Raw genomic sequence first — 278,462 nt, 5'->3', positions numbered from 1 at the left:
TGCCCTAGCTTATTTCTCTTCTGATAGCAATGTCTATATGACCAAAAAAGAGAAAATCTTGGGGTATGCATTTACTATGCAATTGGCTATGAACCAGGGGTCACAGTCTGAGGATATTGGGTAGACCATTTAGGACTAAGATGAGGAGAAATTTCTTCACCCAGAGAGTGGTGAGCCTGTGGAATTCATTACCACAGAAAGTAGTTGAGACCAAAACATTGTATGTTTTCAAGAAGGAGTTAGATATAGCTCTTGGGGCGAAAGGGATCAAAGGGAGAAAGTGGGAGCAGGCTATTGAGTTGGATGATCAGCCATGATCATAATGAATGGCGGAGCAGGCTCGAAGGGCTGAATGGCCTACTCCTGCTCCTAGTTTCTATGTTTCTAATTACATTCCACAAATGACATTTCTGTGGTGCCAGGAGGATCACAAATACTTTTGTGAAGTAATCCCTTTTATCCTTCAAACTATCTTCCTGTTGCCCTTGCTTTTCTAAAGTTTTGGATGTTGCTTTTAACTCTTACATTATTCATTACCTTGCAAGTTCTGGTCTAATCTCTGGTCACCAGAATGCAATTTGCTTTACTATTTCATGCTAATGGTGGTGGTGTCCACGCTACTTGATCTGACACTACACACTTGAGCACTTTCGAGAATCACCTGTCATTGCCTTGGATATCTCGAAAGAAAAGTCTGGTACAATGTATATTTCTTAACAAATAACCATCCTCCAGTCAGTTTCCTTTAAAATTACTTGGTCAAGCTGCAAGTTAGGCTGGTTCCAATCCTTCTCTGATATTTTCTACAGGGCCTTAGGGCGATGTTTCTACTGGCCCTAAAGAAGATCGTGGGAGGAGGTGACCTAGACCAAGAGTCTCCCCATCCCCATCTGGGCAAAGCATTAGCAAATTAATGCACAAAATGGGACTAGGTGTACAGCTCCACTGAACAAGGAATGTAGGCCTACTTGGAGGTGCAGGCTTGGGGATGGGCGAAGCCATCAAAGATTTTACAAAGTAATTTATGTCCCCTTATAAAGATGGATACATTTCTGTAATCTTTCCGTGGAAGGAATGAATAGCAGGCACACAGTACTGCCTACCCCAAAGTGCCCCCAATGCCCAGCCACTTTGGGGAGACGAATGCTTGAGTTGTTCCCTAAATGGTGCAGGTGACCCCTACTGTAAATCAAAGAACTGCAAACTTGACCCTACTGGGAATCACATTTTTCCCTAAAAGCTCCTAAATCCATTACTGTATTGCTTGTCCCTTTTCTCATTAAAAAACATTACTATAAGTGAAGAGCAATGATAACCAGAAAGATGAGGATCTTTTTGGTCGTTAACATTATGTATGGGGCAGTGGGGAGCAAGTCTTTGAACATGAGAGAGTTTCAGAGAGTAGAGGTTTTTGAGTGTAGTTTCTGCCAACCAAGGGATTTCTGCTGCTTGGAACATGAATTCCATTTTCAAATATGGACAGGCGAGTATTAGAAGACCTGAAAAGGATATAATTATGTGACTGTTTTACATTAGGTCATTATTCAAGTCCTGGGAATATGGTGCGGCAGCTGTGACCTGTCGCATGTACTCCTGTGCCATGATGGAACTTCAGAGCACTTCATGGGTCCTGGACAACGAAGGTGGTGGAAGCAGATTCAATAGTAACTTTCAAAAGGAAAGTGCAGATATTCTATCACGAGGCTATGCCCCCTTATCTTTGAAAATATGATGTTTCAACTTTCAACTCACTGGAAATTTTGCAATTTGAAATGAGACAGAACAAACTACATAAAAATGCAAGACCACCTTCCAAGTTGCAGGTGAAAAAGCAAAAAAAGACACCCAGGGGAGTGTGAAGTTGGAGGCATTTCCTACAATTCAAAGATCCATTGAAACTCATCACACAGACCCACCGAAAACCCCTTGGAAACAGATAATGGGTGAAGTGTAACAGGCCAGGTTGCAGTCACTGTGGAGAGATTGCAGGTGACACAGGTAGTGTCAAGAAAGCTTTCAGCAGAGGAAACAGGCTGAAAGCTGCATTCCTTCCCCCTCTCTTGGAACAAGTATGTGTCACCCGGTTTGAGAAGTCAACTATCAGAAGCCTACCAGCAAACCAAGATCTCGTAATAATTACATCTTCGACATCTGATGTCATCCACAAAACCATCTAATCCAAATCAGCTGCAACATTTAAAATCTACACCTCAAGGAAACTCAAAGGACATTTAACTGTATAGCCTTTTACCTTTTTTTAATAGGACTCCCCTTATTTCTGATACCTGTGTATGTGTGCGATGTCACATTTTTATTTTTTTTTTCTCTCAGGTTTAACGGTTAAGAAATTTGCGCTTTAACTCAAGTAAAACTTGTTTGATTGGCTCCTTATTGCTCAGAGCTTAAATAGTTAAATACATTCTGATTTGGAAAAGGCACATCCTCAAGAAAAAGGAATTTAAACCTTTGTTGTGACCAGCCAAGGTTGTCGAATAGAGGGGAGCCAATTCACTCCTTCTCACCTGGTCACAACAATTTCTGAAAGGGAAAAATTTGAATGGCTGTGGGCAAAGAGCAGGAGATTGGGTCTAATTAGATAACTCTTCCAAACAGTTGACACAAGCACAATGGACTGAATAGTTTCCTTCTGTGTTGTAAGATTTTGAGATTCACATCAGGATTAAAGGCATCTGGATTGTCAGCTCCCTTCACATTTAAGCTTTAAAGTTCAAAATGGTCTTACTATCCCATTATTTTCTGATTTACCTTGCCTTCTTTAGCACTTTTAACCCTTAGTGACATCCTGAGTTGTCAGCCTTGATCCTGCACCTTAGTTTCTCAATAAAATAAAGTTATTCTAAGACATCTTCCCAGATATCCGCTCCAATTGCTGCTTCTGCAATAATGATGACAATATACCATCAGGTACTTTTCACTCTTTTCCATATAATTCTCTTCAAGGTAAAGATGCCTGACCCTTTGAACACAAGTATCAAATCTCTCCATTGACCAGAGGATTTTCATTTCTTAAAGCTGGTTCAACTTCAAAAACTAAAGCTGTGGATGGAGCAGACCTACTTCAGCTAGACTTTAGCACTGGATTAGGATCGCCAACTCTGCTTGGATATATTCCAGATGTTTCATCACATGACCTCCTACCTCAAACTGGTCCACAACCATGCTCCTGTCATTGGTCACCAAACATCCATGCTCACTGTGCACTGCCTACCCACCCAGTTGGGAAGTGAATAGACTCTCTGGTGCCCAATTAGATGATTCTTTACAGTCAGTCAAATATCCATTTCTCTCATCTCCGATATTTTTACAACTAGTAAACAAAATGTTCAAAGAAAATGAAAAAAATATTGACTAACGTCCCAATCATTTCCCGGATTCCCTGCTGTAGTGTCGTGCAGAGTAATCTTCAATTCCTGGAGACTCCAGGGCAATCTTGGAGGGTTGACAACTCTATTACTGGATAATATTAACAACACATCGTTCAGTAAAGAACAAAACATTTTAGATATTCTTCTCTCAATGAAAGCAAAAGGTCTTTTAGAATTCACCAAGCATAAAAGTTTTATTGAAAATGGGTTTGTTTTAATTTAATGCTGCATTTTATTAAAAAGACAAAAATATTTGGAAAAAATGCAATGTTGTTGTTCGTCTTCAGTTATGGAGGTTTGAGAAAGAATACTAGAGGAAGCCAGGTCACAAATGTCGAAGCATTGCTGAAAAAAGAGACGTCAAAGTTTTTCATCTTGCATGCATAGACACTTCACAAGAATACCAATATAAGGGGAAAACAACAGCTTATACTGTATGTGAAGAGAGTGCTGATTGGTTGGCAAGTGTACTCAGATTGGTGGAGGCATTGCCATGGGATAAGCACCAATTGATAGTGACTGACAGTTAACTGCCAATCATTGTTTGAAATTTAAACCAGGCAGCTTAACCCTGATTGGTCAAGGCATTGCCCTGAGGGATGAGTCAGCAAATGGCTGTCGCTTATTTTGTTTAGTTGAAACAGGTGCAATGTGTGTACATGTTCTTTCTATCTGCAAATAACCTGACCCTATGCATTAATATATGTACCTTCCAGTACACACATTGCGAGCCCGACTGACAATCTTAAATCAGTTGTCAGTGTAATTCTTAGTACAATGAGGATTATTTCACAAATGATGTCCAATTGTGGACTCACATCTAATGTTGGACACTATGTTTTGAATTTTGCAAGCGCAGGCTGGTTGGGTACGGTCTGTACCCTGCCCGTTGCGAACAGCAGCTGGGGCATGCTGTTTGATACAATCCGCTCGTTTTTGGGATGTACAGCCTACATACCTAGCATCACAGTGGCACTGAAATTCATATACCACAATACACATTTGTGTGATAAGCAGAATATCTTTTTGACTTGACGGCAGCACCCTGTTAGTGACGAATGCCACTTGTGTTGCTACTGCATAGTAGCAGCGTGAAACAGCTAGCTTCACTTGTAGCTCAAATTGTTGAGATACCTTGCCCTTCCAGAGTAATCTGAGGTAGACTGGGCACTCTTCAGGGCCAAAAGTGACGGCCTTAGGCCTGCTCATGAGTTTGCGTGATATACAGCGTGAAATGATCTGACCAGGGCAGCTATTATCCTGCAAGATGCCTTTGATGCAACCTATTTCAGCATCAAGCTTCCATGGTGAGCAAATGACTCAGGCCCTATTTACAAGGTTTTCAATAAGAACAATCTTATAACGTGTGGAACTGTAAGAATCCCAATGCGTATACTGGCCAGTGAAGGTAGGCTTGCGATAGACCGTGGTAGAGAATCCCCTGGCAGATTTCTCAACTAGTACGTCAAGAAAGGGGAGTTCATTTGACTGCTCCATTTCAAAGATTGATTTGAGCGCAGGATGGAGACCATTAAGACATGTAAGGAAATTGTTACATGCAGTTGCGGATTTAAATATAGTGAATATATCATCCACGTTTCTAAAATATGTGAGGGGTAGGAGGTTAGGTGTCATTCCATTGAGGTCATGTTTCTCATGGAACCCAACAAAGATGTTTGCGAGAGCTGAACCTAAAGGGGATCTCATGGCAACATAATCTATTTAGGCATACATGGTGTCACTAAAATTGAACTCAACTACGCAAATTGCCAAGTTCGTAAGTTCAATGAATACTGATTCCCACAATGTTGGCAGGTCTAGAACGCCATGATATAGTGCTGCAGTGCAAATATCTATGGCTTCCGTAAGTGGACAGAAAGAACATGTACACACATTGCGCCTGTTTCAGCTAAACAAAATATATGACAACCATTTACTGACTCATTCCTCAGGGCAATAACTTGACTAATCAGGGCAAGCTGCCTGGTTTATATTTCAAACAATGCCTGGCAGTTAACTGTCAGTCATCATGAATTGGTGTATTTTCCATGGCCACGTCCCTACCAATCAGAGTTCACTTGCCAACCAATCAACACTCTCCTCATATAGTATAAATTGTTGTTTTCTCCTTATATTGGTATTCTTATGAAGTGTCCTGATGAGTGCTAGGTTAAAAGCTTTGGCATGCCTCTTTTTTCAGCAATACTGAGGTTTTGTACTACCAAATGACTAAATGTTGAAGCATTACTTCCCACCACAAGGTGGCATGCAGACCCAACACAAGCATGATTATTTAGATAAAAGCAAAAAACTGCGGATGCTGGAAATCCAAAACAAAAACAAAAATACCTGGAAAAATTCAGCAGGTCTGACAGCATCTGCGGAGAGGAACACAGTTAACGTTTCGAGTTTTAAGGGGGGGTGGGACAGGTAGAGCTGGATAGAGGGCCAGTGATGGGTGGAGATGGCCAAAAGATGTCATAGACAAAACACCTCCAGCTCTACCTGTCCCATCCCCCACCCCACACCCTTAAACCAGCTTATGTTTCACCTCTTTTCTATTTTTCCTTAGTTCTGTTGAAGAGTCATACGGACTCGAAACGTTAACTGTATTCCTCTCCGCAGATGCTGTCAGACCTGCTGAGTTTTTTCATGATTATTCAGATGTATTTTGAAACTCGAGATAAATTCTAGCAAAAAGTTCAGAATTAAGCCAGGTACATTGTGTAATGTGTATTTAGCTGTAGTAAATATGATAGTAGGGTAATACTATAATGTAGCATAATTAATCTTTGTATGTATTTTGTTACAGAACAGTTGAAAACACCTTAATACAATCCCAAAAACACTAAGTTTCTCACCACAAAAATATTGTCATGTAAAGAAGCCAAACACAGATCAGTCATTCCTCTGTAGAGAGCAAAATGAAGGAATTGCACACAATTTTGCCAAACAGATATAGAGCGGCACTGGTGGTGACCTGGTACCATTTTCCTGGTCCAATTTCACAGCTTGAGAATGTGGTGATATGGCAAAACACAAAGATAAAGACAAAGGAAATGTAATTTTCAAAACATCATAATGATGGTGCATTATCTATTTTCACAAAAGGCAGGAGGTTGCAGGGCTTCTGGTTCCCTTTTATAGATGACTTGTACTAAAGTTAAATTCACAGCGGTGCTGAGCAAAAACCTCCCTACAAACCAGGAGCATGAGGGTGAGTTCCAAATTGACTATTGTTTCATCCTCCCACTTGTTTTTTAAAAGCTGGGCTACTAAAAGGGAAAACTGTGCAATTTGAGGGCTGGAAAGAACTGACATTGCTAATTTTGCTGTGAGCGCACTTACAACCAGCAATCATAAAGTAGAACTGAACGTCTGTGAGTCGCCTATGGACCCATCCTCCTGGCTGCATGTTGGAAACATCCTCTTTGGGGATGGAGAAAATCTTGGGAATTAGGAAATATATTTCAACGTGGAACAAAACTTGGTTACTTAATACAGTAAAATCCACTTACTATATATAATCTTACTTCATATCCTTATCCACTTCCAATGCTTGGTATAGGCAGAAATATTATAACGAGAGGCCTGAATGGCTAAATTTAAGGCACTATATAATGAGACAGAAGTTAGTACCGTCTGGTTCACTGAATTATGTTTTTTTCCCTGTAATTACTTATATAATAGAATTCCAAAACAGAAAATATTTTCCAGGTTAAAGCACCAAAGTATGCTCCAACACAGCTGTATTTAACAGGCTCCATTATACTGCATAAACAGCACCACTCAGATATCACAGAAAATTTTACTGATTTTCACATCTGATTCTAATATTCACATTGTCGCATTAACCGTTTTATTTTTAAATCTTCAGATGTCGTCTGTACTTAATTTTGTGTTCTGCTTTTCTGGGTTTCTGTAATTTGGTGTGGTTCTTTGAATGAATGGAGATACTGTAGTAGAAAATTTAACCACATATCTGCTGAATATATGTATACTGAATTTAAAATCTTTGGCCTTGTACATAAATTCCCTCTAAAGCCTCAACCATCCCCATGTAACAACTCATGCCCCTCCTGTCCATCCTCCCACTGCTCCTCCATTGGCTGCAGATTTCCATCTGCCTCAGGTTTCCTTTGTCTCCAAATCCCTTTGTTTTGCTATCTTTCTCTCCCTTTTCAAACGAGCATTTTGTCACCTCTTCTAACTCCTTGGGATCCATGGGACTTCCTCTTTGCCCAGCTCTTGCAAACACGTTTGTTGGGTTTCATGAGAAACGTGTCTGCAATGGAATGGCACCTAAGCTCCTACACCTCGCATATTTCTAATATGTGGATGATACGTTTGCAATATTTAAATCCACAGCTGCATGTAACAATTCCCTTACAGGTCTTAATGGGCTCCATCCTGCACTCTTTCACCTATGAACTGGAGCAGCCAAATGAACTCCCCTTCCTTGACGTTCTAGTTGAGAAATCTGCCAGTGGTTCTCTACCACGATCTACTGCAAGCCTTCCTTACTGGTCAACATACATGTTGGAATTCTTACAGTTCCACATGCTATAAGATTGGTCTTATTGGCAACCTTGTAAATAGGGCCTGAACCATTTGCTCACCACGGAAGCTTGATACTGAAATAGGGCGCATCAAAGGCATCCTGCAGGATAATGGCTACCCTGATCAGATCATTTTGTGTTGTATATCACGCAAACTCATGAATGGGTCTTAGGCCATCACTTTCAGCCCTGAAAAATGCCAGTCTACCTCAGCTTATACTAGAAGAGTAAGGTATCTCAAAAATTTAGCAACAGGTGAAACTAGCTGTTTCACTATGCATTAGCAACATGAGTGGTGTATGTCGTCAAGCCAAAAAGACATTCTGCTTATCATACAAATGAGCAATGTGATATATGAATTTCAGTGCCAGTGTGATGCTAAGTATGTAGACCATACGTCCCAAGGACTGGCAGATTGAATCAAACAGCATGTCCCAGCCGCTGTTCACAATGGGCAGGATACAGGCTGTACCCAACCAACCCGTGCTTGCAAAACTCAAAACACAGTGTGCAACATTAGATGTGATTCCGCAATTGGACAACATTTGCTAAATAGCCCTCAATGTGCTAAGAATTATGCTGACAACCAATTTAAGGTTGTCAGTTGAGCTCGCAGTGTGGTGCATTTGCGTGTACTGGAAGTTACATATATTAATACACAGGGCCCTGTTATTTGCAGACAGAAAGAATGTGTACACACATTGCACCTTTTTCAGCTAAACAAAATAAGTGACAGCCATTCGCTGACTCATTCCTCAGGGCAATGCCTTGACCAATCAAGGTCAAGCTGCCTGGTTTAACTTCAAACAATGATTGGCAGTTAACCATCAGTCACCATCACTGGTGCATTCTCCATGGTAACGCTGCTTGCCAACCAATCAGCACTCTCTTCACATACAGAGTAAGTTGTTGTTTTGATATTGGTATTGTTGTGAAGTGGTTTGATGAATGCAAGACAAAAAAACTTAAACATGTCTCTTTTTTCAGCAAAAACTCCTCTATCATTTGGTCTCTATCCTCCTGTATGAAAAGCTTTGTGGGAACTAATTAGATTTTAAAGAAACTAATATCATAAGACTAAACTCATTATCTTTGCGTACTCCCTCCTTAGGCTGAATCAGATCATTTTCACAAACATGGGGTGGAATTCAATCCAGGTGATGGGGTTCCTGTCTGCCAGCTGGAGAGCTGATGAGAGCCCCAAGTTGCCGCTGTTAGGGAAGGTATGCTGTATGAAGTGTCTATCAGGTGACCACCTCAGACCTTCCCTAGTATTAAGGATCCTGGGGAGTGAAAATTTCACCCCCATTGAAAGCCGTCGGCCAATAGGAGACTGACAGCTCTCCATTGCGGGCAGCGCCACCAGGGTGACAACAGATGCTGACAATGCACCCACCAGATGCCCAGGATCAACGAGGGACCCAAGGCCAAAGGTAAGTGAGGGCAGGGTGGGAATCATATGGTGGGGTTTGCAGGCAAGGGAGGGAAGAGGGGATCGAAGGCAAGGGCAGGAGGGTGGCTTTCAGCGGCCTCCCCTCAACCTGATGCCAAGTCCCTTGATCAGGCACCATGGGCCTTTGAACAAAAGACCCGGGCTTCCTGGGTGTGACTCCCCTGCCCATTGCTCGTTGAATACAATAGCGGCAGTTTGAGACCCTCAGGTGAGCATTAATTGCCCACTTAAGGGCTTCAATTAGCATCTGGGTGGGAAGGGCATTCACAAGCCTTGGATTTAATGAGACAGAAAGGTGGGGTCCCCACCTTCTCGACTGACTAAATGCCAACACCTCCAAACTCCCTGATGGAGGGGCATTAAATTCCGCCCATTGTTTCCTATTCAACTTGCAGTAAAATTACAAACCTCCCTCCCTATCCATCATCAAGACTTGCTTCTACTTCCACAAAGTTGCCTGCCTCCACTCAGCACCTGGGAAACAGTCTTAATCACCAGGGCCCATGCCTCTAGGGGGGCTTGGTGAAGTGATCTGTCAATCTGGGTGGTCAGTGTCCAAAGCAGTCAATCTGGTGCGTAGACCATCCCAATTGACAGGCTAATTCGGCAATGACTGATGTTGTTCTGAACAGCAACAATCATTGGCTGAGTGCTAGGATGCACCAGATTCTTTACTTACTTCATGGACCTGTGTTTGGGCCTGATCGTCGTGAAGTGCTGCTCCCTAAATCTTCAGACCTGGCTGGAGCACAAGCAGGTTGGGGAGAGTTGTTCCTAAGCAGATTCCCCCGACTCCACACACCCTCCAACACCCACCTATCTCCCCTGTAAAGTGCGGGCAAGTGGGTTCCTCTTTGAGTTCATCTTCTCTATTTCAAACCCTCAATTCACTGGAACCAACTCCTAGGCCATTTTGAGATTTAATCCTGGCTCCCTCTGCCTCTCCTCCTGGATCCGTGTGCCTGGCGTGTGAGGGTTTCAATGGCAACAGATGGCGGGTTGGGCAGCACCCGGAAAGAGAGTGGTGGCGACGCAAAGCAGCCAGCCGGGGCAGCTCAAGGCTGCCTGGTTTGGCCTTAAATGGAATTCGAGTTTGCCTTCAAGGTCCTTCCAGTTAGGTAGAGTAAAAGGTGGTAAATTGAGATCTGGAAGTCTGATCACCATTGAGAGCTTTTCCTACTTGGATGTAATGTCCTTGCTATGTTCAGGCTGTGTCAGCAAGTACTTCTACCAAGTGTCTAATGACAATTTAATTTGGCACAGAATCTACTGCAGGAACTTTGCATGCAAGAGAAAGGCCTGGAAGCCCAAGGCTGTCGACATAGCTACTGAGAAGCTGAGTAGAATTTCAATAAAGGACAGTCCAGCAGGATTTTGGATAAAAGAGTACATTGCAAATGTGCAGGCTTGGGCACAAGAGCAATTATTGAAAGCTATTAACTGTTAACACAGGATTGCCATCAAAGTTCCAAAAAGCTGTGAAAGCTTTTGGAATTACTTGGATGGTTGTTCTTTTGAATAGGAATGGGAAAGAACATGTCAAGGAGCAGAGTAAGGCCTGTGATTCTGTAAGAGGTAAAGTGCCTAGTGCCTCCTCTCTGGCTCTTCCTAACCCTCCTTCTTTGATGATGTGTGGACCCTGGTCCCTGGGCCAGGCCTTTCCCAGCCACTACTGTTGGTGTAAGGACGGAGTTCCACCTCATTGCAGTATTCTGTAAAAAATTCTTTCTGCTCAATGTCATCAATATCATGAGGCAGGTTTTTGGTACTGGATTGTGTGCCGTGTTCCGTATCCCCCAGTTTATTTCCACTGCGACCTTACCTGGGGCCCTGCGTTGGCACACCCTGCCCTTCCCCAATTCACTGATCACGAGGCCTTGGGGATGGAATCTGTATTTCTGGTTTTGTCTCCAATTGGGGCTGTGGTGTTGGGGCTTTGGCAACATGAGGTGGGATTCCAGTGGTGGGGACAATACTACTAACGAGTGGATCCTTACTTGTTACTGAAGCCCAGGAGAACGTTCTGGAATCCTCAACCACAACGGGTGCTGGATCAGCAGTTGGAGGGGATGGACATTTTACCATAGAGTCCTCAGCAATTTTAATCTCCAATACAGGCTTGGGCTTTACTTCCTCCTCAGGTGGCTCTGGTTCCAAATGTGTTCTTCTAAGGGTTCTATGTTCCCTACCGACCTCAGTCCTCCTTCAAAAGTGAGTGAGGGAGTGAGACCCTGAGACTGGGAGTGAATCAGACACACACACAGACACCATACAAAGGCTGTTCAGTGTGGGGACACACCCTATTCCTCCTCCTCCGTCCCCAAAAACCTATCCACACCAGGAGGGGAAAAAAAGAAAACTGAGGCTGAAAGCCAACCTGCTTCCGACCCCCACTTTCATATGAATTACTCTGAGGCTAGCTTGGAGTCTGCACCGTCAGAGGTGAACGCAAGGTTGATGTTAGTTAAACTCAAATCCTTAGCTTGGCCCCAGTTCCCTCCCTCTTCCCTGATGACCAAGTCTTGGGGCATAGTTTGTCTTTCTCTCTGGCTCTGCTTTTTAAGTGAAACGGCAAAAAGGGTTTTATTAGTTGGCTCTGCTGATTGGCACTTTTTACTGATCTTCTTAATCAATCACTCATTTTTAAAGTTATCAATTTATTGCCTTGACATTTTTTTGGGTCAGCAAGATTTGCATATTTTCTTCATACCTTTGTTTTTTTGAAAGTCATGGTTTAATTTTGTGCCAAACCAGGGCCAGAATTTTACATTGATCGGGTGGGCGCATGAAATTACATAAAATGACGTCAGGCGTGTGTCCCAATGTCATCGCGCACGTGAGCAATATTGAGGTCGGTGGGGCGCGCACGGGAGTTGGAGGGGTGTGCCCGCCAACAATTAAAGAGCCAATTAAGGTCGTTAAAAACCCTATAGTCCATGATTTTACCTTGCCCATGCAATTTTGTGCTTGTTGCACGGGCAAGCAGGCAGCCCCTTTATAACGAAGCCTCATCCAAGGGCAGGATAAAAAGGGTCTGGAGCATTGCCATTGTGAGTAGTGAGGAGTTTAAGAGCTAGTTTTCTGTTGGTTGCTTAATGAAACTTGACAGCTTTATCTCTATTTTGAGCTTCAGTCTTTGCATTGCTAGCCTTCATTTCAGGACTCATTGGTGTATCCAAGTCCCCTGGAGGATTTATACCATGTGGACCCTTCAAGTCACCAATCAGCCTTCTGTTTCTCTGGTAATGGGGATTGTCTACTCCACTGGTGGAACCTCCTCTGAGGAGCAGGACAGGGGCAGAAGAGAGAGGAGGCCAGGTGTCCGTAGGCAGTGTCCAAGGGAGCGACCTGTGGGAGGAGAGGCGCAGGCACAGGGGCGCAGGGCCACCAGGGAGTCCAACGCGGAAGGGGCCACGGAAAATGCCACTATCCTGCTGCCAAGTGTACAGGCCGTGATGCAGCTACCTCAACATATGCCAAAGGAGTCTCCACCTCTCCAGGGAAACTGTGACCTCCATATGTCAGATAATTGGGCCAGAGATCACCTCCAACTGTATGGGTGGCCACCCCATGCCAGTAGCTCTGAAGGTCACAACGGCCCTCAACTTCTATGCCTCTGGCTCTTGCCAGGAGTCAGTGGGGGATCTTTGTGAAGTGTCCCAATCAGCTGTCCACAGTTGCGTGAAGCTGGTGACTGACACCCTGCTCAAGCGGGTCATGACATTTATTCATTTCTGGATGGATGAGGTCAGTCAGGCTGCGATTGCTGGGTTCCCCCGCGTCCAGGGTGCCATCCACTGCACACATGTGGCCATCAAGGCGCCAGCGGGTCAGCCGGTTGCCTTCGTCAACAGGAGGGGATTCCACTCCATGAACATGCAGATAGTTTGTGACCACAACATAGATTCTGCAAGTCTGTGCAAGGTACCCTGGCAGTTCCCATGACACATACATCCTCCAACACTCACAGGTGCCAAGGCTGTTCATGGCTCCAGCTCAACTGGATTGATGGCTGCTGCGTGACAAGGGCTATCTATTGGAAAGGTGGCTTATGACACCTCTCTGCCACCCAAGAACAGAAGCAGAGCAGAGGTATAATAGGAATCAAGCCTCCACAAGGGCAGTGATAGAGAGGATCATAAATCTGCTGAAGATGAGATTCAGATGTCTGGACCATTCGGAGGGGGTACTTCAATACCCTCCAGAGTGTGTGTCTCCAATAGTCATTGCATGAGGCGCTCTCCACAATTTGGATCCGGCAAGGGGGAGACCCAGTGGGGGAAGAGGATCTTGAGGCAGCTCCACAGGCCACAGATGATGATTCCGGCGGTGGATCAGAAGAGGAGCCCGGGGAAGAACACAATGAAGACGTGGAGGCAGACCTCTGGAACCTCCAGGGAGGCAGGGATACCAGGGAGGCCTTGATCCAAAGCTCCTTCAGCTCGTTTTCCAAGGCACTGCTTCCACCTCATGCCAGAGGTGCCACCTCCTTACCGAATATTTGAAATGACCCATTCCAAAGTCCACTCAGTGCCTGTGCAATAAAGTTTAGAGCCACTCACGTCCAGCATGAGATACTGGCATGCCCTGCACCAACAAAATAAGTGAAGCCCACTCAGGCCATTAACACAAAAGCAAAATTTATATAATGTTGGCACTCACATCAAAAGAACATAATATACGGTGTTAATGGTCACACCAGTAAACAAATTAACTAAACATGGCAGAACAGAAGATCACCCGTGAAAAGTCCCTCATGCTCAAGGTGCCCTAAACCTACGTTTGCGAGTGCTGTGTCTTGGTGACCACCCACCCCTCCTCACTGGCAGCAGCATTGAAGACAGCCTGCTGGCTGTGCTCTCCTGTTGGCTTTGATGGCCCTGGCAGTTGTCCTCTGGCCAGTGGAGCCTGTGCTGGCCCTGCCTGGAAGGGAATGTCCAGTGCCACAGCTGAGCACTCCTCAGTCATTGCGGCCTCATCAGGTGCCACAGTCACTGGCAGAGGAGTGGAGGAGCTGCTGCCATTATCCAGAGTGCCCTGAGAGGAGCCCACAGAGACGACAAGAAGATTGTGCGCCAGTGCGAGGTCGGTCTAGACCTCCATGCTCGCCATTGATGGACGGACAACCAGCAGAGATACTAGGTGCCTCATCCATCTCTCACACTGGCAGTGACCTCCTAAGGTCATTACCTTCGCAAGGGCTTGCAGGTCCGAGCACAACCCCAGGAACCCCTGATTCTGTCCCTGGAGCTGCCACTCTCTAAATGGAGGAGGCTGTGCACTCAATGCTGAAGGTCAACGCAGTACCCATGCTCCGCATGGACTCCTCCATGACAGAGACCATGGCACACAAACCCTCAGGAATCTCTGCCAGATTCTCCAGCGCATCTCGCTGGACATCCAGCATTTGCTACCTAATGGACGACTCCAGAGGCTCATAATCTGCCTCAGACTCAGCATGGCCCTGGTCTCCAGCACTCTTCCGACTTCTCGCACCCTGGACACTTTCTGCCTCTGCCTGCTTCTCATGTGAATGGGCCGTGCCCTCACCGCTGTGCACTGACATTGTAGCCAATGATGTAATGCCCACCGAGGTGCCTGGTGCAGAAAGGGGGTGTGACACAGGTGCACCTGATGGGCATTGGTCCCCCAGCATCAAGGGTGGCTCATTGGGGTCCTGCAATCATTTGCTGGATGGTGATTCTAGGGGGGAAAAGCAACATGTCATTCGTATTAGTCATCACACTGTCACTGTGCATACTATGCAGGCTGGTGAGATCTGCACCGTGGAGCCATCGCCTTTCAATGAACAATGGGGACTCCAAGTTTGAGTTTTCCATGACAGATGAGACAACGTTTACACATTCCGACACTCTCACATCTTTGCTCTGCACCTTTACCTTCATCAGAGACGCCTACCTCTCCACAACCGCTGGAATGAGCTGGGCATGGGCATTCCCTCTCTAAGACATCCATCTCGTTCCTCATCAATATGAGCAGGTTTGTGGGGCCTCTGCCTGTCCTTGACCTCTCAATGTTGTTATGGCTTCTCTTCTCCTGAAAGGACAGAGGAGCATTGATTAGTCCACTCTACCTGCAGCAGCTTTGCAACCTGGCCAACCCCACATGAAGAACACTTTGCAGGGCACATTGGAGTCATGGCCGTCAACCCGCAAAGCAATCAGGCTAAGCAGCCAGAGCTCACCACCTTGGTTGGCACCGATGTCATTGACAGTTGGCACTCAGACTCTTACACCCCTGAGCACTACGGGAGGACGGCCACCCATTAACACCTCTCCACACAGATCCATGCCAACTCAGTACTCGGCTGTTAATTAGCCACCCAGTGTGAAATTGCGTTGGAAACGCAATCTCGCCTGGGAGTGGATCATACGTCCAATTCCAGGCCCACCGACTTGGCGCACATGCCAAGCATGAAATTCAGACCCAGGTCTCAGGCAGATGCTGCTGGTTTTCTTGCTGAATAGGAATGAGAGGTTCACAAGAAGTTTGATTGCGTTTTGGAGGGCTGCCAAAAGGAGTTCTCATTGCTCCATTAGGAAGGGGAAGTGCTGGAAATGCTCAGCACGTCTTGCAGCATCAGTGCAAAGAGAAACATAAGTCATTCACTCTTCATCAGAACTAGTGCAGATCTCTCCACAGATGCTTCCTGACCTGCTGACTATTTGCAGCATTTTCTATTTATGTTTCAAATTTGCACCAGTACTTTGGTCTCCTATTATATGCTGCATGCTGAGCGAAGTGTGTTTAGTTTCAATTTAAAATGAGAAAATATTTACCACTCAATGCAAAACGTAATTTTTCTGTTAACATTGGTTGGTGCTAATTTACCAGAAGGTTTTGTCATTTTTAAACTTGGAAGTGGAACCAGGAGTTATGCACCAATAGAATATGTCATTGCTATAGTTCAAGATATTCTAATTTTTACATAGGATTCTTGTTTACAGTGCTTGCGAGGTTCAGTCTTTTGATTGATGCTGTCTGGATATTGCATAGGGCCTGGTTCAACCAAGCAGAACTGATTGCATAATATGAATGACTAAGTTGTGTGTAATTGTCTGACAAAGCCGTGGTTGTAAAGTGTATCATATTGAAACCTGAGCTTCTGATGGGCTTTATAAATGGAGGATTAGAGCATAAAAGCCAAGAAGTTTTGCTAAACCTATATGAAACAATTTGACCCCATTGTGACTATGGTTCCAAATTCCAGGCACCCATAGGATGTGAGGGGGAGGATTAAAGGTGTGGGGTACGCTGGGGTGGTGGTTGGGCAGCGGCGGTGTGGGGGGAATTAAGAGCCCAGAAACTGGAGAAGCACCAGGGCCCATGATTTCTCTCCCAGGCCCTGCCTCCACTCCACTTCAGCTCTTCTGCTGCTGAAATCCTTAAACCTTGTTAACTTTAGATTCCATGCTCTCATTTTTGGCTTCCTATTCTCCACTTCTCCAAATCTCTGCTGCAAGAATCCTGCCCTGCATTAAGACCCATTTGTCCATTGTTCCCAGGTGTCAGCTGTGGCTCAGTTCATAGCACCCTCGCCTTTGAATCAGAAAGTTGTGGGTTCATGTCCCACTCCCGGAAACCGAGAACTGTGATTGTAGTTGAAAGAGTTGCAATCTGTGACTGTTGATAACTCGAAAGGGTATCCTCACTGAGATACATTAACACTCCGTCCCTGGCAAATTCAGCTCAGAGTATTTTCCTCAAATATAATTTACTCCATGGTCTTTCCCATCGTTCCCTGCAACCTCCTATACCCCTGTACACAGTCCCAAGTACTCTGTTCATCTGATGCCAGTTCTCACTTTAATAGTAGTAAAGCCTTCAAATATTTTGGCCATGTTCTTTTCCCTCTCCACTTTTAAAAATATATTGAAATGCCAACTCTTCAACCTAGCTTTCTTTCCCCTTGATCAGCATCCATTTTCTTTATGTGAAGAATTGTGGGACTTTTCTTTAAAAGAAAGAAAGAGCATTCTCAAAATGCTACAAAGCCAATGAAGTACTTTTGAAGTGTAGTCACTGTTAGAATGTTGTTACGATCCCCCTAGAGACCAATAACTTTAAAAGGCATTTCAATTCCCAGTGATGGACTTAAAGCATTCACACAAACAAGATGTCAAATTTGAAGACTTTCACTGTAACAGACAAAATAAAATCAACATCAACTAAACATTACTTAGTAGGCAATGAATACACTAAACTACAGAACAGGCATTCCTTATTAGTGTTTTAACCAATAACTCCATGCCACCTTTTTATATTATGTTGCACTCTCAGCAGAGCTTTAATCTTGTCTTCAATTTCCAAATCGTTCCTGGCATTTCAAAAGGCTCTCTTCTCCTTGTTACACCAGGGAAAGTTTTCCAGAGTCCTTTTAAAAGCCCGTACATTCAATTCTCCTGAGCATACGTGAATGGACTTTCAGCAGCAAGGCAGCATCTGGCGACTCCTCTGTCTTTAAATGTCTACAAGGTCCATCTCTTCACACGGAGAATCTGTTCTCACCAGCATTCTGCTCTCACAGTAACAGTGTCCCTACATCTTTACCCAGCAGCATCTCCCACTCTGTCTCCTGGGTCTCTGAGTCTGACTGGCAGAAAGTCTGTAAGTCTGCACAAAGCAAGGCCAGCTGCTTCTGTCTTTGTGTTCAGGTGTTAAACCTGCACTTGACCTGAGTCCCCAATCCCCATGGCAACCAGGTCACATTGGCTAGTCGGAATTCACAGCCATTCCATTTTACCTTGAGTTAAAAGAGACAGTTTAAAACATAACCATTTTATAAAACCTCACACTTGTGACAACGTAGATACACAAAGTAGCCAATTAGTGCACGGCAGGATCCCAAACAGAAGAGATAAATGAACAGTTAATGGGGTCAATCTTCATCTTGCTGCTTCTTCGGTGAATTGAGCATAGTGGGACATAATTTTATAGAAAAGCTGGTGCTAATTGTATGCCTAAGGCCGGCCTGATGCGTTTTTCCTGTAGACCCTGTATTAACTGGCCAGTGCTCCCACCTGAAGCGAATGAAAATTTAGTATCCAAAGGCAAGTCAGTGTCCTATCAAAAAGCCATAAGTGATAGTGGTCTTTGGATACTTAGAGGAGAATTTTCTCCACATAAGGCGGGCTGGTCAGGAGCAGGCGTGGGCGGATGCGGAGCCAATCGCCACCCACGATCGGCTGCGCGCCACCATTTCACGTGGGCAGGCCAATTAAAGCCCACCCAGCATGATGTGCACCCAGAAACGCTCAGCGCTACCTGTGCGGGCGGGGGGGAGGAGGGAGAGTTGGGGCCTGCGCTCTTTCGCACATGCGCGCGAAAGAACACAGAAATCTCCCTGAGGCAGCTCCGTGCCTTAGGGAGATTGAGTTCAGTTCAAAAAAATTTTTAAATAAAAATATAAAATTATTCAGACAGATCCCCTCATGTGACAGTGTCACATGAGCTGGGACATGTTTATGAATATTAATTTAAAAATTTATTTAGTTTATAAACCCTTAATGAAACCTTATCCCGCCCGTCTGGGCTCTTTGCATGCCCGCCAACCTTAAGATTGGACGGGCAGCCCTGGCAATCACTTCAATTAGGTAATTAATGGCCTTAACAGGCCTTTGACAGTTTGGCGGGTGTGCAGCCGACTCTGGTGCACACCCACCGAACTGAAGATCAGAATGACGTGCAATGACCTCGGGATGCATGCCCAATGTCACTGCGCGTCATTTTATGCGGGGCCGGCCCCACACGCCGAACGGAAGATTCTAGCCTTAGAATATTTACAAGTACGCGGTTATCCACTTTGCACCGAAGAAAGATAAATTAAAGTATTTTCTAAATGGTGGAAAATAAGGAGCAAAGCGGTTTGGGATTCCGAATATATAAATAAATTAAAGCTAGTAGATAGGTAAAGCAATCAAAAAGATTAATGTACAGTTAACCTTTATCTCAAAGGGGCTGGAATACAAAGAGGAGGAAATTCTGCTGCAGTTGTATATACAGCCTTTGTCAGATCCCAATTGGAGAAAGATATATTGACCTTGAACATTAATCTAGGTTGCAAATTCAGACTTAGTGGGTTAAATGATAAGAACTGGTTGCATTCCCTTGAGTATCGAAGTTTAAGGGGCAATCTGACTGTGATACTTAGTACGTTAAAAGGATTCGATGAGGTAGGTACAGAGAAATATTTCCTCTAGTCAGGGAATAAAGTACGGGGGCTACATGAAGAGGTGTTTGAGTAGGATCATATGGGGTGTAAATGTCACCATAGACCTGTTGGGACAAATGTCCTGTTTCTGTGCTGTGGAATGGATGTAACTCACAGGGTTGCCAACCCTCCAGGATTGGCCTGGAGTCTCCAGCAACTGAAGGTCAATCACCAGAATGCTTCTGTGTGCAACCCTGGAGAAAAATCATCGGGACATTAAAAAGTTTATTTTTTGTCATTTTCTTTGAACATTTCTCTTTATCAGATATAAAAAATTGAAAATGGGGACAAAAGGCTGGTTGGCTAATAGTCAAGCATCATTCAATTGGGTAATGAGTTTTGCTTTCCAATTGTCATAGGAAGGCAGTGCGCACAAGGATGAACATGTTGGCTGACTAATGTCTGGAGTGCGGGGGCAAGTCATGTGCTGAAACCTCCAAGAATACACTTAATCACAGTTGGGAACCTTAGTAACTCGATGTAACCACTTTTGCTCCTGGTCCAGCAATGCCTTGAATTTAAAATTTTTATCCTTGTGTTCAAACCCCTCCATGGTCTTAGAAATATTTTCTGCACCTTTTCCAAATGCCTCTTTTTCTTTCTTACAATGGAGACCAGAACTGGGCATACTAGTCCAAATGTGGCCTAACCAAGTTTAATAAAATTTTAACATGACCTCCCTGCTTTTCAATTCTATCCCTCTCCAAATAAGGCCCAGAGCTTGGTTTGCTTTTTTTAAGGAAAGGCCTTATTAGTCTATGCTGCTACTTTTATTGATTGTGTATCTGTACCACTATGTCTATTTGCTCCTCTACCTCATTTAGACTCTTATTCTATAAGTCAAGGGGAGGCAGTGGTGGTAGCATAGTGGTATTTTCACTGGACTAGTAATCCAGAGACCCAGGGTAATGGTCTGGGGATAAAAACAGAAAATGCTGGAAAAATTCAGTAGGTCCAGCAGCATCTGAGTTAACATGTCAAGTCTGTATGACTCTTCTTCAGAGCTAAAGAGAAGTAGAAATGGGATGGATTTTCTATTATTTAAGATGGGGTAGAGCAGGTGGAGCAAAATAGAAGGTCAGGGAAGGTGGGAGCTCAGGAGTGATTGACAAAGATGACATGGACACAAGAAAAAGAGAGTGTTAATGGTAATGCTAAAGACTAAAGAAGGTGCTGATAGTGGCATAAAGGTAAGATAGCAGGATGTGTTACTAGCAGAACAAGGGTCGATGCACTGTGAAGGCAAAACATAGAAACAGTGACAAAGGCCCTGTTGGGGGGTGGGTGGGAGGGAGGTGGTTGAGGAAAAAGGATAACAAAAATAAATTTTTAAAAATGGATTTTGTAAGTGGGTAAAGATGGAGGAGAGAGTTTATGGTCTGAAGTTGTTGAACTCAATGTTAAGTCCAGAAAGCTGTAGAGTGCCTAATCGACAGATGAGGTGCTGATCCTCCAGTTTGCGTTGGGCTTCACTGGAACATTGCAGCAGGCAAAGGACCAACATGTGGGCATGGCAGCAAAATGGTGTGTTGAAATGGCAAGTGACAGGAAGGTCTGGGTCATGCCTGCAGACTGAGCAAGAGTCTGCATTTAGTCTCCCCGACTGTGGAGTTGGAAGAAATGGCGGAGGATAGTCCCTTAAATGCGGAGGCTGGTGGGGTGAAAAATGAGGACAAGGAGGACCCTGCCATGGGAGGGAGGGGATGGGGTGAGAGCAGGGGTACAGGAGATGGGTCAGGCACAGTTGAGGGCCCTGTCAACCACAGTGTGTGGAGGAACCCAAGGTTAAGGAAAAAGGAAGACATGTCAAAAGCACCGCTTTGGAAGGTGGCATCATCGGAACAATGCAATGGAGGTGGAAGAACTGGGAGGAACAGCACCTCACCACCGTCTCCCCACCCCCCACCCCGGCAGCATTCCATAGGGACTGTTCCCTCTGTGACACTCTGGTCCACTCCTCCATAACTCCCAACTCCCAATTCCTCATCCCCTTCCCACGGCACCTTCCCATGCAATCACAGGTACAACATCTGCCCCTTTACCTCCTCCATCCTCACCGTCCAAGGTCCCAAACACCACTTTAAGATGAAGCAGTGCTTCACTTGCACCTCCTTTAATTTGGTCTACTGCATTCGCTGCTCCAACGTGGTCTCCTCTACATTGGGCAGACTAAACGCAGAGTGGGTGATTACGTTGTGGAACACCTTCACTCAGTCTGCAATCATGACCTGGATCTTCCTGTCACCTGCTTTCATGCCCACATGTCTGTCCTTGGCCTGCTGCAATGTTCTAGTGAAGCCCAATTTAAACTGGAGGAACAGCACCTCATCTCTCTGCCTTCCAAACTTAACATTGAGTTCAACAACTTCAGACCACGAACTTACTCCTCCATCTTTACCCCCTTTTTTAATGTAATTTTAAAATTTATTTTTTTATATTTTTACTCCTTTTCCCCCAATCATCACCACCCCCCACCCCCCAACAGGGCCATCTGTCATTTGTTTCAATGTTGTGCTTTCACAGAGCACTGACGCTTGTTCTGCTATTAACACATTCTGCTATTTTACCTTTCTGCCACTATCAACACCTTCTTTAGTTTTTAACACTACCATTAACATCCCTTTGTTTTGTGTCCATGACATCTTTGTCAATCTCTCCTGAGCTCCCACCTATCCCTGACCTTCTATTTTGCTCCACCCCCTCTTAAACAGTAGAAAATACATCCCATTTCTACTTCACTTTAGCTCTGAAGAAGAGGCATGCAGACTTGAAGTGTTGACTCTGTTTCTCTCTCCACAGATGCTGCTAGACCTGCTGAGTTTTTCCATCATTTTCTGTTTTTATTTCAGATTTCCAGAATCCACAGTAATTTGCTTTTATCTTAATGCTCTGGTGACCCTGGTTCAAATCCCACCACAGAAGATGGTGAAATTTGAATTCAATAAAAATCTGGAATTAAAAGTCTAATGATGACCTTGAAACCATTGTCAATTGTCAGAAAAAACCCATTTGGCTCATTAATGGCCTTCAGGGAAGGTAATCTGCCATCCTTACCTAGTTTGGCCCACATGTGGTTGACTCTTAAATGCCCTCTGAAATGGCCTAGCAAGCCACTCATTTGTGTCAAACAACTACAAGGCCTAAAAAAAGAAATGAAACTGGATGGACCACCCGGCATCGACCTAGGCACTGGAAATGACAATGACAAACTCAGCCCTGTCAACCCTGTAAAGTCCTTCTTATGAACATCTGGGGGCTTGTGCCAACATTGAGAGAGCTGTCTCACAAACTAGTCAAGCAATAGCCTGACATAATCATACTCACAGAATCATACCTTACAGATAATGTCCCAGACAGCACCATCACCATCCCTGGGTATGTCCTGTCCCACCAGCAGGACAGGCCCAGCAGAAGTGACGGCACAGTGGTATACAATCAGGAGGGAGTCCTCAACTCGACTCCAGACCCCATGAAATCTCATGGCATCAGGTCAAACATGGGCAAGGAAACAAACCCCCTGTTGAATACCACGTAATGCCAACACCCCCCGCCCCCCCCCCCCCCCCCCCCCCACCCGCCAGCTGAGGAATCAGTGCTCCTCCATGTCGAACACGACTTGAAGGAAGCACTGAGGGTGGCAAGGGTGCAAAATGTTCTCTGGGAGGAGGACTTCAATGTCCATCACCAACAATTGCTCGGTAGCACCACTACTGACTGCACTGGCCAAGTCCTAAATGACATCGCTGCTAGACTGGGTCTGTGGCAGGTGGTGAGGGAACCAACAAGAGGGAAAAACATACTTGACCTCATCCTCACCAATCTGCCTGCCACCAGATGCATCTGTCCATGGCAGCATCCGTAGGAGTGACCACCACACAGTCATTGTGGAGACAAAGTCCCAACTTCAGATTGAGGATACCCTCCATCATGTTGTGTGGCACTACCACCATGCCAAATGGGATAGATTTTGAACAGATCTAGCAACTCAAGACTGGGCAACCATGAGGCGCTGTGGGCCATCAGCACTGGCAGAATTGTACTCAAACACAACCTGTAACCTCGTGGCCTGCAATATCCCCCAATTTACCATTACCACCAAGCCAGGGATCAACCCTGGTTCAATGAAGCAGCACCGGGCATACCTAAAAATGAGGTGTCAACCTGGTGAAGCTATAACAGGACTATTTGCATGCCAAACAGCATAAGCAGCACGCAATAGACAGAGATAAGCGATTCCACAACCAATGGATAAGAGCTAAGCTCTGCAGTCCTGCCACATCCAGTTGTGAATGGTGGTGGACAATTAAACAACTCACTGGAGTTGTAGGGTCCACAAATATCCCCACCCTCAATGATGGGGGAGCCCAGCACATCAGTGGAAAAGCTAGGGCTGAAGCATTTGCTACAATCTTCAGCCAGAAGTGCCCAGTGGATGATCCATCTCGGCCTCCTCCGGAGCTCCCCAGCATCACAGATGCCAGTCTTCAGTCAATTCAATTCACTTCACGCGATATTGAGAAATGGCTGAAGGCACTGGATGCTGCAAAGGATATGGGCCCTGACAATATTCCGGCAATAGTATTGAAGACTTGTGTTCCAGAACTTGCTGCGCCCATAGCCAAGCTGTTCCAGTACAGCTACAACACTGCCATCTACCTGGCAATCTGGAAAATTGCCCAGGTATGTCCTGTACACAAAAAGCAGGACAAGTCCAACCCAGCCAATTACTGCACCATCAGTCTACTCTTGATCATCAGTAAAGTGATGGAAGGATCATCAACAGTGCTACCAAGTGACACTTGCTTAGCAATAACCTGCTCACTGACACTCAGTTTGGGTTCCGCCAGGGCCACTCAGCTCCTGACCTCATTACAGCCTTGGTTCAAACATGGTTAAAGGAGCTGGAGGTGAGGTGAGCCTTACTGCCCTTGACATCATGGCAGCATTTGAGTGAATGTGGCATCAAGGAATCCTAGCAAAATTGGAGTCAATGGGAATCAGGGGGAGGAAGGAAACTATCCACTGGTTGAAGTCATACTTAGCACAAAGGAAGATGCTTATGGTTGTTGGTGTTCAATCATCTCAGTTCCAGGATATCACTGCAGGAGTCCCTCAGGGTAGTGTCCTAGGCCCAACCATCTTCAGTTGCTTCAACAATGACCTTCCTTCCATCATAAGGTCAGAAGTGGAGATATTCGCTAATGACTGAACAATGTTCAGCACCATTCATGACTCCTCAGTTACTGAAGCAGTCCATGTCCAAATGCAGCAAGACCTGGACAATATCCAGGCTTGGGCTGGCAAATGGCAAGTAACATTTGTACCACACAAGTGTCAGGCAATGGCCATCTCCAACAAGACAGAATCTAATCACCGGCCCTTGACATTCAATGGCGTTACTATCATTGAAGCCCCCACTATCAACATGAACAGAAACTGAACTTGGCTAGCCACATAAATAATGTGGCTACAAGAGCAGGTCAGAGGCTAGGAATTCTGGGCAGGTAACTCACCTCCTGCCTCTCCAAAGCCTGTCCGCCATCTACAAGGCACAAGTCAGGAGTGTGATGGAATACTCTCCACTTTCCTGGATGAGTGCAGCTCCAACAACTCTCAAGAAGCTTGACACCATCAAGGGCAAAGCAGCCTGCTTGATTGGCACCCCATCCACAAACACTCACTCCCTCCACCACCGAGGCACAGTTGGAGCAGTGTGTACCATCTACAAGATGCACTGCAGGAACTCACCAAGTTTCCTTAGACAGCGCCTTCCAAACCCATGACCACTACCATCTATAAAGACAAGGGCAGCAGACACATGGGAAAACCACCACCTGGAAGTTCCCCTCCAAGTCACTCACCATCCAGACTCAGAAATATATCACCATTCCTTCACTGTCACTGGGTCAAAATCCTGGAACTCCCTCCCTAAATGCACTGTGGGTATACCTACATTGCATTGGCTGCAGCGGTTCAAGAAGGCAGCTCACCACCCCATTCTCAAGGACAATTAAGGATGGGCAATAAATACTGGCCTAGCCAGCGATGTCCATATCTCACGAATGAATTTTAAAAAAAATATATGGCATCCTTATTCTTCTCACTAAAATGCACCAAATCAGACTTACTTATATTGAAATTTATTTGCCAATTAAGTACTGATTTTGTCAGTTGGTCTTGTTTTTTTTATTCTTTCACAGGATGTGGGTGTCATTGGCTAGGCCAGCATTTATTGATCATCCTTCATTGTCCTTGAGAAAGTGGTGGTGAACTGCCTTCTTGAGCCTGCAGTCCATGTGATATGGGTACACCCACGCTGCTGTTAGAAAGGGAGTTCCAGAATTTTGATCCAGTGACAGTGAAGGAATGGTGATATAGTTCCAAGTCAGGATGGTGTGCGGCTTGGAGGGGAACTTGCAGATGGTATTGCTCCCATGCATCTGCTGCCCTTGACATTCGAGGTGGTAGAGTTTGTGGGCTTGGAAAGTGCTGTGTGTATTTTGTCACAATCATCTTTGTATTAACTACACCCTGATTTGGGGTTATTCGTAAATTTAGAAATTGTACTTGATTCCCAAGTTCAAATCATTAATATAAATAGTGAACAACAGTGGTCCCAGCATCAATCCCTGTGGAACATGAATTCCCACTTTTTGCCAGTCTGAATAGCTGCCCTTAACCCCTCCTGTTTTCTGCTTTGTAGCCAGTTTGCTACCCATTCTGCCTGAGTCCACATGCTCTGACCTTAGTCATGAGTTTACTATGTAGTACCTTATCAAAGATATCAGAGCATAGGGGTGATGGGTGAATGAAACATGGTGCACTTCAAGAAGGAGCAGCAGTTTTGAAGGAACTGAATTGAAGGAACCAGTAATTTATAAAGATTTAGTGTAACTTCTTACCTTCTTACTTTGATATTTTATGCCTCTGCTATAAAACTAAAGATCCCGTATGCTTAGCACATGTTACAAGGCTCTAAAACAATCAAGTTGTTAAAATAATTCAGTAAGTTATAAGAGTTAATCATCTCAACTCTTGACATTGTGTGTTAGCTTGAATAATGCAAATCAACTATCATTAGTTATAATCTATACAAGTTTTGTATTTGAAGATTTTAAATTAAATCACTTGCAGTATTGTTACTCTTTGGAGTCAGTGCCAATTTAAGATGTTATGTAGCAAAAGTAATAATATTTCAGACTTCTATTTTCATTTTTTTCTCCATTTTGCTACAGAAGGCACCAATTCTTAAGTACAATTCCAAAACAACCAGCAGCCCTCCTGCACCTTGTCCAAGTGATCATTCCTCATCTGTAAGCTTACACAGCGAGTGTTGGTGGATTATTCCAACACGGATGGCACAAAAGTCAAACCCAATTCTGTTTTTTTGCCTGAAGGAATGAAGAGCAATTACTAAACTCAATTGCTACTTTGTCTAAAATCAGCTAATGCAACACAGACCAGGAATTAAACCTAGGATCCCCTGATCTAAAATGCTTATTTTTGGCTCATTTGCATTTGTCTACATGCCACTGGAGCAAAACAACAGATCGTATAAAAACCATTTGGCTGGATAAAAAAGTTTGGCTAAAACTAATATTTTATCAGGATTAAGTTGATAATCCCGATAAAGGATAATTTTAGTAATGCGCTCTGCTGTTAATTATAATTTACAATTTATATAAATGACTTGAATGAAGGAACCAAAAGAATGGTTGCTAAACTTGCTAATGACACAAAGCTAGGTAGGAAAGTAAACTGTGAAGAGGACATAAGGAGGCTACAAAAGGGACTTAGATAGGTTAAGTGAGTGAACAAAGATCTGGCAAATGGATTATAATATGGGCAAATGTGAAATTGTCCATTTTGGCAGGATGAATAAAAAAGAAGTTTATTATCGAAAGGTGAGAGATTGCAGAGCTCTGAGATTTAGAGGGATCTGGGTATCTTAGTGCATGAATCACAAAAGGCTAGAATGTAGGTACAGCAAGTAATTAGGAAAATTAATAGAATGTTATCATTTATTGTGAGAGGAATTGATTACAAAAGTAGGGAGGTTATGCTTCAGTTGTACAGGGTACTGGTGAGACCACACCTGGAGTATTATGTACAATACTGGTCTCCTTATTTAAGAAAAGATGTAAATGCTTTAGAAGCAGTTCAGAGAAGGTTTACTAGACTAATACCAGGAATGGGCGGGTTGTCTTACAAGGAAAGGTTGGACAGACTAGGCCTGTATCCACTGAAGTTTAGAAGAGTAAGAGGTGACTTGATTGAAACCTTTAAGGTCCTGAGGGGTCTTGACAGGGTGGATGTGGAGAGGATCTTTCCTCTGTTGGGAGAAAGATCCTCCCACCAGAGGAAACTAGGGGTCACTGCTTAAAAATAAGGGGTTGTCATTTAAGATAGAGATGAGGAGAATTTTTTCTCTCAGAGGTTCATGAGTCTTTGGAACTCTCTTCCTCAAAAGGCAGTGGAAGCAGAGTCTTTGAATATTTTTAAGGCAGAGCTAGATAGATTATTGATTAACAGGGAGTGAAAGGTTATCGGGGGTATGCAGGAATGTGGTGTTGAGGTTACAATCAGATCAGCCATGACCTTGTTGAATGGCAGAGCAGGCTCGAGGGGCCAAGTGGCCTACTCCTCTTAATTCGTATGTTTATTTTATTGAGACCATAATATATTGGCTAGCTTTTTGACCCATTCACAGTCAACGGCATAAAATAGAATTCTAGAGGGCAAGAGTGTAGGGTAGTGAACTGTAATTGTTCATTTGTATGAACATGAAACTATTCTAACAAGTTATGGAAGAGGTCTTCAGGAGGGAGGAGAGAATGTGCCTGTCTAAAGAGGAGAAGTGACAACAACTGTATAAAGATCTTCAATTGGGGGGAGGGGGCTAAGTTATTTACAAATAGAGAACACATGAGAACCATGCTCACATATGAGTACTCTGCCATAGCCAGGATCACCGGAAAATTAAAATTTAACAACTGAGGCTGTCGATATATGTCCAGCAATTATTCTACAAGGAATGAATGGAAATCACTACAATATTCTAAATTTTCCAGTGGTTCATAACCTCTGGGTCTTTCTTATATGTCTTACGGTTAATTTGTACATAGGGAATAATCAGCTGGATGTTTACACACAATCTTTCCACTGAAGGTATTGCCAAAAGATTGATTTTGCCCAGCTTGATTACTGTACACTTGTCGTTAAGTTTACAGTGACGAAATGAGGACTCTGATTGATGAGCCCACAAAGACTTTGTGACCCCACAGCATGAAAAGGACATAGCCACAAGTGTACCCATTCCCTAGACGGATTCTTTGTGATTAGAAAAGCAACTGTCAGATGTCAAGGCCAACCCTGGAGTGTTGTACTAGAAGCAGAAGGAAGGAGACTGGCATCAGCAACTGGCTGTGTACTATAATTGGCTAAAGCTGTGCTTCTTTCTCTCTACACAGAAGATGGTTCAAAAGCACAAAGGCTGCTCAGATATTTGAGGTCCACTAGATGAGAAATAGTAAAAATAGGGCTATCATTCCAAACAGTGAGAAAAACTGTTCTAAAATACTAATCTATATTTTCCAATACAAAAATCTCCCTTAAACCTACAAGGCTGTTAGTAATTGAGTAACAGATTACTCAAGAATGAGGAACATAGTATAACATTATTGATGAAAAAAATTGAACAGTATTGGCAATTCTTCAATTACATAATATTGAGGCTGACAACATACAGTATGTAATTAAAAGGGTCATAAAATCAGAAACCTAATGGCAATCAATCTCACACAATAAGCATGAGTACAAATATACATACATACAAAAAGGGTTACAAAAAACCACAAGCATCAAGTCCACTCGATCATCAAAGCAAATTATCTAGTTATTATCATTATCATAATCATCATCATTATCACATTGCTGTTTGGTGAAGTTTCCTTTGCACAAATTGGCTGCCATGTTTCCTACATTACAATAGTGACTACACGTCAAAAGTATTTAATTGGCTGTAAAGCGCTTTGAGACCTCCAGTGATCGTGAAAAGCGCTATATAAATGCAAGTCTTTTTTTTCTCCTCCTTTAGGACCCTTTCATCATCCAGTAGATGGTGTAATTTTATATACTGTCCTTTCACTCCATAGTATTGTTAGATAAGAAAAAAAAATATTTATCTGGAATTGTGCTTCTCATGCCAAGGAATGTCAGAAAGAGTACAAAACAGCAACGTAATGAAGCACAATTACTTTTATATTTTGATAAGAATCCCCTTCCACACATAAGATGATGCCTTCTGCTAACCTGATCTTCACTAGTTAGGTCAGGAGGTCAAATTGTGGTAAAACATGCAAATAAATTGAAAGAAATCAATCTGAAAGTCAAAAGGGAAGTGGTTCACATAACCAAGTACAATCAATTAAGTTTATCACCTTTACATAAGAATTTATTTTTAAAACAAAATCATGCCTCAGGACTTATGCAAATAATAGATCTCTTAGATTCATACAATTGCATGGGAGCAACTATACAAAGAGGAGGATAGAGATAACAATTGGTGAGTAGATAATGTATAGCAGAGGAATTTTGCAAGCACCTCAGTACAGCAGATGTACTTTGGTCTAGATATTTTCACAGCTCAGGTTCATGTTTAAGAAAGTGCAACATACATAACTACAAAAATATCAGTTTCAAAAAAATCATGTAAAGTACAGTGGGATTTTGAAATCAGCGAACAAATTAATAAATAAAAGCAAAACACCCTGCAGTCTGCAATATTTTATGTATAATTCTTGTAATTCTAAACCATGTAACACTTCTATTTTTAAGCACAAACCTCAAGGCTGACACTCCTGTGCAGTACTGAGGGAGTGCTGCACTGTCAGAGGAGTCATCTTTTGGATGAGACGTGAGGCCCCCAACTGCCTGCTTGGGTTGGTGTAAATGATCCCATGCCACTATTTTGAAGAAGAACAGGGGAGTTATCCCCAGTGTCCTGGCCAATGTTTATCCCTCAATCAACATAATCAAAGCTGATTATCTGGTCATTATTACATTGCTGTTTGTGGGGGGTTTGATTTGCACAGATTGGTGCCATGTTCCCTACATTACAATAGTGACTACACTTTGTAAGTATTTCATTAGTCATAAGGCACTTTGAGAACTCTGGTGGTTGTGAAAAGTGCAATATAAAATGAAAGTCTTTCCTTTTTCTCCTCTTTTAAAGACCCTCCTCAAAATTTACCTCCTTTACCAAACCTTTTGGTCATTAGTCCTAATATCTTCTGACTGAATCACTGAATCACGCATTTGGAAGAATTAAGGATATTTGGATTCAGATTTTATAACTGAGATAAAGGTAAGCAAAATCTCTGACAGAACAACTTCAATGATCAATTAAGAATAGCAAGAAAAGGTAACTTACTGTTCTTCAAAATGTTCTGTGGATCTCAAATTATATTATCTAATGGAAGTAACACTTTTGAGCTAGAATTTCGATTGCTATGTTTCTACAACCAAAAATCTGCCAAATGGAAATTTGAAATTAAGAAAGAAATTAATTCAGAGCCTCTAGTACCGTCTTCTCAGGCTGCCATTCTGTGGATGGACGCAACAGACCACAGCTGATTGCTGTTTTCCAGGCAGCATATGGCAGAATGACAAATAGGATTGACTCATTGTTGCATTTGTCATACTAGTTGACCTGAGGGAAGTGGGAATAGCTGAATTAGGAAACAAATTTGACTAGTGAAAATACTATCCAAAATATTGTATATATTAATTTGAGAACCATTACATTTAATCAATGATGTGCACAGTTCAATCAATACAATTATGAACAAACAGATTGACATATAACAACTTAGCAATTGTTAGACAACAAATAATCAAGGTCTATCTAGCTCACCATCTAGCATTTTGGTAGTCACATATTACAATAATAATGGAGTTGTTGACTAATCATACAGTTTCCATCAATTGGTCCACAACAGACCCAGACATGAGGTGAGGAAAACTTCAGTGGTGGGAAGGTTTGAAAACCATAGGTCCAAGTCATTTGATCCTCCCAAGCATGCCATATGTCATATCTCAAATTGCTCATATACGGTAACCCAAAATATTTTCTGAAACAAATCTATATAATTTGCATTTGAATTAATCAATGCTATCTGCTTCCACCATCTCCCTAGATAGCCTGTTCTACAGGTTGACAGCCAGCATGTAAAAATAATCTTTCCACGGATTAGTTTTTAATTTACCCAATTCAAGCACAGATCATTTTTTTAAAGTTCATTCATGGGATGTGGGCATCACTGGTTATGCCAGCATTTATTGCCCATCCCTAATTGCCCTTAAGAAGGTAGTGGTGAGCTGCCTTCTCGAACCGCTTCAGTCCATGTGGTGTAGGTACACCCACAGTGCTGTTAGGAAGGGAGTTCCAGGATTTTGACCCAGTGACAGTGAAGGAATGGCAATATATTTCCAAGTCAGGATGGTAAGTGGCTTGGAGGGGAACTTCCAGGTGATGGTGTTCCCATGTTTCTGCTGCCCTTGTCTTTCTGGATGGTATTGGTTATGGGTTTGGAAAGTGCTGTCTAAGGAGGCTTGGTGAGCTCCCGCAGTGTATCTTGTAGATGGTACACACTGCTGCCATTGTGTGCCGATGGTGGAGGGAGTGAATGTTTGTGGATGGGGTGCCAATCAAGCAGGCTGCTTTGCCCTTGATGGTGTCAAGCTTCTTGAGTGTTGTTGGAGCTGCACTCATCCAGGCAAGTGGAGACTATTCCATCACACTCCTGACTTGTGCCTTGTAGATGGTGGACAGGCTTTGAGGAGTCAGGAGATGAGTTACTTGCTGCAGGATTCCTAGCCTCTGACCTGCTAATGTAGCCACAGTTTTATATGGCTAGTCAAGTTCAGTTTCTGGTCAATGGTAACCGCCAGGATGTTGATAGTGGGGAATTCAACGATAGTAATGCCATTGAATGTCAAGGGGAAACGGTTAGATTCTCTCTTGCTGGAGATGGTCATTGCCTGGCACTTGTGTGGCATGAATGTTACTTGCCACTTCTCAGCCCAAGCCTAGATACTGCTGCATTTAGACATGGACTGCTTCAGTATCTGAGTCATTGCGATTGGTGCTGAACATTGTGCAATCATCAGCAAACATCCCCACTTCAAATCTTATGAAGGAAGGAAGGTCATTGATGAAGCAGCTGAAGATGGTTGGGCTGAGGACACTACCCTGATGAACTCTTGCAGCAATGTCCTGGGACTGAGATGACTGTCCTTCAAGATGGTCCACAACCATCTTTCTTTGTGCTAGGTATGACTCCAACCAGCAGAGTTTTCCCCCATTGACTCCAGTTTTACTAGGGCTCCTTGATGCCACATTTGGTCAAATGCTGCCTTGATGTCAAGGGCAGTCATTCTCATCTCACCTCCAGCTCTTTTGCCCATGTTTGAAACAAGGCTATAATGAGGTCAGGAGCTGAGTGACCCTGGCAGAAGCCAAACTGAGCATCATGAAGCAGGTTATTTCTAAGTAAGTTCAGTTTTATAGCACTGTTGATGACCCCTTCCATCACTTTACTGATGATTGGGAGTAGACTGATGGGGTGGTAATTGGCCAGGTTGGAGTTGTCCTGCTTTTTGTGTACAGGACAGACCTGGGCAATTTTCCAGATTGCCGGGTAGATGGCAGTGTTGTAGCTGTATTGGAACAGCTTGGCTACAGGTGCAGCAGGTTCTGGAGCACAAGTCTTCAATACTATTGCCGAAATATTGTCAGGGCCCATATCCTTTACAGTATCCAGTGCCTTCAGCTATTTCTTGATATCATGGGGAGTGAATTGAATTGACTGAAGACTGGCATCTGTGATGCTGGGGAACTCTGGAGGAGGCTGAGATGGATCATCCACTCAGCACTTCTGGCTGAAGGTTGTTGAAAATGCTTCAGCCCTGTCTTTTCCACTAATGTGCTGGGCTCCCGCAACATTGAGGGTGGGGATAGTTGTGGAGCCTCCTCCTCCAGTGAGTTGTTTAATTGTCCAGCACCATTCACGACTGGATGTGATAGGGCTGCAGAGCTTAGATCTGATCCATTTGTTATGGAATCGCTTAGCCCTGTCTATTGCATGCTGCTTACGCTGTTTGGCACGCAAGTAACCTTGAGTTGTATCTTCACCAGATTAACATCTCATTTTTAAGTAGGCCTGGTGCTGCTCCTGGCATTCCCTCCTGCACTCTTCTTTGAACTAGAGTTGATCGCCTGGCTCGGTTGTAATGATAGAGTGGGGGATATTGCGGGCCATGAGGCTACAGATTATGATTGAGTACAATCCTGCTGCTGCTGAAGGTCCAAGATGGCAGTTGAGAGTCAACCACGTTGCCCTCATGGATGCCCATTTTTGAGTTGCCAGATCTGTTTGAAATCTATCCCACTTAGCACAGATGCCGCACAATATGTTGGAGGGTATCCTCAATGTGAAGGTGGGAGTCCATCTGCACAAGGGCTACCAATATTGTAATGGACAGATGCATCTGCAGCAGGCAGGTTGGTGAGGATAAGGTCAAATATGTTTTTCCCTCTTGTTGGTTCCCTCACGACCTGCTGCAGACCCAGTCTAGAAGTTATGTCCCTTAGGACTCGGCCAGCTCAGTAGTGGTGCCAATGAGTCACTCGTGGTGATGGACATTGAAGTCCCCCACCCAGAGTACATTCTGCACCCTTGCCACCCTCAGCGCTTCCTCCAAGTGGTGTTTAACATGGAGGTGCACTGATTCATTACCTGAGGGGAGAACGGCACGTGGTAATCAATAAGAGGTTTCCTTGCCCATGTTTGACCTGATGCTGTAAGACTTCATGGGATCCGGAGTCAATGTTGAGGACTCCCAGGTCAAGTCCCTCCTGACTATATACCGCTGTGCCACCACCTCTGTTGGGTCTGGCCTGCCGGTGGAACAGGACATACCCAGGGATGATGATGGTGTTGCCTGGGACATTATTTGTAAGGTATGATCCCGTGAGGATGACTATGTCAAGCTGTTGCTCCCGCCTTTGGCATAAGGGCTGAGTTTGCCATTATCGTTACAGGTGACTTGGTTGATGCTGGGTGGCCTGTCCAGTTTCATTCCTTATGGACTGTGTAGCGCTTTGATACAATGGCTTGCTAGGCCATTTCACAGGGCAGTTGAGAGTCAACCACTTTGCTGTGGGTCTGGATCACATGTGGGCCAGACCAGGATGGAAAATTTCCTTCCCTAAAGGACATTAATGAACCAGATGGACTTTTGCGACAATTGAATTTTTAGACTTTTAATTCCAGATTTTTTATTTGAATTGAAATTCCATCATTTGCCGTGGTGGGATTCAAACCCGGCTCCCCAGAGCATTACCCTGAGTCTCTGGATTACTAGTCCGGTGACAATACCACTACGCCATGGCCTCTTCTAGAATCGTGTCCTCTGATTCTACCGTTAACAACAAAGTTAAACAGTTTCTCATGGTCCACAGTATCTAGTTTGTTTCAACCCTCTCAACCTTCTTTTATCCATTGAGAACATGTAACCACTTTGCAAAATCATTCCCCGCAACCCATTGCCTCCATCCGTTCATCTTTTTGGCTACTTGTTTATGTATCCTTTCAATTGCTGCAATATCTTTTTCTACTGTGGCAACCCAGAACTGGACACAGTCGCACCAATGATTTATAAAGCAGCAGGATTACTCACAATATAAAAGCAAAATACTGCGGATGCTGGAAATCTGAAACAAAAACAGAAAATGCTGGGAAAACTCAACAGGTCTAACAGCATCATTGGAGAGAAAGACGGAGTTAACGTTTCGAGTCCTCACAAGGACTCGAAACATTAACTCTTTTTTCTCTCCACAGATGCTGTTAGACCTGTTGAGTTTTTCCAGAATTTTCTGTTTTTGTGTTAGGATTACTCACAATTTTGGTTCAATATTAACTTTTATTTATGTCCCAACATCAAATTTGCAGATGAAAGGTCATCAACCTGACATGTTGGCAGGGTTTTCCTACTGGCTTCTGCACCCCACCATCAGGTTCAAATGTGGGTCAGAAGCCTGCTACTGTGTGGGAAACAGTCACTCACCTGTGGATTTTCCCCAATTGTCCAATGAATGACCAACAGGCAGACTTGCCGTCCTTTTGGGCTTTCAAAGCTGGATGGCCAATAGCAGGTTCTCCAGCTTGAAAGCAGCAGCAGGATGCTTTGTCAGCTAAGTGAGGGAAAGGGCATCTTTGTCATCTCTCCAACATTTTCAAATATAAATTGCAGCTTGGCAACCACTGAACCCAGGGAGGCAGGGTGGGCCTCTAGGCCTGTATGGACAGCTGGCCCCCAGGTCTGCTGCTTGGCAGCCACCTCCAGGCAGTTAAACTGTCTCCGGCTGTCTCCATGGACCTGCATGCTAACTGGAAAATCCTAGTTGGCCTCAAAAAGCCTTTAATTAGCTTAACAGGGTACCTGCTACTTGCAGATGGGTAGCCCTCCTGGAAAATGGCATGGGGGTGGGATAGAATTGGGGAACCAGCATGCAGACCAGCAGTGCAGAATTCCTTGCCCATCCATCTCCATTCCTGCCTCCAGTGGGGTCAAGAAATGCAGCCCATTGACTCTGTTCTTCTCCAGACAGATGCTGCCAGAGCTACTGAGTATTTCCAGCCTTTTCTATTTTTAATATCAATTTTGCTTTACTCATTGCAACAGAGCATTTTTGGGATTGTTTCAATTTATTGCCTTACAAGTTACGTACTTAATGAAGATTAAAATGATAATTCTGATGTTTAACTGAAATCAGATTTCAAGCATATATTACCCCATAAATGTTTTCAACGTGACACACAGTTGCGGCTAGCAAATGGAACCCTGCTGCTTGTTGAAAATACTTTGATTTTAGTACAATATTTTCTGCAGTAATTGAAATTTCTAAAGTCTAAAAATAATGTTTTAGACTTAGGAAACAAGAGGGAGAATGGGGTACAGGTTAGAGAGAACAGAGAAGAGAGGGGAAGGAAAGAGGAGTTAGGCAAAGAAAAGGAGGGGCAAAGAGGCAAGGAGGATGGGGAGAGAGCGAGACAAAGGTTAGGGGAGGGCAAATGGAGGGGAACTGGAGAGCGAATGGGGGATGTGGAGGGTGAACAGGGATCACAGGGATGTCAAACGGGGGACTGGGGAAGATGAACGGGTGAGGGCATGGGAAGGGCGAATTGGGGAAACAGGAGGGCAAACAGGGAAAATGGATGGGAACAGGGAGGGCAAATGTCGCTTTAAAAATAAAGAATCATCCATTTAAGGCAGAAATGAGGAGAATTTTTTCTCTCCTAGGGTCATGAGTCTTTGGAACTGTCTTCCTGACAAGTCAATGGAAGCAGAGTCTTTGAATATGTTTAAGGCAGAGGTAGATAGATTCTTGATAAGCAAGGGGGTGAAAGATTATTTGGGCTAGGTGGGAATGTGTAGTTGAGGTTACGATTAGATCAGCTATGATCTTACTGAATGGTAAAGCAGGCTTGAGGGGCCAAGTGGCCTACTTCTACTCCTAGTGGGGAGGGGGAGGATAAACTAGAGGGCTGGGTGATGGTAAACATGGGGGTTGGGGTGGGCTAAAAGAGAGAGGAGGTTAAGTAGGTTATTTTTCTTTAATTAAAAATCTCCTCCTGCAATATGTTCCCACCATCTGATACTCTGCTCCCAACTGGTGGTATGCAGATAGCGTTGGAACTGCCAGGTTCTCACCTTGCTGGGTTTGGAGGTGGGGGTGGGGGGATGGGTGGTATGTATTTTCTGCCTAGCCTTCCGCATCCTTTCTAATGCTCCCAGAGTCCAGTATCCTATCTAAGGGTCCAAAACATCACCATCCACCTCCTCGACCCTAACCTACCACTCCCAGTTGTGCAGACCTTAAAATGCTCTCTTATTTGCTCCAAGGCTGAATAAGCCTCTCTTATTGTTTCTGGTAAATAACTTGGTTCCAACTAATCAGTGACCTTATAATATATTGTGAATTATATAAAGCAGTACTTCTTCCAGTTCACCTTGAGGAACACCATGGGAGATTTGCTATTTATTTCAGAAATTCCTTTTAGATTTTAAGAGTTTCTTTTACAAAAACATAATCCTTATTTTTTTGGTTGCTTCTCTAAATATTTTTGCTTAAACTGAGCACGAAACACATTGGTTTTCCAGGACTGCTGAATTAACACACAGCACGGATAAAGAACCATATAGTTTACGACCATCTCTATTAATGGTGATAATTCAGCTCCCCCAATAATACTTTCATCTCAATAATACCTTTAAACAATCACCTCAATCATATTTAATCCCTGAGATAAAAGGTGTGTGGTGCTGTGAATTGTTCGTTTTTTTAAAGGACCACTGAAGGCGAGTTCCCGTTTCTATTAAACAAATACATCCAAATTCATAATTCGTGGAGTGAGATTTTTGAAATTCTTATCGCACTAAAATCCTTTAAGGAAATAAAAGAATGCAGAAAAACTAACCACAAGTATTTTGTCAGAACTTAATTTTGCATAGATCTATTTATTTTGAGCATGAAAAATCGGGAACTCTTTAAATGCACATTTTTTTTTGCTGCAGTTTCTCATCAGAAACATTTTACCTCGTATTTTTGACTGCGATATTTCCCTACAAATATGTGGTTTCTGCTGCCCCCTCCCCATTGATTTAATTGCAATAATCCCTGTTTCAATAGCATGGGATAAGATACGATCCACACCGTCCCCCTGTTCCCACATGTTCTGCGCACACTACCTGAAGCCGCAGCCATGCACAAAGGATACTTGATGCTCTGGTATTAAAAAAAAAAGTAGCGCCGCAGCCCAGGTCAAATGGTTATGTTGTTCTAAGGCAGAGCACCGCTTTTTGCTGCAAAAGAAATCCCAGGAAGGCGAGCTCCAAACCCCCTGGTTAAGGAGATGTATTAGAAGCTGAATGGGAAAGAAAAGACACATGGATCATATTACATAGCCGGGAGAGGGGGGAAAAACACTGGAACGAAAAGGCTCTGTATTATAGCGAGCTTGCCATAAAGAAAATAGTACGCAGGGAGGGAAAGAGGAAAAGGGCAAAAAAAAGGAGGGTGCTGGTGGCGGAGGGAGAGGAGGCGTGTGCCTGCGCCGACGGTGAGCGGGGATAGAGAGAGAGAGAGAGAGTGAGGGAGGGAGCGAGCCAGCGAGCGCGCGCGGGGTGGCGGAACCATGGTTGGCGACAGATACTTTGTAGCGCTGCCCAGGGTAACATTGTAACTATGCGTTTCAATGTGTCGCCACGCTGAGCTTTCTTCGACTACCTTGAAGGACAAGCGGGGGAAAATGGGTACCGCGCTGAGGAATTTGCTGTTGTGCAGCGTTTGCTCTTTGATAAGGGGTGAGTAAAAGTTGAAAAGATTGGCTGGCCCTCTTTCGGCAAAAAGGAGGGTGAGAGTGGCCTTGCATGTTGCTGTGAGGGGCCCGCGAGAGGAGGAGAAGGAAGGAGGGAGGTGGGAGGTGGTGGGGGCGGCGGGTGATGGTGCTGGTTAATGTCTCTTTCCTTGCCCCAGGTTTGCATACATTATCATTTATGTTGGAAGTCAAATGGCTCAGTTACAAACTCAAATAAAATGTCGTTCAGCGCTTTCTGTTGTTATAGTCTCGTGTGTGTGTGTGTGTGAGAGAGAGAGAGTCGGCGGTGAGATGGAATGAAAGCATTCTCTCTGGCTGAGGAGTGCTGCCAGTTTGTGTTGGGGGAACTGCTTGGCAGAGCAACGCGGGGTGCTCAAAAGGGTGGAATGGATCTACTGGAACTTTTTTGCATCAAGAGCAGTGGGTTAAGCATCTGCTTGCCATATTGTGATTATTTACGAAGCAATAAAGAAACATGACCGATCGAAGTGCTCCGATCTCTCTGCTCGAAATACCAATTGATTAATAAGAGCGGTTTACTTTAATTTGTTTTGTAACAGGCGTTTTGTAAGGACAAATAAAAAAAAAAGTAACCCCAGGGCACGAAAATCGTTTGAAATATCTGATTAGTTTCAAAACTTTTCTTAATAAATGTCTCTTTAACGCCTTAGATTTTATTTGCAATTCAAAGTAGTCTGTGGTCAGAGAAATGTGAAGAACGTGGAGTTTTTTTTTCCAAATCAAATTTTCATCCACTCTCCTGGAGCTACAGAATCAAATTTAAGACAGTTGTTTGCTCACCTATGTTCGTTAAAGTAACGTGTATATTCATTCTAATCGAATGCAAATGCAACAGGTAGTACTGTAGAGCGCAGGTTTTAAGCGACTATGGACAAAAGTAAGAAACGGCTTCTTTCAGAAGATGACAAATAGTTTACTGGGTAATTTGAGTGGAGCCTTGTATCTGGTTACTTCATATACCACAGACAAATTACTTTATTAATAGTACAACTCCAAATTTCATATGCCCGCATTCCACATTTCAGCTCTGAGGATTCCTGACAGGTGGGTGCTGGTAAATTTGCAGTTGAATTGACAGATTGATCTAGCTGAAAAATGAAATAACTTACATTAACTTTAGTTTACTGAAAAGGAAATGGGTATTTTTGAGTTAAAATGTTTCCTACATTATTGAAAGAATATGGCTCTGGTCAGACCACATTTAGAATATTGTGAGCAATTTTGGGCCCCGTATCTCAGGAAGGATGTGCTGGCCCTGGAGAGGGTCCAGAGGAGGTTCACGAGAATGATCCCAGGAATGAAAGGCTTAACATATGAGGAACGTTTGAGGACTCTGGGTCTATACTCGATGGAGTTTAGAAGGATGAGGGGGGATCTGATTGAAACTTACAGAATACAGAAAGGCCTGGATAGAGTGGACGTGGGGAAGATGTTTCCATTAGTAGGAGAGACTAGGACCCGAGGGCACAGCCTCATAGTAAAGGGAAGACCTTTTAGAACAGAGATGAGGAGAAACTTCTTTAGCTAGAGTGGTGAATCTATGGAATTCATTGCCACAGAAGGCTGTGAAGGCCAGGTCATTGAGTGTATTTAAGACCGAGATAGATAGGTTCTTGATTGGTAAGGGGATCAAAGGTTACGGGGAGAAGGCAGGAGAATGGGGTTGAGAAACTTATCAGCCATGATTGTATGGCAGAGCAGACTCGATGGGCTGAATGGCCTAATTTCTGCTCCTATGTCTTATGCTCTTATGGAAAGATGAAAGGTTGATGAGGTTTAAAGTATTATATATAAACTTTGTCAAATTCAGAAACATGTTAAATGCAATACCTTAGGGGGAAATCCTAAGTTTTGAATTTGAAATACTGTACAAGTTTGTAACTAGTTTTGGTTGCAGACATATTCTGGCCTCAAATATATTGTTTTGTTTACGCTTATAAGTTATGTGAATTTGATTTAAATTGTTAATGCATTATGTCATTGATGGTCTCAAAATTGACTCTGTATAAATAAGTGTTTTGGGGAAAATGTGTAAAAATTAAAATGTGATTTAAAAAAAAATTATTATGCAGTTCTTTTATTTAAATTGAATGGAGAGCCTAGTGGAAGGACCTAGTTTTATTGCTTTTTATTTTGGATTCCAAGCATTCTGGGATGAAGATTTAAAATGTACAATATGTTTGACATTTCACAGATACAGCTTGCATATTACTTAAATTAATGGTGCACCATTGATTGGGGGGGAGGGAATGCTGTTGATGTTTACAGTCAGGGAAGCTATTCATGGAAAGTCTCAAACTGTTGACGTAACTTAATTTTTGATTGGCAGCTTGTAGTAAAGATACATGGCAGTCTGTGCTGGTGGGTTACACTGCAGCAATGTTTAATGACTTTTTTAGTTGAAGTTATCCAGTGCGAGCCTCTGTTGGTTGTGTTCTGTTTATATAGTGTGAAACTGTAACCTAAGTCACTTACTGTGGAATTGTATTGTTGCTTATTGTAGCCATAATCTATACTCTACTGTTGCACTAAAAATGCAGTACTTGCCTTCTTGAAATCAGTAAAGGCTGAAATTTGTATTTTTAGTAATGAATAAATTAAGAAATTTATGCCAGTTACTGCATTTCACATTGTTGGTTGCTTCCTGACAGCTATATAGTCTTCAAATGTGTTAGCTTGGTAACATTAGGTTAGAAATTATACTTTTATATGCACATTTGGTTAGAAATTGTACATTATAAAAATTTTCAAGAAATGTATTTTAGCCATTTTTGATAACGCATAAATCATCATAGTTATATCACATTCAGCTTTGTGTTAAAATTGAATTTTACATATTGCCTCTCATTGCTTCTTTTCAATTACACTGTAAACAATGTTTAACCTTGTTAGATGTTGTTTACAGTGTTGAAACATTGAAAGTAAGAAGACCATTTCAATTCAACTGGAGTCAATTGGGGAAAAAATAGGAGTATGAAGTACAGTTTAGATTAATAATTATGATTTAACATGGATAATTTGTATCTCATTATGTTGTATTAATCAAATATGGCCTTTATGTGCAGAAATAGAAGAAAGATCTTCATTAACTGCAATGTCAGGAACTTGTACACTGTTGCATGCATCTGATCCAACAATGATGAAAGGGACATAACTGAGGTTTGCATTTGGGTTTTTGTTTTTTTGCAAGCTGTTACAATCAGTTGTCCAAGAGCAATGACTTGTCATGTTAAAATGGCTAAAGACTCCAAAAAAATCACCGAAGTAGATGCATAGCCTGATTGTTGTCTTTCATTCCTGCATGCTTCTGAACAAAAGCCAAGGCCTCATGATATTTTATATTATTTGGAATATTATGTTTAGAACCACAAAGGTAAACAGATCAGACTGCTGCCTGAACAAACATTTTGAGAGAATTTGAAAATCTATAAGCACTCTTTATTTTGGCCAAAAATTTCAGGTTTTCACTTGACATACTATATATAGATGAGTGCTGACACCAATCACTAGACTCCATTTTGTGAGTTTTGCAAGACATAATTTACTATGCAAAAAGCATAGCAATGTCTTTTTTTTCCAGGTCATACACAAACAATGTGTATGTTAACTTTATATTTACTACAGAATGTGTGAGATTATAAAATGGATTAATTATTATTTGTTTCATAGTTATTGTGCAAGTAATATGCCCTCTTTTGTGTGAGTGACTAATGCTTTACTGATAGTTGTCAATAACTTTTGTTCCTTTATGAATATAGGTTCACCACTGTTGTTATTTGCAAATCGACGAGACTTGAGGTTGGTGGATGCTGCTGGTGGCAAGACTAATGCCACCGTTGTTGTTGCTGGTTTAGAAGATGCAGCTGCGGTGGATTTTATATTCTCAGAGGATCTTGTATACTGGACTGACGTGAGTGAAGAAGCGATCAAACTGATTTTTCTAAATCAGACAGGGAACACTCAGAACATAGTGATATCAGGCCTTGTATCACCTGATGGACTGGCTTGTGATTGGCTGGGGAAAAAGTTGTATTGGGCAGACTCGGAAACTAATCGGATTGAAGTTGCTAATTTAGATGGATCATTGCGGAAAGTATTATTTTGGCAAGACCTGGATCAGCCCAGGGCAATCGCATTGGACCCAGCAAGGGGGTGAGTGCAATGTATTTAATTAACATCCTGCCTGCAGAGTAATGATTTGGATTGAGATTTTCTTGAAGCAGTTTATGGAAAGAGACAGACAGCCTGTGTTGCTGTTTCTGGATTTCTACTTTTTTGTTTTAAATAAGTGAGTCTTACTCTTTTCCTAAAATATATACAAGATTGGCTTATACTCAAATTTAGCAGTAAGGTGGTAGTTTCATTAGATTGATGTAGGAACTTTGAGTATTTTTGTTTTCTGGAAAATTTGTGGTTCAAAAATAAAATTCATATTGTAATCTTTTTAACTCTTTAATGTAGATGGCAAAAGAAATGCACTTTAGAAAGAAGTTGGATCATATCTTGAAAAAAATCTCATGGATCCACATATAACATTTCTTGGATTCTGTCTAATATAAACTCTATTGTTCAATTTATTTGGAGCAAGTTTCTCCAACTTTTGGAAGCACTGGTCTTGTAAAGTTGCAGCAGTAGGAAACTGAACTTCGATTTTTGACAAGGCAGTAATAAAACTGTATTTATAATTTGGGTGTCAGGACTGCCCAATTTTGAGATAATTCAACTGGTTATTAAGAGATTTGCTGGAGTAATGCAGGATGACTTGCCTTCTCACCTGCCACGCCCCGCGCCCCGCCCCCCCCCCCCCCAAAAAAAAACATGCAGGCAGGAATCAGGTATTTGATGTGCAGAGAAATGCAACTTGTTGTATACATAGAAACATAAAACTAGGAGCAGGAGTAGGCCATTCGGCCCTTTGAGCCTGCTCCGTCATTCAGTATGGTCATGGCTGATCTCCTATCTCAGTGCCATATTCCCGCTTTCTCTCCATACCCCTTGATGCCCTTAATATCCAAAAAATTATCAATATCCTTCTTGAATATACTCAGTGACCCAGCCTCCACAGCCTTCTGTGGTAGAGAATTCCACAGGTTGACTACCCTCTGAGTGAAGAAATTTTTCCTAAATAGCCTGCCCTGTATCTTGAGACTGTGGCCCCTGGTTCTAGACTTCCCAGCCAGGGAAAACATTCTCCCTGCATCTAGTCTGTCTAGCCCTGTTAGAAATTTACATGTTTCAATCAAATCGCCTCTCATTCTTCTAAATTCTAGTGAATACAGGCCCAGTCGAAGCAATTTCTCCTTATATGACAGCCCTGACATCCCCAGTGAATCTTTGCTGCACTCCCTCTATGGCAAGTATATCCTTTCTTAGGTAGGGAGACCAAAACTGCAAGCAATACTCCAGGTGTGGTCTCACCAAGGCCCTGTATAACTGCAGTAAGGCATCCCTACTTCTGAACTCAAATCCTCTTGCAATGAAGGACAACATACCATTTGCCTTCCTAATTACTTGCTGCACTTGCCTGTTTACTTTCATTCACTGGTGTACAAGGACAAGACCCCTTTGTACATCCACATTTCCCAATATATCATCATTTAAATAATACTCTGTCTTTCTGTTTTTCACACCAAAGTGTATAACTTCATATTTATCCACGTTATACTGCATCTGCCATGTGTTTGCCCATGCACACAACTTGTCTAAATCACCCTGAAGCCTCCTTACATCCTCCTCACAACTCGCAACATTGCCCAGTTTTGTGTCATCAGCAAGCTTAGAAATATTGCATTTGGCTTCCTCATCCAAGTCGTTTGTGTATATCATGAATAGCTGGGGCCCATGCAGCACACCATTAGTCACCGCCTGCCATCTGGGAAAAATTCCCACACTCTGTTTCTGGACTGCCAACCAATTCTCAATCCACGCCAATATGTTACTCTCGATCCCATGTGCTTTAATTTTTGCCCACTAGCCTCTTATGTGTGACCTTATCAAAAGCCTTCTTGAAATCCAAATACACATCCACTGGCTCTTCCTATTCTATTCTACTTGTTACATCCTCAAAAAAACTCCAATGGATAAGTTACGCATGACTTCCCCTTCATAAACCCATGCTGACTTTGTCTAATCCTGTTAATGCTTTCCAAGTGTTCTGTTACCACGTCTTTTTAAAATGGACTCTAGCATTTTCCCCACTACTGACGTTAGGCTAACTGGTCTGTAATTCTTTTTTCTCTCCCTTTTTTAAATAGTGGGGTTACATTTGCCACCTTCCAATCTGTAGGAACTGCTCCAGAGTCTGTGGAATTTTGGAAGATGACCACCAATGCATCCAATATTTCTAAGGCAACTTCATTTAGTAGACTGGGATGTAGATTATCAGGCCCTGGGGATTGTTCAGCCTTTAACCCCATTAATTTCTCTAGCACCATTTTTTTACTAATACTGATTTTCTTCAATTCCTCCTTCTCACTAGACCCTTGGTTCCCTAACATTTCTGGAAAATTATTTGTGTCCTCTTTTGTGAAGACAGAACCAAAATATGTGTTCAATTCTTCTGTCATTTCTTTGTTCCCCGTTATAATTTCCCCAGTTTCTGATTGTAAGGGACCTACATTTGTCTTTGCTAATATTTTTCCCTTCACATATTTATAGAAGCTTTTACAGTCAGTTTTTATGTTCCCTCCAAGTTTACACTCATACTCCCTTTTCCCCTTCTTGATCAATCTTTTTGTCCACTTTTGCTGAATTCTAAACTGCTCCCAATCCTCAGGCTTGCTGCTTTTTCTGGCAATTTTGTATGTCTCCTCTTTGGATCTAATACTATCCCTAATTTCTTTTGTAATCCATGGTTGAGCCACCTTTCCTGTTCTGGCTTTGCGCCAGACAGGAATGAATAATTGTAATTCATGCATATGTTCCTTAAATATTAGCCATTGCCTATCCACCGTCAACCCTTTCAGTAAGGTTCCCCAATCCATCATTGTCAACTCGCATCCCATACCCTCGTAATTCCCTTTATTTAGACTCGGGACCCTAGTTTCGTATTCAACTTCTTCCCTCTCCATCCTAATGAACAATTCTATCATTTTATGGTTGCTCTTCCCTTAGGAAGGGATCTTGCACAACAAGATTGTTAATTAATCCTTTCTCATTGTACAATACCCAGTCTAGGATAGCCTGCTCTCTGTTTGGTCCTCAATATATTCGTTCAAAAAACCATCATGTGCACATGCCAGGAAATCCTCCTCCACAGTATTATTGCTAGTTTGGTTTGTCCAATCTATGTGTATACCAAATATATATCTATGTATATCTATAACAAATATGTTGTAGCACTGTGCCATGTGAGCAGTGTGTGTATAAGTAGAAGGGTCTTGAGACATTTTGTATCGAGATTGTATAAAGTTACAAGCCAGATGCCAATGCTGAGTGTTTACTAATGCCAAATAAATGGAGAGAACAATGTAGCATTATTAAGTCCCAGTATGAGTCTCCTATTACATTTTGTAGCTCAACTGAAATCTACTTTGGAGGTGGGACTGTACATTTTTAACTCCTGACTGATCAGAATGAGCTCTTAGCACTTGTGGAAATGGTTTTGCGGAATAATTTAATGTGGTTTAAAGGAGGCAAATGAAATACACGGTCATTTAAACTACATAAGAATTGGTTGATTTTTGTCCACGATGGTTAGGTGTTCTTTTAACCTGGGTTAAAGAAACCAGTTCAAAATGTACTGGCATTTATATCATTAATTGCAAAAATTGGTGAGTTGCTCCTGTTCACAGCATTTCTTTTTGTTGCAGTTGGTTGAAATAATTAGAACAGTTACTTGGCAGTGTTCCCCCTAAGCTGTGCGGCCACACAACAGTCCATCAAGGGCTGCACACTTAATTATTACAGCCACGCACATCCTGATGGTTAAATGAAGTTTACTTGCCACTCTAGTCCATGGGGAAAGAACTGGTAGACTCCCAATGACAGGAAATTATTGGAGGAGAGTCAAGCCTGACATGATTAATCAGGTGGAATTAAGGGCCAAAATTAACTCGTGTTGTTTTCGGGAGCCAAAGCTGTGTCAGCACTTGTCTTTCCTGCGACCCGCTCACTGCTTGTCGCCTACCTCCCTGACCTTCCCACTCTTAGCTCATCTCACCCCCTCACCTGCTTCCTCCCTCTTGCTGCCCCTTGCCTCTGAGTGAGGACTCGGTGGAGAGAGGCAGTAAGCAGGAGGGGAGATGAAGGTGGGGGAGAGGAGACGGGGTGGTGGGGGAGAGGAGACGGGGTGGTGGGGGAGAGGAGGCGGGGTGGTGGAGTTGGTGTCGGAGCGGGGATGTGGAAGGGAGGTGGGGAGGCGGAGAGTCAGGGAAGGAATGAGGGACCAAGAGCTGGAGGTGCTGTGGGGGAGAGGTGGCGAGCTGAAGGTGGGAAATGGTAAGCAGGAGTTAAGTTGGTAAGTTACTAAGAGTTGTTGAGAGGATTTTTGGGCCACTTAATACCACTGATCTAATCATTCTGCTGCAGTTGGTTTTGTAGAATTATTAGTTAGATTGATCCCAAAGACATTCAACACATTTGAAACATGACATTTCTAGGGAGTTTGTGAAAAGTTTTAGATTCCTAACCCAGATCTCTAATAAATAATGCAGATCTCATGGGGCATGATAAATGGTGCATTCTTTCAAATATTACCAATCACCAATTTATACATTGTGTGAGAGACAGTTTATTTTAAAAATAATGACCTGATTTATTACTTCACAATTCATAGGGTTTTTAATCCAAACAAACTGTAGGTGGAATAAATGCCATTATTTCCCAAAAAATTTCAAATTGAATTCAGTAATTCTTGTAATTTGTGTACTAGTATGTTACCATCCCAATGGCTAGGAGTGGTGTTCTTTCTTCCTTCCATGCCTATGGTATCTCTTCAAAAATAGTTATTTGTACTCTTTTTTTTGTTTTCCACTGGTGCCGCTCATCTGAGCATTACCTTGATTTTGGTTCACATAACAAAAATCATTTCATACTTGGATGGAAAAAAAATAGAGGGAACATTGTTACTTGGTGAACTTATCCTGAATTTATTTTTATTCTGGATATTTAAAAAAAACGTTGGCCATAAGATATATATCAATCACTGCTTTACAATTCACTTAATTAAGTTCAGTCCTATTTTAAGGAATACATGGGAAGTATGTGACAATGCTGCGACTCTTTGCTCACCTACTTCTAAACATCCTGCTATCCAAATCTAGAGGAAGTATATAGTATAATATGTGTGTGCATATAAATAAGAGATTTCTTAAGATCCCATTTTACATTTTCATGACCAATCTTTTCTCATTTTAAGTTGCTAGATCCATTTTAGGGGATGGATCCTCCTTGTTCTGAAATATGAAGCAATAGCACCTTCCAGCAATCTGAAACATCTAGATTTATGTTGCTGGCAGCTTCTGATCTCAACTTTCGTAGTGAGAATTTGATATTTCTGTAAACACTGACTCGCATTGCTTGCTGCATATGCTAATAGAAAGTAGTTCTTGGATCTGAAATAGAAGCAATAGCACCGACCAGGCTATTTCGCTTGGTAGCTCTGTTGTGGATATATGACTTTTATGTTGATCAAATCGTCGTTTCAGCCTCATTAGCGCTCTATGTAAGAAGAGTGTTTTCGTAATTTCCTGGCTGGAAGCTCCAAATGGTGAAGTTTTATTGACACTTTAGCAAAATGGAGATTCAAAAAATGCAAATAATCCAAATAAAAACTAACCACGATTTAACATTTTTAAAAATGCATAGATATCAAGAGTGTATAAATTTTTTCTTCACTGTTATAAAATCACACTTCTATGCGATAATGCATGATCCAAAATGCTCCTTAGATTTGCTTTGGCAAAATTATACTTAAGTCAAAACACTTTAATGTGCTAATATAATATCTGTGCAACACTCAAATTCATCCACCACCTGTAACCACTTGCATTTCACCCTGTTATATAACCCAAAATGCTCTCCTGAGGCATAATTTGAGTTAGGGAAGACAGAATCTTCAATTATACTGCTGAATGTCATTTTGAAATTCAAATGAACATGATATTAAAAACTTTATTTACCACCTATTACATTTGACTGAAAATCTAGTGATGGCATTGCTCCCATTGGTGGATCCATTCTAACAGCTTTACTGCATAAATCAGATGCTGCCATTTGTTGTTTGGCCTATATATATATATATATATATATATATATATATATAAAACAACTAAAGGGATATTGCTTCCTTAAAGGAAGTAGTGTGCCTTAATTCGATTGGTGGTGGAACCACTGATGCTGTGATTCAACCACCACAAATCTGATTAACCACAGAACTTTGTTAATGTTTTTAATTTTTTTCTCTCTAATTAGTACATTTAACTTTAGTGTCCTTTATGATTGTAATGTTCCACTTTGTCAGCTTGAGATCAGCTAATTTAGCACAAAAAAAAAATTGAGCTGGATGACTCAAAACTCAATCTCAGCCACACTAAGACACATTTGCAACCCTCTGTCCTCTCTGGCCTCCTCTGACTGCTTGTCTTCTAAGCAATACATTTAAAATTCTCACCCTTGTCTTCAAATCTCTCCACAGGCTAATTCACCGCCCCCTTTCAGGCCTTTCACTCACCCTATCATTGGTCATAGAACCAACAGTTGCTCATAAATTCCTCACTGAACCTCTCCACTCCTGTTTCTATTTTAAAAGCTTTCTCAAAGCCATTTTATCTCAACCAAGTTTTTGGGCACTTCTCTCTGACCTCCTGCTTGATCGCTATTTCTCTTATCTATCTCGCTATACCTGCCTGTATAAGTGCAAGTTGTTCCTGATCTGGATCTGTTTGGTTCAGCATGGATACATTGAGCTTCTAAACTGTTAAGACAAACATACATGCAAACCCCAACATAACTAAAGAAACAAATGGAAAAGCATTCTATTTACACAGCTGTTGAAACAGTTAACAACACGCTTACAAGCGTATGCGCGCGCACATTTGAGGTAAACATGCAGGACATTCGAATGTGTTCACCGATCACTGGAATCAGGTACACTCCCATTATTGTAGGTCAAAGAGGCATATGCTTTCCATTCCGCCAATGTTAATTTTAAGCTTTGTTCAGTTTCTCTCCTCTTTGTTCTACCTTCAAGGATTTTTTTAAAAGGTGAAAGATACAGTTTTATACTGTCCTTTTTACCCCTCTTGCCCTCGCCCACCTCCTGTTTTAGGAGAGTGATTTCTGTGCAATGCTTTCCCTTTGTTGTTTTTAATGCCAGGTGTTGGCCTTTGTTGGATAGGCTTGATGTAGAACACTTCAGTGTCCAGTGCACATAATAAATAGCTTGTGGTTTGTTCTGCTGCATTCAAATCCTTAATCCAGGACTACTATTGTATACCCATATTTTTGTGCTATAAAATACCATCAGCTTTCTTCCGTCTACAATCGCTGATCGAAGAAGAATCGCACATTTGCATTTGGCTGCATTTTTTCCTATCCTTAGGATGTGGGCTACATGGCAAGATTGCAATCATTGCTCAACCCTAGGTGCCCGAGATATCTGTGTAGGGTTAGGGACAAATGCAGGCCAGATCAAGTAGTGGTAGCAGATTCCTTGCCTGATGGACATTAATGAACCTGTTGAGTTTATGGATTTTTTTCTTATGTTAACCCACAAATTACCCAATTTTTAAAAACTCAATTTTCTCTTGCCACTTGCTACTGCAGTACCAAAACCACTAGGCTACCATCTCTTTTCCTGCAAATGAATCCTCAACTCCTGGTCAGTCCACTGTTCAAATTAGCTTTGGTGAGCCTTACGTTTCATTGTCGCACAGAATCTCTGTTTTAATATGCCAGCTGTTTTAATATGTCATCTGCCTGTATAAACCCTAAAATTCTCATTTGTCTTCTAAATGGTGGTTTATATTTGCTGGCTAAGGATTTGTGTAACTTCATAACTTTGCTTGCCTGCTTAATAGAGAAATGTACCATTTTGAATATATTTTCATTCTTTATTCTTGGTTGTATAATGCACATTTGGCTATTATTCTGCATCTGCCCATTCTCCTTGCCTGCTTATGTCCTTCTCTGGTCTCCTGCATTCTCCAGAGTTGTTTGCTCTTCCTCAGAGTTTGGCAACAAACTCTGATAGCCATTCCTTTGTGGAATTTCAGATTTTTTTGGAATAATTGTTATTTGATTCATCCGGTGATCTAAGTTTATAAAGCAAAGGTAGACAAGTTCACACGTTCAAATTCATCCTGTTTGTTGGCACAAGAATGAAACAAAGTCCCAGTAGCATTGATGCACTTGTCACCCATGCACCCTAATATTTAGTAACTTTCTTCTCTTCCCCTTTCCAAAGGCAGTAACTCTTACTGGACTACAATTCTACCAGTGTTGGTAAAGAAAGGAAGACGTGCATTTCCGTAGTACCTTTCACAATATCAAGACACCCTAAAGTACTTGGCAGCCAATCACATAAGTGTAATTACTATTGTAACACAGGAAATGTGGCAGCCAGTTTCTGCACAGCAAGATCCCACAAGCAACAATGTAATAATGATCAGATATTTTGTTTTAAGGTGTTGGTTGAAGGATTGATCAGGACACTGATGAGAACTCCTCTGTTCCTCTTCAGTATAGTGCCATGGCATCTTTTAGACCTACCTGAAGGTCAGACATTGCCTTGGTTTAATGTCTCACCTGAAAGATGGCACCCGACAGTGCAGTGTTCCTTTGGTACTACACTGGCATGTTAGCCTAGAATTTGTGCCCAAGTTCCTGAAATGAGACTTAACCTACAATCTTGTGACTCAGATTAGAGTGTGCACTGAACCTTGGCTGACACTCTGAAGAAGTCATATGGACTCGAAACATTTACTCTGTCTTTCTCGCTACAGATGCTGTCAGACCTGCTGAGTTTTTCCAGCATTTTTTGTTTTTGCTTCTTGACTGGCACTAGTTTTTCTACATACACTGCAATGCAACAAGGTAGTTCAAGTTGGTGCAGTGGGCACATCAACCTTTTTCTCCTTGAAGTACCAGTGTGCCTAATCATAGAGATTCTTTACAGGGCCATCTACCTGTTCACCAGTGCATGAGAGGGCAGTCCCAATTCAGCAGATGGATAATCTTGAAGACATGCTTAACAATATGCATGCTGGCCCTCTGGTATGTTGCTCAATTGGCCATGCTTCCTGTGTAAGTCTAAACAGTGTGTCAAGATCTTAGTTGCCAGTGCTTTGAACTCCAAACTCCCTATCTACTGACTCCATCCTTCAACCTGCCAACTGTCTGAAACTAAGTTAGACTGTTTGCAATGTTTCTGTCTTATTTGACCTCAAAATGAGTATCTAACCACATTTGTGTCATCACTAAGGCTGCCATTTTCCAACTCTGTAGCATCACCCGACTTTGCCCCACATCAGCTGTTGAAACCCTCATTTATGCTTTTGTTAACCTCTAGACTTGACTATTCTAACATGCTCTTTGCTGGTCTCCCACGTTCTACCCACCATAAACTTGAGATCATCCAAAACTCTGTACCTGTGTCCTAACTTGCAGCAGTCCAGTCCACGCATCCTGTGCTTACTGACCTATATTGGCTCCTGGTCAAGCAATGTCTTGGTTTAAAAATTCTCTTTCCTGCTTTGCCCTTCCCTATCTCTAATCTGCTCCAGCCCTACAACCTGCCGAGATATCTATGCTCATCTAATTCTGGCTCTTGACCCTATTTTAATTGTTCCGCAGTTGATGACCATACCTCCAATTACCTTTTCCCTAAGCTCTAGTATTCCCTCCCAACACCCTTCTACCTCTCTTGATCACTTTCCCCCTTTAAGACACTCCTTAAACCTACCTGTATGACCAAGTGTTTGGTCGTCAGACTTAATTTCTCCTTATGTGGCTCTGTCACATTTTGTTTTCTAATGTTCTTATGAAGTGCTTTGGGATGTTTAAAGGCACTATATAAATATGTTATTGGGAACCATATCAGAATTTGATTCTCTCCCAATGTCCACATGCATGTACTTTTTGGTGGAGCCAATGAATCTATAGCTATCAGGTGCAGGAACCACGGCTGATTCTTCCCCTTTCACCCCCATTCTTGCCTTGATCAAGAATTTTAAGCTAATGTTGCACTCGCAACCGGTGCCACAACCGTGATCAGAAATTTCAGTGGAGACTGAGAAATCAACATGGGTCTTTCTGTATATCTTAATTCTGTGTTGGGTGCCCCTTTACCCCACTGACCTGTCAAAGAGCTCATACAATTGTTTTATGATCCTAAGCAGAATTTGTTTAGTTACAATGTAGAGCAACGAGAGAGGTTAATTTTAGAGTATGGGACATATCATTAACCTTCGTCATAACTATACCAATGTGTCTAGTCATGTCAGTTTTTCATGAAGTTGGCTACCTATGATGGTGTTCACCAGTGCTTTGAGTGTGTATTCCCAACTCAACAGATGGAAAATGTAGTAGGCATGACACACAATACATTTGGTCACCATCTTACCATTGTTTCAGGGAGGTATTTGCTGTGGAGTTTGTCAGATATTCCACAAATGTTGCTGAACTGCTTTGCTACAAGTACTGTGAGTGTGGGGAAGGTACTTAAAAAAAATATTTCTCTTAGCAAGCCTCAATGATGCTGTATTTCAGTGGTTTGCATTCTAAACAGTTTAATCATGGAGAAGAAATAATATCTGGATTACAGTGGACACATTTTCATCCATTCTATTACCTGCTGACATTCTCTGGGCTTGTACTTGAACAATGATTATTTGGGTTCAGTCCTGGAGGGCAACCAAAACTTTTTTGAAGTACTGTATATCTTTAACATGAGTTACTGCTCTGAGGCCTGGAGGGTCAGAATCTTGGGCAGTGATGTTTGCCAACTACCAGTTGTTTTAGCTATAATTGTTTGAGGTTTTTTAGCTAAATGTCTAGAATTGTGAAAATAATTCACTTTAAGGTTCATTTCCTCTCACTGAGATTTCGAAGTAGAATAATTATTTTTGAACACTAGTTACTTTTCAACCATTTGCTCACTCCCCAGAATGCTGGATTTCGATTTCTGCACGATGGAATATTGCACAGTAGGGACACTCCATTGTGCAGTTTGATTTATGAGCTGAAAGCCTCACACCTGAGGCAAATGGGTCAGAGATAGTTCTGAAATCTGAAATGTTCAATTTTCTAATTGGGAGTCAATGACCCAATCTCCATGGTATCAGATGCAGTTATACAAATCAATGACACTTCCCTTCCCTTCCTTGACCTCTCTGTCTCAATTTCTGGTGATAGACTGTCCACCAATATTCATTACAAGCCTACTGACTCCCACAGCTACCTCGACTACAGCTCCTCACACCCCGCTTCCTGTAAGGACTCCATTCCATTCTCTGAGTTCCTTTGCCTCCGTCTGTTCTGATGATGCCATTTTCAAAACCAGTTCCTCTGACGTGTCTTCCTTCTTCCTTAACCGAGGTTTTCCACCCACGGTGGTTGACAGGGCCCTCAACCGTGTCCGGCCCATCTCCCGCGCATCCGCCCTCACACCTTCCTCTCCCTCCCAGAACCGTGACAGGGTTCCCCTTGTCCTCACTTATCACCCCACCAGCCTCCGCATTCAAAGGATCATCCTCCGCCATTTCCGCCAACTCTAGCATGATGCCACCACCAAACACATCTTCCCTTCACCCCCACCTCACCGGCGGCATTCCGCAGGGATCGTTCTCTCCGGGACACCCTGGTCCACTCCTCCATCACCCCCTACACCTCAACCCGGCACCTTCCCATGCAACCGCAGAAGGTGCAACACCTGCCCCTTTACTTCCACTCTCCTCACCGTCCAAGGGCCCTAACACTCCTTTCAAGTGAAGCAGCATTTCACTTGCACTTCCCTCAATTTAGTCTACTGCATTCGCTGCTCCCAGTGCGGTTTCCTCTACATTGGAGAGACCAAACGCAGACTGGGTGACCGCTTTGCGGAACACCTTCGGTCTGTCGGTAAGCATGACCCAGACCTCCCTGTCGCTTGCCATTTCAACATTCCACCCTGCTCTTATGCCCATATGTCCGTCCTTGGCCTGCTGCATTGTTCCAGTGAAGCTCAACGCAATCTAGAGGAACAGCACCTCATCTTCGGACTAGGCACTTTACAGCCTTCCGGACTGAATATTGAGTTCAACAATTTTAGATCATGAACTCTCTCCTCCATCCCCACCCCCTTTCTGACCCCCCTTTTTTCCAATAATTTATATAGATTTATTTTTTCCCACTATTTCCATTATTTTTAAATGTATTTCCATCCATTGTTTTATCTCTATCTTTTAGCCTATTTCGATTCCTTCCCCCCACCCCACCCCCGCTAGGGCTATCTGTACCTTGCTCGTCCTGCTTTCTACCCTTAATGTCACCTATTAGCACATTCCTTAGATAATATCACCACCTTCAACACCTCTTTTGTCCTTTTGTCTATGACATCTTTTGGCTATCTCCACCTATCGCTGGCCCTCTATCCAGCTCTACCTGTCTCACCCCCGCCCCCCCCTTAAACCAGCTTATATTTCACCTCTTTTCTATTTTTCCTTAGTTCTGTTGAAGAGTCATACGAACTTGAAATGTTAACTGTGTTCCTCTCCGCAGATGCTGTCAGACCTGCTGAGTTTTTCCAGGTATTTTTATTTTTGTTTTGGATTTCCAGCATCCACAGTTTTTTGCTTTTATATCAATGATGATGCTTGGTTGGTTTGAAGAAACTTGATGTATTTTCCAGTAGTTTTCTTCTTTTGCACAAAAAAAATTGAGCAATTTTGATGTATTTCTTTTAAAAAAAAAGTAATAATTCTACGGGCTGAATTTTACGCCTCGCGGGCGGGCATGTGCCTGAACTGATCGGGTGTAAAATCGCATGAGATGATGTTGGGCGAGCGTCCTGATGTCATCCCGCACTTGTATGATGTTTCACTCGGCAGGCGCGCACAAAAGTCGGAAGTGCGCCCACTGACAATTAAGAGAGCAGTTAAGCCCATTAACGGCGCAATTGTCTCCAATTGTTCATGGCTCTTGTGGTTGGCAGGTGGGCGAATTGGCAAGACGGCCTTTACATTTCTTATCAAACCTCATCCAAGGGTGGGATGAAATCTCCGTTATGAAATAAAATTAAAATGAATAACTGTGGACACCATTTTTGAGGTATATTTTCAGGGGCTTGATTGTGATTCATGACATTATTTTTGCAGCTTTTTAAAACTTTATTTAATCATTTGAAGGTCAGCAGCTCCCTGAGGCGGCTACCTGCCCTCAGGGGGCTCTATCGCAGCACTTACCCGTGCCTGCGGTGACGTCATCGCCCGTCCTCTTCCCACCCTTGCCCTTTTCCTGCCCCCATCCCGGCAGTGCTGAGCTTTTCAGCGCACGCTTCATGCTGGCTGGCTGCTAATTGGCCAGCCAGCATGAAATCGCGGTCGGGGGTTGATCGCAGTCAGCGGTTCCTGGCCGATCCTGGGCCCACCAATTGTGCGCGCTTGCCAAGGGCAAAATTCAGACCTGTGAAATCTGTTTGGCTTATCCCATGGATCAAGTTATGACTAACGTTAGAGAGAATTTCCTATTTGGAGTGCTATAACATCAGATCTGGTTTAAATTTGTTTGTTTGAAATGACTGCATTGCTTTATAGCGCTAAGCAGTTGAGTGCAAAGAAAATAATTGCCTTTATGTCACTTCTTTCTGAAATACAGGCTATTGTTTCAAAATGTTCCATTTTCTTAAAATTGGTAATGTGATATTGGACTTGGCAGGGGAAAATCAGTCACAGTTTTTGTTTCTGGAAGGAGGGTAGTCTTCTCCATTCAGGGAGGGAGGGAGTGATGTCAAGGAGAAAAATGATGATTCACCCAAGCTGGTGAGAGTGTCATCCACAGAGATTTGGGGAGTATATTGCTTACTAGCCCTCTCTGATCCCACAGAAAAAATACTTTCTTTCTAACATTGTTCAAAAGTGTTGCTCTGTTAAGATTATTGTCCCCGGTTTCCTCATGATAAAGTTCTGCAATTGTTTTATAGTTCAATCAGGCTGATGTGTGAATTTGTTCAAATGAGATCTATACAAATTAAACTAGATAAACAGTAGTAATGCTGTAGTATTGATAAATTTAACATGCTAGGTTTTAAAAATATATGTATTAATCAAAGGTATATTAGAAGGAAATGATCTAGTGGGAGGAATCTGTCTTAAACCAGGTTAACTAAACCCGAATCCCAGGAAAATGTTAACCATCTTTAACTGAAGCACTTCATCTTAGTTTGTGATTCTTCCAACTTAAATGAGTCATAAAGCCTGTTATCTATTATGACAGTGTTATGGAGAATTGGATACCTATAAATGGCTTCACCATTAATGCAAATGAAGAGGCTATAAAATTAAATCTGCCTTTCTGCACTGTAGAGCCTAGCAGAGATCCATTCTCTCCTGGGTCTTCTGATCTGCCAATTGTCTTTGGAGGGGAAAACAATAAACCTTCACAGACCTTTAAGCACTAGTTTGGTTTGTTTCCATCAACTGTCTCACTGGCTGAAGCTTTTATTTTCTTGTTTTACTGAACAGTTGTAACCATTTAAAATATGATTTATGAGTGTGACTGTTTATCATTTACAGGCTGGCTTGTTGTACACCAAAGAGGTGAATGTTTCTATCTTGTCAATCTTTTGCTTTTAAACTTAGAAAAATATGGAATCCATCGAAATGTTTGGCAAACTGGAAACAGTATTTGAAGCAGCGTGTTTCTGTGTGTGCCAAGAAATGTTTGCTTTCTGCTGTAGAATAAGATAAACTGATAACATGTAACCTTTCTTTTTGTTGTTTTCGCTATTTTTCTATCAGTAAAGATTTCTTCCCAATTTGTCAGATAGGAATTTTAACCATAAACTAAGTTTATCTCAACTACTACTGAATTCACATGCCTCATAATCTGTGTTTCCTAAAGGATAAATGTCCTTTAGGGAAGGAAATCTGCTGTCCTCACCTGGTCTGGTCTACATGTGACTCCAGACGCACAGCAGCGTGGTTGACTCTTTTATATAAAAAAAATGCCCTCTGAACAAGGGCAATTAGGGATGGGCAATAAATGCTGGCCTAGCCAGCGGTGCCCACATCTCACGAACAAATATTGAAATACTTAGCATACATAACCAGGTCCATCTTGGAATGTTTGCCCTTGGCAGTATAATTGGCTGAAATCATAGTGGACTAACAAGACTGGTTGTCAAGATACTGAGGATGAGGATTTTACTGATACTTTTTGAAAGGTGCTGCATTGTAAATTGAGGAAGAATACAAGTTGGCTTTTGTTACAGTGTGGAAAAATCAGAAGTGCAGAATGCCAGTAATAAAAGTGGCACTGGGATATTACTTTTCCCAGTGCTCCCACTGAAGACTTTTAATTCTGGTGTGGTACAGAGTAAAGCACGTGCTATAATGATGCACATTTTACCTTCACCCCAACCTAAGAAGACAGTCTAATTCCATCAGTGTGAATATTTTTACTTCCCTCAGCAGCCACCCTTATGAACTATTTGCAAATGATTGCTGATGCATGCGCTGTGGACCTCCACTCACTAGGCACTGTTGTGATGCAAACTGTATTCGTTAGATGAGGAGGAGGGAGCCAGCTGTGTCTTTATGCAACATCTGATATGCACACTATTGCAAGCTAAAATAGAAATAAACGTGCAGCGTTTAAACTGGGTGGCTTTTTTAGTCCACATTGTGGAGTTCCCAATCCTGCTGAGCAGGAATTATGGTCATTGATGGTCTTCGTATAACCAAGATACAAATGTACAGGTAATGTGCTGGAGTTAAGTGATAATATGTTGGAATTGTCTATGCAAACAAACATCGAAATATAATCAATCATTATTAGGGATCCATATTCTATGCAAGGATGAATTTAATTTCTGTAATTTGTTATTTGATACAAGCAAATATGAATTTTCTAAAGTGTGAACTTATTCCATGATATTGAATATGGTCTACTCTTCCAAATTTAAAATTGCATAATTCCAATTATCTGACCTAATTTCCATTTTGAAGCATTAGATTGCTACTTTCCTTTGTTATTTAGAGTGCTCAATTTGAATTAATGGATAATTCAAAAAAAGTTTAGTGCAAAGTATTGACTGAATTATCAAAAATGTCCAGTCTGTTTTCACTTTAGCTGTGATTTTTAGTTTCCCCCTTTTTAACACACAATTTGTTTAGGTCCAGAGTTTTGTGATATCATTTACAATAACGTATGTTTATTTTCTTGACATCGCTAACACTAAGAACAAAACGTTTTTTTTAAATTTCACTTTATTATCCATACGTAGTTCATATGGAAATTTATTTTGTGTACATAGCTCGTTTGTTTAAAAAAATCTGCATATAAATGAATAATAACAATACAGTAAAAGAAAACTGCATACAAACAAGCATACAAATTCGGAGCACATGTAGGCCATTTAGCGCCTCGAGGCTGCTCCGCCATTCAAGGACATCATGGATGATCTGATTGTGGCCTCAACTGCACATTCCACCTATCCCCGATAACCTTAGATTCTTGGCTAACAAGGGAGTCGGTCGAGGGCTTTAAAAATATTCAATGACCCTGCCTTCCACCGCTCTGGGGAGGAGAGTTCCAAAGATTCATAACCCTTTGAGAAAGAGTTTCTTCTCACCTTTGTCTTAAATGGGAGACACCTTATTTTTAAACTGTGTTCCCTAGCTCTAGTCTCTGCCACAAGGGGAAACATCTTTTCAGCATCCACCCTGTCAAGTCCCCTCAGGATCTTATGTTTCAATAAGATCACCTCTCAATCTTCTAAGCTCCAATGAATATAGGCCCAACCTGTCCAACCTTTCCTTGTAAGATAATCCCATCCCCAAGTATCAGTCGAGTAAACCTTCTTTGAACTGCTTCTAACACATGTATATCCTTTCTTAAATAAGGAGACCAAAACTGTACATAGTGCTCTAGATGTGTCTCATCAATGCCCTGTACACAACTACGGCAGACAATCCCTACTTTTATATTCTATTCCCCTCGGAATAAATGACAACATCCCATTTGCCTTCCTGACCACTTGCTATACTTGCATACTAACATTTTCGTGATTCAGGTGCCAGAACACCCAGATCCCGCTGTACCTCAGAGTTCTGCAGTCTCCCTCCATTTAAACAATATACTGCTTTTTTATTCTTCCTGCCAAAGCGGACAAGTTCACATTTGCCCACATTATGCTCCATCTGCCAAATTTTTGCCCGCTCATTTAACCTATCTATCTCCCTTTGCAAACTCCTTGTGTCCTCTTCACAACTTACTTTCCTACCTTCCTTTGTGTCATCACCAAATTTAGCAACCATACATTTGGTCCCTTGATCCAAGTCATTGATACAAGTTGTAAATAGTTGAGGCCACAGCACTGATTGCTGTGGCACTCCACTCGTCACACCTTGCCAACCCAAAAATTGCCCATTTATGCCTACTCTCTGCTTCCTGTTAGCTAACCACTCCTCTATCCATGCTCATATGTTACACCCTACACCATGAGCTCTTAATTTGGGTAGTAACCTTTGATGTGGCACCTTCTGGAAATCTAAGTATAGCCAGGTTACCCTTTATCCACATTGCTTGTTACTTCCTCAAAGAACTCCAATAGATTAGTCAAAAGTTATTTCCCTTTCACAAAACCATGTTGACTCTGCTTAATTGCATTGAGATTTTCTAAGTGTCCCGCTATAATGTCCTCAATAATGGATTCCAACAATTTCCCTATGATAGATGTTAAGCTAACTGGCCTGTAGTTTCCTGCTTTTTCTGTCTCCCCCTTGCTTGAATAGGGGAGTCACGTTCACTTTTTCCCAATCTGATAAGAACTTTCCAGAAGCTAGGGAATTTTTGAAAATTAATCCATCTATTATCTTAGCAGCCACTTCTTTTAAGACTCTAGGATGAAGTCCATTAGAACCAGGGTATTTGTCAGCTTTTAGTTCTAATAATTTTCTTAATACCCTTTCCCTGGTGATTGTAATTGGTTTAAATTCTTCCCTCCCTTTCACCACCTGATTCACAATTATTTTGGAATGTTATTTGTATCCTCTACAGTGAATATGGATGCAAAATATCTGTTCAATTCATCAGCCATTTCCTTATTTTCCATTATTAATTCCCCAATCTCACTCTGGAGGACCATTGCTCGCTTTAATTCTTTCCTTTATAAATGCTTGTAGAAACTCTGACTATCTGTTTTCTATATTTCCAGCTACTCTCATACTCTAATTTCTTACTCCTTATTCATCTATTAGTCACTCTTTGCTGTTCTTTATATTCTGCACAGTCTTCTGACCTGCCCGATCTTCTGACCTGTCACTTATCTTTGTGGAATTATACGCTTTTTAAATTTTAATTTGGTACTATCTTTAACTCCCTTAGTTAGCTAGGTATGGTGCGTCCTTCCCTTAGGAGTCTTTCTTTCTTGCTGGAATGCATCTTTTCTGAGTATTCTGAAATATCTCCTTTAAGTGTCTGCCACTGCATCTTTATTGACCTATCCCTTAACCTAATTTCTCAGTTCACTTTAACCAGCTCTGTCTTCATGCCCTCATAATTGCTCTTATTTATTTAAGTTTAAAACACTAGATCCATTACACTCTCCCTCAATCTGAGTCTGAAATTCATTCATATTATGAGGACTGATGCCTAGGAGTGCCTTCACTATGGGTCGTTAATCAATCTTGTCACATTGTACATTATCAGATCTAGTATAGCCTGCTCTCTGTTTGGTGCTAGAATATGATGCTCTAAGACACTGTCCCAAAAACACTTGATGAACTCCTCATCCAGGCTACCTTTGCCAATTTGATTCATCCAATCTGTGTAGGTTAAAATCACTCGTGATTATTACCGTACCTTTTTCACAAGCCCCCATTATCTTTTCCTGTATACCCATGTGATTACTGTTAGGGAGCCTATAAATCACACCCGCAAGTGACTTCTTACCTTTACTATTTCTCATCTCTACCCAAACTGACTCTACATCTTGATCTCCAGGACTAAAGTTACCTATCTCTATTGTACCAATGTCATCCTTAATTAACACAGCTACCCCTCAACTTTTTCCTAACTTCGTGTCCTTCCTAAGTGTTGTGTATCTTTGAATGTTCAGGTCCCAATCTGTCATCTTCAGCCATATCTCTGTATTGGCTATCAGATCAGACATATTGAGAGCACAAATAGGAATAAATAACCTGTTTTGTTACGAATGCTACATGCATTCAGATGCCAAGTCTTTAGTTCTGCCTTTTTACTATTTTTTAACCTCTAGTCTTATCTGCTGGTGCACGCCTAGTTTCGTACAGTCTGTCTCTCCCTGCTATGCTCTGAACATCATTTCCCTTTATTCCTATCTTGCTCTCTTGCCTTCTCTTCTCTATTTGATTTATCACATCTTCCCAAACTTGATCCTTTGCTCCTGATATTTAGTTTAAAGCCCTCCCTGCGATTCACAGAGCACTGGTCCCAGCACGGTTCAGGTGAAGACTGTCCCAATGGTACAGCTCCCACTTTCCTTGGTACTGGTTCCATTGCCCCCTAAATCAAAACCCTATTCTCTTACGCCAATTTTTGAACCACGCATTTAATACTCTAATCTGATTTGCTTTATGCCAATTTGCTCATAGCTCAGGCAGTAATCCAGAGATTATTACCTTTGAGGTTCTTCTTTTCAATTTAGCCCTTAGCTGCTTATACTCCCTCAACAGAACCTCATTCCTAGTTCTATCGATGTTGTTTGTACCCACATGGACCAAGACCACTGGACCTTCCCCCTCCCACTGCAAGTTCTTTCCAGCCCTAAGCTGATTTCCTGATCCCTGGCACCAGCCTGACAACACAGCCGTTTGGACTCCCGCTCTCAGCTGCAGAGAACTGTGCTTGTCCCCCTGACTATACTATCCCCAAGTACCACTACATTTCCCCCACTTGAATGGCTTCCTGTACCATGGTGCCATGGGCAAATTGCTCATCCACTCTGCAGCACTGCTTTCATCCATACAAACTGCAAGAACCGTAAACCTGCTGGATAATTGCAAAGGCTGAGGCTCCTCCATTACTGGGTCCCCGTAACTGCCTTGCTCGCAGTCACACCCACCTGTCCCTGACCACTGACCAAATCAGAAGACCCTATTGTAAATGGTGTGACTGCCTCCTGGTACAAAATGTTGAGGTAACTTTCCCCTTCTGTGATGCATCGCAGTGTCTGTAACTCATCCTGTAGCTCAATGACCCTGAGCTGAAGCTCCTCAAGCCACACACTCTTACGACAGACGTGTTTGCCCCGGATCACACTGGCATCCAGGAGCTGCCACATTCTGCAGTCTCAACACATCACCTGCCCTGTCATTTTTATTGTGTGTTAATTCATTTTTCTTAATTCGTGATTAAACTTTATCACAGAGATCCAACTTTATATTAAAATAATCAGTCAGTGAGTCCCACCCTAAGTGCATATCCTTATCCATTCATCAAACTCCTGTTAAAAGTTCTTCTAGAGAAGGGCACAAACAACTTCTGGGACCGCTTTTGCCCTTCTTCTGAGGGATTGTAGCCTTTTCGCTGAATGCACCCAACAGTAATACTGAGACAATGAGTGATTCTCATTGTTCATGACACTCTGCATTTGTCAAAGTTTTTCGAGAGTAGATTTCGTCGAGAGATCTGCTCATCAAATACCCTTCCTGCTTGGTTCAATAATCTGTGTCCTTAAAGAATTTGATTTCCTATGAAAGTAGTGCCAGGTAAGACATCCAAAAAGGATAGCACTCTCAACTACAGCCGTATAGAAGAGTTTCATGATTGTGGAACCGACTCAAAAGGATTTAAATTTTCCGAGGTAGTATAATCGCATATTGGCCACCACATGTGTACACTGTTCCCTCCAATTCTCTTATCATCCACTTTGACACCGAGTTACTCGTAGTTAGCAACCATTTCAGTGTCCACAAAATTAATCTTCACGAGAACAGTATAATTAACTGGCTTTTTCCTAAAGTCTATAACTTGTTCTGCTGTATCATCAGCATACTTCAGGATCGTTATGTCATCGTACCCTGATAATCATTCGTATAGAGGATGAAAAACAAAGGTAACAGTACAGAACTCTGAGGAGGTCCAGTATTCATTAACATGGGCTCTGAGTAAATCTCAGAAACCCATTGGGTCCTGTTGTGAAGGAAATCACAATCCAAAGTAGGAGTGTAAGATTGACATCAAGGCTTTTCAGTTTTTCAATAAGCTTGAATGGTTGCATGGTATTAAAGGCTGAAGAGAAATCAACAAAGGAGGCGTGAGCATAGTTGCCTAATCTATCCATGTGCTGAAGGATCAGATGGACCAAGGTTAGAACAACGTCGTACATTGACTTATGAAATTGATGGACAAACTACAAATGATCAATATGTGGAACAAGAGAATCTAAAAGACACTTTGACACAATGTGCTCAAAACGCTTCATGACTATATGTGTAAGAGCAATTGGTTGGTAATCATTCAGCTCAAGAGGCCGCAATGTTTTAGCAACCAGGAAGATGATAACTGATTTCCGACAGCAAGGAACAGTAGACGTGTCAAGCGATTTCTGAAAGACCAGAGAGAGAGGATCTCTGTACTTAGTTCTGTGCATTCAATTCCTGCTATTGATAAAGTAAATTTTAGAAATTTGCATAACTATAGATTGGTTTACTTCATGATTTTAAACTCAACTTTCTTTTCTCAGGTCACCTTCAATTTGATCTCTACTTTCCTTAGTAGTAACACTTGTTGGGGCCTTCTATTACCTTTTCTAAAAAAAAATTTATTCTTTTGATGTTAATTGTACCACCTTCACTTCTGTCGCAGCCAATTCAGCAGGGTCTGGAAATCATAGCCAATTTCCCATGCTTGGTACTCTGTTCAATACTGGGAAACACACTTACCAATGAAACTAATGAAATCTCCTAATTTAAAAAAAAAAGTGTGTTCTTATATTTGGTCACTAATGAGGGAAGTATTCTTGATGTAGAAAGAAGCTGGACACGATTCAGCTTTCATATAGAACAGTAAGCATGACATTGTGATGATAAAATATACAAAAGGAATTCACCAAGGCTCCTTAGACAGCACCTTACAAACCCACAACCACTACCATCTAGGAGGACAAAGGCAGCAGACACATGGGAATACCACCACCTGGAAGTTCTCCTCCAAGTCACTCACCATCCTGACTTGGTAATATATCGCCGTTCTTCCACTGTCGCTGGGTCAAAATCCTGGAACTCCCATCCTAACAGCACTGTCGGCATACCTACACCACATGGACTCCAGCAGTTCAGGAAGGCAGCTCACCACCACCTTAAGGGCAACTAGCGGTGGGCAATAAATGTTGGCCCAGCCAGCAAAGCCCAGATCCTGCAAATGACTAAAATAAAAACTAATATCTCTCCATCGCAGTTGGTGCCTGCTCTCTGTAAATAGAAAGCATCTACTTTGAAACCTGTGGGAATGAAATAGCACTGGTGATTAAATATCAGAAATGTCCTTTTGTATGAAGTATTAGGTGTCATGCTTTCTTTTTTGCATGCATCTCTGCATCTGGTTGGTCTCCATGTCTTCTGTTATCATATAGTCCACTCCGTGGCTAGTCCTCTTGATCTTGCTGCATAGCTAGTGGTGAGCATTGTATGGAGCCTGTCATGGTTTTCTGCCTACTACACACTATCAACTAAACCCTGTGTATTATCAAGTTGGTGAGACTAGGAAATTGCAGCGGAAGATTCTGCAGAGGTGACTTCACTCTTCAGCAAACCTTAGAGTTCAAATCTTCTGTATTTCAAAAAGTTGGCCTTAACATGGTATGATGTAAATCCATCCCTGGTATAATTCTGTAATTAGTTCACATTGTGTGGCTCCAAGTTGCTGGGGACAGCATTGAAAAGGCTCTGCACTGTCGTTCACTCCCTGCTTCTGTTAATGGAAAAAGCATGATAGACCACGCAAATTCTGAGTGGAAAGGGATTACTGAAATGGCTTTCAGTATCGCATTCCCCAGTACCCCATTCAAAAAATAATCCTGGATGCCTGTAAGAGCAATGCATCAAAAACTGATTGTTTATAAAATTAAATGAATGGATTAAAAGTTTATGGGCAAATTTAAAGGAGGAAAGAAAGTGTCCTGTGATATTCCATTTGCCATAGGCAGCAGTCATGTTCACCCCCTAAATCAACTATTTGAGGAATTAAGTTAAAGTTGACTTGTGGTCTGGTTCTGTTTAAACTATTTCTTTTGAAACTACACCATGTGCAAACAACTATTGGAGCTGTACCAAAGCAGTTTGAGCTGGTGTTCCTGTGATCATCTGGGAGAAAGAGTCCGACATCTGCGTGGTTTGTAGAGATGTGGGAGCCTATTTCCCCTCGTGTATTTTCCCTTTTGTAGCTAACTGGTTAATCACTTTCATTCTTAATCACACTGCAGTTGAACAAGAGGGCTGGATAAAATTTTGAATGCGATTTCATTCCAAACTGTTGAAATTGTTCAACTCTGTATTTTGACATAGACAGATACGCAGAGTAGGATTTTTGCTGTGTTTTTCTGTTGTTTAAAAGTACTTTTATTGAAGTAAGAGTAAAATGGTTAATGAAGGTACACCAAGTTCACTGATTCTTCAGCAAATTGGATTGTGGGCTAATTACGACACACTCACTGTTTATTTTTGCTAGGAAATGTAGGTTCTGACAGGATCTTGTATTTTCTGTACCAAATTTAAAAATAAATGAAAGCTGAAACCATGCAAGTCAGCATGTTAATTATACAAGGCTTGATGTCAGCAATTCCAAATGATTTGCTGATGAAACTGATGATGAGCTAAAAAATGTAAACCAATCAGGGCTTTAACGACTTCATAGATCTCAATTGGAAAGGAGCCTTTTGATGAAGGATAATAAAATCCCTCCTTATCGCTATCCAGTAATGTCTAGACGTGCAGATATTTCTTCTTCGGATAAGAATGGGATCAGGCTTAGGAGTGATTTCTCCCCTGCCCACCCTGCCAACATGCACTGCCTAGCTTCACATGAAGAGTGATCACTTGCATGAGGTACCAGAAAAATGAACCACGCCCAACAAATGTTCAAAGAGTACTATTAGCAAAGCCATCAGCTCTGCCTCAGTGACGGTGTTCTCAAAGTTCTTATGTCCTGGCCAACGTTATCCCACATCCAACAGCGCTTAAAAATAGATTACCTGGCCATTTATTTCAGTTGCTGCTGTGGATCCTTTCTGTGTGAGGACTGGCTGCTGTGTTTCTCTACATTTCAACAGTGACTAACATATTCGTAATCAACCTGGAATGTTAATATATGACAGTCAAGTAATGGTGTGAGAAGGTGTGGTGAACATTGACTTTAGTGATTGTTGGAAGGTCTTGATTCTGGTTGTGTTGAAGAAGAAAGATGCAAGGAATATTTATTTTTTAAAAAAAAGCAAAGAATGACTAGAAAAATTAAGGAGAAATTAGAGTATGAGAGAAAGCTAGCTAGAAATCTTTAAAATAGATAGTGTTTCAACAAGTATTTAAAATGAAAAAGAGTAGCTAAAGTGAATGTGGGTCCTCTGGAGAGTGAGTGTGGGTAATTAATAATGTGAAATAAGGAAATGACAGAGGCGTTGAACAGATATTTTGTGTCACTTCACTGTAGAAGATACAATTAACATCCCCAAAATACTTGTAAGTCAAAAAGTGAAAGGGAAGAAGGAACTTAACACAATTATAATCACCAGGGAAACGGTACTGAAAAAGCTATTAGAACTAAAGGTTAACAAGTCCCCAGGACCTGATGGACATTGTGCTAGTGTCTTAAAATAAGTGGTTGTAGAAATAGTAGGTGCATTAGTTTTAATTTTCCAAAATTCTCTAGATTCTAGAAAGGTTCCATCAGGTTGGAAAATAGCAAATGTAACTCCTCTATTCAAAAAAGGAGGGGCACATAAAAAGCAGGAAAGTATAGGCCAGTTAGCCTAACATCGATGACATAAGGAAAGTTCTAGAATCAATTAAGGAGGTTAAAGCAGGGCACTTGGAAAATCTTAATGCAATCAGGCAGAGTCAGCATGCTCTGAAGAAGAGTTAACTCCGTTTCTCTCTCTACAGATGCTGCCAGACCTACTGAGTATTTCCAACATTTTCTGTTTTTATTTCAGAGTCAGCATGGTTTTGTGAGGGGGAAGTCACGTTTGACTAATTTATTAGAGTTCTTTGAGGAAGTAACAAGCAACATGGATAAAAGTGAGCCTGTAAATGTGATTTCCAAAAGGTGTTTGATAATGTGCCACATCAAAGGATGCTGCACAAAATAAGGGCTTATGGTGTAGCGGGGGGTAACACATTATCATAGAGGATTGGTTAGCTAAGAAGAAGCAGAGAGTAGGGATAAATGGGTAATTTTCTGTTCAAGCTGTAACCGGTAGAGTGCCAAAGGGATCAGTGTTGGGGCCTCAGCTATTTACAATTTATATCGGTGACTTGGATGAAGTGACTGAATGTATGGTTGTTGACAAAAATATAGGAGACTCAGTTGTGAGGAGGACCTATGGAATCTGCAAAAGGTTAAGTGAGTGGGCAAAAAATTAGCAGACGGAGTATCATTTGGGAAAATGTGAACTTGTGCACTTTGGTAGGAAGAATAGAAAAGCAGTATATCATTTAAATGGAGAGAGATTGCAGAACTCTGGTATAGAGGGACCTGGGTGTCCTGGTACATGAATCACAAAAAGTTGGTCATTTATTGCAAGAGGAAAGGAATATAAAAGTAAGGAACTTTTGTTACAGTTGTACAGGGCTTCATCTGGAGCACTGTGTAAATTTTTGGCCTCCTTATTTAAGAAAGGATGTAATTGTATTAGAAGCAGTTCAGAGAAGGTTCACTTGACTGATTCCTGGATGAAGGGGTTATCTCATGAGAAAGGGTTGGACAGGTTGGACCTTTATCTGTTGCCGTTTAAAAGATTGAGAGGTGATCTTATTGAAATATGAGATGCTGAGAGGATGTTTCCCCTTGTGGGAGAGACTAGAACTAGGGTGCACAATTTTAAAATAAGGGGTCTCCCAGTTAAGATGGAGATGAGAAATTTTGTCTGAGTCATTAGTCTGTGGGATTCTCTTCCCCAGAGAGCAGTGGAGGCAGGGTCATTGAATATTTTTAAGGCAGAGTTAGATTGACTCTTCTGTCAACCAAGAGTCTAAGGGTGTAGGGCAGGAGTGTCCAACCTTTTCACATGAGGGGCCACGTTTCAATTTTTTTTCCCACGCATGGGACTGGTAAGCAAATTTCAGAGAGCTAAGGCATTAGAAATTTAGGAATAGGATCGCCAGTTAGTTTTTCAACCCCTCAAGCCTTTCTATCATTCTTTAGATCTCAGCTGATCTGTACCACAACTTCCTTTATCTGTCTTTAAATCTTATCCCATGATGCCCTTCATTAATAAAAACCATGGCAAGCTTGGTCGTCTTGAAGGCCACAATTGTCCCCCAGCATCCCCAGACTTTTGGGGGAGTGAGTTCCAGATTTCCACTATCCTTTGTGTGGAAGAGGTGCTTCCTGATTTCAATCCTGTCTCCTTGTTTCGGATTCGCCCGCCAGACAAAATAGCATCTCTTCCCCATTAAACCCTTTTATTTTAAAATCTCTGCAGTTTTATATTTGCCTCCTACAGTTTCCAATCCAATGCTGCCAGTCTCATTCAACTTCTTAAAAATTCAGTTATGGGATGTGGGCGTCGCTGGCTAGGCCAGCATTTGTTGCCCATCCCTCATTGCCTTTGAGAAGGTGGTGGTGAGTTGCCTTCCTTGAACCGCTGCAGCCCCTGTGGTGTAGGTACTTCCAGGATTTCAACCTAGTGACAATGAAGGAACGGCGATATATTTCCAAGTCAGGATGGTGAGTGGCTTGGAGGGGAGCTTCCAAGTGGTGGTGTTCCCATGCATCTGCTGCCCTTGTCCTTCTAGATGGTAGCTGTTGTGGGCTTGTAAGGTGCTGTCTAAGGAGCCTTAGGCACTGGGGGGGAAAAAGCTTAAAATTAGTTTACCATTTAAAATGTTAGCATAACTGGGCTTATAATTGCATCGGAACAGTTGTAGGCCTTTTTTTTTGGCAAAATTTTTAAGATGGCAGCAGTTTGAGAGAGGGCTCCGTTCGGGCAGGGAGATGAAGCCTCTGGGACAGCGATTGGTTGTAAGGCAACAGCCTGGTTTAGTGCAGCTAGATCAGCTGTAACATGGGGTGTCACATCACCCCCAACCGCCCACTCATACAGATAGACTCTTTGGTCGGCATCGGACCTACGGCCACTGCCTGGGAGATGAGTGCTGCTTCGCAGGAGAAGTTGCTGCTTAGCAGTGGGGTTTTGGGATGAAATAGTTCTGTATAAGGGCCAATAAAAGTGGATGGTCTCCTTGGCTGGGAGCTTACCGCAGCAGAGGAAATAACAGGATTTCAGTGTTGGCCGAATGTCTGCCAATGGAGTGTATCTCCCCAAAATTCCACGTTTTGCCTCACCTCCGTTCCCAATACTTCACCAATGCCTGATAACGGGACAGTTTGGAGGGCATAGCCATGTTTATATCCATTGGTTATATCTGTGCTGGGAGGGAGCATGAAGACCCAAGACTTTCTCTATCTTCCCCACTCTCTATTCGATTTTTCGGCTTCATTGTTGGCCCTGCGCTGTAGCAACGTGGGTTGTGGCATTGCTGATGTAATTTTTTAAATTTTGGTTATGCATAAGCAATTGTACCTGCAATGATCTTCCTTTTAGGACAATAAGAGTATATTAATTGGTTGGTTGATAGCTTCTCAAGGCAGTTCCACATTGAGATGATGGCTGCCTGCAACCTAACTCCATATCCCTTGGTGCCTTTGGATAACAGAATTCTGTCAGCTTCCACTTCAAAGTTAACAATTAATTTAGCACAAGTTGCTCTGTGCGTAAGTGAATTCTAAACTTCTAGCACCTTTTGTGTGTAGAAGTCTTTTCCTAATCTCGCTCCTGAAAGGTCAGGCCCTAATTTTCAGCCTTTTGTTTTATTTGTTCATGGGATGTGGGCGTCACTGTCTGGGCCAGCATTTATTGCCCATCCCTAATTGCCCTCGTTCAGAGGGCTTTTAAGAGTCAACCACATTGCTGTGGGTCTGGAGTCACACACAGGCTAGACAAGGTAAGGATGGCAGATTTCCTTCCTCAAAGGACATTAGAGAACCAGCTGGGTTTTTACAACAATCTGCAGTGGTTTCATGGTCATCATCATGACAACTTGAACCTGGGTCCCCAGAGCATTACCCTGGGTCTCTGGAATACTAGCCCATTGACAATACCACTATGCCACCATCTCCTCTTGCAAGTCCTAGACTCTGCAACTAGCGGAAATAGTTCTCTCTATCTAACCTGTCTGTTCCCCTAATATCTTGAAATCTTCGATCAAATCACCACTTAACCAAATTGCAGGGAATACAAACTTAGTTTTAGCAATCTCTCTTCTTCATTTAACCCTTGGAGTCCAGATGTCATTCTCCCACCAAGGCCAGTATATTCTTTGAGATGCGGCACATAGAACTGCTCACAGTGCTGCGATTATGGTTTAGTCAGGGCTTTGTAACTATAGCATGTCTTCTACTTCCTTATTTGTAGTCCTCTAGAGACTAAGCCCAGCATACCCTTAGAATTTTTGATTATTTTCTGCATCGTTCTGCAATTTAATGATTGTACCTGGACCCCCAGTGTTTCTTGCTTTTCATCATTTAGAAAGTACTCTCTTCTATCCTTTTTCTTAATGTCCAAAGTGGATGACCTACATTTACCTACAATGAAATTCGTTTGCTACAGTTTTGCTCATTCACTTAATCTATCAACATCTCTTTGTAATTTGCTCCCATCTACACAGCTTACAATTCCACCTAACTTTGTGTCAATGACAAATTTGGAATTTTGCATTCTATCCCATCGTTTAAACCATTAATAAATATGTTGAATAGTTGCAGCCCCAACACATACGTATGTCAGACACAACTAGTCACAACTGGTTAATTGGAGTAACTGTCTATTATTCTTATTGTCTGTCTCCTGCCACTCAACCAATTTCCTAACCTGTTTACTAATTTGTTTTCAGCTTCAATTTCAGCTAATAGCCTCTTAGGGACTTTATCAAGTGTCTTCTGGAAGTCCATATAAATAACATCCACAGACACTTCCCTGTCCACTACTTTAGACACCTCTTCAAAGATTTCAGCTAGGTCTGTTAGCCATGACATGCGCTTTATAAATTCATGCTGGTTCTCTTTGATCAAATGACAATTTTCATTTTCAGTCACCCTATCCTTAATTTTAGGCTCTAGTAATTTCCTAATAAATGTGAGGCTAACTGGTCTATAATTCCCTAGTTTTATCTCCTTGCTTTTGTTAAATAGCAGAGTGGAAAATTGTGCTTGTCAATCTAAGGGAATGGTTCCCGAATTGTAAAAACTTTGGTAGGTTATAATTTGGGCATCTGCAATGTTCTCACCTATTTCCTTTAAAATACATCTGGTCCTTGGGGTTTGTCAATCTTCAGTGCCATTATTCTCTTCATTAAAATTAACATAAGGAAAAATAACAGTAGTGACACCCCGTCCCTGATTCTGATTCAGTGCTGGTTTCCTTGGGATTTCCAGCATGTTGACCTCTTCCTCTATTATAAATTCTGACACAATAATTATTCAACTTGTCTGCAGTTTCCATATTTTAATTATTAAGATCATTCAGTTTTCAAATGGCCTGCATTGCTCCTCACCACCACCTTTTTCCTAATATAGTTGTAAATATTTTTGCATTGATTTTGATAGCCCCTGCCAGTTTCTTTTACTCCCTTTTTGGTTGCTATTAATACTTGTTTTAATCCCCTTTTGCTGTTCTTTGTATCTTTCCCATTTGCCTGGATCAGTACTATTTTTAGCATTTTGGTATGCTTTTTCTTTTAGATTTATGTTGTCTCCTTTTAGTTGTCATTGACTTTTTTTCCTTTCGGCAAGTAGAGCTCTTACACCTTTTGGGGTATAAACGGGCTCTAGTTGTTTTTGAACAGCCCCCACCATGTCATCGCATTCAAGTCAGCTTTGCCTAAATCTAGAAGCTTGGTAGCTGTTTCACATTCTCCCTTTCAAACACTACTTTGAACACAATCATATGATTGCGACTAGAGAAATGTTTGTGCACAATTTGTGAACAAGTTAGGCTGTTAACTCATGAGCTCATTGCTCACTACTGAACTTAATATTGCATGGCCCCTTGTTGGCTCTGGGACATATTGCTGCAGCAACTATCCCAGCAGCACTCATGAAATTCCCTACCCTTCTGACATGGGAAACCGCCACCTGGAAGTTCCCCTTCAAGCCACTCACTATCCTGACTTGGAAATATGTCGCTGTTCTTTCACTGTTGCTGGTCAAAATCCTGGAACTTCTTCCCTAACAGCACTGGGTGTACCTGCACCACAGGGACTGCAGCGGTTCAAGAAGGCAGCTCACCACCACCTTCTCAAGGGCAATTGGGGATGGGCAATAAATGCTGGCCTAGCCAGTGCCACCCACATCCCATGAATGAATAAAAAAAAGTGCCAGTTTGCTTATCCCAATTTATATGAAAGTTAAGATCTCCCGTTAAAGTCACTCTGCCTCTGTGCCATGTTTGTCTAATCTCTGCATGTATACAATCCTCCACTTCATGGCTGCAACCAGAGCTCTATTCACAACTCACTGTAGCCTTCAATCATTTTCTATTTCTTAATTAATCTTATAAAATCTCCACTGCCTACTTACCTCATCATTGAAGTAATTTCATCCATAATCACTTTTTAAAAAAAAACTTGGATACGCACGAGGTGGTAACCTGCAGGGCTACGAACCAAGACCGGAAGGTGGGATTAGACTGGATAGCTCTTTAGCGCTGGGCATAGACACGAGGGGCTGATTTGCCTCCTCCTATGCCATGTCTTTCTATGTTTTCTCAGGTTATTTTTACCGCTTTATCTTTCTTTTTTTTTTTCTTATCTTTTCTTAGACCGTATAACCTTGTAAATTTAGTTCCCAATCCTGACTATTTTGCAGCCATGCCTCGGTAAGGACTACTATGTCATACCGTCCATGTTGAGTTTGTGCCTGCAATTCACTCACTTGCAGTTATATTCTTATGCTTATTTGGAGCACATGCCTTAACATTCCTTTCAGCTCTAATGTTTTACTCGCATGTTTCTTATTTCTCTCTCCTGATTTAAGCACTTTATATCTTTTAGTTTTCCCTTTACTTGTTGTGCCTAAAGTACGATTTCTGGCTGTTACTCTACTATCCCCTTTTGTTTTCGAGCTATTCTCTGCACCTTTGCCATCTGAGCCCTTCCCCATTTTACTAGTTTAATGTTTTTTTGACTGACCTATTTGTTTTCCACTCAGACCCTGGTCCCAGCCCAGTTCAGGTGGAGCCCATCCCAACAGTACTGTTCCTTCCTGTCCCAATTCTGGTGCCACTGTCTCATGAAATGGAATCCCTCGTTCCCACACCACTCCCTCAACCACATGATCACCTCCCTAATCTGTTTATCCCCATGCCAACTTGCACATGGTTTATGTAATAATCCAGAGATTGTAACTCTTGAGGTCCTGTTCTTTACTCTTTTTCTCAGTCTGCCAGAAGCTGAGCTGAGCTGGCACATTGGAGGCCATGATGAATTCCGTTGTCTATGTCTGCCTTCATTAAGAGGAGGCTTCCAAGATACGGAAAATGGTCCACATTTTCCAGAATCTCTATTGGTTTTGGTTGGGGGACGGGGGGTGGGATGTGTTGTGTTGTGGGAAAGGGTTGGAAGAGGACCTTAGTTTTCCATGTGTTTAGTGACACACACATTTTCTCATGTGCTTTGGAGAAGGAGTCAATAATGACCTGGAGCTCTGTTTGAGTAGGCGCACCCACAAGTATCATCTGCATGTTGAAGCTCCTTTGCTGAGATTGAAAAGCTTTTGGTTTTGGATTGAAGGTGGTGTAGGTTGAACAGTTTCCTGTCTGTTCTATAGATTATCTCCACACTTGTGGGTAATTTGCTGGAGGTGAGATGCAGCATTGCGGCAAGGAAGATGGAGGAGAAGGTTGGTGCGATGACCTAGTGTTGTTTGACCCAGTTTTCACTGGGATAGGGTCTGTGGTGGTTCCATTGGTGAGGATCACGACTTGTGTGTCATCAGGGAGTAGGCAGAGAATGGTGACAAATGACTTGAGGGCAGTCAGATTTGAGGTGGATACTCCATTAGCCTTTGTGGCTGACATAGTTCAAAGGTTTTGGTGATGGAGGAAAAGTGTATTTGAGGGCCAGGATCTCAAACCTGAGATTATGGTCATGGGTCATACCAGGCAGCAGATTCCTGTTCCCCAGTATGCTTCGGAGGCTATGACAACCTTCAGCAAGCACCTCAAAGCACTGGAGAAGCACCTTCAGCGGTGCCTTTGAAAGATCCTCCAAGTCCAGTGACAAGAAAGGTGGTCCAACAGCAATCTTTTCCCAAGCCAACATGCCCAGCATCAAGTTGCTAATGACTCAGAACCAGCTCTGCTGGGCGGGGCATGTCGTCATTCGTATGCCTAACATCAGACTCCCCTACTCAGAACTCGATGAAGGCAGGAAACTCTCAGGAGGGCAGTGGAAACACTTTAGGGATGTCCTCTCAGTATTTCTGAAGAGGTCAAACATCCTCCCTGACTCATCGGAGTCCCTGGCTTGTGACCGACCAAAACGAAGAAGGTTCATTCGGGAAGGCGCCGAACACACCGAGACACTTGGTTGGGTATATACAGAGGTGAAGTCGAGATATCAGAGGCAGTGCACAAACCTCCAAACTCTCTACCTACCCTGTGCTTCAAGCGCCACTTGCCTGGCATGTGGCAGAGTCTACAGATTGCGCATTAGACTCATCTGCAATCTGAGGACCCATCGAACCAGAATAGAAGCAAGTCATCCTCAACCCTGATGAACTGCCTAAGAAGTTCTTTAATTTAGCCCCTAGCCCCTGATACTCTCCAAACAGCACCTCTTGGCTACTCTTCCCTATGTTGGTTCCAACATGGACCACAGCAACTGGGTCCTCCCCCTTCCTCCCCAGTATCCTCTCAGAACAATCCGAGATGTCCCTCAGCCTGTCAGTGTCACTATGTGTGACTCCCAAGATACAAATTACAACTAAAAATAGAGGGTAGCCAAAATAGGAGTGGGGAGCTTAAAGTAATTAATATCAACAGATAAAAAGTATTGGAAAAACTTGAGGGACTAAAAGCTGGCTTCCCCAGGACTCAATTGCCTACATCCTAGGGCCTACAAGAGAGAGCTGCAGAGGTAGTGGATGCGTTGGTTATAATTTCCCAAAATTCCTTAGATTCTAGAATGGCCCAGTGTATTGGAAGTCAACAAATGTAACGCTGCTAATCAAGAATAGAGGGAAAGAGAAAATGGAGAACTACAAGCCAGTTACCCTGACTGCTGTTATCAGGAAAATGCTGGAACCTATTATTAAGGAAGTTTTAACAATGTAGTTAGAAAATCATAGTATGATCAGACAAAATCAACATGGTTTTCTAAAAGGGAAATCATGTTTGAAAAATCTGAGCTTGAAGATGTAATGTTTAGGGTAGATGAGAGTAGCTGTTAGATGTAGCATACTTCAGTTTCTAAAAGGCATTTAATAAAGTGCCACAAAAAAAGGTTAATACACATGATAAGGGCTCGTGGAGTTGTGGGTAATATTTTAGCATTGATGGAGGATTGGTTTGTAAATGGGAAGCAAAAGGTACATAAATGGCTTTTAAGTTGGCATGCTGTAACTATTGCTGCAAGGATCAGTGCTTGGACCTCAGCTATTTACAATCTATATCAATGACTCAGATGAAGATGTATCTAAATTTGCTGATGATACAACGCTAGGTGAATATGTAAGCTGTGAGGAGGACACAGGCAGCAAAAAGATATAGACAGGTTAAGTGAGTGGGCAACAAGATGGCAGATGGAGAATAATGTGGTCAAAGTGAGAGGTTATTCATTTTGGTTGTAAGAATGGAAAAGCAGAATATTTTTTAAAAGGCGTAAAACTTGTAAATGTTGATGGTCAGAGAGACCCGAGTATACTTGTACAAGGAACTCAAACTTAGCTTGAAGGTGCAGTAAGCTATTGAGAAGGCAAATGGCATGCTGGCCTTTATTGCAAGGGGATTGGAGTGAAAGAATAAGGAAGTCTTGCTGCAAGTGTATAGTGCTTTGATGAGACCACACCTGGAGTACTGTGTGCAGTTTTGGTCTCCTTTATTTAAGAAAGGATATACTTGCAATGGAGGCAGTACAGTGAAGGTTCACTAGATTGATAGAAAAACGGAAAATGCTGGAAAAATCAGCAGGTCTAGCAGCATCTGTGGAGAGAGAAATAAAGTTAACGTTTTGCGTCCCTATGACCCTACTTCAGAGCCAAAGAGAAGTAGAAATGTGACACAATTTATACTGTTTAAGGGAGGCAGAGCAGGTGAAGCTGGACAGAAGGCCAGTGATAGGTGGCGGCAAAGGAGAGATTGACAAAAATGTCATGAACAAAAGGAGTGTTAATGGTAGTGGTAAGGGCTAAAAAAGGTGCTGATAGTGGCATAAAGGTAAGAAAGCAGAATGTGACAATAGCAGAAGAAGGGTAAGCACTCTGTGAAAGAACAACATGGAAGGACAACGATCACTAGATTGGTCCCTGGAATGAGAGGGTTGTCCTCAGATGAGAGGTTGAGTAACTTGGGCCTATACTCTATATTTAGAAGAGTGAGAGCTTATCTCATTGAAACATACAAGATTCTGAAGGGGCTTGACAGGGCGCACACACAAGTAGTTTACCCTGGCTGGGGAATCTGGAATATGGGGGCAATCTCAGGATAGGGGTCAATCATTTAGTACTGAGATGCGGAGAAATTTCTTTAGCTGAAAGGGTTGTGGATCTATGGAGTTTTTTTTACCCCAGAGGGTTGTGGATGCTCCATTGTTGACTATATTTAAGAATGAGAAAGACAAACTTTTGGTGTCTCAGGGTATCAAGGGTTGTGGGAGCAAGCAGGAATGTGGAGTTGAGGCAGAAAATCAGTCATGATGGTTTAAATGGCAAAGTAGGCTTGAGGGGCTGTGTGGTCTGCTTCTGTTCCTATTTTATGTTCCCGTGCAACCCTGCTTACAAAGGACACTGCCCGTCTCTTATTTGTTGAAACACTTAGAGTTAACACAATGTGCTCCTCCTCCTCCTTCAGACAGCCTTCTGCTCGAATTGTGCTGTAGTCCACATTCTGGTTGTCCTTCTGCCAGTCTATCCTTACCCTCACATATAGCAAGTACATTGCTGTTGAATAGGATCAGTTTCATAGAAGTAAATAATGATGCAACACAGGAGGCAAGCCTTCTGGCCCATCTTGTCTGTGCAGGCTCTTTAAGAGTGCAATCCAATTAGTTCCACTTGCCTGCTCTTATCTACCCTTTCCTTATACACCTGCAAATGTTTTCCCTACAAAGTATTTAACCAATTCCTTTTTGAAAATAATTATTGAATCTGCTTCCATTGGCCTTTCAGGCAGTGCATTTGAGATCATATCAATTCTCTATGTAAAGTCATTTTCCTCCTGTTGCCTTTGATTCTTTTGCAGTCACCTTAAATCTGCATCATCTGCTTATTGACCCTTTGCCACTATGAACAGCTCCTTATTTACTCTATCAAAACCCTTCATGATTTAGAACAGCAAAGATTCAAGGTCATGGTAAAATGTCTGCAGATTCTGGTTCCTGATCTTATCTGGGGTTCCCTTACTCTGCACACTATCAGTCACACCAATCCCTTTCTGAACCCGTAACTTTCTACAGGATGTGGTCGGAGTCTGGAGCAAACTGTCCAGTTACTGACTCCCCTCCCTTGTGTTTCAGAATATCTCTAACTGAATGACTAAACTGTAGAGATTTGAGAAGACGACATCTACTGCAGATAGGTTTATTCTGGACAGACTTGCAATCCAGAAACACACTTTTATTTCAATCCAGACATACAACCCACCATAAATTAGGCTGTATTGTTTACATCTACCTTTTAGTTTGTTGTAATTTTTTTCTTCTCCTGCACACTAACTTGCATTAAGCACTAAAACACTGGGCAAAAACTGTAATAATTATTGCCTGAAAGTTGAAATGAAGGAATACAAGCTTTGAGGCAAAAAGCAGCACCTCTATCCCCCTCCGTGCCTGATTTATACTTGCGCCAAATGTCCAGACTTTGCACTTTGTTTGCGATGCACTTTGTTCATTGAGCACTCAGTGTAATTTAAGACAATTTGTACAGAAGGTTTTGGTGAATTCAGACTTCTGAAGCATTGATGCAGTGTCTCCCACTAACCATTGCTGTCCTGCTGGATTCTTACCATCGTCCCAATGATGCAGGTTTTTTAAAAATTCTTTCACGGAATGTGGGTGTTGCCCATTCCTAATTACCCTTGAGAAGGTTCTGGTGAGCTGCTGCCTTGAATCGCTGCAGTCCATGTGTTGTAGGTACACCCACAGTGCTGTTAGGTAGGGAGTTCCAGGATTTTGACCCAGCGACAGTGAAGGAAACTGTGATATAATTCCAAGTCAGGATGGTGAGTGGTTTGGAGGTGAACTTGCAGATGGTGGTTTTCCCATTCACCTCCTGCCCTTGTCCTTCCAGGTTGTTGAGGCTGTGTTTTGGAAGGTGCTGTCGAAAGAGCCTTGGTGAGTTGCTGTAGTGAATCGTGTAGATGGTACACACTGCTGCCACTGTGCGTCTGTGGTGGAGGGAGTCAGTGTTTAAGGTGGTGGATGGGGTGCCAGTCAAGCAAGCTGCTTTGTCCTGGATGGTGTTAAGCTTCTTGAGTGTTGTTGGAGCTGCACTCCAGGCAAGTGGAGAGTATTCCATCACACTTCTGACTTGTGCCTTGTAGATTGTGGACAGGCTTTGGGGAGTCAGGAGGTGACTCATTCTCTGAAGAATTCCCATTCTATCAGAACAATAATATCTACATTGCAAGATGTTTCATCCAATGAGTTACCTTGCAGAGTATAATGCAGCCTAAGGTGGCAAAAAGTGTATCCGTAAGTGACGTAGATGTACAAATTTGGAATTTGAAACTGCAGTTGAAACAGAGTTCTTCAGTTCTTGTGAACAGGAATTAGAAGTATGTTAAAAAATGAATACTAAAAGTTATGGGAAGTGAGCAAGAAAGGAATATTGCACTCATAGGAAAATAGCAATGCCAGCTTGAGCAGTCAAATGATCTGTTTCCATGTTATAACTTGCTGTGATTTTAACGTAGTTTAGATTGGACATCTAAGTGATCCATTGTATAACAGTTGTCTTGGAAATATCGAAAGAATGGAAGGTCATTCTTGGAAATTCATTTTCGTTTGACTTGAAACTATGGTGGTATAAATATTAACACACATTCTGGAATCATAAATATGCCATATGAAATTCTATATGCTGCAACTAGGAATTCTACATCAACTAATCTTACGCCAAAAAATAAATAATGCTGGCGTGTAAGCTGTATTCGTGAGGTGATAAAACTTACATGAAGCTGTAACTTAAAGCATCATATTTTATGTTATCTAAGTCCTAGCCATTGATACAGTATAATCAATATTTCCCACAAGCGAAGCTGATTGGATAATTCAAAGCCACAGCTTACTGCATACAAGCCACAAGAATAAGAGTGACTACCTAATGTAATTTTCTGCTGGAAGCAATGCTTTCTTATCTTGTTTTTTGATGTATTTCCAAATGAAAATCTTTTTGTTTTGTTATCCTGTCATTGGAAATATCCTTTTACGTTCACATCCTTTTACATTGACAAACATGCTTCTTAAAAAAAAAAGTCATTTTCCTCAGTCTTGCAGCCTGCTTTGTTTAAATAAAAATGCTCTGCTCCCACCCCACAAAAATAATGATTTGAAGAAAAGCTTCTGTTCAAAAAGTGCTAAGACTGAAGAGAAGTATTGCATCAATATAGCTAGTTGAACTTGGGTGCCTTGTACAGGCTTGAACTGCACAAACTAAATTCAACTCTGGCTCTAGTCTTAGTTAAAAGAAAAATCCAAGCCAGGGTTTTTGAGAGGCTGAGGTCTTCAAGTAAAAGCTGTAATAAAAGTATTAAAAGAGACACGGGTAATTCAGTGATCTGTTTAATCATGTTATTGTGGAACATGTCATTTTACAATTTCCTATTTTGTTTAAACCCTTATTTTCACAAAGGGAATTTCGGTTACTGAAGGAAAAATTGCAGCTAAAAAATTTCACAAGCATATTGAATAATTTTATGCACAGCTGATTGTGCGATGTCCGAATAATTTGCTGTAATTATAAAACAGCAGCTATTGTGCCTCATAATACAATGCCGTTCACATTGAAAATAACCATCATAGCATCATCTACAGGTACACAAGTTTTTAATGAAAAACACCATGCACCCATGTCAGTCGCATAATACCAAAATACAGGTGGTCTTCATTCTGTGAATAACCATTTCCTCATCCAATTTGACTCTTCTGGTTCATGAGGTGTAGAAGTCCATTTGCAAGTGGTTTCTTAAAATTTGAGCTGTTTGTGCTGTTGGGATCATGTACATGCAAATTCTAAATAATTAAATCTCTTAAATCTATAAATTCACTGCTTATGTTTTTACATATTTTAAGTAATGCATTTGCAATCTGCAACTGTGTTAATCCCATGTATTAATTCAGTGTTGAAAATAAAGAATTCATTTTGTATTCTATATGTTTGGGACCTTAAGTATTTTTGTATTTTATGATCTGCTCTGTCTAACCTTCCACCTCACCTCTCTTGCTGCAGTTACACTGAGACAGAAAACAGCTATCCATTTTTGTGGTGCTGCCTCATTCCTGTCTGGAATGGATTTAATTCAAATTGATGCATTTACATTTTGTTTTGATGCTGCCTTTTGATAAGTTTCATGTAACATTGAAAACATAACTGAATACCTGCTGTTTGCTTTTATTTAAAAGATAATTGCAGCAGCTGGTTTAAGGAGGCATATGCTTTAATTTGGCAGTGTTTGTAGAATTTGCCGCTATTTAGATTTGACCATAAACCGTTTATTATGTCTAATACCACTCCTGCGAAAGATGACATTAGAATTGCATATTTATGACTTTCCGCAGGCTGACTGCATTTGGCAGGCAAAGTACAATACAATAATTGGTATATCTGTTGCTCTCTGCCAGTCCTAAGGACATATTCCATTGGGAGTCTGCAGTCCACTAGTTAATGGAATTGGTACCCTCCAGTCCAATTTAAAAATGGGAAGAAACTACTTTTAGGAGCTTGGAGTGAAGCACGATATTTTCAAAGAAAATAGAATTCTGCAAGCTTATAGGTAGGAATAGCTGGGTTGGTATGTATCCTTCAGTAAAACCCTCTTCTGAAGTGCTAAAAATTAAGGCTGCAGAATTACTGGACCCAAGGATCAATATGCTCTTGATAAACTTGCTTGAGGCATTCAATGCCACCTCATTCACTGTGGGTAAGTGTTATGGTTTATGGTGTTATGATTTCCTCTGAGATGTGGGATGCTATTAAAGAAGAAATATAAATTTGCCTTTGTGCACATTTAAGCATCAACTGTGTGTGTGTGTGTGTGTGTGTGTGTGTGTGTGTGTGTGTGTGTTTGTGTTTTCCTTACCTGGCTCTGCTCTTTCCTTTCCAACTCCATAATAATTTATTACCTCAAATGTTTACCCATTATCAATGACTCCTTTTGATCAGTTTATTGCACTGCAGTGGGAGAATAAGCATTGTGGGAATGCTTCATGTAAAAGATGGGCCGTATTTTTGTTTAAAAATATCACTGAACATGTTTTCTTAAATAATTTTCCAATCTATTTCACTTGTGAATTTGCTATGGATTTTTAAAAATTGAAGAATTATAATGAAGTAAAGTTGTTTGTGGCCAGTGTTGTACCTGCAGAGTTCAATCAAAGCCATGCTTCCTCTGTGACACTGAATGAAAAATATAGATTATTTTGCAGTCAGCCTTAAGTCTCTGTCCATCCAATATGAAATATACCTGTTAATATGTTCTCATGTTCACAGGTTTTAATATTTCTGCAAGCTGGGAGGATAATGTGGCTGTACATTCCAGTGAAAAGTTACTTCCTTTGGGAAGTTGAAATATACTATGTTATTGCACTCTGGTTAGACTTCTCCCCAAAGTCCACCTCTGTATACTCTGTCCTAACATCGGCCCTTGATTTCTTTCACATTGAAACACGCTGGAATGCAGCAGTGTGAATTTTTCCACTTCCCACATCCACTTTGACTTACATGAGCCTTAAATGACTGTGTGTTAAAATTATGGACAATTCAATACTGTGACCTGCACCTTCTAAAATTTTTATTAAGACTGAAGGAAAGTTTAATTTTAAAAGGATCCTTACAGCCAGAAGAGAGAGAATTTCATCACAATGGTGAAAGGCAGATTCAACCCCTGCTCCAGATGAAAAAGGATAGTGTGCTGACCATAGCACCACAAAATATTCCCAGTTTCTCATGTGTTTGGGGACTAGTACATGGTATTACTGTGGATCAGTGGATTAGTTTCTATCCCAACTCTAGGTCCTGTTGTCCAGTGGCTCTATGGCTTTAACTTTGACCTCCGATCATATAAGTTTGACCAAAGGAAAAATAAAAAACAGATAGACATAGTAGAATTAAAAATTTCCATGTGGATAACTGAAATTTTTTCAACTATTCAAACTAAAATTTGTTTGCTTTGTTTAACAGTATGAAGTTCAGTTTGTCTAGGGAGCCGTGTAATAGCTATTTCCTCATCTATTGTGCAATTTTTCTTAATGGTGATACACAGATTTTGCTGACATTTGATCAGATGGTTACAAAAAATGGAAGTATCAGATTGAGGAGACAAACTTAAAGCTGTTCAGAATACAAACTGAGATATAAATTTCATGGAAAAGTAGTGTTTCAGAACTTCTTATATTGCTTGTGTTTGTGGCCATTTTTTAATCAAACACATTAACAAGCTTCAGTTAATTGTTGTAAATTGTTGTGTTCTGTTCTAACACACGATCTGGCAGATGCTTTGGCCTAGACTTGTTTGGGGGGAATCTGTATTGGGTATTGTGAATGGATCAGATTCCTGCACTTTAGGGTGGGGATGATACACTCACTTTTACTTTATTGCAGTAAAGTTTGGGATGAAACTTTGCAGCGAGTTGACTTGTGAATATCATGAAGATAAAATAGATAGTATCCTAGGCCTAGTCATCATCAGCTGCTTCATCAAAGACCTTCCCTCCATAATAAGATCAGAAGCCCCCCCCCCCCCCCCCCCTGCCCAAGCCTGTCCACCATCTACAAGGCACAAGTCAGGAGTGTGATGGAATACTCTCCCCTTGCCTGGATGAGTGCAGCTCCAACAACACTCAAGGAGCTCAACACCATCCAGGACAAAGCAGCCCACTTAACTGGCACCCCATCCACCACCTTAAACATTTACTCCCTCCACCACCAATGCACAGTGGCAGCAGTGTGTACCATCTACAAGATGCACAGCAGCAAAAAAAAGTCTCCTTCAGCAGCATCTTCCAAATCCATCCTCTATCACCTAGAAGGACAAGTGCAGGAGATCCATGGCAACACCACCTGCAAGCTCCCCTCCTGCCAAACACCATCTTGACTGGGAACTATATCACTGTTTCTTCACTGTTGCTGGGTCAAAATCCTGGAACTCCAAATGGGCTGTGGCGGTTCAAAAAGGTGGTTCACCATCATTGCCTTCTCAAGGGCTATTAGGGATGGTATCGCTGGCAAGGCCAGCATTTGTTGCCCAATCTCCTATGAACACACAAACATAAGAAATACGAGCAGGAGTAGGCCATTCAGCCCATCGAGCCTGCTCTGCCATTTGATATGATCATGGCTGATCTTGGGCTTCAACGCTATTTTCCCGTCCACTCCCCATATCCCTGAGAGGCCAAAAACCTGCCTATCCCAGCCTTGAATGCATTCAGCGATGGAGCATCCACAACCCTAGGGGTAGAGAATTCCAAAGATTTACAATTCAATGAAAGAATAAGGTATTTGTTCTATCCAAGTGCATCCAACTTGAAAGATTCTAATGTCCATAACTCCCTCTGTGACATGGTGTTGTATTTACACCGCAATGTGGATATTTGTACCAAAAGTGTAGTATAAATACAAAATATTTATCAGTCCCCTCCTCTGCTGAAGGTGCTGATTTACCCTGGGATGTGTTCCACAGGTATAGGCAGTCATGCGGTATCTCTGATGCCAATTTTTCATTGTGAGTTTAAGATGGTGACTTGGCAAGCTGTTCAGTTGGGAGCTGAGCAGCCAAATTGAATCCCACCTTCACTCAATTTACATACCTACACACCAGACTGATTTTGCACTCTATGGGCAGAATTTTCTGCCAGCCGGGCGGGAAGACCCGACCCAATCTTCGGCGGGCGGGGAGCTGATCCCCGCCAGAGAAGCAGGCCCTGTCACCATTTTAAGTGGGTGGGACAATTAAGGCCCGCCCAGCATGACGCCTGGTGGGAAGTGCGCTATGTGCTTCCTGTGCAGGCGGGGGGGATTCTCCAAATGTGAGAGTGCGCTCTTTCGTACATGTGCACGAAAAAGCGCACATCTCTCTGAGGCTAGGTGCTGCCTCAGGGAGATCGCTTACACTTGTACAAACATTAAAAATAGAAAAATAAAAAAATCCTTAACGTGTCCCCCTCATGTGACAATGTCACACGAGATGGGATATGTTCATAAATTTCACTGAAACTTTAATAAAGTTTTTAAAACCCTACATGAAACCTCATCCCGCCAGTGGCCATTGACAGGTCGGCGGGTGGACTGCTGTACCCCCGCCTTCCTGAAAATTTAAATGGGGTGGGATGACGTTGGGGGTTTCCCCCACACATCATCCCGTGTCATTTTGCGCATCGGTGAGCGGGCCCCGCCGATGGCAAAATTCAGCCCTATATCTCCAGCAAGCTATGGGAGTTGGCAGGTGGGTGGGGTGACAGATGGGTCAGGTTGGGGAGCAGTGGATCGTCTGGTCGCGGAAGGGTAGTTGGGTTGGGTCAGGGGGATAATTGGGTTGTGTTAGGGGGGGCGGTGATCAGTTGTCTAGTTACCCAGGAGTTAGACTAGGTTTTAATTGGCCTAACATTTCCTTGGTAACTATTCAAGTACATCAGAACTGTCCAAAGTCTCTGACTCTAACTCATGCATGGAGGGTCCTGAGCAGGGGAAATTACCCGTTGGATGTTGAAACTTCCTGGGCAATTCCCATGTAAGTCTGTGCATCAGGGCTTCCACAGGGTCCCAACGCGCATCTCAGCCCTACGTCTGGTCTCTGATCCGAAGATTGGAACAGTTGGGCCTCTGTTTCTCTCTCCGTAGATAATGCCAGTCCTGTTGAATATTTCTGGCATTTGCTGTTATTTAAAATTTCCAACATCCTGGCATTAAAAATGTGTCATGGTCATCTTGTAAATGCAGGAGGTGTGAGCTTTATTTAAAATCCTTCATTTTGATGGATGGAAATGACAGGCATGCTGGCCTTTTTACTGTCATTGATTAGCGTAAGATTATATTGTTTTTGATATATGCTTAAAATTTCCAACTCAACGCGGGGAATTGTGTATCCATAACTAAAGATTTTAAAGGACACTCAAAATCATGTGATTTAAAGCTTAAACCTGTGATAAACTCTGGTTCTCCATGGTTGTTCAATTATTATAGGTCTGTGCACAAGCAGGCTTTGCTCCCACAGGAGGCTTAATGAGATGAGCTGAGTAGGAAGGCATTCTTTTGGCAGTTGTACTATAATTACTCCATTGTACAAATAGCTTAGTAAGTATTCTATTAATTACCCAAGCCTTCTGAAACCCTCCTGCTGTGATCAGTTAGGGCTGATTACTTTGCCTGTAGCAGTCAATAAGTGTTCCTGCATCCTTACCTATGAACAAATTCAAAGCTTCCAATTGCTTAGTGCATTTTTTTTTGCTGATGGACTTCTGTTTGAATTTGAGGTCTGAAATAAGCCATTTTGAAACATCAGCTTTAGGATATTTAATATGAGTGCAACATGTGTGCCTTATGTTTGATAGCCTGACAAATCTTTAAATGATCTTTGGTCTAAAACTAGTTTTAGAACACACCTAATGTTCCATGGCTCTGACTTAGAGATGCTAGTGTTTAGCAACTTGTTTTGAGCTGTACACTTATAAAAATGCTCAATCACCACCCTTCCCTTTGTTCAGGCCCTTCGCGTCAGCTGTGACAGAATGCTCCTAATGTATCCACCAGGTGAGAGTGTGTGTTGGTGTTAATTTCATATCTTTTCTTCCCGTTTCCCACTCCCCGCTCCACAAGCATCTTCTCCCACCCGACTTCATTTAACCCTATCAGCATAACTTTCTATTCCTTGCTCTCTCATGTACTTCCCAGCTTCTCCTTCAGTGCATCAATGCTATTTGCTGAGATTCTAACAACCCTGAATAAAAAGTGTATCCTGAATTCCCTGTTGGATTCATCTGTGACTAACCTATATCTGTTTTACTGAGCTTTAGGGAAATTCTGCTCCCTTTACCCAACCCCTCACCCACTCTATCTCCTTAGCCTGCCTGCACCATGCTCCACAGCCAGCTGAAGGGCTGGTCAGTAATTTATTCCTAGGCTTTAGCCTTGTTTGTGCACTTGTCCTTCTCCTCTTCATATGAAGATGAATGGAAACTCCAAATGCAATTTCGTTCTCACTCTTGATTGCCCTTCGAGGCAAAGAAGACGATGTTCATCTTCTGGGATGTTTGGTAGGGCTCCGATGGGTACGTAGGTGACTGAGATTGCTCATCTGTGCCAGAAAAGTCTTATTACAAATAGGACAGGATACCTCGTTTTGGACGAATTGCCACGTCAGGATTCCCTCTGCTTAGGTTTTCGCTCTGTCTCTGATATGCGCTTACTTTTGAAGAAGGCTGCACCGTTTTTATTTGGTTGCACCAGGTGCAGCGATTCTGCGCGAGCTTCTCTTAGGACTTGAAGCCGATATCAAAACTCCTAAGTGAAGCCCTCAGAATGTCATTGTAGTGCTTCCTTTGGTCACCATGAGCATGCACCCTATATTCAAGCTCTCCATTGAAGATTTACTTTGGTAGGAAAGTGTCAGGCATTCTGACAACACACTCTCTCTTGTGCTGTCTATATTGACAAGACACATGCAAGAATTACCAAAGCAAGTACAGCCTTTGGCAGGCTTTGAACTTCAGTCTGGGAACAAAGAGGAGTAAGTATGCCTACCAGACTGAAAGTCTGCAAAGCAATAATCCTGCCCACTCTCCTCTACACATATGAGACTTGGACTGTGTACCAGTGCCAGGAAGCTCAACCACTTGAGCTGCCTTCAAAAGCTTTTGAAGATCAGATGGCAGGACAAAATATCAGAAGTTTGAGGTGCTCACCCAACCCCAAGCTGGCATGTCAAGCACCCACACCATATTGAAACAGCCATAATTGTAATTTTCTTATTGTCTCTACAGAGGGGCAGGTTCCTTCTTCAATTATGTAAATATACTTTACCACCAAATTGGAGATTTAGGGTGCATCACAGAACAACAACTTGTATCTATATAGTGCCTTTAATGTAATAAAACATCCCAAGGCACTTCGCAGGAGCATTAAAAAACAAAATTTGACATTGAACCACTGACATCGATATTGAGGAGGGTGAACAAAAGCTTGGCCAAAGAGGTAGTTTTTAAGGAGAACCTTCCAGAAGGGAAGAGAGAAGAATTCTAGAGCCTAGGGCCTAGGCATCTGAAAGCATAGCCACTGATGATGGAGCATTTAAAATAGAGGATGCCAAAGAGATCAGATTTAGCTGAATGCAGATACCTCAGAGTTGTGGAGTTAAATGAGATTACAGAAAAAGGGAGGGGTGAGGCCATGGAAGAGCTTGAAAAAAATGATGAGAATTTTAAAATTGAGGCATTGCTTGACCGGGAGCCACAAGCACATGGGTGTTGGTTGAACCGGACTTGACTTGAATAAAGTCGTGGGCAACAGAGTTTTTCATGACCTCAAGAATATGGAGGGTAAAATATGGGAAGCTGGTCAGGTGTGCACTGGAATAGTCAAGCCTAGAGGCAGCAAAGGCATGGGTGTGAGTTCCTGCAACTGATGAACTGAGGCAGGCATGGAGTTGGGTGATGTTACAGAGATGAAAATCACAGATCTTGGTGATGGTGCGGATAGGTGGTTGGAAGCTCCTCTCAGTCAAATGTGACGCCAAGATTGTGAATAGTCTGATTCAGCCTCAAGAGTTGCCAGGGATGGAGATGGAATTGGTGAATATGGAGTGTAGTTTGTAGTGAGAACCAAGGATAATGGTTGTACTCGTCCCAATGTTTACTGTGAGGGTATTTCTACTAATCCAGTATTGGATGACGGACAAGCAATCTGATAATTTAGCAACAGCAAAGGAGTCGAGAAAGGTGGTGGTGAGGTATTGCGGGGTGCCGTCAGCATATATGCGAAAACTAATGCTGTGTTTTTGGATGATGTTACCAAGGGGTAGTGTAGATAAGAAATAGGAGGGGGCTAAGGATAATTCCTTGGGAGACACTAGAGGTAACGGCGTAAGAATGGAAAGAGTAGTCTTTGCAGTGGCACTCTGGCCACGATTAGATGGATAAGAATGGAACTAAGTCCCACCCAGCTGGATGATGATGAAGAACCTGATTGTGACAAATGTTGTACTGAAAAATGGCCTTGCATGTCAGATTAGTACTGCAAATTTAAAAAGATTTTCAGACAGGCAGAGAATTGTTTTTATTGTAGGAGGATCAGGTAGGTATAATCAGATGGGCAACATCTGAAGATGTAGTCTGAAAATGTAGGCTTGCATCATAACTTTGGTAAGGATGTTTCAAGCCTAGCAAGTATTGATGAATATGAAGGTTGAGTGGCTGATTTTAGGATTACTGAGTGAGTCAGATAGAGTGGATGATACTAGACTTGATAGTATACTTTATTCTTTCATGGGATGTGGGCATTACTGGCAAGGCCAGCATTTATTCCCTATCCCTAGTTGCCCTTGTCAGCCATTTCAGAGGGCAGTTAAGAGTCAACCACATTATTGTGGGTCTGGAGTCACGTAGGCCAGCCCGGTAAGGATAGCGGATTTCCTTCCCAAAAGGGCATTAGTGAACCAGATGTTATTTTATGACAATTGATGATAGTTGTCATGATCACCATTACTAATATCTAGCTTTATATTAAAGATTTATTAATTGAATTCAAATTCCACCTGCTGCCCTGTGGTGGGATTTGAACTCAGAGTTTAAGACTAGGCCTCTGGACTGCTGGGCCAGTGACATTACCACTATGGCATCATCTCTCTTGCTTGACAAATAAGACTTCACAGCACACTGAAGTTGCAGGATTTGGAGGCCAAGTTATTGGAAATCAAGAAGGATCAATTCAACCAGGTTGAAGGGAAATTTGAGATAGATAATGAAAATAGTGCAAGAATGATTATCCCATTGTTGTAAATAACTAAAATGCTTTAATGGAGGAAAGACTGGATGCACCTAACAAACAGGTACTACGAGACCAGTGAAGAACTGAGAGGCTGCTATCGAAAAACATTTAAACTTGTTTAAGAATGTGGAGGAGGATGGCAGAAAGGAGTCTGGAACCTCAATCAAGACATCCAATAGATGAGTACAACCATGATGATGTGGGAGTTAGGTTTAAAGAACAGGGGGACTCTAAAAGGAAAAGAAAATGGTATCAAATTGATATTTAATACAAAAATGTTAGAAACATTCAAAACACAATTCCTGATTTCAGGCTGTGTTGGCAGTAGTGACAAATGATTCTAACATTTGAGGGGATGGAAACTGCAGCATCTCTGATTTGGGACTCCACATTGCTGAACACCAACACCCAGATATATAGTTTTAGGAAGATCAATTTAGGATGTTGAAGGAAGAGCTTAAACGCATTGATTTAACTTGGGGTGAAATGGTTAGCAGGATATCCAGCTCATTTTGACCTGTAGTGTGCAGGGTACAATTTGAGATTTTGGTGTGCATGTGATTTCCTTTCACTCCTTTAGAGCTGACTTGATTGGAATCTTATTTTTAAGTATATTTTTTATTCCAGCCTTCAAATGGTACAAAATGGTAATGTAGGTAAGGATTGTTTGGATCAGTTACAAAATTAAGAACCCACTGAAGTCAAGATGAAATGCATCGAGTATATTTGGTATCTGCATTTAACCCTGCAGGATAATCAAGCCATAAGCATGTCTGTAAATGGGATTGATCCATTGAGATTTAAATCTAGACAAGATGGATTTACAATAAAGTTTCACAACCTTTTTTTGCTAGTAGTCTGATAACCATTATTCCATATTTAGCCCTTTCAGTTGTAGTGGTGGAGATTTGTTGTATTAATGACCCTGGGCTCACAAATATTTTATAGTTGTATATTTTACAGAATGATTTATGGACAGGAAGTTGTTTTATATTGGGGCACTTCTGAGCTAAGCTGTTAAAGTATTTCTCATCAGTTCAACAGAAGATGTAATGTGCAGAGCGCTGAATTCTAAATCATTTTGGTTGTAAGTGTTTTTACTTTACTTTTTTTCTTCTACTAGAATTGCAACTAAATTTTCATTTTGAGACAAAAGTTCAGGCTTGGAATGTTTTTGAAGTTGGTCAAAAGACTCTAATACAAAAAGAATGAATGGTGCATGCATTGATTAACAGCTGGGAAGTTATCAGTGGCTGCCAGAACTTGGCAAACTTAGATGGTAAAATGGAAAGGAGAGGATTTTTTTGTTTAAATACTTAAATGTCTGAGTGATAAAGGTTACCTCTAGCCTATTGTGGAAAGACATTGGCTTTCTCTTTATAAAATTGGCAAAGTGCTAGATTTGGAAAGGTTTGTAGTTTTTTTTAATTCCTTTGTTCACTGCTGCTGTCCAGGCCGCAAGAGGCCTAGGATAAGGGAAACTGCATGCAGCCTTATTCATTCACTCTGCATGCCTGGCTGGATTTGTATGCAGACTGGGATGGGGGTCATTGTTAGTGCTTCCTGCGGGAGCAGGTGAACAATTTCATCAGCTTATAAAACCTATGTGAGGCGGCAGCATGAAAGGACATGCTAAGAGACGCTCAATGGAATGGTACAATACAGAGTGCCTGTGGGATGAGGGTATGTATCGTTGTGTGTCAAAAACTCTTAGTCCCAGGTATAATTAGAAAGGCACACGTATAAGTTGTATTGAGGTTTGCATTGTCTCACCCCTGTCTGTGTTTTTTATTCTGATGTACTTTTCAAATGATTTTGTGCTTCATTCATCTGCAAATTGTTGTAAAGATTTGTACAGTTGAACTTCAAGATCGAAAACCACACTGAAAAAGTAGGATTGAAAAACTAATAACTAATACATTTATGTCAAGAATGACTTCAGGTTCTTGGTTCCTTACTTACATTGTAGAATAGTTTCCTACAACACAAGATCCATTTTTAAGCAGATGTGTAAGACTTAGCTTCTAGGTGTGCATTTGTTTTAAAGCCATTTGTTGTAACAGCTTAGATGGCAGTAGTTGATGCTCCAGCAACCAGGGTAGACTGGAATAAGTAAATGAAGAATATATCTCAAATCTCTATATGGGCTGAGTACAAGCGCTTCAGCTGGGCAGCTTTCCAGCAGCGAAATAATAGTGGCTACCTTGGCCATGTTTTGCTTTGATTTTAGAATTCTCCTCCTTGTTTTTTTAAAATCCCTCAGTGGCCTTGACCTTTCCTATCTCTGTAATCCCCTCCAACCCCACAAACCTCTGTGGTATCTGCAGTCCTGGAATTGTGGCCTCTTGTGTGTTCCCAATTATAATTGCACCAACATTGGTGGCCGTGCCTTTAGTTGCCAAGGCTTCAATCTCTGAAATTCCTTCCCTACAACCTCTTTGCCTCTCCACTCCACTCTCCTCCTTTAAGACATTCCTTAAAACCTACCTTTCAATCTTTTGGCCTAAAAAATCTCCTTGCATGGTTCGGTGTCATACTTTGTTTATAATGCTCTTGTGAAGCACCTTGAAACATTTCATTGCATTAAAGTTACTGTATAAATATAAATCATTGTTTTGTTTCTATTCCCACTGGCAGCGGTGCGATCATCAGCTGCAGTTTGCACTTGCATTGTACCTTAACACAAAAGATAAATCTTAAGGCCTTTCACAAGTATATTGGAGACTGGTGCAGATCCAAGAATTATCAGAATTTGCAACACAGAAATGGGCTACTTGGCCCAAATGAATCTGCAGGTGTTTATGTTCCACACAAACTTTCTCCAACATCCTGCTTTACCTCAGCCTCTTGGTTAGGTAGGCTACTAGCCATAGTCCATGAAGGACCTTGGGCATCTCTATCAGAGGGAGACAATTGGTTATATAGCTGGAGGGGTGCTACTCTGCATCAAGTGTGGAGCAGGCAAGGAGGCAGGTTCCAGGTCTACCTCAACCGGGACGGGAATTGAACCTGTGCCTTTACCATTATTCTGAACCACACACACTAATCATCCAGCTGACTGAACAAACTGACCCCTATCCCCTGGGTTACAAGGAACGTATTAGGATGGTTAGCTACTCAATTGATAAGGTGAGTTTATGGGTTTTGCTCATAGGGAGAGATACAAAGATTTAAGGATCGAGTTTGAGAGAAGGGCCAAGAAAATGACATTCTGTCATTAATAGTGGGTGAAGGGAGATGGGAGAAACTGAACACTCAGCAGATGATATTTGGACTACAGAAATATAGTTGGATAAAGTTCTGGAAGAATTTATAGATGACAAGGATTTCAAATTTAATGCATTAGGGAACAGAAATGAGTGAGTCTTGGTGCAGGACAGGATATTGTTTTAAATAAGTTGGACTTTATGGAGATTCGAGCACAAAGACCAGCAAGGAGAGCACTAAAGTTTATAGGTGACAAAGGGATTTCTGTGGGGTTCAGCAGCAGATGGGCCCCGGTTAGGGTACACTGAACGATGGATGGGATGTTTTGCAAAAAACTCAGCTAAGGGTTGAACAGGATGGCAAGATTATGAATTGTCAGTTTCAGCCTGAATGTGTGGCCAGGGAGGGGGATGGAGTTAGTCAAGCAAGCTGAGCAGGAGCTAAAGGCTGTTCTTCCTGAGGTTTTGGTAAGAAGGAAGTTGTGACTTATCCAGGACTTTGTTGGGCAGGTAGTCTGACTATATGGAGGTATTGGGTGGAAGGGTGATGGGTGATGTCGTATAGCAGCAGCATGTGATTAAAAAAAAGAGAACCGTGGATGGGACATACATGGTCCCCAGCAATCCATCTGTCCATTGGTATTCGGTGAAAATCTTTGAAAAAAAATTCAAGTTTGAATTGCCTGATCTAAACTTTCACGTGCACTGACTAAATTTGGATGTTAGGCATAAAGTTTTGATCAACATCATTGGGAGCAGCACATACACAACTAATTGTTTTCTTAAAGTGCAGCATTGTACTTCATTTTTGTTGTTTGTGGGATGCGGGCATTGCTGGCTAGTGTAGCGTTTATTGTCCGACCCTAGTTGCCCTTGAGAAGGTGGCGGTGAGCTGCCTCCTTGAACCGCTGTAGTCCATGTGGTGCAGGTACACCCACAGTGCTGTTAAGGAGGGAGTTCCAGGATTTTGACCCAGCGACAGTGAAGCAACAGCGATATATTTCCAAGTCAGAATAGTGAGTGGCTTGGAGGGGAACATCCAGGTGGTGGTGTTCCCATCTATCTGCTGCCCTTGACCTTCTAGATGGTAGTGGTTGTGGGTTTGGAAGGTGCTGCCTAAGGAGCTTTGGTGAGTTCTTGCAGTGCATCTTGTAGATGATGCACACCTTGCCACTGTGTTGGTGGTGGAGGGAATGAATGTTTGCAGATGGGGTGCCAATCAAGCGGACTGCTTTGTCCTGGATGGTGACAAGCTTCTTTAGTGTTGTTGGAGCTGCACTCATCCAGACAAGCAGAGAGTATTCCATCACAATCCTCACCTGTGCCTTGTAGATGGTGGACAGGCTTTGGAGAGTCAGGAGGTGAGTTACTCGCTGCAGGAATCATAGCCACTGACCTGCTCTCATAGCCACACTATTTTATATGGCTAGTATAGTTTTGTTTCAGTGGTAACCCGCAGGATGTGGTTATTGTGGGGGATTCAGCGATGGTAATGCCATTGAATGTCAAGGGGCGGTGATTAGATTTTCTCTTGTTGGAGATGGTCATTCCACGGCACTTGTGTGACGTGAATGTTACTTGCCACTTGATGAAAGTAAACTGATGGGGCGATAATTGGGCGGTTGGATTTGTCCTGCTTTTTGTGTATAGGACATACCTGGGCAATTTTCCACATAGCCGGGTAGATGCCTGTGTAGCTTTACTGGAACAGCTTGGCTAGGGATGTGGCAAATTCTGGAATATGTCTTTAGGACTATTGTTGGAATATTGTCAGGGCCCATGGCCTCTGCAGTATCCAGTGCCTTCAGCCATTTATTGATGTCATGTGGAGTGAATTGAATTGGCTGAAGACTAGCATTTTATATGTGGTGTGTGAAGTTAGGAATGTTTTGAGCTCCTCGTTAGTTTTTCTTCTTCCCAACTTCACCCCAACTTGCCAAACATAAATGTATCCCTCTTATCAATACTCCTAGCACATTCTCTTGATGGTCTGTTGCACACCCATGTTCCACACCACTGCCGATACTCTTCTTGGCTGGCTGGTGGAAAATGTGAGTTTGACTCAGCAGCATCTCCAACTGCCTTCCACCGCCTTAAACCTTTCTGCTGCATTCACCGTGCCTCCCCCACCCCAAAAAAATACATGTACACCCTTTGAAAGAACAGCAGCATTGTAGCTAGGAAAGGAATTTTGCAGACTGTAAGGATTGCATTCCCCTGCCACCATTAGGGCAATAATATTTTTCACAATGTGCTTATGGACTCTCTGCCAAGAGCTCTCTATGGAGGCAGTGCTGTAACATGAACAACTCTCCAAAGCACTGGTTAGAATACTGTGAAAGTTCTGGACAATACACCTTATGAAGGATATATTGGTCTTGGAGGGAGCGTAGCATAGATTTACTAGCATTTATACTTGGACCCCAAGGATTAAATTACATGGCAAAATTACCCATCTGGAAATTAGGAGATTAAGGGGTGATTTGATCACAGTTTTCAAGATATTAAGGGGAACTGATAAGGTAGATAGAGAGAAATTATTTCCGCTGATTGGGGAATCTAGAATTAGGGGATGTTGTGTAAAAGTTAGAACCAGACTTTTGAGGAGTGAAGTTAGGAAACACTTAAACATACAGGGTGGTAGAAGTTTGGGAATCTCTTTTACAACCGGGAGTTAATGCTGGATCTATTAAGTTTACATCTGAGGTTGATAGATCTCTTTTAACCAGCAGTATTAAGAAATATGGGGCAAAGCATGTATAAGGAGTTGAGATCACAGCTGATTTGTGACCTATTGAATGGTGGAAAATACTGATTAAAATGGCCTATTCTGTTCCTATGTTTGTGTTGCTAAATTCCACCTCTCAGTAAAATGTAATGAGGTCAGCAAAATGAGTATTATTGTAGAACTGGGATGAAGGGGTTGACTTATCAAGAACGGCTAAACAGGTTAGGGTTAGGCCTTTATTCATTAGCGTTTAGAAGAATGAGGGGTTATCTTATTGAAACGTACAAGATTCTGAGGGGGCTTGACAGGGTAGATGTTTCCACTAGTGGAGGAATCTCGAACTAAGGGACATAGTTACAGGATAAGGGGACACTCATTTAAAACTGAGATGCGAAGGAATTTCTTCTCTGAGGGTAGTGAATGCCTGGAATTCTCTACCTCAGAGAATCGTGGAGGTTAGATCACAAAGTATTTAAAGAGGAGGTAGATAGATTTTTGAAATATCAGGGAGTTGAGGGCTATGAGGAGCTGGCACGAAAGAGGAGTTGAGGCCTGGGGCAGATCAGCCATGATCTTATTGAATGGCGGGGAGGGGGGTGGGGGGTGGGGGGTGGGATGGGGTGCTGATTGGCCTACTCCTGCTCCGATTTATGTTCTTATATTTACAATTTTTAATGATTTCCCAAACGTTTGCTACCTAATCATGTGTGCATGGTATTTTTGACCAGTCGTTTTTTAAATTTCTTTTGGGAGTGTCAATTTAAAGTAGCAACGAACAGCCTATATTAATATAGTATGCTACATTGCATTGTGCCACAAAGTAGCAGGTTGAAATTTGCAGATATGGTTCTGCACAAAGTGACTTTGTTTTTAGCTGTGCTGTTGGGAGCAGTTCTGTATAAGGAACAAAGTTCCACCGTGGGTAGGAAGAAGTTACTTGGGCAGTGTTACGATTGTGTTGCCTATTTGCTGCGTTACCCAGGGTTGTGACCTGTGGAGACCTGCAGATGGCTGATTTTCTCCTTTTCCCCTCCCCTTGTCCCTCAGTCACCCTTTTCTGTAGACATTGAATGTTGTTTGAGGTATTGCTCTTCAGGCAGTTTGTGCCCTCACCCATTAGGTATTCTTAAAGTGTCAGCCTGGACAGTAATTGTTGGCCAACCATTTGACTGTGTTTCTTGTCACGGCCGAACTGCATTCCACCCTTCAAAATTCAGGTTTGTGCACTTTTCAGCAGAGGTCATTGAATGTCAGTCAGGGACAGAAATGTAGGCTTTCTTTTCCTTCCTTTCACCAATACATTACATTTTAAAAGGCAGATTTAGAACTAAATAGGTTTGCTTTTCAGCAGATAGATATTTGTATTTGTATTGCGGAGCCTGATATGGAGTCATACCCAGCCGATGAGGATCCCAGGTTTGATTCTGGCTGAACTGGATACCATAACAGTAGTTGGGATCTCAACATTCTTTTAAGTCCCCAAAGATTATTGCACTACCTTGTTACATGTGCCTCTAGTTTCCTGATTGATGCTCTGTCCAACACTATGATTACTGCTAGGGAGCCTAAAAGCAACTCCCACCACAGGGTTTTCTCTATATTCTGATTTTCTGGGCTAAGATCCTTTCCCTCTACTGCCTTTATTTCCTCCTTTATTATCAAGGGTACCCCACATCCTTTTCCATTTTGCCCATCTTTTCTAAAAATTATGCTCCCAAGAATACTTAACTCCTAGGCCTGGTCACCCTGCTACCATGTCCCAGTAATAGCCATTGGAACAAAGCTACTTATGCTTTCATCTATTTTGTTACAAATGCTTTGTGCGTTCAGATATAGTGCTTGTAACTTTAACATTTTATTACTTTTTCTTGATGTGACTTCACACACATATGCCCTATTACTGTTATTAAACTCTGTCTCTTCCTGGCTCACCCTGCTTGATCTTTTTCCCCCCAAATTGAGGCGGTGTTCTAAAACTTTCAATTGTCTGTTCAGACTTATGAATGTACTCTTATCTGAACTCTCCCTTTTATTAGTTTAAAGCCCTGCCTACTGCCCTGGCTATGTGATTTTTATTTTTATTTGTTCGTGGAATGTGGGCGTTGCTGGCTACACCAGCATTTATTGCCCATCCCTAATTCCCCTTGAGAAGGTGATGGTGAGCTAGAACTTCTTGAACTGCTACAGTCCATGTGATGTAGGAACTGCCACATTGCTATTAAGAAGTGAGTTTCAAGATTTTGACCCAGTGAGATAGTTCCAAGTTAGGATGGTGTGTGACTTGGAGAGGTTCCGCCAAGATGATGGTGTTCCCATGCATCTGCTGCCCTTGTCCTTCTAGGTGGTAGAGATAGTGGGTTTTGATGGTGCTGTTGAAGGAGCCTTGGTGAGTTGCTGTAGCGCATTTTGTAGATGGTACAGACTGCTGCCACTGTGCATCAGTGGTGGAGGGAGTCAGTGTGGTAAGACCTTGGTCCCCGCCCATTTAATGAGTCTGCCCCACAGAAACTGATCCCTCTTTTTCCCCAGTACTGGTATCTGTGCGCCATGAATTGAAACTTTGGTCTCCCACACCACTCTCACGCACTTTACAGTCCAGAGATTGGAGGGTTTGAGGGTTTACTTTTTAAATTGTATCCAACTCCTCAAACTCCCTCAAAGATCCTCATTCTTAGTTCTACCCATGTTATTGATTCTTACATAGACCACAATTACGGGAGCCTTCCCTCCACTCAAGTTCTGCCCCAGCTGTGGGAAGATGTCCTTGACCCAAGCACCGGGTGAGAGATCAAGTTTAGCTGCAATTTTTATCTGTTTAAAATGAAATTTTATATTAAATGTAAAATTTCTGCTGTCATTACAGATTTTATACAAAGATGCAAAAAAATTATGAACAATTTGAGGGAAGGGATCTTGAAAGGTCAAAATAGCAAATTGAAATAATGGTCCATGCTGCTGGGGCATTTCTGGCATGTGCAGGAGAAACAGTCTCTGCCTAATAAACTGGCCCCCTGAAGCCTGGAACAAGTGAAACTGTCAGTATGCAGTGTCATCTTATACCTTCCTTTTGTCGCAAAGCCCCAAATGAATGTGGCTTTGAGATGACAAAATTTCTTCCTCCTTGTTGAAACTGTGGTGTTTTTGTAGGAAGATTGTACTACCAAAATTTTAAACCAACTCTCAAAAACTGCACACTTGCCAATGTTTGTGTGAATCCATATGCTGTATTTCCTCCTTTAGACTTGGTTTTATTATGCTTGTTTGTTTTGAACTCTATTAGCAGAATTAAATATACAAAGATTCCATTGAAACTATCATGAAAGAGGCAGCCTAAAATCCGCAAATGCTAAATATAATGCACTAGTAGGTTTGCCGATATCGTCATGGTAACTGCAAGTATGTCATGCAAGAAATTTAGGAATTTAACTCATCTATGTAATATTTGAAAACAAAATACTGCAAATGCTGGAAGTCTGAAATAATAAAATGCTCGATGCTCAGCAGTTCTGGCAACAGAAAGAGGAACAGAGCCACTATGGCCTTTTTGTTTATTCTGACAAAATTCATGTAGTATTTGCAAAGTTTTAAATTGAAACCAAAGTTTTAAGCAATTTTTAAAAATAATTACCAAGGGGTATAATCGAACCAGGTTTTATAGCTTCAGCCTTTACATAGAATATATGCACAGAAACAGACCATTCGGCCCAACTAGATGATGACAGTGTTTATGTTCTACCTGAGCTGCCTCCCATCTTCTAAACCTATTAGTGTAATCCTCTATTTGTTCTCCCTCATTGCTTGTCTAGCTTCCCCTTAAATGCATCTATTCCCACATTCTCATGACCTTTTTGGGTAAAGAGGTTTCTTCTCAATTCCCTATTAAATCTTTTGGTGACTATCTTGTATTGGTAGTCTCTCGTTTTGTTCCTTCCCCACAAGGGGAAACATTCCCACGGTATTGACTCTGTAAAAACCTTTCATAATTTTAATGACCTCTATTTGGCCACCCTCAGCCTTTTTTTTTAAGAGAAGAGACCTACCCTGTTCCATTCTTTCCTGATATATATATATATATATCCCTGCACCTTTGCCAGTACCTCTGTATCCAGTGGCGACCAGAACTGCACACAGTGCTCTTAACCAAGGTTCGATACAGGTTTAGCATAACTTTCCAGCTTTTCAATTTTATCCCTCTAGCAGTAAAGGTTGTTTTTTTTTATGGCCTGCTAACCAGTGGCACAAATATTTTAGTGATTGGTGTATTTGCAATCTGAGATCCCTTTATTCCTGTACCTTATCTAGTGTTGCACCTTCCAAGTAATAAGTAACCTCTGTATTTTCCTACCAAAATGTATTGAACCTAATTTGTCAATTTGCCAATTCTGCAAGTTTATTAATGTCCTCCTATAATTGTCCTTTGTCTGCATTGATTAACAAACTTTTTTGGTGCTGGCTGCCTTGAAGGAAGTTGCATGTGGAGTCTGAGGGCAAGTCACGAGAATGAAGGTAGAAGGCATTGCCTCTTTTCCTTGCCAGATTTCCCACGTCGGGTACTTAAATTAGATACATTGAGTCTAGAACTGTAGAGTCCATATCAAGATCATGTGCCTTTTAATTCCCCATACTTAATCTGCATCTCCTCTGTATGCACAAGTACACGTACATCAGGAGAGTATGGAAACAATTAAGTATGATTTACATAATCAAGCAAATGAAAATATTTTGCTTTAAGGTTGTGCATTCATATTTCCACTGTTTGTTCTCATTGTTGTGCTACACAAGCTGTTCCTGATCACCTGGGATGTGGATAAGGTTTAGGATTGCGGAAGAACAAGTAGACGGAATTAGAATGAGAATTTTGACGTATTTTATATTATATTGAATCATTTGTGGCTTTGTTAAGGCCCATTTTATACTTCTCATTTTTTCATGTTTGAAGGCGTTGGAATGCAAAAGAACTTGCATTTATGCCTTTCATAATCTCGGCAAATTAAGTATTTTTGACACGTAGCAACTTCTGTACTAAATGATTTCTCCGTCCTGTAAGGAAAGGATGATGCATGTTTCTTTCTTCTCCTTCCTTGTTCAAATTTTGTTATGACATTTAACTCTGTGGGAAGTTTGTTCTGTTGTCCTACAAAGCTTCTCTCAGTTATTGTATCTGTGGTAGCCTCTTTCTTGTTTCCGGAGTGTTGCTTCGTGACTAACCGGAGGCAGCATGTTTGGTTCTTGTCTACCTCTCCCTCCTGTCCTTCCTCTCAAAGGCCTAACTCACGGTTTTGGTTCTATGAGCAATGTGGCTCCCAATCCTTCCAGTACTTCACCTTGCCCACTTTTTTTTTGTGTGATCTTTGGATATTGAATTCTGCTGAGTGTTCTTCAGGTTGCAGCCAATCTCAACCATGTTTACAAAGACAAAATACTGCAAATGTGAAATAAAAACAGCGTTGGAAGTACTCAGGTCTGGTAGCATCTGTGGACAGAGAAAGTGTTAACATTTAGTCCAATATGACTCTTCTCCTGAACTAAGAGAAGTAGGAATGTGGGTTTTATGCTGTTGGAAAAGGTGAGGAGAGGGTCATGTAGAACAAAAGGGAAGGTCAGGGATAGGTAGGAGACTGGGGAGATTAAATACCAAAGATGTCATGGAACAAAAGGCAAAGGGAGTGCTAATGGTTGTAGTAAAGAAACACAGCATAGGTCAAGAGTAGCTATTAGCAGCAGAATAAAAGTCAGCTCAGTCTGAAAGTAAAATATTGACGGGCACTACTGGGGTGGGGGGTGGTGGGGTGAAGAGTGGGGAGAAAATTCTAAATGGAGGGCAGAAGGATGGGGTGGGGTGGTAGTTGTCGTCCTCAGTTGAGGGAAAAGGAAGACATGTTAGAGGTGCCATTGTGGAAGGTAGCATCATCAAAACAGATGCAATGGAGAAACTGGGAGAATGGAATGGAGACCTTATAGGAAGCAGGGTATGAGGAAGTATTGTTGAGATAGCTGTGGGAGTCAGTAGGACAATCTATCCCCAGAAATGGAGACAGAAGTCCAGGAAGAGAAGTGTCAGAGATGGACCACGTGAAGGAGAGAGAAGGGTGGAAATTGGAAGCAAACTTTAGTTCTTCCAGTTCCGGATGAGGGCAGGAAGCAGCATCGATGTACTGGAAAGCGAATTGTGGGAGTGGGCCTGAGTTGGACTGGAAAAAAGGAATGTTCCACATACTCCACAAAAAGACAAGGGTAATTAGGGCCCATGCAGGTACCCATAGCCCACCTTTTATTTGGGGGAAGTGAGACAGGTTTAAAGTTCAGTCAGGTGGAGGCGGACTGTTTGGGCCTCTGATCAAAGAAGAGAGTCCTCAGACCATCCTGGTGGGGATGGAGGTAGAGGGATTGGACATTGATAGTGAAGAGGTGGTAGTTAGGGCCAGGAAAATGCAAATTATTGATATGATGTGGGACATCAGAAGAATCATGAATATAGGTGGGAAGAAACTGGACAAGGGGGGAAAGAATATAGAGTCAGGATAGGAAGAAATAAGTTCAGTGGGGCAGGAACAGGCTGAAACGATGGATCAAACATGACTGCCCTGTTTGCGGATTTTGGGAAGGAGGTAGAAGCAGACTAAGGGGTTGAGGGACTTGAGGTGTGAAACTCTGGGGGGAAGATCTCCAAAGGAGATGAGGTCAGTGATGGTCCTGGAAACAATGTCTTGGTCTTCAGTGCTGGCATCATGGTTTAGAGGGAGGTAGGAAGAAGTGTTTGAGAGTTGGTGCTTAGCAAAGTAGAGGTCGGTATGCCAGACAACAACAGCACCACCTTTTGTCAGCAAATTTGACGAAAGAAGCCAGGGTTTGATCTGAGAGAAAGGAATGCAGCAAGTTCGGAGAGGGACAGATTAGAGTGGGTGAGGCTAGCAGAGAAATTAAGATGGCCAATGTCATGCCAGTAGTTCTCAATGAAAAGATCGAGAGGGTAAGTGGCCAGAGGAAGGGGTCCAGGCAGAGAGGGAGTATTGGGGAAGGGTGAAAGGGTCCGTTAAGCAGGGGGAGAATGCCTGTCCAAAGAAGTGAGTATGGACGCAAAGGCGACAGAAGAGTTCAATGTCGTGCTGAGTCCAAAATTCATTGAGGGTGGGGGCATAAGGGCATAAAACCGAGTCCTTTGCTGAGCAAAGATAGTTCAGAGTCAGAGAGAGGGTAAGGTCAGAGGCTATCATGAATATATGGCAAGAGATGAGATTAGAAGAAGGGATGTTTGTGTTCAACCATGTTTAAACTGGTACCTGGACTTCCATTGATGACAACTATGCAGTAACTGCTGCTGGAAGTCCTAGCCATTTTTATTCTTTCTATTCCTGCTTGCACCACTCTACCCATAAATCTCTGTAATGCACAAGGTCAAGTAATTCAGCAAAGACCAGAAATCAAACTTGGGAACAATGTTATGTATATATTTCAGCTACTCACTAGCTAAACTTTGAGCCATTAAGGGATGTTTAAAACAAATGTTTATATGTTGTGCTTCATCGTAAAATCTGTCTATCCAGGTGCTTGATTTGGTTTGAGCTACTTCCAGTTTTATAGGGTTCTGAGCAGGTGTTGATTCATTGACTTGGATTTTGCAGTAGTAATGACAGCAAGATGTTGTGTATGTCATCATTACTCCTGTAAACCCGAAAGCAACTCTTGGAGTTGCACATGTAGTTAAACACAGATATCCAGAAGTTGCTGTCAGTGATTTTCTACGCTTCTCAACAGGATGTGCTATTATGAACATAGGAATTAGGAGCAGGAGTAGGCCATTTGGCCCCTTGAGCCTGCTCTGCCATTCAATAAGATCATGGCTGATCTGATTGTTGCCTCCACTCCAGATTCCCACCTAGCCAATAACCTTTGACCCCCTTGTTAGCCAAGGATCTATCTACCTCTGCCTTAAAAATATTCAATGACCCTTCTCTGGGGAAGCAAGTTCCAAAGACTCTCAACCCTCAGAAAAAAAGTTCTCCACACCTCTGTCTTAAATGGGAGACCTTATTTTTGAAGTTGAAGTCCCTGCAGACTGAAATCAATTTGAAATCTGTGAACTGACAAGAGCTCCCCTTTTTACAAGGTAATATCATTATTAAAACTCCCTAAAAATGTTACCTCATGTTAATGAGGTGTAATTATATTTTTAATGTCATACTAAGTGAGAACTTCTGCTGAAAAACCTCTCCAGACCTGCAGAACTAATTCTATATTTGTGTAATGTCAATTTTTTTTTTCTTTCTGATCAAAATCCCAATTTTTGGAGAAAAAGTTTGACATTTCAATTTCTATGTCTCAATCATTTATTTCGCTCTGAAAAATGTATTAAAAAAAAAGGAGGATAATTGGTGCATTTTACTTCCTGGTTTCTGAGAATTCTTCAATGTAATTGGCTGTTTAACCTGCTTAATAGCATCACTTTTTTTGGATGGCTGAATTTGCTCTGGCACCAGATTCAAGCTTCCAGAAACGGTGAAATCCTTGCCACAGAAATCACTAGATCTTTATGGTCAGCTTTCTTTGAGGCCAGCATCGAATGCCATTGCTTCAATGCTGACTGCAAAATCCAGGCAATTAATTTTATTTTCCTTGTCTTGCTCAACAATTATCACTGAACCAACACCACGAAAAACAGATTAACTGGTTGTCAATTCACTGCCATTTACAACTGTTACTGAACTTAAGTAATTCATTGACTATAAAGCGCTTTGAGATGCCCCGAGGATGTAAAAGCCACTATATAAATGCAAGTTATTTTAATTTCTTCCACTCTCACTGCAGTGTCATCCTTGGCTACAATTCTTTGCATGTTTTGCTCTCCTCTCCTCCAGTTACTGATTCATCACTGAAGTGTAGTTCCATGGGTACTGTTGTGAATTGTGGCATCCTTTCTAAGATCAGCTAACTTTGCACAGCCCAGGGATCAGACATGGGGCTTCTGCGTGTAAGGGAATTGTTAACAGCTCTACTGCCTGCCTCTACCTGGATGTGGCTTATTAAAAAAAATTGGTTTGATGTTAACTTTGCTGCATGAACAGAAACAGGATTTGGATGAGCACTGGAGATTTTTCTGCTTAGTTTCTTAACTTCTCTCTCCCTTTCTAGAAAACTCTGTTCCTTCAATTTGTTGAGACTGCAGGTCGCTGTTCAGCATTCCTTGCAAAAATAATACCACTTGTGCCTCCTCACTATTGTCATAGGCAAAATGCTTCATTGCTTGTCATATGAACAACCAATGTAGATGTGCACACGTACATGGGATTCAGAATTTCTGTACTGAATCATTAATTGCAGAAGTTTTAGCATTCAATAGAATTATGCTATTGCATGTTTAGTTTGGGTACAACAAAGTAGAAAGTACTGTTTAAGGAATTTTAATGCAAGGCATAGAATTAATTGATTATGTTTTGGTAGATTTTAATATTTGCTTTCTACTGTGTATTGAAAGTTTAAAGCACAATGGGCAATATTATAGATCCATTAATGAGTATTGATGTAGTTTCTTCAAAGCTTAGGTTGCTGTTACTAATGAAGAGAGATGTAGAGAGAGAAATTGGGTCAACTGATACTTTAGGGGCATTCTCTGGTGGATGGAACTCGTTGGAAAGCTGAGACTAATTGAACCAAAGAGGCTGCAGGCTGATTGTAGATTTAGTTGGTGAAACAATAAGAAAAATAAAACTGTCAACTGTTCCCTTTAGGGTTTTGTAGAGAGCTGTTGTAGAAGCGGTGTGTATATTCCTGCATGCATTATGAATTGAATTATAACAGCCCTATCTTTTCTGGTTTGTGGCTCTGATTCTAGTGATAAAATCCCATGCTGGAGTCATGATGCAGCAGGCACCTCACAAAGTAAGCAAAATTTTTAAAATGTCATGGAGAAAAATTAAGTTGTTGATTCTATCTTACCTTGGTAGGGAGTATTTTAGAATTCTCATTTGAAATAGTCTGTACAACAATGGGTATTTATATAGTAGCTTTAACATAGTAAAACATACCAAGGTGCTTCACAGGAGCACTATGAATCAAAATTTGGTAACAAACCACATAAGGTGCTTTTAGGGCACATGATCAAAAGTTTAGTCAAAGACGTTGGCTTTAAGGAGTGCCTTAAAGCAGGGAAAGAGAGACGGATGGGGTTAGGGAGGGGAATTTTTAAAAATTCTCTCTTGAGATTTGAGCATCACTGGTATGGCCAGAATTTATTGCTCATCCCTAATTCCCTTTGATAAGACAGTCGGCAGCTGCCTTGAACCACTACAGTCCATATGGTGTAGGTACAGCCAGAGTACTGTTAGGGAAGGAAGTCCAGGTTATTGACCCAGAGTATAGGTCATGGCAGCTAAGGGGATGGTCAGTGGTGGAGTGATTAAAATCAGGGAACACTCAAGGCCAGAATTGGAGCAGCATTTTGAAGTGTTGTGGGGCTGGAGGAGATTACAGAGATACGGAGGGAAAAAGCCATTGAGGGATTCAAAAAACAAGGGTGAGAATTTTATAATCGAGGTGCTGCTTAAGCAGGAGCCTGCTTAGATCAGTGAGCACTGGGATGGGTGAACCAGAGTTGCTGAGAGTTAGGTTATGGGCAGGGGAGTTTTGGATGAGCTTAAGTTTATAAAAGATGGAAGTTGGGAGGCTGGCCAGGGAGCATGTTGGAATAGTCAAGTCTAGAGGTAACAAAGGCACAGTGAGAGTTTCAGCAGCAAATTAAGAGAGATAGGGGTGGATTTGGACAATTGTACAGAGGTGGAAAAAAGGCAGTGATGGCATGGATTGTAGTCAAAAGCTCATCTCTGGGTCAAATACAACACCAAGGTTGGGAATAATCTGGTTCAGCCTCAGGCAATTGCCGTGGAGAGGGATGAAGTAAGTAGCTAGGGAGTGAAGTTTGTAGCAAAGACTGAAGACAGTGACATTGTAAAAAGTTTTTCTCATTGGAGAAGCCCAATGCTGAACTTAGTGTCAGCTGTAGCTCAGCTGGTATTGGTAGCTCTGAGTCACAAGTTCTGAGTTCAAGCCCACTCGAGGGCTTGAGTACAAATATCAAACCTGACACTCCAGTACTGAGGGAGTGCTGCATTGCCACAGGTGCAATTTTTTTGGACGAGATGTTAAACTTAGGCCCCATCTGCCTGCTTGGATGGTGTGAAAGATCTCAAGGCACTATTTTGAAAAAGAGCAGGTGAGTTATCCCTGCCCATTATTTATCCCTGGAAACAAGTTACCTGTCATTTATCACATTGGTGTTTGTGGGAGTTGGCTGCCTGCATGTTGGCTGCCATGTTTCCCACACTACAGCAGACCACACTTAACCATAAAGTGCTTTGAGACGTCTGGTGGTCATGAAAAGCTGTATAAGTGGAAGTCTTTCTTTGTTTCTAGTTAATGACCTAGAAAATGCAATAAAATAAAATATTGTGAATTGTTTTCCTAGTACTGACAGTAGTGCTACCTCAATGTCTGTTCAAGTGCTAAGTAGCAGGTTGCTTTGGTGGCAGGTCTCTTGGTACAGTCACTGGTATTCTAAAAGGTAAAACGTACCACAGCAACAGACCAAGTCTCCTTCGAGTACATTCCAAACCCATGACCTCTACCACCTAGGACAAGGGTAGCAGATTCATGGGAACACCACCACCACCTGCAAGTTCGCCTCCAAGTCACATACTATCCTGACTTGGAACTATATCAGTCAAAATCCTGGAACTCCCTTCCTAACAGCACTGTGGGTGTTCCTACAACACATGGACTCCAGCGCTTCAAGGAGGCAGCTCACCACCAACTACTCAAGGGCAATTAGGGATGGGCAATAAATGCTGGCCAAGTCAGAGATGCCCACATCCCATGAACTTGTAAAAAAAATTCAAGTTTTTTTTTTAAATAGAGGAGTGCAATTGCTGGAGATCTGAAATAACATTCAAGCAGTGGATGAGGAAATGGCTAATTGAATACTTTGCATATGTTTTCACTATCGCAGATGTCTGTGATGCCAAATTGAAGTGTTGTTAAAAATATATTCTGTAGAAGTAAATTACAAAATTACCTTGACTAAAATTAAGGCATCAAAGCTGATTGGACTGCTGGCAGCTCAATGAAGCACCTTAAGACAATAGCATTTACCTCAGGCAGCTGAAGGAGATGGGAATATATTCAAGTTATTGCTTTGTATATTTGATAGCACTTTGAGATTTAGACCAGAGGCAGGCTCACATGGCTCCAATATTTAAGAATGGCAAAGAATCCGACCCTATGAATTATAGGCCTGTCAGTTTGGTGTTGGTTGTATGAAAATTGCTGGAAGGCAATTTTCTGGAAGGACTTTCCTTTGCTGGATGTATGTAATTAAGGATCACCTGAAGATTTTGGTGTTATTAGAAAATCCTAGCATGGCTTTAGAGAACAGGATCCTACCTTCCTTTGAGGAAGTGAATGATGAGTATCCAACAGTGTTATTTACCTTGATTTCCAGAAGTGCATTCAATTAGGTGCCATGCTGGTGACAGTTTAAGAAGATTGCTATTTGTAATTGGTGCTCGGATTTTTTTATGCTGGGCATAAGCAAGCTCACAGGCGGAGTATCACTATTAATAGTAGAAATAGAGTCCTGCAGCCGTCCATGTTAGGGCCATTGCTGCTTATCCTTTTCATTAATGATTCGATACAAATACACCCGATATTTAAATAGCATCTTTAACATCTGTCCCAATGAACATCACAGGAGCACTAAAAAGTAAAATTGGGCACTGAGCTACATAAGGAAATATTGTGGAAGATGACCAAAAGCTTGGGCAATGAGGTTTAAAGGAGTGTTAAGAGCTGAAAAGGTTTAAGAGGGAATTCCAGACAGAGGTGGAGGCCTTAGCAACTGAAGCCACTGCCACCAATAGTGGAACAATTAAGATTAGGAAAGCTCAAGAGGCCAGAATTAGAGAAGTACAGACACCTTGGAGAGTTGTGCGACTGGAGGAGAATTTGGAGGTAGGGTCATTACAGCTGTGGGGATGGGCGAGGCCTTGGCAGAATTTGAAAACAAAAATGAAAATTTTTAAAGTTGAGTTATTCCTAAACCAGGAGCCAATGCAGGTCAGTGAGCACATGGGTGACGAGTTAAAAGGACTTGGTGCAAGTTAGGGACAAGAGCAGCAGTTTTTGATGACCTCAGGCTTACAGAATGTCAAACATGGAAGGCTACCTGAACTGATTCTAAGTGCTGATTTTTCTGGGCTAAGACTTTTTCCTTATACTTTCTTTCTCATCCTTTGTTTACATGGCTCCCCCCTCCTTTTTCATTTTGCTTATCTTTTCTAAACGTCAAGTATCCTGAAATATTTAGTTGCCTAGCTTGGTCGCTCTGCAATCTCAGTAATGATTACCAGGTCAAACTCTTATGCCATTAATTCATTTATCTTGTTAAAAATGCTTCACACATTCAGATAAGGCACCTTTAATTTTAACTCTATACTGTTTTTGGTGGGGAAGAAAAGATCGAAAATAATATTTATTTATTCCCCCCCCACTTATTTTCATTATTATTTTTAAAATGTATTTCCATTTTATTCATTGTTTTATCCCCAGCTTTTAGCCTTTTCCATGATCTTTCCCCAGCATCATCCCCTCCCCCCACCCCGCCCCCACTAGAGCCATCTGTCACTTTCCAGAGTGCTTACCCTGGTCCGGCCATTATCACATTCTGCTTTCCACTCTTAATGTCATCATTAGCATCTCCTTTAGCCTGAATCACCACTATTAACAATCCTTTGACCTTCTGTTTATGACATCTTTCGTAATCTCTCCTTCGCCTCCACCTATATCGCTGGCCTTCTATCCAGCTTCACCTGTTCCACCCCCCGCAAATAGTATATATGTCACCACATTTCTACTTCCTTTCAGCTCTGAGGAGTCATACAGACTCGAAACGTTAACTCTATATTTCTCTCCACAGATGCTGCCAGACCTGCTGAGTTTTTCCAGCATTTTTTGTTTCAGATTTCCAGCATCAGTATTTTGCTTTTATCTTACTGCTTTTCTTCATGTGGCCTCAGTGGTTAATGCCCCATTACTTTTGTTAAACCCTCTGTCCCTTCCTGACACATTCTGCTTGATTTTACACAAAGTTGTACTCTGCAGCCTTGACTTCTCTTTAGATTTATAAAGTTACTGGTACCTACTCTCCTTCCTCAAATTAGCTTAAAGCCCTATTGTGCAAGAACATTGCTTGCCAAAGTTTTTCTCATTTAATTTTGGCTATGTTAGTATAATCAGATATTGCATTGTGACTTTGCCTCGGCAGCAATATTGGCCCAAATTCTGGAATATAATAACTGTAAAACTGTCAGCGTTCACCCACATTGCTTATGTGAAACTTATAGCACCTTCTGGAGTCTGCATGTACGCAATTAAACATGAAAATCCAGAATTTGCCATCAGTGAATCAACCCTTCTCCAGGGGATCTGATGCACTTATTTAAAGCTTGATGTTTTAGCTTCTGCTTTAATCCCACTTGTATGCCCCTATCATTGGGCAGCATGTTATGGGGTGCCAGGGGTGGAGTTGGTTGGCTTGCCCCCTCCCTGGAAACAAAATTGGTATGGGACCAATCCACTCCATGTCAGCAAACCTGCTCCACCCCAGCCCACCCTACAGCCATAACATACTGCGGGCAGGTTGAATTGGGACAGTATGCAACTTCCACCCCTCACCGGGGAGGAAGTCCCCCCCTCGGGAGCTGTTGGCCAATCAGATTTGCCAGCAGCTACATCAGTCCCTGCAGTGCTGAGAGCGAATTAATGGGCACTCCTGGGACTGCAAGAAGGCCCACAGATCCTGGAGGCAGTAAGTCCCTGGCCTTGGGTGGGGAGTGTTTGGGTAGTTTAGGGAAGGTGTGTGGGGTTGGTGTGTTTTATGGAGCAGGCTGGTAGGAAGAAAGGGGGAGCATTAGCTTAGGGGGCTGCCCCCCGAAGTGCAAAGGGCAACCACCAAGGATAGTACCCCTCCTTATTTCCCGTCCTTTGAAAAAGTTTCTTAAAGCAGCCTGCCCACTCCCACCCGACTGCCCTCATATGATGGCATGGGCAGCTTATTATCAGGGTCAACTGGCTTGTTAACATGCTCATTTGACCCCTGATTATTTTTGTAACTATGGAGAGTGGTTGTATTAGGGGCTGAGCAGGAAAATATGCCTGGCAGAAGCACATAAGCCCATTATTTCAGTCTCTCTAAAAATTTAAACATTAAAAGTTGAAGGGACTCTTTTTGTTAAACGAATTTGCATTCTGTGAGAATACTTCAAGGTCATTGACTGCTGGATACCTGGAGACCCCTTTGACGTGATGCCTCATTCAAACTGACATTGAGAGAGGGAAATCCATCCCATGGAGATTGCTAGATCCTTGTGGGCTGCTTTCTTAGAGGTCAGTGGGCAAACATCATTGCCTCACCATTGACTGCAGAATCTAACCCATTATTTTAACAATTTTATTTCTCTCTTGCAGCCAACTCAGCAATCTTGTGTTTGACTAGTGCTGCTGGATTAGACGTTCGGTTTTAAAAATGGAAAACAGAAAAGTCAGTTTGTCTGTTAGTGTTATAACACACAAACTTTCACCATGCTTCTCTTACCTCTTCCTCAGACTAAAATTATGCATTTTCATTCACTTTTGCTGGAAGGGCAGGTGATGGTGTAAAACCAAGACTAGTTACAGTTTGATGTAATTTTGACTCTGATTTTTATCTCCTTAGACATTTAGTAACTTGGTTGAGAGTTTTGACTGTGCCTTAAATTAATTTCATGACACTCTTTGTGCAAGGACAGAATCAATTTGGTTAGAGTTAAGAAATAACAGAGGTGCCATTACGCTACTGGATGTATTCTATAGGCCACCAACTAGTGGGAGCAAATTGAAATTAGTGTGCAAGAGCTGTGAGTAGTGATAATGGGGAATTTAAAATTTATCTTAATATAGACTGGGATAGTAATAGTGTGAAGGGCAGAGACAGGGAAGAATTCTGAATTGCACTAATCAAGAGAATTCTCCTGAATACATTTCAGGCCCAACGAGTAAGGAGGCATTGCTGGATCTGGTTTTGGGGGGGTGGAAGTGGGTCACGTGGATCAAATGTCAAGCTGGAGCTGCTGTTCTCAGAGCATGGAAGAAGATAGGGGATTTAACTGAGTTATTTAAAATCATGAGGGGTCGAGACAGCGTAGATTGAGAGACACTTCCCACTGGCAGAAAGGTTGAGAACCAGAGGATACAGGTTTAAAGTGATTGGCAAATGAACCAAAGGTGGCATGAGGAAACCCTTTTTTATTCAACGAGTGATTAGGGTCTGGAATGTAGTACCTGAGAGGGTGATGGTGGCAGATTCAATCATGCTTTTCCAATTCCCTTTTGAAGGGAAAAAAATGCAAAGGTGTGGGAAAAGGCCTAGAGAGTTGGACTAGCTAAATTGTTCCTGCAGAGATGCAGCTTGGACTCTATAGGCCAAATTACCTTTCCTGATTCTTTAATGGGATGGCAAGGCCAGCATTTGTTGCCTATCCCTACTTGTCCTTGAGAATGTAATGTTGTAACCAGTGATCCTATGAGGGCCTAGACAGGGTAGACAGGAAAGACTTGTTTCCCTAGCTGAGGGGTCAATTACAAGGGGGCATAGATTTAAGGTGATTGGTGGAAGGATTAGAGGGGACATGAGGAAAACCTTTTTCACCCAGTGGGTGGTGGGCATCTGGAATTCACTGCCCAAGTTGGTGGGTGAGGCTGAAATGCTCAACTCATTTAAAAGGTACCTGGATCTGCATCTGAATTGCTGTAACCTACAAGGCTACCGACCAGATGCTGTAAAGTGGGATTAAAATGAGCGGCTAGTTTTTTCTCTTTTTGGCTGGCACAGACATAATGGGCTGAATGGTCTCTTTCTGCACCATAACTTTTCTATGGTTTTATGGCCCTCACTATAATGACTTAGAAATTGCTAGCAGAGAGTCTAAGTCCTGTTCCTCATGGCATTAGTGTAGAACTATCCTTGACTTGGCAATAATTGGAAGGTGACAGTTCAGGTGTGCCACGAATGACTAGTACGATCATTAAGAAAATGCTTTGCTGTTTGCTGAGGAAAGATTATTTGTTTTGCTGTTTTTTTTTTACTGTAAGTCGTGCCAGCTGCAAGTCCTGCCCCATGTTAAATTCAACACAGTGGTGTCAGTAGAAACTGACAAAGCTCATGTTGTGGGGATGGTTCTGAGTTTGGGGCAACTTAGAGGGAGCTTTACTCTGCATCTCAACCTGACCGGTTTTCCATGTTGAACGAGGTGTCCAAAGTGGAAATGTGTCCTGTTTCCGAGCATTGATATTCCTCCCCTTAAATTGCAAAACTGACCAAAATAAAATGGCAATATTTGATGGTACAGGTAGGATGATGTGCTGCATCCAAGAATGTTTTATGCCTACACTTCTTCCCACCATGAATGGTAAAACGTAACAAGTTGAAGGGTTGGTGTTATTTCTGCAGGAGAATGGGGAAGGATAACGAGTGCATACTTGTACATTTCCTGGTGACCGGTTAAAGAATGCTATAAACTGTAATCCTATAAGCTCTCCCATTGGGAGAATTATTTATGGCAAAGATTGATTGAGCTGGACTTTTTTAAAAAAAAAACACAAATTAGCGCATTGAGATGTGGGGAGAGGAATAAAGACAGCCAGATTGTTACCAGTTACCCCGGGTCTAAAATTCAAGCATGTTTATGTGCTCTGCTTTTTTCAAAGCAGCAGCAACTTCTCTTTTAGTGTATTTTAGGATTTTGCAATAATTTGGAAAAATAATTTAGTAGTTTACTGGGCTTCTGAAAATTAAAATGCAGACATCCAGATGCCAGGACATAAATGCAAGTTCTAATTATGACCATGAACATTTTGAACCATTTATCTGAAACCATTTTGTCATTAAACACCAATTTGTCACCTCAAAGCAGCCTTTTAAATCCATTTTTACCAAACTTGATGGAGGTTTTTTTTTTAAACCCAGTGTTCTTAATGTGAAAAGGAACAAAGAGCTTATGTTCTTTTATTTCTAGTCTTCTCTCACAGTACCATTCTATAACTAATTGTTATCTTGGGAGTAAAAAAACAATCCATAAACAATCTTGATTCTTTTTCTCATAATCCTTTCCACCAACCTCTGACTGATATCCACAAACTTCTGTAGTAGAAATTTTTACCCAGGAAGAAGTTGTGAAAGGAGACAGGCATTTGTTCTAATACTCCATTCACTGCGCACTGACCCTATAGCACAATTTGGATGTTGAAGCCTAAACTGGCTTGTTAACAAAGTGGAGTCCAACAATCTCCTCAGGAATTTTGCACTACTTCACTCTACTGTCAAGGTAGGAACAAAAAACAAAAAGTGCTGGAAGCACTCAGCAGGTCTGGCAACACCTGTTAAGAGCAGACAAGTCAATGTTTCAGGCGATGTACCTCTGCTCAGAGCTGGGTTCAGCACTTCAAAAGGTCGATTTGTGTTCTCTCTACAGCTGCTACCTGCATTTGTTTCATTTTACAGCATCTGTAATATTGTTTTTTGGTGTCATGACAGACACTGGCTTCATTTAACTATAACTGCAGCATCGGTGCGAAGCAAAGCCACACTGCACTGATGCTGCAGTTGTTGTGGTAATGCAGCCTTAGCTATGATTTTAAGCAGAATGGTTTGGCCTGTTGAAAAATTGGTTTAGAGAAACTTGATTTTGTCTGTTGCTGTTTAAAAATATGAACTGTTTAATTATTTATTTCATTGTGTGATGTGGCATTTAGTTCAACCATTGTGGGCCAAATTCTGTTGGTAAATCCTTTTTTTTATATAGATGTGTTTCAAGGTTTGCCAGAAATAGCTCAAAACCTTTTGTGTTCAAAAAGAGGAAAATTGCCAGCAAGATGTTAAGATAATGTGCACCATGTTGGCAGTGACTCTCTCTGGCTTATTGTGTGTCAGCAGCATGTGCCCCACACTCGAATTCCACATAATAGCTTGTCAAACTGTTCTTTGTAAAATAGTCCCAGTTGGTTTCTGCAGAACATGTGTGCTTTCGGATGGCTCTCTTTGGGTCTGCCTTCATTCTAGAGGAATGTTACTTCAGTAGCTACAAAGCCTAGCATGAATGTTTTAAAAGTGCTTGATGTTGTTTTTAACTTGTATAGCGGAGCCAAAGATTTCACTATTTTGTAACACTCTTTTTCCTTATGTTTAAGGAGAAATGTTTGATTTGGAAGTGTTGAGAAAAGAATCTCGATGTTACAGATCACTGAAATCCTACTCTTAACGAGGGTTTTAATTTTTGGTGAATTTTTATCCTCATCAGGGAGAGGGATGTCCTACTCGGGCACGGTGTATTTTTTCATCTGCTATGCAATGTTATGATCATGGATTTGGAGAACATTGTGTCTAAAAATATAGTTAGGATGGTGGTATTAGTATGCACCTATTACACACCCACCTCATTGTAACTTTTGTGGGCTCGCTGGTAATTCACATCTGTTCAGCTGCTCATTTCGCTCCTGCAATGGTCAACATTTGTCAGATTCTGAGGGAACCTTGAATTGAGAGATTTTCCACCCCCACTGACCACCATCCCCCCCACCCACCAGGACCTCCAAATTTCTGACACCAGCTATTTGAGCTTAAGTACTGGTTCAGTGCTAAGTTGTAGGCATTCCTATGCAACAGATCTATACTCAATGGGAGCTGGTTAGAGATGTTTAGACTACTTCCAGAAAAGACCATTATTGTCAACAGGCAGTGAGAGACATACAAGGCATTTGGTAAAGTGCCAAATTAAAGGTTGTTGTGAAAAATAAAAGCTCATAGTGCAGTGGGTAACATATTGTGCTGGATAGAAGATTGGTTAGCTAACAGGAAACAGATAAATGGGTCATTTTCTGGTTAGCAAGATGTAACAAGTAGTGTGCCACAGGGATCAGTGCTGAGGTGTCAACTTTTTCCAATTTATGTCAATGACTTGGATGAAGGGGCCGAAGATATGGTTGCTAAGTATGCTGAGGACACAAAGATAAGTAGGATAGTAAGGTGTGAGGAGGACACAAGGAGGCTACAAAGGGATATAGATAGGTTAAGTGAGTTGGCAAAGGGAGTATAATGTGGGAAAATGTAAAATTCTCTATTTTGGAAGGCAGGGAAAATAAAAAAGCATATTATATAAATGGTGAGAGACTGCAGATCTCTGAGACACAGAGGGATCTGGGTGTCCTAGTGCATGAATTGCAAAGGCTAATATAGAAATGCAGAAACATAGAAAATAGGAGCAGGAGTAGGTCAGTTGTCCCTTCGAGCCTGCTCCACCATTCATTTTAATCATGGCTGATCCTCTATCTCAACGTTGTACTCCCACACTCTCCCATACCCTTTGAGTCCAGAAATCTATCTATTTCTTCCTTAAATATAGTCAATGACTTGGCCTCCACAGCCTTCTGTGTAGAGAATTCCATAGTTTCATCACCTTCTGAGTGAAGAAGTTTCTCCTCATCTCAGTCCTAAATGGTCTACCCCATATCCTGAGACTGTGACCCCTTGTTCTAGACCCCCCCAGCCAGAGGAAATATCATCCCTGCATCCAGTCTGTTCATCCCTGTCAGAATTTTATATGTTTCAATGAGATCTCCTCTCATTCTTCTAAACTCTAGTGAATACAGGCCTAGTCAGCCCAATCTCTCCTCATTCAATAACCCTGCCACCCCAGGAACCAGTCTGGTGAACATTGGCTGCACTCCCTCTACGGGAAGTATATCTTTTCTTAGCTAAGGTGACCAAAACTGCGCACACTACTCCAGGTGTGGTCTCACCAAGGCCCTGTACAGCTGCAATAAGACATCCTTGCTCCAGTACTCAATTCCTCTCTCAATGAAGGCCAACACACTATTTGCCTTCTTAACTGCATGCTTGCTTTCAGTGATTGGTGTACAAGGACACCCAAGTCCCTTTGTACATCAACATTTCCCAATCTGTCACCACTTAAATAATACTCTGCCATTCTGTTTTTTCAACCAAAGTGGATACCTTCACACTTACCACATTATACTGCATCTGCCATGTATTTGCTAGTCACTGAACCTGCCTGATCACCTTGAAGCCTCTTAACACCCTTCTCATCGCTCACATTCCCACCAAGTTTTGTGTCATCAGCCAACTTGAAAATGTTATATTTGATTCCCTCGACTAAAGCATTGATATGCACTGACCCTTATGGTAGCCCACAAGTCACTGCCTGCCACTCCGAAAAAGACCCATTTATTCCTACTGTTTCCTGTCTGCTAACCAATTCTCAATCCATGCCAATATATTATCCCCAATCCCATGCGCTTTAATTTTACACACTAACCTCTTGTGGGATTTTATCAAAAGCTTTTTGAAAATCCAAGTACACCACATCCACTGGTTCTCCCTTATCTATTCTGCTAGTTACATCCTCAAAACTCCAGTAGGTTTGTCAAACATGATTTCCCTTTCATAAATCCATGTTGACTTTGTCTAATCCTGTTGATATTTTCTAAGTGTCTTGTTTTCACATCCTTTATAATAGACTAGCATTTTCCTTACTACTGTTGTCAGGCCAACTGGTCTGTAATTCACTGTTTTCTCTCTCCCTCCCTTTAAATAGTGGGGTTATATTTGCTATCATCCAATCTGGCGGGACTTCTTCCAGAATCTATAGAATTTTGGAAGATGACAACCAATGCACCTGCTATTTCTATGGCACTTCCTTTAGTGCCTTGGGGATTTATCGGCTTTCAGCCCTATTAATTTCTTCATTATTGTTTTAGTAATACTAATTTCCTTCAATTCCTCCTTCTCACTAAGCCCTTGGTTCCCTAGTATTTCTGGTGAGTTATTTGTGTCTTCCTCCGTGAAGACAGAACTAAAGTAGTTGTTTAATTGCTTTGCCATTTCCTTGTTCGCTATTATAAATTCTCCTGTTTTGGACTGCAAGGGACTCACATTTGTCTTCACTAATCTTTTTACATACTAAAAGAAGCTTTTATAGTCCACTTTTATGTTCCTTGCAAGTTTACTCTCATACTCTATTTCCCCCCCCCCCCTCTGAATCAATCCCATGAGGCCCTCCTTTGCTGAATTCTAAACTGCTCCCAATCCTCAGGCTTGCTACATGCTCTAGCAACTTTATATGACTCCTCTATGGATCTAATACTATCCTTAATTCCTTTTGTTAGCCATGGTTTGGCCACTTTTCCTGTTGTGTTTTTTGCACCAGAAAGGAATATATAACTATTGCAATGCATACATTCCTTCCTTAAATATTAGCCATTGTCTATTGCCTTTTAATGAAGTTCCCCAATCTATCTTAGCCAATTCATGCCTCATACCTTCATAGTTGCCTTTAAGATTTAGGACCCAAGGTTCAGGTCGGACTGCTCCCCATCCTACTGAAGAATTCTATCATGATACATAGAAACTTAGAAACTAGGAGCAGGAGTAGGCTATTCGAGCCTGCTCCGCCATTCATTATGATCATGGCTGATCATCCAATTCAATAGCCTGCTCCCGCTTTCTCCCCATACCCTTTGATCCCTTTTGCCCCAAGAGCTACATCTAACTCCTTCTTAAAAACATACAATGTTTTGGCCTCAACTTTGTGGTAACAAATTCCACAGGCTCACCACTCTCCGGGTGAAGAAATTTCTCCTCATCTCAGTCCTAAATGGTCTACCCCGTATCCTCAGACTGTGACCCCTGGTTCTGGACTCCCCCACAATCAGGAACATCCTTCCTGCACCTACCCGGTTTAATCCTGTTAAAATTTTATAGGTTTCTATGAGATCCCCCATCGTTCTCCTGAACTCCAAATCACACTGAAGCATCTCTGCATCCTCCTCACAGCACACTGAAGCATCTCTGCATCCTCCTCACAGCTCACCCTCCCACCCAGCTTTGTCTCATCTGCAAATTTGGAGATATTACATTTAGTTGCCTCATCTAAATCATTAATATATTGTAAATAACTGGGGTCCCAGCACCGATCCCTGCGGTACCCCACCAGTCACTGCCTGCCATTTGGAAAAAGACCCATTTATTCCTACTCTGTTTCCTGTCTGCCAACCAGTTTTCTATCCATCTCAATACACTACCCCCAATCCCATGCGCGTTAATTTTACACACCAATCTCTTATGTGGGACTTTGTCGAAAGCCTTCTGAAAGTCCATATAAACCACGTCCACTGGCTCCCCCTCATCAATTCTACGAGTTACATCCTCGAAAAATTCCAGTAGATTTGTCAAGCATGATTTCCCTTTCATAAATCCATGCTGACTCTGTCCGATTCTGCCACTGGTTTTCCACAAAGGAGTTGCCTTGCATTGAACCCAGGCCTCCCGTATGGCAGGCGAGAATTCTACCACTGAACCACCAATTCCAGAGGCATTGTTATGGTCACTTCCCTAAAGGACCCCACACAACAAGATTATTAATTATCCCTTCTCATTGCACAATACCAAATCTAGGGTAGCCTGTTCCCTAGTCGGTTCCTTGACATACTGGTCTAAAAAACATCTTGTGTACATTCCAGGAATTCATCCGCCACAGTATTATTGCTAATTTGGTTTGTCCATTCTGTATGTAGATTAAAGTCACCGATGGTTACTGTAGCACCCTTGTTACCTGCATCTAATTTCCTGTTTAATGCCACCCCCCAACTTATCACTACTGTTTGGAGGCATATAGACAACTCGGACTAATATTTGCTGCCCCTTGTTGCTCCTTGGCTCCACCCAGACTGATAGACCTAGATTTTCCGAAACAATATGGTCTTTCACTATTGCACTGATTTCATCCTTAACTAACAACGCCATGTCCCCTTCTCCTTTTTGCCTTCCTGTCCTAAATATCGAGCATCCTTGGATATTCATTTCCCACCCTTGGTCACCCTGCAGCCATGTCTGTAATCGCAATCATATCGTATCCATTTACATGTATTTGCACTGTTAATTCGCCTACCTTATTACGAATGTTCCGTGCATTCAGATACAGTGCCCTTAGATGTTTCTTTAACATTTTTACACATCTTTTCTTGTACTATGGCCCCCCTATTTGCTGCTAGCCTTTGTTTCCTCTGCCTTCCACTTTTGCTTTCTACTTTTCTGTCTTTCATTCCTATCTTTGTTTCCCTCTCTTGTATTTCCCCCCTGCCAATCTAGTTTAAACCCTCCCCCACAGTACTAGTGAATACCCTGGAAGGATCTTGGTCCCAGTCCTGCTAGGGTGCAACCCATCCAGCTTGTACAGGTCCCATCTTCCCCAGAATTGGTCCCTGGAATCTAAATCCCTCCCTCCTAACACCATCTCTCCAGCCACGTATTCATCTGGTCTATTCTCCTGTTCCTGATCTTGCTAGCATGTGGCACTGGGAGTAATCCTGAAATTACTACCTTTGAGGTCCTGCTTTTTAATTTATTTCTTAGCTCCCTATATTCTGCTTTCAGGACCTCATCCCTCTTTTTACCCACGTCGTTGGTACCGATATGGACCACAACCTCTGACTGTTCACCCTCCCCCCTCAGAATGTCCTGCAGTGGCTCAGTGACATCCTTGACCCTCGCACGATGGAGGCAACATAGCACCCTGGTATCACAACTGCGGCCACAGAAACATCTATCTGTTCCCCTTATGATAGAATCCCCTATCGCTATTGCTCTTCCACTCTTTTTCACCTCCTTTGTGCAGCTGAGCTACTTGTGGTGCCACTGACTTGTCTCTTGCTGCATTCCCCGGAGAAACCTTCTCCCCCAGCAATATCCAAAACAGAGAATGTGTTGGAGAGAGAGATGGACCCAGGAGACGCCTGCACTGCCTGCCTAGTGCTCTTACTCTGTCTGGTGGTCACCCATTCCCTTTCTGCCTGGGCACTCTACCTGCAGTGTGACCACCTCACTGTACGTGCTATCCATGAAGATCTCATCCTGGCGGATGCTCCACAGCAACTCCAGGTACAACTCCACTCCAATACACAGATTTCGAGTAGCTGCAGCTGGTGTCACTTCCTGCACATATGGTTGCCCTGGACACTCTTAAGTGTCCCTGACTTCCCACATCGCACAGGAGGAGCATTCCACTTGGCTGAGCTGTCCTGCTATGACTGACCCTTAAATTGCTCCTTTTACTTTTACATCCTATAGTTTAAAGATTATTAAAGACAGAAGAAATACTCACCAGGTCCTACTTAACAAGGCGGCTGCTCTTCTTACTGAGGAAAGGTAGAAAATGAAAGGATCACCTCCTTCCGCTTCACCAAACTCAAACTGAATCACTCTAATGCAGCCCAAAGCAGTACTCCAGGGCAGACAAAGGCAATACTGTAGGTGGCTTGCTTTTATGCTGGCTGAATCTAACTTCTGAAAACCTGTTTAAGCCAGTTAATTAATTTACTAGTTGCAGCTGCAAGTAGAGCCTTTATAATCCCTGTTTTAAAGCTGGACTAAAACTCCTCCTCCCAACCCAAAGAGCAAATTTTAGTTAGCTGCTAAATTAAAGAAATATTAGACTCTAATGCAGCACTCCAGTGCAAAGCACAATAAGTAATTAGGAAAGCTAATAGATGTTATCATCTATTGCAAGGGGAATTGAATACATAAGTAGGGAGTTATGCTTCAGTTGTACAAGACATTGGTGAGACCACATCTGGAGTACCGTGTACAGTACTGGTCTCCTTGTTTAAGGAAGGACGTAAATGCATTGGAAGCAATTCAGAGCAGATTTACTAAACTAATGTCTGGATTGGGTGGGTTGTCAAATAAGGAAAGGTTGGACAGACTAGGCTTGTATTTGCTGGCATTTAGAAGACTAAGAGGTGATCTGATTGAAACATGTAAGATCCTGAGGGGCTTTAACAGGGTGGAAGTGGAGACGATGTCTCCTTTTATGGGAGAATCTAGAACTAGGGATCACTGTTTAAAAATAAGGGGTTACCCATTTAGGGCAGAAATTAGGAGAATCCTTTTCTCTCAGGTTTGTGAGCCTTTGGAGCTTCCTTCCTTAAAAGGCAGTGGAAGCAGAGTCTTTGAATAATTTTAAGGCAGAGGTAGATAGATTTCTTGATGCCCAAGGGGGTGAAAGGCTATTTGGAGTCGGCGGGAATGTGGAGTTGAGGTTACAAATAGATCAGCCATGTTCTTATTGAATGGCAGAGCAGGCTCAAGGGGCTGGGTGGTCTATTCCTCCTGCCCCTCATTCCTATGTTCATATGAGGCAGAGAAGATTCCAACCTTATAATCCGTGTCAATTTGTAACCCAGGTGCCGACCCTCTACACCACCCAGTCTCTAGATAACCCCAGTTGTAAATGCATAGTGCTCCACAATTGTTGCATTAATTAACATTTTCAGATGTAAAATAAAGATGTCTAGTCCTGGGAAAAGTTAAAAGTCTCTGTGCTTTCATTTCATGATAATGCAGAGAAAATTTAATGAGGCATTAGCACTGGCCTGATGTCCATATGTCCAGAGACTATTGCAAACCATAGAATTATTTTAGATCATAGATAGTGATATAAGAATACAAATTGTGGTTATGAGCTAGATGTATACACAAAATTTGGAATTCCTCTGAAGCACATATGAACATGCAAATTAGGAGCAGGAGTGGGCCATTCGGTCCCTCGAGCCTGTATTGCCATTCAATAAGATCATGGCTGATCTGAATGTAACCGTAACCCCACGTTCCTGCCTATCCCCGATAACCTTTCACCCCCTTGTTAATCAAGGATCTATCAATCTGTGCCGTAAAAATGTTCAAAGACTGCTTCAACTGCCTTTTGAGGAAAAGAATTCCAAAGACTCGCAACCCTCAGAGAAAATTTTCCCTCATTTCTTTGTCTTAAATGAGTGACTCCTTAGTTTTAAACAGTGACCCCTAGTTCTAGGTTCTCCCACAAGAGGAAACATCCCCTCCACATCCACCCTGTCAAGGCCCCTCAGGATCCTTCAATTAAGTCACCTCTTAGCCTTCTAAATTCCACTGGATACAAGCCTAACCTGTCCAGCCTTTCCTCATAGGACAACCCACCCATTCCTGGCATTAGTCTAGTAAACCTTCTCTGAACTGCTTATAATGCATTTACATCTTTCTTTAAATAAGAAGAGCAGCACTGTACACAATACACTAAATGTGGTCTCTGAACAACTGCCCTGTACAACTGAAGCATAACCTCCCTACTTTTGTAATCAATTCCATTATTTTTTCAAGGCTTCATCATGCACTTGTTATTTTGGGACACTAGAGCTGTAAATATAACACTTGATTAATGTGATCACAGAACACTATATATTATCAAAAGTGGCCACTTTGGTAAGTCCTAGATGCTGATTGTGGTGAAATCCCCATATAAAAATGTAATATGCTAATCATACAAAACAATAGTGTCTATACAGCTAATTTATACCATCAGCGAACAATAATATAGATACTTTTTGGAAATTTTCTCTTTCCTGAAAATGATGACCCTTACTTGGGCACAGTTTCATGGCAGCCTCATATTACCCAAGTGGCCTTTCTGTATTAACTGGACAGGTGTTTTGCAAAGCCTCACAACTGATATCACTCCTGACCCAACTGCACCACCACACATGGAAGTCATTGGATTCAGTTTATTTTGGTTGATGTTTTGCCTTTAGTGCAACGTTGTTGAGGATGGTTCCAGCAGACCCACTGACCTAGCTCCTGCCTAAAACATTATACCTGGAATTTTATAGTGTCCCTCAAGTTTATAATCTCAGTAAAATCTGAGAGCTTCCTTGTTGACTCAGTCACGTAAACCAGAAGAATCCCAGGTCTTTTTGGCCTGTGTTCAGTCAACTGAGGCCTGTGAGAGCGGCAATTTAAAGGCCTCACCGCCCCGTTCCTGGTTGAATAACAGCAAAAAGGAGTGGGGGGCGCGGGGTTTGCTATACTCCACTCCCAGTAATAGCTGGCCGCTCCCTGCGGGCTCATGGGAGGGTGGTGAGGGAGAAAGACAAGGTGATGGGAGGGGGTGGTCCCTGACCTGGCAGCGTGTGGACCATGGAGGGCTCCCCAGCAGCAAGCACTGCCCTTGCTGAAAGATCACTCTCTACCGTCACAGCTGACCTCTCTCCTTGAGCCTCACAAACTCACCTTGATTCCTGGGCCTCCTCCATGGTGGCTGGGCTTGCTACATTGGCCAGCCCTCCCAGTGGCACTGTTGGAACTGAAGAGCTCCTGGTCTCTTGATTGGCCTGCAGCACTTGGAGGTGGGTCCTCTGCCCATAAAGGGGCAGATGACCTGATGGCAGATATCTGCTTGTTTGCCATTGAAATCTGTTAGAGTTACTGAAAATAGCCTTGATGGGTTTGCTTCCAGCTTTCTGGCTGGTAGACGGAGCCATTGCTGCAGCAATTAAATTTGGCCCTAGTTTTCGGCATAGTGTTAACAAATATTGCTGTGCTTTTTAAGTTTTCTGTTTGAGGGAGCTTAGAAGCAATTTATCTTCATTTATTCTGGCATTGTTTGGTTTTTTTTGAAGGTGAAAATGTTAAAATTTGATTTCTTTTTAAGGAATTTTCTGTCAACAAGAATTGATCCTCTTTTATTCCACTTCAGGCATCTACTACTGAATGAGCAGAAATTTCCTTCAATTTAATATAGGGAAGACAGAGCCATTGTTTTCAGTCCCCACACCAAACTCCATTCCCTACTTATGGACCCCATTCCGAGCAGCTATGAGACAAAAACGGAGACTGTTCAGAACCTTGGTGTCATATTTGACCTCGATGAGCTTCTGATCACACGTTCGCGCCATCACTAAGACCGCCTATTTCCACCTCGTAGCATCACCTGACTCCCTTGCCACCTCCCCACGAGCTCATCTGTTGCTGAAACCCTCATCTGTGCTTCTGCTATCTCCTCTAGATTTGACTATTCCAATGCAGGAATGGCAGATCTCCCACATTCTACACTCTACAAACTTGAAGTCACCCAAAACTCTGCTACCTGTGTCCCAACTCGCACCAAGTCTGGTTCACCCATCACCCCTGTGCTTGCTGATTCACCCACTTTGGCTCCCGCATAAACAATGTCTAGATTTTAAAATTCTCATCCTTGTTTTGAAATCCCTTCATGGCCTCACCGCTCCCTATATCTGTAATATCCTCCAGCCCCACAAATCTTTGAAATCTGAGCTCAACTAATTCTTGCCTCTTAAACATCTCCAATTTTAATTGCTCCACCATTGGTGGCCATGTCTTCAGTTACCTTGGCCTTAAGCTCTGGAATTCCCTCCCAACAACTCTGTCTCTTCCTCCTCTTTCCTCCTTTTAAAATCCTTTTAAAAGCTGCCACTTTCATCTGCCCTAATACCTCCTTATGCGGTTCAGTGTCATACTTCATTTTATAATGCTGTGAGGTGCCTTGGGATGTATATTACATTAAACGTGCATTATAAATATGTTGTTGGAAGATAACCTGTTCACTTGGAAGATTTGCTGATATGTTTGCTTCAGTGTATGATTTCCTGTAAATTAATGTGAGTACAATTCGATGATATAAAGGCTTTATATCACTTTAGCCAGCTCTGCTTTCATGCCCTCATAATTGCCCTTATTTAAGTTTAAAAACATAGTTTCAGACCCACTTCTCTCTCCCTCAAACTGATTGTAAAAATTTAAGCATATTATGGCTGCTGCTGCCTAGGGGCGCCTTCATTATGAGATCATTCATTAATCCCATCTCGTTGCACAATACCAGGTCTAGTATAGCCTGTGCTCTGGTTAGCTCCAGAACATGCTGTTCTAAGAAACTATCCTGGAAACATTCTATGAACTCCTCATCTCGGCTACCTTTGCCCATCTGACTTTTCCAGTGTATATGTAGATTAATATCTCCCATAATTATCACTGCCTTTCTCACAAGATCCCTTTATTTCTTCCTCTATGCTCCATTCTACCAAGTGGTTATTATTAGGGGGCATGTACATGACTCCCACAAGTGACTTCTTGCCTTTACCATTTTCATCTTTACCCAAACCTTTTCCACATCCTGGCTTCCTAAACTTAAGGCATCCTTGTCTATTGTGCTAATACCATCATTAACTAATAGGGCCACCTCTCCACCCTTTTCTCGCTTCCTGTCCTTCCTAAATGTCCTTTACCCTTTAATATTCAGGTCCCAATCCATGTCGTCCCGCAGCCATGTCTCTAATGGCTATCAAATTGTACTTACTTATTTCTATGTGCACCCTTAGTTCATCAGTTTTGTTTCAAATTCTTTGTGCGTTCAGATACAATGCCTTTAGTTTTATCCATTTTATCCTTTTTATAACCTCTAGCCTTATCTATTGATTTACTGTTAGATTTGTACTCTCTATCCCTTCCTGTCACGTTCTGTTTTCATTTCCTGTAATAATACCTTTCTCTTTTGTCTTGCCTCTAATCTTTAATTTACCACATCTTCCCAAATTTGCATCCTTGTCCCCACTACTTAGTTTAAAACCCTCTCTGCTTCCTTAGTTATGCAGTTTGCAAGAACACCGGTCCCAGCACGGTTCAGGTGTAGACTCGTCCCATCGGTATAGATCTCAGATTCCTCAGTATTGTTGCCAGTGCCCCATGAACTGGAACATACTTCTCCCACACCAGGCTTTGAGCCATACATTCATCTCCCTAGTCTGATTTGTCCTAAGCCAATTTGCATGTGGCTCAGGTAATGACCTTTGAGGTTTGGCAGCTTAATTTGGTGCCAAGCTCCTCATACTGACTGTGCAGAAGCTCCTCCTTTGTCCTACCTATATCATTGGTACCAACGTGGGCCATGACAACTTGGTCCTCCCCCTCCCATTGCAGATTCCTGTCCAGCCCCGAGCAGATGGCATGAACCCTGGAGCCAGGCAGGCAATACAGCCATCTGGACTCGTGCTGTTTGCTGCAGAGAACTGTGTCAACCCCTCTGACTATACTGTCCCCTACTACCATTGTATCCCTTGTAACTCCACCCACTTGAATGGCTTCCTGTACCACGGTGCCATGGCCAGTCAGCTTATCCATCCTCAAGCCCCCACTCTCATTCAAACCTGTTGGACAATTGCAAGGGCCGAGACTCCTGCACTCCTGCCCTCTGAGTCTCCTTACCTGCCTCACTCATAGTCACACCCTCCTGTCCCTCACCGCTGACAAAATCAGAAGACTTCATCCTAAGGAGTGTGACCGCCTCCTGGGATAAAGTGTCCAGGTAACTTTCCCGTCCCTGATATGCCGTAATGTCTGCAGTTTGGCCTCCTGCTCACTAACTCGGAGCTGAAGTTCCTGCAGCAGCAAACACTTAATGCAGATGTGTTTGACCTGGATCACACTGGTATCCAGAAGCTCCCACATCCTGCAATCGCAGCACATCACCTGCACTGCCATCTCCAATATGTGTTAATTAATTGCTAATTAATTAATTATAATGAATAAAGCTTACACTTCTCAATAGGTTTTATCAATATTTTACAATATTGATAAACCAATACACTACTTACAATACTGTTGAAGCTAATAATACCAGTTATTGGTTTACCTGCTCCTTCTGCACCAAATACCAAATGGAAGCTGGAAAAGAGTAGAAAAAATAAAAAGTGCCATCACCATCAAGCTTCAGAGCATTCCTTAGTCCTCTGATTTATGCTGCCACTTTTGTATTGATGCACATCAGAATCTATTTGCATTGATGCTAAAGTAGTCACATAGTTGTGCCAAAACAAACATTATTTTCACTATTTGAGAAAGGAACCAACCAGTTCCATGACATAACTTAATGATATCCGTAATTATGAATTAAATGTTTAAAAACTTAAAGGCTAGAAGCCAGCACAGACACAATGAACTTGTATGGCTGCCTCCTGCACTGTAAATTTCTATAATTACAGATCTGTTGTCACACCTACCCACCTGCACTGTCCTCCATTTACTTTTGTCCTTTTGAAATCCTTTCCCTCTTTATGTTTTAAGTATTGACTATGGTATCATTATCATAACTAAATGACTTACATTCTGTTAAACAGGACACCGTTCTTTCACTCTGCTGATTCCTAAAGTTCATATTGTTAAACTTGTCATCCAGGAAAAACTCTACTCTTAAAGACATTTGACGGTTCTGAAATATGAAGTTCTTTCCAGGAGCCTGAGTGTTTCTCAAGTTGACGCCCAACTGAAAACGTGAAGTTCAGTTTCGAGTAATGTTCGACACATAATTCCAATTCAGTTACATCCACCATAAATATTAAATGCGGGCTGAAATATTAGAAACCGAAGACCCAATTTGTTTTCTTTCCTGGAAAATCTAAGCTCAAAAATGATCAGTTTCACATATTATTTGCACAAAATAATAGTTGATGCTGTTAACAGAATGATGTACAACTTTACATTGTCTGAAATTGGGTTGGATTCATTTTGCATGTTTTTAAATGGGTATTAATTTGTTGCTTGTGGAGTTGTTCAAATTATTCTAAGCTTCCATTTAACTGTAGGTCAACATTTTTTGCAATGTAATTTAGTTCATAGCAAAATGTAATTTTTGGGAAAAAAAATTCATGACTATTTGACCAAGATGCTTGTGAAGTCAGGAGTCCTTATTACTGCTTTTCTATAATCACAGCCTTTCTGGTGCCCTTCCCCGCCCCCCGCCCCCCATACTTGGCAAGGTACTGCAGTTGTCTTGTGCAGTATGGCTGAACAGGAAACTCCTGCTCTTTACTGCCTGCCATCAGGCTGATAATCGACCTGTTTGGCCATGTTATGGCCATCAAATCCTGGAGTGGGACTTGAACCTGGATCTTCTGGCTCAGAGGCAGGTACGCTACCACTGTGCCACAAGACCTCCATCCTGGTGCCATTATCTAGTAAAAGAGAGATTAGCATTTATATAACACCTGTTGTGATCTTGGAGCATTTGAAAGCATTTTACAGCCAATTAAATATGAAATATGGTCACTATTGTGGTACAAGCATTTTTGCATCCTAAGGAAATATAGATATTAAATTAACAGAAATGAGGAACAAATGTTGCTGGAATAAAACACAAACTTTAATCTTTTAGTTCTGAAACATTTTACTAATTTGTGCAATCCTAACCATCCTAAATGCCATGAAGTAGATCCAGAAGTATAGTAAAAATGTCTGTAGATGTTTATAAATAGCAAATATGTTTGAATACTAAATATTCCATTTATAGTGCCTTTGTAACTGAGTTCATTAGTAGAATTTTATTTCATTAAGTGACAGATTGTCAAATTGTTATTTCCATTCAATGAAATGTCTGGCATCTGTGCAACAGCACATTGAAAATATGGCAAACTTGATTGGAGTGGAAGAAATCTGGAGGAGCCCTACTGTTTGTGATGTGAATTAGATGTAGCAACCAAAACAGAGGTCCAGTGAGACCAGATGACTGTCTAGAACTATTGACTGACAGTTGTTGTCAAGTACACAGTAGGAATTTGTTCCTTTTGGGTTCAGCAGACATCACATTTTGGCTGATGCAAGTAAGCCCTTGGGCACTGGTCTAATTTTCTGCTTGTGACTCTACCACGTCAGCATATGTTTCAGTCATGGATTTGATCCTACTTTTTCCTTTAATAACACTGAAATTGTAGGGCAGCAGGAAGCTATGCATTATGTTTCTTTATATTCCCACCCAGATTAATCACCACAGCCTAGATTTAGAATTGCCCGCACATTCTTGCTGCTGATCCCCTGCGGCTGTCCGTGTTGATTTGTGTTTCCAGTGTACATCAGCAGCGTTTGTAATGCCTTCCCAAAGGTGACAGCTTGTCATTCATATTGACTGTTGCTGAACCATCACTGAGACTCTGGAATGCCTCAAGGTTTTTGCTGATTTAATTGACAGCTCACAACATCCTGGTGAAGTTTAGCTGCCGCATTCCTTACCTTTGTAATTACTTAATTTATGGAACTGAAGAAATAATTCATGTAAACAGAAGTGCATCTTTTCAGTTTCCTTTAGGACAGAATCTGACCATGTTTTATTTCTCCCCGCTAAAAGACTGCAGCAGTGGTATTGACATGAAAAGTGTATATCTCATGTTTAGTGAACGTACATGTTCAGGCTCACCAAAGAGTGAATTTTTGGGTGCGGTTAAACTTTGTTTTTGATTAATTATTGACTGCAATATAGCAGATGTATATTTTGTTTTTGTAAAAAAAACTGAAGATTATAGTATGACTATTTACAATAAGTTGTACTTTTGTTGGGAAAAATCAAATCTTTAGAATTGAAGTTAGCATTTGTGCTCTTGAATATTTGAGTGAGCAGAAATAATAATCTATTAGCAGTATCATCTTGGAACTAGGAAAGTCTTGTAACAATCTCACCAAAGTGATTAATTGCAGTGACTTGAGTAAATGGAAAAGTCTCTGGGCTGGAACATGCTTTGCAATTATGAAATTATTTTTTTAAGAATTGGATATTGGGGAATATCTTATCCATTAAATACAAATTGTTGGGCAAAGGGGGTGTGTTTTCCCCCTTTTAAGGAGGAATTTGAAAGGAAGAAAGAAGAATGTTTTCTTATGTTTCCTGTAATGTTTGTTCAAAATTATTTGATGTGGTTTGCATCTGTTTCTACTAAATAATCTGAACGACTACTTCACAAAATGTCCCGGGATGGAAAATTATCGAAAAAGAACATACTCTAAAATCATAGAATTTTACACCACAAAAGGAAGCCATTAGGTTTGAAATGCTTGTTCCAGCCCTCTGAAAACCATCTGCCTAAAGGAAAAAAAGAGACTTGTATTTCTGTCATGCATTTCAAGACCACTAGTCATCTCAAAGTGCTTCACAGTCCATAAAGCATATTTGAAGTCTAGCTACTGTTGTAATGGAGGAAAAGCAGCAGCCAATCAGTACACAGCAAGATCCCACAAACGCAATGTGGTGATAACCAGATAATCGGTTTCTATAATGTTGATTGATGGATAAATATTGGCCAGAACACTGAGGATAACTTCCTTACTCTTCAAAATAGCGCAGTGGAATCTTTTACCTCCCCCTGAGAGGCAAAACTGGCATCAGTTTAAAGTCTCATCCAAAAGACAATGGTGCAGCACTCCCTCAGTACTGCACTTGGGTGTCGGCCTTGATTCTTGTGCGCAAGTCCTGGAGTGGGACTTGAACGCACAACGTACCAACTCAGAGGTGAGTGTGCTACCGACTGAACCTTGGCAGACACCATTGTGTAACACTTGTCCAAATCCCCTGCCCTTTCAACACAATGCTTCGGAATTTTTCTTTTGCAAATATTTACCCACTTACCTTCAAGCTTTGATATGTATTTCTTGCAACCAAGTTTGGATCATTTTTGCATACAGAAGCATAAGGCAATGCAGTAGGAGGCCAATTGGCCCATTGTGCCTGTGTTGACTCTTTGACAGAGCTAAACAATTAATCACCATACCTTGCTCTTTCCCTTTAGCCCTGTTAATTTTTTACCCTTCAAATATTTACCAACTCTTTTTTTGAACATTACTATTGAATCTGTTTCCATCTTTCGGGTACTGCATTCTAGATCATCCTAACTCATCATAATTCACCGTGTTTAAAAAAAATGGTTTCCTCATGTCACGTCTATTCTTTTGCCAATCACCTGTGTCCTTTAGCTACTGACTCTTCTGCCACTGGAAACAGTTTCTTCATATTTACTCTATCAAAACTCTTCAAGATTTTGAACACTTCCCTTAAATCTCTGCTTAGCCTTCTCTGCTCTAAGGGGAACAACCCCAGTTTCTCAACATAACTGAAGTTCCTCATCCATGGCACCATTCTATAAATCTCTTCTGCAGCCTCTCCAAGCCTTTGACGTTTTTCTAAAGTGTGGTGCCCAGAATTGAGCACCATACTCCAGCTGAGTCCAGAGCAGTGATTTTATAAAAATATTTGCTATCATTTCCTTGTTTTGTACTCTATGCCTCTATTAATAAAAGCCCAGGGTCTCTTAACAGCCTTGTCCACTTGTACCTGCACCTTCTAAGATTTAAGTAAAACCGAGGTGTCTTTGTTCCTGCAATACCTTCAGAATTATACCGTTTCATTCATATTGCCCCTCCTTGTTCTTCCTACTGAAATGTATTGCTTCGCACTTCTCCACCTTAAATTTCATATGCTTATATGTCTGCCCATTTCAGCAGTCTATGTCCTCCTGAAGAAGCTGTCACTGTGCTTATTGTTTATGACATTTATGAGTTTCCTGTCATCTACAAACTTTGAAATAATGCCCTATTATTCTATGATTCTATGTAATGGTGGTCCCAAAATTAAGACCTAGGGGACAACATACTTGCAGCACTCCAGCCTGAAGAACATCCCGAATGATGCGCTTTCCTGGCCTTCAACCAACTACTTACTCATCCTGACAGCGTTCCGTTTAATGTTATGTGCCTTTTTATCATCTAGCCTCCTAGGATGCACTGCATCAATGATTTTTGATAGGCTGTAAACAGAACATTCACATAAATTAATTGATTTAAAAAATATTATTTTTTGTCAGATGCAGCTTGCCTTATAAATCTGTGCTGCCAATCCATAATTTACTCATAGTTCCAGATTGATAATTTTATCTGTTGTTATGACTTCTAACAGCTTGTTCTTCTTATCTTGCTCTTATCTAATTGTTCTACTACCATTTTGTATTTTTTCATTCTTGCTTCCATGCTTCTCTGTGAAAACTAAGGCAAAGTACTAATTTGGTGTTTCCGCTTTTTCTTTCTTCAACTATCCTTTCTTTTCATGTGTTTATTACATGTTTTGCTGTTCCTTTCTTACCTGACAGTCTTTTGCAAATCTCTAGCTTTTCTCACATCTTTTCGTTTCCAGTATTGCAGAAAAGTCTGTTGGAAAGCCACGATAATTGAGTTAGGATGCCGCAAATTAATGTTTGCTGTTGACACAACGATAGGTGGCATTGTAAGCAGTATAGATGGAAGCATAATAATGACAAATGCATTTCAATATATGTAAATATGTATCTTTGTGCCTAAATGGTGAAAAGCTAGAAACAGTACATGTCCATGTGCATAGATCTTTGAATGCTATTGTCCAGTACAGAACATGATCAAATAGGTTAGTGGGATGCTGGCAGAGGAGTAGAATACATCTGAGAATAGAACATAGAAATTACGCTGTAACGATGCAAAACTCTGGTTAGGCCACATCTGGAGTACTGTCATTGCTCTGGTCACCACACCTTGGGAAGAGCATCCTGATCACAGCATAGATTTACCGGAATAATAAATGAAAGGGTTAGATTATAAGGAAAGATTACACGCACTAAATTTGTATTCTCTGGAATTCAGACATTTAAGGGGTGATTCCATCAAAGGTTTCAAAATGTCAAGCGGAACAGCTTGGTTAGATAAGCATAACAACTTATGCTGGTTGGGGAATCTCAGACCAGGTGACACAGCCTAAAAATGAGAGCCAGATCTTTCAGGAGTGGAAGTTAGAAAGCACTTTTGCCCCAATTCTGCTTCCATCTATACTATGGTGCTTTGGAGTTCTGTTCTACAAATGGCAATTAGTGGTGTTAATTATTAATTGTGTTCAGTTAATTTTATATCTGAGATTAATGTTAATCAATTGTATTATGGGATATTGGGTAAAGGCAGATATATGGGGTTCGATCACAGGCCAGCCTTGTTCTTCATGAATGGCAGAATGGGCTCAAGGGGCTACTGCTATTTCTGTATTCTTCTGCCTCATTGTGTCATAGAGTTTACCCCTTTTAAGGGAAAATGCCAGTCCTTGAAAACAAACTTAGTGAGACCAGATGAAAATTGAAGTGTTGCTTTAAACTGGTACTGAGGTACCTAATTTGAAAGTTTCCCACTTGACTTTTTAGTTCATGGGGTGGGAACGTCGTTCACAAGACAGAATTTATTGCCCAAGTTTGTTTGTCCTTGAGAAAGTGATAGTGAGCTGCTGCCTTGAGGTAGCATCTGTGGAGAAAACAGGAGTTCATGACCTGGTTGTGGATCCTTCCTCTAAACCTATTTTCACACCCATTGTTTTAGGGCCTTTTCATTGCCAAATTGATGTGATGTTTGTGCAGCAGTACAAACTGGTTAGATCTAGCAATTTTTCCACTTCTGTTTTTTTCTAAACTGTTTACGGTTTACTCATTAACTCTTTTCTTGTTGTAGGAATGGGCATTCCTGACACTCACATTTTTCCTGTTTACCCTCCCACGTCATTTTGTCCAGTGCTTTAAATAGTTCCATTTATCTTCTTTTTCCAGTTCTTCTGAAGAATCTGCATCAACATATGAACCTGTCTTTTCTCTTTAGAGGTGTTGGCTGACCTGCATATTACTGTATTACCATTTTCTAATTTTATTTCAGATTTCCAGCATTGCAGTTTTAATATTTTGTGACTAGGGAGAGAGTTTGAGCTGTATAACAGAATCACAGTGCAGAAGAGGCCCTTCGGCCCATCGAGTCTGCACCGACACGTGAGAAACACCTGACCTACCTACCTAATCTCATTTACCAGCACTTGGCCCATAGCCTTGAATGTTATGACGTGCCATGTGCTCATCCAGGTACTTTTTAAAGGATGTGAGGCAACCCGCCTCCACCACCCTCCCAGGCAGTGCATTCCAGACCACCATCACCCTCTGGGTAAAAAAGTTTTTCCTCACATCCCCCCTAAACCTCCTGCCCCTCATCTTGAACTTATGCCCCCTCATGCCTGACCCTTCAACTAAGGGGGACAGCTGTTCCCTATCCACCCTGTCCATGCCCCTCATAATTTTGTACACCTCGATCCATGTCTTCTCTGCTCCAATGAAAACAACCCAAGTCTATCCAACCACTCTTCATAACTTAAATGTTTCATCCCAGGCAACATCCTGGTGAATCTCCTCTGCACCCCCTCCAGTGCAATCACATCCTTCCTTTAATGTGGCGACCAGAACTGCACACAATACTCCAGCTATGGCCTCACCAAGGTTCTATAGAACTCCAGCATGACCTTCCTACTTTTGTAATCTATGCCTCAATTGATAAAGGCAAGTGTCCCATATGCCTTTTTCACCACCCCACTAACATGCCCCTCCGCCTTCAGAGATCTATGGACATACACGCCAAGGTCCCTTTGTTCCTCAGAACTTCCTCGTGTCATTCTGTTCATTGAATACTTCCTTGTCAAATTACTCCTTCCAACGTGTATCACCTCACACTTTTCAGGGTTAAATTCCATCTGCCACTTATCTGCCCATTTGACCATCCCGTCTATATCTTCCTGTAGCCCAAGACACTCAACCTCACTGTTAACCACTCTGGAACAAAATACACAGATTATGGATCTGTCAATATTGGTGGTAACAATGGAAACATTTGAGGGGGTCAGTTGAAAGTAGCACAATACGACTTTGCACTGGCTGTCATTAAAACATTTGCATGCATGATTCTTAATTTTCATGAATTCCGGAGTGGAAGAAGTCAACCTCAATCCCGAGGGACTGCCAAAGATGATGTTGATTTTGCAGCTTTGTGGGAGCTGAGCCTTGTCCGGTTTGATCCATTTAGCAGTGGCACTCCTAGTAGGAGTTGGACTGAGAAGAAATTAAAGGATGTGGGGTTAACCCCGGAAGTTGTCTAAGCCAGTCACATTCCCGTATCAATCTCCCTGTACCCAGTTCACAGAAGCACACTACTTCCTCCGGAACCAGTGCGCCTTTCACTCCTTCATCCTTTCTTGAAGACCTGCCACTCTTCTTCCTTTCCCCTGCCCTGCCTCAATTCAGCCTGGCATGCTTTCCACCCCCTTTTTAAGTTTATGCTCCTCACCCTGGTGCCCAAAAGCTTGCAAGAGCTCTCCTTCTCAATGCTGGCATTCTCCTTCCCAGCAAAGCCCTTTACCTCTCCAAAGCCATCACTTGCCTCCTGTCCCCCTCATTATTATTCACCCAACTCCCCATCTCCCCTAATGACCTGATGATATTCCTAGAATTAAAGAGCTTGGGAGACCAATCAACCCAAAATGCTTGTGCTAGCACTTTGAAAAAGCAGATTACTTAATCCTACCCCCATGTTCTTCACCATTGCTCTGTAAATATTTCCTTATCAAGTATATATTCACTTTGAAACGTTTCTGTTGAATAAGATTTCATAATTACTGTGCACTTTAGACTCTGGTTGGTCGTTTTAAAATCCAAATGTCCTTTTGTTCACGTAAATCTATCAATTATGAAATATAAATGTCCTTGCAAATTAGCTAGCAACTCTGCAATTTATTCATTTTAATGTTTACTTTAAAGAATAGTATCTGGTGAGGGAACCCTTTGGACTCCTATAAAACTATCACCAATCTTGTAGTTTTATAGTCAATGAATTACTTTTGAAGTACATTACAACAGTGACTATATGAAATGCAGCAGCGAATTTGAGCACAGTAAGCTTCTACTGGATTTATCGAAAAAGTTTGGCCAGGACACCAGGGATAATTCACTTTCCCTTTGAAGTATGTCCACCTGAGAGGGCAGGGGAGACCTCAATTAAATGCCTTATCCAAAGGACAACACTTCTGACAGTCCAACATTCCCTCAGTACTGCACTGGAAGCTTAACCTAGATTGTTGTTCTGGAGTGGGACTTGAACCCATAACCTTCTGATTCAGAAGTAAGAGTGCTACCCACTGAGCCACTGCTGAGGGGTGAATTAAGGAGGGCCAAATTGTCGCCTTTATCAATAACTAGGCTGTGACCTTCACCATAGCCAGGTGACCAATCTGATTTTTCCTAACTTTTAAGCATTTTGTGTTCATGTTGCAGTTCTTGCTTTCTTGTCAGCCTGGCTCTATGGTTGCAATCTCACCTCAGTCAGAGGCTTGTGGGTTTAAGACCCATTGTAGAGAATTGAACGTGTAATTCAGGCATGCAGGGCCGTGGTGCAGAGTGAAGGGAATGCTGTACTGTTGAGATTTTGCAATTCAGATGAGATGTGAAACCAAGGCACTATTTGCCCACTTGAGTGAATGTTAAAGGTCCTATGGCCCTATTTGAAGAGGGCCTAGGCAGTTCTCATGTCCTGGTGAATATTTATTCCTCATCCAGTATCACAAGCAAACAAGTCATTTGGCCATTTATCTCATTCCTATCTCTGTGCAGAAATCGACTGCTGTGTTTCACTACATTACTACAGTGACTGCACACTTTTTAAATGTGAAGTACTATGAGATGTACTAAGTTAATGAAAGGTGCTATATAAATTCTTCCATTTCTCATATATTTTTCTAAAGTCACTTTAATTGGTTATTGGACAGGTGGTTAACAGTGAGGTTGAGTGTCTTGGGCTACAGGAAGAAATAGACGGGATGGTCAAATGGGCAGATAAGTGGCAGATGGAATTTAACCCTGAAAAGTGTGAGGTGATACACTTTGGAAGGAGTAATTTGACATGACCATAAGACATAGGAGCAGAAATTGGGCCATTCGGCCCATCGAGTCTGCTCCGCTATTCAATCATGGCTGATAAGTTTCTCAACCCCATTCTCCCTCCTTCTCCCCGTTCAATGTATTCAATGAACAGCATGACATTAGGAAGTTCTAAGGAACAAAGGGACCTTGGCGTATGTGTCCATAGATCTCTGAAGGCAGAGGGGCATGTTAGTGGGGTGGTGAAAAAGGCATATGGAACACTTGCCTTTATCAATTGAGGCATAGATTACAAAAGTAGGGAGGTCATGTTGTTGTATAGAACATTGATGAGGCCACAGCTGGAGTACTGTGTGCAGCTCTGGTCACCACATTATAGGAAGGATATGATTGCACTGGAGAGGGTGCAGAGGAGATTCATCAGGATGTTGCCTGGGACGAAACATTTAAGTTATAAAGAGTGGTTGGATAGACTTGGGTTGTTTTCATTGGAGCAGAGAAGACTGAGAGGCGACCTGATTGAGGTGTACAAGATTATGAGGGGCATGGACAGGGTGGATGGGGAGCAGCTGTTCCCCTTAGTTGAAGGGTCAGTCATGAGGGGACATAAATTCAAGGTGAGGGGACAGGAGGTTTATGGGGGATGTGAGGAAAAATCATTTTACCCAGAGGGTGGTGACTGTCTGGAATGTGCTGCCTGGGAGGGTGGTGGAGGCGGGTTGCCTCACATCCTTTAATAAGTACCTGGATGAGCACTTGGCACGTCATAACATTCAAGGCTATGGGCCAAGTGCTGGTAAATGGGATTAGGAAGGTGGGTCAGGTGTTTCTCACGTGTCGGTGCATTCTCGATGATTCTGTGATTTCGGTGTGATTCTGTGATTTCCCCATAACTCATGAATTCTGATTTAAAATGATCCATCCTGTTTCAAGAATATTGTGTTGTTTGTTTCTGTTTTTTATTCAGTTGAAATATACTTTTGGCCACTTAAAGTCCTTCCAACTGCTTGGAATTGCTCTCTAATTGTTGGAACAAACCCATAAAATTTAGAGCTTTACTTTAATTCTGACAATATCATGGTGTTCTCCTGTTAATTCACTTCAGCTGACACCAAATTTTTGGTTTTAATTAAAACCAAATCACAATGAATATTAAAGCAAATTACTGCGGATGCTGGGATCTGAAATAAAAACAAAAAATGCAGGCAAATCTCAGCAGGTCAGGCAGCATCCGTGGAGAGAGAAACAGAATTTTTGTCAGAACTGAAAAGTCATTATCCTGAAATCTTCAAAGATGCTGCCAGAATAAATATTCCCCGATTGACTCTAATCAAACTGGGAGGGAAAACAAAGTAGCACTTCTGGTTTGAGTTCTGAAGCAAAGCCATCTTAGAAGTTAACTCTTGTTTCTGTTTTCACAGATGCTGCCAGACCTGCTGAGTTTTTCCAGCATTTCCTGTTTTTATTAGAGTAACACTTCTGAAAAAAGGAAAAACTTGCATTCTTATTGCTCCTTGTCATGGCTTTATGTTCCAGAATAATTTACAGTCAGCGGATTAGTTTTGATGTGCAGCATGGATGCTAATGTGGCAGACAATTTACATAGCAAGGTCCCACATATAACATACCTATGAACGGCCAGTTCACGTACTTTTGGGATCTTGGTTGATAAAAGAATGTTAGCCAGCATATCGTGAGAACTTTCAGCCCTTTGAGAACAGTCATGGCTTATTTTATATCCACCTAAGCAGAGATGCAGGGGAGGTGGTGGTATAGTGGTAATATCACTGGACTAGTAATCTAGAGGCCCAGGCTAATGCTCTTGGGACATGGGTTCAAATCCCAACACGGCAGTGGGTGAAAGTTGAAATTAATTAATAAAATCTGGAATTGGAAGCTACTGTCTGTAATGGTGACCATGAAACTAGCATTAATTGTCGTAAAAACCCAACTTGTTCACTAATGTGCTTTATGGAAGGAAATTTGCCATCCTTACCTTGCCTGGCCTACACGTGACTCCGGACCTCCAGCAATCTTAAATTGCTCTTAAATGCCCTCTGCAGTGGCCTAGCACGCCACTCGGTTCAAGGGCAATTTTTAATTCTTTCGTGGGATGTGGGCATCACTGTCAAGGCCAGCATTTGTTGCCCATCCCTAATTGCCCTTGAACTGAAAGGCTTGCAAGGCCATATCAGAGGGCAGCTAAGAGTTGCTGTGGGTCTAGATTCATATGTAGGCCAAAACCATGCAAGAATGGCAGATTTCCTTCCTTAAAGGACATTATTGAACCAGATGGGTTTTTACAGCAATCAGTGATAGACGGAGACTAGTTTATATCCCAGATTTGTTAAATAAATTTAAGTTCCACCAACTGTTGTGGTGGCATTTGAAACTACATCTCGAGAGCATTTGCCTGGGCCTTTGGATTACTAGTCCAGTGACATATCCCAACAATGCAACACTTACTTAGCACTGTTACTAAAGGATTGGCCTATATTATGTCCTCAAGACTTCACATTTTTTTGATTCATTTTCTTACCATTCTTCTAATCCTGATTACTAGACCTCAGTTCCCTGTGTATCCTCCCATATTCTTCCATTGCCTCCCCTCATTCCTCTTCGCTTTAATATCCTCCACCTCCTCGCTCTCTTAGTCCCCATCTTGGACATATCTGCATCACCCTCATTGCCATCTCCTTTTCCCCCCTTCCTCCTTCCTTTTGTCGGTGAAGATCAAAATGAGTGGCTGCATGTTTCCTTGTTCAAGATAACACGCATATTACCTATGATTTGTCAGCCTAAAGCTTGGCTGCTGTCCAATTCCTGCTATTAAAAGCCTGTTTTGCTGCCTTGGTCAATAAATAACTGTTCCATCCATCAGTTATATGGTGTCTTTATCATAAAGCTGTTGATTCTGGAAAGCGGCAGCACTCTCCCTACTATATCTGATGCGGAATTTGAACTACTATGAGAACTGTTTCGCTGAAAATTGTACAGTTGAAATACTGTATTGTCATGATGGTAGACTGGGAACTGAAATAACATTAATAGGAGCATCAGCTGTGCATGTTAATTTAATTGTTCTGTGTGATTTCATTTAGCAGCCATGTCATGTAGCAATCTGTTTTTTAAATTCCAAAAGTTAACTGTAAAGTACTGAGCAAAATAAAGGATATATGTTCTAACATGGTTCTGATAGCAAGTTTGTAGCTTGCAATCATTAAGGTAGAAAACTCTTTGGAGTCTATTTGAGAATAAAATTGTAAAATATTAATTTATCATGTAAAGAGTTCTTTTAAACATGCATGTAATCCATTCCAAAATGAGCACCATTTTATGTTACAGCAATATAAATTTATATACTGTAGCTCGCAAATAAGCATATCTTAGAGGGCTAAAAAATGGGGAAAATGAGACACTTAGTGGAGCTGGCTATATTTTAGAAAACTATTGAAATTAAGTTTGTGCACAATGCCACAGAAGTGGACAACTTCTTAGTTATTCAGTTGTTTTATTTGTAAATAAGTTGCTTCATTTGTATGTATGTGGAACAAGTATCATTTGCTAATTGAAAGATATTGACCATCTTCATATCCTATTATATCCTTGTAATAGTGTGCATCTTTTGGGTTCTTCAGCTCTGTGATGCATCATGTTTGAAGTTATATTCATTTTTCCTGAGCATGTTTCTTTTTGGGCAAGTATTGAAGTCATCAAATGACATGTTGAATGTATTTGATTTGCTGTTGACTTTAAAAACTTGAAATGATGTGCAGGAATCTAATTAATGATTTGCTTACTCCTGAATCATCCTGATCACAGATTACTGTGTTCAGTTTAACTTTAATAAAACATAAAAATGGTTGAAAAATCATTGCTGTTTTAACATTAGTAGTTTGACTCCTCTCCCAGAAATCCAGTCACTGTACTGAGAGCATACTGTGTGTATGAATCAGCTTCAGTTAATTACATCAGTTGGATTCAGTGGGTTAGTGAAAGATAAATTGTTTTATGTCATTAATTTATTCAAGAGAAGTTATTTAATGTTGGGGATGAGGAATATATGCCCAGACTGTTGCCCCAATCCATATTTTCTATTAAAGAAATGGTGTCACTAAATCCACCAGCTATCCTGCATTTGAACTATTCGCTCATTTGCTGTCCACCAGTTAATCTTCATATAAGTTAAAGCCTTTTTCGGAATCCTAAAATGCTTTATCCAATTGTTTTTTTTTCTTAATTCTAGGTACATGTATTGGACAGATTGGGGAGAAGTGCCAAAGATAGAACGAGCTGGAATGGATGGTACAACACGATCAATTATAATTGACAGTAACATTTACTGGCCAAATGGGCTGACTTTGGATTATGAAGAAGAAAAATTGTACTGGGCAGATGCTAAGCTAAGCTTCATTCATCGATCAAACTTTGATGGAAGCTTCCGGTAGGTATTTCAAAAAAAAAAGAAAAACATTAAGTTAAATTCTATATTTGCAATTATTGAGGTTTAACAATTGGCAATATTATAACATGTCTATTGAAGAATGCAGTTCAGCAGTTGGAACTTTTCATTTAGTGGTAGAAAACATGTTCTTTGCTGCTTTTAAAAGGAATGCTTCCAGCAAACAATTTCCATGGTATGCTGAAGGGGACTGCAGAGTTTACAGTACAAATACGTTAAAAGCTAAAACAAAATTGCAATGGAAAGAATTTAATCATGGAATATGAGATCTGAATAGTCATGAAATATGGAGTTCTCCCCAGATTTTTCTTTCTTGCGCAGAATATATATAATTCACTCGAATTTAAGTAACTTATTACAAACCCGTAAGTCAAAAAGCTGTCTAATTGTATGAACAGGCCTGTTATCTTAATTGCATGTGAAAGTAAATATTTATTTTCCAGCTGCCCACCGTGTGAATTTTGATTTTTTTTAAATTACTGTCAAAATTCCAAATGATAAACAATTTTAATGAGTACAAATATAGAGTTGTTCATGTAACTTTAAGGCATTGAAGTTATCACATTGGAACACGCCAGGTTGCTGTTCACAACATGATTTTTCAAAATGGACTAATGATGTATTCAGCTCATAAAATAGTGCTTTTTATTTATTGAGTGACTTGATTCTTGAACATAATCCCGATTGTTTCCAATTGACTTGTTCTCTAGTGATGAGCCTGAGATCGAGGTAGAAGTTTGGGATAAGATGCAATTTATTTTAAAGGTCCACTTTTGTTAAATACAAACTTTCTATGTATCAGGGAAGAATCCTTTTGAATTCAGTAGTATGTTTTCCATCATGCAAGCTGAGTACTTTGGCTGGAGCCACATGGAAACGATGTAGGTCGTTTCCAAAATGGAATGGTTGTGGCTTACTTCAATGCTCATTTGGCATCTGAAAGTCATTCCTTGTATATGCATTCATATGGTTTGAGGCAGTTTCATTCTGTCATTTTGATTTTTGTGTCTTTAGTAGGTTGGCAAAGATGGTCTTCCATTTCTGTTGCACTTACACACTAGTACAGATGTGTATATATATAGGAAAAAGGAAGGCCTTGGTTTTCAAACATCTTTTTTAAAAAAAAAAAATCCATGGTAGAATAATTTTAGAATTTAACACTTTTTTACCACTTTTTCATGTAAGCATTTATGAATAAACAAAAGTTTAAAACTAGGCCCTAAAGGGCTAAATTATGAGGACCATAATTACTTGTAGAAACACGGTTTAGATCCCTTGAGTTGGTTGTGGGGTGATTTATTTGAGGCATTTAAATGATGAATGGATTTTATAGGGTAGATGGAGAGAAACCATCTCCTCTGGTGGAGGAATCGAGAACATGAGGAGCAAAAGGACCTGGGTGCATATGTGCATAAATTAGAGGCTATTTAGGAGTGAAATCAGGAAGCACTTTTTCTTGCAACAGTTAGCAGAAATTTGGAACTTTTTCACCCAAAGGCCTGTGGAAATTTTCAAGACTGAGATAGATGTTTGTTGGGTAATGATATCACAGAATTGTTACAGCACAGAAGGCGGCCAGTCAGCCCATCGCGTCTACCCTGGCTCCCCAGGAACAATTTACCGGGTGCCACTCCCACACTTTCTCCCCATAGCCCTGCACATTCTTCATTTTCAGATAACAATCCAATTCTTTCACGAATGCCTCGATTGAACCTACCTCCATCACCGTCTCAAACAGTGCATTCCAGATCTTAACCACCAGCTACATAAAAAAGTTTTTCCTTATATCGCCAGTGCTTCACTTGTTAATTATTTTAAATCTGTGCCATCTGGTTCTCAATCCTTCCACCAATGGGAACATTTTTTTCATCGATTCTGATTTTGAATACCTCTATTAATTCTCCTCTTGACCTTCTCTTCTCCAAGGAAAACAGTCCCAACTTCTCCAAACTATCTGCGTAACTGAAGTTCCTCATCCCTTGGAGCATTCTCATGAATCTTTTCTGAACTCTCTCCAATGCCTGCACATTTTTCCTTAAAGTGCAGCACCCAAAACTGAATGCAATACTCCAGTTGAGGCAGAAGCAGTGTTCTATGCAAATTTAACATTATCAACTTGCTTTAATACTCTACAACCCTATTAATAAGCCTAGGTTGCCGAATGCTATATTAATCGCACTCTCAACATGCCCTGCCACCTTCAATGATTTATGCACATACACACTCGGGTCCCTCTGCTCCTGCACACCCTTTAGAATTGTACCCTTTATTTTACATTGTCTATCCCTGCTTTTCCCACCAAAATGAATCACTTCCCACTTCTCTGCATTAAATTTCTTCTGCCACTTGTCCATCCATTCCATCTGTCTATGTCCTTTTTAAGCTCTGCACTATCTTCCTCAAGAGTTCACAATGCTTTAGGGACTTGAAGCAAAGGCAGGTAAGTGGAATTGAGCAGCAATTCAACTATGATTGAAATGAGTGGTGGAACAGGTTCAAGGGCTCTATGCCTGCATGCTGACTTATGTTCCTGTGAATTTGTTAATGTGACTTCTGGATTCTAAAACTGCTTACCTTTGTTGAGGGCTCTTATTTGGCTGTTCTGCTTTATGGATGAGGGTAATCGGTTATTCTGATTTAGTTTTGTGCTTGCTCGTGTATTCCCCACCCCTCACTGCAAAAGTAGACATTGGGCTAGAAACGTAGTCTGTGTGCAATTGGTTATTTCTAATCATCATTGGAAAGCAGGGAGAAGAAAGCAAAATTACATGCAGAGGGAGGAAAAGGATGGAGAGTGTAGTGGGAAAAGCAAGAAGAAGATAACTAAATAGAGGAGGAAAAGTAAAACAAACCAAGAAAACAGCATTGGAAAAAGTAAAAAGAAAGTCTGAACAAAAGTATAAAGCAAATAGTTTGAAGGCAATTTCCTGATTACAATGTCTACATATGAGGCAGAGAAATTTACTTTAGAAATGTTTTCAGACACTAAGACAGCAGGGCTATTTCACCTTTTTGGGTTGAGAGCGGTTGGATTGGGAAAAAGGGAAGGTAGAAAAATGAAAATCGTGCAGATGCTGGGACTATCTCACCCATCAGAAATAGTGGTTGGCTCTTACGTAGAATATGACATCTTAGAAAGCATGACCTTTAATCAGATGAATGCTCAATTTGGAGAATGTATTCTAAAACCAGGAGTTTATTTTTACTGTTCTTTCTGGTTTAAAACAGGCTCAAAGGAAAAAAAATTTACTAGTAGCTGCATTTAGCAGTTTGTAAGTACCAATAATGACTCCATAAATTCACACCTTTTTTGCATTATCTTAATCCACGATCGTCTTTGGTAATCCACGAAGAGCATTTTATAAAATGTCTGTTTTTCACATACTGCTAACTTTTACTACATTTGCATGAGTAACTGCAGTATTCTAACAATTTTAGGTAAGCGATAGGTGAAGAATCAGCTAGTATCAGATGCCTTTCAAAATATCAAGGGCCACCTGTGCCCAAAACTCCATTTAAACTTTTTTGCACAAATCCATCAATATGGATTCAATATAATATAATTACAAATCTAAAGTGAAGAAAGAACTTGTACATAGCATCTTGCACAATCTCTGGATGACCCACTATGTTTCCCAACTGATGAAGTATGGTGCCATCACTTTTGTGATGGAGGGCAGCATACTAATTATGGGATTTAATTGTAACAAAATTTAAGTATTTTGAAAGAACTGTTCATTTATGAGCCTGCATGAGGGAGATCTGGATTATTATGCTTAAAAATCTATTTACTGTAATGACAAGCACTTCTGAATAATCTGTAAGACTTTGAAGTTTGTTCACGAAGAAGTTACTATAAAAATAAACTAGGCCTAGTGATTAAGTATTTAAACATATGCTGTGTATTGCATGCCTTTTGCAGGGTATACTTTTCCTTAGAACCAGCAGCCCACATCCTCAGTCAGAAATATCCTTAAAAAGTTATTTAATGGGTGTGGAGTGGGTGGAGTGGTGGATAGGGGAAGAGAACTGTTACATGCCACATCGGTATAGTGATGGAATTGTAGGGCTGGATTAGGTTTCCTCAGATCTTCACTTTGTGAGCTTTATGATTCAGCAGACCCATGACCAAAGATGGCATAGACATAGACTTAGAAATTTGTTTTAAAGTGCAGGATCAGGAAGCCTGCTCACAAATGTAGTCCAGAATGCAAGGAAACAAAAGGGGGAAAACATAGGATTACACAGGGATACTTAACCACTTTCAAGTAAATAAAAATTGTAAAGTAAAACAAAAAAATGCTGGAAATACTCCCCACACATGCTGCCTGATGTGCTGAGAGAAATAAAGTTATTTTTCAGGTTGATGATCTTTTCTCAAAACTCTGTGAGACCTGCTGAGTATTGCCAACATTCTCTGTTTTTATTTCAGATTTCCAGCATCGGCCATATTTGCTTAAATATAGGAGTGTATTGTTTCTAAAGTGAATCCTTTGTGATTTAACAATGTCAAGCTCAAGTTGGTTTGCTCATCCTGTCACTAAATAGTTAGTAAGAGTCTTAAAATAATGTTATGTTTATAGTCTGGTAGGTTTGTCAATGCTGTAGTGGGAAAAGGCTCCAAAAGGAAGTTCCAGTAATACTGACACCAGTAGATCCAGTTCTGAATTGGCTTAGCAGTAAAATATACAGATTAGAATATTCCAAGTTTGAATCCCAATATGTGTTGAGCTGGTTGACCTGAGTCAGAGCAGCAATTGTATTACAGGTGACCCGAAAACCCCTAGTTGAGAGGGAAAATCATTTAGAATTTTGAATTCTTGGTTGCTAATCAATGGCACTGGAAAATATGTGCGTGTGAACATTTGGTGAGGACAGGACCAGGAGGGTGCATTGTGACCCCCTCCTGGAGTGAAGCACCTGCTAGCACTTGCTTACAGATGAAGAATGCCCATTTGGATAAGGTCTTTGCCAGTTGGCAATATCTATGGATTTGCCCTGCATCACCAGTTTTGGGGTGGAGATGGGTGGGTGGTATGTTGGGGGTAGGTGGATCCTTGTGGTGTAAAATGAAAGTATAAAAATACCATTGTCCACTGAGTTCTGAAACAGTGTTACTGACAAATAATACTGAAATTTACATCCGTCTTCCTGTTAGTGAGCCACACTGAAATTTTCTAAAAAATCTCAATCTACACTGGAGCATAAAAACCGCTGGAAATCATATGAAAATATGAATTAGGAGCAGGAGTAGGCCATTCGGTCCCACAAGCCTACTCCACCATTCAATAAGATCATGGCTGATCTGATTGTGGCCTCAACTCTATATTCCGCCTAACCCTGATAACTTTTGACTCCCTTGTTAGTTAAGAATCTCTTTACACCCTGCCTTAAAATATTCATTAATCCTGCTTTCACTGCTCACTGGGGAAGAGAATTCCAAAGATGCACGACCATTTGAGAGAAAAAAAAATTCTCATATCTGTCTTAAATTGGAGACGCCTTATTTTTAAACTCTGTCCCCCTAGTTCTAGTTTCTCCCACAAGGGGAAACATCCTTTCAGAATTCATCCTGTCAAATCCCCTCAGGATCTTGTATGTTTCAATAAGAACACCATCCCAATCTTCGAAACTCCAGTAAATCGAGCCTGTTCAACCTTTCCTCCTAAGATAACCCCCCATCCCAGATGTCGAGTGAATCTTCTCTGAGCTGCTTCTAACGCATTTATATCCTTTCTTAAATATGGAGACCAAAACTATACACCGTACCCTAGACCTGGCGTCGCCAATGCTCACCAACTGTATCAAAACATCCCTACATTTATATTCCATTCCCCTTGCAACAAACGAGGACGTTCCATTTGCCTTCCTAATCACTTGCTGTACCTACAAACTAACTTTGTGATTGCACCAGGATACCCAGATCCCTTTGTACCTCAGAGTTCTGCAATCTCGCTCTATTTAAATAATATGCTGCTTCTCTATTCTTCCTGCCAAAGTGGATGAGTTTGTATTTTCCCACATTATACTTCACCTGTCAAATTTTTGCCCACTCATTTAACCTATGTCCCTTTGCAGACTCCTTATGTCCTCTTCACAAATTGGGTTTCCTTACCTATCTTTCTTTCTGTCATCAGTAAATTTAGAACCATACATTCGGCCCCTTCATCCAAGTCATTGATATAAATTGTAAATAGTTGAGGCCCCAGCACTGATCCCTGTGGTTCTCTACTCGTCACATCTTGCCAACCTGAAAATGACCCATTTATACCTACTCTCTGCTTCCTGTTAGCTAACCAATCCTCTATCCATGCTAATATGTTACCCCCCTACACTAAATGCTTGCCTTGCGTAATAACCTTTGACGTGACACCTTCTGGAAATCAAAGTACAGCACATCCGCAGGTTACCCTTCATCCACAGTGCTTGTTACTTCCTCAAAGAGCTCCAATAAATTAGTCAAACTTGATTTCCCTTTCACAAAACCATGTTGACTCTTATTGATTGCATTGAGAATTTCTAAGTGCCCCACTATAACCTCCTTAATAGATTCCAGCAATTTCTGTACCACAGACGTTAAGCTAACTGGCGTGTAGTTTCCTGCTTTCTGTCGCCTTCCTTTCTTGAATAGAGGCGTCACATTCGCTGTTTTCCAATCTGATGGGACCTTTCCAGAATCTAGGGAATTTTGGAAAATTAAAAAGCAGTATGAATAATTGTGGATGGAGGAAAGCAGTAAATGAACGTCATGTTTCTTCAAGCCTCTGTGCATGAAAGTGAAAGGAGCCATCAAACAATTATCTATTCATAATAGGCATTGCACTGCAACAATGAAGTTTTTCAATTTCTTATGCAAATCATTCCATAAAGATAAATTTAAAGATGTGGAAAAATATATTTTAGATTTCGATGAGGAAAAATAAAAGAAATCGCAATAGCCACCAGAAATATGACTTTGGGAACCTTTGCGCCTAAAATTTGCAACAGCTGTATTTGCATTGGGGCTTACTTATGTTAATGAGCAGCAGACGGTCTCAGCGGAGGTTTCACACAATTGGTGTTAAAGATCAAGAAAATTCAAGTACAGCATAAAAGTGGGTGTAAATCAGTTGTGCCCAAAACAAGTTCTATGAAAATAACATTGTAGTGTTGTTTCAGTGCAAGTTTTTGAAGGAAATTTTGCATCAACACTAAATTTGGTCCTCTTCCAAATGCACTGTTGAAGAAAGTAGCTAAGTCATTCCTGGCTGCAAATGTGAATTGTAACACAAGTTGCTTTGTTTCTCCCTCTGAAGCCGCACACAGCTTGTTGATGAATCAAAGGTTATCGGGGTTAGATGGAAATGTGGAAATCAAAACACAAGGTCACCAGCCTTGTTCTTATTGAATGGCAGAGCAGGCTCGAGGGACCGAATGGTCTACTCCTGTTCCTATTTCTTATGATTGAGGTGTGGGGAGGGATATGATACAATTGTGGCAGGCTGTGTGTATGATGACACACAAAACACAGATGCGCATCTGGATTTAATTGGCATATTTCCAAGACTGGAACCATTTCTAAGTGATAAACCGCACACTGTGTGCTGCAGCTAGTCTTTTAATACCTGTTGCATCTTTGTTTTTGTTTTAGCAGCATTTAGTTTGGAAGCCCATGTAAGTGCAGTTTTAGTGATATGTAGTGTTTTAAGTTGGAATTTTAATTTAATGTGTAAGTTTCAAAATATTTATGTTTGTGGAGCTAGCTGATCTCTGCATTGCAGGGCTGTGGAGGGGCAGAAGAGGGAAACTAGTCAAGGTTTTCTATCCAGTTGACTTCTGGAAAATATGCAGGTGTCAACAGAATTGGAACCAGCTGTGAAGCCATCAATATTCAAATAGTTTGCTGCCAATGTCGAGGTTCACGTGAGTGATGGCCATTTGGGTGAGGTAATTGCCTACAGGCACTTATGGAACTGCACCTCACTTAAGATTCAGCATATTCAAGAGATAAGGGAGAAAAAGTGCTAAAATATGGGGAGCAAAATATTATCATGAAATGTAAAATCCTTTCCTTCAATTGATTTGCTGAACAAGTATTGACATACACAAAAAAACTACTGCAATCATGCCAAAGTTAAAAGGGAAAAAACACTACAATTGACTGTGATTTGTCTAAACTGTTAGTTTATTCATTTTCATTCGTGAAAATATTAATTAAAACATTTATTAATAAAAATGAGCACATGGAATTGGAGGCAAACTTTTGGCTTGGATACTCAAATTGGCAGAATGAGACCAGTGATATCCCCAGGAATCTGTCCTAGGACTTCAACTTGTCACTATATTTATATATGGCATGGATGAAGGAATAGAGAGCCATAATATCGACGTTTGCTGACTACGTTAAATTAGTTGACACATTAAGTAGTGTAGACTGGAGCAGAAAGTTAGAAAGGGCTATTGATGGATTAAGTGAATGGGCAAAACTGTGGCAGATGGAGTTCAATATAGGAAAGTGTGATGTCATCCACTTTAGATCCAAGGAAGATAGATCAGAGTATTTTCTAAATGGTGAGAGGCTAGGAATCTAGATGAACAGAGAGATGTAGGGATCCAAGTATAGCAATCACTGAAGCTAGTGGTAGGTACAAAAATAATTTAAATGGAATGGTGGCTTTTATCTCAGAGGTTGCAGCTGTACAGAGTTCTGGGCAGACTCCATTTAGAGTACTTGTTCAGTTTTGGACACTGCGGCTCAGGAAGGATACATTGTCCATGGAGGGGTACAGCACAGATTCACCATAATGATACAAAGGCTAAGAGGGTTCAATTCTGAGGACAGATTGATTGGACTAGGTTTGTATTCCCTTGAATGTAGAAGATTAAGGGATGAGCTAATTGTGATGCTTCAGATGATCAAGGGAGTTGATAGGGTAAACAGAGAGACACTATTTCCTCTGATGGGAGAGTCCAGAACAAGTGGGGCATTATCTTAAAACTAGAGCCAGGCCATTCAAGGGTGATGTCAGAAAGCACTTATTTGCATAAAGGGTAGTGGAAATCTGGAACACTCGTGGAACCAAGGAACACTCATCTCCCCTCCGCCAACCCCCGACCCCCCAAAAAAACCGCTGAGTTGATCATTGAAAATTTCAAAATGAGTGATAGATTTTTGTTAGATAAAGGTATTAAGGGTCTTGGGACCATGGCAGGTAAATGAAGTAAAGTACTAATCAGCCATGATCTAATTAAATGGCAGAGCATGTGCTGGGAGCTGAATGGCTAACTTCTGTTCCTGTGTTCCTAAAAGAGTTTTAACAGAGGCTTGATCTTCTCTACAGTACCTGATCTGTAGTTTGTAGGTAAAAATAAACCACAAATTTGTTAGAAATAAATGGGGAGATTTTTGACATTCTCGATTCAAATACAGAAATGAATTGATCTTACAATTTGACTCTACTGTAGATTTCATTAAACAACCACTGGCACAACAGGCATTTTTAAATGGGACAGGGCATATCAAAATACTCCTTACTAAATTTACTTTTTAAAAATGAATTGCAGAGATGGTCCTTCTCCAATAAAACTGGCTTTTTATAATAACGACTCATGTTGCTGTTTGCAAGTGTTAGAAGGCATCCATAATGGGTTGTCATTTTACACCAGAGTATAGAATGTGATTACATTTGTCTTGGGGTAGACATTAATAATGTTTCATGTAATTTTTCTATTTGGATATAAAGAATTAAATAGTAAAGAAAGACGAGACATGTCTAAGCTTTTCAGCTTGCACTCATCAGGCTACTTTGCAAGAATACTAATATAAGGGGAAAACAACAATTTATACTGTATATGAAGAGAGTGCCAATTAGTTGACAAGTGACATTGCAATGGAGAATGTACCAGTGATGGTGACTGACAGTTAACTGCCAAGCGTTGTTTGAAATTTAAACCAGGCAGCTTGACCCAGGTTGGGCAAGGCATTGCCCTGAGGAATGAGTCAGTGATTGGCTGTCACTTATTTTGTTTAGCTGAAAGAGGCGCAATGTGTATACATGTTCTTTCTGCCTGCAAAGAACAGGATACGCAAATGTGCCATACTGCCAGCCTGACTGACTATCTTAAATCAGTTGTCAGCGTAATTCTTAGCACACTGAGGATCATTTAGAAAATGTTGTCCAATCACGGAATCACATCTAATGTTGGACATTGTGTTTTGAGTTTTGCAAGCACGAGCTGGTTGGGTACGGTCTGTACCCTGCACAATGCGAACAGTAGCTGGGACATGCTGTTTGACATGTTCCGCCAGTCTTTTGGACGTACGGCCTACATACCTAGCATCTCACTGGCACTGAAATTCATATACCACATTACTCATTTGTGTGATCGGCAGAACGTCTTTTTGGCTTGACAGCAGCATCCTGTTAGTGGCGAATACCACTCGTGTTCACAGAATCTCAGAATTGTTGCAGTGTAGAAGGAGGCCTTTCGGCCCATCATGTCTGCACCGGCTCTCTGAGCATTTTAACTTAGTGCCAATCTCCTGCCTTTTCCCCGTAACCCTGCACGTTGTTTCAATTTAAATAATTATCCAATGCCCTCTTGAATGCTTCAGTGGATCTGCCTCCACCACACTTCCAGGCAGTGCATTCCAAACCCTAACTACTCACTGTGTGAAAAAGTTTTTTCTCAGCTTGCATTTGCTTCTTTTGCAAAAAACTTTACAACTGTACCCTCCAGTTCTCGATCCGTTTACGAGTGGGAACAGTTTCTCCCTATCTACCCTGTCCAGACCCCTCATGATTTTGAAAACCTCTATCAAGTCTCCTCTTAGCCTTCTCCTCTCCAAAGGAAACAGTCCCAACTTCTCCAATCTTTCCTCATAACTGAAGTGTTTCATCCCTGGAACCATTCTTGTAAACCTCTTCTGCACTCTGTCCAATGTGTTCACATCCTCCCTATAGTGTGGCACCCAGAACTGTACACAATACTCCAGCTGAGGTCTAACCAGTGTCTTATATAAGTTCATCCTAACCTCCCTGCTCTTGTACTCTTATGCCCCTATTAATGAAGCCCTAGAGTACTGTATGCTTTAGAAGCAGCTCTCTCTACCTGTCCTGCCACCTTTAATAACTTATGTACATAAACACCCAGGTCTCTCTGCTCCTGCACACCCTTTAGAATAGTATCCTTCATTTTATACTGCTGCTACTACATAGCAGCAGTGTGAAATGGCTAGCTTCACCTGTTGCTCAAACCAAAAAGACCTCCTGCCTATCACACAAATGAGTAATGTGGTTTAAGAATTTCAGTGCTAGTGTGATGCTAGGTATGTAGGCCATATGCCCCAAAGACTGGCGGATCATATCAAACAGCATGTCCCAGTCGCTGTTCGCAACAGGCAGGGTACAGATAGTACCCAACTAGCCTGTGCTTGCATAGCTCGAAACACAGTGTCCAACATTACATGTGATTCCGCTATTGAACAACGTTTGCTAAATAATCCTCAGCGTGCTAAGAATTACGCTGACAACCAATTTAGAATCATCAGGCGGGCTTGTAATGTGGCGTATTTGTGTGTGCTGGAAGCTACACACAGGGCCCTGTCCTTTGCAGACAGAAAGAACATGTACACACATTGCACCTTTCAGCAAAACAAAATAAGTGACAGCCATTCGCTGACTCATTCCTCAGGGCAATACCTTGACCAATTAGGATCAAGCTTCCTGGTTTAAATTTCAAACAATGCTTGGCAGTTAACTGTCAGTCACCATCACTGGTGCATTTTCCATGGCAACATCACTTGTCAACCAATAAGCACTCGCTTCACAAAAAGAATAAGTTGTTGTTTTCCCCTTATATTCGCATTCTTGCGAAGTGTCCTGATGAGTGCAAGACAAAAAGCTTAGACATGTCTCTCTTTTCAGCAATACCCAAGTTCTGTACTACCAAACAACTAAATATTAAAGAAATACTTCTGTAAGCGTAAGTGCAAAAGGTGACTTTATAAGGTGTCCGAGATGACCAGTGGCTGAGTGCATGATCCCACTGCACACACTCCACTATTTATTCTTAGTGCTTTGAAGAATTTGCCATTTTTTGTATTCTGAGTAGGCACTAGAGCACTGGGAGTAATAGGGAAATAGTTATGCAGATGTTAAATGGTTACAACTTGTGCTTTGGCTTTGAATGTTAGGGGTAGGTGTTTGGGTCAAAAAAGCAAGAATTACATTGCTGGCCTATGAGAGCAGGCTGAGCTCTTGGGGGAGGAAAAAGAAAAATTGACCCAGGGAATAAAGTGTGGTTCCCACTGCTTGTGGTGGGTGGATGCATCAGCTGTGATTTGCTTGCTATAAGAAAGGTATGCGGAAAGCAAAATTGTGGACGTTTTCTGTGTCACAAACTCCAGATCATTTTGATTTGCCTAGTTATTCCCCTTTAGATAGGGTTTTCATGCTGCAGTATAACTGAGAAATTCAGTAAATGTTGCACATTTTTGTTATAAAGCTAATCAGTTCAAAAGTATTAAAAATGGCTGATTGCAGCTTGTGAACATCAAAATATCAAGGCCTTTGGCCCTATATGCCCAAAATAGCCACTCGTTAAAAGCGGTGCTTTTGGAATTGACTTCAGCAGTGATGTCAGATGATTAGTGCCATTTGCCTGATATAAGCGGATACCCTTGATATGCGTGGATGGTATAAGTGATGGGGATTGTACCTCCAACAGTGCGTCTTGTCACCAGAAAAACTAATACCATTTTGTTTTCCTAACCCTGTTGCCATAGAAGTTGGGATTTGTCTGATAGCTGTGATATAAATGTGATGTAAATTTTAAGCATTCTGTGTATAACATTTGCATAGATTAGTTTAGATGTAATTTCAGTTGAATTAAAGATGTTTTTTATTCTCTTTCGTCCTCTTTTCACTCCCCTTTAACCCCCCCCCCCCCAAAATGATCCAGCCAGTTTTAATTGTTTCACCAGATTGTTGATAAAATGACCCTTCTGCGTCCCTTCTTATAGCTTTCCTATTGTGCCACATGGGAGAATTTTCTAGCTTCATTTTTAGTGTAAGCCAACATAATTAAAAGAAACCAGCATATGTACCCTGGTTCCCAGTTTCTAAAGAATATTTTATTGAAATGCATTCATCCTCTGACATGGTAGGGCCACGCCAGTCAAATTCACACTTCTCTCCTGTGACCACTGCATGAAGCAGATGATGTGGTTTAGTTGAGGCAGCTTATCAATTATATTTTAGTTTGTTCCCTGAAGCGATAACCCTTATTAATAAGTCAGGATGTGAGTTGATACAAGCAGATTTGCTACCTTTCCCCTGAGGAAACACCTGTGTTAATAAGCTGAGCTGAGAGTTATCTTGGGAGTATGTCTGACTGAATTTTTTCACTTTGTTGAGAATTATTTTGTCAAACGTCACTGCAGAATATCCATCAAAACTATGTACAGTCTAAATGGGTCTGTGCAGTGTTGCTTTGAAAATGAATATAAATGTGAATGAGTCTATATGATTTGCATTGTTTCGAAAGTAGTCAGAGTTCTTCCCCTTCCCCATTTTATTTTGGGGAACCCAATCTTCTCAAGGGAGAAGAACCCCAGTGTGCCCATATCTGAAGTCCCTCATTCCTGGAACCAGTCTTCTAAATCTTTTCTGCACCCTCTCTAAAGCCTTCATAACCTTGCTAAAGTGCACTTCCCAGAACTGGACACTGCTTCAGTTGGGGCTGAATTAATGTTTTTATAAAAGTTCAACATAAAATTCCTTGCTTTGTACTCTCGTGCCTTTATTTATAAAGTCTAGAATCCCATATGCCTTTCTTGCCACTTTCTCAACCTGCCTCGCTACCTTCAATGATTTGTACACAAACACCCCCAGGTCTTTCTGTTCCTGCACCCCCATTAGAATTGTACTGGTGTATTTATATTGCCTCTCCTCATTCTTCCTACCAAAGTGTATCACTTTACACTTCTCTGCATTAAAGTTCATCTGCCATGTGTCTGCCCATTCCACCAGCCTGACTGTCCTCTTGAAGACTGTCACTATCCTCCTCACAGGTCACAGTAGACCCAAGTTTTGTGTCATCTGCACATTTCAAAATTTTCCCCTGTATGCCCAAGTTTAAGTAAGGGAAATAAGGAGAAATGAGTGGCTCGAATGTGGAACCTTTTCCCACAGGAAGTGATTGAGATAAAATGGCTTGGTTGTTTTCAAAAGGAAACTAGATGAGGGTATGGGAGAAAGATATGCTGAGTGAGGCAGATGGAATCGAGGAGGCTTGTGTGGAATATAAGCAGCACAGATTAGTTGGGTTGAATTGCCTGTTTCTGTGCTGTGCACATTCTATATAATTACAAGAATTTAACCATTAAGGTCCAGGTATAAATAATATTTTAAATATAAATTTGTATGCTGTATACTCCAGGTGGCACCATTATTTGTTTCAATTCCCTTGATAGTATACCCACCCCCACCCCCTTATTTCAGGTGATTTCACCATAATTTCATTTTATTAGTCTAAGCCACACTGCTAATTTGGTTTGATAGTAGGCTGGATTCTCATTTGTGGAGGTATTGCAATGGGGTGGGACTCATTGCCCAGGCAATTCCAGAAGCCTGACCCATTTCCTGGATTGGATCTATTGGGCTTTAGTTGGGCACAAAATCCAGCAGTAGGGCTGTTACTGCAGCAGCACAAGAAATGACTAGCCCTTTGAAGTAAGCAGTCGAGCCCTGCAGAGGGTTCCAAGATTTTTTTCCAGGCCAAGATCTGGGCCTAATAAGCATTGGAGCTGACATGGATGAAGGTTTGATGGGGTGGCAAGGGGCCCAACGAGTCTTTGTTCTACCATTAACAATACTTTAAGCATCTCGTCATCATTCCCTGAACAGTTGTAGTAAAAGGTCAGACATGGACAAGGAAACCTGCTGCTGATTACCATATACTGCCCCCCTCCCTCCCCGCCCCTCAGCTGATGAATCAGTGCACCTCCATGTTGAACACCACTTGGAAGAAGCACTGAGGGTGGCAAGGGAACAGAATGAACTCTCGGTGGGGGACTTCAATGTCCATCACCAAGAGTGGCTCGGTAGCACCACCACAAACCAAGCTGGCCGAGTCCTAAAGGACATAGCTGCCAGATTGGGCCTGCGGTAGGTAGTGAGGGAACCAACAAGAGGGAAAAACATACTTGACCTCATCCTCACCAGCCTGCCCGCTGCAGATGCATCTGTCCATGACAGTATAGGTAGGAATGACCACTGCACAGTCCTTGTGGAGACGAAGTTCCATCTTCGCATTGAGGATACCCTCCGTCGTGTTGTGTGGCACTATCACCATGCTATGTGGGATAGATTTCAAACAGATCGAGCAGCTCAAGACTGGGCAACCATGAGGCCTTGAGGGCCATCAGCAGCAGAAGAATTGTACTTAATCACAATTTGTAACCTCATGGCCCGCAATATCCCCCCATCCACCATTACCACCAAGCCTGATTCAATGAAGAGTGCAGAAGGGCATGCCAGGAGCAGCACTAGGCATACCTAAAAATGTGGTGTCAACCTGGTGAAGCTACAACACAAGGCTACTTCCGTGCCAAACAGCATAAGCAGCAAGTGATAGACAGGGATAAGCGATCCCACAACCACGATCAGATCTAACTCTGCAGTGCAGTCCTGCCACATCCAGTCGTGAATGGTGGCAGACAATTAGCTCACTAGAGGAGGAGGTTCCACAAATATCCCCATCCTCAATGTTGGGGGAGCCCAGCACATCAGTGCAAAAGGCTGAAACATTTGCAACAATCTTCAGCCAGAAGTGCCGAGTGAAAGATCCGTCTTGGCCTCTTCCAGAGATCCCCAGCATCACAGATGCCAGTCTTCAGCCAATTTGATTCACTCCATGTGATATCAACAAATGGCTGAAGGCACTGGATATTGCAAAGGCTATGGGCCCTGACAATATTCTAGCAATAGTACCAAAGACTTGTGCTCCAGAACTTGCTGAGCCTCTAGCCAAACTGTTCCAGTACAGCTACAAGACTGGCATCTAACTGGCATTGTGGAAAATTGCACAGGTATGTCCTATACACAAAAGGCAGGACAAATCAAACCCGGCCAATTACCACCCATCAGTTCTACTTTCCATCATCAGTAAAGTGATGGAAGGGTTCATCAACAGTGCTATCAAGCGGCACTTGCTTAGCAATAACCTGCTCACTGACCCTCAATTTGGGTTCCTCCAGGGTCACTCAGCTCCTGACCTTATTACAGCCTTGGTTCAAACATGGACAAAAGAGCTGAACTCTAGAGGTGAGGTGAGAGTGACTGCCCTTGATATCAAGGAAGCATTTGACTGAGTGTGGCATCAGGGAGCCCTAGCAAAACTCAATCATCTCAGTTCCAGGATATCACTGCAAGAGTTCCTCAGGCTAATGCCCTAGGCCCAACCGTCTTCAGCTGCTTCATCAGTGACCTTCCTTCCATCATAAGCTCAGAAGTGGGGATATTCGCTGATGATTGCACAGTGTTCAGCGCCATTTGTGACTCCTCAAATACTGAAGCAGTCCAAGTCCAAATTCAGGCTTAGGCTGACAAGTGGCAAGTAACATTCGTGCCACACAAGTGCCGGGCAATGACCATCTCTAACAAGAGAAAATCTAATCATTGCCCCTTGACATTCAGTGGCACTACCATCACTGAATCCCGCACTATCAACATCCCGGGGGTTACCATTGACCAGAAACTGAACTGGACTAGCCATATAAATACCGTGGCTACAAGAGTAGGTCAATGGCAGGGAATCCTGCGGCAAGTAACTCACCCCCTGATTCCCAAAGCCTGTCCACCATCAACAAGGCACAAGTCAGAAATATGATGGAACACTCTCCATTTGCCTGGATGAGTGCAGCTCCAACAACACTGGAGAAGATCGACACCATCCAGGACAAAGCAGTCCGTTTGATTGGCACCCTTTCCACAAACATTCACTCCCTCCACCACCGATGAACAGTGGCAGCAGTGTGTACCATCTATGAGATGCGCTGCAGAAACTCACCTAGGCTCCTTAGGCAGCACCTTCCAAACCTACGACCACTACTATCTAGAACGACAAGGGCAGCAGATGCTTGGGAACACCACCACCTGGAAGTTCCTCTCCAAGCCACTCGCCATCTTGACTTGGAAATATATTGCTGTTCCTTCACTGCCGCTGGGTCAAAATCCTGGAATTCCCTCCCTAACAGCACTATGGGTGTACCTACATCACAGGACAGCAGCGGCTCAAGAAGGCAGCTCACCATCACCTTCTCAAGGGCTATTAGGGATGGGCAATAAATGCTGGTCTAGCCAGTGGTGCCCACATCTCTTAAATCAATTTTGAAAAACGGGCATGTGGGAGCAAAATCAGCATGATGGGTTGCAGCTTAACTTGATCAATTAGTTTTCGTTACCATAAATTTTAGGAAAAATAACTTTGCTTCCACTAACTTTTCTTGTGAGGTGTAATGCACAAAAAATAGCTTGACTGTACTTCAGTATCTCGCCTTTTATAACATGCATGCAAAATAGCACTGTCCTATGACGTGACTGCCACTATTTATTTATTTATTGCATTGCATGTACAGTTCTTTGGACAGCGGGAGAGTGATGAGCACCTTTGTTGTTTTTGGCCATTCCTCCCTCTCTCTCCATTCCTTATGTAGAGAATTGCAGGTATCAAGGCCAGCTCTCCATGGTAGTGTGGTTAGTACACTGTGTCACTGGACCACTTGGGTTATACAGAAAAGTCATGCTAGTGATCATTTTACAAAAATGGGAAACTGTCTTCAGTTCTGAAGTGTGCTGGAGAGGCAGCTTACCCGAAATCAAATGTTTGCAGTTGAGTTGTGACCAAACCAAATGAGGGACACTTATAACATCAAATTTCATTCTTCTTGACAGTGGATCAGCTGGAAACAGTTCATTTACAGATCCAAGGCTAAATTGATTTATGTTCTCAGTTATATTAATTAAAACTAAATGCGCAAATGGTTTTATTTTATTGGATATCAATTTGTTTATTTAAAAATATATGTAGCACAAGCCATATAATTCACTCAGGCATGTAGCTTAGTGTTATTGGATCCCAGCAGTACTTAGTGCTTTCTATTGTTTAAATATCCATCATACAACAGGTTCTTTGAAGTCACCCTTGGTTTATTCATGTCTAATCCAAGCTGGAAATACATTTTTTTAAATTTAGAAATTGTAAGTTTTTTTTTTCTCCCTCACACATACCGGATGTAACTTTACTTTGTCTTAATCCACTTGACTGGTAACGTATTTCTGCTCGGTAACACAAGTATTGTTAATAGCAAACGTGAAATCTTGGCTACTGCTCAATGACACAGTATGTTGGTACACCACTAAGCTGTAGCCCAAGGCCACCCTTTTGTATTTGGGATTTACAAACAGAGGAGGGTTATTTTGGTGAAATTATGGCATTTGATATTGGCAAAGAACCATCTTTGATTTTAATGTCGAGCACTGTTGAGCTAGGCGGGGGTTTTAAGTGTTCTTTATTGATCTATTTCTTGCTTTTCAACAGCCTTACGATTTTTTTGGAAGAGAAAGCAAGAGTATTTTTGTACTCTGCAGAAAAAGACAATTTATTGTTAAGCCTGTTTTAATATTTTCTATTTGACCATTACATTGAATATTTAAGGATTATTTTAAATGAGAATAAAGCACAATTGTATAAAACAGCATGATTCCATTAGCTGTGGTGAATGAGTTAGGTGGGCAATTATATGTTAAGTGCAGCACTGGAAAAGTAGGGGGTGCTAATCCTGTTTTCCTGTGTAATTGGATGGGCTGTACCTCATTTAATGTAGTGCTTTAAAAGGCAGCTGGAATTTATATTGAGACTATTTCGCATGCAGCTATTACAGTCAGTCAGGAAAGGGATAATATGGTTGATTATATAAAGGCAGTGGCTTGCACAGTTCAGAGTATCATCTGAAAGTTGCAGAACAACTTGAAATGATAGTACCAGTTTCATTCTTTTTGTTGTGTAAATGTGAAATCTTAAGATTTACACGTGAACTGTGATGTCGAGAACAATTGGGCAAAACAAGTCTGGGCTTTTGCTCAGTATAAAAAGTATAATAACATGCTTGTTCATGGACTAGGATCTGATGTTGGCTAACCTGATTAGCTAACCAGATGTGCAATGAACTTTGTCATTTCTTAGCTATGTTTATTTTGTATTTTGCTGATGTTCTCTCCCTTTTTAACTGTTCTCCCTTTATCTCCTCTTGACGGCACTAACTTGTAACAATTGCATCAAAAAACATCTTATCACATTTCAATTTTCAAAAGCACTTAATGAATTGCTTTGGTGTGTAGCTACCATTATGTAGGCACGTGTCTACTGGGATGTGGCTTTATATTCTGTCTCGAGTGGCCAGTTCAGAGCTATTAACTTTGGCGGAAGTTCCAAGTTAGGTTTGTGTGAACCAAAAGTGAGACACACTGTGAAGTTGTCACTTTGACTCGTGTGTACTATACACTCTCGCCTCTGATTTGATTTAAGGTTCAAGCTCCGCTCTGGAGTTGGAGAACATAATTGAGCTGACATCTCAGTGAACCACTGAAAAAGTCCTACATTGTTGGGGTGCTACCCTTCAGATGAGACATTAATTCAGGCGGATGTGAAAGATCCCAAGACACTGTTCTTAAGACCAGGGGTTTCATCCAGTGAGCTAGCAAACAGTTTTTTTTCTCTAAACCAAAACTATCAAAAATAATTTAATTGATTATTCATCTAATCCTGAGTAAAATGGCTGCCATATTTGCATATGTAGTAGTCACTTCACTTAAAAGGAATTAAGTTTGTGAAACACTAATGTTCAGAGTGCCATGATGAGTCATTATATGAATCCAGTACTTTTTCTGTAAAAAGTTTGACTTGAGATGCATCAAAGTGGTTTACAATTATAAGCCAAAATTCGTGCAGCTCATACATGACTGAGCAGTGTGTCACAGTCAAGATAAATTACCGTGCCTCACCTTTCCCCAAAGAGTGGAGACACTGGGAGGAATTGTGGCACTGTATCAACTGAGAGAAGCGATTGAACCTGCATGACGCATTTATCCACTGAACCATAAACAGAGGAGGCCCTGTATTATATTTGAAAAGATATATAGGGGGCCTGTTCTTACACCTTCCACTGATTGGCTGCTGAAGACTGTGTAAGTATGCCCCGTGACGTCAGGATTGTGCTTTGATATTTCCCTAGATAATGTGTCTGAGCTTGGAACTTACTGCGTAGCCACATTGGAATCTGCTTTGCTGTGTCTCTGCCGTGCTTCAAAAAAAAATCTCTTAACCTTTTTTGACCCCTTCTCTGGAACCTATTGCTATGTGTTTCCAAGTACTGTTTTTGAAGCAATAACTAGGAGCCTCGTGCTAATTTATGATTCTAAGCTGATGGAAATCACCTGGCTTCAGTTGACATTTCCCTTCCTTTCTTAGTCTCTGCCACAATTGTAGTGTGGGGCATTGTATGAAATAAAAATGATGCCACTTCATCATCCCATTTAACTTAGTATAAAGTCTGTATTTCCAGCTTGTTATATTATTCCAAAATGATTTAGGAACAATATTTGTCATGCATAGGTATACATGTATTTCAAGAGTGCCGCATCATTCACTACTGCACTACAGTCAGTGCACCAAAGGAGCAAGGTCTCTCATTCCACCCCACATAGTGAGATGTGAGAAATGCACTTGATGTAAGCTCCAATGTTGGTGTCTAAAAATGTGATTATTTCAGGGGCAGGATTTTTCAGTTGGCATACGGGGGTGGGCCCGACACGCTGACGCGTAAAATGACGCGCGATGACGTCGGGTGTGCGACCTGGTGTCATCGCACTTTCGATGTTTCATTTGGAGGGCACGCGCCGGAGTTGGCTGCATGCCTGCCGATATTTAAGCAGCCTATTAAGGCCATTAAGGAAGTGATTAATGTAATTGTTAACGCTGCCTTTAACCTTGAGGTTGGTGAAAAGGCCAAGTGGCCTTCACGTTTTTTTAGGAAACCTCATCTACAAGCGGGGTGAGGTTTCCTAAAGCTTTTATTAATTAAATAAAAAACTTTTCCTAAATATAAAAACATATCCCAGTTTAAATAAATTTTTAATCCATGTATTTCATAATTTTAATAACGATTCAATCTCCCTGAGGCAGCTCCGTGCCTCGGGGAGAGTCAAGCGCTCTTTTGCGCATGTGCGCGAAAGAGCGCTGGCCCTGAAACACTCTCCTCCCCCTGCCCACACAGGTAGTGCTGAGCGTTGCAGCTCGCACCTTACGCTGGGCGAGCCTTAATTGGCCTACCCGCGCAAAATGGTGGCGTGGAGCCGATGGCGGGCAGCGATCAGCTCCATGACCGCTCCTGCTGAGTCCGCCCACTGACTGAAAAATTCAGGCCCAGATTTCTGGGAACCATAAGACATAGTGGCAGCAGGCATTTGAGTAAAACTGTCACGAAGAGATTAATGTCTATATTGTTATTGGAAATTATTTTTTAAAATAGAGTTTAGTGGTGTCTATGTGAATGTATGTGTGTGTGTGTGTCTTAATTGGATTAAAGCCAGCTAGTCTGGGTGCTTTGATACATATAGGAGATTTGAGATGTTAATTGGGGAAGCAGTAAGGAAGTTAGAAGGTAACATGTACATTTGTATTTGTTGAATAAAGCATTCAAGAGTGGGAGTAAAATCTTGCACCTAGCTGAAAGACACCAAGCAATGTGTTTCTGTTACTAGCAAAATTAGTGGGATGGAAATATTATTATCAGGAAGTGTAAAGTTAAGAGCTTAACGATAGAACCATAGAAAAGTTACAGCACAGAAGGAGGCCATTCAGCCCATCTTGTCCATGCCAGCCCGAGGACACCCAGGTGCCCTTTCGAATCCCACCTTCCTGCACCCGGCCCATAGCCCTGCAGCTTACAGCACTTAGGTGAACCTGTTGACAGTTTCTTAAGATTGAGAAATGTAGCGTGCAAGTGTAAATCCAAAGAAAAAGATGAAAGACTGGTAGATCACATCACTTGAAGTTCTGCATACCCTGATGTACAAAAAGCTCAAATTGGAAAAGACAAGCTCTCAAAATCGCAGGCTGTTGATGCTGACAGAGCACAAGAAGCAAACAGACAGATAAAGATGCTGATTACTCAGATAACTAGCCTTCAGTTAAGTCAAGAGAGAAGTAGTGGGGTTGACACAGTGAAACACAACAAAAGAATGCACACCAGACAGAAAAAAATGTGCAAGGACTGTGGATGACCATGTGTTCACAGGCAGAAGACAATTTCCCACATACAGATTAAACTGCTGAGTTTGTAGAAAGCTCAACCATTAGAGGAAGATGATAGTAAAGGAGTTACCAGAGGCAGAGCAACAGGATGAATGAGGGGAGGAATGAAAGTGAAAACATTCATACCATGGAAGATGACAGTGAGTTTGTGGATTCAATAGACACAGGAACCATTCAGCTACAAGAAATGTCTAGGTGCAACAGTTCCCAGAGAGAAGAAATTCACACAGTCTTCAGATCAGGATGAAGGTGAGAAATAAGCCACAGCCATAAATCTGAAGCTGAAACTTTATACTGGAGCACAGAGTAACTACCATCATCCCACTCAGACTGTACCAGAAGATCTTTCCTGAAAAATTTGAAAGAAAAAAAGATGCTCAGAAACGGAAAAATGTCATGCTAAGGGCATATAGTAGAACTGAGGTTCGCCAGCGAGGAAACACCCTAAAAAGAGAGCACACAAAGAGAAAGACATCGACCACATGTTCTATGCCACTGAAACAGGCCTGATAGATACAAGAAATATCTGGTCCAAACGTATGTGGAGTGTTTTGATGAGACGGTTCGATGATTTGGAGGTTTTGAGTATCTCATTCCCCATGTAAAATACCAAGAGAGCTAAAAAGAAAGCTTGAAAGTGGGCTCCAAGAGATGGAAGGAAAGAAAGTGATTGCCAGAGGTAAGAGCCTACAGATTGGATAAATTTGGCTGTTCTGAGAGAGAGGTCAAATGGATGGCTACGAATTTGCCTGGGTCCCAAAGTTTTTAATAAAGAGGAATCACTACCTTACTGCAACACTGGAAGAGATCGTGCCAACACTGATGGTCAAAGGATTTCAGCAAGCTTGATGCTAGAAATAGCTACTGGAATGTAAAGCTTGGCAAGGAATCTTTGCTATTGACAACATTCAGCACACCCTTTGAACAGTACAAATTTCTGCATCTACCTTTTGACCTCAAAGTGAGCTAGTATGTGTTCCAGCAGAAAGTAGACGAGACATACAGGAGATGCAAAGGAGCTGTCGGCATAGCTAATGATACCCAGAACTATGGTGCAGATCAAAAGGACCAAGACTACCAGCAGCATGAAGCCATGGAGAAGACCAGGAAGGCTGGGATCAAGCTAAATGCATTTGTGAAGGAGAAACCTGTCACTTTGCAAGTAGATGCTTCTACAAAAGGACTGGGAGCCCCCGGTACAAGATGGAAAGCCGATAGCATTCATATTCAATGCTCTAACATCAGCTGAGACCAGATATGCCAACATAGAAAGAGAGCTTTTGGCATTGGTGTATGGATGCAAGAAATTCCTTGAATGTCTCCATGGGAGTAGGTCATGGTGAAGAGTGATCATCGCCCACCAAAGCAGGTCTACAAGAAAAATCTGTGCAGAGCACTAGCAAGACTGCAGAGATTATTCTTGAGGGTTTAGAGTTACAATTTCTATCTGAAATACAAGCCAGGAAGAGAAATTGTGCTAGCAGATGCCCTATCTCATCTGTCACCACATGAAAAACAAAAAATAAAAGATATAGGTGTAATGATCCATCATCTAACGAATGTGACACCACTGAAACTGATTCAAATCAGAGATAAGGCCAGCAAAGATCAAAAGTTACAGATGCTCTCTCAGCCAAGTGATCCAGGGATGGCCTGAAGACATATAGCAAACATAAACCAATATTGCCATATTGCTGGCTATCAGAGATGACTTCTCACTAGAAGATGGTGTTCTGCTGGCTAGTTCCAGAATAATGAAACCCAAAACGATGCAGAAAGAACTTCTCCAGAAGATACACGAATGCCACATGGGAATGGAGAATTGTAAACTCAGAAGATCAGCTGTGTACTGGATATGCATCTAAAAAGACATTGACAGAATGGTGTCTACATGCAGTGTATGCCAGGAATATAGAAATACAACAGCAGAGAGGGGAGATGATAGCTAGTGAAGCACCACCCAGACAATGGCATACTGTGGGAGCTGATTTATTCACACACAACCAAGAATGGCATCTTATAGTAGCAGACTATTATTCAAAGTTCCCATTCATCAGAAAGATAAAAGATTTGAGAGCTACACCAATCACCACAACAGTACAAATTCTGTTTGCTTTGCAAGGGATTCCTGAAAGGGTAATATGTGATAATGGAACCCGATTCACCTCCAGAGAGTTTAAGGAATTTGCTGAACAGGCATGAGTTCAACACTATAACCTCATCACCACATTACCCAAGGGGACATGGTTTCATAGGAAGACATGTTCAGGTGCTAAGAGAGCCCTCACTGCCGAGAGACAAAGGAAGATCTAAATCTTGCTTTATTGTCACTATGAGCTACAGCTCTCAAGGCTGACATGAAATTGCCCGCAGAGCTACTTAATGGTAGAAAGGACATGACAACCCATCCAAGCAATTTACATCCTCCAAATGACCAGGAGGAAGTAAGGCAACAACTCACTGATGCATAGGTAGAAGGAACTGAACACTTCACTTCAACAAGCATGTTGATTCTTGCCTGAATTGTTGAGAGGTCAAACTGTGCATGTACAAGATCCAATCCTGAAAACCTACAACCCAGCAAAAATTGTTGATGAAGCTGAGATTCCCAAGATCATGCGTGATTGAGACTGAAACTGGTAAGCAGATCAGAATCAATATTCAATCTACACCAGAGCAGGTAAACCAAGAAAGTTCATCAGCAACATCAGCAAATGGTGCAACATCATTAATAAGTGACACAACAACATGCACAACTGTTCATGAGCAACACACACAACATTGCCATTATAATGCGACAACTCATCACTGAGAGCGATGAATACCAAATCCTTGAAATGAAGAACAATAGTGTAAGTAATGGTTTTGAGAAAACTAAATAAGTTATCAAAGAGTCTGTGTTCAGAATTACTAGTTTAATTATGAAAATGAATTGTAAACTTCCTTTAACTTTTTTGCATAACCTTTCCAATCATTAGTTTAGAAATTATATGTTGGGAGAAAGAAATTGTTCTGTTACTATTCCAAAATGATTTGGGAACTATATTGTCGGGCACATGGATATCCAGAGTACCACATCACTCTATTGCACTACAGTCACTGTACCAAAGCAACAATATGTCCATTCTACTCAGCATGGTGAATACTCTTGATGTAAGTTCCAGTATTTGTGCCTAAAAGGGTAATTATTTCAGACTTCAGGGAACCACAAGACGTATTACAGCTGAAAGAAAAATTACTTACTGGCTTTCTGTTGCAGTCACCTTTGGATCATGATACCTGAGCTGAAAGTTTGGGAGCTACTTTTCTTTCAGCTAATAATCTTATGTAACTATGTATGAGGACCCAGGCTGTGAAAAAGCTTTTAATTTTGTGGCCACAAAAGCTGTTTTTATGTATTTTTTGTCTTTATACTTTGAAGTTGCTAGACATTTAATTGTAGTGCAAAGCTTCTAAATGCTGGAATGTAAATTATGATTTCAACCAGCATTGGTTGGAAGATAGTTCCTACTTTCTTATTATAGTTTAGTTTAAAACCTGAGGTATTGTATTTTTCTTCTAATCTGAATTTTGTTTTGTCAGGCAAGTGGTGGTTGAAGGTTCACTTCCACATCCATTCGCTTTAACATTGTTTGGCGACACCTTATATTGGACAGACTGGAACACTCATTCTATTCATGCATGCAATAAATACACTGGAGAGTATCGCCGGGAGGTGCACAGCAATATTTTCTCTCCCATGGACATTCATGTCTTTAACCAGCAGAGACAACCCAATGGTAAGATTGTGTATTCTATCTTAGTCGATATATCTAAATATATGATACGTCACACATTGTTTAATGAATATTTTCCAATCGACAATGTTACCGAACTAAGCAATTAAATCCTATAATTGATTCAAGCTTGAGTTAACTCAACAAATCAACTTTATGGCCTCAAAGCAAGTACAGCTCTATTTTGGAATAATATATCCTTCATTTTGGGGTACAATGCTGAAGGATGTATCTGCATTTATTGCATATGCAGTTATATAGTGCCTTTAACTTGTTTAACAACTCAAGGAGTACTTACAGTCCTTGTGAACTTGTAGATAATTGTGATAGGGCTTTTCAGTGGTGAAGAAATAAAGACCTACATATATATAGCACCTTTCATGAACTCTGGATGTCCTAAAGTACTTTACAGCCAATGAAGTAATTTTTAAGTCACTGTTGCAGTACAGGAAACTTAAAGGTATTACAGATGGATTAATTCATATATGTCGCAATAACCAGTATACTATAGTGAGAGTGGAACAATCTGAGAAAAATAAATTGCTTGCCTACCTATTATGATGTTTGTTGTGCTCTGTATATTTAGAAAGCTTTGTAATACTGTTATCATTAAAATTCGATTTTTAAAAAATTAAAATGTTTAATTTTGATGTAAACAGCCCCTTAATTATCTCACCTATTGTGTTGATAATTTGGAAATCTAACCATTCTAATTAAAAACAGATGTGTGTGAGACAGAGAGAAAAAGAGTCTTTCATCATTCAGTTTGTTCCATGAAATATAAAGAGTCTAACTTTGAAAGCTGTAAATACTGCTTTTGTTTTAGTGATGGCTAGTAATTGGAATAGACAAATGGATAGATAATCATCCTGAAACAATCTCAAAATAAAAAATTCAAGCTTAAGAGATCCCTTGGAATATCACCATCCAGTGCTGCTGGACATGAGAGGCCTCCCTTGAAAAACCTGTCAGGCTCCTGCCCTGCTTCTCCCCTTACAACTGAGAGTCATTAGTGGCCTAAACCTGTTACCAGGGCATGGTAGGTAGTCTTGTTGAAGCTGAAACACACTGCACTATCACTTGATCCTAAAACCATTATGAATTTCCCTTGATCATCATTTGTATGCACAAGTTTTTAGAAAGAGTAGAAGCACATTCTATATCTGAACGCGATATGAAAATATGTGAGTTTCTTCTGAATTGTTCTGTATAGGAAAAACATGTTGAGGTCTTGTCAATGTATTATAACTGAGAAATAAAAATTCTCTACCTTTTTGGTTAGACAAATTTTTGATCTACAAGTGAATTAAAGTTCAGGGGCCAGGCAGGAAATTAGAATTTGAGGCCACGATCAATCAGCCTTGAGTTCATTTGAATGGTGGAACAGACTCGAACAAACGAATGGTCCACCCCTGCTTCTATTTCTTATGTTCTGAGACTCTGGGTGTAAGACCAATGTTTACTCATAACTACCAATCCTCAAATGGAAATTTTGTAGGAAATAAAATGTGATACCATCTGAAATCCTTTGATAGAACTGTCGAATGTTGATTTGACAAAGTTATTGTAATTATAAGTTAGTGTAGTTATAATTTGAGTAACAGTGAATCTATGCTCACTCAATGTCTCAAAAGTATCTAGGTTCCTGAACAGCAGGTATTATCCTAAAATTCTGATCTATGTGCTGCTGCTTGGGTTAAGAAGTTATCCTTTCAGGACTGAAAATAACTTGCAGCATATTATACATTTCCTGTTTTAACCTTCGTGTGTGGCTATGTTCAATACTTAAATTAATGTTTCAAATTAATTCTTATATATAATGCCGGGGAAAATGATAGTTCTTCACATAGATTGCGTTTTGGTCGATGAAAGAATATACTTGGGTGTTTCCACATGGTTATGTAAGAATAGTACACCGGGTCTCAAACCTAGTTTATAAAAAAAATTTCATAAACCTTGACATAGTTATAATTCCAATCATTAGTCTCTAAGTGTAGTGACTTAAGGTTCCTTTTCCAGTTACACTGTTGGGTTGCTTTCTCATTACGGTTATGTTTTACTCTGTTCCATTACGTGAAGGATTTACATTTGCTATTTTCCAATCTAATGGAACCTTTCCTGAATCTAGGGAATTTTTGGAAAATTAAAACTAATGCATCAATTATCTCACTAGCCACTTCTTTCAAGATCTGAGGGTGAAGTCCATCCAGACTTGGGGATTTGTCATCCTCAGCCCCAACAATTTGCTCAATACCACTTCCCTGCTGATTGTAATTTTCCTGAGTTCCTTCCTCCCTTCCATTTCCTGGTTTACAGCTATTTCCAGGATGTTACTTGTGTCCTCTATAGTTAAGATTGAAGCAAAATATCTGTTCAATTCATCCGCCATCTCCCTACTTTCCAGTATCAATTCACAAGACGCACTCTGTATAGCACCAACGCTCACTTTGTTAACTTTTCTTATTTAAATATCCATAGAAACTCTTACTATCAGTCTTTATATTACTAGCTAGCTTTCTCTAATACGCTAACTTCTTCCTTGTTAATCTTTTTGACATTTTTTGCTGTTCTTTATATTCCTTCCAATCTTCTGACCTGCCAACCACCTTTGTGTAATTATATGCTTTTTCTTTAAGCTTGATACTGTCCTTGACTTTTTTAGTTAACCACGGATGGTGGGCCCTCCCCTTGGAATTTTTCTTTCTCATTGGAATTTATATATTCGGCGTATTCTGAAATATCCCTTTAAATGTCTGCCACCGAACATCTATTGACTTTACCGCCCTTAACCTCATTTGTCAGTTCACTTTAGCCAGCTCTGCTTTCTTGCCCTCATAATTGCTTTTATTTAAGTTTTAAATACTAGTCTTGGACGCACTCGTTTCTCCTTCAAAATGAATGTAAAATTCAGTCAGATTATGATCGCTGCCACCTAGGGGTGCTTTCACTAGGAGATTATCAATTAATCCTATCTCGTTGCTCAATACCAGGTCTAGTGTAGCCTGCTCTCTGGTTGGCTCCAGAACATGCTGTACTAAGAAACTATCCCAAAAACATTCTATGAACTCCTCATCTACGCTACCTTTGCCCATCTGATTTTTTCAATCTATCTGTAGATTAAAATCCCCCATGATTATTGCTGTACCTTTTTGACAAGCTCCCTTTATTTCTTCTTTTACACTCTGTCTTACTGTGCAGTTACAATTAGGGGGCCTGTATACCACTCCCACAAGTGACTTCTTCCCTTTATCATTCCTCACCTCAGCACAAACCACTTCTACGTCCTGGTTCCCTGAACTTAGGTCATTCCTTTGTAATGTGCTAATACCGTCATTAATTAACAGAACCACCCCTCTCCTTTTCCTAACTTCCTAAATGTCACGTACCCTTCAATATTCAGATCCCTGAATCTATGTCATCCTGTAGCCATGTCTCTGTAATTGCTGTCAGATTGTACTTATTTATTTCTGTTTGCACTATCAGTTCATCTGTTTTGTTTCGAATGCTATGTGAGTTTAGATACAGAGCCTTTAGATTTGTCTTTTTATTATTTTTGTAGCGTCTAGCTTTTTCTGTTGATTTATTCTTAGATTTGTACCCTCTGTCCCTTCCTGTCACAGTCTGTTTATCATTTCCCATATTAATACTTGCCTCTACTCTTTGGTTTGCCACATTTTCCCAAATTTGATCCCTTGCCCTCACTATTCAATTTAAAACCCTCTCTACTTCTCTAGTTAGGTGGTTCGTGAGGACACCAGCCCCAGCACAGTTCAGGTGTACACTGTCCCAACAGTACAGATCCCACTTTCCCCAATACTGGTGCCAGTGCCACACGAACTGGAACCCACTTCTCCCATTCCAGTCTTTGAGCCATGTATTCATTTCTCTAATCTTATTTGTCTTATGTCATTAGCTCGTGGCTCAGGTAATCAGAAATTACCTTTGAGGTTCTGCTTCTTAATTTGGTGCCTAGCTCATCATACTGACTATACAGAACCTCCTTCCTCATCCTGCCTATGTCGTTGGCACCTACATGGACCATGACCACTGGATTCTCCCCCTCCCACTGCAAGTTCATCTCCATCCCTGACCAGATAGATATTCTGAACCCTGGCACCAGGCAGGCAACAAAATTGTCTGGACTCTTGCTCCTTGCTACAGAGAACAGTGTCAATCCCCCTTACCATATTGTCCCCTGCTACCACTACATTCCTTTTTTGCTTCCCCAACTTGGATGGCTTCCCGTACCACGGTGCCATGGGCAGTTTGTTCCTCAACCCTGCAGCCCCCGCTCTCATCCAAACAAGCTGAGAGAACCTCAAACCTGCTTTACAATTGTAGAGGCTCACACTCCTGCCCTCTGGGTCACCTTACCTGCCTCACTCACAGTCACACCCTCCTGTCCCTGGCCACTGACCAAATCAGAAGACCCTATCCTAAGTAGTGTGACTGCTTCCTGGCATAAAGCATCTAGATAACTTGCTCTCTCCCTGATGTGTTGCAGAGTCTGTAGCTCAGCCTCCAGCTCAATGACTCTGACTCTGAGCTGAAGTTCCTCAAGTTGCAAACACTTACTGTAGATGTGTTTTCTCTGGATCACAATGTAATCCCGGAGCTCCCACATGCCTCAGCTTTGCTGCATCACCTGTCCTGATATTCTTTGTGTTTTAAATAATTACTTAATTATATTAATCTCTTTAAGTTGTTTTCTTATATATTTTATTAACTTTACCACTAAATTGTATGCTATTTTAAATCTTAGATAGAATAGAACTTACACACTGACCAGATACTCGCCAAACAGCTAGCTTCTTTCCCTGTAGTAGAGCAAGAACCAATTTCTATGAGGCGAGGAAGAAAGAAAGAGGAAACAAACAACAACTCCTCCCCCTTCACCAAACTCCCATCTCACCAAACTCCAAGTCTTCACTCAGTACATTATTATTTTTGTGGTGGCTGACCTCAAGTGTGTAAAGTTTTCACAAGTGTTTGGGATTTTATAAGGCTCAGTTAGCTAAGATATAGTCTAACTTGATTTTGGTACAGTGTTTTGGGAGTATCAACTAGTACTGCTGTTAATGGAACAGACAAGATGTTTGACCCACCTGTTGGGGTACTCTTGAGCAGAAACCAGGCACCCTTCTCATAGTGTCAAAGGGAAAATAAGATGGAAGTCTCTTTCCCAGAATGTTATTGCCTGCTTCCTGACAGCCTGTTTAAAATGACATTGATGGTGCTCAGAAAACAAACAAAAATGACGCATAAGAACATAAGAAATAGGAGCAGGAGAAGGGCATTCAGCCCCTCAAACTTGCCCCGCCATTCAATAAGATCATGGCTGATCTGCCCAGGCCTCAACCCCTCTTTCGTGCCAGCTCCTCATAACCCTCAACTACCCAATATTTCAAAAATCTATCTACCTCGTCTTTAAATACTTTCAGTGATCTAGCCTCCACAACTCTCTGGGGCAGAGAATTCCAGACATTCACTACCTTCTGAGAGAAGAAATTCCTTCGCAGCTTAGTTTTAAATGAATGACCTCTTATTCTGTAGCTATGTCCCTTGCTTTGAGATTCCCCCACTTGTGGAAACATCATCTCAATATCTATCCTGTTAAGCCCCCCCAGAATCTTGTATGTTTCAATAAAATCACCCCTCATTCTTCTAAACTCTAATGAATAAAGGCCTAACTTGTTTAGCTGTTCTTGATAAGTCAACTCCTTCATCCCAGGAATCAGCCTAGTGAATCTCTTTTGAACTGCCTCCAATGCCAGTATATCCTTTCATAAGTACAGGGACCAAAACTGTACACACTGCTTCAGGTGCAGCCTCACCATCTGTAACGAGACCTCCCTATTTTTAAACTCCAATTCCCTAGCAATATAAGCCAAAATTCCATTTGCTGCCTTAATTACTTGCTGCACTTGAATGCTAACTTTGTGTTTCATACACAACATCCAGATCCCTCTGTGCTGAATTATTTTGGAGTGTCTCTCCATTTAAATAATAGTCTGCCTTTTGATTCTTCCTACCAAAGTGCATGACCTCACACTTTCCTACATTAAACTCCATCTACCAAGTTTTTGCCCACTCACTCAGCCTATCTATATCCCCTTGCAGGTTCCTTATGTCCTCATCACAACATGCCCTCCCACCTAATTTTGCATCGTCAGCAAACTTCGATTACATACATACACTCTGCTCCCTCCTCCAAGTCATTAATATAGATAGTAAATAATTGAGGCCCTAGGGCTGACCCTTGTGGCATTCCGCTAGTTATGTCTTTCCAACCTGAAAAAGACTCATTAATGCCAACTCTGTCTTCTGTGTGTTAACCAATCCTCAATCCATGCTAATACATTACCCCCAATGCTGTGAGCTCCTATCTTGTGCAATAACCTTTTATGTGGCACCTTATCAAATGCCTTCTGGAAATCCAAATACACTACATCTACCAGTTCCCCTTTATCAACTCTGCTTGTTATATCCTCAAAGAACTCTAGCAAATTTGTCAAACATGATTTCCCTTTCACAAAACCATGTTGACTCTGTTTAATTGCGTTAAGCTTTTCTAAATGTCCTGCTATTTCCCAAAGACAGATGTTAGGCTGACTGGCCTATAGTTTCCTGCTTTTTGTCTCCCTCCCTTCTTGAACAGGGGTGTTACATTAGCAGTTGTCCAATCTGCTGGGACCCTCCCGGAATCCAGTGAATTCTGGAATATTTTGGCCAATGCCTCCACTATTTCTGCAGCCATTTCCTTTAAAACCCTTGAATACAGGCCATCATGTCTTGTTGACTTTTCTGCCTTTAGTCCCATTAGTCTGTCAAATACTTTCTCCCTCATGATATAGACTGTTACAAGATCTTTCCTTCCATTAGCTCCTTGCTTATCTGATATCTTTGGGATGTTTATAGTGTCCTCCGCCGTGAAGACCAATGCAAAATATTGGTTTAAATTACCTGCCATTTCCCTGTTCCCTGTTATAAATTCTCCAGTCGCATCCTCCAAGGGCCCCACACTCACTTTAGCTACTCTCTTTTTATATACCCGTAGAAGCTCTTGCTGTTTGTTTTTATATTTCTTGCCAATTTACTTTCATGATCAATTTTCTCCCTCCTTTATTAGCTTTTTAGTCATCCACTGCTGGTCCCTAAAAAAGAAAAATTCCCATTCCTCTGGCCTACCACTAGTTTTCACTGCTTTCTATGTCTTAGTTTTTGATTGGATACTCTCCTTGACGGCCTTTGTTAACCACAGATAGTTCATCCTTCTCATCGAGCCCTCCTTTTTGACCGGGATAAATTTGCATGACCTAGGGAGATGAAAAATGAGAAAAAGAGGAAAAAATCTTTGTGTCTTCGAGCCAAAAGAAAGCTGATATACCTGAGCTTTGTAGCATGAAGTGGAAAAGTACAGATTTCTGACTATTCTCATCAAAGTGAGAGTTGACGAGGATTAAAACCAGAAAATAGCTGCATCTTTTCGTCTTATGCCCAGATGTGTGGGAAATAGATGGTGAGCCAACCAAGGATTTTTTTGCGAGTAGTTGACATCAGAAGGCTGGAACCGACTGCTTTTCCAACACAATCCATCTGTGCATGGATGAACCAAAAGAGGGAGAAAAAATGTGTGTGGGTGAATGGAGGGAAAGAGGATCTGTGAAAGGTGATAGAACATGGTTAATTGAACTTGGTACCTAGTTTAGTGTTTCAAGTTTCAATATATGTTTGATATATTTATTTTCTTCAGATATTGATTTTCATGGTACTTCAAACACCAGTTTTGCTTTTTTACCTCTCTTCAGTTCTCATTAAATGAAAATAATGGTATTAATTACAGTAGATGGGCTAAGATTGCTTGACATAATGCTTTGTATCTAAAATGTACTGCATGCACTGTGCACTTAGCTTTCTCTGTAACATGTTGCATGCACAATACAGCTGTGTGAAACATGCTTAAAACAATTTTAAATAATGCATTTGATGCGTTTATTTTTAAAACGCAGCTTATTTCTCAACATGCGCCTAGGTTTTTATTTATGTACGAAAGTGCATCAAGTACATGAAAACTTACAAAACATAACTCCTGATGTAAAATAATTCCTTGTATTTAAGCATTAAAGCATGTGTTGGCCAAAATTTGAAGTTGAGTGTATTCTATTAATATTTACAAACTCTGTTATTAAAACAGCTACAAACCCCTGTGGAAGCAATAATGGTGGTTGTTCCCACTTGTGCCTGATGTCTCCAATCAAACCATTCTTCCAGTGTGCCTGTCCAACTGGTGTCCAGCTACTAGAAGATGGGGCAATGTGCAAAGATGGTAATTTATGAAAAATTAATTTTAGAAACTTAGAGCAGTACCACTAAAAGGCAGAAATTACTGCTCTTTTGATCTTTTACATAGTTGAATTGTTAAGTGTTTAAACCCGAAAACTAGTAGCCTTTCAGCATATGAATATAGCAAATACAAGGTTCAACCTCTGATTTACAGTCACTTGCTTTGTTGTCTTTAGGGTTGATTAATATGCAGGCAATAGCAGACCAGTGCTTCCCATGAGGTTCACATGGGGTATAGTGAATGCTTTGTTAACATGGACTTGCAATTAATCTCACTCCTGGAAATAAGATTTCTATCTCACAGAGGCACTGTTTATCCCATGCTGTACCTCATTGTGATTTGGAGAATTCTAAACATTGTTTGTTACACTTTATAGAGCTTTTTACACTTTCACTAAACCATTGTGCCATAATGATTTTGAAAATATGGAATTATTTCAATGGGCTTCATTTGTGTAATAATCAATAAACTTCCAAGTTCCTACCTTTGGTGTTGTAATAAATGATCAACTATTGTTGATGAGAAGAATATTCTACAGAAAAATAAATAGAAGTTTGAGAGAGGAGGAGAAATACTTTTGATCTGAAGTATTTCCAAATGCATCAAGGTTTTATCTAAAACGTTCAAGACATATCCTACCTAAAAGGAGATGTTCCCAATTTTTACAGTGAAAAAATTGCTTCCTATATGTTGGCTCTGCAGACTTCAAAAAAAATCTTGCTTCTTGATCTGTCCAGTATGCCTTGTATTTAGTCAGGTGTGCTGGAATGCAGTGTCGGATCTGTATCCTCCCTGATTCTAGATCCCACCATTAGAGCTTAAGCCCAACAATGAAGACCAACAAATCCTTGCTGGTATTAAACCTGCTGAATGTGCATGCAGAGTCTCTAACAGGCTGGAAATTACACAATTTCTTCTCTTCCGATAGACATTCTGAACAAAGTTTTTTTTTAAAAAAGTATAGTCAAGAAAAGTTAGATTAAAAATACCTCAATCTCCATCCTCTCCAACAAGAAATAATTTCATTTATCTAGTTATTTGAATGCTGAGTTAATTGTGTCCCACAAATGTTGTGTTTCACTGGCTTAAGAGTGCAAAATGGTAACCTTTGTTTTGGGATACCTCTTGGCATTGATTGATGATCTTTGCAGTAGAAGGTGAGGTGAGCTGACCCTAGGCAAATAGCAGCAACTATGGAAACTTGTAGTTTTGAATAGTCAGGATTTACAACTAGGCCATTCTTGCATGTATTTTGACCACTGCAAGGAGAAGGTATCTTTTGTTCTGTGGCCCTGTGACTTATACAAGAACAATTCTTCATTCATCTGTACTTTCACTGTTTCTTTTTCCCTCAGTTTTTAAATTAAATGAGATAGTGCATGTTTGGTCATGCGTGGTGCAAGCATTGGCTGCCTGGTTGAGATGTCTCTAATAGAGACTGACAAGAGCCATTGATACGACCAGACCATGCTATTTACATTCCAACTGCAAAAGGCTGCATAGAGTGAAACCTGATAAATGGAAACTTGCGGCAGTGGAAGAAGTTTTGTAGATATGCAAAAATTGTGGGTTTTTTTCATCCTTACTGAAATTTGTGTAATAAAAACACTGCCAAAGCGAGAAAGAAATGTTTCTTGGAGGGAGACTGATTTTAATTTTGCTAGGACATGCGCATGTGAGGATGCCCCTGATTTTTCAAATGGCTGTTTTGGTAACAAAAGGAAAGCTGTCATGGTTAACTATCCTGGAAATGTATATTCTATCCTGTTTTGTATCGATAGAGATAAAAGTATATCCTAAAATGGTGAGGGGGGAGACATCCACATTCCTTATTAACATTGAGGTTGGGGAAATATAAAAAGAGCCTTACATCTAACCAGCTTGATCTGAAAAAGCTCAACGCTGATTACAAAATGTGGAATATATGTATCAGGTGACTAGTATGGATATTTTTTATTTTGATAACCATAGAAATTCAGGGACAAATAAAGAAAGTACTTAATTGTTTACAGTTTTAATTGATTCACTGCAGTATATGTTGTTAACATTACCCCGTCACTTGCAGTCCTTTTGTAGGCCGGTAGGACTCTTCACTAAATGCTGCCACTGAATTATCCTTCAATAAAGCCCATATCCAATCTGCACAGCTTGCAATAATGACACCACCAATTGGCGTTTTCCCAGGAACAAGGATTATAGTGGTAATGATGCCAAATTGTGTCTGTAATGGAGAACCCATTAATCAGCATAAAGACTCAAATTGCAGAGATAACATTATCAGGAGTATACGCTTCATCAAACCCAGGAAATTTGCAACAGGATTATTTAACAGCAAAACTTCCAATATTTCCCTATGAAGTAAAAATTACTTCACAAAATTGCTCTGTGGCCTATGAAATGTACATATACATACATCTGTTTTACTCCCCGGTTTTTACCTACTCAGGACTTTCAACTTACCACTTACTTTCTTTGTAAGCAGATCTATTTATTAAAAAGATGGTCCAAATATCTAGCCATTGCTTAGCGTGAAAACCAAAATACAGAAGCACTGCTCAACATTGAACTAGAAAAATAATACTTTCTCTTGCTCCTTTGAATACCATTCGGCCATAGTAATTAGATGCTGTAAGTTATTTTGAGTCACATTGATGATCCATAGAGTCATGACTTATATGCATCTAACAGGCTTTTTTAGCCCATCACTTCCCAGCAACAAAGCTGCTTTTGTCATCAATCGCAGCAATAAAACTGCTGCAAGGCTGAGAGTAAAATATCTGAAGCTGAATGGTGGTACCCCATTGGTCACGCACAGCTGTACAAACCAAATTGCTTCACCAGAAGTAGTTCAGCCCTTTATACCTAAAAGATTTTATTACCAAGTGAAATCAACTGGTTGAAAAGAAATAATTATGTTATCGTACATTTTTAAGTCTATTTCTGTCTGATTGTGTCTTTCTTGTCTTTCTATTTGCTAAGTGTGTTTTATGCCATGCCCTGACTAAATACCATGAAATTTCTGTTCAGGTTGGCCTTGTATTGAACAATTATTTAGCAAGATGGTCAATAGGCTGCAAACAGAATGATGCCAGTTGTAAGCTTATTGTGTATCTTTGAAAAACAAAATTAATTTATTTTAAAGGTGCCTCTGAGTTATTGCTGTTGGCTCGACGAACTGACTTAAGGCGGATATCTTTGGACACTCCTGATTTTACAGATGTCATCTTACAGCTGGATGATATCCGCCATGCAATTGCGATAGATTATGATCCAGTGGAAGGATATATATACTGGACTGATGATGAAGTACATGCAATAAGGCGTGCTTACTTGGATGGCTCAGGAAGTCAGTTTGTTGTGACCTCCCAAATCAACCATCCTGATGGCATTGCTGTAGATTGGGTTGCAAGGAACCTTTACTGGACAGATACTGGCACTGACCGTATTGAAGTAACTAGGCTGAATGGTACGATGCGCAAGATTCTAATTTCTGAGGACCTGGATGAACCAAGAGCAATTGTGCTTGATCCAATGTCTGGGTAAGAACATATTTAAAATTTCTTGCATGTTTTAGGGAAAATCTTTTTGCTGAAGTCCACTTGTTGTTGATTCCCTGCATTAAATTAATTTGTGTTCTTGAGTTTTAAAAGGTCGTCTTGATGGAGGGGGAAAAATATTCTAACATTAAAGAAACAATTGTATTTTACGTTGTAAGGACCTCATAAAATTTAATGGTACTCTGCTGTGAACTTTTACTATGGAAAATAGCATTGAAATTCTCAAGGTTTATTTCATGTACCTTCACAAGCTGGAGAGAAAGAAATTCCATACTTTTGACTGCATTAGCTTTCAACCATAAGCCCCTCTTAGTTGTCGGAATATGTTTTGTAGCGAGTATCCTGTAACAATATTTTGCTCCCTCTCCCCTTTTGAAATCCTAGGATGATAAGTCATGATAGTGAGGACGTTGTTTATTTTTGTTTTAAATACAAGCAGCCAATGCCACATTTGTATCTTTATTTCTTCCAATCAGGTACATGTACTGGACAGACTGGGGTGAGATTCCAAAGATAGAACGTGCTACTTTAGATGGATCAGACAGAGTTATCCTTGTTAACACTTCATTGGGTTGGCCAAATGGTTTAGCCCTGGACTACAAAGAAAGAAAGATGTACTGGGGAGATGCTAAAACTGATAAGATAGAGGTTTGTATGTAACTTGAGTTAAAATATTAACCCATAATTTTTGTCTGTAGACTTTCATATAGATTTATATGTTTGTTAAACATGCCATTTGAAATGGTTTAAAACTTTTGGATGTATTTAAGGATGGATATTTTTTGGTTTTTTTCATGTATATCAGTTTTCACTGCTGTGCAGTCAGATTAAGTCATTTTAAGGTATTCAATTCTGTTACCTTGTAACTAGCCCAGCCACTATGGATAAGTAAATGTGGACGCCAATGCCATCTTATCTCTTTTTTTCTTTAAATCTCTCTTCTATACACACCCCAACCCACCATGCTCTCTGTACTTCACATTAACTTTATCCACTGGAATAGGCATTATGCCAAATAATAATGTCTAAAGTTAAATTTATTTTCAAAAAAAATTAACAGTTGAAATTTTCCTACTTCATAACCAAGTCCTCCACATAATTTTAAAAGCTATTTAAATGTATTGTTTAAACCTTCTCTTCTGTAGTATTAGTGAGCTTCTATATCTTAGTGACAAGAACAGAAAAGTTGCACTTATGGTAATGATACATTAAAGTTGGAATAATAGAAATAGCTCCACCCAACAATTTCAAAAAAAATAATTTATAGGTGTCACACGTGAGTTTATTTAAAAGCAAATAAAAATAGCCTTAGTATAGCCCATTGCACATGTCATAGAATCATAAAATGGTTACAATACACAAGGAGGCCATTCAGCCCTCTAGTGCCATTCAGCCCTGTCTCCTTGTATGGCATTCAAATAGGTTCTCCCTTGTATACTTTAGTAGATGAGCTGTTCCATATTAACTGTGTACATGCCCAAATAGCTAGAGGCCACAGATTTCAGCTTGGGGAAATTTCACATGTCTATTGTAGTGATAAAATGGTGTTTTTTCTCACATTGGTGCAATAAGAATATGCCAGTGTCCTCAAGTGATCACTTTAACTTGACAGACCCACAGATGACCAGAGACATTACTTTGAACATAATAATGGCAATGAATGTGTGTATGACTAGAAATTCAAAATGATTGAAATCTTTTTTTTAATAAGCTAGCTGTGTCTCTGATGGGGATGTGTTTTGCTTTCGGGTGTAGAAAGAAGAAACTCAGCACTGTTTTAGTTTTCAAAACTTGCCAATTTCTGTTGGAATTATGTTCAAAGTAAGTTTGTTTAGAAGGGTTTCTTACATTTGGTGGAACAAAATCTTCCTGGAATAGCACCAATGTTAAAAGCATTTTGACTGAGTATCTTCAGTTTTTAAGAAAAAATATGCCTACAGCCAACAGTTTAAAGATCAAACTTTGTGTTTAAGGATTCAACAGTTATATCCAGCTCTCTTTAAGTGGGTGAAGGATTATTGAGATGTGTGGGAGCAGGTGGGGGTTGGGGGGCGCGTTTTAGCTATGACAAAGCTTCACTCATTCAAGTTTGGTTCATTGGTAAGATGCTGATTAAAAAATTACAATAGGATTTGATCCTATTGCTCACTTTCTCCACATTTTCACATCCATTTACTCTGCTTATATTTTTTTTTACCACAATCTTAATTTGTATAAATTGCATACAGCATACTCCTGTAATTAATGCAAAAAACATTTAAAGTATCTATAAAGGAATCCTAAAACCTTTTGAAACCTTACTTTTCAGTTCTTCATTTTCTCCAAAACCTTTGTTGCAATATATTCCTATACCAAAAGGTTTACACAGACTGTAGATAATTCAGTTGTCCTCTGCCCTCTTTGTATTATTATCATAAAATCAACAATATGGTAACTATATTGCCCTCCATTGATGTGGTAACAATAGTTGACCTGAAATTAGTTTCCTGTCACCACCCTCTCCCAAACATAATGTCAAATATGTTTTTCAAAACAAAATGCTCTCCCTGTTTAACAAAACTTCATCTTGTACCCAAGAAAAACTAGCTTTTATCATGGCCAAATTTACACTACCACTGAGATCTGAAAGAATTATCTAGGCTCCTTGTCCTGTTTTCCCACCTCCATTTTTTCCTTCCTGTGTTCAAACACTTAACCTCAGCCATTCTGTCAGTAGAAGCCAGGAGCAAATCTGCATTTTACCATTCTACAGACAGCTTGTTAGAGGGCTGAAATATTGTGCTGCTAATGGCAATTTTAAAAAAAACATTTAAAGCACCTCTTGTGCTAAACAATGTATAGTAGATTTAGATCCCTGGACAGATTGTTAAGACTTTATTTTGGCAGATCGAGAGAATTTTGCATCTAAAATCATCAGACATTTGAAGGTAGAGCAACTGCAAGCTGGCCTTTATGTATAAACCAGTTACTTTCAGACTGTTTTTCAAAAATAAACTATGCACTTTTCTGTGAATGCAGATTTCCCCTATCTTTGACCTTTGGATTGCTTAGTAACCAATTCTGTGATGGTGTGCAGATGCAGTCTGTTTACATCAGCAGAGACACATTTATTAAGAAGCATGGCATTGGAGGTGGCTGCTGTAGTACTGGGGCCCTGAGGAGATAATAAGCAGCAGCAGGGGTTAATGGAAATCAGCAGGAGGTGCAGCAGGATGCTTTTGTTCCCAGTTTATCTGGCAATGTACAGTGGGCAAAGCAGCCTGCAACTTGGCAGTCTGGTTTGTCATTATTCACAGTTGGTTGCTGCTGGTAAACTACGATACGATTGCGGCTGCTGACATCTTTCGTCTAGCATGAAAGCTTCGTTTTTTTACATCTAACTATATTTAGATGCATATGCCATAAGCAATGTTTTAAATACTTGAAATTGAAATAAGTGTAATTTCTCCAATTTTCTTTCAAAAACATTACTTGATGATGCCTCCTATAAAGTATAACTAGATAATGCTGTTAATCTCCGGTTATAAGCATGCATGAAGCCAAAACCTTGAACAGTGTCAAACTGATTTCCATAAAATGTAGTTGGGCTGCTTTGAAACTAAATTGGTATATGCAAGATTTTCTGTTGGATGTAATTATTTGAAAAATAAATTTACAACTGGATAGATTTCTGGATTGTACCCAGCCAGGGTTAGACATTGTATTTTCAAAGTATTTTTGAGGCTATGATAATTTCTCAAATTAACATTGTATTAAAGTTGCAGATTTCTGCTTTATGCAATTTACAGAGTAAATTACCAGTATTCTATGGTTCTTCAAAATTGCCCCCTTTAGAATTTTCAAGTGTTTGAAATTCCCTTAAATAAGGCAACCCAGTGGTATGGTGCATTGACGTACCTTATGTATTGTCAGAATAGTGAGGTAAATTCACATCTGTAGTTTCTTAGATAAAAAAAACTGATGGCTCATGCAGGTTGGAGCTCGGTTACTCCACAAAAGAATATGCGAGGTGAGTCAGCCTGGGTTCTGTCATCTGCCCCCATAGAGTCTGATTTCAACTGCCAAACAGGCATTGGCAGGTTGTCTCACCATTCTTTCTTCCCCAAAGAATGCCACATGACACAAGAAAGTTTAATATGGGGTTGCTATAGGGAGGATGCAGAATGAAATAACATTAAGTATCTCTCTAAAATAATTGTTAATCAGATTTTTAACGTTGCATTTGTAAAGGTTAATTTATGTGCTCCCAGTGGTGCACATTCTAGTATTGTGAAAAGCAGTGCTACAATGTTGTGTTTTGATCCCTGGATTCCACAAACTTATGTTTGCATAGATTGCCCGAGAATTGCTTGCACTCTTGACCAGGAAACTTGTATTCAAATACATGTCTTGCTTTTACTTTTACACTGAGATGTTTTAATTCCATCAGCAGTGGTTATGGGAGGCCAAGGTGCCTGAGGAGGAAGACAGGAAAAATCAGTTTTGATGGAGATTTTTTTTTAAACAATACTCTAGTATGGCTTCCTGGAGCTGAGGAAAATATGGAATTGATAGGAGAATGGGAAAGTAAACCGACTTTGGAAGAGTTTTCTGGGAGGGAGTGGTGGGTGGGGTGGCAATAATAGAAAACATTTTATTTTTTTCAGAGGAGTTCAACCTTGAATAGATAATCCCCAGTTTGGTAGTGTCGAGCATTTTGTTAACTGGTGTTCAGGTTTACGTGAAAATGGCTCCTCCTGTACTCAGGAAATGAACTTGTGACTCTCAGCAAAATGATTAAGTTGTGGTAACCTGGGGTGAGATTGTGATTGTAAAGCCTTAATCCTCCTTGTGTTAATTCTCTGCTGCTGTTGTGTAGCTTCTACTTATGTCCTACCTGTGGAGCAGGATCACCAGCATATTTTGGGTTTTAAGCTTCTTCTAGGAAAAGTGTAGAGGGAGAGTGTGAAGGAAAAGGATTAAAAGTGCCTTTTTTTCCTTTCAGTTAGTGGTTTTACACTGTCATCCATCTTGAATCATCAGCTTACTAAGAACTGTTGTAGACATTTGCCGGCCTGGTGTAATTGGATTTCTTTCAGTAAAACAAAGCCATTTGTGTAGTCTGAGGTTGCAGCCTTTTTGTATTCAGTGAGGTACTGAGCAGGTTCACACAGTAATTTGCCTGATAAAGAGCTGCGCACAAAGTCAGAGAGAAACAGAGGGTTTTTTCCCTTGTTTGTTGGCGAATCATTTGTGTTAGATGGGAACCGAGAATCAGTATCCGGAGAATGCTTCGTTTTACATCCTAATCCTGAAATTGAGGCTGCCTTTTCCTCTGATGACAGACTACAAAGTCCAGCTAAAAAGAAGGTTGTTTTTAGCTGTCTAGACTGGGTAAAATTCTATCGGTGAGTGGCAGCTTGCACTGCCTACTGTGGGGAATAATGAAACACAAGGCTTCCATTTAGTCAAGCAGAGAAGATTCAAAGGTTGTAACCTTGACTTTAGTGAATACTGAGTTGAATACAAATTGATTTGGGGAGGAGGTTTACAGCTCAGGCAGTTGAAGGGCTGTTCGATATTGTGTGTTGGCAGTGTGTAACTCGATTTGACATATTTTTAAGATGGCCAAATTCCCAGAGGGGTTATGGGGCAGTGGTGGAGGTGGAGTGAGAGAGATCTCTTCAACAATTGTTTTTGACTTACAGGGTGAACTATGAATTAAAAGGCAAAACCGAAGCAGTGGTTATCTCTTTAACTGATTGCATCCAATTCAATTCAATTCATTAAAACAAGAGTTTGGGAAATATGATATAAATCTGCACTTTTAGTTCATTAGGTTATTTTTATAATTGATCAACAGGTTGAATATTAGAGTGCACTCTTGTTTTTGAAATCTTTTAAATAAATTATTTTCTCCTCTTCCTTTCCACTTTCTCCTTTATTCTGGCAACGTTGATTTGATTTGACTTGGGTTCAGATCCATATCCATTTTTAATAACCTCTACTCCGAAATGGTTATATTTCATATTCCACCATAAATAATGAGTGTCAGGCAAGCAGTTTAACCTGGGTAGCATCACAGTTGAGTCACATCTTGCCTTCATTTTCAGCAGATGTCGCTGGTTAGAAATGAGTGAAGACCCTGGCTGTCTTATCTGTTTTCCAGCCCTTTTCTCAGTGCTACACTCCTGGTTTTAAAACTGTTTTTACTTTTTAGAAGACTGACCCACATGATCTGAGCCAAGCATGAATGATAGCCATAGGTTGTAATCCAGCATCACAATAAGCGCAAGGTATTTTGTTAAAATGACACAGGTGTGGCATCCATGTCTCGCATCAGTACCAAGATGTTTGCATTCCAATTCCTCGAGATAAATGCTAGGGTAGTGGTTCTATTATATCACTACTGTTAATTGATGTATGATCGTTGTGCATACCAGACTTTAAAATAGGCTGCAACATGCTCAGAAATGAGACTTCAGCCCACTGTAGTTTGATCATGTGGTGTGTAAGTGGGTTATTAAAGTTGAGTATCCTACTCTGTGGTTCAAGGTTACTGCATTTGTGACTAATCTGGTGAGTTGAGAAGTTAAGTTAGACAAAATTTGTGTCAGGAGCTTTGAGATTAGTCTTTACCTACCTCTCACTGCATACTTAATAGTGGGGAAAATCTGGTCTGGTTGCATGAGTGATTTGTGTCCAATTATGCTGACATGTTATCTTAGAAATGTTGTGCGTTGAGATTTATTAGTGGGGCTTGATTCATTTTAAAGCGTTAAGACATTTTGGGAGAGGGAATGCACATAAAAAGCAGTCCGTTTACTTCCATCAGAATCAATTTAGGTATAAGAGGAAAAGTTAATTTATCGTTATGATTTGATGAGTGCATGTTGATTTTGAATTACATATCAGATTGTATAGCATCTGTATTTATGAAATTATATAAAATTACCATTGTGCATCCTCACTCTAGGTACCTTTGATGTTTCTTGCACTTTCAGTATTGTGATAAATGCTGTAATTAATGTCTCTTATACGTTTATGTTGGAATCTGTTCCTAACTCTGGCTTATTTGGTAAATGGGCTGCTTAAAGTGGAATAGCTCTGTGAACATTCTGAATCGTGGGATAGGTAATCTCAGCTGGCTTCAAAGGGGTACTACAAATTGCCTCAGTACATTTTGTTATCTCCAGATTTGACTATTCCATCACACTCTTGGCTGGCCTCTCAATTTCTGCCCTTTAGACTTTAGGTCATCCAAAACTTTGGTGCCCGTGTCCTCACCGACACAAAACCTCCTTCACCCATCACCCCTGTACTCACTGACCTACACTGGCTACTGATTAAGCAACAGCTTAATCTTAAAATTCTCATCCCTCTTTTCAAATCCCTCTAATTTTCCCCTCCCTATCTCTGTACGGTAGTCTCCTCCAGCCCTATAACTTAAGATATGTGTTCCTCTACTTCTGGCCTCGAGTGACCCCAATTTTAATCAGAGGAGAAAAGTACTTCAGTCACAAAAAATACTCAGATCATGGTGCTGGAAGGAGTGGTCACTTGCCATGTCATCTATAGGTACAGGACCAGCTTTCAATATATATAAATAATATCCAGCACCCTTACTATCACAGTACTGTCCAACAGCTGGTCATGGAGGAGCAAGACATTTATACTACTTGATATCCAACAGCCAGATCCCATCTGCTTGGCTTCCACCAAGAACCCCCATGCTCCAGCCTCTGTCACCAAATGCTTGCATAAGCTGAACCTGATAGGACATATTTTCTATGTCGTTGTGACCCTAAGCTGTTTCAAATAATACATCCTATCTATAACTAAAAGCACCTATCTAAAAGGGAGCAACATTGCTCTCTTCTGGTGCCACCACGTACCAGCCCCTGCATCCCACCCCACCACTTCCTTTGAAGCCAAGTCACCCGATGCAATGAATTCAAAACCTTCATTTCCATTTACAAATTCCACCTTGCATTTCCCTTCCTAGCTCTGCAATTTCCAATTCTCAGTCTCAGCACACACTTTACTCTCTCAGCTTTGGCCTCCTTTGCACCTTCAGCTCTAGGGGCTGAATCCACCCCCCCACCCCCACTCCCGTTGAAGGGCAGGCGCGCTTCCAATCGGCGCCCCCAATTAAGGCCCACCCAGCGTGACGTCTGCACATAAGCGCTGTGCGCTTCCTGTGCGGGCGGGGGAGTATCCCAAAATCGAGAGTGGGCACAAAAGAGCGCACTCATCTCCCTGAGGCGAAGTGCAGCCTCAGGGAGATTGGCTCTAAATGTTTAAAAACCTAAAAATCGAAAAATAAAATTTCCCTAACACGTCTCCTCATGTGACAATGTCACATGAGTTGGGACATGTCCATCTTTTTTACAAACTTTATTAAAAATTTTAAAAACCTACATGAAACCTCATCCCGCCCGTGGATGAGGTTTCATGCTTTTTCTAATTCGCACCGGGGCTCCTGGCCTGCCCACCAACCTTAAGGTTGGACAGGCAGGTCCTTTAAATACTTAATTGACTCAGTCAATGGCCTCAATTGGCGATTGACAGGTCGGCGGGCGCGCAGCTGATTTCGCTGCGCCCCCGCCTACCGGAAAATTTAAATCAGGCGCGGTGACGTCAGGAGTTCCCCCCGAAGTCACTGCGCGTCATTTTACACGTTGGTGAGCGGGCCCCGCTGACACGTAAAATCCTGCCCTAGGTTCAGTGGCAGATCCTTTAACTATTTTAGCCCAGCATACCTTCCCTAACCCTACGCAATTTGCTATTTTCTACCCAACTTCAAAAACGTCTTGAAATTCTATCACTTTGACCATTCTTTACCTCACCTCTCCTCATTCTGCTGTAACTGCTCAGGGTTCATCTAGACGTCTGTGAACTAACTTGGATATTTTGCCTCTTAAAAGCACTATATAAAATGTCAGTTTTACTAAGTGTACAAAATACTCCCAATCTCACTGTGAGAAGAGATGAGACTTAATTCTGTACTTCACTGGTGGGATTAGGAACCCAGTGTGGGGAATAAGTGGAACCATTTCATTGATTTCAGAAGTACTGAATTTCTGATGATTATCTTTCGCATTGCTTTGAGCTTTATTTCAACTACAGGCTAGGTACCTCAAAAATGGTGTACTTTTTAATTCTCAGTACATATGAACATTCAAATTAAGAGTAGGGGTAGGCCACTCGGCCCTTTGAACCTGCTCTGCCATCCAATAAGATCATGGTTGACCCAATTTCAACCACAACACCACATTCCCACCTACCCCCGATAACCTTTCACCCCCTTGCTTATCAAGAATCTATCTACATCTGCCATAAAAATATTCAAGGACTCTGCTTCCACTGCCTTTTGAGGAACAGAGTTCCAAAGACTCAAGACCCTCAGAGAGAGAAAAATTCTCCTCATCTCTATCTTAAATGGGCAACCCCTTATTTTTAAACAGTAGCCCCAGTACTAGATTCTCCCACAAGAAGAAACACTCTCTCCACATCAACCCTGTCAAGACCCCTCAGGATCTTGTATATTTCAATCAAGCCGCTCCATACTCTTCTAAACTCCAGCAGATACAAGCCTAGCCTGTCCAACCTTTCCTCATAAAATAACCCACCCATTCCAGGTAGTAGCTTAGCAAGCCTTTTCTGAACTGCCCCCAAAGCATTTACATCCTACCCTTAAATGAGGAGATCAATACTGTACATAGTACTCCAGATGTGGTCTTGCCGATGCCCTGTATAACTGAAGAGTAACCTCCCTACTTGTGTATTCAATTCCCCTCACTATCAGTTATACAATTACTTGCTGTATCTGCATACTAGCCTTTTGCGATTCATGCACAAGGACACCAGATCCCTTCGTATCTCAAAGCTCTGCAATCTCTGACTATAATATGCTTTTTTATTTTTCTTGTCAAAATGGACAATTTCACATTTTCCCACATTATATTCCAGTTGCCAGGTCTTTACCATCTCACTTAATCTATCTATATCCCTTTGTAGCCTCCTTCTGACCTCTCCACATCTTACTATCCTACCTATCTTTATGTCATCAGCAAACTCACCCCCTGATTCCCCAAAACCTGTCCAAGTCAGGAGTGTGATGGAATACTCCCCACTTGCCTGGATGAGTGCATCTCCAACAACACTCAAGAAGCTTGACACCATCCAGGACAAAGCAGCCGTTTGATTGGCACCTCATCCACAAACATTCACTCCTTCCACCACTGACACACAGTGGCAGCAGTGTGTACCATCTATAAGATACACTCCAGGCCTCCTTCGACAGCACCTTCCAAACCCACAACAACTACCGCCTAGAAAGACAAAGGCAGCAGACACGTGGGAACACCACTACTTGAAAGTTCCCCTGCAAGCCACTCACCATCATGACTTAGAAATATATTGTCGTTCCTTCATTGTCGCTTGGTCAAAATCCTGGAACTCCCTTCCTAACAGCACTGTGGGTGTACCACATGGACTGCAGCGGTTCAAGAAGGTAGCTCACCACCACCCTCTGGAGGGCAATTAGGCATAGGCTACAAATGTTGGCCTAGCCAGCGATGCCCACATCCTGTGAATGAATAAAAAAATAATGTAGCAACCATACCTTCAGCCCCTTCATCCAAGTAATTTATATGAATTGTAAAAAGATGAGGCCCCAGCACTGATCCCTGTGGCACACCACTCGTTACATCTTGCCCACCAGAAAAATACCCATTTATGCCTACCCTCTGTTTCATGTTAGCCAGCCAATCTTCTATCCATGCCAATATGTTACCCCCTACACCATGAGCTTTTATTTTTCACAATCATCTTTGATATGGCATCTAATCAAATGCCTTCTGGAAATCTAAATACAGTACATCCACTAGTCCCCCATCATCCACAGCACATGTTACTTCTTCGAAGAACTCCAATAAATTGGTTAAACATGATTCCCCTTTCGCAAAACCATGTTGACTTTGCCTGATTACCCTGAATTTTTCCAAGTGTCCTGCTATAACCTCTTTAATAATAGCTTCTAGCATTTTCCTTATGACAGATGTTAAGCTAACTGGCCTGTAGTTTCCTGCTTTCTGTCTTCCTCCCCTTTTGAATAAAGGGCTTACGTTTGCTATTTTCCAATCTAATGGAACCTTCCCCGAATCTAGGGAATTTTGGAAAATTAAAACCAACGCATCAACTATCTCACTAGCCACTTCTTTTGAGACCCTAGGATGAAGTCCATCAGAATGAGAGGACTTGTCAGCCTGCAGCTCCAACAATTTTCTCAGTACCACTCCCCTGGTGATTGTAATGTTCCTGCATTCTCCCTCCCTTCCATTTCCTGATTTACAGCTATTTCTGGGATGTTACTTGTATCTTCTATAGTGAATACTGATGCAAAATACCTGATCAATTCATCTGCCACCTCCTTATTTTCCATTATTAATTCCCAGGTTCACTTTCTATAGACCAATGCTCACTTTGTTAACTCCTTTTTTCTTTTTTAAATAACTATAGAAATGCTTACTATCTTCATACTTCTAGCTATCTTTTTCTTATACTCTAATTTTTCCTTCCTTATCAATCTTTTGGTCATCAGTAGTATCTAAAGAAAGATAAAGTTGGAGTGAAGGTGAAAGAAAATTTACAAACACAAAGTTAGTTAAAGGGGCAAAAATAGGCATTACCACAATCTGTTAGGATTTAGGATACTGGCAGATTTTGTGGTGAGTGGTGCAATGTTGGATGACTTATGTTTTTTATATCCTGTCCAATCTTCTGACCTGCCAATCGTCTTTGCCCAGTTATATGCTTTTTCTTTAAACTTGATACTAACTACAACTTTTGTAGTTAACCATGGATGGTGGGTCCTCCTCTTGGAATTTTTCTTTCTTGTTGGAATGTATCTATTCTGTGTATTCTTTAATTTCACCTTAATGTCTGCCACGGAATCTCTATTGACCTATCTGTTAACCTAATTTAACCGTTTCTTTTAGCTAGCTCTTTTTTCAAGACTGCATAATTGCCCTTATTTAAGTTTAAAATACTAGTCTTAGACCCATTCTTATTTCACCCAAACTAAATATAAAATTCAATCATATTTTGGTCGCTGCTACCCAGAGGTGTCTTCACTTTGAGGTTATTAATTAGTTCTATCTTGTTGCACAATACTAGGTCTAGTATAGCCTGCTCTCTGGTTGGTATCAGAACATGCTGTTCTAAGAAACTATCCCGAAAACATTCAATGAATTCCTCATTTAGGCTATGTTTGCCCATCTGATTTTTCCAGTCTATATGTAGATTAAAGTCCCCCATGATTATCGCCGTACTTTCTGACAAGCTCCCATTATTTCTTCCTTTATTCCCGTCTTACTGCATGGTTTCTGTTAAGGGGCTGTGCACCACTCCTACAAGTGACTTCTTGCCTTTATCTTTTATCATCTCTACCCAAACCGCTTCTCCATCCTGGTCTCCTGAATTTAGGTCATCCCACTCTATTGTGCTAATATCATCATTAAGTAACAGAGCCACCCCTCCACTTCTTCCAAACTTTCTGTCCTTCCTTCCTGTTATGTATCCTTCAACGTTCAGGTCCCAATCTATGTCATCCTGCAACCATGTCTCTGTAATGGCTATCAGATCATACCTATTTATTTTTATTTACGCTAGAAGTTCATCTGTTTTATTTTGAACGCTGCATGCATTTAGATAGATGCATCAAAGTGTAGAAACAAGGCAAGAGAGAAAGCTATTAATATGGGAAATGATGAACAGGCCATGACAGAAAGGGACTGAGTACAGGGAGTACAAATCGAAGAAAAGGCTAGAAGTTGCATGCCTTTAGTTTTGTCCTTTTATTATTTTTGCAACTTCTAGCCTTTTCTTCGATTTGTACTCCCTGTACTCAGTCCCTTTCTGTCATGGCCTGTTCATCATTTCCCATATTAATAGCTTTCTCTCTTGCCTTGTTTCTACACTTTGAGTTACCACATCTTCCCAAATTTGATCCCTTGCCCCCACTATTTAGCTTCAAACCCTCCCCACTTCCCTAGTTATGTGGCTGGCTAGAACAGCAGTCCCAGCATTCGTTCAGGTGTAGACTGTCCCAATGGTATAGCCCCCACTTTCCCCAGTACTGGTGCCAATGCCCCATGAACCGGAACCCGCTAAGTCATCCAACATTGCACCACTCTCCACACCCAAAATCTGCCAGTATCCTAAATCCTAACAGATTGTGGTAATGCCTGTTTTTGCCCCTTTAACTGACTGTGTTTGTAAATTTTCTTTCACCTTCACTCCAACTTTATCTTTCTTTAGATACTACTGATTCATACAGCTGCTGTTTTCTTCAGGCTCTCAATTAAACATTGATCAGGTTATGTGTAGCAGAATAGTAATGTGCAGTGATTATTGGAATACATTTACTGCTTGATTCAGTTTTTCTGTAGTGATGTGTAGCTCACCTGGACAGGCATGTTTGTTGTTAAGAATTGTACTTGCATTGCCCTTACTGGTGTAATTATTATCTGCCTAATGAGTGATTTTAATTTTATAATTTTAATTTCATCATAACACCAAGTTGCTCCACATATGTGCGATTCACAAAAGTCAGTAAGCGTATTGTAAGTAAATTTAAATAAAAGTAATTCCAAATTTGCATTTTGGTTGAGGTTAAATGAATGGATTTGTATTCCATTGTTGATTGAGCTCAGTCCCTGGTATGATCACTATTTTTCTTGGAAAATTAAATTGATCTTATCATAAAGTTGTTTTTGTTTCTTAAAATAGATATGGTGAATTTGCTTTTACTTTCATGTCTTAACTTGTTCCTGCTTTATTCCTTTATTTTGGTGGCATGTACACTTAAAATTAGACATTTAAAATTGTTGTCAGAAACTTGCTGAGAAAAGGTTGAAGCACAGCAACTGCCATTGCTAGTGCGGTGGTAAAAGTTTTATATTTGTTGTGTCTGCATCATGTTTGCAGTGTAGCTGAAGTATGTCTAGTAAGGTGGTGGTTGTGGTATAGTTACAGCTGTTTGCTGTTGTAGACAATTTTCTTGCTGTAGTTTAAGTGTTTGATAGCCTTAGAATGTGAAATCTATACCACAGTGTGGTTTGCACAGGAAAAAAAAACCCTGGATGGTGGAGGTCTTTAAAAATGACGATGAGAGCTGACATGAATTGTAAATTTGTTTTTGGGAGGGCAGATGTCAACCTTGTGTTGCAACCTTTTTGTCGAAATAAACCAGCCCTTTTTCTTTGTAATACACGCTGGGAAGGCACTGGAGCAAAAGCTTTGTATTTCCTGAGTGCAGTCTCAGCGCAGATAAAATAGCATTTTCTAAACTCAAAGATGAATGATTAGCTTTTTTAAAAATTGTGTTACTTTATTCAATTTCCAGAGAGAAAGTAATTACGAAAGGGATTGAAAAGCTCCCTTAGAACTAAAAAGTAACTTGATTAAACCTGACTTTAGCTGCCTTCATATACAGTAGCTGGCCATTAAATTGTGCTGTCAGAGTTTAACCATATAAAAATAACTTAAGCGAAAATTAGTGTGCAGTAGTTTTGTGTACTTCTTGCCTTACAAATTCCTCTTCCAAATAAAAATAACTCATATTGAATAAAGTACATTTTTGTAATGGGTTATTCAGAATTGTTTGGGTTTTGCTTTTTTTAAATAATATATGTAATTATACCTTTGTCTGCAAAACATCTAACCAAAGAAGAGTTAGTAATTACTGGGAACTATCATGCAATAACCTATGAACACTGGTCATATGAAATTAGAGAATATGGAATGGAAAATGCACTTGTCTATTTTGGCCCAAGAGTGGTTTGGATTTAAGCCTATTTTCAATCATAGCAAAGTTCAAAGACTGGAATGGGAGAGTATTCCCTATTGATGGTATGCTTTGTGATTCACTCCTCTTGTCTCATTTTTTACAAGCCATAGAGTAAAAACTGACTATACGAATAATTTGAGTTGAACCTATATTTATTGGTTCAAGGGGAAGTGTTGATATACCAGTGTGTTATACTATCATGCCATGGAGCTGTATAGGTTACTTTTCCATTATCTACAACAGCTACTGCATTTATCTCAAATGAGCAGAAATGGTACCTGGAACTGGGTATGGTAGAAGGAAACAAACAGATTGGCTTAGTTTTAATTGAGGAATTATTTTAAAATTAATTCATAATACGAATCTTACATGGTGTGCTTCCACAATTCCAACATTTTTAACTGTTAAATTGGATTACAAGAATTGAGAGATCATAATGGTTTTGCTGTAAAAGCAGCCCAAGCCTTTGCTTTGTTCTGCTTTAAAGAAAATTGAAGAAAAAAATAATTTTATCCAGTATTTTTTTTTGGAAATTCTTAACTTTGTTGTTCTTTAGGCAATACAGTTGTACATATGCCCAATGCACTGGTGTGTGTGGTGGTGAGGGTTGGGTTTGTGCCTGCCCCCTTTCCTGCACATTAAGTTAATGTTGGCTGTGTTGCTGGGGAGAGAAAAGATACAGGGCAAAGGTCAGGTGGTAGCCCACAGCGGTAGAGGATTGGTCAGGCACTGCAGGCTGAGAACAGATTATTTGCTTGGCCTAGGAGGGAACAGGATGGGATTTCACATTGGACAGGGAGTCAAAAATAAGGGAGAAATATATCTGCAAAGGAATAGTAAATTATTTTAGAAGTTTGAAATTGAGTTCATTTTAAACAAAAATATTTGCTTTGTTTTCCCACAGCTAAATTAAGTGCTGTAGCAACCATTTGTCAGTTTTTGATTACCAGCGATCCAGCATGCATGAATTCAGATCAGGAGAAGGCCATTCAGCCCTTCGAGTCTGCTCCACCATTCAATAAATTCATGGCTGATCTCGTTGTGGTCTCAACTCCACTTGCCAACTGCCCCCCTGCCGCTCCCATAACTCTTGACTCCCTTGTCTATCAAAAATCTCTCAAATTTAGTGCCTAGACTATTATTGTTTAGTTAATACTTATTGAATTGTGTGAAAAACATTTTAAGATACACACTGAGTTCAATGGGGGTGACGAGCATTAAACTGGTTACCCATTTGTTCATGATTCAAAAATATTTTCGTAGCTTTGTACGTGACATTTATTTTGCTTTGGAAATGTAGATTTGTGATTGATTTGGTCCAAAATTAATGTAAATATTGCATTGTTTATTGAATGATTCCCAATACTGTGAACGAATGAGAGGAGCATGGCAGCCATATGCATATGGTTTGTCTTTACCAGCAGCTGCATGTCACTAAATATGGAAAGGGCATATTGTTACGTATCAAAACTTATGTATTTCCGTGCATGTGTGTTTAAGAACTTTGACATGCAAGATTTTCAGTGCTGATTTTACTTTAGATTGTATCCTTGTAAATTAAGTGAACTAAGACATCCCCTGTTTGTAACACAGTTTTTATTTTGGGGGCTGGGAGGAATTTATGGCACTCGTCAAAGTAACACATGCAACTCAAAAACAGAATTACCTGGAAAAACTCAGCAAGTCTGGCAGCATCGGCGGAGAAGAAAAGAGTTGACATTTCGAGTCCTCATGACCCTTCAGCAGAAGTTCTGCTGAAGGGTCATGAGGACTCGAAACGTCAACTCTTTTCTTCTCAGCCGATGCTGCCAGACCTGCTGAGTTTTTCCAGGTAATTCTGTTTTTGTTTTGGATTTCCAGCATCCGCAGTAGTTTTTTGTTTTTTAACACATGCAACTATTTTTCTATTCAACTATTCCAAGATCAGATACAATATAGTCAAATATAGTGCTCCCATCTTGTGACTTTATCCCAACAGCAAAAGAGAGCAGCAATTCCCCATTGTAAGCCCTTCCGCTTTTAAAGTCAGTCAGTTTGTAGAGTCCACGTTTGCATTTAACATTTGGAGTTTTGTTTTAAATTTGTTTGCCATCCGATCTGACATGGGACCTTGAGACCCGATCAGTGCCATTTTGGAGCAGCCTCTCCTGTTTCCTGCTCCTCCTGTTCGTTGCTGACCTTCCCTCTCATCGACCTTCCCTCTCGTCACCTCTCCAGTTTGCGGCTTACTTCTGCAACCCTGCAAGCTGCTCTTCCTGCCTCTCGCTACTCATCTCACAAGCCCTTGCAACAGCAAGGGTTTGGCAAGAGGGAGGTTCAGCAAGAGGAAGGGACTAGTTGGGGGCTGGCGGGGTGGTGAGCTGGAGGGTCAGGGAACAGGAGGTATGGAGAGCTGGAGAGGTGCCGAGACAGGGAGAAGGGGAGGCAACTAGAAAAAGTTAGCACGTTTCTTTTATGTTTTAAAATTTATTTTATTTTAAGAGTTATTTCGTTTACAAATATAGGAATTTAGCAATGTAAAGTATTTCAGCTTACAGGGTATAGTATTTTAATGTTCTTTTTCTGATGAGGGAGGTCCTGCAGAGCCTAACTACAGCTTTTACATTGATTACAATGGGGAAACCTGATTCGCTTAATGTTATTTCATTTAAAGTTGCACTTTTCAGGAATGCAGCTACAATGTTAAGCGAGGACTTAGTGTGTGAAAGAGAGAGAGACTGACCAAGGGGGACTGGTTGTCAACACGGCAGCTGGTTCTGCTTAATTCTAACTGGTTACAGCTCTAGATGTGTGCCTGCCGATTGGTTTTAATCGAACCAACTGAAATGTAACTGGTCCCACTAAATTACCACTTCTTCTATAGTATTAATTTTTCACATCAGCCATTCCTGCTTACCAGTGACATAGCCAATTCTGTGTCATTTTGTACTGATCTGTAATCAGTTTTGTGTTGTGGTCCTATACACACTAATAACTAGGGTACAGTGTGATTTTATATTTCATACAGAAATGTAGCCAGTAGAGAAATATTTCTCATTCCATCAGTTAAGTCAGAACTATGAAAGTTAAAGGAACAGAAAGAGGTCATTTAGCTTATTGTGTCTGTGCCATACGGCCCAGAGCAATTTAAAACAAAATTCCATGAACTGCATTCTCCTCAGCTCTGTATCCTTTTCTGCTAATTTGCCCTTAAAAGATGCAATGGTCTTTGCCTAGCCATTCTACCAAAGCGTCCCAAGCTTCAGCAATCCTATGTGAATATATTTCACTAAACTTTATCCTTGCTCACTTAATTTAAAGTTGACGAATCCTTGCCTGTAAGAAATTGTGTTTTTCTATTGTTTATGTCAAAATTCTTCATGACTTTGAAACCCTCTTTTAAATCTCCTCCTTGCTTTCTCTTCTCTAGCAGAAATAATTCTCTCTCTATAACTATACATTCTTATCCCAGGCAATACTACATTGCATAGGCTCTGTGGCTTTCATGCCCCTTCTATAATTGGATATCCAAAATTGCACACTCTTTTAACTGTGGTCTAACCAATGTTTTGTGTAAATTTATCATTACTCCTGTATTTATTTGTAAAACCAGAATTCTATTATCGTTTTCTTTACCTTTGTTTACCAATACCACCAATTTCAGGCAGATATGTAATGAACCCCTTGGTCATGCACCTTTTGGTGTTTTTTAACTGTACGTTCCCATTCCTCGTTGTCTGTTCTCTGAATGCCTTGCCTCACTTTATCTATATTAAATTGCAGCTACCCATTCCAGTCGCCTGGCTACATATTTCTAAAGTATTTTACTCGTCAACTCACTGATTTCCAAACCCTTGTACTTCCACACCTTGAGCAAAGTTTGAGATTGTGTTTCCTCTAGCCAAGTCCAAATCATCTGCATGTATGATGAAAAAATATGGACTCATTACTGACCCTTTGACTACACCATTTTCAATACTTTTCCGGTCTGATCAACATCCATTTATCCTAAGTCTCTTTCCTCTCTGTCTAGCAACTTTATTTGTGCTGTGATGTTTTATCCTCTTAAATTATACTGTTACAAAGTCAGGTTTTCTATAGATATTCAAGAGAAAAGCAGCAGCCTTGCAGGCATCTGAAGGTCATGGTACAGCATAAAACCTGTCAGATAAAGAGCAAAAGGTGGATAGAAAGAACGTGGGAAATTCCAACAACTCAGACACCAACATGTGCAGTTTCTTCAGCACTGTCAAGACAATCTATGGTCGAAGCACTCAAGGGCCCACCTGCTGAGAGCCAAGCATCGAGGGGAGCTCATTAAGGACAAGGAGGCAGTCAGTGCTCACTGGAGAAAACATTTTGAAGAACTCCTCAACCGAGATTCTGTCTTCAACTTGAATATCCTCAGTACCCTGTCCAGCTCAGTCTTGATGCTACTTGGTCCAGAAGGAAGTTGAAAATGCCATTCAATAGCTGAAAGATAATAAGGCCTGTGGAGGATGCAAAGATGGAATCACTGCCACAATTCTAAAACACTCCTGGCATGGCTGCACAAACTCATGTGTCCCTCATCTGGGAAGAGAAGTGTATGCCGGGGATCAAAGGGACTCTGTAATCATGACTATATTCAAGAAGGGAGACAAATCTGATTCTCTACAGAGAAGTCTCCCTGGTGCCTGCCACAGGGAAGATTATTGTAAGTGTCCTCCTCGATTGCCTCCTCCCAGTGTCTGAAGAGCTCCTTCCAGAGTTGCCAGGCAGTTTTCATTCATCAAGAGTCTCCACTGTGTGACAAATCCAAGAAAAATGCAAGAAACAGCACCAACTGTTGTATGTGGACTTTTTTTGACCGCACTAAAGGCTTAGATTTTGTCAACCACAGTCATAGAGCTTCAGTATGCAAATGATGCTTGTGTGTACACTCACTTAGAAACTGAGCTCCAGGTCATTAACTCCTCCTCCAAAGCAAATGAGAAAATGGGCCTTTCACTAAATTTCTGGAAACTCTGTACAGGTTGTCCCCAAAAGCTAGCACTTTTTTTTTGGTACTTTTTGCTTAGAATACTTGTTGAAATCTATGATCAAGCCTTTTCTGTGGAGAAATAGCCAAATAATTCTAAACCGTGACACTTTTTATGTCTAACTCTTCTTACACACTTGTACCAATGACCTTCTGAAAATCCATATACGCCAACATAAACTGCATTCCCTTTACCTATCCAATTAGTCGCTTCTTCAAAAGAAAACTCAAATTTACCATACATGACCAGACTTTTGACAAATCTAGGCTGATCTTTGACTACTGCTTACTATTTGGTCTTTAATTATTGATTTGAAGAAACTACTCGCAACTGATATTATACTAACTGGTTGATAGCTCGTTTAACATCCTCTCCCTCCTTGAACAAGAGGGCTGTGCCGGCTATATGGTACAATGATATGCAGGTAGCTTTTGCTAACTTTTTTCTTATTTCTTTAAATTGCCTAAAGTGCTCACCATCAGGACCCAAAGACTTATCTACCTTGAGTCCTGCTCATTTTTTCAAAACTAAATATTTTTGTAAGGTTATCTATCATAATTATTCCATATCCTTCCATTCTAATTTCTACTTTGACATATAAAAACTGATTCTCAGTGCCCCAAGACCATGGACCCAGCCATCCTGTTTGAGCCCTGTAGCCATAGGTGAACTTTCCTAATCTTCCTCTCCTTAAACTGTCTTGCAGCTTACAGTGGAAGCAATAGAGATTGCCACCCTTGAGGTTTTGTTTCACAATCTAATGCCTAACTCATTAAACACCCTCTGTAAGATATCAAGTATCCTTCTATCCAATGTGGAGGAAAGATTCACTGCCTTTCCAGAATTTTGACCATTCCTTAATGTCGTCCTGGTAACAGATGGATAAAAGGGTGAATCTAAACTTGCAACACTCACTACTTGTGTTTGAAAACCTTCCCTAATAATCTTGTTTACTTTATAATTATGTACATTATTGTTGAATGTACATTTTGTCTTTTTTGTGCAAAATAGGTAATGAACTGTGATGGTACTGGTAGGCGGGTCCTTGTTGAGGATAAATTACCACACATCTTTGGTTTTACTCTTTTGGGAAATTACATTTACTGGACAGACTGGCAGCGCCGTAGCATTGAACGTGTTGACAAAACATCTGCTGAGCGACAGATAATCATTGACCAGCTGCCTGATTTAATGGGTCTGAAGGCCACAAATGTTCATCAGATCTTGGGTAAGTAAAGACCCTGATGGCCAACCCTGCATTTTTTTTTAAGAATGTTTGGTGACTTGAGAAAGGTAATGTAAAGAAAGAAAAACTGATATTGTTCATTTTAACCTTAAGACTAATCCAAGGGGCAATTTTCTAGAGAAGAATCCAGTTTAATTCAAAATGCTCCTTGCAAAGAATTGCATTTGTTCTTTTTGGACCTTCTATAAACTCTGCTGCTTCTGTTGTTGTATTTGTAGGATAGGTCTTGGGCAGTTGTGAAAAATACTATCAGAAAAGTATTAAAAGTTTAATGACCGAGGAAAACTGCAGGGAATTATGTCAGAAAATAGTGACTAGGCTAGTAATGAAATTTGTTATTGCTAAATATTTATTGGGAATCTCTATTGTACCTGAATCAATATCTTTTTGCTGATAAACTAGGTTGAGTTTAATATGTTTTCAGGTACCAACCCATGTGCAGAAGATAATGGTGGATGCAGTCACCTGTGCCTGTACAGACCTCAGGGTGTGCGATGTGCCTGTCCAATAGGCTTGGAGCTCATCAGGGACATGAAAACCTGCATAGTACCAGAAGCTTTCCTCCTTTTCTCTCGGAGAGCAGACATCAGAAGGATTTCACTCGAAACGAACAATAACAATGTGGCTATTCCACTGACTGGGGTAAAGGAAGCCTCTGCTCTAGATTTCGATGTGACTGACAACAGGATTTACTGGACGGATATTAGCCTGAAGGTATGAAAAGCCTTACTGCTGCTGCTTCTCTGGTATCTGTGTCTCTCTGAGCTGCCAGGGCTAATGGGCTCCCGCAGGATGCTGCTGAAATAGTAATTGCAGCCTCAGTATAAAAATAACCTGTACTTCTAACACATCGGGAAAGAAAACCATGAGCCTGGGTAACACAGTTGAATATTTGTGTATTTTTTTAAATAACAGTTATTACTATAATTCTAACGATAAGGGGAAAAGAAAAATACCCTTTTGTTTAAATGTTTCAATTTATTTATAATGTAATGTATTACATGCAGTTTTCAGTAATGAAAAAATGTGACATTAAAGACCATGGATTGAGTGATTTATTTAGGTTACCTTAAAGATATATATTTCTCTAATTAGTGTGGCCAGTTTGGAGGGTGGATGTGAACCTGATTATAGTGCTGATATAAAGTTGACACAATTTATTTAAGCATATTTTAACCCTTTGGTGACTGATCAATTCAGACTGAAAATAAAAATAATTCTGAAGATAGGAAGACAACAAAATTAATGTGTTACATTCGTATATTTTCCTTTATACATAGAAGTAGACTTTTTTTTCTAGAAGTCAAAAGGATGCGTTTACAGATGAAAGTAACTTTGAGGGGAGAAAGTAAATTTGATATGATTGTCATTCCCACACTTATAAATACCAATAAACAGCCAAGATGAACAGTGCCTCATTGTCTTTCAGATCTTGAATATGTTTAAGCAAATATATTTTACACCTCTGTTCTACTTTACAGACCATTAGCAGGGCTTTCATGAACGGGAGTTCTCTGGAGCATGTTGTAGAATTTGGGCTTGATTACCCTGAAGGAATGGCAGTGGATTGGTTGGGAAAGAACTTGTACTGGGCTGATACAGGAACCAATCGAATTGAAGTTGCAAGGCTGGATGGACAACATAGACAAGTACTGGTGTGGAAGGACCTGGACAGCCCCAGAGCTTTGGCACTGGATCCTGCTGAAGGGTAAGTCAGCAAAATTGTAAAGTGGCATTTTTCTGGCTTTTAAATAAAATTGAGTTTTCTTGAAAATGCCCAAAAATCGCTTCATTACTGTTGATGATCAGCCTTTCCCAAAATGCTTTTGTCTAAAGCATTATCTTTAGCATAGATTTGTTATCTGGAAATTGAACTTAGAGTGAAAAGATAGACTTTATATAACCACTACTTTTTTTTATATTTGACCTCTTCAGTAATGCACACTGACTGATAAATGCAATAAAGTTTTCACACATTGCTAGTGACGAGAGCACGTTATACACAAAGTTGCCATGTACGGCAATGATTCTAAAACCTTTCTGGTGGAAGGCTGCCTTGCCAAATTGATTAGTGATCAGGAACCCTGCATCTATACTATAAATACTGTTGATATAAAAAGTGCTGCACATAAAGAGTATTTTCAACAAAACAGATACCTACAGGTATCAGTGAGATGAGTGTACCTGCTTCTCACTGCATAGTCTGCCTTTCCTTGGTGTGATGTTTGACACTGATACCAGTAAATAATTCTACATAAAAGCTAACGTTTCTTGTTTTTTTCAGGAAAGGTGGATAGAATTGCAGAATGTGGTTTCCTCAAAACACACACAAAAATCTCATCTAATTAAAAATAGAACTTGATTTACTCCACCTGGTAAAGCAGTGGCCCAGGAGAGCACTGGGAGACAGGCTGAAGGGTGGTCTGAGACTAGTTTGACAGCTTTGTGTGTCTCCATAAGTGACAATGCATCAATACAAAAGGTAGCGGGCTTGGTTAACATTTGCCATATCACTCTGCAAGGGGCTTTTAACCAAAAAGCTCAGCGTCTTAAACAGCAGGAGGTGGTCCTTTATGGTTCTGTGGTGGCAAAATAAGTTCCAAGCCCTGACCTTGGTGCCTGACTGGTTACACTCCACCCATAAGACAGGTCCTGCTCAGCAGGCACTTCAACATTTCTCAGACTCCCCGAGAAGTCTCCACAGGTCCCCAAGGATTCATGGATCCCAGTTTGAGAATTACTGTTGGAAGGTACAGCAAGTAACATGAAGTTTTAAATATTCTTTGGATTAATCTTCCCATATCTGTTATCTTTTCTAGGTTGTAGTGGTGACCTGCTCCCATAACATTGCCAGTACTTTGCTGTATTTTGCTGATGGGATGAATATAAATGTAGGCAAGGGTCACTCAATTGCCATTATTAAATTTTCTTAAATCACTTTCCTGCCTCCCTTGGCAGAAGCACCAAGCTGTTTCTCTTTCTACAATGTAACAACAGATAGGATCTCCACTTGACCAGCAATACCATCACATTACACTAATGTAAATGTTTTATTTTGTCCTAAAGTATTGTAAAACATCTTGCAGCATTTTCTGAAATAAATGTTTAGCAAGATATGCTTATGATTGCACCATTGATTGGTGTGTATTTTCTTAGGTTCATGTACTGGACTGAATGGGGTGGCAAGCCAAAGATAGACAGAGCTGCCATGGATGGAACAGGGCGTATCACTTTGGTGCCAAACGTTGGCCGAGCAAATGGATTAACTATTGATTATGCAGAGCGAAGACTTTACTGGACAGACTTAGATACAAGTCTGATTGAATCCTCCAATATGTTAGGTAAATTTGTTTTGTATTTAAATTTGGAGGAACTGGCTGACTTTCTTGAATTCAGTATTGATTTTATTCTATATCTTCTGTGATAATATTGATGAGGGTTTCAAGGAAAATGTATTTGTAAGTTTTAGGCACCACACAGCTACTACCTATGTATTCTGTGGTTTAGTTTAATTGATAAGATTTAGAAATATGAGCAATTACACTGAAGTGTTTGACCTGAAAAATGACCTGCCTAATACAATGATAACTGGTTGTCTTGTAGGTCTGGACCGTGAAGTTATTGCAGATGACTTGCCTCATCCATTTGGTTTAACCCAGTACCAAGACTATATTTATTGGACTGACTGGAGCCGTCGTAGTATTGAGCGAGCCAACAAAACTAGTGGCCAAAATCGCACTATTATTCAAGGCCACTTAGATTATGTTATGGACATACTGGTATTTCATTCTTCAAGGCAAGGTGGTTGGAATGAGTGTGCTTCAAGCAACGGACATTGTTCTCATTTGTGTTTAGCTATGCCGACCGTTGGTTACGTTTGTGGCTGCCCTGCTCACTACTACTTGAACGTGGACAACAAAACTTGTAGCCGTAAGAATTATTATAGTACCTTAAATTTGGCAGTTTTTTATTTAAGGCATGTGCTTTTAAAAAAGTTTCAAAAGATGGTAAAGTGGCACTCTGTATTGGAACACGGGCAATGGGGGAGAGGGAGGCAGTGACACTGAATTTCTCGTCTTATCCATACTGCTGGCTCCCGGCAAAGCTGGCAAAGCATGCTCTCAGAAATGCATGGTCTTTTACAGCCGAAAGTAAGAAAAGATGAAAACCTGAGTTTAAAAACTGTATTGGGCTTTTTCCATCTATTAAAACCATTATATTTTTAAAGCTATTACATTTAGCATATGGTTAAAAGATCCTGCACAGTCATAAAATTATTGTTATAAATTGCAGGATTTATGCATAGTGAATAGGGTGATGATTGTCAATGGACTTTTTCTTGGGTCCAGGTGAATTTTTAATTCACATGTCGTCTTTTGCAAATGAAATAACCTGGTTTTGGAACTAAGCCTGTGAGAAACTTGCTTTAACACAAAGGGAACATTTTTCATATATTTTTATTAAATTTGTTTGTTCAAGCAGTTGATTTTTTTTTTTACTGAAGTTTCTCAGTAGCCAGTCCAGCCTAACGAAGTGATATTATCATTTTGCAGCTCCAACTTCATTTCTTCTATTCAGTCAAAAGAATGCAATTAATCGGATGGTTATTGATGAACAACAGAGCCCAGACATCATTCTTCCCATTCATAGTCTGAGAAATGTCAGGGCCATTGATTATGATCCTGTAGATAAACATCTGTACTGGATCGATTCTCGTCAAAATGTTATCAGGAGGGCACAGGAGGATGGAACCCAGGTTTGTATTAATATGGAGAGCTGAGACAAAAATATTTCTATCTTGAACCACGTATATTAATTCGATATTTGGAATTCTTCCCTCGTTTCAAACAATAGGAGAAAAGAATAACGGTTGGTTAATTCATTGTTTTCCTATTGGGATCTGTTCCAAATAGCATTTCTGCTATTTGAAATAGTCCTATTTTAATTTATTGGATTTTCCTAAGAACATTCCCATATATATTTTATGAATCATATTGTATATGCTTATTAGATAGTGCTAAGAGGAGGAATGCAGTTGGTCTTTTCATAAAACGGGCAACCTCTTGCAAAAATTTGGACTCCCATCAAGTCTAAAGTTAACTTAGCTATATTGCTTGGAAACACTTACTCCAATATAATTTAGTGATTGCCAGTTTTTATTTTACACAGCAATCACCTTTTTAAACTAATTATCTTATTTTAAAAAAGATTACGGTCATGATCGAGCTGCCACTGTTTTAGTTGTCAACTTTCATTGCAGAGTTTTACAGTTGTGACCAGCGCAATTCCCAACCAAAACTTGGATATGCAACCTTATGACCTCAGTATTGATATCTACAGTCGTTACATCTTTTGGACCTGCGAGGCGACTAATGTTATAAATGTCACACGACTGGATGGCAAACCAATAGGTGTGGTCTTAAGAGGAGAACAAGACAGGCCAAGGGCAATTATCGTAAATCCAGAGCGGGGGTAAAACTAAAATTTGGCATTTGACTGAGGTTGTTATTGATGAAGCTTTTGTCAGGGATGAATTTGGCGAGTATGATATTAAATAATTGCTTTCTTCTTTCCTTCTCTCAAAACAAAAAACCCTATAGGTACATGTATTTCACTAACCTTCAAGACAGATCACCAAGAATAGAGCGTGCTGCATTGGATGGCACAGAGCGTGAAGTTCTGTTCTTCAGTGGGCTAAGTAAGCCAGTTGCACTCTCTATCGACAACAAGCTTGGCAAACTCTTCTGGGCTGACTCCGATCTCCGCCGCATAGAAAGCAGTGACTTATCAGGTAGAAAGAAAAACAATATTTTGGAAGGGCTTCTAAGAAGGAGGCAAGGGGAGGATGGGAAGAAATATACTGTTTTTAAAATATCTGTCAAGTGCTGTTGCAAGCATGAAGTATTTTTATTTCTGAATAAACAACAATTTGAGTGCATAGTTAACTACACAATCAGCATGATTATTTGAGATGTGTTTTATACTTTTCCTTTTCTTCTTATGCCTCCTTTCCAAATTCTTGCAATGTTACCCTTTTTCCTTCCTGTGTGTCACGGACTACTTGCAGAAATCTATTCCCAACAATTCTGGCTGTATAACTCCTGTGCCAGATGATTTTTTTGTTTATTTTGTCAAAGCGAAACACTTGAGCTTTGTGTTACGTAGCATATTGCAACATCCAAATCGGCATTGGTCACAATTATTTGTGAATTGGGTGGGTAACTTTTTCATCTTGATTTGCAATGTAAATATTTCCACTGGTTTAACGATCCTATCTGACACTGGAAAAGTACAGCTGATCTGTGGTCTGTACAAACTAATGTGTCTAATGATGTAGATATATATTAATGCTTACAGGATTTCTTCTGTGCTTATGAGGAATAAATAAAAATTTTGCTGGGAATCCTTGTGATCTTGATGCACTGACATACTGGTAATCCATAGAATTAATTTTGATACCTACATTAAGAAGATGGTGTAAAAATACACTACATGGTAGCGTTGTTCAATGGAAATTACTGATTAGCTGCAGGTTTATGGTTATGGTGGCCCCATTTTTGCCAGATGCACTAATTTTAGTGGAAATCACCTAGCATATACTTGCACAATATGGATAAATGGACCTTATATGTACATTTAATTAACAAACGTCCATCATTGTTCAGAAACCGAGGAAGTAAAGCACCCACAACAGCAGTCTGCATTTATATAGCACCTTTAATGAAGTAAAGTGTTCCAAGGTGCGTAACAGGAGCTTTATCAAACAAAATCTGACGTCAAGCTACATATGGAGATATTGGGTCAGATGACTAAAAGCTTCAAAGATCAAAAAACACCCACATTCTACTTTTTGTATTAGTATGTTACCAACAAATGCCAGAAAAGGGTAACATACATGTACATTGTGACATTGTTGAGATCACATGATTTACTAATGCAATTTGTCATATCTTGATTTCGCAATTAAGCCACGTGTGGCTGGCAGCTGATATCTTGAATAACACTGCTATGCAGAATAGAATAAGACACAAAGCATTACATTAGATTTATAAAACCTTTTAAATTTTCTTTTAGGTGCAAATCGAATTGTTTTGGAAGATGCCAACATACTTCAACCTGTAGGTTTGACTATATTTGGTAACCACTTGTACTGGATTGACAGACAGCAGCAGATGCTTGAGAGGATTGAGAAGACGAATGGTAACAGTCGCACTAAGATTCAAGCCCGTATAGCGCAGCTGAGCGACATTCATGCCGTGAAAGAGCTTGATCTGGAGGAATTTGGTATGATAATATAAATGCTATATGTACTCATTCTATGTTCCAAAAACCAAAGTGAAATCTGTTTAAGAAACCTTTCAAGGGGAAGAAATTGAAAAGAAACAAAAATACAGGCGACAGTTTTGTTATGGTTGTGTAAAACATGGCAGTTTGAAGCTGGTGTCTGGCTGGATAATTACTCCGTAGACATGCAGCAGTAATATCACACTGTTTAATCTTTCTCTATGAATGTCATTGTGCATCCACTATGCTGAGAAAAGTGTCAGCCCATGAGTAGCACAACTCTAGTACACAACAAATTAAGGCCAAAGCTGAGTAAAACCTTCCCATCAACTCCAGATCAGATTATTAAATAAAGTAATCGGTGCACGAAATGATTCAAAGCTGTAATCGTTTCCATAGAACCTATTATTTTCCATATCCATCTGAAAACATAGGATTTTTAAAAATAAAACATAATTTTACTGTGTCATTGTTATGTAGACACCTTCGGAGATTTTAGTAACCCATTCCTTTACTTTGTGACTTTTTTCTGTACAATGCCCACACTTGTACTGATTGATAACACCTGTGGTTAGAAAATATAACAAGCATGAACATGTAAATAGTGACGAGATTTTACAACAATTAAAAGAGAATCATTTGTTTTACGACCAATATAGGTGACACAGGAAATGTTCCTGTGTAACTATTTAAATATATGATCCATAGCCTTGGTTAGCACCTTGTTAGATTACACACACAATCTTGTTAAAGGTGGGAAGGAGCATTGCATTTCTAAATTAATTTTTCGGTAATTAAGCTTTTAACCATGATGCTTTTCTTGCTAAATTTGTTACTGGTTCATTCATTTTTACTGTAACTTTGTTCCTGTGATATAGCGGAACATCCTTGCGCCCAAGATAATGGTGGATGCTCCCATATCTGTATTGTAAAGGGAGATGGTACTACACGTTGCTCATGTCCTGTTCACCTAGTACTACTTCAAGATGAGCTGTCTTGTGGAGGTAAGGGAAAACTGTTTCTCAATTTTAGTGCTATCCTTTTACCAATCTAAGCAAGCCAAACTCCAAACACACAATACTTTTGGGCGTTGCCAGTATTAATTCCCCATCCCTAGTTGCCCTTGTTCAGAGGGCATTAAGAGTCAACCACATTTATTGTGGATCTGGAGTCACATGTAGGCCAGATCAGATAAGGACAGCAGATTTCCTTCACCTAAAGGACATTAGTGAACCAGATTAGTTTTTACAACAGTCGACAATGGTTTCATGGTCATCATTAGACTTAATTCCAGATATTGGATTCAAATTCCACCATCTGCCGTGGTGGGATTTGAACCCGGGTCCTCAGATCATTACCCTGGGTCTCTGGATTACCAGTCCAGTGACAATACCACTATGCCACCACCTCTTAAGAAATTAGTCTTTGTTTTAGATTTCTATCGATCAGATATACATCAATTTGTTTGAAAATACTGACACATGGTGAAAATGCTAAACCCATTCTCCTGGATATCAACAAATTAATGATGGAGAAATGGAGTGACAATTTTGTTCTCCCTGTCCCCAACCCATTTACAATTTCAAAAGAACTGATTTATGCTAAACTCGCTTAATTTTCTTTTTCTACAGCCTGTAAAATAATCCATGAATTTTGTCTCTTTTTCAGAGCCACCAACTTGTGCACCAGATCATTTCACTTGTGCCACGGGTGAGATTGATTGTATTCCTTTGGCTTGGCGCTGTGACGGGTATCCTGAGTGTGATGATCAGAGTGATGAGCAAAACTGTCCAGTATGTTCAGACAGTCAGTTCCAATGTGCCAGTGGGCAGTGCATCGATGCTGCCTTCAGATGCAATGGAGAGACTAATTGCCAAGACCAATCTGATGAACAGAAGTGTGAAGGTATTTGAGCATTTTCTTTTGCAGTCAAACTATTTTTTTTTATCTGCTGAAGTATAGCTCCATGGAGAGCAGCGTCCCTATGGTCCATATACTGTTTGACCATGAAGAGTATTGCAGCTGAGCTGATCCTGTCCACAATGTGCATAACATAATTTTGAGCAGGGGGTCACTGATTAAAAATTAAGAAAGGTAATCCTTGCACATTCTGCTCCCTACCTTACCTGATGGTACTGAGGCCATGAGTGGTATCCTGACTGTAATCAGCAGAGACCAGAGATTGATTGTTAGTATACTGATTGTACATTAATTGTGTTTAATTGTATGCAGGTGGTGGGCATTAACTGGGGATTCCCTTGAGCCCCATATAAGTAGGCAGGCTAAAATTGTAGTTGGTTTAGGATGTGAACGCTTGTAAATGTGTAACTCTAAATAAATATAAAAGTACGTAAAGATTGGTTCCAGTTCTATCCTACACCAACTAGCTCTCTGTAATAGATCGCCAACCTGGGTCCTTTTATAATCCTTAGGAATCAGCAACTCATTGCTAGAACCATCTATGCCACCTGGGACATTTTTTAAAGATCTTTAAACTGATTAAAAGAAACCTAAAGACAGATTGGTGTATGGATGGGTAATATGTTGCAGAGAGATGAGGTATGAGTATTTGCTTTCAATTTGTCATGTGCAGTGATATTGGAGGAAAAAGGGATGCTGAGTGAAAGGGAATCGGAGAGTGAATCATCAAGGGCTACTGTTTTGCTCCATTTTCAGGAGACGGGAATGAATCTCACGTCTCCTCTCTATGTTGGAAAATTGGCTTATGGTATTCAAAGGGGTTGGTGGAACTAATGTAAGGAAGGTAAGTTGATTTGCTAGTGAGCTGCGCCACCATCTGGCTGGTTATAGATTTGCATTCCAGAATTTTAATTTTTCTTCATTCATGGGATGGGACCAACATTTATTGGCCACGCCTAGTTGGTCTTATGAAGGTGGGGGTGAGCCGCCACCTTGACCCATTGCAGACTGTGTGCTGAAGGTACTCCCTCAGTGCTGTTAGGGAGTTTCAGGATTTTGAACCAGTGCCGATGAAGGAATGGCCATATATATTTGGTGGTGGTGTTCCCACATATCTTCTGCTCTTGTCCTTTCAGACAGTAGGAGTCACTGGCTTGGAAGGCACTGTTAAAGGACCTGCAGTGCATTTGTCAGACAGTATAGGCTACTGCCACTGTATGCTGCTGGTGGAGGGAGTGAATGGCACCCGGTTTACACCCTTCAACAATCCAGCGGGCTCCTTTATCCTGGATAGCATCAATTTTTTTTGAGTGTTGTTGGAGCTGCGCTCATCCAGGAAAATGGAGGGTAATCCATCATAATCTTGACTTGCAACTCAACACTGGGCATCCATGAGGCACTGTAAACCATCAGAAACAGCAGAATTGTATTCAGTCACCATCTGTAACCTCATGACCTGGCATATCCCTCATTCTACCATTACCCATTAAGCCAAAGGATCAACCCTGGTTCAGTGAGGAGTGCAGGACTGCATGCCAGGAGCATCGCTAGGTATACCTAGAATGAGGTGCCACTGGTGTTGAAGCTACAACACAGGGCTACATGCATGTTAAACTGCAGAAGCAGCATTCTACAGACAGAACTAAGCAATATCACAACCAACATATCAGGTCAAAGATCTGCAATCCTGCCACATGGTGGACAATTAAACAGCTAACGGGAGGCAGTGGCTCCACGAACATCCCCATCCTCAAAGATGGCGGAGCCCAGCATATCGGTACTAAAGACGTGACTGAAGTGTTTTCAACCATTTTTAGCCAGAAGTGCCAAGTGGATGATCCATCTTGGCCTCCTCCTGAGGATCTCACCATCACAGATGCCAGTCTTCAGCCAATTCAATTTACCGTGATATCAAGCAACAGTTGAGCACACTGGACACAGCAAAGGCTATAGGCTGTAACAACTTCCTGGCTATAGTGCTGAAGAACTTATGCTCCAGAGCTAACTGTGCCTCTAGCCAGGCTGCCCCGGTACAGCTACAATACTAGTATCTACCCAACAAAGTAGAAAATTGTCCTGATATGACCTGCCCACCAAAAGGAAGATAAATCCAATCTGACCAATTACTGCCCCATCAGCCAACTCTAAGTCAAAATAATGGAAGGGATCACTGACAAAGCTACCAAGCAGCACTTACACACCAATAGCCTACCCACCAGTGCTCAGTTTGGGTTTGCCAGGATCACTCGGCTGCAGACCTCATTGTAACTTTCATCCAAATGTGGACAAGAGCTGAATGCCAGAGGTAAAGTGAGAGTGACTGTGCTTGACATCAAGGAGCCCCCAATTGAAATTTAAGTCAACGGAAATCAGGGCAAAGACTCACCACTGGTTGGAATCAGATTTGTACAAGGAGGATGGTTGTGGTAGTTGGAGGTCAATCATCTCAGTTCCAGGACATCACTGCAGGAGTTACACAGGGTAGTGTCCTCAGCCTTACCTTCTTCAGCTGCTTCATCAGTGATCTTCCTTCCATCATCAAGGTCAGAAGTGGGGATGTTTGCCAATGATTGCAGTGTTCAATACCATTCAAGATGACTCAGATATTGAAGCAGTCTGTGCCCACATGCAGCAAGACCTGCACAACAATTAGGCTTGGGCTGATAACTGGCATTTGTGCCACACAGTGCCAAGCAATGACCATCACCAGCAACAGATAATCTAATCATTTCCCCTTGACATTCAACAGCATTAACATCGCTGAATCCCCCATTATCTACATCCTGGGGCTTACCATTAACCAGAAACTAAATTGGATCGGCCATATAAATACTGTGGCTACAAGGCCACGTCAGAGGCTAGAAACCCTGTGGACGGCAACTCATGTCCTGACTCTCCAAAGCCTGTCCACCATCTACAAGGTATCTCGGTTAGCACAGTCTACAAGGCATCTCACAAAGTAACACCATCTCCAAGGTATCTCATTTAGCACAGTGGTAGTGCCACACAACATAATGGATGGTATCCTCTGTGTGAAGATGGGATTTTGTCACCACAAGGACTCTGCGGTGGTCACTCCTATAAATAAGGTCATGAACAGATGCATCTATGGCTAGTATATTGGTGGTGGTGGTGGTGAGGTCAAGTAGGTCTTCCTCATGTTGGTTCACTCACCATCTGCTGCAGACCCAGTTTTGTAAATATGCCCTTCAGGACTTGGCCAGCTTGGTCGGTAATGATGCTACCAAGCCAGTCTTAGTGATGGACGTAGAATTTCCTCCATCCATAGTACATTCTGTGCACTTGCTACCCTCAGTGCTTCTTCCATGTGGTGTTCAGCATGGAAGAGCACTGATTCATCAGCTGATGGAGGGTGGTAAGTGGTAATCAGCAGGAAGTTTGATCTGATGCCATGAGACTTCATGAGGCCTAGAGTCAATTTTGAAACTTCCAGAGCAACTCCCTCCTGAGTGTAGACCACTGTGCTACCATCTCTCGTGTATCTGTCCTGTCAATAGAATAGGACATAGGGAAGGATGGTGAAGGAGGAGTCTGGGACATTAGCTGTAAGGTATGATTCTGTTGTTGTGACTGTCAGGTTGCTGCTTGACCAGTCAGTGGGACAGCTCTTCCAATGTTAGCACAAGTTTCCAGTTGTTAGGACTTTACAGTGTTGACTGAGCTGGCTTTACAGTTGTGTCTGAATCCAGTGCTTCATTCGATGTAAGGTAACCCATCTGGTTTTGTTCTGATTATGGTTTTTTCGTATCAGTGTTGACACAATTGAATGCTTGTTGGACCATTTCAGATGGCAGTTATGAATCAAACACATTGCTGAGAGTCTGGAGTCACAAGACTAAACTGGATAAGGATGACAGATTTTACTTCCCCAAAGGACATTTAGTGAACCAGTTGGGTTTATAACAATAATCCAATAGTTTCATAGTCACTATTACTGATGCAAACTTTTTATTTCAGATTTATTTAATTAACTGAATTTAACTTTTCCAACTACCATAGTGGGATTTGAACTCGCACCTCTGTAATATAACCGGTATACTACCATATATTTGTATGTAGACCCTTAGAATTTCATGGTGCAATACTGGCCCCCAGGTAGGTTTGGTTGGGGTAGGAAGAATCAAAGCGATTCAGAAAGTTGTGGGAGGGAGGGGCTGATCGGGAGGGTCACTGGGTAACTGGGATCAGGGGTTGGTGGGGGAGTACACGCTGGAGAGCTCGTCTTCTGGCATCATATTCAGTTAAGTATATTTTGATAACTTACCTTTCTGTTGGTGGCCTGCAGCAATTCCTTTAAGGACCATTAGCTAAACCCCACATTTCCAAGTTGTTTTCTGAAAGCAGCTGGCTGGTTGCATCTATATTCAGAGTTACCCAGTTTTACCAAGGGGTCCTCAGATGGATTTTAGTTGCATATTTAATATGTAAAGTGTCTAACACCTGTTTCGGGTACATGCCCTGAATGCCTTTTTTTTGCCTTTTCTGATATGATGAGTGGCACACTTCTGGCTGTAATGAGCATATGCTTTCTGCTTGCCACATTGGAAACTTATGTGCCCATTAAACAGCTGAAGGTTATTGTGGCACCATTGACTTTCAAAGCCCAGGAATGTTTTGAATCTCATAGTACTGTGAGAGCTGGATTAATCTATCCCACTTTTGGCTAATCTCTGGCAAATAGTCACAAAATAACATTGGTGAAGCTGGGGTGTTGAAAAGGTGAGCAAGAAATCTACCATATTATTTTTTACTAAACCACCTCTCATTTGAACATTATGATGGTTACTATAGCATATTGGGAAAAAGTTGCAAAACTGACTACTGTTTTTAAATTGCTCTGTATTTAAGGTGTGTTCCAACTCTGAACCTCCCCATTACACTTGACCTCTCAGCAAAGTAAAGCCTTATCTTTTTTTCTGCTTCTCCTCAGTTCTGTGCGCTATGGACCAGTTTCAATGTGCCAATGGCCAGTGCGTTGCCAAACACAAAAGATGTGATCATAACAGTGATTGCACCGACAATTCGGATGAAGTTGCCTGCTGTAAGCTTTCACCAAATAACGTACTGTTTGTATAATAGGGTTCTATTTTGATACATTTATGCTTTGCATTTACAGTGAATGTAAAATAGCAGTTTACTTTAATCAGAAAATAATGATTTTCTCTCTCCCTCCCTTCAAATTTCCACAATACAGCAAAAAAAAATGTGTTCTATATTTATTCGGGTGGTGTTAAGAGCAGATCCCGGATGGGCTAAGGTCCGGTTTTCTTGTACTGTGTTCTTGTTTGACATCAATTGGGAGAATTTATCAGGCAATCAGAATTCTAGCTTGACATTATTACAGGTACCAGTTGAGTGATCTCATCAAAGCAGATAATAGGACTCCAGAGATTAAACAAAATTGTGAAAATTGCACAGTACACTCAAAGAAAGGATTTGTTTCCTGAAAGTTTTGACTTGCCAGTTCATTTTGTCAGGTGTCGGCCATGGTTCAATTGGCAACACTATCGTCTCTGAATCTGAAGGTTATAGGTTCACGTCCCATTCCAAGACGTGAGCACAGAAAGCAAACCTGACACTTCAGTGCAATACTGAGGGAAGGCTGCACTGTCGGAGGTGCTGTCTCCATGCGATGAGATGGTAAATGAGGGCCTGTCTGCCCCCTCAGGTGAATAGCACTATTTCAAAGAAGAGCACGGTGTCCTGGCCAATATTTAGCCCTCAATCAACATCGCATGCAGATTATCTGGTCATTATCATGCTTGCTGTATGCAAATTGGCTGCTGTGTTCCTATATTGCAACAGTGACTGTACTTCAAATGCACTTCATTGGTTGTAAAGTGTTTTGGGATGTCCAGTAGTCATGAAATTCACTACTTACATGCAAGATTTTTTCTTTGGCTTAAGCAGCTCCCACAAATGCAATGAATTTCTGAGGCATTCAAAATAACATGCTATAGGAAATGGCAGAGAATCATTTTAAAATACAGGAAATGGTACTGAGATGGGGCAGAGGAAAATTTAATTAAACTGTGATGATTTGGCTGTAACAAAGAGTAGCACTTAAATTTGGCAAACAGAAGAGGGAATTACAGTTTATTTATGTTGGGGGTTGGGTAGGAGAGAGGAAGAAAAATTAACAGCGACTTGTGGAACAGATCCTATTTTTAAGATTGAAATTTGCACTTTAGAAATAGAATTTTGTGTAATTGCAGACTGAGTTTCTCCCTTGCAGATTTCTGTTAATGTTGTACTTCATAGACTCTGTGACATGATCAAGTTGAGTATTTTAAGTAAAAACTTAGCGATCTTGTTTCTTTGTTAAATACTTTTCACTTTGTTCCTGCTTTGTTATGCTAACTTAGGAAAATGTGAAGCACAGCAAGGCAGTGAAATTTCAATTCAGCTTCAGAAGATTTACTTTTAATTATTTTCTGTTTGCTTCTCCCTTTTGAAACTAAACCCAGCACTATCTTTCTTAAATAAATTTATCTATCTGCCTCTTTTCTTTGAACATACTTAAGGTAAGCACCAATGCACAAAGGCTGTAAATATGTGTTCATTTAATGACAACCAGATGCAACAAATTCACCTTCTTGGTCTGCTGATCATGCAAATCATTGCTTTGTAACGTACTTTTTTGTTAATTTCTTACAGATCCAACAGAGGAGCCTACTCCTCAACCTACGAACACCATTGGTTCAATTATTGGTGTAATCCTCTCTGTCTTTGTGATTGGAGCTATATACTTTATCTGCCAACGTGTTCTGTGCCCACGGATGAAAGGTGATGGAGAAACGATGACAAATGATTTTGTTGTGCATGGATCTGCTTCAGTGCCTCTAGGCTATGTACCACATACTAACTCCCTTCCAGGATCGCTGCAAGGTAGGAATGCTTTATTATCATTGAATCCTGAAAATTGAGGCCTTGTGTGTGGAATCATACTGGGAAACTATAATTGTGTAGTTATTAACCAGGCTTTTTCTATCTTTAAATGTGTAGCAAAGTTTCCTTTGAGCAGGCTGTTACAATATAGCTCGCTGCATTTTTTAAAAATTGTACTTTACATCAGTTTAATCTGTGTTAGATACTCTATATAAAAAAAGTGTTGGATTGATAACTACATTAAATTTTGATAGTTTTTTTGTATGTTTTACTATTGGCATACTTTCTTATACTAGTGCCATACTAAGGTTATCTTTTATTTGGCCATTGTCCCTCTTTCTCTCCCATTTATTGCTCCAGGTATATGGTTCCATAGACACTGAACATCCTCTAGTGCCACATTCCAAGGACCATGGAAAGTGATTGTTGGCAAACTGTTCAGTCATGGAGATATTGTAGTTAAATCTGATCCTGCCCTTAACTGATATCCACATTCATGTTTTCCAAGTGCTCACTGGTTGGAGTGGGGTCTGTGACTGAGATTTTCCTTTCCTCAGCCCAGCAATGTTGGGATCAACAATAGCAGCAGTACAGCAACTCCAGCAGAAATTAGCTGTTGAACTTGGTGCTTTCTTAGTTCATGTTACTCTATTATGTTTTTTCTATCACCTGGGCCACTGAGAGCATGTACTGGGCTTTTCATCCTGTAGGTGCCAGAAGTTTGCTGTTCCACAGTTGATTGCAGTCCCTACGGCCATAATTGAGGATCACCAATATAACTGGACAATAAATAGACACCTTATCTTATTGTAAACTTAGATACCATTATGGAAAAGTGAGCTATTTTCAACCCATTTAAAAAAGAACTACAACCACAGTAGGCCAGCTCTCCATCTTTAGTCTCTACTTCAAAATTAACAGTTATGAGGGAGAATCCTGGAAAAGATGGTAAAATAAAGGAGGAGAGGAGACACAAGATCTGGCTAGTGATTGTATCTGCATATTTAAATAAAATAAATATATATAATTATATATAAAATATAATTTATATATTATAAATAATATATATATAAAAATTTAACTGCTGGGTTGTGTTTTCTTTAATTGCAGGTATGTCCCGTGGCAAGTCTGTGATGAGTTCCCTGAGCATTATGGGTGGAAGCAGTGGGCCTCCGTATGACAGGGCTCATGTTACAGGGGCCTCATCCAGCAGCTCCTCAAGTACAAAAGGCACTTACTTTCCTCCTGTAAGTAGACAGTTTAGTTATCAACTTTGTTTTTTTTCCCCCTTTAAAGAATAGGCTGAGTTTAACCATGCAAATGTCTTTTTATTTTTGAAAAAAATCTTCAACCTTCCTTTATTCTTGTTTTTTTCATTTTTTTCCTGAATCTGTGTCTGTATTCCGAAACTGCATGAAGAAAAATTTATATTGATTCTTTTTTTAAAATTTTGCTAATGTTTTTCACCTGACTTCTTCGGGCTGCAGTACAAATTTTCTGAGAACAGATATTAGCAACAGTCCAGAACCTTGTACAAATGGCAATTTTTCATGTGTAGCAGAGACAGAGTATTGGCAGGCTGGAGTACACAATAGCTGATACACGCATGCACACTCTAACATGTGGCCTAATGTGGACAAGCACCCTGGCTAGCTGAATTTCTGTTTTGTCCTCTCTGCTCCCCCAAGTCTCAAGTTTGGGAAGACCGCGACAATTGTTTTTTCTATCTCTCTTCTACCTGAAATATGCCAACACAGCACATTAATCTCTGAGAAATCTGTGTAGCTCAGTACCACAACACAGGGGGATTTATCTACTGTGAACATATCTTGTTAAATAATTTACTTAGGTTTAGAGTTTACTCTTTTTTTCTCTCTCCAGATGCTGAATCCTCCACCTTCACCAGCTACCGAACGTTCACATTATACCATGGAATTTGGTTACTCGTCAAACAGCCCTTCTACTCATAGATCATACAGGTAAATGGAGAACACAACGAGATGTAAATTTAACTGAGTGCACTTAACCACAATATCATACTATGTTACTTTGCAACTGCTAACAGAAACCAGATAAAAGGATTTTTTCCTCTTTGAATGCAATTGTTTCCTGTAGTTACTCTGCACCTTCAGTGTAAAATTTCTGGGAGCTTCAAATGATCAAACATGCTGGAATTTTGGTTATTTACTTTCCTGTTTCATCTGACAGTTTAATAAAAACTTTTGTGTAATACTGAGAGGAGTTTCATATACTTGAACAGGTTATATTGGAAAGACAAACAGTATTCCCATATCTTTTGTGTCGGCGGGAGAGGGTTTAAACTGTAATCTTACTGTTGTTTTGTAGTATTTTGTGCTGATACGATTCAGTTCATTTTTATGTAGAACTAGAATAGCTTCTTTAAATTTAGGTGTATAGTGGAAAAATAAACTACCCCACAAGTTTATTCAGCCATACTTCAAAAATAGGTGATCATGTAAGCCACTAATTGTTTTGTTACCATGGTTGCATCTGGTTTAATTTAAGGCCTGGCATTCCTGCTTAAACATAAATGTAAGGGGTGTTTTCACCATTTTAAAAAGAACTTTAATTAGTTTTGTGTGTTGTACTATATGTGCTCAACCATTATTTGTAGTAAAACTATAATATTTTAACCAGTAAATTAAAATTACAAACAAGTTGATATTGATACCTTGTACTTTCTTCCCCTGTCCACAGCTACAGACCATATGCTTATCGAAATTTTGCTCCACCTACTACGCCTTGCAGTACTGATGTATGTGACAGCGATTACACCCCTGGGAGGAGAATTGGTACAACAAAATGTTATAGCGATTTGAACTATGACTCTGAGCCTTTCCCTCCGCCTCCAACTCCACGGAGTCAGTACTTGTCTGCCGAGGAGAACTATGAAAGCTGCCCACCCTCTCCTTATACAGAAAGGAGTTACTCGCATCATCTTTATCCACCCCCTCCCTCCCCATGTACAGACTCCTCCTGAGTGCCATCTTTGCCAATTGTAAATAATTGTTAATATGAAGAGACTGCATAAAAGAAATACTAAAGAGGGGAGATGTGATTTGTACAGTGAAAATAAATTAGATTGGGAGGGAAGGGAAATGAGCTGCAAACAATTTGTACAGTAGAGAGGATATTTATATATTTTCTAACAGCACCTGCTGGTTGTGCCATAAAAAAATGTAAAAATTTGTACAAACAAAAAATCTTTTTTTCCACATGCAAACAAAAATGCCTTAACCCAGGGAAGCAACTTTACCTAAGAAGACTTAGAAGAAAACTAGCACACACATTAACAGGGCACTGTATACTGGATGGATTGCAACTCCAGTGCCCAAAGAGAATCACAGTGCGTTCTACAGTGAAAACAGAAATGCTAACATTCTTCCGCTTCCACCAAGAGAAGAACAGCTGCACAACACTGTTATAGAATTGAAAAGAGCAACTCATGGAGAGCTGGCATGAGGATCTTTTTCTTGCGTTTTTGTATAAAGCTGTTCCAGCAATGCTCAGTTGAAGGAGAGCACATGTAGAGTCACGTACTGAGATTCTTGTCACACCAGTGCCAATAATGTGTACAGTTTCACAATGAGCCAATGTCAGCCACTCTGCAGCTTTTAAAGCTAATTTGTGCCATGTGCTCTGAAGCTATTCCACACCCTTGCTGCATAGTCAGGGTGGGGTAGGATTGGAGGGAAATCATCTTGATTCAGCCTCTTTGTAGTGAAAATCATCATTCAAAGTAATCTGGGGACAAATGATGGAATAGCATCTGTGACTTTTAAAAATTATTTGACCAAGGGCATAAACCATGCCTTGATACCTTTTAAATTCGTCAATGAGCTTTTAACTTCAGTGCCCACAAATGTTCTGAGTGTATTTTTATACCACATATTGTGTAGATAACCTATTTATAAGCTATAAAATAACCTTGTATTAGATTTCTGTAAAGCCTGTCCATATATCCTTGCCGTACTTTCATGTATAGTTGTATTACTTTATGCATCATTTTATTTTTCTATAAAACATTAGTATAAGGATAATGACAATCTCAGATTTTTTTAATAGATGGCCAGATGAGTTTATTTTTTCCATTTTAAATGTAATTTTCAATTATCAGTTAAGGTACTGTGCAAAATACAGATATCACCTTTATATATTGCATTGTATAAAAAGATTACATTTTGTAGAAAAGACTGAATACTTTGTAATGGTCTTTATGATTGAATGACATGCCCAGGATACCTAAATCATGTTGCAGCCCTTTAAGATGTTTCCAGTATTCAATTATTTAATTAAGTCACTATTTTCCACAAAAGACTTTGAAGCATGCATAGGATAATTTGTACACGAGGATTTTTAAATTGTCTGCTGCTGTATACATGGTGCCAGGAACATCTGGTATATTTGTCCTGGTATACTTCTGAGTGATAATAGAACTCTTGTGTGCCAAATTCTGTTACAAAAACACCCTAGTGGTGTGTGTCTAAAGCAAACAACATTGTTTGGAAGTGAAGGATCTGGTGCTGCTGAATGCATTAATTGTAAACCTCTACACATTTTTTTCCCTTTTTGATTCTCCTGCTGCTGTCAGTTGGTAGCTGACAGTCTTGTGTACCAGGAGCAATCCAGGTACCAATATGCTTTGCAAGGATGTGTTTATATTAATGACCAACATTTGGTCAATCCTATCCATTTGCCTAATAACATCCTGAAAATGTAAAATAAGTGCTTTACTTGTCTGAACTGTGTTTTCAAAAAAGAAGAAAAAAAGCACCTTGTATAAAGCTCTTTCGGTTACTATCAAGTTAAGTTGTAACAAATGAAAAATTGATTTTTATAATAAAACTAAGAGTGAAATCTGCATTTATTCTTTCCACTAAGATGCCAAAGAAAGGAGCAGAAAGGTGTGCTGTTAAAACGCAGCTAAATTTCATCATTCAAACTGAAGGAACTGAAAGTACTGCTTCTCATTTGCACGTTTATCAAATTTGATATTACTTACTGACCATAATGGATTTTATATAGGGATAAAAACAGAAAATGATGGAAATATTCAGCAGATCGGGCAGAATCTTGCCTTTGTCGGGTGGGCTCTGCAGGTGTGGCCAGGAAGCTGGCCGCCGCCCACGATCGGAGCCGGAAGGTGATTTCACGCTGGTGGGCCAATTAAGGCCCGCCCAGCGTGAGACACGAGCAGCAGCGCTGCCTGAGCGGGCGGGAGGGAGGGAGGGAGGAGGTTGAGCAGGGAGAGCGCTTGATAATTGCCCTGAGGCACAGAGCTGCCTCAGAGAGATGAAGAGTTATGAAAAAAAATAAAGAAATTAAAAATGTTATAAAACATGTCCCCTCATGTGACAATGAGCAGGGACATGAGTTTTAACATTTTTATTTTAATTTTTATTTGCTTTAGGAAACCTCATCCCGCCCGTTGATGAGGTTTCCTAAAAAGTGCAAAGGCCATTTGGCCTTTTTGCCTGCCCGCCAACCGTAAGTTGGACGGGCAGTGGAAAATTTAGCTTAATTGATAATTTAATGGCCTTAACAGGCCTTTTAATTGTCGGTGGGCGGCTGCCCATTCTGGCACGCGCCCACCGACCGAAATATTGCGCGACTGCACGTTGACATCGAGGTCAACATGTGACATTTCACGCTCGAGCGGGTTGGGTGCGTGCCCACCCACCAATTTAAAAATTTTTCCCAGAGTTCAAGTTTCAGGTCTGTGACCTTTCATTAGAAAGGATTATTGGGCCTGGGAGACAGTTATTTGCAGTATAATAGAAGTTTGTAATAAAGGTTGCTGTATTCTGCATGTTTCAAAGCTAATTGAACCGTTGAAGATGTGTGTAAATTTATTTGCATTCTCGAGTTCACAGAATCACAGTGCAGAAGAGGCCCTTCGGCCCATCGAGTCTTCACCGACACGTGAGAAACACCTGACCTACCTACCTAATCCCATTCACCAGCACTTGACCCATAGCCTTAAATGTTATGATGTGCCAAGTGCTCATCCAGGTACTTTTTAAAGGATGTGAGGCAACCCACCTCCACCACCCTCCCAGGCAGTGCATTCCAGACCGTCACCACCCTCTGGGTAAAAAAGTTTTTCCTCACATCCCCCCTAAACCTCCTGCCCCATACCTTCAACTTATGTCCCCTTGTGACTGACCCTTCAACGAAGAGTAACAGCTGTTCCCTATCCACCCTGTCCATGCCCCTCATAATCTTGTACACTGCGATCAGGTTGCCCCTCAGTCTTCTCTGTTCCAACGAAAACAACCCGTCTATTAAATGTTTCATCCCAGGCAACATCCTGATGAATCTCCTCTGTGCCCCCTCCAGTGCAAAAGATCATTGGGCTAGTATGAGTATTGGTGCATGAAGTGGTGGTATCCATAAGGGAAAACCTGAAGGCAATTCAAGGAGCTACCAGTGTCATTGGCCTTTGGTGCAGATTAGTGTATAACGGCTAAATTTAACAGTAATCAAATAGCTGGGTATTTGTTAAAAGCTGTAGTGGCATCCAATGATTCAATTAGCATAAACAGCCATTATGTGGAGCCAAAATAATTTTTAAATACCTGGACACTAATGTATCTTTAACTACTTCATATCCATTGACAAATGACACATTTAAAGATTCATTAATATGGACAGGACGTTTGATATAGAATCTACAAACATTGCTTAGCTTTTTATGCTGCAGACTTTAATGATTCTAAAAGGCTATGAATGACTATGAAGGGTGTGGGGAGGGGGAGTTTATTCATCAATGGGATGTGGGCATCACTGGCTGGGCCAGCATTTATTGTCCATCCCTAATTGCCCTTGAGAAGGTGGTGACGAGCTGCCGCCTTGAACCGCTGCAGTCCATGTGGTGTAGGTACACCCACAGTGCTGTTAGGAAGGGAGTTTCAGGATTTTGACCCAGCAACAGTGAAGGAACAGCGATATAGTTCCAAGTCAGGATGGTGAGTGACTTGGTGGGGAACTTCCAGGTGGTGGTATTCCCATGCATCTGCTGCCCTTGTTCTTCTCAGCGGTAGAGGTCACGATTTTAGAAGGTGCTGTCTAAGGTGCCTTGGTGAGTTGCTGCAGTGCATCTTGTAGATGGTACACATTGCTGCCACTGCATTGATGGTGGAGGGAGTGAATGTTTAAGGTGGTGGATGAGACGTCAGTCAAGTGCGCTGCTTTGTCCTGGATGGTGTCAAGCTTCTTGAGTATTTTTGGAGCTGCACTCATCCAGGCAAATGGAGAGTTTTCCATCCTGACTTGTGCCTTGTAGTTGGGTGGACAGGCTTTGAGGAGTCAGGAGGTGAGTTACTCTCCACAAAATTCCTAGCCTCTGACCTGCTCTTGTAGCCACAGAGTTTATATGGCTGGTCCAGTTCAGTTTCTGGTCAATAGCAGCCCCCAGGATGTTGATAGTGGGGGATTCAAATGTCAAGGGGAGATGGTCAGTGCTTGCACTTGTGTGGCATAAATGTTATTTGCCACTTATCAGCCCAATCCTGAATATTGTCCAGGTCTTGCTGCATGTGGATATGGACTGCTTCAGTATCTGAGGAGCTACGAATGGTGCTGAACATTGCGCAATCGTCTGCAAACATGCCCACTTCTGACATGATGGAGGGAAAGTCATTGATGAAACAGCTGAAGATGGTTGAGCCTAGGACACTACCCTGAGGAACTCCTGCAGCAATGCCCCAGGACTGAAATTATTGACCAACAACCACAACCGTCTTCCTTTGTGTTAGGTATGACTTCAACCAGCATAGAGTTTTCCCCCTGATTCACATTGACTTCAGTTTTGCTTGGGCTCCTTGATGCCACATTCTGTCAAATGCTGCCTTGGTGTCAAGGGCAGTCACTCTCACCTCACCTCGGGAGTTCAGCTCTTTTGTCCATATTTGAACCAAGGCTGTAATGAGGTCAGGAGCTGAGTGGCCCTGGCGGAACCCAAATTGAGTGTCAGTGAGCAGGTTATTGCTGAGTAAATGCCACTTGATAGCACTGTCGGCAACTCCTTCCACAATTTTGCTGATGGTCGAGAGTAGACTGATGCGGCAGTAATTGGCTGGGTTGGATTTGTTCTGCTTTTTGTGGATAGGAAATCCCTGAGCAACTTTGCAAAATGCCTGGTGTTGCCAATGTTGTAGCTGTACTGGAACAGCTTGGCTAGGGGTGTAGTTAGTTCTGGAGCACAAGTCTTCAGTACTATTACTGGAATGTTGTCCGATCCCGTGGCCTTTGCTGTATCCCATACCTTCAGCCATTTCTTGCTATCACATGAAGTGTATCGAATTGGCTGAAGACTGGCATCTGTGATGCTGGGACCTCAGCAGGAGGCTGAGATGGATCATTCACTCAACACTTCTGGATGAAGATGGTTGCAAATGCTTCAGCCTTGTCTTTTGCACTGATGTGCTGGGCTCCCCCATCATCGAGCGATGGGGATATTTGTGGAGCCTCTTTCTCCAATGAGTTGTTTAATTTTCCTCCATCATTCACAACTGGATGTGGCAGGACTGCAGAGCTTAGATCTGATTCATTGGTTGTGGGATCAGTTAGCTCTATCTACAGCATGCTGCTTCCGCTGTATGTCATGCGGGTATTCCTGTGTTGTAGCTTCACCAGGTTAACACCTCATATTTAGGTATGCCTGGTGCTGCTCCTGGTATGCCCTCCTACACTCTTCATTGGACCTGGGTTGATCTCCTGGTTTGGTGGTAATGGTAGAGTGGGGCATATGCTGGGCCAAGAGGGTTGCAAATTGTGGTTGTACACAATTCTGCTGCTGCTGATGGCCCACAGCGCCTCATGGATGCGCAATTTTGAGTTGCTAGCTCAGTTCAAAATCTATCCCATTTAGCATGGTGGTAGTGCCACACATGGACGGTATCCTCAATGTAAAGATGGGACTTTGTCTCCACAAGGACTGTGTGGTGGTCACTCCTACCAGCACTGTTATGGACAGATGTATCTGTGACAGGTAGATTCATGAAGATGAGGTCAAATATGTTTTTCCCTCTCGTAGGTTCCCTCACCATTTGTCGCATACCCAGTCTAGCAGCTATGTCCTTTAGAACTCGGCCAGCTCGGTCAATAGTGTTGCTACTGAGCCACTCTTGGTGATGGACATTGAAGCCCCCCACCCAAAGTGCATTCTGTACCCTTACCACCCTCAGTGCTATCTCCAAGTGGTGTTCAGAGGAGTACTCATACAATCAATTGAGGGAGTGGGGAACTGTAGGTGGTAACCAGCAGGAGGCTGCTTTGCCCATGTTTGACCTGATGCCACGTGATTTTATGGGGCCCAGAGTTGATTGTTGAGGACTCCCAGGGCAACTCCCTCCCAACTGTCTACCACTGTGCTGACATCTCTGTTGGGTCTGTCCTGTCGGTGGGACAGGACATATCATCATCACCATCCCTGGGTGTCTGCGACATAGACTGGAAGGTATGATTGTGTGGGTATGACTCTCAGCCTGTGTAACAGCTTTCCCAATTTTGGCACAAGCCCTGGATGTTAGTAAGGAGGACTTCAATGGTAACTTCCAGGATGTTGATAGTGGAGGATTCAGCAATGTTAATGCCATTGAATGTCATGGGGCGATGGTTAGATTCTCTCGTTCGAGATTGTAATTGCCTGGCACTTGTGTGGCACAAATGTTACTTGCCACTTGTCAACCCAAGCCTGGATATTGTCCAGATCTTTCTGCATTTGGACATGGACTGTTTCCGTAGCTGAGGAGTCACGAATGGTGCTGAACATTGTGCAATCATCGGTAAACATCCCCACTTCTGACCTTAGGATGGAAGAAAGGTCACTGATGAAGCAGATGAAGATGGTTGGGCCTAGGACTTTACCCTGAGGAACTCCTGCACTGATGTCCTGGAACTGAGATGATTGACCTCTAACAAACGCAACCATTTTCCTTTGTGCTAAGCATGACTCCAACTATCTGAGAGTTTTCCCCCTGATTCTCATTGACTCCAGTTTTGCTAGGGTTCCTTGATGCCACACTCGGTCAAATGCTGCCTTGATGTCAAGGGCAGTCAATCTCATCTCACCAAGATCCTGTATATATTTTCAACTACATTCTCAATCTCCCCTTACACCTTCCAATGGTTTGTGCACATGTACCCTAGTTCGCTCTCTTCTTAGAGTCATAAAGGTCTACAGCACAGAAAAAGGCCCTTCGGCCCATCGAGTCTGCACCGGTCAAACAAGTATCTAACTATTCTAATCCCATTTTCCAGCACTAGGCCAATAGCCTTGTATACCATGTCATCGCAAGTGCACATCCAAATACTTCTTAAATGTTTTGAGGGTTTCTGCCTTTACCACCCTTTCAGGCAGTGAGTTCCAGATTTCCACCACCCTCTGGGTGAAAAAATTCTTCCTCACATTCCCTCTAAACCTCCTGCCCCTTACCTTAAATCTATGCCCCCTGGTTATTGATCCCTCCACCAAGGGGAAAATTTCCATCCTGTCTACCCTATCTATGCCCCTCATAATTTTATACAAGTCAATCATGCCCCCCCTCAATCTCCTCTGCTCCAGGGAAAATAACCCCAGTTTATCCAGTCTCTCCTCATAACTAAAACTCTCCAGCCCAGGCAACATCCTGGTAAATCTCCTCTGCACTCTCTCTAATGCAATCACATCCTTCCTATAATGCGGATTCCAGAACTGAACGCAATTCTCTAGCTGTGTCTTAACCAGCGTTTTATACAGTTCCAGCATAACCTCCCTGCTCTTACATTCTATGCCTCAGCTAATAAAGGCAAGTATCCCATATGCCTTCTTAACCACCTTATCTACTTTTCCCGCTACCTTAAGGAACCGTTGAACATGTACACCAAGGTCCCTCTGATCCTCGGTACTTCCCAGGGTCCTACCATTCATCGTGTATTCGTGTATCTTCCTGCACCTTCTTTAGAATTGTGCTGTTTGTCTTATCATTCTACCAAGATGCAACACTTCACACTCTACATTAAATTTAATTTGCCACATTTTCACTCATTCTATCAGACTGTCTATGTCCTCTTGAATTCTATCACTATCCTCCTCACAGTTCACAATACTTCCAAATTTTGTCATCTGCAAATTTTGAAATTGTGCCCTGCATATCCAAGTCTGTATCATTAATGAATATCTAGAATGATGGTGGACTTGGTACTGTCTCCTGGGGAACACCACTGCATATCTTCCTCCAATCTGAAAAACAAATGTTCACAACTACTGTTTCCTACCACATGACCAACTTAATATCCAAGCTACTCCTTTCCATTCTATTCCACAGCTTTCAACTTTGCTGGCAAGTCTATCACGTGGCACTTTATCAAACACGTTTTGGAAGTCCAAGTACACCACATTACCCTCATCAAACCCATCTTTTGTTACCTCAAGTTCATTAAACACAAAATGAAAACAAAAAATGCTGTAAATGCTCAGCAGTTGTGCAGCATCTGTGGAGAGAAATTGTTAATTAACCCTATTTCTCTCCACAGATGCTGCCTGACCTCATGAGCATTTACAGCATTTTTGTTTTATTTCAGATTTCCAGCATCTGCAGTATTTTGGTTTTGTCTTTGTAATTAAACGTGATTTGCCTTTAACAAATCCATACTGCTTTTCCCTCATTAATACGTTGTTGACCAAGTAATTTAATTTTGTCTTGGATTATCATCTCTAAAAGCTTTTCCCACCATCGAGGTTAAAGTGATTGACTTGATTTGGCTGCATTGCTTGTTTCCGTGCTGTGGTTTCTGTTATTCTAGGTAGCATTCAGTGACCTATATAGTTACTACACTGGTGTGAACCAGGTTATTCACTGCTTTTTGATGTTTATAGAATAACCAATTAAGCTAGAGAAAGCCCTTCTAGCCCCTACTTTGTGTTTTTAATAATTCATACAAATATACCTAACCGTTTTTTGAAAATTGTGTAGACTTACATAAATTAGCTAGTCATATATCTGACATAGTGATTGCAACATTATGGGCAGGATTTTTCAGTCGGCGTGTGGGGGCAGGCCCGACACGCTGACGGGTAAAATGACGCGCAATGACGTTGGGCATGCATTCCTGACATCTAATTAAGGTTATTGTAATTGCTGCCTGTCCAACCTTAAGGTTGGCGGGCAGACGAAAAGGCCAAGTGGCCTTCGCATTTTTTAGGAAACCTCATCCACGAGGCACGGAGCTGCCTCAGGGAGATTGAAGCACTCTTTTGCGCGCATATGAGAAAGAGCGCTGGCCCCGACTCTCCCTCCTCCCCCCCCCAGCCCACCCAGGTAGCACTGAGCGCTACTGGTCACATCTTACACTGGGTGGGCCTTAATTGGCCCGCCTGCGTAAAATGGCGGCATGGAGCCGATCGCGGATGGCTGAACAATTCAGGCCAATGTCTAAATGTAAAACATTTAATATGATAAATGGGCACCATCTTCCATGGTACAGGAGTTGAAAATGAGAAGTCATTTTAGAAATACCAGAGGAATGGACCCTCAACTGCTGGTCAAGCTAATTTAATGCACTGCACAAACATACATCTGCAAAATTGAAAATGCATAAAACCTATATTATGTTTCTGTTCTACAGTTATTATAATGAAGACAATCAAGACCTTTCCTCAAAAGCGCTGCAGTTAAACCACCTCTGTTTTATGTATGGCAATAACTGCTATGCCAGACAACACAGGATGCAATAATACTAGTTCTGTAACTGCTTGTAAGACAGGAAATTGTATGGTTTTACATCTCCCATAAAATATTCTTTCTATTGGCATGTATTCTGGGCTGTAGTGAAATGATAATTAGACATACTGCTTAAGCTTTGCCCTCTGGTATTAATTTGTCAGTCTCCTGATTACATTTACAGTCATGCAACAACACAGCTGCACCATTATATATTTCACAGCATAACCCTCAGTCCTTGCAACTTTTAAAGAATGTGTTTTCCAGGAAAAACCCAATTTATGTCCCTTTGGTTGATGTTAGTATTTAATCTTTAATTTTCATTTTGCTGACTAAAATTAAGATCAAATATGAAAACACAAAAATTGAATTTTTCATGACAGGATAGTGTCATTATTATTGAACAATCATAATTTTTTACTTCAGCTTGGATTTTTTGTAGTGAATTCTGGAGATGCTTTTCTTTCTCAACCATGCTTTGCAAAAAGTAACTGGAAACATCTGCCATATGTATTTTGAGAAGGGTGTAATCCCACATGTTGAATTCAGGTCAGGTAAAGAAATGTTTGGGAACTGTGACTTTGCAATTCATTTAAGTAGAATCTAAGCATGAACTTAGAACATTAATTTTCAAATACAGTATCTTGTATTGAAAATTAAATTTCAGTTATTGCTACAGTTGACTCTACCAACACCCCACCCAACCCCAACACCCACCACCACCTTTCAGATCTTGGTAAATGACAGTTTCACAAAACTACTTCTTGTTTAATGCTGTGCCCTGAGGGAAGCCAGGTACTAGAAGAAATTTCTTCAAGAAATATCGACAAAAACACAATTATACCCTCCCCTAACATGATGTACTTAATGCTGTATTTTCAACCACAAAGGCAGCCAAATGGAGTTTTGCAATTTCAATCAAATTGGTGAAATTCACTAAAAATTGAGGGGAGGGGGTTGATGGTGAGGTTCAGTTTTCATTGAGTATAATTTTTTTGAACTCTGTTTTTATTAAGTTCAGTGCTGCTGTAATTGGAGAAATTGGCTCGAAAGTACAAGTGATAATTCTGCTCCCTCAGTGAGAAAATCAGCAATTTCATCTGATAGTGTACAGGGTAGAAAACTTAACTGGAATTAATTAACATATTTTGAAGGTTATTTAGGTAAAGCCTCCTGCTTTAATTGTGTATCTAATAACATAATCCATTCTTAATGCTACACTAGTGTGGGAGCTAAAATTATGAAAGTGATATCTGAACTACAAATGTTTTTGATAAATAATAATATTGATAGCAGCTGCCATCATTGTGCATTAACAAGAACTACACTTTAACAATCTCACTCTGGTTCAGCTGATTAAAGCCAGATCATCCAAAAGTGGGGTGAAACTTCTTCCCAAAACGAGGATGCTCATGTTGTTTCCAGAATAATATGTTTGAAAAATAAGTATGGACAGGTGGGGAACCACAAATGGTCGCTAACCAGAAAAAGCCTGAGGCACCTTGTACTAACAGTCAGTTCATCAGCCTTTTGTTGGTCTTCACACTCTAGTGCAATAAACATGGAGTTACAGGATTCGTCTGAAAACAGAAGAGGGGCAGAAATTATACTTAGTGAGGAAAAATATATTTATGTTCCTATAACAAAATTGAATCCAAAGATCTTGTTCAGGCTGCTTCTTGCTATTTGGCTAATTTAGTCATTTAATTTTGTTTGTTAAGCTGCAGTATGGAACCATGGCCCTCTGATCACATTGTCATGTATCTATGCTGTGTCTCACATTTTATCTGTCACATTTCCAAATGTAAATGTGTTGTGTGCGCACCAGCTTGGTGAAAGATTCATATTTATTTTTTTTAAAATCACAATTGAACCGGTTTGGAATCTTGCGAACATGAATGAAATCCATCATGATAACATTTTTAAAAATTACAAATTGAAAGTGCAAGTCAATAATAGCTACCAGTAAAAAAGTTGATCAAACAAGTAGCTCCAGATATTACTTTCACCATTGGCCCTAAGCTCTAGAATTCTCTCCTTAAACCCCCCCCACTATCGTTTAAAACCCAATTCTTTGACCAAGCTTTTAATCACTCCTGTCATCATCTTTTTTGGCTTACTATCCATTTTCTTTGTTTATAGCTTTTGCAAGGCACCTGAGGAGTTTTTGTTTACACAGAAGGTGCTTTATAAATCCAATTGGTCTTGTTGTTAAACAGTGTCTATTGATGCTGCATGTTCCCAAAGATAATATTTTATCTAATAGGGGCACAAAGAAGTAAGCTCCTGTAAAATCAACTTCAGAAAAACCTTTTAGTTACCACATTGTGCTCATTAAAAATATATATTTTCATCAGTAAGTAGCATAAGGCACAGATTAAGTTAAGTCTGCTTTACTTCTGTCTCTGACACTGAGGATATGATACTCATTAAAAAATGATTATAAAAAATGACAATACATGCCTGACCTTCTGCCTAATGAATTAAATTATATGATATTTGAAATTCTACATGAAATTGACTCTCATTTGGTCACCAATGGGTTAACAACGTTGATTATGCTCATGGATTAAAATGATTGTCATATAATTCAGTATCCCCTATAAACATACAATTTTCTTTAATGGTTCACCATTTTCTTAAGCGGTTTGTACCTACTGGTGATTTTGGTCTTCAAAAATACTTTGATTTGTTCCTTTAACTTCTTACAGACTTTTCTACAGAAGCTAAAAATACAAATTTCAATGGAGATTAGAGTGTTGATGGTTTCTGTGGTAGGTATTTCAAAATAATTTCCTTTCTATTTAAGGACTAGGCTTAGAAAATTCAGTTATAGTATGAGAGCATATGGAAAGCTAAATTATTTACTACTCGGGATTATAACAGATGTTGGCTAAAATATCTTCTTATCAGGGACTTCCAACTATAGGACTCGCAGCTTACTGAGTACAGTTCAACAGTGTAACATCTTCTTAAAGTTGTTTAAAAAAACATATTTTACTTGATAATTCATTTAAAGCAACATACCTATTATTCGGCTTCACATTTTGTATACTGTCATGCACTGTGTGCTTTGTTTATTTATGATTTTGATACTGATCTTGACACAGGAGGTGAATGGATGTAAGTTCTGAGCAAACATAACTTTGCCTTTTGCTAAAGATAACCTGATAAAGTCTTTTTAGAAAATGAGTTTTTAAATTAAAAATAATGAAAGCATTGCTTATTTTCATTTGACTTTTTTTAAAACTCAAGTTGTGCCGGTGTCTGTCCCTCTCTCTGTCCCTCCAGGTACAACGATCAGAATCATTGTGAGCATATTGCTTCTATCCCTGCATCACTGGCTGTTACTAAATTAGGTTTAGACTGCATTGGAGAGGAGGACTAGGACATATATATCAGAAAATGGCTTTGAGATAGAGGATCAGCTATGGTCTGGTTAGGTGGCGGAGTGGGCTTGAGGAGCTAAATGGCCTACTCCTGTTCCTATTTCCTATATAGTAAGTTTTCACAAGGGAACAATCTCCACTGCCTTAATGGTATGGCGGATAAAGGCACAATCGCTGGTTTCCTAAGTTAGTTAAGTGCAGCTGGGGAAGCTGGGAGTGCTATAACATGCCTATAGAAATGGAAAAATCAACCAGGGTTCAGTCCAAATGTTGCTTGGTGTGGTACTGAAGGGCCAATGCTTTGGAACTCAATCCCGGCAGGAGTCAGCACCTTCAAGAAAAAAAGGGAGAAATTTGGGGAGGAAAAGAAACAATGTTTCCCAGGATGGAAATTTTTGGCCCAAAATATGACTTTTGTTCCTCCAAAGGCACTTATGCATTTAAAAAAAATTTTGTGTGCTGTTTCTGCATTAATGAAATTTTTTTTACCCATATATGTATATCCAGGTGGTCTTGTGGCACATTGGTAGCATACCTACCTTTGTGCCAGAAGCTCCAGGTTCAAGTCCCACTTCAGGGCTTGAAGGTGCGTTCATAACATGGCCAAACAGGCTGATTATCAGCTTGTAAATCCTTCAAATATGCTTGATGCCAAGTGGTAGAGTACTGCAGGAGGCAATGGCAAACTTGTTACTGTTCTTTCCAATTCACAATATGAAAAATGGGTTAGTTACGTCAATAACTACCACAATCGACCAGTTAAATAAGTGGGGGAAAGAAAGAAAGCATTATTGTGCTGTTGGAGCTAGGACTTCAGTTTTATTTAAACTTCATGATTGATGGTGCAATTCAGTGATGAGCTTGGTAAACCTTAGCATATCATTAGCACATCATTATACAAGAACAATTGCATTTATATCCCAAGGTGCTTTAAAGGAGTGTTTTCAAACTAATTTTGACACTGGGTCACATAAGATATTAGGACAGATGACCAAAAGCTTGGTCAAAGAGGTAGGTCTCAAGGAGTGAGTTAAAGGAGGAGAGAGAGGTAGGCTGTCGAGGTTTGGGAGATAATTTCAGGATTGAGGAGGTAGGCGGCTGAAAGCAGGTCGCCAATGGCACTCCAATGCAGTACTGAGGAAATTTTGATTTGTCAGAAGTGCTGTCTTTTGGATGAGACTTTAAACCAAGGCCCTGTCTCTCGGGTGGGGGTTAAAGATCCCATGACGCTATTTCAAAGAAGAGCAGCGGAGTTATTCCCAGTGTCCTGGTCTATATTCATCCCTCAGTCAATATTGCAAAAAAAAAATCAAATTAACTGGTCATTGACAAATTGCTGTTTTTGGGAGTTTGCCAAATTTGCTGCTGCTGCCCCTACACTATAATCGCAATTATACTTCAAAAAGTACTTCCTTGGCTCTAAGCACTTTGAGGTATCCTGAGGTTGTGAAAGGCACTATATAAATGCAAGTTTTCTTTTCAGTGGCAGTGCAATGAAAATCTTGAATGTGCAAGATGTCAGAATTGGAGGGTTTCAGAGGTTGGAGGGGGTTACAGAGATAGAGGGATAAGACCAAGGAGGGATTTGGAAATAAAAATGAGAATTTTAAAATCAAGGCATTGCTGGACAGTTTGGGAACCTGTAACTTTGATAATTGATTTTTTAAATTCCTTCTCAGGATATGGATCTTGCTGGCAAGGCTGGAATTTATTGCCCAAGCCTAGTTACCCTAAGAAGATGATGATAGTGGGCTTTCTCCTTGAACTGCAACAGTCCATTGTAGTGGTTCGACACAGTGGGCTAGTACAATTACATTTCAACCACATTGGTGTGGGACTGGAATCTGTGTAGGCCAGATCAGGTAAGCCTCCCTAAAGAACAATTTCTGACAATCTGACACCTTTGTGGTCAGTTTCATTAATACCGACATTTTCATTTCCAGATTATCTTTTGGAATGAATTCAAATTCTCAAAATGCCATGGTGGGATTTAACTCATCTAGATTATCAGTCCAAGTTTTTGAATTGCCTGGTAACATAAGCTGTATACTATGGTACCCTAAGAAAATTACACAACTGAGTACTTGTTTTATTGCAATAGTGCAGAAATATGTTGTTAAATTGGTAACCAAGGATTAAAGGAATACACAAAATAATTAAAGAAATTCTAAAGAAATCTTTAATTAAGTTCACTCACTTTCTGTTGAGGCCTGAGTTGTTTCCGAGTTTAACAATTTTTAGCCTGTCTCAGGAGTAAACCCTAGAAAAAAACCTTTACTTAAAAAAAAATGTTTTCAGGAATTAACTACAGTCAAATCCAAATCCCCAAAGAGGAGACCTGATTTTTGTGGAATGCTGGTGCAACTCCAGGCTGAGGAGTGCCACCTGCTGTTTGTCAAAATGTACTACGTAAAACACAAATGTGAGCCATAAAATCAGGAGAGAAAAGTGGAGAGAGGGGCAAATTGATCATATTAAGAGGAATATGACAGAATCCATTAAATGTGTATGGACTGTAATAGTATTCCAGCTGATTTTGCTCAATTCCGGTATCTCTCCATCTATGAAGGATGATGGACACACAGCCATCAACAAATCCATTTCAGATGTGATGTCGTCATATGGCGCACCTTGCTGATGGCTGAAGAGACCAATGCTTGAGAGAGGTTCTGTCACAAGTGCCGCACATGAAGCTACGAACTGTCATTGTGGGTTGTTGTTTTCGGTGTTGGAGTCTGTTGCCTAGCAGCTGCTGGTCATCATGGTGGTACACGCCAGCCCACAGGAGGTGTCGCCATTTTCCTCTGTCGCCAGCTAGTGACTCCTAGGTGCGATAATCGATGTCCAGGGCCTTCATGTCACGCTTGCAAGCGTCCTTAAAGCGGAACTTTGGGCGTCCCACTGGTCATTTTGCTCCGGCTACCTCACCATACAGAAAGTCCTTGGGTATGTGACTATTTTCCATCCTGCCATCGTGTCCAAGCCAATGAAGCCACCTCTGTTTGGATGAGTTGTAATAAAGTTGGGGGCTTTGAGAGGACTGCCATATTTGTCCTGCTAGGGTAAATCCATACTGTGCCGCAGATGGTTACATTGGACTAGTAATCCAGAGAAGGCAATTCAAATCCCACTGTGGCTGCTTGAGAAATTGAATTCAGTTAAGAGAAAAATCTGGAAATATAAAAAAGAACACTAATCAGTAAAAGTGACCAAATAGCTCTCAGATTGTTGCATAACCCCAACTGGTTCACAAAATGTTCTTTTTGAGAAGAAAACCTGCCATCCTTACCCAGTCTAGACTATATGTGACTCCAGTTCTACTTGAATGTGATGAACGTGGTCTGGCAAGGCACTTAGCTACATCAGAGTAACTAGGATTGCATAATAAACATTGGAAATGCCAATGACACCCACGTTCTGAGAACGAAAAAATAGAATAATCAGTAAAGCCCATTTGTATTTGGAGCAATGGAGTAGAACATGTTAAAAATCCTTCATAATTTGTCTGGAGCTAAGTATTGTATTTTGGGAGTGGTGACATAAGTCCTTAGAATTGTGGCACTGCATCCACAAAAGTTAATTTTATATGTATTTTTAAGATGGACAATAATACAGTCACAAGCCTACCAATAGCACCATTTCAGCACCAGAAATCATTTCGTATTTATTTGCATTTAACGAATAGTGAAGTATAGAGTCACTGCAGAGGATTAATTTTAACATCGCTGGCTCATTCTATTCATCCTTGCCTTATGTCTTGTGTTCCTCCCAACATCAAGCTATAGCTGCTACCAGTGTCCCAGCTGACTGACATTTCTGAGGCCCAAAACTGTTGAGTTGCCTTAGACTGTTCATTTGATATTCGCAGCTCAGTGGCAAGACTTAAATGAGGCCCAAGCCTCAATTTAATTACTAAGGGCGGGATTTTCTAGCCCCATCTGCCACCAGACTCGTCAATGGACTTTTGGCTGGGCCGCCAAATCTGCCACGGTGTGTCCCACCACAACGGGGCCAGAAAATCCCAGCCTAAGAATTGTAACGAACGTTCATTATATTTGTTGCTGGAACAAGAAATCTCGAACGGATTAAAGTATTAAAGATTAAAGCATTAAAGATTAAAACCCCTCTCTATCTCTGTAATCTCCGCCAGCCCAACAAACCTCCAAGATATCTGCTCTCCTCTAATTCTAGCTTCAATTGCATATCCTCAATTTTAATCGTTCCACCATTGGTGGCTGTTACTTCAGTTGCTAAGGCCTTAAGCTCTGATCCCTGATCCGCTCTGTCTCTTCTCTTTCCTCTTCTAACAAGCTTCTTAAAATTGACCTCTTTGACCAAACTTTTGGTCATCTACCCTCATATCTCTTTGTGTGGCTTGGTATCAGATTTTCTTTATAATGCTCCTGTGATGTGCCCTCGAGATGTTTTATCATACTAAAGGCACTATGTGAATACACATTATTGTTGTTTGAGCATGAGACTGAAGCTCATACTTCAATTAGCTTTCCCATTTTGCCAGCAACATTCATTAAAATTATTTTATCTTGTGCATTCTATTGGCTCCATAACATACTTAATGTACTGTTATGCTGCTACATTGCAAGTGAAATTCACATTGAAAGTTACATTGATCAGGACACTATGTTAATACAATATTGATCAAATTAAACTCAGATAAGGTCAAACATTGCAGCATAGAATGCTGATTTTGTCTGTTTCCCACAATGAGTGAGCTTGTATCAGTGCAATTGGGGGTAATAATGTCATTATGTAGGATAACAAGTGGCTGGCTGTGTTTTGATTGACTTGGAGCTCATGGAGAGAGCATGACGAGAAGCTTGCAAGGAGGTTATTAGTTAGATCGAGTTATATGACAAAAGCAGGGGTAAAGGTTTCAGTAACAGTGGGATGAGATAGGCAAAGAGGTGGGAACTGTTATGGAGTTGGAATTAGATATTCCTGGTTAGAGATAGGATTTAGATTTGAAAATCTCTGGCACACAGGAGACAAAGGTTTTGCATGGCCTGAATCAATTTCAGAAAGTGGTCAGAGACAGGGATAGTAGGGCAAGGAAGCAGTTTGTTTCAGTCTTCATGTTCCAATGGAGTAAATTTTCATTCATCAATAACTTAATATCAGTCAGGAGTTCTGAACATGGAGGTGACTGTACGACAACGGAAGCAATATCTGATCTTATCATAATACTTGTGGAAGCTACCCTGTGCTGCAAATGATGTCACTGAGACACCCATGTAGATAAAGGGAGAACCAGGGATAGAACGTGAAGCACTACAGAAGCAATCATACAGAAAGAGAAACCATTGCTGGAGATGTGCTGGCTATGTTGGGATAGGTAAGAGTGGAAAAGTGGTCAATCATGTTGAAAAAGATGCAGAAAGCTGATGCATCATGGTCTCAGCCGCACAATTTGGTGACTTTTGCCAGGGCAGCCTCAGCAATGTTATCAGGACTGAAGGAATTTGAACTGGGATGTTACAACAAAACAACTTGCATTTTTATAGCACCTTTAATGTCATAAGATATTCCAGGGTGCTTGTAGCACATTCGAGAAACCTAGAGAGAAAAAGGAAGTTAGAAATGAAATGGTAGTTGAAGAGGGAGAGGGGTGAGCCTTTGAGGATGGGGAGTTAATAGGTTTGAAATTCGGAAAGCACAGTGGATGAGCAGAGAGCCATTAGCTTAGAGTCTAAGAAAGGCTTTCCAATGCTTGGCTTGAATTTTTCCACTGATGTTTACAGAACTGGAATTCAGTCTAGTACCTGGGAGTGGCTCATATTCAGATAATGTCCTCTTAGCAACAGACAGTCTGCAGTTTTTGTGCTCTTTTACAAACAGCCAGCTGGTGGTCTTTCTCCTTTGGGCTGACGCGAATCCATTGAGACCATCCCTAGGGATGTGAGTCACGCTCAGCTTTCCTTTGGTTCACAATAGGAGCCTTGTAACAACTGGCATTGGATACCCTCTGACAACCATGGAACTGGAGATTCATGCTTTGCAGTTTGGTCGCTGATACTTCACACTCTTTAGTGAATCTTTAAAACTATTTTCGGTATAATTAAAGTAAAATACTTTTTAAAGCTTTCTCTTACCTCTTTGAGCCTGTAAAATACATGTATCTGTTAACTGACTTATTCTCATTTCAATATATGTGGAATGTGAATTAAAATAACTTAGATTTGTAAGATTCGTGAAAAACTCCCCTTCATTGTAAATATGTGTAGAGTCACTATTGCTAGACAAAAACAGAAAATGCTGGAAAAAGCCAGCGGGTCTGACAGCATCTTATGAGACAGAAAAACAAAAGTTAACGTTTCGAGTCTGTATGACTTTTTCAAAGCTGCTGAGTTTTTCCAGCGTTTTCTGTTGTTTCTGATTTCCAGCATCCGCAGTATTTTGCTTTTTATCTTACTATTAGTGTTCACCTGTTTACATTTGTGGTTTAAATTAGGATATCGGTTGGAAAGAATAAAATAAGTAGAAACAGACCAGGTACTGAGTAATTTTGGTGAGCAGTCAGTGACTGGGCTCAGGATCCGAGAGGCCATAGCTCGGTTCATGTTTATAGGTTTAATATCTCAGCCGAAGCACAGCACTTGGTCTGCTCATTGCTACCGCTACCTGCTGGTAACATTGAAATCAGCCAATGCGCGCAAATAAACAGTCGGCTCTGCTGACGATGGTTACGGCCGGAGGACCAATATCACCTTGCAGGCAGGCTGTTGCTATTTTGTCTCCGGGGTTGAGGGTGACCCGGAAGTGAGCAGTCATTGCACTCCTTGTGTTACATTGTATTTATTGGGTGGAATTGTAACAGCAGCGCGAGCGGTGTATCCGCTGCCTGCATTCCATTCCGAACCTTGCCCGGAGAGCGCGCGCCTGCAGCGGGCTGTGTGCTTGCGGAGAGCAGCTGGGGGCGGTGGGGGAAGAGAGAAGTTTGAATGTTTTTCGGAAAGAAGGCTGGGAAACAGCAGGCCGCACAGCGTGGAGAGACATCTTTATTTGTTGTGAACGGCGACGGGTGTCCACGCGTGCGCTGTTTAAAGGGAAAAGGCTCGTTGGTTTTGCGTGTTTCCAGGTGTGACGGTCTGCCTTCAGCCTCAGGTAAAGAAAGCTGTTGCACTGTTAGATGTTTTTTATAATGAATTAGTCTAGTCATTAGTGATCGTGTAGACAAAATGTAGCCTAGATTCTGTTGTTTGAGGAAGAGGGCGGTGGTGGGGAATGTAATTTAGTGTTAAGTAGTAGACTATGACTTGGGAATTATTTGACTTCTGCTGTTAAGTGTTGGGAATGTTGCTATGGGATGGGGGGGGGGGGGGATGAAGGGTCTTGATACTGAAATATCTGTGCAACGTGCAAATTCAGATTTTGAAAGGTTTGTTCAAAAAATGCTCATGCTCGCAGGTTTCTAAAAAGATTTTATTTGAATGGATTGTACCTTTCTATGCATTTTTGTTATACCAGATGATTTATATCAAGTAACGGCTTAGGTGTAACTATTTGAAAATCTTGCCAATAGTATTGGATGTGAATAACCAATTGGCTAGAATGTAAAATCTAGTTGTCTAATAACATACAGTAGGACCATGTTATATGGAATGAGTCGGTCAAGACAAAGTTGCAAGCTGTATAGTAAAACGGAATTACCGTGAAAGATTGAAGGCACCTGAGTAGTCACCCATATCAGAGTTGCATTGCATCTGTTGCTGTTAATTGGATCATACAAAATGGTTTCACCCTTTAGTGTACACCAAATGATTTATATGTACTGGAAAAAAAGGAAGTGGTTGGAGGAAAAGAAAGTGCAACCTTTCCTTCCTGGACTCCTGCAGCCTTTGATATGATCAACCAGACCATCATTCTCCTGTGTTTTTTTCTCTGTTATTCCACTTTTAAGGGGTTGTCCTTGTTTGGTTCCATTCTTAACTATTGTAACCAGAGAATCTCCAACAATGGCTTCTCTTCTACTGCTGAACAAATATCTCCAGTGACCATAAGGATCTATCCTTGTTCCATTTCCCTTCTCAGCTACCTGCTGCTCCTTGATGACATCATCTGCAATCTTTGTTGACCCCAGCACTGTCGCTGTGTTGTCAGACTGCTTGATCAATATTACATTTTTGATGAATGCAATTTTCTCCTTTGGGAAGGCTGAAGTGATAGCCTCCAGCCCCAATCATAAATCCCATAGGTCGTCACTGATTCCACCATCTCCCAGGCCATTATTTCAGACTGAACCAGACTGTTCAGTTTCGACGTTGTTCTTGACCCTGAGCTGAGCTACTGAGGCCCACATCCTCTCCATCATAAAAATCATTTCCTCTAACACCGACTGTATCAGCAGATTTACAGCTAAAACTTGTGCCTTTGTCACCTTCAAAATCGATTATTCCAATACTCTCCTGGCTGGCCTCCCATCCTCCACCCTTCTGTCAAAACCTTCAATTTGAGATACTTGTCTTTGCCCCATCCTATTTCTGTAACCTCACCCCTGAACTCTGCAATCCTCTGAACTCTGACCTTCAGTGCAACCTCACCCCTGATCTTTTCCCCACCATTGACAGTTGTGCCTTTTAGTATGTGCTAGAATTTCTTCCCTTAAACCCCTCTGAATCTCTACCTCTCCTTGCTCCCTTCAGGCTCTCCTTAAAACCCACCTCTGTGACAACTTTTGGCCATCCCTTCTAATACCACCTCCTTTGGCTCTGTGTTCAATTTATTCTCTGATTATGCCTCTGTGAAGCATCTTGAAACAACAGAGCAACAGTTATAATTAGATAAAAGCAAAATACTGTGGATGCTGGAAATCTAGAACAAAAACAAAAATACCTGGAAAAACTCAGCAGGTCTGACAGCATCTGCGGAGAGGGATACAGTTGACGTTTCGAGTCTGTATGACCTTTCATCAGAACTAAAAAATATAGAAATGAGATGAAATATAAGCTGGTAGAGGGGGGTAGGAGGAACAAGTAGAGTTCGATTGGTGGCCAGTGATAGGTGGAGGCCAAGAAGAGACTGCCAAAGATGTCATAGACAAAAGGACAAAGGAGTGTTGACGGTGGTGATGCTATCTAAAGGATGTGCTAATGGGGACATCAAGGGTAGCAAGCAGGACAAGCTAGTGGCAGATGGCCCTAGTGGGGGTGGGCGGGGGGAAGGGATCGAAATGGACTAAAAGGTGGAGATGAAACAATAGATCGAAATAAATTTTAAAAATAGGTGGGAAAAGAAAAATATATTTGTAAAAAAATTATAAATTATTGGAAAAAGGTGGGTCAGAAAGGGGGTGGGGATGGAGGAGAGAGTTCATGATCTGAAATTGTTGAACTCAGTATTAAGTTGGAAGGCTGTAAAGTGCCTAGTTGGAAGATGAAGTGCTGTTCCTCCAGTTTGCGTTAGGCTTCACTGGAACATTGCAGCAGGCCAAGGAAGGACATGTGGGCATGAGAGCAGGGTGGTGTGTTGAAATGGCAAGCAACAGGGAGGTCTGGGTTATGCTTGGGACAGACCGAAGGTGTTCCGCAAAGTGGTCACCCAGTCTCCGTTTGGTCTCTCCAATGTAGAGGAGACCGCATTGGGAGCAGCGAACGCAGTAGACTAAATTGAGGGAAGTGCAAATGAAGTGCTGCTTCACTTGAAAGGACTGTTTGGGCCCTTGGACGGTGAGGAAGGGGGAAGTAAAGGGGCAGGTGTTGCACCTTCTGCGGTTGCATGGGAAGGTGCCGTGGGAGGGGGTTGAGCTGTAGGGGGTGATGAAGGAATGGACCAGGCTGTCCCGGAGGGAACAATCCCTGCGGAAAGCCGCCGGGGGGGTGAAGGGAAGATGTGTTTGGTGGTGGCATCATGCTGGAGTTGGTGGAAATGGCGGAGGATGATCCTTTGAACGCGGACGCTGTTGAGGTGATAAGTGAGGACAAGGAGGACCCTATCATGGTTCTGGGAGGGAGAGGAAGGTGTGAGGGCAGATGCGCGGGAGATGGGCCAGACACGGTTGAGGGCCCTGTCAACCACTGTGGGTGGACAATCAGTTATAATCAGATGGTTCAATCAGTAAAACTTGGCTTTGAGCAATAATACAAAATAATGAACACTTTACACTTACCCCACATCAGTGTGTTGTCTTGTTTGACTTAAACAAAATAACTTCTAATTATCCTTTTGCATCCAAACCTTCTGTGACCTCTCACATTTCACATTAAATTTTGTGCTTGCAGTGCAGCTCCTGGTATCTGTTGGCTAGGGCCAGTGCTTGTCAGTTGTTAATGGCCTATTAGTGACTATCCTCCGGGGGTTAGATTAGCAATGTGTTTGGGGAATCAGTGGAAACATGCATACCAGTAGAAGTTCAGGATCCGATTAACCCTTAATGGCAGACTTGGTAATCTGATATCTGAGTTTGGTACATCAGGAGTGCTAAAGGGCACTGTTCATGCTTGACCAGCACCCTGGTTGGTATCGGAATTTGAACGTGGGACTTTTCTCACTCAGTTCCAGATAATCCTGCAAGCCAGTGTCCTAACAGGTAAGATGGTCCTAGATAGACAGCAGCTGGAAACTTTACCAGTGCTCTGTGTTAGTAGACTGTATAACTTTACTTCAATATAGTCTAGCACTTGAGCTGCCTGGACTTGGCTGCGTGTTGCATGCCTCTGCAGAAAACTCACAGATGGGTGTCAATTTCTCAGCAGTTTGGGTTGGAGATTCCTAAATATTCCTAAAAATCCTAATGGATTTTTCACATTTGGCTGATCAAAAATAAATGTGGCGCATCTCCGCAGTCAGAAACCCCCTTGGGTTTGTCACTTGGGGTTTCTTTTTTGGTTTGTTTATTTAGTGGATGTTCAGGCAAGTTGTTGCGTTGTAATGAATTGGATACTTTACCAATAATGTATAAGAGTATCCGTCAAGGTAACTTAACAACTTGTGTATTATGTACTATAAGTTATGGTTTATATTGTAAACAGCCTCTTTTGAATCAATTATTTTAGCTGTACTTATTTCTGTGAAACAAATTGATAAATTTGATTGCATTCATTCTTTTAACAGGAGCTAATATAGGAACAGTAGGCATCTGTCCGCATAATTATGATTAAAACTTGAACCAATTGCCCAAGTAAGTATTGAGTAAAGTGAAAACCAAAATATTTTATTACAAATGCCGGGGTCTGACCCATCAAAAACAATTCTGTTTTGGTTCTATCATTAAATCACAAATTTTGTCGAATAATGAATGTTGCTCACGTGCTTTGTTTGCAAATACCTGTATTCAAACCTGAAATTGTCATGACTGCTAAATAGGGCTTCCTCCTCTCCCGGGAGTGTGTGTTTTCTAAGCATATTTTAAAAATCAAACTACAGGAAATGTATATTGAGTAGTCCAGAACTGACAACTCAGGTTGCAGAATGGTAGTGTGCTCTTTCTTAAGGTCAATGTGTACGTGTTGTCTTTACTGAACAAACAGTGCATAGTTACCAGCTTCATCTTAAAGGCCGAACCTTATGGTCAGTGACAAAGGAATGACTCTCATTGTTCATCTCTCTGACAGCTGCCCACAGAGTTTTCACAGGCTTTAGAGCAGAGTGTCCCTGATCCAGTATCTGTTTAGCATGGTACCCTCTACATGGGATCTGTGGCACTTGTAGGGCAAGTAACAGCTTGGCTCATCGATCAGATTGAACAATCCTTGCTGAGACTAAGTCTAAACCAGGAAGTCCAAAGGAGGGACTATAAATTAGATTCAAATATTGTACAAAAAGTGAAATAAAGATGGATAAATACAGATGGGGTTAAAAGAGAGATAAGAGACACAGAAAAATAAAATATATTTTGAAAAGCTCTAATACTAAAATTCTTTGGAGAGATTGAAACTCCACACTCGTAAAATCAAAATTTCAGAGCCAGAGAGGTTTATTTTGCAGCAACTTATCACTTACCCGCACACTTAGTTTTGAATGTACCGGCCCAAAACCTTTCAGACGTTTAGTGCAGAGCTTGTGGTTATGTACCACACATTCATGCCATTGCAGACATTTCAGTGCTGAGTCTATCAGCGAGGACTGTTATAGCACATCTTGTGGAGGAGCAGGGTTTCTCTGACAGCAGCTTCCTGACTGGTGTCAGCCCATGTGCAGATAAACACAGAGCTGCTGTCCAATTTACCCATTATAATGAAGAGGGCTTCACCATTATTCTTATTGCAAAATTCAGGCCATTGTCATTAGGGCACATTCCACAGGACATAAGCAATGCAACAAAATAGTTTCTCTGCAATGCTGAAGGTCTTGTATAAAACTAGACCAATTGTAACAAACTCAGATTGCTTTGGACAGGAGAATGCAGGATACCTGAACTGTAAACTTTATGTAAATATGATCTTCTGCAGTAGTTAGAACAGAAAATGCTGGAAATACACAGCAGGTCAGGCAACATCTGTGGAGGAAAGAACGGAGTTGACGTTTCAGGTCTGTGATTTTTTTTGTCAGAACATCAGATCATCTGCAGCAGTTCTAGTTTGGGGGCGTTGATTAAGTGAATGGTTGTAACATGGTGTCACAAGACAGGTGTCATGATGTTGCAATGCCGAGTGTCTTCAAACTGCTAAATCCATTGACATTAAACCCATGTTTTGAGTTACTAATATATTTCAGTTCTCCCAAACAAACTAAATGCAGGAGCAATGCACTGTTAGTTTGTTACATTTTAATTGCATCATTAAATCAGTGGGCTTGACCAATGAATATATTTAGCACAACTCTCTTTTTCTATTATTTTGACCATCATAAATGTTCATTTCACAACCAATTTCTTATATGATGCTTTGGCAAATGCTTTCCGAAAGTCTATATAACTTGCATCTACCGCTTCACCAATATTTTCCATTATTCTTTTAAATAATTCTGTCAGGTTAGTCGAGCGTGACCTATCCTTCAGAAACCTATATCGTCTATCACTAACCATTCCGTGCCCTTCTAAGTATTAATTTATCTTCTCTCAGATTATAGTCTCTAGTAATTCTCCTAATTTAACAGTAGATAGTGATCATGATCTCCCTTTTGAATAGTGCTGTAACATTCTGCCACCATGAAGCCCTTTGGCACAATCCTGATGGAAAATGATCATTTGTTCTTTTGCTGGTCCCTCACTAACTTCTTCTGGTATTCTAGGGTACATACCATCCTGTTTAGAAACCAATTTTTAGTGCCCGCAACCTTTTTATAAAAGAAAAATAATTTGCTTAGTGCAAATATATGTTGGTTACACATCCTGTTCTTCATCTGCGTGCTATTAAAGATATTATTTACTCTTTCTTATAAATACTCAGGCAAACTACATTTGAGGCAATTTTTCAATTTCCTTATCTGCCACAATAATCTCTCCGTATTGTTTGTTTTTGTCATAAAACAACATTGTTATTTCCCTTTATGTATGCTATTACTCTACATGATCCCTCTTAGCTCTCCTTACCACTTTTTGTTTGTAGTTTCCAATTATTTCTCACAATTCCCCTCTAATCTTAATTAACTTTAGCTTTATCATGTTCATTACCCCTTGTTTCAGCTATTGTTCACCCATGGAACCTCCTGAAATCTGTTACCATCCTCCTCATTGTTTATATATTTCCAAGTTTTGTGTCATCTGCAAACTTTGAAATTATGCCATGCATATCCAAGTCCAGAGATATAGATGTAGATGTGTATATACAGTATTACTTCTAATACTTTTCCATTCTAAGGCTAGACCCCTTCGTTAAATAATACTACACTGTCCCTTTTTGCTTTTCACAGAATCACAGAATTGTTATAGCACAGAAGGAGGCCATTTGGCCAATTGTGTTTGCGCTGGCTCTCCAAATGAGCAATGTGCGCAGTGCCATTCCCCACCTTCTCCTGTAACCCTGCCCATCTTCCTTTTTCGGCTATGTCTTTTCAGAATTTTATAACATGGGAGTTCCCAACCATACCTTGGGGAAAACATTACAATCAGAGGCCTTCAGCCTATAAGCCTATTTCTGTGTTGTACAGTGGAATACAGAACTTGTTTACATGTGGCACCTTGCAGGTGAAGCCCCAGTGTGCTGGGATGCAGTGTACTATAATGCTGATTTGTCTCTAGGATTTACAAGTGTTGTGTTGCAGACATCAGTTACTGTTCAGAGGCAGAACAAGCACACATCCATAATTTGCCTCCTAGTGGCCGGGTAATGAGCAGCATGGGGAAGCCTAGAATTTTTCTTCATCTATTTGCTCATGAGATGTGGGCAACGCTGGCTAGGTCAGCATTTACTGCCCATCCCTAATTACCCTTCAGAAGGTGGTGGTGAGCCACCTTCTCGAACCGCTGCAGTCCATGTGGTGTAGGTACACTCAGTATTGTGAGGAAGGGAATTCCACGATTTTGACCCAGCGACAGTGAAGGAATGGTAATATATTTCCAAGTCAGGATGGTGCGTGACTTAGAGGGAACTTGCAGGTAGTGATATTCCCATGTATCTGTTGCCCTTGACCTTCTAGGTGGCAGAAGTTGCGGGTTTGGAAGGTGCTGTCGAAGGAGCCTTGGTGAATTTCTGAAGTGCATCTTGTAGAAGTTATACACTGCTGCCACTGTGCATCAGTGTGGGGAGTGTGAAGTTGAAGGTGGCAGATGGGGTGTCAATCAAACGGACTACATTGTCCTGGACGGTGTCGAGCTTCTTAAGCATTGTAGGAGCTGCACTCATCCAGGCAAATGGAGAGTATTCCATCAATCTCCTAACTTGTGCCTTGTAGATGTTGTGCAGACTTTGGGGATTCAGGAAGTGAATTGTTGTCTGCAGAATTCCCAGCCTCTGACCTTCCCTTGTAGCCACAGTATTCATAAGGCTGGTCAGTTCAGTTTCTGGTCAATGGTAAACCCCAGGATGTTGATAGTAGGGGATTCAGCAATGGAAGTGCCATTGAATGTCAAGGGGAGATGGTTGGATTCGCTCTTGTTGGAGATGGTCATTGCCTAGCACTTGTGTGGAACAAATCTTATTTGCCACTTATCAGTCCAAGCCTGAATATTGTCCAGATCTTATTGCATATGGTATCTGAGGAGTTGCAAATGGTGCTGAACATTGTGCAATAATCAGCGAACACCACCCACGCCCGACCTTATGATGGATGCACGGTGATTGATGAAGCAGCTGAAGATGGTTAGGCCTAGGTCTCTACCCTGAGGAACTCCTACATGGTGTTTATCAACTGAGCCATTTGATCTCCAACAACCATAGCCACCTTCCTTTGTGCTAGGGATGACTCTAACCAGTGGAGAGTTTTCCCCGTTTCCCATTGACGTCAGTTTTATTATGGCTCCTTGATGTCACACTCAGTCAAATGCTGCCTTGATTTCAAGGACAGTCACCCTCACCTCGCCTCGAGTTCAGCTCTTTTTGTTTCAGCTCTGTTTGGATCAAGGCTGTAACGAAACCAGGAGCTGAGTGGCCCTGGCAGAACCCAAAATGAATGTCAGTGAACAGTTTATTGCTGAGTAAGTGCTGCTTGATAACACCTTCCATCACTTTGCTAATGATTGAGAGCAGACTGGGGTGGTAATTGGCTGGGTTGGATCTGTTAGATCCTGCTTTTTGTGGACAGGACATACCTGTGGAATTATCCACATTGCCAGCTAGATGCAAGTTTGTAGCTATACTGGAACAGCTTGGCTAGGCATGCAGCTAGCTCTGTAGCACAAATCTTCATTACTATTTCCAGAATGTTGTCAGGGCCCATAACCCTTGCAGTATCCACTGCCTTCTGCTGTTTCTTGATATCATGTGGAGTGAATTGAGTTGGCTGTAGACTGGTATCTTTGATGCTGAGGAGCTCAGCAGGAGGCTGAGATGGATCATCCACTCAGCACTTCTGGCTGAAGGTGGTTGCAAATGTTTCAGCCTTGTCTTTCGCTCTGACGTGCTGGGCTTCCCCCCAACATTGAGGATGGAGATATTTGTGGAACTTCATCTTCCAGCTAGTTGTTTAATTGTCCACTACCATTCATGACTGGATGTGGCAGGACTGTGGAGTTTAGGTCTAATCCATTGGTTGTGGGGATTATTTAGCTTTGTCCATGGCATGCAAGTATTCCTGTGTTAGAGCTTCACCAGGTTGACACCTCATTTTTAGGTATGCTTGGTGCTGCTCCTGGCCCTCCAGCACTCTTCTTTGAACCAGGGTTAATCCCCTGGCATGATGGTAATGGTGGAGCAGGGGATATGCTGGGCCATGAAGTTAGATTGTGGCTGAATGTAATTCTGTTGCTGCTGATGGCCCACAGTGCCCCATGGCTGGCCAGCTTAGTGTTGGGCCTGTTCGAAATATATCCCACTTAGCACGGTGGTAGTAATTAGCAGGAGGTTTCCTTGCCCATGTTTGACCTGACTACATGAGACTTCATGGTGTCTGGAGTCGATGTTAAGGACTCTCAGGGCAGCTCTCTCCCAACTGCATACCACTGTGCCGCCACCTCTGCTGGCTTTGTCCTGCCGGTGGGACAGGACAAACCTAGGGACGGTGATAATGGTTTCTGGGACATAGTCATACCCACTGAATCAAACCTTACAGACAATGTCAGAGCGTTGCTTGACTAGTCTGTGAGAGCTCTCCCAATTTTGGCACAAGCCCCCAGATGTTAATAAGGAGGACTTTGCAGGGTCAACAGGGCCGGATTTGCCATTGTCGTTTCCGGTGCCTATGTCAATGCCTTTTGATCAGTCCGGTTTCATTCCTTTTTTTTAGACTTTGTAGTAGTTTGATACAACTGAGTGGCTTGCTAGGTCATTTCAGAGGACATTTAAGAGTCAACCACATTGCTGTGGGTTTGGAGTCAGATGAGGATGGCAGATTTCCTTTCCTAAAAGGCATTAGTGAACCAGATGGATTTTTACAACAATCAACAATGGTTTCATGGTCTGAAACCATTACTTTCACCATTACTGAGACTAGCTTTTTAATCCAGATTTTATTAATTGAATTTGAATTACACCAGCTGCCATGTTGGGATTTGAACCCGTATTCCCAGAGCATTAGCTTGGGCATCTGGATTGCTAGTCTAGTGACATTGCCACTACACCACTGTCTCACCGAAATAACTATGGTTAAAAATGTTTAAAAGTTTTCACCGCATCTTTGATTAATTAGAAACATTTTTCTTTTTGGGTGTGTATATGAACTCGTTTTCTTTGTGGTGAGGGAAGTGTGTGGGGAAGGGGAGAGAGTGCAGAAAAAGTTCAGTCGATGGCACTCCTTAAAACGTTTTGACTAAGCTTTTGGTCACCTGACCTACTATCTACTTATGTGGCTCAGTGTCATTTTTTGTCTTATGCTCCTGAGAAATAACTTGAGAGCCGTTTTATTATGTTAAAGGTGCTGTACAAATAGAAGATCTTGTTGTAATTCTGTTTGGTTTGTACAGGGTTGAGGTATTCTGGAACCACATTTCAATACCATGGGAGCTGAACAGAGCACTTACGAGAATAAACAACCAGAATGTCACGTCTCGGGTAAGTAACTGTAAGCGCTGGGACATCATTGACATTCATTTCAGTTTCACCCAAGTGATTTCTTGTGCCCTGTCGAGCAGCAGTATTGGGCTAGCATTAAAGAAAGCTAGAGTTCAACTTCTGCAGTATTATAGATAGATACGCATGCATAAAGGTAAAATTTTTGTACCAATTGTAATATAGTTTTAGTAAAGGTACTCTGAATTGTTAGTACATTAGAATCAGCTTACAATAATTCATGTAGATAGGCCCCAATTTGAGCTCTATACCAAATAGATCGCCATGTCAGGTACTCCACAGCTGATTGATCAACTGCTGTGCCACTTCAGCGCTTCCCCTGCACTCAAACTGCTCCAGACCTTGGATAGAGGGAATAGCATAAACTATTTTTAAGGTGTGTTTTGGTTTAGATTCTCACAGATTCCCCGGTGCTGGTGTCTATTTCTGGGTGTTACTGCCTTTAGCTCTAAAGCTAGAGACTCATTGCAATCTAAACCAAGACAAGCAGTTAACAGTCTTTGAAAGGATCCACCTTGGGTGTGTGTTAAATTCGGGAGATGAGCAGGAATTACACAAGGACAAAAGCTGAATTATAAATAGCCAGCTACACTAAATCAGATGCTGATGAGTAGCTCAAAATTGGTCAGAGATTTGAAACATTTTCTGGCGACTAAATAGAAGAATTAGAACTATCACAAATGCTGGATTTCCACTTTCTTCAAAGGTTTTGTAGAAACATTATCTAGGGAATCCTTAATGAAATTGCCCTCAAATTTTCACTGCTGCTCTGAATCAATTACTGTTGTAAGAAGGACTGGAATGGTACAAACTTTTGAGTTCTTTAATGACCAACTCGATGAATACAATAATCAAAATGTGCTACATAACTACGTTTGTAGCCTTAGTGCTGCCCAATAGCCAATTCTGTTAACGGCAGGGCTTTTCATTTCTCCACTGAAGGGATTAAATAGGTCGTTTATGTTAAGTGATGTGATTTATGTTTGGAGGTAAGATTATTGGTAAATTGACTAAAAATGTGACTTTTGGGAAGCAGCATATGGGACAAGCTTTTGCTTTTGGATTCCATTGCTAACAGAAGTGAAATGTACCATAGGAATTTGTTTGAAAGCAAAATACTGCGGTTGCTGGAAATCTGAAATAAAAACAAAAAATGCTATAAAAACTCAGCAGTTCCTCTGTTTCTCTCTCCACAGACCCTGCCAGACCTGCTGGGTTTTTACAGCATTTTTTGTTCTTACAGGAATTTGTATTATATTTGCACCAATTCAAATATATGCTAGTATGGACCTCATGTAGTAAATGTCAAATTTGCTTTGTTTTCCCCAGTTATCCCACCACTTCAGTTTAAAAAAAAAAATGCTTACCAATATGAATACGTACAGAAGTCATGAAAAAGTCAGTTGTATTTTGTGATAACAATCTTGGTTTTGCTATATTTTTTCTGTTTTATTTTTGTTTCTTCCTGTTTTCCTGTCTCTCCTATTCCATTTCTTTCTCTTTTCCACGCGTGCTATTCTTTCCAAATCTGTTTCTTTAGTGTCCTGTCTCTCTCCTTTCTTTCCATTCACTGTTTCTTTCTGCTTATTCACTTAAGAGATGGTGGCGTAGTGGTAATATCACTGGACTAGTAATCTAGAGGCCTTGGAGACAGCAAGGAAGCTAATGGAGTTTGAATTCAATTAATTAATTAATAAACATTTGGAATTGAAAGCTAGTCTCAGTCATGGTGCTCCCAAACTGTCGTCGTTTGTTGTAAAAACCCATTTGGTTCGCTAGTGTCCTTTAGGGAAGCAAATCTGTCGCCCTTACCTGGTCTGGCCTACATGTGACTCCGGACGCACAGCAATGTGGTTGACTCTTAAATGCCCTCTGAAATGACCTAGCAAGCCACTCAACAATTAGGGATGGGCAACAGATGCTGACCTTGTCAGTGACACCCACATCCCATGAAACAATAAAGAAAACAAAATATGTTTCTATTTTTCCACTTTCACTTCTCTCTGTCCATTTATTTTTCTTTTAGGATTCATTTTGTTTCTTTCTCCTTACTTATGTTTTTGTTTCCCTTTTACTTTTTTTTTCTCTTTTATATTGCCTATCTTTCTGCTCTTCACTTTTCCCTTTTCCTCTTATTGCAGTCACCTCTCTGCCATGAGCAGGCTGTAGCTTCAATGACCATTGAGCTTGTGGCTTCATAATAAGATATTTGTTGAGTATGCTGCCATATTAATTCTCATTGGCTACTTGTGTATGTACCTTTTATAGATCAAAATCTATGTTAGTTTTTGTGTCCCTTTTTCTTTCTTCTTCAGCAACAAATTCTCCAGCGAAGCAAAGAGCTAAGATGGATGACATCGTCGTTGTTGCGACAGGAACGCAGCAACCTGCTCGAACCACGTGGAATGATCCAGATGTTATTAAGCTGCATGAAATTCCTACTTTCCAACCTCTGCTCAAAGGTAATACTTAGTTTCCATTCAGCTTTTTTAGTACTTGGCCTGTAGGTATTATCTAACTACAGTTAAATATCATTTGCTTTCATTCATTACATCTATGACCACGAAGACATCACAAGTGCCCATCTAATCTCAATATTGGTTTCTCTTCTTTACCTTTTTATTTTCCAAAATAAATCTTTGTCCACTCCTTAAGCAAATGTAATTGCTTCAGACATTTTTATTGATAACAGTTGCCTTTTGGTTTTGCCCGCAGTGAGCCAGATTATGCCATTGCAGAGGTTGAGGCTGGAGTACACATCTCCACTGAGATGATTTGGAACAAAGTTTGTAAGATATCTCTCTTGCAGATTGTGAAGTTAATATTTTAATGGGCTCCTGGAAGATAATTGTTTTCTTTCCCCATTGCAAGTAGACAGATGATACATTTATTTCTACAGTCAGGTAAATAAATCTCCATGTTTCACAAGGAGGGAGTAGCTGTTAATTCAGAACATCATATGGGTACTCTGTCCCATTTGTTTATGGTGTGGGCTTCCATATTGAGGGCTACGAAATATAATGCTTAAGAGTAGATTGAACTTGTATCTTCTTTGCCTAAAATCTGTGCGATAATATTACTAAAATGTTCCGCTTTACTAAAGATATTCAAATTCAGAACTTCTATTCCCTGCAAATGTGAATGATGGTACAATTATTCCATAATTTGCCATCGTATTGAATGTGTTTATTTTTGTTGATTACTTGTATGTTTCCAATCATTGAGGGGGTCTGGAACAATGGGACACAGATATAAAACTAAATGATGATATCCATGTCAGAAATCAGGATTTTTTGATTTTAGAGAGAGCTATGAGCTTGTGTAACAGGGGTTACTGAATTTTAAACTTTGTTCTTAAGAAGTGGGCACTGTGGGCAAGGCTGCCTTTATTGCTCATCCTTCATTGCCCTGAGGTGATGGTGGACCTTCTCCTTGAATAGCTGATCCTTGTGGTGATGGTGCTTCCGTAATGGTGTTAGGTGGGGAATTCCAGGATTCTTGCCCAGTGATGATGAAGGTTGTGTATCTAAGTTTAGGTTTGTGTGTCTCTTGGCAGTAATGATGTTCCCACAACATTGCTGCTTTTGTTTTTCTTGGTGGTAGAAGTTACTTGATGAGAGCAACTGTGAGCTTTTGTAATGCATCTGTAAATTGTACATGTAGCTGTAAACTGTCCTGTCCCGGATGTTATTCTTAAGTGCTTCTGTGGCTGTGCCCACTCAGGTGAGTTTGGAGTATTCTGTCATGCTCTTGATTTGAAGATGATGGAAAGACTTTTATGGGTCAGTAGATGAGCTACTTGTCCAAGGGTACCCAGCCCTCTTGCTTAGTCTTGTAACAGTGTTGCTGTGGTTAGCTTGGTTTAACTTCCAGTCAATAATGACTCCTAGAATGTTGATGGTGAAGGATTTCATGCTAGTGGTGCCATTAAGATCAAGAGAAGATGCATGGGGTTTCTCTTATTTGTGATGGTCATTACCTGGAACTTGCATGATGTGAATGTTACCTGCCATTTGTCAGCCCCAGTTTTGATATCCAAGACCTATTGTAGGCTTTCATGGGCTGCTACAGTCAAGCAAAGGCCCTGTCAACATTTAAAAATAGATTGGATATGGGGTGAAGGGATATGAGATTAGTGTGAGATTAGGAATGTTTGTGTGGAGGACAAACAAACAATGACTAATTGGGCTGAAAGACCTATTTCCGTGGATGAATTTCCATGTCATAAAAATAAAAGAATTATAATTGCTATAAGGATTTACGTTACAAAATATAAATAAGAGTTGAGCATTGACAACATTTCAAAGGTGGATCTATGCTAATAAATTACAGGATCCTGTGATTTATGAACCAAGGTTGCAAAACTCTTAACCAGGGGGTCTCACTTTCCTCTAAGGCCTGGACCCTGTACTAAGTATCAATGACATGAAACAAACTATGGGTACAATTTCCACTTTATGTGGAAAACCTTTATTAACCTAATAAGCAATAGTATATACTTACAACACCAGTTGGTTAGTAAGCCCTGCATGCCGGAACTCATTCCTGGGTGGTCGGTCCACTGAACAAATTCTTCCGTATGACTTCCTGTGACTGACCAAGTCATGCTTCCCTGGCTATAGCCTTATACCCCTTTCTAACCCTGGTCCCTTGACATATGAAGTAATACCTCGAATTCGGTCATCCAAGTGGATGTCAGTACCTTACCAATCCCGCCATGCCGATGCGAGACCACCTGCATGTGGTCATTTCCTGCTGTCATTAGGGGGGGTGTCTCCAGGTCCATACCAGCAATCTCCATTTTGATGAGGCATGAAGAAAGCCATTTATACATATTGGGAGAGGCCATTGTCTCTGAGAGTTGTTGTCGACAGAATGTCTGGGTCACCACCTTAATGACCTGTCCTGACGCATGTGTGTGTCTGTTCAGTTGAACTGTCTTTATTTTCAAGAAGTCTAATAAGAGCCCTAGTGATGATGTCTTTTGGTCAGAGTTCTTGTCCTTTTATCTCAATGACCTCCTTACTCCTACAACCCAGTGAGCTCCACACACTGGCCCACACTACAACTCAGTTACATTTTGCTTACAAACAAATACAAGGAATATTAAAAACGCCTTACAGCATTACAGAAATATAGGAGATCTCAAAATGCCTTACAGCATCCACCCTTAAGTGCGTAATTTTGCCTCCGAACATTACTACACTTATGAACCTAATCCATTCACCTTGTTGCGTCGCTTTGGTAATATTCACCTGTCCATGAGCACAAACGTTCAACAATACCCACACACCTAGTATTAACAGGTCAAGCTGGGGTGAAACAAAACGTTCCATCCTGGCTAAAAGAGATCACATCCTCGTACTGATATTCCCAGTGTGTCCCAGTAACACAATATTCTCCCTTTCATTAATATGCTGCATGTGTCAGGAACTTTTTCCCCGAGTCACCATAACCGTGGAGTTGGGCCCTTCATGATCCCAAGTGAACCCCCGCAGGTTGATGCTGTATTTTCAGTTACATCATATGAGCAAACAAAAGTTTGCCCTTTCCAAGCACACCCAGACAAATCCAGGGCTACCATCTACTCGTGCCATGGGCCGAGGGTATTGGTCATAATGTGACACATGGCCACGATCCTCTGTTTTCAACTCTATAAAGATGATTAGGCTTCTCCCCTTCCTTTAGGACAGGATAAGACAAAACCTACCCTAGCGAGCCCATGGTACTGTTCGCCAGATGGCACTCATGTTTCACCGGGTATACCTGCATGAGTCCTCTGATTGTACAGACATCAGTGGTCAGTTGGTAAGGTGATACAGCCCTAAGATGTTTATCAGTAATCCGGGGGGCAACCTCCTTCCACAATACTCTGGAGGTTCTCTCAGGCCTCTTCCACCAGCCAGAAACCATACATTGTGCAAACATCATTTTCAGTAGCCTCCACAGAAGCATTTTTATCCTCTCTTATAATGTCATTCATGCGGTGGGCATGCTTTTCCAAATCCCCCATCACATCTTGCAAATGAACGATTATATTCAATCTTCATCTAATTCGTTCTGTCCCACATCATTCATCCCATTAATATTTTCCTTAACCTACTTCTAACCCTATTTACTGCTTTGTCTAAATTAGCTAAATCTAATCCTAACAGCACTGTGAGTATCCCTACACCACATGGACTGCAGCGGTTCAAGAAGGCAGCTCACCACCACCTTCTCAAAGGCAGCTAGGGTTGGGCAATAAAGGGTGGTCCAGCCAGCAAAGCCCACATCCCATGAATGAATAAAGAAAAACTATTTATGATTGATGTCCCAGTGTTAAATATAGTCGCAACATGATTAATCGAACCACATAGTACCCGCCCATGAGAGTGAGATTTTTTTTGATTCCCGGAATCCTTACACAGACTAGTGCGTTCATCCTCATGAATTGCTGTGCAGGTTTGTTCCCAGAATTCCCTCAAGACTTGATGCAGCATTCGATTCTGCAAAGCTTGGGTGTTATACTTACACCATGAGGGTCCCATATCTGCTAAATTAATCATCTCCAGCACTACCTCATGATGCATATCGTGATATAGTACCATTTGTGTGGGAATAACAACCAGTCAGCTCTCTGGGCCTGGAGTTTGTCTGGGCAATTGCATTACTGTTTGTGGTAGGGGTAAGGCCTGGAGCTTCCTAGGCAGTGTTACCGGGATTTTTAAAAATTGATTTATGGGATGTGGGTGTTGCTGACTAGGCCAGCATTTATTGCCCACCCCTGATTGCCCTTGAGAAGGCGGTAGTGAGCTGCCTTCTTGAACCACTGCACCATGTGGTGTAGGTACACCCACAGTGTTGTGAGGAAGGGAGTTCCAAGATTTGGACCCAGCGACAGTGAGGGAACGGCGATATATTTCCAAGTCAGGATGGTGAGTGGCTTGGGGGGGAATTTCCAGGTGATGGTGTTCCCATGTGTCTGCTGCCCTTACCTTCTAGAAGGTTGCAGTCATTGATTTGGAAGGTGCTGCCTAAGGAGCCTTAGTGAGTTTCTGCAGTGCATCTTGTAGATGATACACACTGCTGCCACTGTTCATTGGTGGTGGAGGGAGTGAATGTCTGTGGAAGGGATGCCAATCAAGTGGGCTGCTTTGTCCTTGATGGTGTCAAACTTCTTGAGTGTTGTTGGAGCTGCACTCAACCAGGCAAGTGGAATTATCCCATCACACTCCTGACTTTTGCCACAGTATTTATATGGATGCTCCAGTTCAGTTTCTGGTCAATGGTAACCCCCAGGATGTTGATGGTGGGGGATTCAGTGATGGTAATGCCATTGAATGTCAAGGGCCAATGGTTAGATTCTCTCTTGTTGGAGATGATCATTGCCTGGCACTTGTGTGGCACGAATGTTACTTGCCCCTTGTCAGCCCAATCCTGAATATTGTCCAGGTCTTGCTGCATTTGGACTTGGACTGCTTCAGCATCTGAGGAATCACGAATGGTGCTGGACATTGTGCAATCATCAACAAACATCACACTTCTGACCTTATGGAAGGAAGGTCATTGACTAAGCAGCTGAAGATGGTTGAGCCTAACACTCTACCCTGAGCGACTCCTGCAGTGATGTCCTGGAGCTGAGATGATTGACCTTCAACAACCACAGCCATCTTCCTTTATACTAGGTATGACTCCAATGAGCGGAGACTTTTCCCCCCATTCCCATTGACTGCAGTTTTACTAGTGCTCCTTGATGCCACACTTGGTCGAATGCTGCCTTGATGTCAAGGGCAGTCCCTCTCACCTCACCTCTGGAGTTCAGCTCTTTTGTCCATGTTTGAACCGAAGCTGTAATGAGGTCAGAAGCTGAGTGACCCTGGAGGAACCCAAGCTGACCGTCATTGAGCAGGTTATTGCTTAGCAAGTGCCGCGTGTTAGCACTGTTGATGACCCCTTCCATCACTTTACTGATGATAGAGAGTAGACTTCTGGGGCAGTTAGTTGGCTGGGTTGGATTTGTCCTGCTTTTTGTGTACAAGATACACCTGGGCAATTTTTCACATTGTCGGGTAGATGCCAATATTGTAGCTGTACTGGAACAGCTTGGCTAGGGGTATGGCAAGTTCTGGAGTACAAGTCTTCAGTACTATTGCCGGAATATTACCAGAGCCCAAAGCCTTTGCAGTATCCAGTATCTTCAGCCACTGAATATACCACGTGAAGTGAATCGAATTGGCTGAAGACTGGCATCTGTGATGCAAGGGGCGTCCAGAGGAGGTTGCGATGGATCATCCACTCGGCACTTCTGGCTGAAGATTATTGCAAATACTTCAGCCTTATCGTTTGCACTGATGCTCTCCATCATTGAGAGTTCGGGATATTTGTGGAGCCTCCTCCTCCAGTGAGTCGTTTAATTGTCCACCACCATTCATGACTGGATGTGGCAGGACTGCAGAGTTTAGATTTGATCCATTTGTTGTGGAATCGCTTAGCTCTGTCTATCATTTGCTGCTTATGCTGTTTGGCATGCAAGTAGTCCTGTGTTATAGCTTCACCAGGTTGACACTTCATTGTTAGGTATGCATGGTGCTGCTCCTGGTATGCCCTCCTGCACTCATTGAACCAGAGTTGATCCCCTGGCTTGGTGGTAATGGTGGATTGGGGGATATGCCGAGCCATGAGGTTACAGATTGTGTTTGAGTACAATTCTGCTGCTGTCGACGGCCCACAGCACCTCATGGATGCCCAGCCTTGAGTTACAAGATTTGTTTGAAATTTATCCCATTTAGCACGGTGGTGGTACCACACAACACGATGGAGGGTACCCTCAATGTGAAGGCGGGACTTTGTCTCCACAAGGATTGTGCAGTGCTTACTCCTACCGATACTGTCATGGAAAATGCATCTGCGGCAGGCAGTTTGGTGAGGATGAGGTCAAGTATATTGTTCCCCCACTATCTGCTGCAGACCCAGTCTAGCAGCTATGTCCTTTAGAACTCAGCCACCTCAGTCTGTGGTGGTGCTACTGAGCCACTCTTGATGATGAACATTGAAGTTCCCACCCAGAGTACATTCTGCCACCCTCAGTGCTTCCTCCAAATGGTGTTCAACATGGAGGAGCACTGATTCATCAGCTGCTTACGTGGTAATCAGCAGGAGGTTTCATTGCCCATGATTGACCTGATGCCATTAGACTTCTTGGGGTCCGTGATTCGATGTTGAAGACTCCCAGGGTGACTCCCAGGGCAACTCCCTCCCAAGTGTATACCACTGTGCCGCCATCTCTGCTGGGTCTACCCTGCCGGCGGAACAGGACATACCCACAGATGATGTTGATGGTGTCTGGAATATGATCTGCAAGGTATGATTCTGTGAGTATGACTGTGTCAGGCCATTGCTTGACTAGTCTGTGAGACAGCTCTCCCAATTTTGGCTCAAGCCCACAGATGTCAGTAAGGAGGACTTTGCAGGGTCAACAGGACTGGGTTTACAGTTGTCATTTCCGGTGCCTAGGTTGATGCTGAGTAGTCCTTTTTATTGACTTTTTAGCAGTTTGATACAACTGAGTGGCTTGCTATATTTCACCACATTTCTACTTCCCGTTAGCTCTGAAGTAGAGTCATACGGACTCAAAACGTTAACTCTGTCTTTCTCTCCACAGATACTGTCAGACCTGCTGAGTTTTTCCAGCATTTTTTGTTTTTGTTTCAGATTTCCAGCATCTGCAGTATTTTACCTTTATCTGAGTGGCTTGCTAGGTCATTTCAGAGAGCATTTAAGAGTCAGCCACGTTACTGAGGATCTGGAGTCACATGTAGGCCAAACCAGGTGAGGACGGCAGATTTCTTTCCCTAAAGTATATTAGTGAACCAGATGGGTTTTTATAACAATCGACAATGGCCATCATTAGACTTTTGATTCCAGATTTTTATTGAATTCAAATTCCACCATCTGGTGGAATAGCTGGTTCAATCGCTGGTTCAATCCTCAGGTTCAACTGCCTGGTTTCAATTTCAAACAATGCTTGGCAGTTAACTGTCAACCACCATTATCTGGTGCATTTTCCATAGCAACACCTCTACCAATCAGAGTCCATTTGTCAACCAATCAGCATTGCCTTCTCATAGAGTATAAAGTTGTTGCTTCCGCTGACATTGGTATTCTTTCGATTGTCCTGATGAGTGCAAGACGAAAAGCTTTGGCAAAATGACTTTTTTCAGCAATAATTGAGCTTCCTTGCTGATTTTCTTTGTACTTCCCTGCTCCTCCCTCTGGGGCTACCAGACCAGCTTACTACTGCTTTTCCTTCTACCATCCTGCTCCTCTCTCTGGTGATAGCTCTAGAGGGCTAATTCCTCCAGATCCTCCCTATCTTATTCATCTTACCTGCAGAGAGATCTCACAGGTGGTAGTGGGTTTTCACTTGCATATTTACACCATCACCACCGTTATTATCATCATCACCCCCCGTTGTGAAATTTTAGGGGGCCCCTCACAATCCCCGCTATTGGCATGATTTGATCCACCGTGCACATAACAGTTTCCTGTCGGTGAGGTGCCTTGGTTTGGGATGTTGCTAACTTCATCTGGTTAATGCGGAACCATTTTACCCGCTTGGACAACTGTATCACATACACCATAGGGCTAGCCTTGTCCACTATGCTACGGGGTTCTTTGTACAGGGGTCCAAACACATCCACCCTCACACAGTTTCCCACCATCACCTGGTCAACCTATGTACTATTCTTGCTGCTTTGAAAGAGCGTGGGACAAGAGCCCTTTTATAGACTAGTGATGTCTTCACCAGTCCCCCCCCCCCTCCTTTCTAAAAATGAGCAGAACAAAGATGTTGCCATATGTGGTCGCTAGAGTTTGAACTGGTTTATTTTCAACAAAAAAAACCTGAATCTCTCCCTTTAGACATTTTTTTTGGTTTCTTGTGATATATTTTTTTCCCACAACTTTGTCAGATTTCTGAACATTGTGCTCAGTACTTTAATTCACTCTTTCAATTGTTTCAAAATTCCACGCTCTCTCTCTTTCTCTCCAAGTCTCTCTCTTTTTTGAAATCAATAAACAAATGCATCCTACGAATACCGACAAACCAGTTCAACTTGTTTTATTCTGAACAAAGAAAAGCTTTTAAAAATTTTACCGAATTCCTTTTCCCAACTATTTCAGAGCAAGAATTACACCCCCCCCTCGAAAAAAACTTAGAACTTTTGTAAAAAGTCTCTAACTCGAATTCCAATTTACACCATCAAACATTAAAAACTACCGTGTCCTCACGTGTGCATTCATATCCAGATTAAAATTCACACACGTTTATCAAAATGCCCCGGAATCATGGTTCTGGCCAGTAACCATAAATCCAGGTTCATAACTTGAAAAATTTGTTAGTAACTATACTTCCCTTTTATTAGCTTTGAAATTACTACTACTGAAACTACTACAAAATCACAATTTTCGGAAGGAAAACACTAAAGCTTGAAGCACGCAAACATCATCTGTGCAAAAAAAAAATCCGTTTATTACATACACAAGCAGAGAAAAATATCACTTGCTTTATTACATTACTTCTTTAAACTTCTGAAGTGCCTGTAATTAAAAGTTGAAACAAAGTTAGTTCCCAAGAAAAAACTTAACATATTTAGCCCAAAACAAAAGGAAGCCTTTTGCACAAGAACAGTGCAATCAGTACTTTGTCTTTGCAGCTTATAAACTCTCAGACAGCAATCTCTGCAGTCATAGCCTCTTAAAAAGACAGAACACTACAACTTAGTATACATTTCTCTGCCACTCTTCTTTTATCTTGGAGAGATGTAATAAATCCTAACACTAATTGCTTCCTGTGGACCTACAACTTAACTTTACATAATATTAAATTGACACAGGCACACTCAGTAATCGTATCCACACTTTCATATTTCCATGCACCCTAGAAATCTAAACTATGAGTTATGAACTCGAGTGCTAAGGAGCACATTAAAGCTTGCACACACATTATTATCAGAAGCTTCCTTTGCATTCTCTATTCTTGCAACATTTGTCTTAATATCTTAAAAACTTAAGGTAGAACTCAAAATAGAAGCAAGCAAGTTAAATTACGTCAGTGGTTTCAATTCCCCTTTCCTTCAACTGCTTTTAGTTTTTTAGAAACAGTAACCCCGACCCCCTTTTCCTTTCCCCTTTCCCTATCCTGACTGGCTGCTGGGGGCAGGTATCCCGCTTCACAGGTGGGGGATGGAACTCGTCCTATTCGTCCTCACCATCTGGGGGTGGCCTCACTGAACATACTATACCCCTCTGCACTTGCATCTGATACTGACTGTTAACACACTGACTCTCAAGAGACTGAGTTAACCACTGTTCCATTTTCAGCTCCAATCTTTCACTGCCCTGTTTCATTAACCCCTTCACAACCGCCTCACAATCACAAAGCTTATCTCTCTCCTCCAGCTCCTGCCTAGGTTTTACTGCCTCAGCCTCATATCTCCTACTTTGCTGCTGATATGCCATCAGCAAAACTGCTGCTCCCAAGGCTCGCTTAAAAGGGGACCCCTGTGCCAATGTGCAGCCCTGTCTGCCAGTTCATTTGACTCCAGGATAACCTGTACCCACCTCTGTTTTAGAGGCAATCTCCCTACCACTCATTTTGTGACAAACCCATCCAAAGTTTGTTTTATCATTACTTTTCGGGGTCGCCATAAATCTGTGAGACTCTTAAACAGGTGGTCTCACTTTCCTGTAGGGTCCAGAGCCCATACTAAGTATCAATGACATGAAACAAACTTTGGACACAATTTCCACTTTTTGTGGAAAACCTTTATTAACCCACTAAGCAATAGTATATACTTACAACACCAGTTGCTTAGTACGACCCGTGTGCTGGACCTCATTCTCGGGTGGTCAACCTACTGAACCAGTTCTTCTGCACGACTTCCTGTGACTGACCAAGTCATGCTTCCCCGACTGCAGCAGCGATGTCCTGGTGGGCTATGGCCTTATACCCCTTTACAACCTTGGTCCCTTGACATATAAGATAATACCTTGAACCAGGTCATCCGATTGGATTTCAGTGCCTTATCAATCCCACATCGTGCCTATGCAAGACCACCTGTATGTGGTCATTTCCTGCTGTCATTAAGGGGGCGCTTCCAGGTCCATACCAGCAATCTGCATCTTGATGAGGCATGAAGAAAGCGATTTACACATATTGAGAGAGGCCATTGTCTATGAGAGTTGTTGTCGACAGAATGTCTGGGTCACCACCTTAATGACCTGCCCTGATGACATGCACATGCGTGCACAGGTGTGTGCGCGTGCGTAAGTATGTTCAGTTAAACTGCCTTTTATTTTTAATAAGTCCAATATGGGTCCCAGTGATGATGTCTTTGGTCAGAATTCTTCTCCCTTTGTCTCCATGTCCTCCTCCATTCACGGGCCTACCACCCGGTGAACTCCATATGCTGGTCCACACCACAACTAGTTTACATTTTATTTACAAACAGAGGTACAAGGGATATTAAAAATGCCTTACAAGGCAGAGAGTATAAAAGCCAGGAAAACAAAATCTGTATAAAATACTAGTTTGGCCTCAGCTGGAGTATTATGTCCGACTTTATAAAGGACATGGTTTTGAAGAAGGTACAGAAGAGATTTACTAAAATGTTTCCAGGGATGAGGGATTGCAGTTAGTTTGATAGACTGGACAAGCTGGGATTGTTCTCCTTTGAGCAGAGAAGGCTAAGAGGAGATTTGATAGAAGTGTTTAAAATCTCCATGGAATTTGTCTTGTCTTTCATCCGTCCTCGTTCTAAGGGTTGGCCGCACTATGAGCAATCTTTCTCCACTGATGTCTATTCTTCGCCCCCTGTCCCATAGAGGGGCTAGTCCATGTTCTGATATTATCCATCCATGCCATTTTGGGTCCCCCTTGTGCACATTTTCCAGGTGTTTTACCTTGCATTACTTTTTTTTTTTCCAAACACTCCCCTCCTGTTCGCATCACGTGTCCAAAGTATGTGAGCTTCCTTGATATCACTGCCTCAAACAAATTCCTCTTAACATCAGCTTTCTCGAGCACCCACTTGTTTGTCCGCTTGGCCGTCCGTGACACACGTAACATCCATCTCAGTCCGTCCATTTCAAATGCTCTTATTTGAGCCTCATCACCTTTCTTGATGGTCCAGCTTTTACAGTCATACGTTGTCACCAGCCACACAAGGGCTTTCAAGGATGAATTTTTGTTGTAACCAAGCTGCTGTGGCTACTCCATACTCTTTTACGTGAGTTCACAACGCCATGACCCTTGTTAGGCCTAGCCCGAATTTCTTTGGTAGTCTCTGCATCTTGCGTGATGAGTGACCCAAGGTGGCAGAAGGTTCAAACTGAACTCCGTTAATTAGACTCTTGCAGATCTTTTCACCCGTTCCCATCACTTTTATCTTGCTGATATTGGTCAAGAGACTGATCCACCGACTCCTGTGGCTCCTCCACTGAGCTAGCAAGCAGAATAATGTCATCAGCATATCGAAGCTTCGAAACTCACCGCCCGCCAATTGGTATCCCACCTTTGTATCCATCAAGTGCCTTCTTATAACCATTTCTGCTAGGATGTTGAATAAATATGGCGAGAGGAGACACCCTTGTCTAGCACCCTTTTTGACTCAGCCATTTTGAGAGGATTCCAGCAACTCTGATCCTCCTAACTCATTGCTTGAGATAAAGCTTTGCTAGCAAGTCGATTAAATGTGGTGGGTATCTGATGTCTAACCTTGTCAACCAGAATTTCTCGTGTGAGACTGAATTGAATGCCTTCTCAAAATCAACGAAGCACATGTACATTGGCTGCTGATGTTCTTGGACTTTACGCATAATAATTCTAAGATTATTGACTTGATCTCTGGTGGTTCTTCCACGTCCAGCTTGCTCATCAGCAATCTCACTGTCGTTTTCTGGATCTGTTCCAGGATGATCCTGAGCAAGATTTGAATAACGTGGGTAATCAAAGCAATTGTTCTATAATTTGTGCACTGTTTCAGGTCACCTTTTTTCAGAAGAGGGATAAAGGTAGAACAACTCCAGTACTCTGGCCAATCGCCAGTCTCCCACAGTGCCACACACATTCTATACATCCAGTCCACTTCCGATTCTCCTCCCATCGTAAGTAATTCTGCTGGTATATCGCCCAGGCTCCCTGTCCTTACAGCTGGCCGTTTGATAAGTGGCTCATAGTAGAGGCTCATGTTCAACTTGGCCTTTAAATTCTGACTCCCCATCACCCTTGTAAAGGCACTCGCAATATTTGCGTCATTGTGCAGTGATTTTCTTTGCTTCCATTTTATCCTTGTCAGAAGCTGCCTGAATGCAGTGCAGATGAGGTTGAAACATTTGACTTGATCGAACGGTTTGGAAAACTTTCCATGTGTTTCTTTCTGATTCTCGGCTTCTAATTTGTCACACATTTCTCTTTATCCACTCGCAGCTTTCTTTGAATTTCTGTCTTTAAATCTTTGTAACAATCCACATCCTTTTTTCTCTACACCTCCCCCTTGGCTTCAATCAGATATCCATCCTTTCTGTCTCATGGGCTGCACAAATCCCACCATCCCTTTTGCTACATCCAGGGGAACGGTTGTTTTGGTCTGCCAAAGCTCTTCTGGTGTTCTCTCATCAGCCACATCTGTAGAGCTTCAAACTTGTTGGTGATTTCCACTGCATACTGCACTGCCTTATCATCCTTAAACTCATCTAAATTCAGTGGTGTCATTGAAACCTGTTTTGTCCCCTTTCCCACTCTGACCTTCAGTATCGTCACTAGTAAATGATGATCAACATCACAGTCTGCTCCTGGATACTCTTGCAATTCTCCATCATTTGTCTACTGCAATGTAATCAAGGGTTTAGATGGAGTAAATAAAGGGAAAATGTTTCCAGTGGCTGGAGAGTCAATAACCAGAGGTCACATGCAAGATGAGGAAAATCTTTTTTATTTGCCATGAGTAGTTAGGATGAGGAATGCACTGCCTGATTGAGTGGTGGAAACAGATTCAACAGTAGCCTTCAAAAAGGAATTGATAAATACTTGAAGGAGAAAAAGTTCCAGGGATATGAGGAAAAAGTAGGCTTGTGGGACCAAGTGTGCTACATGATTCTGTGCATGCAGAGGAAGGGGGCAGGAAGGCAGAGGAATTCAAGAAGAAGCAGCGTTAGAGAAATTTTGCTGTGAACCGTGATTGTTCCCACTCTGGGATCATTGGGGGCCACTACTGGATGTACAAAGCAGGAAGTCAAACATGGTCTGGTATTAATCGACCTTTTCTGTCAGAATATTTCTTTATTTGATGTTTACTTTTCCCGGTGTGGTGGGCCATGAACTCATTCGTTTTTTGAATGTGCTCTATCATTGACTCTAGCCATTTCTGGTTACCTGCCCCTTGCATGAGTAGGTGAGCAGGTGTCCTCATCATTTGGCCCATCATAACATTGTAGTGAAATTCCCATGGTGCTATGTGGGGTTGCTCTCAATGCCATTAGGCACATGGGTAACACGTTAACCCATTGTGTGGGGTAGTCTGAACAGACTTTTTTTTAGCATTGGTTTGAGGGTTCAGTTGCCCTTTTCTACTGCCCCTTTGGTTGAGGATTGTGTGTCACATGCAGCGTATAATTCATTTTCTTAAGGTACTGAAGTTCTGAAAAAACTTAATGTGAGCCCTGGTCACGGTTGACCTGAATAGATAATCCCCACCTGCAGATGACATCAGACAGTAATAGTTTGGCTGCTATGAGGGGAAGCCCTCCATCCATTTAGTAAGTTTGTCTATTAAGACCAGACCATATATGTAGCTGGAGGGCATTGTGATGAGAGGCCCTACCAAATCTATCTGGATGTGTACCTAAGGCCTGTCTGGTGGGGACATCCTGTGTAACAGTGCTCGATTAGAGTGGTTGTTTGGGTTATGCTGGAGGCAGGGAAGATACCCCTGAACCATGGCCTCAAAAGCTGCTTTACAGTCCCACATACCAGGCCATGGTGGAGAGTTTCTCCAGGGTGACCTTTGCCGAATAATGCACTCTGGTGCGGTGAATGTGCAACAACTAAAACAATTCACCTCCCATGGTGGGGGAAACACAAGCAACAGGGAGCCCAGGAATGCTGCCATACATGTGGATGACAGTTGACAGACTGATCCGTAAAGGGATGTGAGCTGGGCCAAAAAGATGGAGCCAGCAGGGGCTGGTCCTCCTTGTGCCACGCGATGGCAGTGAGGAAGGGAATTGTATGTGGCCGGCAGGGAGGCCAGATTGTTGACTGGACTGATCGCTGAGACAGGCTTCTATTGTGGCTTGTTTCATAGCATGGCCTGCTATGGAGTTCCTTTTGGCAAGGTGTTCTGTGAAGCAGGAGTGTGCTCTAACCTTACCGACATAGACGCTCCATACCACTTCGCAATACTGGAGATTTGAAGTAAGCCAGCATGCAGTAAAAGTTTACCGTCTAGCATACAAAAACCAATCTACATATACATGGGTAAGAACAGCAAACTGTTAATGGCATGGGCACTGTGACATCAAATGTTTGCTTTGAGAATTAGTAACCCAAATGGCACAAGAGTGCAGTCACCTTGGCGTATTGGGCATAGTGAGGAGTACACTTTTACTGAATAGTCTACTTCGGCATAACAATTGCAAAGCTGGTGTACGGTTTACCAAAGCGGTGAAACCACAACTCATCAATGAAGCTGTCTGGTGCCCCATTAATTGTTTCAGCCCAGACCGAAGAAATTTTGAAGTCCAGCGCGACTAAAGGACACTTGTATGGCGGCCTATCATATCTAAGGTGCTGGGGGAACAGTGTAGTCTCCTTCGGAGTCACTTCCAGATCGGGTGGGTCAACTCCAATATCCAGTGGCTCAGTTGAATTTATGATGCAGCTATGATGTGTCTCCTGGTCGAAGCAGCAGATTGACGGGAGTGTGTGGACAATGAAGTATTTTCACCTTGTCGAAAACAGTAATGTATGTGAAGTGTTTGACGCACTACAATGTGACCAACGAACATCTTTTACAGGAGTAAGTCAATTCAGCATGTCTCAGAATTTGGCAGAATATGCAATGGTAGACTGTCTCCCCTGATTCTCTTAGCAAAGGACAACAGCCAAGATTCTTCCACAGCTCCTGCTTCCACGAAAAATACTTTGAAAAAGGCTTTCAGGGTTGGGAGCAATAAAAGATGTTGCCTGAGCAACAGCGCTCTCCAGCTGTGGAAACCGCTTCTGTGTGCTCCTCAGTCCATTTCGAGTGGACTACTCATCATCGCCTGTAGTGTATGGAGTGTTGTTGTGGTCTCTGCAAATCGAGAATGAAAGCCTGTTGATACCCTACCAACCCGAGGAAGAAATGTAGGGCAATTTTTGAGGTGGGTCAGGGGCAGGTGCTGAATGGCCTCGATCAGGGCTAACTCCGGATGAACTGACTTGGACTTCCAGGAAGGTCCTGAACTAGCTGGGCTTTATGCTGATGAACTTTTGAGTCTGGCCGTCAGGAGTAATTGCAGTAATACTTTCAAGAGGGTTAAATGTTGTGTACATCTGTCGGAGTGAGGTTGCTGACCTACTGAAGTTAAGCAAGAGGGTGTTGAAAAGCTCTTTAGTCCCCTGGCTTTATGTTTATGGAAGATGGTAGGGCTAATATGAAACCCTTGTGGCAAGCACATCCATATGTAGCTCTGGTCTTCAAAGGTAAAAGCAAACTTAAACTGATTCTCTTGTTTAATGGAATACTGCAGAAGCCATTGCAAATATCCAGGCTGGAGAAAACTGTACTCTCACTGGGAATCTTGGAGAGTGGGGTTTCTCATACTATCAGGGCACATGCTAGGGTGACTGAGTTAAGTTTTCGATAGTTAAATGCAGCTGGTTTCTTAACCAGCCAAACTGGGGAGTTTGTAATAAGCATGCCTTTGTGAACACCTTCCAAACGGTTTGCCTTGCTTTGGCAATGACTCGGTAGTATGGGACGCTCGCAGCTGGGTTGGAATACTGTTTTACAGGGGTAAGTAAAGGTTCATTAATTTCTTTGGGTCCGACAATGCTTCTGCAATCACGGTTGTTAGTTGTTAACATGTCCATAGTGAGTTAGGAATTGCCTGTACCTCAGCTTTCTTAATCGCAAGTCGGGATTCCGTTCTTAAGGTTCCACCAGATACAATTATTTCTTGAGCACATCACTACTAATAAGCCCTGGTTATAGTGCATGGTCATATAAATCAGGGACAAGATTGTGACTCGAATCCCATCTGTTTAGCTGTACAGGAAGCAGACACTGTATTGATGTTTGAGCTGAATTGTTGAATCCTGTTAGAACTTGAGGGCAGGCCCTTTGTGATGTCAGGGTAAGGGTGGTGGATGACAGTGGCAGAGGAGCCGGAGTTCGCTAACATCAATTATTGGCAGCCTCCATTATCGACAGTTTGGACTACCGGCCTCCCATTGCCATCGTACTGGAGAGGGGAAATCATCTCTCCCCAGAGGTCAGTAGGAGTCACTGGAGAGACTGGCTTACTAGCCTGGAGGACTGAAACATTGCGGCAGCTACTGGCTGGGTCCCAGTGCCGATTCACATGTCCTCCAGCGCTACCTCCATTCTTTCTGTCATTGCTTGACAGGATTGGAGCTCCTCTGTACAGGCGGAGAGGGGAAGCAAGGCTCACTATCTCTGACAGCCACCTCCCCAACCCCGGGTACGCTTATTACAGCAGTCTTGAGCATAGTGGCCTAAGCGGTTGCAATTCAAACAATGCACTAGGACTCTTCTCCTTGGCACTGAGTTTCCGGATTGTCCAGATTTCTGGTTAAGCAATGAGCCTTCAGTTGCGACCTTAGCCTTTGCGGGTGCTTGGGGTAAGTCACCATGGACCTATTCCCATATTGCACAGGATTGGGCAAGCAACTCATCCCAGGCTACTGTTGTTATATAAATGCTCAACCTGCTATGGACTAATGGCTGGAGTTCTTTCAGGAAAAGGCTCTTGAAACTTGGGAAGTCAAAATATTGACCCTCATCCTCCCTTGTAACAGTCATGGAACCTCTCTGTGAGTGCACTTGGGCTTTCATTGGGGGCCTGTTTGCTAACTGGAACCTCGTGAAAATCAGTATTCCCTTCCCCTAGGGCCCTTTTTATGTCGGTCTCTATCTTCTCGAGCAAGCCTTTGGTCATAACGTCATGGTCCGTCACTCACTTTAACTCCAGGGAGCATGCAGACCGGAGGGCTTATTTGAAGCTATGTTTCTTGAACTCTGGGTGTGGTCTTACAAATTTTCCATTTTGACTTGAGGAGCAGGGGATTGGTGTTACAACTAGGAGACACAGTCTCCGAATAAGAGGTAGGTCATTTCGGACTGAGATGAAGAATTTCTTCACTTCGAGGACTGTGAATCTTCGGAATTCTTTACCCCATAGGGTTAATGAGGCTCTGTCATAGATATTTTTAATAACTAGAAATCGATCAAGGGATATCTGGATAGTGCGGGAATTGACGTTGAGGTAGAACATCAGCCATGATCCACTTGATTGGCGATGAAGGCTCGAGGGGCTGAATGGCCTACTCCTGCTCCTATTTCCTATGTTCATGTCCGCTGTCGCCCCCAACTCTTTTCTCGGAGCCCTAACCTTGCTGGGAGAAAGGGGCCTGGATGAGGTCATGGTGGTGATCTCTGTGGACAAGAATGATTCTTCACTGCTCCATGGTCCCTCCTCTATCTTGTCTTGGCCTGAACTGTGGCCCTGGCTCGAGTGACCTGACATATCAGAATTTCCTCATCACAAGAGAGGTTGGGCAGAGAGGATGATGCTCTCAACCTTGCTGTCCCAGCAAAGGCTGGGGTCACCTACTCTAGTTTTAGGAATGGCTGCTGCTGGCTGATTGTGTCTGAAGCTGTCTGATTTTAGCTAAGCTTGGGGTGTGGTCTGCTTCAGGAGAGGTGAAATTCTGAAGCCGGTTGAGTTCTCTCAAAGCCCACCTCAAATCCGCTAACTCCTCTTTCAATCTGGCATTCAGTTTGTAAGTCAATTTTTTTGTTCCAGTATTTTCTCTACCTGCCTTTATTATGTATAACACCTCATCATACTCTCCTATTCTCAGTGTAATTGACTGTGGGAGTGGGGGATGTTCTCTTGCCAACTATTGCTTTACTTTTGTAGCTTATCTACCTGCATTAGAGTGATTAAAAATAGCAAATTAAGAAAATACATAGTAGACATGTCAACAGTTGAAAAGAAAGAGGGGTGAAATTTTACATGGAGGCCATGGCTTATCTACCTGTTCTCTTAACTCCTTGTACTCCCTATTCAGCTGTAGTGCACTCGTATGTGTACCGGAAGCCAACTTATTCTGGACCTTTTTCAACTTCATTTTGCATTTCTGAACCTCCTCTAGAAAGCCTACCACATTCTTCTACAATCCCCAGTAAGTCTTTCACACCCAATGTCCCTGTTTTCTCTGTCAAACTCTCTATCTATTGCTCCCTATGCAAATACAATTGTAACTCCTGGTTTTGTCAATTAATGCCCAACAGCTGTAAAATTGACTTGGGACTTCCCGGCCATGCAGAGTCGGGCTCCCCTGACTTTGAAGCGGAGGGAGCGGGGCCACGGCCTCTTTCTTTTCAAATGTTGACATGTCTACCATGTATTTTCTTCATTTTCTATTTTTATCACTCTAATGCAGTTTTTAGTGTTTGAAGCATACAAGGTTTCCATGCCTTCTTGGTTGGGGTATTCTGCATGTCACCACATAGTTTTACATTGATAATTAAAATACACACCCGCATCCCCTGAGGTCAGGTTCCCCATTTTAAATGGGTGTTGGAAATCAGATTTCTTCCATACATCGTTTTTATCCGGGAAGCCCATTAAAAGCACACCAGGTTTTGAGAGTTTGTGAAGAAAATGAAAAGCCTGCTGAGGAGTCTGGAACGTTCTGAAAGGTAAATGGGAAGTGTTTTCGCAACTTTAAATGTCACTATTAGATGCTGTATTATAATGTATGTGTTTTTAATGCAGTGGTTTTGCCCATGGGGATCTGTCCTTTAAAGGTAAGTTGACCCTTACACTGACCAGCATTGTGCAATGGTTCACATGCATTGCATTACTTTTCCAATGGAGGAAACATCATAATTACTACTGTGATTTAAATGACTCTGGCTGATTTAAAAAAAACTGGTTTTGACACTTGAAAAAAGTCTAACCACCTGCTCATTGTCAGACACACTGTTTTGAAATTAAAATGTGCACCTTCTGTTCTTTCCTTCCCAGTCTATTGTTAGGGCAACTGGGCTATTATCAATGTTTGACTGAGTTTCAAGTGCTAATGGGTTTCAGCACAGTCAGTATTCCATTCCGAGATCGAATGGCAGTTTCAAGAAGTTGTAATAACAGATTGTCCCTTTGTGGTTTCTGGTTTGTTGATGCAAGGTAATAGAATTCCAAGTATTACATTTTTTTTCCACACAGAATGTATTTTATTTCTCAATCTTGATGATATGAAGACCCTTATTAGATGGTGAGAGGCATATTTGTTTTCCTCAAGAAATGTAAAATATTTTCCATTAATATTGCATGGAATCTGCTGACTGCACATAGTGCATTCTAGGTGAGGTGAGTAGCTATGGAGGATACGTGGGCATAGAGGTGGGATGGGCAGGAATGGGTGATCTGAGGGGGCATGAGGATACACGGTGGGCAGAGAGGTGGCATGAATGATCTGAGGGGGTATGGAGGATACATGGGGGACATAGATGAAGCATGGGCAATCTGAGGGGGCATGGCCTGGCAGTGGGGATAGAAGAGGTGAGGCTGAGAGGGGTGAGGTTTAGGGTGCCTTTAAACACTTTTGGGAGCTGGGATACTGTTGGAGAACTGAAGCAGGCCTTCTAACTGGCCTGCTCTACACCCCAGCATGGCTCACAAACTCTACTGCGACCCTGACCCCAGTGTGAAAAGACAAAAATCATACATTGGTCAGATATACAGTTTGAGAGCCGTGAAAGTGCGCAGGTCAGGTTATTCCTGAGCCCAGAGAAAGATTCGGCTCAGTGTGTGCATAATAAAAAAAATTCAAATGGAAACTTTAAATGTCTAATTCTAATGCATTAACATGAATATGCAGACCGCTAGAGGTGTGGGAGTGTGTGTGTGTAGTTAAGGATGATTTTAGCTTCATACATTTGCATTTTCGGTATGGAAATTTCTCTTAAGTGCTGCTTTTGAGAGCACAGCTGGTTTGTAGAATTCCTGTGTACCATCTTAACAAAGTTACTTTTTTATAAGCTAAGAATTTTCCATGAACATGTTAATTTGCCAAAATAGCATAGGTACCTTCTACCCTTTAATCTCATCAAATAATGCTTTTATCCATGTGCTCGTTGGATTACAAATGTTTGGAATCCTGGGTCAAGATCATTTGGATGGATATTTTGAGAATGCTTCCATGTGAACTGAAACAGCATCTGGAAAAAGTGGTGACTACAGGGTTGGAGCCAAATGATAAACTTTTGCATTGAGTTATTATTCAAGTTTTCTGCTCCTTTGCAAATGATAGCCATGACTTTTCTGGGAAGGGGGAAGATCTGGGATGGAACTGAATTCCCACCAGCCCAATGCCAATGACCTTGGCATTTTAAGACATCACGAGGTCAGATTTTTGTATATATTCCAGGTGAACACCCTCCCATTTTCAGTGCATTTGGGCCTGAGTCAAAGGGAGGGGGAGAAATTTTGTTGCTGCACCATAAGTGGGCTGACAGAGCTCCGGAACCATTAATATATTTCACTTGTTCTCTTTTTTTATTTCTGGAGTTGATGGCTCAGTAATCGATTTTGTAGCCAAAGCCTGTCTTTAAATGTTTTAACTCTGACTTCCTCCACCCATTGCCTGAATAATGCTGGACACACAGACTCATGAGCATTTCTGGTGCTCAGTGATGCTGAAGGGGCAAATGAAGAAATACGTCTTGTAATAACACATTTTCTTCCATTTGCATCCTATTATAATTCATCCGCCCATTTGTGGGTGGGCAGATTATGGGCCCACTGCGAAAAGCATCTGAATACCTAAGGCTTTAAAAGGGTCAGAAACATGGCAGATCCAGGATTCCCCCTCTCTCTACTGGCAGTTTGATATAAAACCGCTGTCCCTGGCCTCAGGACTTTTAGGACCAGTGGTTCCAGAAATTTTGGGGTGTTAGAAATGATAGATGGTTGGAGTCCTTTGGGGAAAAGTGGCCTCAATTTTGGGACAACTTTGTTTGGGACAAAGTTGGGTGACTTTTGAATAGTGACATGGGATCTTGTATGTCTGCTGAGTTGGCAGGCAGGGTCTTGGGATACTGTCCTACATGAGTGACAGCAGCCCCTGACCATGGAGTATTCAGTAGTAATGCCCTGTAATATCGCCCTAAGTTTATACCCTTGAGTCCATTTTGGGGTGAGAGATTACAATTTTCTGACTTAGTGGCAAGAATCCTGCCAACTGATCCAAGGTGACACAAAGATGTCTTCCAAACGAATAGCCCCTAAAATCATGCCATGAAACACCAACCCCTGAAGTTATTTTAAAAGATAAATGCCTTAGCCGAAAGAGCAGAGAAAAGCGGTTTCATATGAACATTTTGAACACTTATGCACTAGCTTTGCAGAATGTACTTTCAGGGCCACAGTGTTAATTACAGGAGAGCAATTAGACATAACTAATTAACACAGCTGATTACAAATAACACTTAAATTATCATTGTTATTCCAATATTGTCTCTGAATGGATCATGGGAAAATGATAGCTGATATAATGGATGGAAGGTGATGTTTCTGCCATAGTTACAGAGGGATCAGTTGAGCTGATTGAACTAGAGGCACTTGGAAACCTGGGTGCAGTTGACAATAGTATGTCAGTAGTATATGGCTGTAGGTGATTGAGGTGTTTTTCAGCTCTCGTGTGTCATATAGCTGCTGTTCACAAAAAATTGTTACTGTCAATCTTTCTTTATCAAAGAGAAACTTCTAAAAACATTCAGGGAGCCTCAGTGGCGAATTTACAGTTAGTGGGGCCTTGTGCTCAGCTTCGTTTTTGGCCCCCACCCTCCGCCCCCCTGCAGGCACAGTCCAAAACTACGAGGCATTGGTTATTTCACCAGCTTTATCCACAGTCCTGTAACTACTCCTGCACACGATCATATAACCTCAGTTCTCACCAATCAAATTTAAAAAACGTAGTCCCTCTAACGAGATGATATAACTTTTAAAACATGCATGCAAATGAGTGCTGCTTTGCTCTCGTGGCGCAGTTGGTTATTATGCGGTACATTAATGGCAGGATTGAGGCGTGTGCAATGCTGAGGTTGAGAGTTCATGTCAAACTGAGAGAAACTTCTGTTGAGGAGCTCATGTTGTGAAAAACATGAGTTTTCGACTGGCTGTGGAGTGGAACACGGTGCAATCTCAAGCAATAAAATAATTTAATTGGAAGGGACCAATTTCTGTAGATTGAGAATGGATCTGTCCCTGTTAAATGTCTCGAGTATCAACATAAATGCTGCAAATACTCAGCAGATGAAGCAGCTTCTGTGGAGAGAGAAACGAAGGCAATGATCCCTCTGATATCGCTGATCCTGCACTGTGTGTTTCATCTCGGTATTGACTCTTCAGCTCATTTTCATGATGTTCAATTTGCTGCCAATTTCTCAGATCGAAAAAAGTCGCAACAATGATTACTATAATCTAAGCCATCTGATGCTTATCGGTAATATAAGATATTATGAATAGGTTAAACATTCAGGTTAGAGATTAAAGCCCATGGTTAAGCTCAGTCTTATTAAACAGTTAATTTATACCCGAGCTCACCTCACAACTTACTTATTTATTGTCCTTTTAAAATGCATCATTATATGAAATAGGCAGTAGAAATCTCGAAGTACGTTAGGTGGTGTGGGCGGGAGGGGCGTCGTCATGTGGTTTCTCGACTAGTGGCATCCAGGTGACTCTTTAATCTCTCTCCTTCCCTGTATTTATGCTGGGTTTTTATAAAAGAAAGACTGAAATGTGATAAATCTTTGAGACATCCGGCGGTTGTGAACAATGACAATGCAGCCAATAAAATACTGTGGAGTTGCAGTCACTATTGCACACAGGAAGCTCCCACAAACAACACGTGACCGTTACCGGATAACCTGCTTTTGAGACGCTGGTTGATGGATAGCAGGACTGCAGGGAAAATTCCTCTGCTCTTCTAGAAAACAGTGCCAGCCCAGACCCCTATTAACACACACAACAAAAAAGGCAGAAGCCTCAAGAAAACATCAAAACCACCCCCTTTCCCAACCAGTTCCCTCTGAATGAATGGCATCCCCATTGCCTCTTGCTCTGTCCTCCCAGTCATTGGGGATCCGAGTTGAACTGAACAATCAGTCTTTGCAGTATTCAGGCTTTCTTTTCCTGCCACCATACTGCCTGTAAAAAGAAGGGTTATTGTGCAGTAAAATGAATGTGCTGTGCATCCAGATCATTTTTCTCTCTCCCCCACCCCTCTTGTTTTATAACCTGTGTTGAAAATTAACCACCCAGTGTCTCTGAAAGCTGGAACCGTGTCACCATTCTTCTCCCTGGAACCTCGCCCTGCACAACTGCAGCGTTTGGCGAAAGCAGCCCACACATCATAAGCGAGCAAGCACAGAAGGGTGAATCTAAAAGCCATAAGAGGTGGCATTATTACAAGGACGTCCCTGGAGAGTGTCTTCCATCTCTCAGATCACAGCTGTCCA

The 278,462-nt window shown here is 41.3% G+C and overlaps 2 protein-coding genes across 3 annotated transcripts in view; both read left to right on the top strand.

Annotated features, from left to right (window-relative positions):
• The first annotated feature begins 38,785 nt into the window (after nt 1-38,785).
• Nucleotides 38,786-222,876, top strand: lrp6 (low density lipoprotein receptor-related protein 6). Of its 2 annotated transcripts, none has more exons than XM_078568140.1 (23): nt 38,786-39,057; nt 42,851-43,244; nt 142,552-142,749; nt 168,706-168,902; nt 177,094-177,225; nt 180,386-180,782; nt 181,277-181,448; nt 201,645-201,861; nt 202,304-202,593; nt 203,361-203,587; nt 205,036-205,220; nt 205,483-205,809; nt 206,433-206,635; nt 207,140-207,351; nt 207,480-207,670; nt 208,954-209,163; nt 210,042-210,167; nt 210,832-210,873; nt 216,035-216,145; nt 217,762-217,992; nt 219,103-219,239; nt 219,874-219,971; nt 220,711-222,876. In XM_078568140.1, the coding sequence occupies exons 1-23, from the start codon at nt 38,949-38,951 to the stop codon at nt 220,991-220,993; spliced, it is 4,689 nt and encodes a 1,562-aa protein (XP_078424266.1). In that variant the 5' UTR covers nt 38,786-38,948; the 3' UTR covers nt 220,994-222,876. The 2 variants fall into 2 exon arrangements, with proteins under 2 accessions (XP_078424266.1, XP_078424265.1); XM_078568139.1 differs by having other exon boundaries at nt 210,832-211,068.
• A 17,998-nt stretch (nt 222,877-240,874) lies between these two features.
• borcs5 (BLOC-1 related complex subunit 5) overlaps nt 240,875-278,462 on the top strand; it is a 95,251-nt gene continuing 57,663 nt past the window's right edge. The window contains exons 1-3 of the mRNA XM_078568144.1: nt 240,875-241,228; nt 251,559-251,646; nt 253,980-254,126. Coding sequence (XP_078424270.1) covers nt 251,592-251,646; nt 253,980-254,126 — 202 coding nt within the window. The 5' untranslated portion in view covers nt 240,875-241,228; nt 251,559-251,591. The remainder of the gene's footprint in view (nt 241,229-251,558; nt 251,647-253,979; nt 254,127-278,462) is intronic.

This window comes from Cetorhinus maximus, chromosome 22 (assembly GCF_964194155.1).
Source record: "Cetorhinus maximus chromosome 22, sCetMax3.hap1.1, whole genome shotgun sequence".
Lineage (NCBI taxonomy): Eukaryota > Metazoa > Chordata > Chondrichthyes > Lamniformes > Cetorhinidae > Cetorhinus > Cetorhinus maximus.
The sequence above is the reverse complement of the archived record's forward strand: the minus strand, read 5'-3'. Positions and strand labels throughout refer to the sequence as shown.

Excerpts from the sequence above, each read along its gene's own strand:
- lrp6 (XM_078568139.1), top strand. The coding sequence starts at position 38,949 with ATGTGTCGCCACGCTGAGCTTTCTTCGACTACCTTGAAGGACAAGCGG. Across the intron at positions 205,221-205,482 it reads TGAATCCTCCAATATGTTAG|GTCTGGACCGTGAAGTTATT; the intron begins GTAAATTTGTTT and ends GTTGTCTTGTAG. Across the intron at positions 205,810-206,432 it reads GGACAACAAAACTTGTAGCC|CTCCAACTTCATTTCTTCTA; the intron begins GTAAGAATTATT and ends ATCATTTTGCAG.